The sequence below is a fragment of the Cervus elaphus genome, chromosome 12 (genome assembly GCF_910594005.1).
Source record: "Cervus elaphus chromosome 12, mCerEla1.1, whole genome shotgun sequence".
Classification (NCBI taxonomy): domain Eukaryota; kingdom Metazoa; phylum Chordata; class Mammalia; order Artiodactyla; family Cervidae; genus Cervus; species Cervus elaphus.
Genome location: NC_057826.1, coordinates 88738050 through 89026407, shown reverse-complemented (window position 1 = coordinate 89026407; position 288358 = coordinate 88738050). Strand labels below are relative to the sequence as shown.

Genomic DNA, 288358 nt, shown 5'->3' with positions numbered 1-288358 from the left:
TGTCACAGAAAGTTTCTTTTGTTTTAGAGTCTTCCTTCTACCTATTTTTAGCATTTTCTTTTTGCCCTTCACACACTTAGTGTAAGAGATTGCTGCAACAACTACATGACGTTGGACACAAAGCATGATGATGGTCAGGGTGATAGCCGTTGTAAGGAATTACTTTCTTCTTCTGCTGGAGTCAATTTAAGTGTTGGCAGTTTCCGAGGAGGAAGCTGAGGGCTTTGGCGAAGATTGTCATCCATCTGTGGAAAGTACAAAAGGTACATCTGACTAATAGCTATGGTAACACTAATATGGACTGTGGCGTCCCCATCCAAACCATAGCCTAGAAGAGTACAGAACCTTATGTTTCTAGCACTGCTAGAGAAATCTTTTTCTTGCAAATAATCTCTAAAGAATTCTAAACATCATACCTAAATACTGGCTGACTTAGTACATGTATGGGGTTTCCCTTGTGGCTCAGCTGGTAAATAATCCGCCTGCAATGTGGGAGGCCTGGGTTCGATCCCTGGGTTGGGAAGATCCCTGGAGAAGGGAAAGGCTACCACTCTGGTATTCTGGCCTGGAGAATTCCATGGACTGTATAGTCCATGGGGCTGCAAAGAGTCGGACATGACTGAGTGACTTTCACTTTCACTTAGTATATGTATAAAAGCAGTATGGCTCATCCTTGATGTCTTCACAAAATTACAGTAATGCCACAAAATGAACTGTCTACTGAAGTCAACCACAGTACAACTTGGTTTAAGAAACCTTCTAATATTAAGTGTAAAAGCAGCATTTCTGTTAGATTACTTTCCACAGGTTACAAAGTATGTTCTCATTTGAGCTTCTCAAGACAATTATAAAGAAAAAAAGACAATCATTCTCTATTTTACAGATTAGCAAAAGGAAGCTCAGAAAGGTTATCAGGTTTGCATTAGCAAAGCTAGCTTTAGAGCTGAAATGTGAACCCTGGTCTTATTCTAACACTATTGTTCTTTCAACTATACCTCAATGTCCCAATAAAAATGACCTGTACTCCACTCAAAAAGATCACCTCCTTTAGGCTCTGAGTATTTAGACCAAGGAAGGCTAGGAAAAGAGACAGAAGGATAAATACTTTAGACCTAATCCAGAGGCACTGCAAACAATGGATCAGTTCTAAGTCTGCTCTAGAGAAACAAAGTAACATGGAGCACATTTAGAAAATGTCCAAGAGCTTCAGGAGTACATTAGCATCCCTGAAAACATCAGGAGAGGGGTTATTTAGATCTGAGTCAGACCCTAGAAAACTACCTTTAACCAGGGTACCCCAAAACCAGAGTGCAAGGTCCTGGTATTAAGCTACTTCATAAAAGTCTTGAAAGCAGCTGCCATCGATGACCCAAAACCAACAGAATACAGCGTCTTATCACCTAGCTGGTAGATAGGCTTTTTTTTTTTAAGAGTCTTAACATATGTAGCGCAAAACTCTCTCCTTTCAAGATGCTTTTATAAAGCACAGAGGAAATGTTTCAGCAGAGGTACATGGGGTTTATAATCAAAGGAAAAGAATAAAAGACTAACTCAGTTTTCCAATGGACAAGAGTATTCCCAGTGAACTATTTGAATCAGTTATTTTAAGACGTCTTTTTTTTCCTTGCAAGAACTAAGCTACTCAAACATAACTCTTTCTTTTTTTTAAGCTCTAGATTTTCTGTCTAAATGGTGAACACTGGTAGTCAAGAGAATTTGTTGTTCTATTGTCTTGTAGCAAACAGTGACCTGTACTGAGGAGCAGATGGGAAGTGGGGTGGGGAGAGGCGCTAACACAGGGTCAGGAGACCCTCATGTAGTGATGATGCCAAAGTGAACCGTACAGAAGTGGTGGCAGGGCCTCTTGGTTTCACTTTCTGCAAATAAACGTCTGAAATGAATTTGCCACTGATGGAAATGAAAACTACCCTGGATAGTCTTCATCCAGCAGAAAAGTATCTACAACAGTCTGAATAATTTTTCCATTATCCACACTTAACTCTTGGTGTATTTCCTCTCATGAGATTTACCGGGTTGGGCTAAGAATCAAGACAAACTTGGCTTTCATTCAGCTTACCCAAACTTTAACAAGAGGTACATAAGTAAGAAGTTAAGTGTTAGTTGCTCAGTTGTGTCTGATTCTTTGCAACCCTGTGGACTGTAGCCCATCAGGCTCCTCTGTTCATGGGATTCTCCAGGCAAGAATACTGGAGTGGGTAGCCATTCTCTTCTCCAGGGGATCAGGAAGTAAAGCGAAGTGAAAGTCGCTCAGTCGTGTCCGACTCTTCGCGACCCCATGGACTACACAGTCCATGGAATTCTCCAGGCCAGAACAGTGGAGTGGGGAGCCTTTCCCTTCTCCAGAGGACCTTCCCAACAAAGGGATCAAATCTAGGTGTCCCACATTGCAGGCGAATTCTTTACCAGCTGAGCCACAAGGGAAGCCCAAGAATATACCATAAAAAGAAATAAAATGGTCACTCCAGAGAGTGGTAGTTGTAAACCTGGCTATTACCACCAGTAGTAATGGATAAATAATTTCACTCATGAGTTACATAGCTGACTAACTACAAAGCCCATGCTGGAATCCAATTACTAGGGTTCAGATGCTCTCTCTACTTCTTGCCAGTGGAATGACCTCGGGCAGATGATGTTATAAACTACCCTTGAAGCTTCAGTTATCTCATCTGTAAAGTGGGGATAACAGAGTACCTGCACATACAGGGTTGCTGTGAGATTAAATGAGATAACTCATAAAGTTCATATGATACAGTGCCTGTTACTCAATCCCGCAAACCTCTAGCCAGTGTTATTAGGCCATAATGACCCCTTAGCTTGTGAAAGAATGAAGCATTATCCATTTGTATAAGAAAAAAGCAAGTTTATCAAACACTTGAGGAAAAAACTGTCTAACTCTCTTTTTCCACCTAGAATCACCCTTGAAATTTCCATTGCTGGTTCCCTCCCCTGCCCAATTCCTCAATATTTCGCTCAACAAATGCATACTCCCTAAGTGGCAAATATCCACACTAGCCAAAAACTTTAAACATTTAGAACAGAGGATAGGAACATTTATGTGAAAGAAAGAAAAAGACACCATAGTGCTATCAGTAAGAAAGAATAAGCACAAGAGCTTACGATCAAGAAATATTAACACTCAGAGATGGAGAGGAGCAGACAAGCAAGCAAGAAGTGTTTTTCTGTTTCTTTCTCTCTCCCCCTCTTTTTTATTTTATTTTATTATTATTATTTTTTAAATTTATTTATTTATTTTTTCAGTGGGTTTTGTCATACATTGACATGAATCAGCACTAGATTTACACGTATTCCCCATCCCGATCCCCCCTCCCCCCTCCCTCTCCACCCGATTCCTCTGGGTCTTCCCAGTGCACCAGGTTCGAGCACTTGTCTCATGCATCCCACCTGGGCTGGTTTTTTTTTTTTTAAAAGCCAAAGTCTCCTAACTTGAAAAGTACTGCTAATTGTGTGGTAAAAGTAAACCCAATGCTATTATCTGATATTTCCCCCAAACAACCAGTCCATTACTGGCTTCAAAACACTGTATTTTGTACTGCTTTTAGTAAATGTATATTTAAACAACTTTCTGAAAAAAATAAACTTAAAAAAATAAAGAAAAGGGTAAAGGTAATGCATAACCCAAATACAATACTAACTGCAGAAAGGAAAATGCTCAACTAGTACAAAATAACGATTGAAGTAAACTTGACCTTTTCAATCAAGTTGGATTCCTTATTTACAAGTTGTGTCAGTTTCTGCAGATTTGCATCTACCGTTTCTTGTCCAGCAGGAGAGATGCCTAAGAAGCCAGGACAGAAATCAGAAAGAGGAAATTTTGAAAGCCTTACAAGCTGTTTAGAGTCAAAAGAATATTGAGTCTATCCACCCCCTAAGTGCTCCAACCCCCACCCAACTCCCCAAAAAGGCAAAGTGAAAAACCATTCTCGGTTCAAAAGGCAAACTTAAGATACGGTAATACTCCAAAAGCAAACCCTAAGCCAAAGGACTAAATGTGTCCTTCAGGAGACCCAGTTAGCCAAGTGTTAGGCAGACAGCCAAGGTCATTAATAAGAGCGCAGCAGTGCTCACTGCCTTCTCAAATCTGACTTGTACCTTTTCCCCACCCATTTCAAATAGGCCTTTAGTTACAACCACTGCATTTGAAGAGCTTTCTAAGGGCCAAACAAATATCCATGCCTCCAAAGTACTTGAACGGACTTTAAAAAATTACAGATTTCTGGGATCTATTCCAGGAATGAATCCTATTCTAATTCGGTGACTCTGGTACAGGACTTAAGATTTTGTGTTTGTTCTGTGGTCAGGTTTGCTAACCACTGCTCCCAAGTAACAAGGTTGAAAATTACTCAGTTTCATGACTTTCAAACTACTAACCCCTTCCTTGTTACGTACAAGTGTATTATATACAAAACACATAACCCACTATATAAAAAAGTAAACTGTTCCTAAACCAATGGTCCTTATGACTTCTCTTTCTTAAAAGGACGATTTCTGCCAACTCTCCCCACACAAACTGAGCGCAAGGCCCCTCACTCCCGAAGCAGCGAGCCTGAGTGGCAGGCGCCCTCTATTTACGATACCTCGTCTGGTGCAAGCAGTTTTCAAGTACTGGAATCATGGGAGTGTACCTCACCAAAATCAATCTGCTGCTCATTTCTGTTCACGCAGGAAAATGCTAGAAGCAACATTTAAAGTAACTGCCCATTTGCATTAGGATAAAGGCTATCTTTCAGCAGGGACACAATAAATACCTATGGTTAACTTTTAAAAGAAAATGACCCACTTCAAAGGGGCAATATTTAAGGAACAAGAAGCGAGAACTGTATAAAATCCAGAAGAACAGACAAAAGGCAAATAGATATTTCTCTATTGAAAGAAGAACTAACACATGGGGCGGGGGGGGGAGAGTTGGAAAAAATGCCATTTTTTTGAAGTTTTATAAACCAGGATTTCGGAGAAGGAAATGGCAACCCACTCCAGTGTTCTTGCCTGGAGAATCCCAGGGACGGGGGAGCCTGGTGGGCTGCCGTCTATGGGATCACACAGAGTCGGACCCGACTGAAGCGACTTAGTAGCAGCAGCAGCAAACCAGGATTTAAAGACAATATACACACATTTTAAATAAGTAATGGTTTGGTGTATACGTCCTTAGGAGGATATGCAAATATTCTATGCAAACAAAGATTAGCTGAAGAAGAACCACCTTACCTCCAAGACTAACCCTAAAATAACTGTTTAGGATGTCATCACAAAAGCGACAGAGGTTGGAGAGCTGCTTCAAATGTTCTTGTAACTGAACTTTAGGAAAACGTACTTTATAAAGAGGTGCGAGAAAACCAAACACATAGGCATCCAAAGTGGAAGGCCTGAAAAGAAATTAAGGATTTTTAAAAAGCACATAAGAAAATATTAATCTGGGATTATGCTAAAAACTTTTTCTCAAATACATTTATCGATTCTGCAGTATACAATATAGTCTTTTAAAAGGTTTACTACCCATTTGGGCTTATAAAAATGAAGCAACTAGGGTTTTACTCATTAGTAGTTTTTTAAAATACTCTACCCATTTTATTTAGAAGAAAATTTAAGTTGTAAATTAAAAGATTCATTTTTACTCACAGGCATCATGTAGAGACTAGAGACTGGGTGGGAACAGTCTTAAAAGTTTCAAAGTCACATATGCAACATACTAAGTCAATATCGGATTACCCCGACAGAAAGTTTCCTACAGTATAAAATCCACTAAGTATTTTTTTAAGTGGCAAACTCATTGGGGGTGGGGTAAGAGGACCAGGCAAGGGAACTTGCTTTAAGTAACTAACTGCTCAATGGATATATGCAAACAAAACATTAAAATGGTTTTATAAGGGAATGTACTCACATATCTCCAAAGAAAAACTGGGATGTTCCCAATCTGTTTGACAGAAGATTTAGGCACTCCTTCGCATCTCTGTATATCTAATAAGGATGAAATTACATCTCAAAAGTAGGAAAGATGCTCGAGAACTCCTTTTCAGGCTGGCATCGATAAGTATTGGGCAGGCCAAAAAGTTTGCTCAGGTTTTTCTGTACTATCTTATCTTACAGAAAAACCCGAATGAATTTTTTGACCAATCCAATAGTTTCACCCCTGCTCTCTCTTGTCCCTCCTCCAGAGAGCCCTTGCTCTGAAGGTAATTCCAACCATACCTGAGCTTCTACTTCTCGAAGGTGGTAGAGGGGAGGCTCTCCCCTGGTCAGGAGAATCCTATTCAGCGCTCCCTTAGACATTCTTCCAGGCAGGATCAAACTCAAGGGAAAAGGCATTCGTGAAGCAAACCATGGCTTTGTCACAGTAAAGTAATTGTCACTCTCAACCCAGAATGTGTGAAGCTGCAAAAGGAGGGGGAAAAAACACTACCAGGATATTCTTTTATTAAAAGATCATTCAATAGATGTAAAACTTTTTCATAAATGTCTCTGAGTGAAGTTAACTTCATACCCATTCTCCAGCTAGGATGATTCAAGGACATCAAGATTTTTAAACATGTGAGTTTTGTTTTGCTCTATCCCAAGCATCCAGAATAAGGCCTGGAACATAGTAGGTGCTTAATGAATATTTTCTGAATGAATTACAGTTGGCCCAAATCTATACATGGAGCAACAAACTCTGTCTTTCACAGAGAATTTTTATTTCCAAAATGACACTGTCTTTCACTTTGTTGGTTCCTATACTAGTTGAATGTCTAACAGAATCAACCCAGTTTCACAGTTATGTGAAACAATTGAAAATAATACATAAATGAAATTTCCTCTCTTAAGCCTCTTCCAATATTTTTCTTCTAAACAGACTAAGTACATTCTCAGTAAGTCACTAAAATACTGTAATATTCACCAATGCTCACCACTGCAGGAAGAAGCTTCTCTTCAAGAAGAGCAATGTAAGCTAGCGTATCTGCCCCTTGTTTTGCTGAAAGTTCATAATCAGCATTGTATTTCTGTTAAAAAATATAAAACCCAAAACCTCATAAGTCAAGAACATCCCAAAACAGTGAGGCTAAATAAACTAGGACTCCTACTATTCTTCCTCAAAAATGGCAAACATATTAAAAGGGAAAAGAGAAATAAAAATTCAGTAACAAATGCTACTTAATGCAAATAAAGTTCTGAGCATAGCGTCATGTACACAGTAAGGTCCATAAATGTTAGTTGTAGGTTTTTTTTTTATTATTAACTATTATTTCACTGATTGTTAATGACCTTACTTTTTTTTTTTTTTAATTTTTTTTTTTTCCAGTGGATTTGTCATACAATGATATGAATCAGCCATGGATTTACATGTATTCCCAATCCCGATCCCCCCTCCCACCTCCCTCTCCACCCGATTCCTCTGGGTCTTCCCAGTGCACCAGGCCGGAGCACTTGTCTCATGCATCCCACCTGGGCTGGTGGTCTGTTTCACCATAGATAGTATACATGCTGTTCTTTTGAAATATCCCACCCTCACCTTCTCCCACAGAGTTCAAAAGTCTGTTCTGTATTTCTGTGTCTCTTTTTCTGTTTTGCATATAGGGTTATCGTTATCACCTTTCTAAATTCCATATATATGTGTTAGTATGCTGTAATGTTCTTTATCTTTCTGGCTTACTTCACTCTGTATAATGGGCTCCAGCTTCATCCATCTCATTAGGACTGGTTCAAATGAATTCTTTTTAATGGCTGAGTAATATTCCATGGTGTATATGTACCACAGCTTCCTTATCCATTCGTCTGCTGATGGGCATCTAGGTTGCTTCCATGTCCTGGCTATTATAAACAGTGCTGCGATAAACATTGGGGTGCACGTGTCTCTTTCAGATCTGGTTTCCTCAGTGTGTATGCCCAGAAGTGGGATTGCTGGGTCGTATGGCAGTTCTATTTCCAGTTTTTTAAGAAATCTCCACACTGTTTTCCATAGCGGCTGTACTAGTTTGCATTCCCACCAACAGTGTAAGAGGGTTCCCTTTTCTCCACACCCTCTCCAGCATTTATTGCTTGTAGACTTTTGGATAGCAGCCATCCTGACTGGCGTGTAATGGTACCTCATTGTGGTTTTGATTTGCATTTCTCTAATAATGAGTGATGTTGAGCATCTTTTCATGTGTTTGTTAGCCATCTGTATGTCTTCTTTGGAGAAATGTCTGTTTAGTTCTTTGGCCCATTTTTTGATTGGGTAATGACCTTACTTTAGTGCATGGCATGTAGTACAAACTTAATAGAAGCTATTATTATTTTGTTAATTTATAATAAGGAAAAGTTCTAATTAGTTGTGTTCCCCATGAAAAGAAAAAACTTTCCCATTTAGAAAAGTTCTAAATTTTGTTGACATAGGACTTCCTTAACTATTGGCAAAACCAATGATAACTTTCACATTTATATAAATTGCTACATGTTTAAACATTTAAAATATATAAACCTTGGCATGTTCAGATATTTTGGATACATTATTTCATGAAACATTTAACTGCAGCTATTAATTTAAGTACTTAAAAAAAATAGTTACTAGTTGATAGGAACTCAGACCTCATACCAAGCACAAAATGTGTAGCAGTTATGAAACTAAATTTACAATCATATCAATAAGTGTAATAGTGAAGATAGCTAAACTGAATCTACTTATACCTAAACTTCAATAACAGCCAAGCAAAGTGCACGATCATATAAGTTGACTGTAACTCACTATATGGCTTTCGAATCACAGTACAACTCATAATTTAGAGCAGTGACTCTCAGATTTATTTCTTTTTAATCAAACCCTATGTATCTCCAAGGTGGTTAGATGGTAAAGAATCTGCCTGCAATGCAGGAGACCTGGGTTCGATCCCTGGGTAGGGAAGATCCTCTGGGCAAGGGAATGGCAACCCACTCTGATATTCTTGCCTGGAGAATCCCCATGGAAAGAGGAACCTGGCGGGCTATAGTCCATGGGGTCACAAAGAGTTGGACTCAGCTGAAGCGACTGGGCATGCATGCGTGCATGTATCTCCAAAAAAGAATTCTAAACAAATATTTTTAATGTTTTTCTTTTTTTAAAGTAACATGCAGGGAGGGAGAATCTACTTATTCAAAAAGGCCCACCCACCTGTTTTCTTAAAAAGTTTAGTATTTTTGCCGGCTGAGAAATAGTATTGTCTTCAGTTGTCAAAACTGGTACCTCTCCTATAATCAAAAAACATTTTACACACAAGGAAGCATTTCGATATCCTTTGAAGAGATCCCAGTACCCTTAAAACTATACCAATCACATTTGGAGGAGGAAAAAATGAGTAAGATATTTTAGGTTTTTGCAGTTTTACACACACACACACACACACACACACACATATAGTTTTGGAGAGCATTTCATTTCTCATAATCTCCACTTATTTGGCTTGTCCTTTGAAGTATTGCTCAGAATGATCAAAACATAAGCAACAGACAGTCAAGGTCATGGTGAGAACTAAAACCCCAAGGTACTCCATGGCTACATGCCTCCTACTTTAAATGAGAGGGGGAGGGGGCAGAAAGGGGGCAGAAAGGAGCGTTTAAAAGTTTACAGTGTACCTCTTGAACCTCTCCAGGTGTTATCTATGACATTGACTTTCAGGGGTGCACCAGAAAATTTGGCGTAAGCCTGAAAGAGAGTTTGGAATAAAACATTTTAGACTGAGTACTAAAGGAAGTCTGCAGAGCAGCCTGACTTCAAATCTGGGTCCCCCAAAAGGTAGACTCATCAGGCTCCGGGGCTGCATCCCTCCCCAGACTTCTAGCCGGCGTTGCGTACGCCAGCTACCAGGGCTTCAGGGGCTTATTTCACCCCCACCCCAACATTCAGGGGATACCGAGCAGGGAGCGCGCGCCCCCTGCTTTGGGCTTTCATTCCACCGCCCAGACAGCTTTGCATGATTGAAAACACTCAGAGCCAAGCGGAGAAGCCATGACTTCCCCCCCACCGTGGCTTCGGCGGGGACACAGGCTAGGCTGTAACTTCTCGGACGCGAGGGAGCCCAGATCGCTGCAGCAAGCAGCCCCCGGGCCGGAGCGCCGCGCGGGAAGCACCGTTCGCCGCCGAGACCCGGCCAGCCGGCCTGGCGCCTCTGGCCCCGCCCCTTCTTGCCCGCGCCCGCGCCAGCGAGACGGCCTCACCATCACCACCAGGGAGTCGCTGTGCACCGACGGGAGCCCCCAGCCGCCTCCCCAGCAACTGAGCTCCAAGGGGGCCGCCATCTTGCCGGGGCCGACCTTTGGTATCCCGGAAGTGCTTTTGCCACCTACTTTCCGGCAGGTGGGATCACGGGGGCGGGGCGAGAAAGAGAGAAGAGATCTCTGGGGGCCCGGAGAGAGTCGGGAAGGACCCCTGGAGGGGTTAATCGCATGCTTAGAATCAGCTTGGCCTAGGGGTTGAGAGTCCTGGGCAGTAAGTCAGATAGCCTGCCAGTAAGTCCCCAGATACTTATTGCATGCCTAATGTGTCCCATGGAGAAGGAAATGGAAACCCACTCCAGTGTTCTTGTCTGGAGAATCCCATGGTCAGAGGAGTTTGGCAGGCTCCAGTCTCTGACCTGGAGAATCCCATGGTCAGAGGAGTCCATGGGGTTCGGACACGACTTAGCGACTAAAGCAAGCAGTGTGTCCCAAGCCCTTCGACCATTGCTACCCTGGGCCTAAACGAACCCATTTGTAGAACTAGGCATAGCAGTTCAGTCACAAGATTGTTCTGTTTAAAACTATGACATGGGGGTAAAGAACTTGACATACATAGTAGGCACTCTAATTGTTTGACCCCTTTCCCCATATATTTGGCTTCTGCTTCTTGCCATTCTCGATCTCAACTAGTCACCTACTGTTTACTTGTTACACCTTTTCTAAAAGTAGCAAGTTTCCTGGAGTTCCTCAGGTTTCCTGGAGTTTGAAGAATTCTGCCCTTCTTCAGTCTGGAATGTCTTGCTTTCTTCCCTGGCTCTGCTCCCTCAAAGATGAGCTTAACTGTCACCTCCCTGGTAGAGTTTTCCAAAGTCAGGAACTTCTGGATCCCTGCAGCCTCTTGTACGTACTTGAATTGTAGCTTCTACCTGATACAAACTTTTTGCCTTTCAGTGTACTGAAAGTTCTTGGAAGACAGAACAGGGCTGGCTTCCTAGATGTGAGGTGTCTGCAATTACATAGAGATCTGTGCTTAGGAAGCTCACACTTGCCTTAATGTTCTGGTGTTATTGTTTTGAAACTCTTAATAATTTTTGAACAGAGGGCCCTGAGTTTTTTATTTCAATTGGGCCCTGCAACATGTCATCAGTCGTGTCTGTGGGCCTTGTGGGCATGAACTACATGTTTCTTAAGCATCACACTGACAATTTCTTAGAAAAACTGAGGAAAAAAAGGAAAGATGGACCTTGGAAATGCCTTGATCATAACTTGCTTTCTGGGTCTTGAAATTAGGACTGGGGTACCAGGTGTCTTTCTAGAAGGCACAGTAGACTTTCTGGGATACGCTGTCAGGCATTCCTCTGAGCTCTTTCCTTTCCCATGCCCCTATGGTTGCTGCTGCTAAGTCACGTCAGTGGTGTCCAACTTTGTGCGACCCCGTAGACGGCAGCCTACCAGGCTCCCATCCCTGGGATTCTCCAGGCCAAGAATACAGGAGTGGGTTGCCATTTCCTTCTCCAGTGCATGAAAGTGAAAAGTGAAAGTGAAGTCGCTCAGTCCTGTGTGACTCTTCCTGACCCCATGGACTGTAGCCTACCAGGCTCCTCCGTCCATGGATTTTCCAGGCAAGAGTACTGGAGTGGGTTGCCATTGCCTTCTCCGCTGAGATGGTTGGGTCCCTTTAAACAACTGAAAACTCAAAAGAAATCTCTGCAAATTTTCACAAAGTTGCAACTCAACAAGTAATTGCTAAACAGTTCCTTACTATTTACATAGCTATCTAAATTACAGTATCAATCTGCTAGAGTCCTTTTTCATGTTTCAAACGCAAGAGTTTGAAACTTCTCAGAAATGGGTAGAGAAGTTATGTCAAAGGTGAGATTCCATTAACAATACTTAAAATTGGAAAATGTGTAACATAAATATCATTAAAATTAAATGTCAAAATATTTATTGAGCAGCTGCTATGTCCAAAACCCTGTAAAATTCTGGGACGATGCAGAGATAAATAAGTTATGAATTCTGTTCTCAGGAGTTTATAGTCTACAAAGGAGACAAAGAACTAGGTGTAACAAATCAGATTATCATGAGAAAAGTTAGAGATAAAAATAAAATACTGTGGAAGCAGAGAGCAGGAATGATACATCCTCTGTGGAATCAATGGAGACTGTCTGTTTCGTCTTCAGTATAAAGAAAGTAATTCAACTTTCAGATTCAAGTAATTGGACCTCCCTGTTTAGAGGATTAAAATCCCAAGCCATAAATCTCAGAGTCCAAATACGACAATTAGGCATTTTAAATAATCGTACCCAGAGAATATGTGTTGCTTGAGTTTTGTTTATAGAAGGGAGGGGGGTTAAAGTGGATGTACATTCTTTGTGGACACACAATTATTAATTATTCAGCTTGGCCTTCTCCCTTATTGCTACTGTTACAAAAGACAGTTTCATTTGCATTAAAGGGAAATTGAATCTCTTAGCATTGCATTGAGACAGAGAATAGCACACTATTGCTTTTGATGAGAGAATCTTTACACACAGGTTTATTTGTGTCTATTTAATAGCAGGTTTTTTTTATTGCTGGAATTCCTCTGGAGTGTCTATATTTGCTAGATTGAATTTTAAAACCTTAGCACAGTTGATTGCACCACCAGGCCAAGTATCGTTCCAGAGAGGCACACAGAAAGCCTAAACCTTCAGGAATTATGCCTGGTATGGGTAGTTGGCCCCTGTGCATTCTTATGGCTGCTAAAGAATACTGTTCAAAGTTTGTCAAAATCATAATTTCAGATTCCTACCAGGAAGCATGCTATCTGCAAAACATTTATGTATCTGTGGGATGACCTGAATTACAACTTTATAATGAGTATTCCAGACAATGTTTTCCCTGAAAAAGAAATCTTATTTTTCAAAATATAGACGTTAAAAATAGTTTCATCTAGTGATGGTCATCTGGACTCCAGGGACTTGATCTTGGCGTCCATTCCTATCCCTCATATGTTCCTTAACTTAGGGGCCATGTTACAGATTCTGTTAGGATCCTTTGTCTGGGTTGTTAAGACTCTGTGAAATGGTGCTGTCAGCAAAGATGAAAGTAACAAGTGATCATGCATTATGAACTAGAAATCCTTGAATGTTGCTTTTAACTCTAAACTTCTGTAAGTCATTTCCATGTTCAGATATGGAATTCTTAGGGAGGAAAATAACAAATACTGAATGGAAATCAGGAGAACTGGTTTTCTGACTTTGTTTCTACATAGCCCAATGACCTTGAGCCAATTATTTTACCTTTATTCCTCGACTCACTCACTTATAAAGTAAGTAGTTCTGAAATACTATCATTTTGTGTCTGGTAAGCATTTAATAATAGTTGACATTCATGGAGCAATTTCTGCATGCCGGAAGTTGTTCTAAGTATCCAAAATAACACATTTGACCTTCATAATGACTCCATGAGGTAAGTACTGTAATGTTCCCCTATTTTCAGGGAGGGAAATTAAGGCCCAAAGTTGTTAATTAACCTTCCCAAGGTCACCTAGCCAACAGGTGATAGAGACAGGATTTGAGCCCAGGCATTCTAGGCTCATACTCTTAAACACTATGTCATTCTGCCTGTATCCTTCATCTTTAAAAAAATTTTTTATTGACATATCGTTGATTTACAGTGTTGTATTAGTTTCAGGTAGTACAGCAAAGTGATTCAGATGTATGTGTGTGTGAGAGAGTGTACAGCAACCAAACATATATATTTGTTCTTTTTTAACTTTCTCTTTTGTTGTGAGATATTAAGAACAGTTCTCTGTGCTGTAAGGAGGTCCTTGTTGGTTATCTGTTTTGTGTGTAGTAGTGTGTGTATTTTAATCTCAAACTCCTCATTTATTCCTTGCTCCCTTTCTTTTTCAGTAACCGTAATTTTGTTTTCTATCTCTGTGACTCTGTTTCTGTTTTGTAAAGAAGTTCATTTGTATCATTTTTTTACATTCCACACGTAAGCAGTTTCACATGATATTTGTCTTTCTCTGCCTGGCTTACTCCACTGAGTATGACTGTCTCTAGGTCCATCCATGTCGCTGCAGATGGCGTTATTTCGCTCTTTCTGAGGACTAATACCCCATTGAGTACATACGTATAACAGATCTTTATCCATTCAGCTGTTGACAGACACTTAGGTTGTTTGCATATCTTGGCTGTCTTAAATAACCTGCTGTGAACATTGGCATGCATGTATCTTTTTGAATTATGTTTTTCTCCAGATATATGCCCAGGAGTGGGGTAACAGAATCATGTGGTAACTCTGTTCTTAGTTCTTTTTAAGGAGGGTTCCTTTTTCTCCATACCCTCTCCAGCATTTATTGTTTGTAAACTTTTTCTTTTTTTACTGGGTTGGGTCTTAGCTGCACAGGACCTCCATTGCATCGTGCTGGATCTTTTCATATGGCACATGGACTCTAGTTATGGTTCGAGGGCTCAGCAGCTGTGGTGCATGGATTTTAGCTGCTCTGCATAGTGTGGGATCTTAGTTCCCTGACCAGGGATTGAACTCACGTCCCCTGTGTTGCAAAGTAGATGCTTAACCACTGGACCACCAGGAAAGCCCCTATTTGTAAACTCTTTGATGGACATTCTACCTGTAACCTTCTAAGTAATCCTATAAAAATCCTAGTTTCACTCAGAGTAGAATTATCAGTGCTGTGAAATCACTATCAATACTTATTAGTATTTGTTTAGAATTTAATTTCAAATTAAATTAAATGGTTTAATTTCAAATTAAGCCATTAAACAAGTTCATGAAGCAACTTCTATATGCCCAGCACCCTGCTGGGCAGTAAGAAAATAGAAACTTTATTTGTGCTTTCAAAGGGATAGTTGGTAAAATAAGGTCTACATATTTGGGGTAACTAGAGATGGTTAGGAGGTGCCATTTTGTCTAGCAGACCACAATTTTGTCTAAAGTCTAATGTGGCTTTGGAGAAAGTCTAATATACTGCCATGTTTGGCAAAGGCCTGAGAGAAGAAGTAGGGCCTTGGATGACCTTGGATGACCTTGAAGGATGCATACACTGGGTTTAAATTGGCACAGAGGACAGCACTACATATGGGCTATGCTGCCTGAATCAAGGCTTGGAGAAGGGAATAACAATGGCAAAGAATCTAAGATAATTAATGGATATTGGATTTGATAATAAGCTAGAGACTGATCAGGAAGAGTGTTTATTAGCTTGAGAACCAGAATTAGTGATATTGGAAGGTATGGGAATATGTAGTTTTGAGGAAGTGAAAAAGAAGAGTAAGTCTTAATACAATGTTAATGGATTCACATAGTCATGGATGGGAGGTGGAATGCTATTGTTTTATGAACATGATAGGAAAGGTTTTATGAACTAATACATTGTATTATATAAATTTAAATGGTGTGAAAAAATAAAGGGAGGAAATGCTGCAGGATATTATCAGACAAGAATCACATTGCATCCTTGCACTGAGCATTTCTCCTTGAATAGGTTGTTATAAATCAAATTGCAAGTGATTACTAAAGAAAATGGTATTAGGAATCGAAGCAGGTACAATATCACAAGGAATATATCAGATAATAGTATCTGTATATACAGTATATACTGTATATACAGTATAGTATCTGTATATAATAATCAGTATATAGAAAATATCTGAATGTACAAGATATGACCAGATAAAGGAGAAAGGAATAGGACAGGAGCGGAAGACTCAAGGTACAGTTCTTGTAGGAGATGACAGGGTGAGTCTACATACAGATGAAGACAAAATTGGCTACTGCTGAGCAAAAACCTGAAGATGGCAGAAGGAAGATGAATGGGGTCCTAGGAATTACTGTAAGTGCTGAGAAGCGGAGATCAGGAGCTTGAGCAGTGGAGCTAGCACCGAAAATGAAGAGACATGCTTGCTTTCTGACGCTGGGGGAAGTTTAGAGGAGAGCAGGAGGTGCTGAGTGAGCTCAAATCAATTACCTTCAAATTTCCCTGTTACATTAGAAAACAAGTCAAAAGAGCGTGATGAAAGGAGATTGGGGGTCTAAAGAGAGAGAGAAAGCAATTTAGACGATATACCAGGGAGTTAGCAAAAGGTGAATGGAAGCATTGCTGACAGTGGCAAAGGTCAAATTTAAATCAGTATAAAGGAGACAAATCAAGTGAAAGCCATGGGCAGGCTAATAATTAGATGCCCTTTCAAAGAGATAGTCTTTAAATATTTATTCAACTTTTTATAGAAATGAAGTTAGCTGGAGAATGTTACAGGATCAATTTACATTTTACCAATTCTATGTGTTAGAAATCCTATGTGGAGACCTAGCTATTAGTACCTTTTAAAGCTTGTCCTGAGGATAATAGAAAAAGGAAGGGATGCTAGGAATTCCCCTTGGAATTGAAAGAAAATGGAATCTAAACCTTCAGGAGTAGGGCTAAGCCATCCTGGAGCCTAGCTAAGTAAGCACAATTATGTGACTTCCTCTAATGATACTTTATTGCCTAGAAATGTAAATAGGAAGCAGGTTCATTTATTTATTTGGTATCAAGGCTATTAGAGAGTGATATATATTGAAAGAGATTCATTTTGCTCTTCCCATGTAGTGAACCTGTTGTATTTTGTACATGCATACTTTGGAGATATTGCGGGTTCATTTCCAGACCACCACAATAAAGCAAATATCACAATAAAGTGAGTCACATTTAGCTTCCCAATGAATATAAAAGTTATGTTTACACTGTGCTATAGTCTGTTTAATCTTTACAATAGCATTATGGCTTTAAAAAAAAACTTTATAGCACTTAATTAAAAATGCTTTATAGCTAAAAATGCTAACCATCCTCTGAACCTTCAGTGAGCCATAATCTTGTTATAATAGTGACAGTAAAGATCACTATTACAATCACTATAACAAATATAATAATGCAAAAGTTTGAAATATTTTGATAATTACCAAAATGTGGAACAGAGACACAAAATAAGCAAAAGCTGTTGGAAAAATAGTGCCAATTCAGGAGTGCCACAAACCTTCAGTTTTTTTTAAAGCAGTATCTGTGAAGTGCAATAAACAGATTCAGTACAGTCGCTCTGTTGTGTCCGACTCTTTGCGACCCCATGGACTGCAGCACGCCAGGCCTCCCTGTCCATCACCAACTCCCAGAGTTTACTCAAACTCATTTCCATTGAGTCGTGATGCCATCCAGCCATCTCATCCTCTGTCATCCCCTTCTCCTTTCCCAACATCAGGGTCTTTTCAAATGAGTCAGTTCTTCTCATCAGGTGGCCAAAGTATTGGAGTTTCAGCTTCAACATCAGTCCTTCCAATGAACACTCAGGACTGATCTCCTTTAGGATGGACTGGTTGGATCTCCTTGCAGTCCAAGGGACTCTCAAGAGTCTTCTCCAACACCACAGTTCAAAAGCATCAATTCTTTGGTGCTCAGCTTTCTTTATAGTCCAACTCTCACATGCATACATGACTAAGAATTAAGTGAAACAAAAATAGTGTTATGTGACATAGTGATCAATTATGTATAAACAGAGGAATCATATTTTTAAAATGAGGGTCCTAAAAGGAAATAAGGTTTCTACTCTTCACTCAAAGTGATAAAACATCATATACCAGTAGACTGTGATAAGTTATATATGTATATTGTAATACCTAGAGCAACCAATAAGAAAATAATGCAAAGTGATATACTCAAAAACATTAAATAAATCAAAATAGTATTCTAAGAAATGTTTAAGTAACCCCCTCCACCAAAAAAAAAAAAGAGCATCTGTGAGCCACTGAAGAATTATTAGCAAGGAATTAATAGAAAACATAATAAAATGACAGACTTGAATTCACAAAATTAATTATTATTCTAAATGTAAATGGTCTAGATACACCAATTAAAAGACAGAAATTGGCAGAGTGAATGAAAAAAATCACAATAAGGACCTACCATATAGCACAAGGAACTCTTCTCGATACACTGTAATGACCTATATAGGAAAAGAATCTGAAAAAGAGTGGATATGTGTATGTGTATAACTACTTCACTTTGCTGTAGAGCAGAAACTAATACAACATTATAAATCAACTATACACCAATAAAAATTAAAAAACACACACAACCCAGATAAATAATGTCTACAAAGAACTTCAAACATGATGGCATAGGTAGCTTGGACAGAAAAGGATGGAGAATGTGATACCATGCAAATATTGATCACACAGAAAAGTAAGAGTTGGCCTATTAATATCAAATAAAGTAGGCTCCAGAGCAAAGAAAACTATTAGAGACAAGACGGACATTGTATAACAACAAATGGGCCAGCCCACCAAGAAGCCATACCAGTCCTTTAAGTGTGTGTACCAAACAACAATGCTTCAAAACACATGAAGAAAAAACTGATAGGTATGAAAGAATAAATAGACAAACCCAGAATTATAGTTACCACTCCCTCCCTCAGCAATTGATAGAACTACTGGACAGAAAATAAGCAAACATCTCAATGAATTAAACACAGGATTTAATTCACATTTATAGAACACACCAATCAACAACAGAACACACATTGTTTCCAAGAGCCCATGGAACATTCAGAATATTCACCAAGGTAGACCATATCCTAAGTCATAAAGCAAACATCAACAAAAAAAAATTGATGAACTCATACAGGAAGTATTTTTTGACCATATTAGAATCAAGCCAGAAATAAGAAATAGAAGGACAACAATAAAATCTCCAAAGTCTTGGAAATTAAATAACACACTCACAGATAATCAGTGAGCCAAAGAGGAAGTCTCAAAGGAAAAAATACATAAAATTTAATAATTAAAATACAAAATATCCTGTTAGATGAATGAATAGATAAAACATTTATAAAAACCCTGTTAATGGATGTGTATGCAAAATATACAAAGAACTCTTGAAACTCAACAAGAGAACAAATAATCCTATTTAAAAATGGGGAAAAGATGTTAACAGATACCTCATCAAAGAGAATATACAGATGAAAATAAGCATATAAAAAGATGCTCAACATGATTTGTCATTAGAGATTTGCAAATTAATACAACAAGGAGATATCACTATACACCCCAAAAAGCTGACAATCCCAAATGTTTTGCAAGGCTGTGGAACAACAGAAATGCTTATTCATTGCTGGTGGGAATGTAAAACTTTGCAAGGCAGCTTCTCCCAAAACTAAAGACTCTATTACCGTATATTGTGGGTTGAATTTTTCCACTTCCCCCAAATTATGTTGAAGTCTTAACACCTAGTACCTGTGATGTGACCTTATTTGTAAATAGAGGGTTTGCAAATGTAAACAAGTTGAAACCATACAGAATTAGGGGCTTCCCAGGTGTCTCTAGTGGTAAGGAACTAGCCTGCCAACGCAGGAGATGTGAGAAACGTGGGTTCAATCCCTGAATCGGGAAGAGGAAATGGTAACACATTCCAGTATTCTTGCCTGGAGAATCCCATGGACAGAGGAGCCTGGGGGGGCTATGGTCCGTAGGGCTGCAAAGAGACACAACTAAGTGACTTAGCATGCATGCATATGAATTAGGATGGACCCCAAATCCAATACTGATGACCTTTTAAGATGGAGACTTAGAGACACAGAGACACAGACCCACGGGGAAGATGGTTGTGCAAGGACAGGCAGAGGTTGGAGTGATGTATCAACAGACTAAGGAATACCAAGGATTTCTGGCAGCCATAAGAATCTAGGAAGAAGCAGGAAAGTTTTCTTCCATAGAGTCTTCAGGGAACTTGGCCCTATTGACACTCAATTTTCACTTCATTTCTAAACTCCAAACTGTGAGAGAATAAGTTTATGTTGTCTTAAGCGACCTAATTTATGGTAATTTGTTACAGTAGACCTAGGAAACTATTATATCATACAGTCTGGCATTTGTATCCCTAAGTATTTATTCAGCTGATTTGAAAACCTGTTTCCACACAAAAATCTGCATAGGAATGTTTATAGCTGCTTTATTTATAATCACCCAAAACTGGGAGGAACCAGTGTCCTTCAATAGCTGAGTAGATAAATGAACTGTGAGATATCCATACAATGGAATATTATTCAGCTATAAAAATAAATGACCTATTAAACCCCTGAAAGACATGAATGAACTTAAAATGCATACCGCTAAATGAAAAAAGTGAATCTGAAAAATTATATGATTCCAATTACATGACATTCCGGAATAGGCAGAACTAAAGATACAGTAGAAAGATTGATGGTCACCAGGAGTTTAGATGGATGGAGAAAAGGTTGAATGGATGAAGCACTGGGGGTTATTCAGGGAGATGAAACTATTCTGTATGTACTTTAATGGTGGGTATATAACATGATCCATTAGTTTAAATCCATAGAATTTTACAGCACAAAAATTGACCCTTAATATATGAAATTTTAAAAATTATTCAGGGGGTCAGAGGATCCCACCATGGGATGTAGGCTGTGACAAAAGAATCTTTCCTACAAATGTATGAAACAGCCACACTGAAGGGGATGGAGGGTTGTCCTCATCTAAGCAGCTTTGGAAATGAGTGCAATCTGTATGACTAAAGGCAAAAAGAACCGCACATAGCACTGGACTGCAACTGATAAAGTTTAATTCCACAGAGATGCTGTGCTGCGCTCAGTCACTTCTGTCGTGGCTGACTCTTTGTGACCATATGGACTGTAGCCCAACAGGCTCCTCTGTCCTTGGGATTTTCCAGGCAAGAATGCTAGAGTGGATTGCCATGCCCTCCTCCAGGGGATCTTCCCAACCCGGAGATCAAACCTGCATCTCTTATGTCTCCTGCATTGGCAGACAGGTCCTTTACGGCTATCACCACTTGGGAAGCCCCAAGCAGAACTGACCACTTGGGCTGTGTGGGATGAGTAACTCTGCTACATCTACGTATACTATGCATGCATGCTAAGTTGCTTCAGTTGCATCCATGGGGTCACAAAGAGGCAAAACTGAGTGACTTTCACAATTTATATATGTATATAAATTCATTCATGTTTATTCCATTGTATTAGCTCAGTTTACTAGGTAAAAAGTAAATTCACATGCCTCATTTTTTAGTGGTAATAATTAGGAAGTTAAAAAGTACCATTTTATGAAATATTGAAAAATGTATTTGTAAAATAATTTTAGTTATTTCCAAAACTTAAGTCATTCCATTATATTGTTAAGTTTTAGGGAGCTGTATTAATTTTTCCAGATTAATAAGCTACCCTTCATGGTGAAGAACAACCAAGCTCTGTCTTATGAAGTCCTGCCATTTGGATCTGTAGGGATTCATTACTCAGGGGTTCTTTGCTTTATACAAAAATTGTCTTAAGCAAGCAGCATTTAAAAATATTCCATATCCTTAAATTATATCTATGTGCACAATCATATCAGTTGTGTGAATGACACATATTTTTTCTGGTCTGATACCCCACTTTATTGAAATCTCTTCTTGAAATGTCAGCCATTACTCACATCGATGTTTTAATGTTAATATATGCTTTGCAGACTAAGCATATATTTTACTTAGTGCATATTTTAAGTAATGGGTGTGAGTTAGGAAGAGTCCAATGATGACAGAGCCCAGTGAGTTTGAAATGATGTCCCAAGACAGTTTTGCACTTTGTATTTTTCACAGCTCTTGAACTTGCTTCTTATACACATCAAGGTTACTAAGGCAACATCAAGCTAGATGTTGATGTTACCTTAGTAAAATAAGACAACTAAAATCAAGCCAAAACATGAGAGAATGGAATATGTGTTGACTACTTGGCAAAATATCTTTGTATGTGAATACTTGTTCATATTATTAATTTTGTATAACAGTATCTACTCACACCATATGTTTCCCACACATAAAGTTCTGTCCTGGTTTTTCTACTTCAAATGTAAGTGTGAAAATGTTAGTGGCTCAGTCGTGTCCAACTCTTTATGACCGCATAGACTGTAGCCCACCAGGCTCCTCTGCCCATGGCATTCTCCAGGCAAGAATACTGGAGTGGGTAGCCATTTCCTTCTCCAGGGGATCCTCCCGACCCAGGAATCGAACCTGGGTCTCTGGCACCGCAGGCAGATTTTCTTACTGTCTGAGCCATCAGGGAAGCCCTCAAATGCAAAAGCTAAGTCTTATTAATATATCCCCCAGAGCATCCAGCAAGTGCCTAATAGATGCACGCGGTTGATGGGCGCCCCCTGAAAGGGGAGAGGGACGCAGAACATGTTCAGCTGTTAAAGCGGCCGAGCTTTTACTGACCCTGCGGTGTTTCCAACATCTCAGTCTTACACTTGGTTTCTCGTCACGACGTCTATCTGTCCTTATAGTGATGGCCTCTGCTTTTTGTGTTCTATCTTTTGATTGCATCTTATCCCCAGTTCTGGAAACTTCCTCCTTTTGCTGACCACTGCCTCTACAAGGCGTATCCATTCTTTGGCTTCTAAATACCTCATGTCTTCTATGACTGCCACCACAGCCTTCCACCCTGTACCTCTGATTCCCGTTATAAGGATGGGAGAAGAAGACTATTGTGTGAATAAACACAATTTCTGTGCCTTTCCCCCTCTTTGTTGGAGGAGGTAATTAAGTGACCTTGAACTCTCATCTAAGGCTAACTAAATACTGAAACCTACAGGATAGTGCGAGTGAGTAAGGCAAGTGCAGAAGGGGTTCTCCTGGGTGTGTCTTCCAGGGTGTAACAGTGGCTCGGTATCCAGGGGTGGTACACCAAGAACTTGTGTGTGTGTGTGTGTGCAATGACGGGTGAAAGAGGCATTACATGGCAGGGTTTGTTGAAGAAACCTCCTCAAGCAAGAGAAATATCCCCAGTGATCTCCATTTTAAAGAAAAATTCTCTTCTCCCTGATCTTCTTAAGTGCAAATGTGTTCACCGTGTATGTGGATCTGTTTGAAAGCCAAAGTATTTTTACATTTATTCTTCTTCAAGATAATGTCTACTTGCAGATATGGCCAACAGTTTATATGAATTAAGATAGACCAGTTGACTTTCAATTAAACTGTTCATCTGGTCCATAAGCAACTTCCTGCTGTTTGGATTTCATAAGCCAAGTGGTATCTTAAAATTAGCAAATATAGTTGTGACTCTGTTGCACATACTTTTCTATGAAAAATTTGAGTATAAAAATGACATCTAGAGGTGACTGTCAATATATATTTTATTTGCGTGTATGATATATTTGTTTCTGTGTTTTAGAAATACATTGGAAGAAGGCTGGGTAACAGAATTAGCAGCCAGCATTTTAATATTTCTCCTTACAATAATCCTAGGGTTGGTATTATACTCATTTCACAGATATATCCCTTCTAATCCAGCAAATATTTATTGAGTTTACTTAAGGCTGTTACCAATGATACCAAGATAAATAAGATTCTTGTTTCTGAATGGCTTATATTGGAGGAGATAAACATGTAACACCCATTCATGTGCTAACAGGGATAAGTTCAGGGTATTATGAAATTGCACGGGAGGGAATCATTCACCATCTGCAAAACACTTGAAGATGAAGCAGGGTCAGGCAGACACCCCTCATGGCCAGGGAGTAGTTCCTAGCAGAGATAATGACTCCAGTAAAGACAGGGAGGAAAGAAACAGTATGCTGTGATCTGAAGACGTGTAACCCAACATTTTAGGAGGATAAAGTGAGCAGTAGATGATAATGAGAATTAAGACTTGCAGGCATAGTCAGAGGTCTGTGTAGTCATGCTAAGGCATTCAGACTCGGAGGAACCAAGAGTAAATATCTTGTCCTGAAAAGTGATTACGTGAGGGTTTTTACCCAACTCTGTTTGTCTCCAAAGCCTGAGCTTTTTATACTAAGCCATATTTACTTCATAGACATTCTTGAAATTAACTGTTAGCCAAAGATGAAAATAAATCATATTGTAAGAATGAGGAAAAAAAATGGAAAACAGTTAAATAGCATTATGTGGAAAAAGCCAATGTTATACAACCCTACTTCCAATATTCTTTGTATTTTGAGTCTATTGGTTAGATATCTTTTACCCTCATATTTTATACCATACTATGCACTCTCTTTTGTCAATTGTAATCAGCATTAAAATAGCATCTAATTCTGGGCTTACCCTTGGTGGGTACCCCACAGCCATCACGCTGCTCTTTGGGCATCCAGCCACTGCCTTCAGTAGCTGCCCAACATAAGAGGTGAATCTGGATCTGAGACCGGAACTTGGCAGCAAGGGCACCTCTACCCAGGCACTCCTGCTGGGCCCGATGGGAGCAGAGGCCGCTCTGAGTGCTGGCGGCGGGGACGGACATCCCCTCGGTGGATGTCAGGAAGGCCCAGGTGCCTAGGATGACTCTGCTGCCCCTACACCATTAGCATTTTCCAGAGAGGAACAGGGGCCCAAGGTCCGTGACCTCTGCCATGTTTAATAGTCACCCCGCCTCCGGAGGGCTGGAAGCACCCCTCTCAGTGACCTCCTGCTCCACCCTAATGTGAATGGCCTTCACTCTTTTTCACCAAATGACTTAAATAGAAAGGTGCCAAGAAAGTCAAGTATATTCGTTCAGCGCAGAGCAGAGAGAAAATTTTGTATTCAAGAATAAATTGTCTAAGCAGTAAATGTCACTGGGTTGAATCCCATAACGAGACAGGAGAGAAACATTTGGACAGTTGGGGAAATTCCGAAGGAGAAAAAAAAAAAAAAAAAGGAAAGACTGAGAACTAAACAAAAGAGTATTAAAGTTACAGAGATTCAAACAAAGACTTCTGAACATGGCTGTGTTGATGGTGCTGGGAACTTTAACTAGTGCATGCCCCTGCAGCAGGAGGTAGCTGGAGGCACTGTTATTTCAATGTACATTCTCTTGAGAAACTTCATTTTTCTCTTTTAAAATTTAATTAAATGCCCTGATTCTTTTTTCAGTTTATTTTGTTGAAGTGTGTTGATTTACAATGTTGCATTGGTTTCTGCTGTACTATAAAGTGATTCAGTTATATATTGATGAATATATGTGTGGTTGTTCAGTCACTCAGTCTGTCTGACTCTTTGCAACCTCATGGACTACAGCATGCTAGGCTCTTCTGTCCTTCACTATCTCCCTAGCTCGCTGAAACTCATGTCCATTGAATCGGTGATGCCATCCAACCATCTCGTCCTCTGTCGTCCTCTTCTCCTGCCTTCAATCTTTCCAAACATCGGGGTCTTTTCCAGTGAGTTGGCTCTTTGTATCAGGTGGCCAAAGTATTGGAGTTTCAGCTTCAATATCAGTCCTTCCAATGAGTATTCAGGACTGATTTCCTTTAGGATTAACTGGTTTGATCTTGCCATCCAAGAACTCTGAAGAGTCTTCTCCAAAAACCACAGTTCAAAAGCATCAGTTCTTCAGCACTCAGCCTTCTTCTAGTCAAAGCTGTGGTTTCTCCAGTAATCATGTACCACAGCTTTGACTAGATGGACCTTTGTAGGCAAAGCGCAAAGTAATGTCTCTGCTTTCTAATACGCTGTCTAGGTGTTTTTCCAAGGAGCAAGCATCTTTTAATTTCATGGCTGCAGTCACCATCCACAATTATTTTGGAGCCCAAGAAAATAAAATCTGTCACTATTTCCATTGTTTCCCCATCTATATGCCATTGAGTGATGAGACCGGATGCCATGATCTTAGTTTTCTGGCTGTTGAGTTTTCAGTCAGCTTTTTCACTTTCCTCTTTCACTTTCATCAAAGAGGCTCTTCCGTTCCTCTTTGCTTTCAGCCATAAGGGTGGTGTCATCTGCATATCTGAGGTTATTGATATTTCTCCTGGCAGTCTTAATTCCAGCTTGTGATTCATCCAGCCTGGCATTTCACATGATGTACTCTGCATATAAGTTAAATAAACAAGATGACAATATATAGCCTTGACGCACTCCTTTCCCAATTTTGAATTAGTCTATTGTTCCATGTCCGGTTCTAATTGTTGCTTCTTGACCTGCATACAGGTTTCTCAGGAGGCAGGTGAAGTGGTCTGGTGTTCCCTTCTCTTTAAGAATTTTCCAGTTTGTTGTGATCCACACAGTCAAAGGCTTTAGTGTAGTCAGTATAGCAGAAGTAGATGTTTTTCTAGAATTCTCTTGCTTTTTCTATGATCCAACAGATGTTGGCAATTTGACCTCTGCTTCCTCTGCTTTTTCTAAATCCAGCTTGAACATCTGGAAGTTCCCAGTTCATGTACTGTTGAAGCCTAGCTTGGAGGATTTTGAGCATGACCTTGTTAGCATGTGAAATGAGTGCAATAGTGCAGTAGTTTGAACATTCTTTGCAATTGCCTTTTTCTTTAGGATTGGAATGAAAACTGACCTTTTCCAGTCCTGTGGCCACTGCTGAGTTTTCCAAATTTGCTGGCATCTTGAATGCAGCACTTTCACAGCATCATCTTTTAGGATTTGAAATAGCTCAACTGGGATTCCATCACCACCTCTACCTTTGTTTGTGTGATGCTTCCTAAGGCCCACTTGACTTCACATTCCAGGATGTCTGGCTCTAGGTGAGTGATCACACCATCGTGGTTATCTGGGTCGTGAAGATCTTTTTTGTATAGTTCTTATGTGTATTCTTGCCACTGCTTCTTAGTATCTTCTGCTTCTGTTAGGTCCATACCATTTCTGTCCTTTATTGAGCCCATCTTTAAATGAAATGTTCCCTTGGTATCTCTAATTTTCTTGACGAGGTCTCTAGTCTTTCCCATTCTATTGTTTTCCTCTATTTCTTTGCATTGATCGCTGAGGAAGACTTTTTCACCCCTAGGTATTCTTTGGAACTCTGCATTCAAATGGGTATATCTTTCCCCTTCTCCTTTGCCTTTTGCTGCTGTTCTTTTCTCAGCTATTTGTGAGGCATCCTCAGACAAGCATTTTGCCTTTTTGCACTTCTATTTCTTGGAGATGGTCTTGATCCCTGCCTCCTGTAGAGTGTCATGAACCTCTGTCTATAGTTCTTTAGGCACTCTTAGATCTTATCAGATTAGATTAGATCTTATCAGATCTAATCCCTTGAATCTGTTTCTCACTTCCACTGTACAATTGTAAGGGATTTGATTTAGGTCATACTTGAATGGCCTATTGGTTTTCCCTACTTTGTTCAGTTTAAGTCTGAATTTTGCAAAAAGAGTTCATGATCTGAGCCACAGTCCGCTCATGGTCTTTGTTTTTGCTGACTGTATAGAGCTTCTCCATCTTCAGTTGCAAAGGATATAATCAATCTGATTTTGGTATCAACCATCTGGTGATGTCCATATGGATGTATAAGAATGTACATATTTATGAATATTTATACATTCTTATATATAATGTATATGTTGTTGTTCAGTCACTCAGTTTTGTCCAACTCTTTGTGACCCCATGGACTGCAGCACGCTCGGCTTCCCTGTCTTCACCATCTCCTGGAACTTGCTCAAACTCGTGTCTGTTGAGTCGGTGATGCCATCCAACCATTTTATCCTCTTTTGTCACCTTCTCTTCCTGCCTTTAATCTTTCCGAGCATCAGAGTCTTTTCCAATGAGTTGGCTGTTTGTATCAGGTGGCCAAAGTATTGGAGCTTCAGCACCAGTCCTCCCGATGTATATTCAGGGTTGATTTCCTTCAAGATTGACTCGTTTGATGTGTGTGTGTATATATACAGACACACACTTTTTTCTATTTTTCCATTATGGTTTATCACAGGCTGTTGAATATAGTTCCCTGTGCTGTACAGTAGGATGCTGTTTATCCATTCTGTATATATGGGTTTTTAATATATTTTATTTGTCATCTTGCTGCACTGGGTCTCAGCTGTGGTGCAGGGGTTTCCACTGTGACGTGCACGCTCAGTAGTACCAGTACACGTGGGATCTCAGTTCCCAGCTCGTGGTCAAACCCATGTCCCCTGCATTGGAAGGTGGATTCTTAACCAGTGGACCACCAGAGAAGTCCCTATATATGTATTAGTTTTAAATGCCCTGATTCTTATCACAGGAGCAAAGCATGTTTCCAGTGAGAGCAAGCTTTTCTAAGTTCCATATTATAATCTGTTACAGATAAATGAGTAGCAAGTTAAGCATTGTGTTTAACTCCTGGGACAGAGAATGGAGGGTGGATATATCAGGAGAGGGATGTAGAATTGGCTTCAATAATTTGTAGTAACAAACTTAGCTGAGTAGTAGGGACAAATATTTGTTATATTATTCCTTATATTTGTTTATATGTCAAAGCATCTCATAGACTTTTAAAGAACAAATTGGAGATTCAGGAAATATTTAGGGAAGGGAGAAAGGGAGCAAGAAAGGGATCGGGGAGGAAGGGGATTAGACCAAGAAGAGGAGTAAGTAAGGGGAGCTCGAAAGAGAGGAGAGGGGTGGTTTTGAACCTAGAGAGCTTCCTGAGCTTTCAGCAGAGTCACACCCTGCTGTTTACTAGTGATTTGCCTTGACTGAGTAAGCTCTCCAACCCCTTCTCACCACACAGGAGACTCAAGCAACTGCCCGTGGCAGTTCTAATCTCTACAAACCAGATACAACAGCTAAACTTCCAAGAGGAAAAGGGAAAAAGAAAAGAACTAATGCAGTTCCCTCAAGAAGAAAAGAAAAACAATGAACACACATGTATGAATGAACCTACAGCAACTCAGAACTGCTCCCCTTTGGGGGCAGAAGCAGACGCCATGGCCAAGTTCAAAATGAAATCCCATTTCCCTTCCAGACCCTGTCTTGCCATGACTCCATAGTTTACATGCAAGTTGTCTGTATAGTTCATCTTCCTCCAAAGCATCTGGTATTTATCATCAGAAACAGATTGGTGAGAGTCTGGAGAAGCTCTTCCTATATTGTGTGTTTTAAGCATTCCTCTACATGTCTGTTTTTTTTAAAGTTAAAAGTGCAGTTGAGCCCATGGAAGTTCATGATAGGGGTTAGGGGGTGGGTCACTCATACTTGGGGCTCTCCCAGTGTGGCATAAATGAATCAGGGCCAGAGAGGTGAAGATGGAGGAAAGTAAAGCTTAGAGCTAAAAGGACTTTGAAAACCTCCCAGTTCAGTTTCCTGATATTCTCCCCATAGGTCACTTTCACAAGGAACCCTAGCTGCAATAACTGAGCTGGAACTGAAAGTGTCCTTCAGGGTTGCCTTAAATGTTTATTTTTTTCCCAAGAGGAGAAAATAGAAAAAAATTAGATTATCCATTTTAGAATGATGACTACGACGTGTGAACGACACTGTTCCTTCTGTAAGTGGGGTCAGCACTGCACTCGACTGGCCTGGGAAAGCCAGGACTCTGTGCTTCCTGGTGACCCAGCGTCTCTTGGCCTTCCTTCCTGAGACACAGTTCCAAGGCCCTGCCAGACCCGTCCTGCAAGCTGGGCCTTTGAGGACATTGAGTTGGACCCCTCTTGCTTCTCAGCTGCTAGAGTCTTCCCCTCTGTGTGGTTTGTGGATTTGATTTAGAAGTTCAGGAAAACCTGAAGATGGACAAATAGACTAAAGATGAAGGAAGTGTTTACCCCCATTGGGGCAAAGTGGCAACTTTTAGCATCCTGCAACTGTGGTAAATGAAAAAAAACAAACAAACCAATTTTAAATATTAAAATAATGAGAGCTCAGAAATGACAGTAATTAAACCAAGATCATGTGGAAAAGTTGCGTTCAAAATATACATATGGTTTTTGAATTTTTATTGGAGTATAGTTGCTTTACAGTGTTTTTCTACTTTACAATAGTTTCTACTATACCGCAAAGTGCATCAGCTATACATACGCGCATATCCCCTCTTTCTTGGATTTTCTTCCCCTTTAGGTCACTGCAGAAATTGAGTAGAGGGCTCCCTGTGCTATATGGTAGGTTCTCATGACTTACCTATTTTATACATTCAGTATATTTTGGAGCAAGATAGTTTTTGCTTGTTCTTTTTCTTAGCTCCTTTTGGGAATATTTTAGTGCTTCAGTGCTACTACACAGAAAACACTGTAAATGTCTTCATTTTTACTGTAATATTTCTCCAGCTTTCTTTCTATATTGGCAACAGGTCATAGATTATGGATTTTTTAAAGTTTAGCAGCTTGTAATTCCATGTGTAATATAAAGAAGTATAGTTAAAGGTTTATTTAATTAGTAAATTTGTGATTATCTGATCTTTTAATCATTATTAAATAATTAACTATTTTTTAACATTTCATTTAGTAGATGTGACAGTTATGTGATAAAATTAAGTCATTTCTCATAATTTTTCTATACCTAAGTCACAAAGCATCTTAAACTTTGTAGAGAGAGAGCCTGGTATAGAGGGGTGAGCACTAGATGAGTGGCCCAGAGAAGCCAGTGGCAGAATCTCAACCAGAAGGCAGGCCTTCTAACCCCAGCCCTGGGCTCATACACATATATATTTTTATGAAAGAAAGACATTAATGTTTTAGTTCTTATAGTCACTTTTCTTCTGGGTGATGTGGCTAGTGTGTTGGATTTTGTCTGAGATTATCAATATTAATTATTCATATTCTTCTCAAATTGTAACCACTTAGTTTTATTTTGAGAGTGAAGAATGTAATAGATGGTCTGGCAAGAAAAGAAAATGAAAGAGCCTGATTTGTATATTTGGGGATATATCTTGGAAGAGACTGAGCCCAGATCCAAAATCAATGTGGACCATTCCTAGCAAAGCATAAGAACATTAGAAAGTTTATTATCACATCACAGCAATTTAACAAAAATCAGATTGACACAATTTTCAGAAAAGAAACTCATGATTCTCTCAAGCTGTGTTCATCTAATGTGGTTTTTTGGAAAGATAATTAGTTTACGTACCACATTAACATAAAGACATTTTTTGAAACAGTGAGCATCTTTTAACTAAAATCAGTGGTTTCAAATATAAAAGTGAATCTACCGGTGAAAAGTAAGGCAAATATCTCTATCTAAGAAAAGGTTGCCAGGTTAAATACAAGATGCCCAGTTAAACTTAAATTTCACATGAATAATGGATATTTTTTCATATCAGTAAAGACTTCAAATTTAACTCAGCTTCCTGTATTTTTTAGACTTTTTATTTATTTATTTAGGGCTGTGATAGGTCTTCATTGCTGCCTGGGCTTTCTCTAGTTGCAGGGAGCAGGGGCCATGCGGTACACGGGCTTCTCTTTGTGTGGCTTCTCTTTGTGTGGCTTCTCTTGCTGCCGAGTATGGGCTTAGTAGTTGTTGCCTATGGGCTTAGTCGCTCTGCAGCATATGGAATGGTCCCAGACCAGAGATGGAACCCTTGGCGCCTGTATTAGCAGGTGGATTCCTAACTACTGGACCACCCAGGAGGTCCCTGGCTTCCTGTATTTTTATTTGCTAAATCCAGTAACTAATCTAAGGGGCAAGTTTTGTTTCCAAATACTGCTCCCAAATAAAATCCAAAGTATATGATATGTAGTTACTTTAGGAGGTAAATACAATTTCAAATCTTATTGAGGTAGGATTTCTCAACCCAGCCCTACTGACATTTTGAGCTGGATAATTCTTTGTCTTGGGGGCTGTCCTGGGCATTGCAGGATGTTTAGAGCACTCCCGGCCTCTGTTCACTAGATTTAAGTTGCATCCCCCAGCTGTGACAACCAATGTTCCGATACATTGCCATGTCTGCCAGGGAGTGGGGTAAGGGGACAAAATCATCCCTGGTTCAGAACCACTGTTCTGAGGAAAGACATTTATTTATAAGGAAGTATACCTTGGGAGAAAACTAGTCTGTCCTGGTCTTGAAGAAAGAAGAGGAAAGCCTTATTTTATGTAGTTTTCATTTTAAAGCATCTTGGGAGAGATACCAGTGGAAGACTGATGAGAGATGGTTGAGGAGTTGAGCAGGCAGACGTGGGATTGTTTTACAACCTGGGGCTCTGTTAGAGATGCTTCTGTTTCCTCTTTGAGGAAAAAGACAGCAGAAAGTACTCGAAAGAAGGCTCAAGTTCCCAACATAGTCTTCATCCAGGCTCTGAGAGAACAGTTAGTACAGTCCTCTGATTTCTGGAAAAGAAGTGTTTTATTTGGATAACAATAACTGAAATTCCAACCCAGACCACCTAGCTGAATAATCATGTCTGTGGGTCCAAAAACAATAAATTGCCAAAGATGTGCTGCGAACCAGATTGGGGAAGCTGTTTACTATTTGATTTTCAGAAAACAATTCAGTGGGGAATTTTGCTACAATGGTGTTGCTTCTGTTTCCCCCAAGAAAACATATGAATTTAGTTTGCTGTCTAAACCAAGAAAGTAGTGTGGTTACACATATTATAGAGAAGTTTTTAAAGACTTGACCTTTCAAGTCTTTGTGGCTCCAATTTACCATTTTTTAGTTATATAGAGCCACTAATCATTCCTTCCTGCAAGGAATTTTCAGCATAATCCTATTTTCCACTCAAGTTCTGCAGGATTGCCAGATTGGAGGGGAAAAGAAAATAAAATCTACTTCCAGTAAAGAGAAACTCAAAAGAACAGTGATTCAAACAAAATGCCAAAGAGAATACATCAACTTCTTATTCTGCCTTTATTAATTTGAAATCTACAAATTTGTATTTTGTAAGGATAATGCAAAAAATTTTCTAATTATTGATGCATTCTAACTCAATTTAGGCAAACAGTCCTGTTAATGTTACTATTTTAAAAGCATATGTCAAGGCAATTCTACTCTACGAGTGAAGCAACTCAGTTCCAGAGTTTTTTCTTAGACAAACAATATACACAATGCCTAAGGATGCAGCAAAAGCCATTGCCCCTAAGATAAATTCCTGAATTCTTACTGTGGTCTACAAGGTCTTAAATTATCTGACTAGAGTTGATCACACCTTCTTTAACTCCTAAGGTATAGACTAAACTGCTCTAACATAGAAATCCAGCAGTGTGTGTGTGTGTGTTAGTCACCCAGTCATGTCCGATTCTTTGTGACCCCATGGACTGGACTGTAGCCCGCCAGGCTCCTTTGCCCATGAAATCTTAAAGGCAAAAATACTGGAGTGGGTAGTCGTTTCCTTCATTAGGGGATCTTCCCGACCCAGGGATTGAACCCAGGTCTCCTGCATTGCAGGGAGATTCTTTACCATCTGAGCCACCAGGGAAGCCCAGAGATCCAACAATAGAATGACTCAAATAAGACCAGAAATGATTATTCTCTCACATAGCAGACTAGAAGGATGCAGATGGTCAGTGGTCCAGCGTTTGTGGGGAGCTTGACCATGACATCATCCAGGGGCCCATGTCCTTTCTATCTGGTCGCTCCGCCACCTTGTAAGGCATTTTCCTCATTTATACGGTCAAAGCTCGCTCCCCACCACCTTCTCTGTGTTCCCACCTACAGAAAAGCAGGCAGAGATAATAACTTTCTTTTAAAGAGGGTGGGTTTCCTAGGAAATCTGAGATGGGGATTAGGGCAAAGGAGTTTCCTGTTAGGGAGTTCTCTTGACATTAACCTCTGTGCGAGGAGAAACAGAAAGCAGAATTGTGCAGAGAGAAAAGTGAGACTTCAGGACAATCACAACCAGTTAGTTGCTTGACTTCAACTAACCTGATAGTTAACTGTGAGGCAGAGATGGCCCTTCAGAGTTGGGATGGAGAGTTATACCTTTATGGGGCTTCCCTGGTGGCTCAGATGGTAAAGAATCTGAAGAATCTGCCAGCAATGTGGGAGACCCTGGTTTGATCCCTGGGTCTGGAAGACACCCTGGAGAAGGGAATGGTAACCCACTCTAGCATTCTTGCCTAGAGAATTTCATGGACAGAGGAGCCTGGCAGGCTCCACGCCATGGGATCACCTTTATATCCCTTGACCAGTTATTGATGTGAGTTGCTCCATCAATAGGAAGAGGGCATGACCCTGGATGAGATGGCTCTTTTCAGTGGAGGTAATTCTTAAAGAGGGCTGTCAGCCAACAAACCCTAATGGCAGATGGCAGCATAGCCCGCATCCATGACAGGATGTGACCCAGAAGTTGTACAAAGCCCTCTACTTGCATCACTTTATCTAGAATGTCTAGAACAACCTCCCCAGCTGCAAAAGAGGCTGAGAGATACAGTCTTTAGCTGAGTCTTATGCTTGACTAAGTCTTATGCTTGACTAAAAGGAAAAAGGGGAGAATGGATATTGGGGTAACATTACAGGAGGGAAGAGGAATCATTGCCTGAGTTTGTTCAGCTTGTTAATTCTTAAAGATCAAAAACTATTACAGGGAGGAAGCTACCCACAAAGCACAGAGGCAGAAAGAGAGGTAAAAGAGGGACAAGAACAGCTGAGAGGTGAGCATATCCAGTGATGATGGTACTCAGCAGATGCGACAGTGGTTTCCAGCAGACATGACTGTGGTCCCCAGCTGATGTGACAGTAGTGTCTTGTGGACATGAATATGGCTCCCAAGAGATGTAACCGTGACCTCCAGCAGATATGACAGTGGTCCCCAGCAGATGTGAAAATAACTCCAGAGGCAGAATGGTGCTCTGTGGAGGCAGCACAGCCCTTGGAAGCCCCAGCAGTCTTAGGTTGATTGAGATCAAGAGGCTGCTGGAGCCCTAGGGTGTGATGTTGTCAAAGGTTGGGGGAAGAGGGGAAGAAAATGACTGATACCATGGCATAGTTGCTCATATTTATTTGTGAGCATGTGTGGGTTTATAGCCAAAGGTACAGAAATTTGGGGTGTGGAGGAAGTAGAGAAGAGACTCTGAGTTGAGCCAGACTGAGTCAGGGAGCTATGGAATACACCTCTATTGCTTGGCATCCCCATGAGGGTCAAACGGGGGGCCTCATTTAAAGCACTGTATTCTGATGAGACGTGGAGAGAACCCTACGCCAGGAGCCTGGAGCACTGGCTGCTCCTCCTAGTCTGCTGCTGACTCTGGAGAGATAGGTGAGCCTGCTGGAACCCCAGCCTATCCACATACAGAAAGGAGAGAAGAGGCTTGTACTTGTAACAGAGGCCCTTCCTGTGATAGAGTTATGTCTCTACCACCTACAGATAAAGCCAAGCTCTCCAGAACACTCCATCCCCATGGAAATGTGTAATGCCCAAGAACTTGGAAATGTTACCATTCCTGTAAGTAATCTTATAATGGAAAACTTACATCCTTTAAAATAATTAACATTCAGTACTCAACCTTAGAACATTATCCAAACTTAGATGAGAAAAGATGAAGCCAGGAAAAAGGTGTTACCCTATCCTACTTTTTTTGGCATTAAAGACAAGACTAAATTAGAGAATGGGGAAAGTTTTTGTTTCTTTAGTACTTAGTGCTAAGTTGGTGGCAGCAAAAGCTAAGTAGGAGTTGACGATCTCAGAAATGGACTTCTCCTAGGTGACCCAGGTATCAGGTGCATCATTCTGGGCCTTGCGTGAACTGGTCATGAGTGAGAGACATTCTGTAAAGGTCTGTAACCCCCTGGGGACATAGGAGGGTACACTCTAAAGGTCTGATGCCCACCTCCCCTCGGGTGGGTAGGTGGGAAGAGTTAGCCAGGACCTCTGTGAGCTATACCAGAAGAGGTGAACCCATGTTTCAAAGTTCATCCCTAACCCTTCTGGAACATCCCCTCTTCTGATAAGGAACCTCTAGTGATCATGTGTATGTGATGGTGAAACGATGGCTGACTGCCAACGTTCATGGAGAAGGTGCCTGGGACACCAGGTGTCACAGGGAAGCCTGGCTTCCAATGACATGTTCCTTTCCATGGTGAAAGCACCCAAGATCCAGGCTGGGGATAGTCCTAAGAGACAGAGACGTGCTTCCCTTGTCAGTGTGGGAGGGAGGCTGGAGGATAATAAGCAGACTGCCCTTGTTTTCATTAAAAGGCAAGGTGTCTTTTATGAGACATTGACAGTGGCCTCAGCCTGGCAGGCACATTCTAAGACAAACTGCAAAGAAGCCAATTTAACAGAAATTTGCTTGGCAAGCAACAAGGGTGAGGTTTAATGGGGTCAGCCTATAATTACCTGATGCGTCCATTTCCACCATGCGGCCTGCCTGCCACTTGGACCAGAGGGGTTGTGTCTGGGGCCAGGACAACTCATGTGTCCACCGCCAGCTTTTGCCTCACTGACTCTTCCCATACCACTCACTTCCAAACCTCAGTGTCTGACCAATTCCCTTTCTGACTGTCCCGGTCTTTCCTTAAATGTGTTAAAATTTTTCATGAGGACAGGTTAAAGTCAAGTCTCAGTACTCTACAAGCTGTGGCTGCATACTGGGTCTACCCATTATGTGTGCTCAGCTGGCAAAAGGCTATTTCTTTTCATAACCTAATTCCCAGGGTCACCCCATTGTTGGCCTCCTCCTATATGACACCCACACTGTAGTCTTAAAATGTCGTTTTGTTTTATTTCATTTCATTTTTATTTTCCGTGTTCTTTTGAAGGTCTCCACGGATTTTTTTTTTAGTGGGATTGTTCTGAGAAAGAAGGTTATTTTTAGCATAAAATGAATCAAGTGAGATGAACTCTTACAACAAATTCAACAGCCATAATCAGCTTCATTATATCAAAGGAGGGCAGCTTCTTCCTCCATTACGATTTCTTCTTTAGAGACAAAAAGTGTGTTCATAAATGATGAAACATATATATGTATATTTTCATATTTAAAATACTACCAGCTCTAAAAGTTCTCAGTACTAAGTTCTCTTTTCTTTTTCGCATAAATAGATTTTGCTTGTCTTGTTAGTGGTTTGCACCACTAGCAGCTATTAAAACCCCAAGCATAGACAAACTACTTGGAACTCCAACATTGGATGAATTGATTCAGACAGAGCTAGACTAATTCATACCACTCTTCTGTGTTGCCACTAACGAAGAAGACTAAAGAGCAGTTAAAACATTGGGTTAGCCAAAAAATTTCATTTGGGTTTTATGGAAACACCCAAGTGAACTTTCTGGTCCACCCAGTAGTTACCCTTTCCAGATTTCAATTTTTTATTTGTTCCAATCATTTTACTTTTACTTATGGACCCATTCAATTATATATTTATTTATCCCTACCTGATTTGTCCAGAGCATTTAAGACAAGAACACAAGATGAAAACCAGGATCAGTAAAAACAGAAATAAATGTTAGGTAATCAAAATCGGAAGGAAGAGTTAAAACATCTATAGGAGAGTGGTGGTGGTTCAGTCGCTCAGTCATGTCTGACTCTCTGCGACCCCATGGAGTGTAGCCTGCAGGCTCCTCTGTCCATGGGATTTCCCAGGCAAGAATACTAGAGTAGATTACCATTTCCTTCTCCAGGGGATTTTCCTGACCCAGGGATTGAATCCATGTCTCCTGCTTGGCAGGTGGATTCTTTACCGCTGAGCCACCAGGAAAGCCCCACAAATGCATATACACACATGTATATGTGTAGGTATAGGTATTAGCATAAGTATAGAGAAATTAGTGACTCTAGGACTGTTCATTGTACTTTTCCCTTGACTTCTCTGTAGGTTTTAAAACATTAATTTTTAAAAATCTCATGGGAAGAAGGAAAAGCAAACTAAAAAAAAACACGCGCAGGATAAGCTGTGGGTACAGGTTCTCAGGGGAGATATTTCCTCCCCAACACAAGAGCTAAGATCAAGACAGGCCAGATTCCTATTCTCTGCTTCTGAACAGAGGTTTTATTTCTAATCCATCCTTATGCTGAGGGTGTGACTCCTTCGAGTCTCAGCTTTATATGGGGAGGGTGTCCTCCTAGTAGTCTCTTTGCCCTAGGAGGGCCTTGGGCTTTTTATTTTTTTAAATCCCTTCAACCTGTGAAGTTGATAAAACAGAAGTTTAATATGCCAAAGTTTATCAGATATTCTCAGTGTAAAAGCTGTCCCCAGTGCTCATCTACCCTTCAGGGTTCAGGCTCTCAGTTTATATTTGGCCTCTAGGAATTACTTTATTACAGTGTAATAGTTTATCTAATTTTTAAAATATTTTCTAATCTGAGATGTTAATGTTTTTATTGCTACAGGGAGTGTTATTCTGGGTATCTTCTTCTATTATACTGCCAGAAACAGAAGTCTTCAAGCGAACAACATCTCTTCTTCTTTTTTTTTTTTCTTTTGGCTGCATCGAATCTTAGCTGTGGCACAGGAGGTCTTTTTGTTGTGGTGTGCAGCCTTCTCTCTAGTTGTGACACGTGGGCTCAACAGTTGCAGCATGCAGGACAACAACCTTTTAGACAAAAGTTCAATCACAGCTATTTTTCTTCCAATTCTTGTAGCGATTTAAAGAGCAGTTATAACCACAAGCAAGTTTCAAAAAATATGTCATGTCATATCATTATTAAAAAGCCCTTGGCCTTAATACATAAATCCAGCATATTTACCTTTCAGCTACCCAGGTGAAAATATAGTTGTCTCAAAAAGCACCCTATCGAGCCAGTCCTTTCTCCTGATTTATGAAGGTCATTTACTCAAGTCGTTGTTAAATCATAATCAACCTTATGTACCATAAATGTACATAGGGACTTCCCTAGCGGTCCAGTGGTTAAGACTTCACCTTCCAGTGTAGGGGGTGTGGGTTTGATCCCTGGTTGGGGAGCTAAGTAAGATGCCACATGCCTTGTGGCCAAAAAACAAAAACGTAATACAGAAGCAACACTGTAACAAATTCAACAAAGACTTTTAAAAATATATAGACATAAAGAGAGGCTAGGTCATGAAAGAACACCTTCTCAGTGTCATAAATTCTGTTCGTAACAACAGTGGAAATAGCCCTGTTGACACGTGTGATCCATCCCTGTTTTCATGCTTCATTTATTTGCCTGTAGGATCAGACTACAAAGTCCATCTCTCTCCCATTTTCTTTTTTACTGTAGTGGACTTGGGCTGCTCTGGACCAAGCCACTAGATAAGGATGTCATGCTTCTCTCAACACAAGGCTCCATTTAAGAACAGGCAAACCTTTCCCCTAGATAGCTGAGTAGGTTAGCATCAACTTCCTCAGTTAGATGAACACCAGCCTCAACTGAATGGAACATTTATTAAAGAAAAATAAAGACATGAAGGAAAAGTAAACAAACATCTATTCAGCAATGAGCAAATCTCAGAATCCTAACATTCCACAATGTCCCACAGCCCCTGATTAAGACAGAACACTAATTCCCCGGTGTCAGTTACAAGTGTTGACGGGGGATATTTTTATCCAGGGCTTTCCTTAGACTTTACAGCGCCCCAAACCCTCTGGTTTTCTGATCTCTATGTTGGCCAGCGTATCTAGTGTGCATACCTGCACACACACACAGTTCCCCAGGAAACAGAAGTTAGATTACAATGTTTCCTATGTAACAAGAGCAGAGCCTCTCCCCTTGATTTTGATTTCAGTTTTTGCCCAAGGTAAGAAAGGCAGCGAAAGCATTACTTCTGCTTGAAGTCAGAGTAATAAAATTTCCTCTCAGTCCTACTGTCCTTCCCTCCTTTTTACAAGAGGGTTGGGCACTGTCTCTAAGAGAGTATGCTCCACTTGTTTAAAGATTGTCAAGGCAGCCTGCTGCTTTCCCATTTCCTCCCATTTAGGCTCTTGTTAATAATAGATTAACAAACTCAATTCGAAATGGAAATACCTGAACCGCATCCCCACAAAAATGAAAGTAATAATGAAACAACTTTGTGCCAGGAACCAGGTTACATGTGTTTATTTATTCTCTCACCTAAAAGTGCTATCGGCATCTACGCTCACGGTACAACGGGTGTCATTAACACCTGCATCTTATGAATGAGACTTCCGCCTAAGGAACAGGGCCATTAGATGCCTTCCTGAGGGCATGCAGTATGGAGTCAGGATCAAGCCAGTATGGCCACTCAATTACAAGTGTTGATGGGGGATATTTTTATCCAGGGCTTTCCTTAGACTTTACAGCAACTTGTACCCTGGTACATTCCCAACCAGGACACTACCCCCTAATTTTCACCAGCCCTTCTCAGAAATGTTTCCAATTCACACATCCTGGGAGTCGGCTTCAGATCCCTGAAGTCAGAGCCTCAACCTCGGAATAAACCACCACTGCTTTTTTAAAGTCACAACATGTTGGACACCTTCCTTGGAGCTGGTTCTCATACAACTCCCAAGGTAGGTGTCATGCCCACTTCCCAGCAAGGAAACAGAGAGACTACCCTCACCCAGAGCAAAAGCTTAAAGAACATCCCCAGGGCCACACCTAGGAAGTGATGAGCGGGGCTTCAAACTCAGACATGGCTGCATGTGCCACCGCCCCGGATCAGACATGGCTATCCTTCACAGCCAGCACGGTCTTAAAAAACGGTAGAGAAAGAAAAAGCAAATACTGGGAAACTGAGGTTTGGGTTTTACATAGTATATTAGAAGGAAATAAATTAACAAGAAGAAATTCATTAGCCTATCCAGGAAGCAGGGGTTTCTGCATGGATTCTCCCATCCAAGTACTAACCAGGCCCGACCCTGCTTAGCTTCCGAGATCAGACGAGATCGGGCGCGTTCAGGGTGGTATGGCCGTAGACTCTGCATGGATTCTCGGAGTAAGTGTGGCAGAGCAGAAGGGCGCTGGGCCCGAGTCAGAGACCTGAGTTTGAGTCCAAGCCCCGTCATTCCCTTGGGTAGGTTGTTCAACCTCCCTGACCTTAGGTCTAGTCTGTATAGTGGGAATTATAACCATCTTATCTATTTCACTTCAGTATCATGAAGATTGAAAGTTGCTCAGTCGCGTCTGACTCTTTGCAGCCCCACGGACTGTAACCTGCCAGGCTCCTCTTTCCATAGGATTTCCCAGGCAAAAATACTGGAGTGGGTGGCCATTCCCTTTTCTAGGGAATCTTCCTATCCTAGGGATCGAACCTGGGTTTCCTGTCTTGAAGGCAGATTCTTCCCTGCCTGAGCCACCAGTTGTGAGGATTAAATGAGATTAAATATAAGACAGAGCTCTGTATCCAAATGAGATCAAGTTGATTACTATTATTATTATGTGGATTAGTAAGACTCTTCCACAGAAAAGAGAAAAAGATGGTGTGTGTGTGTGTGTGTACTTATGCATATATAAGAATACATATGCATGCATGAATATGCATATAAGTACATATGTACAAGTAAGTTGTGTTGTGTAAGTGCAGATGGGAAAATCAGTCGTAATGTCACAGAAAAAGCCCTGTCCCAGTGTGCTGGGGAAACCTGCAGGCCTTGACTTTAGTTGCTTGTGCTGCGCTGTGCTCATTCGCTCATTCAATGTCTGACTCTTTGTGACCCCATGGACTGTAGCCCGCCAGGCTCCTCTGTCCATGGGATTTTCCAGGCAAGAACACTGGAGTGGGTTGCCATTTCCTCCTTCAGGGGACCTTCCCCACCCAGGAATTGAACCTGTGTCTCCTACACTGGCAGGCATATTCTTTACCACTGAGCCACCAGGGAAGCCCCTATCAAGTCTGCAGATAGTGCTGAAAGATTGCTGCTGTGGTCAGGATAAGAGGGGCAGTGGTCCTCAAAGGACTCACACCGAGGTCCTTGCTCCTCCAGGCGACTTCAGGGAGCTGCACTGTAGCAGCAAGTCCCACCCAGAGGGCACTGGGAAAGGAGCGCTTCCGTTCTCGGGAGAAAGAGAGTGTGTTGTTCCCGAGAGACCCCAGGCTGCCCCCTCACCTGCCCCCTTCACTCCCCTTCTTCCCCCATGTCCTCAGCTACCTTTGTTCACTTCTGGTTTTTCTGCTGAAGCTTGTCCTTTATTGGATTTATCGTGTCTACTTTCCTTCCCCACTGGTCAGCTTTTAAACACAGCAGCCAAAATCATCAACATCAGTAGCAATTACATCCGTACTCAAGATTACTTTTGTGAAGGGACTTGCCAGAACCCCAGAAGGCAATCTCTTTCTGAGGATTATGCAAGGCAGAATCTCATTTTTAACTGACATGTATGATGAAATACATACTATCTACAAATGAGATTTAATGCTCAAGTGGCATAATAAAATGTGTTTGCAGTGCGGACTTCCCTGGATCCATAAAAGGAAGCAAATTTTCATTAGATTTTTAAGTCAGTGACCAAGTCCCTTAGAAAATGTCAAAACTCCCCTTAGCTTGTCAACCCTACAGAAACAGGTGGTAAGCCAGATTTGGCCTGTGGGTCACAGTTTGCCAATCCCTGGTCTAGAACTTTTTGTATATTGAGTCTACTTCACATAAAGCCATTGAGACTGAAGTCCTTTGCTTCTTTTTGCCCATCCTCTTTTCCCTAAGCTCATTATTCTCCCCACCCCCGCCCTCCTGTTCTGATCTACCAGTTTATCATTTCTCTTCTAGCTTCACCAGTGTGAACTATGACCCTGAGAAGAGAATAAGGATATTTGCCACTTGCAGGTGTAGCCAGCCTTGCAGGGGCACTAATAGAGTGGGAGACACAGAGCCTGTGGTGACCGTGTCGGCCTGATCAGTAACCCACCACCCCTCCCTCTTCCTTCCTGGTCGAGCCCATGCCCACAACGGAGGCTGAAAATACCAGTTGTCCCTTTCCCATCCTTCTTGTGGCCCACTCCTGAACAATAAGACTTGAGGACAAAGAGGCCTGTGTGGGTGCTTCGGGGAAGGGCTTTCCTCACTGGAAAGAGCAAGGGTGGAGACGGAGAGAGATACAAGAACAGAAGCCTCACTCTCCCCTTGCTTCTGGCTTTTGGATGATGCCACATAAAGACATGACATTTGGAGCTGCAGTAACCAGGATGGACGTTCAAGAGCTGATGCAGAGGCATAACAGTGTTAATTCACTGAACCAGCCCTGCAGGTCCCCCCCTCTGGACTTCACGGTATAGGAGGTTATGAACCCCTGTGTTAACACAGACAGCCTTCATTCTTGTGAAGCTTCTGTTGTGACACAGAAAATGAAAAACTTATAAAAAAACAGGAAATGCCAAATTTAATAGACCACCACATGATACTAGTTATACTCTTAATGCCTCCTGATTAAGAAAAACCACATAACAAGCCCCTCCCTGGCAGCTCTGTCCCATCTACGTCAAAACATGTTCCCATTTCTCCTAATAATTACTGCTCTATCTCCACCTTCCGTGTCACAGGCAGGCTTCTTGGAAGTTATCTTACTTTTATCGTTACCCTTTTTCTCCACTTCCTATTCAGTCATCCTCACTCCTCAAATGGCAGAACACTGCTTTTCCTCCACCCACACTATTTCATCAAATGCTTTCAACAAGAGTTGTCAATGACTTCCATGTTGATAAGCCCAAGCGCAGTTTTCAGTTCTTATCTTGCTTGACCTCTCCAAGGTATTTATACTATTCACCATTCCTCCCTGACACCACGTTTCCCCAATTTCCTTCTACATCTTTCTGTCTTTTTCACCGCCTTCTCCTTCTGTACTGGTTCTAAATGTTATTGTTCCTCAGTGTTCTTTCCTCATCTTACACATACTTCTTAGGTAATCTCATCTATACTTACAGCTTTAATTGCTGCCTAAAGATTGATGCCCATACCTGTCAACCTTTCCCCTAAGTTCCAGACCCATGAAACGAAGTGTCTGATGGACACTGAATGTCTTCGAAAGAAGGGAAGTCACTCAGTCGTGTCTGACTCTTTGCGACCCCATGGGCTTTAGCCTACCAGGCTCCTCCGTCCATGGAATTTTCCAGGCAAGAGTACTACTGGACTGGCTTGCCATTTCCTTCTCCAGGGGATCGAACCTAGGTCTCCCGCATTGCAGGCAGATGCTTTTACCATCTGAGCCGCCAGGGAAGCCCACTGAATGTCTTAAAGGTGCCTTAACCTCAACATAGCCAAGCCAAACCATCATCTACCCATCCTGTCCCAGTGAATGGCACTACAGTCTGCCAAGTAGCCCAGGTCAGAGCCTCAGACATCATTTTGACATCTCTCTGTGGTCTTGCACATAACATGCACTCCCTCTGCTTGCAATATTCTTCCCTTATTTTGTGACACGTGAATGCCTCTTCATCCTTCAAAATACCAATGAAAAGTCAGCCCTTCTAGGAAATCTTTTCTAGTTCTAACCGTAAGTTGCTTTCTGCTCAGCATTTCCTTATTTCTTAGGTTTCATGTCTGTTATAGCCTTCATTATATTATTTATATCATCTGTATATCTGGGCAGACTATGAGCTGGAAAACAAAAACTGTATTTCATTTATCTTTGTATGGCCGTTGTCTAACACAGTGTTGGGTGCATTCAAGAAGACTATCAAGAAATAGTTGTTGAGTGAAATAATGAATAGGCATGTATAATTATTTCTTGGGTAACTATATTAATGAGAAAAAACTCTAAGATTTCATGATTGATAGGCAAATATCCTTTCTAACTTAACACTTGTCAATGATTGGATAGCAACACCCACATAATTTTAGAATTTAGAGTTGGGGAAAAAAAAAAATATATATATATATGGTCCAGCTCCTTTATGAAACTGTTAGGGTGCATGTGTAACTAGCAGTGCCAATCTTCCTGTTGACAGTTGATCACTAAAATCCTTCAGGTGTTAGCTCCTTTACTAAGGTTGAACACGCCCCCAGGAATCCAAGGAATACTATTCACTTGCTTACAAACCTTTTTGCCCACATGGATGAATTTCAATCCAAATCAAATCCTCCCTAATTCCAAACTCACACTCAAATGGACAGAACTCTAGCATATTTTGCGAGGTTGCTTTAGTCCTATTGTTTCATCGCATTTCGTGTCTTATTTTCTTAGCAAATACATTTAGACTTCCGGCACTAAGCTGGGACTTCCCTGGCACAATAATCATTTTTATCACTAGATTTGGCAGGAACCACCATTTTGACGGATTAACGTATTGTTTAATGAAGCAGAGCAATTACTTTAACAAATGCTAATTGTCAAAACTCTGGACTTCAAGTTGGGTAGACATAGTTAGTAATAAATGTCCTCAGAGTTGCACTTCTGGCTATTTTTCTAAGGAAAATTTCCACAGTGTTTAGTAAAGTATATTAAAGAAGCTTAATGATAATTTTAATAGTCTACTTAGACCTTTATAGAGATTGAAAATAAAGTGTTTTCTTGCTTCACTAATCTTCAGACCCTAATTGCTAAGACAACATATCTTTTTTGAGTTCTACAAAGTTTTTTACTTCAAATTGAACACCAACCAAAAGCCCCCTGCTTCATTTACTGGGCCCTTACTCATGTTAACTAGTTTCTAGAGAAGCTATTTTCCTGTTACTTAATCAAGAACCTTCCTTTGTTACTAATATTAAACTAAACAAGAGCCCAAAGTCTACAATTTCCAGAACTGCAGCATAAATGTCATCACTCGTTAGAGTATAAACCATACTCCCTTGAGACTATCTTTTTTTTAAGATTTACTTATTTATTTTTGGCTGTGCTGGGTCTTCGTTGCTGTGTGCAGGCTTCTCATTGTGGTGGCTTCTCTTGCGGAGCATGGGCTCTAGAGCACTGGCTAATTAGTTGTGGCAGAAGGATTTAGTTGCTCTGCAGCCTGTTGAATCTTCCTGGACCAGGGACTGAACTCCTATCCTCTGCATCAGCAGGCAGATTCTTAACCACTGGACCACCAGTGAAGACCCTCAAACCATCTTTAAAGGTTAACAATTATCTTCCATTTCTATTCCCTTCAAGAATTCAAGTGGAAAACTTGACATTAGTAGTCATAACTTTATTCAAATATCAATGAATACATGTTATAAAGCTTCCATTTAACTGTGTCAAATAACAATGTGTAATATGAGTAACTTCTCCCCCTTCTGAAGAACAGGAGCAGAAGCAAGATGGGTATCTCCATGCCCATCTGTGAGAGGCTTTGAAAAGGTTCATGACTCATGCAGGGACGCTTTCTGGGGAGAGCAGGGTGGCCCCCCCAAGCTGTCTACAGTTGGCTTGTGAAAGCAGGGAAAGGAGGCTGGCTCTGGGGTTGCATTATGGTTAAGGGGTGGGCCAGGAGGGGTTTCCCATGCATGATCTAGGGCTTGCCCAGCACCCAAGGAAGGAGCACCCAGGCTTTCTCATCAGCTTGCTCAGAGATGGAACCAAAAGGAAGGGGAGCACTGAAGTTTGAAATCTGTCAGCAAACATCAAAAATGGAGCAATAGCTCTATGTTATTAGAGTCATAATATGTCATAGAGTTATTTCTAACTCTATGATACAATAGTTGGAAATGGAAGGGAGCCTAGTGTATCAGTTGCTACAATAAGATTGTGATGTTATAATAATGTTACATAATAAACAACCCCCAAATCTTATTAGCTGTTCTGTTTGAAACCCTAAAAGATGAGGCTGTTAAAGTGCTGCACTTGGTATGTCAGCAAATTTGGAAAACTCAGGAGTGGCCACAGGACTGGAAAATGTCAGTTTTTATTCTAATCCCAAAGAAGGGCAATGCCAAAGAATGTTCAAACTACTGTATAATTGCGCTCATTTCACATGCTAGCAAGGTTATACTCAAAATCCTTCAGACTAGGCTCCAGCAGTATGTGAACTGAACACTTCCAGATGTACAAGCTAGGTTTAGAAAAGGCAGAGGAACCAGCGATCAAACTGCCAACATTCGTTGGGTCATAGAAAAAGCAAGGAAATTGCAGAAAAACATTACTTCTGCTTCATTGACTATTCTAAAGCCTTGACTGTGTGGATCACAGCAAACTGCGGAAAATTCTGAAAGAGATGAGAATATCAGAACATCTTACCTGTCTCATGAGAAACTTGTATGCAGGTCAACAAGCAACAGTTAGAATTGGACATGGAACAACATGTTCAAAACTGGGAAAGGAGTAAGACAAGGCTATAATTGTCACTCTGTTTATTTTATGAATAAGTAGAGTACATCATGTGAAATGCCAGGCTGGATGAATTACAAGCTGGAATCAAGACTGCCCCGAGAAATATCAACAACTTCAGATATGCAGGGGAAAAGGCAATGGAACCCCACTCCAGTCCTCTTGCCTGGAAAATCCCATGGACGGAGAAGCCTGGTAGGCTGCAGTCCATGGGGTCGCTAAAGAGTCGGACAGGACTGAGCGACTTCACTTTCACTTTTCACTTTCATGCATTGGAGAAGGAAATGGCAACCCACTCCAGTGTTCTTGCCTGGAGAATCCCAGGGACGGGGGAGCCTGGTGCCCTCTATGGGGTCACACAGAGTTGGACATGACTGAAGCGACTTAGCAGCAGCAGCAGCAGATATGCAGATGACCCCACTGTAATGACAGAAAGTGAAGAGGAACTGAAGAGCCTCTTGATGAGGGTTAACAAGGAGAGTGAAAAAGCTGGCCTAAAACTCAGCATTCAAAAAAGTAAGATCATGGCATCCTGTCCCATCACTTAATGGCAAATAGAAGGGGGAAAAAATTAAAACAGTGACAGATTTTATTTTCTTGCGCTCCAAAATCATTGCAGATGATGACTGTGGTCTTGAAATTAAAAGACGCTTGCTCCTTGGAAGGAAAGTTATGACAAACCTAGATGGCATATTAAGAAGCAGAGACATCACTCTGCTGACAAAGGTCTTTATAGTCAAAGCTATGGTTTTTCCAGTAGTCATGTATGGATGTGAGAGTTGGACTATAAAGAAAACTGAGCACTGAAGAATTGATGTTTTTGAACTGTGGTGCTGGAGAAGACTCTTGAGAGTCCCTTGGACAGCAAGGAGATCAAACCAGTCAGTCCTACTATGAATATTCATTAGAAGGACTACTGCTGAAGTTCCAATACTTTGGCCACCTGATTTGAAGAGCTGACTTATTGCAAAAGACCCTAATTCTGGGAAAGATTGAAAGCAAAAGGAGAAGGGGGCGACAGAGGATGAGATGGTTGGATAGCATTACCACTCAATGAACATGAGTTTGAGCAAACTCTGGGAGATACTGAAGGACAGGGAAGCTTAGCATGCTACAGTCCAAGAGATTGCAGAGAGTCAGACACAACTGAGCAACTGAACAACAAAATCTTAAAGGCATGCAAAAAAAAAAAAAAGTTGTTGTTCTCATGGCTGGAATCAACAAGACAGCTCTGCTGATCTTGCCAGAACATATTCACCTGGGTAAGTCAGCTGTAAGTGGATCTCAGCTGGCTTTGCCTAGGATGACTTGTAACTCTGCTCCATGTCTCAACCTCCAAGAAGCTAGTGCAGCCACACTATCAAGGCAAAGGCAAAAGTGGAATAGTAAGCCAGTCCAGTTATGTTTTAAACTTCTGTTTGTAGGAGTTTTGCTACATTTGTATTGACCAAAAAAGCTACATATCTAAGCCGAGAGCTACAGCAGGAAAACAAAAGCTGCATGGAGAGAAAGAGTGAAGCACTGGGGCCATTTCTGCAATCTATAGTACAAATAGATTACTAACGTATCATAACCTCCTACCCTACTTTACTAAGAGAAAGTCAGTTCAATGAGCTACTCACTATCAAGTGCCAGAACTGTCCTTGAAATTGGGACTATAAAAAATAAATGAGATACTACTAAAGAGTTTGCAGTTTGTTACTTGGAGGAAATTAAATAAATTAGCACAGTATTAAGATAAATTAAAATTCAGTGTGGTAAGTATAACACCAGATAGTTTAATGAAGTGGCACAGAAAAGACACCAATTAACTCTTTTGCCTCCTTTACCATATATTTCACAGCCAATTTAATAGATTTTTATGGAAATTAAATTTCCTCCTGATTCTGACGACATGAAGAAAAAGCTGACTGTGATTCCCCAAAGAATAGCCTCATAAAATTACATAAAAATCCTCTTTAAAAACAAAACTAAATTGTAAGTTCTATCAGGCTAGCAGAAAGGCATTTGATTCTTTTGTTGCTCAATTACACTTAGTACTCATTCAGTTTCAACCAAAATTTATTGTGTGCCTACCTGTGCAAGCTATTTTTCTGGGAATCTGCTGGGATTTGGGGAGGCCTAGGAAAGAGGACTAAACAAAGATGATTTAAAAATATGGTATCTGCCTTCAAATAACTTCCAGCTTAGTCCCACTTACTCTGAAGTCCATTGTATAAAACATATACAAGCAAAGCTGTTGGGCTTAAAGTAGAAGTTGGGAGTCTGGAGCCCCGTGTATCCCAGGCCACTCCTGAGGACACTGTCTGGAGGCTTGAAGACTCTGCATGCATGCTCAGTCGTGTCTGATTCTTTGTGGCCCTATGGACTGTAGCCCTCCAGGCTCCTCTGTCCATGAGATTTCCCAGGCAAGAATACTGGAGTGGGTTGCCATTTCCTTCTCCAGGGCATCTTCCCAACCCAAGGATCGAACTTGCACCTCCTGCATTGGCAGATGGATTCTTTACCACTGGGGCCACCTGGGAAGCCCAAGTCTAAGCCATCTCACTGCGGTCACACTGCGGAAACATGTGCCCTTGTCTCTTCAGTGCTCCCCCATATGTAGACATACGGTGACCCACTCCATACAGAAACTTCAGTGTAACATGGCATTAAATGAAGCCCGAACTAGAGTATGGTAGACCTCGAATACATATAATAGAAAGGAACTCTGACTATAGCTCAGAAATTTCCAGGTCATTAGCTCTAAATGGAATCACAACTGGAGTTCCTCTAGTACAGTTTGGGAATAAGATGATGAGTTAATCTTCCAGCTTGTGGCAGTGTGTGGCTTATTCTTAAACTTTGAAATGGAATTCTTTGAGACTTAAAGAAAGGGATATAAATACATTGCTGGATTTTCTCCATTAGTCAAGATTGTTTATGAGGGGAAAGTTACCATTGTTCTGAAATATTTTTTCCTCTAGTTAATCCACATTATTTTTAGGGGGCTTTGCCTAGAAGGAAGGCTAATTCCTTATGTTCCTTCCCCCTCTTTTAGGTCCTACTTCCATAGCTTTAAACTGTCACTTGGAATCTTTTGGGAGGGTGAAACAGAAGTGGGCAGACAAGTATTTGGAAAAAAATACTCCATAAAACTCTACCATCCTATAAATGGTTCTGTCTGGATAGATTCCTTGAGATGTGTTTTATTTCCATTAAAAACTCAAAAACTTTGAAACATTCACTGTTCACATCCCAAAGCCTGATGGGGAAAATATTCATCATCTGAAGTATTCAAGACAAGCTTGAAGAAAGAAAAGAGACGAATTGTTCACTGGACCACCTTGGGAGGCAGAAGTTCGCGCAGAGCCCAAGACGGGTGTTAAAAGCTTGTCCAAACAATGTTCCGGTCAGAAAAGAAGAGGTGGGGGAGGGACGGTGCCCAAAGCTAGCGGGTCAGTGTCATTTTCTGCTTCCTTTGCCCTCCTCTTCTCCTTCTTCGCTGTCCTGCGTGTCCTCACTTTCTTGCCAGCTCCATCCTCGCTCTTCCCACCCTCCTAACTTCCTCGTCCGTCCGGGACCGGCGACCACGCCCACCTCCCCAGAACCGAGTCGGGCGGAGGGGGGGCCCCTTCTCGTCCCCGGTCCCCACGCTCACGCCTTTCTCTCCGCCGCTCCGGCCACCCCCACACTTCCCGGCCAAAGGGGATCCTGGCCAAAGGGGCCGCCCCGGCCTCGGCCCTTCCCCGCCCCGGCCGGCCGGACCATAAAGCGCGCAGCCCTGCCGCCAGCGCACCCAGCTCCGCGGCGCCAGGACGCGAGCGCGGCCCCCGACGGCTGCCTGGACCCGCCGCGCTCGTCTCACCTGCGCCGCCCGCGGGAAGCCCGACCCGGGGCCGCGCGCCGCCCGCACGCCCAGGCGGGGGCCCAGCTGCCGAGACTCCCGCGCGCCCGCGGGGAGCGCGGAGAGCCAACATGCTGGCCCCGCGCGGAGCCACCGTCCTCCTGCTGCACCTGGCCCTGCAGCCCTGGCTGGGGGCCGGCGCCCAGGCCACCCCGCAGGGTAAGTGGGTGCGGGCCGGGCTCCGGGCCACCGAGCCCGCCGTCCCGCAGCTCCGCTGGGGCGAACGGAGGGACCAGCCCCGCGCGCTGCTCCGCCCTTGGCTCCTGGGTCCCTCCGGGCACCTCTCTGTGCCTCTCGGGCCCGAGGCAAAGCGTATTGTGCTTGGAATAGGTCATTAGAGATTAGAATTTTCGGAGGTTCGATTAACTGGCGGTGAGATCAACTCCCTATACAATAATTTGGAGGGGAGGGGGGTGTAAAATTTATTTTCAATCTAGGCAAAGAGGTGGGGTTCACTTCCAAGCTTGTAGCGCGGCCCTAGACCTCGAACACGTCCCGCCTGGAGTACGGTGAAATCTGGGTTCCCTGCCCTGCGGCACTGTGGTCCGCCCTCCCCTCAGCGGTGACATCCTAAATCCTTCGACGTTACCCTCCTCTGAGGTCACATACCTAAGAAAGGTGCAGTATTACTCTGTTGCCCTGCCACTAACCTTTTCCTGCTCCAGCTCTGCTGGGGCTTTGGGAGTTGGCTTGATCTCTTGATTCTGGAGGTAAATTGAACAGGAAGGCTAAGAAATGGGTCTTTCTCTACAGAGGTTAAAAAGTCGATAAATAACTTGAAAAGCACTTGGAAAATCAATCTTCAAACCCCTTTGTGAAAAGAACCGTTGTGCAGAAAGCACTTAAGCTTAAATAGAATTTTGGGAAGACCGAAAGGAAGAAGTTATTTAACCAAGAAAAGATCTTAGGGCTCTAATTGGCTAGCCAGTGATAGCCTTCATCTGTTTGAAATTGATGCCTGGGGTTAATTTCTTTCCGGCTAAGGAAATAAAACTTGAAGTAAAAATTGCTATTTCTAGGAAGCCAGAATCGAGATTGCTTGTCCTGGCCCCTTCCCCTCCCACTGCAGTAATTACCCGTTTAAACTTTGCATTTCACCAAGTAACTCATTCTGATTCCAGACGGGGAGACCAGAATTGTATTGTCAGGGGGTACTGAACTGCTTTTAGTTTTGAGTTGAAATGTTTAAAACACTGTAGTTTATTCATTGTAACCTTCTGGGAAGATAAGAAAGGAAACCTTTTTTTTAAAAAAATTAATGTATAGTTGGCATATAATGTCATGTTAAAGTGTACAACATAATGATTTGATAATTGTATACATTGCAAAACATTCACCACAAGTCTAGTTAATATCTGTGGCCAGACATGGCTGCAGTTTTTTTCCTTATGATGAGGACTTTAAGATCTACTCTCTTAGCAACTCTCAAATATGCAATACAGTACTATTAACTGTAGTCACCAGGCTGTACGTTATATCCTCACGGCTTATTTTATAACTAGAAGTTTGTCCCTTTTGGCCTTCTCCGTCTGTTTCACCCCCACAACCACCACTCCCACTTCTGGCAACCATTAGTCTGTTCTCTGCATTCTATGAGATTCTTCTTGTTTGTTTGTTTTTAAGATTCCACATGTGAGATCATACGTAATTTGTTTTTCCCCCACCTGACTTAATTGCACTTAGCATAATACCCATGAAGTCCATCCATGTTGTTATAAATGGCAAGATTTCATTCCTTTTTTATGATTGGATAATACTCTCATATATGTGTCTATACACATATATATGTCATTTTCTTTATCCATTCATCCATTGATAGACACAGGTTGTTTTCATATCTTGGCTATTATAAATAGTGCTGTGATGAATAACTCCATGTATCTTTTGGAGTTAATGGTTTCATTTTCTTTGGATAAATACCCAGGGGTAGAATTGCTGGATCATTGATGCTTTTGAACTGTGGTGTTGGAGAAGACTCTTGAGAGTCCCTTGGACTGCAAGGAGATCCAACCAGTCCATCCTAAAGGAGATAAGTCCTGGGTGTTCATTGGAAGGACTGATGCTGAAGCTGAAACTCCAATACTTTGGCCACCTCATGCGAAGAGTTGACTCATTGGAAAAGACCCTGATGCTGGGAGGGATTGGGGGCAGGAGGAGAAGGGGACGACAGAGGATGAGATGGCTGGATGGCATCACCGACTCGATGGGCATGAGTTTGAGTAAACTCCGGGAGTTGGTGATGGACAGGGAGGCCTGGTGTGCTGCGGTTCATGGGGTCGCAAAGAGTCGGACACGACTGAGCGACTGAACTGAACTGAACTGATGGTAGTTCTATTTTTAATTTTTTGAGAAACCTTCATACTGTTTTCCATAGTGACTGCACCAACTTGCATTCCCACCAGTGGTGTACAAGTGTTCCCTTTTACCCACATTCTCACCAACACTTGCTGTTTCTTGTCTTTTTAATAATAGCCATTCTAACAGGTGTAAGGTAACATGTCACTATGGTTTTGATTTGCATTTCTCTGGTTATTAGTGATGTTGGGCATCTGCTCATATATACGCTGGCTGGCTGTCTTCTTTGGGGAAAAGTTTGTTTGGATTTTCTGCCCAATTTTAAATATATTTGGTTGTAGTTCTTTGTTGTTTTGCTTGTCTTTTCTGTTGAGTTGTATGAATTCATTATGTGTTTTGGATATTAACTACAGCAGAGATGTGATGTGCAGATGTTTTCTCCCACTCCATAGGTTGCGTTTTCATTTCACTGGTTTCCCTTGCTGTATAGATGCCTTTTAGTTTCATGTAGTCTCACTTGTTTACTTTTCTTTGTTGCCTTTGCTTTTGGTGTCAGAAGGAAGCTTTTTAACACAATTCAAAAACTTTCTTATTGCAGACATTATTTAACATGTTTGAATTCATGGGTCTAATATTTTGTGTTACTCGATTTCTTGACATTTGAACACGCAACTTCATGGTGTGCAGGTATGGATTTTGCTTCTCCTGAGACAGAGCTGCCTGTTTTGTGGAGACTTGAAATCAGGCTTTACCTACATTATCTGGTTAATTTAATTGCTGTAGATGATCTGATTAAGTCAAATTTCTGATAGATTCCTTTATTGAATTGATTAGTCTTGCAGCTATCAGCTCAGCTGAAAAATTTTCTTGTTTCCTTTTTCCTCTGAGCTGCTTTACTAGTCTTATTAGTAAGTATTTGATTTTCATGACATGGTGGTTGGGCTTATTGGTAGCAGTAATTTCACCTGTAACACTAGAAGATTGTGCTTGGATCTTGGCACTATTACTGAAGTGTAATAACATTAATAGAAACTTGTAGTGCCTCATTTCCTTTTCAGAATGCTCTCCAAACTCATTACTAACTAATCCCAACTCTGCCTCTTGAGAGCGAAGACAGTGGATTAGAAGAACCATACAGATTGAAATGTGGTTGATTTACTTGGAGGTGAATTATGAAGTAATCATGGTCAAAGCAACAATCAGGAATACCAAGAGTTTAGTTCTGCATGCAGTTCCCATCCTTGAAACACACATCTCTTTCCTGAAGATGTCTTGTCCTAGAGGGAACTTTTAAATATGTTATCTTATTTCCCTTCTCTTTCACTGGTGAAAATATAAAGTTTCCAGTTCTCTGTAAGTGTAAAAATTCTCCACCCCCTCTTGAAGTATACTGGGCAGCAATCCTCACGTTTGGGGAATGTGGGACACAAGAAAGAACATAATAGATAATCTGCTTTCCAACACTGCTAGAGTTAATTTCACTAATTGTGAAAGTTTCTCAGTATACATGAAAGCATACAGATCCAACCTGAAGACAGATCATCTTATAAAAAGAGTAGACATTCCTAAGTAACTAGGCTTTTACCTATTTCTTTTGTAACTATTTTTTCTTAGAAAAGTAATACATCTTAATTGTAAAAAAAAAAAACAACAACAGAAAATTGGATAAACAAAAGGAAGTTTAAAATGTAAATATAATCATACAGCCCAGAGATAGGTACTATTCATGTTAGCATTTTGTCATATTGCTTTTCAGTTCTTTTTGTAGTGTAGATCAGTCGCTCAGTCATGTCCGACTCTTTGCGACCCCATGGACTGCAGCACGCCAGGCTTCCCTGTCCATCACCAAATCCCAGAGTTTACTCAAACTCATGTCCATTGATTCGGTGATGCCATCAAACCATCTCATCCTCTATCGTCCCCTTCTCCTCCCGCTTTCAATCTTTCCCAGGATCAGGGTCTTTTCAATGAATCAGTGGCCAAAGTATTGGAGTTTCAGCTTCAGCATCAGTCCTTCCAGTGAATATTCAGGACTGATTTCCTTTAGGATGGACTGGTTGGATCTCCTTGTAGTTCAAGGGACTCTCAAGAGTCTCCTCCAATGCCACAGTTCAAAAGCATCAATTTTTCAGTGCTCAGCTTTCTTTATAGTCCAACTCTCACATCCATACATGACTACTGGAAAACCATAGCTTTGACTATGGTTTGACTGGACCTTTGTTGGCAGAGTAATGTCTCTGCTTTTTAATATGCTGTCTAGGTTGGTCATAGCTTTTCTTCCAAGGAGCAAGCATCTTTTAATTTAATGACTGCAGTCACCATCTGCAGTGATTTTGGAGCCCAAGAAAATAAAGTCTGTCACTGTTCCCATTGTTTCCCCACCTATTTGCCATGAAGTGATGGGACCAGATGCCAAGATCTTAGTTTTTGAATGTTGAGCTTTAAGCCAGCTTTTTCACTCTCTTCTTTCACTTTCATCAAGAGGCTTTTTAGTTCTTTGCTTTCTGCCATAAGGGTGGTATCATCTGTATATCTGAGGTTATTGACATTTCTCCTGGCAATCTTGATCCCAGCTTGTGCTTCATCCAGCCCAGCGTTTCTCATGATGTACTCTGCATTAAAGTTAAATAAGCAGGGTGACAATATACAGCCTTGATGTACTACTTTCCCAATTTCAAACCAGTCTGTTCCATGTCCAGTTCTAACTGTTGCTTCCTGACCTGCATATAGATTTCTCAAGAGGCAGGTAAGGTGGTCTGGTATTCCCATCTCTTTAAGAATTTTCCACAGTTTGTTGTGATCCACACAGTCAAAGGCTTTGGCACAGCCAATAAAGCAGAAGTAGATGTTTTTCTGGAACTCTCCTGCTTTTTCAATGATCCAACGGATGTTGGCAATTTGATCTCTGGTTCCTCTGCCTTTTCTAAATCCAGCTTGAACATCTGGAAGGTCATGGTTCATGTACTGTGGAAGCCTTGCTTGGAGAATTTTGAGTGTTACTTTGCTAGCGTGTGAGATGAGTACAATTGTGTGGTAGTTTGAGCATTCTTTGGCACTGCCTTTCTTTGGGATTGGAATGAAAACTGACCTTTTCCACTCCTGTGGCCACTGCTGAGTTTTCCAAATTTGCTATCATCTTGAGTGTAGCACTTTCACAGCATCATCTTTTAGAATTTGAAATAGCTCAACTGGAATTCTATCACCTCCACTAGCTTTGTTCGTAGTGATGCTTTGTAAGGCCCACTTGACTTCACATTCCAGGATGTCTGGCTCTAGGTGAGTGATCACACCATCGTGATTATCTGGGTCGTGAAGATCTATTTTGTATAGTTCTTCTGTGTATTCTTGCCACCTCTTCTTAACATTTTCTGCTTCTGTTAGGTCCATACCATTTCTGTCCTTTATTGTGCCCATCTTTGCATGAAATGTTCCCTTGGTATCTCTAATTTTCTTGAAGAGATCTCTCGTTTTTCCCATTCTATTGATTTCCTCTATTTATTTGCATTGATCTCTGAGGAAGGCTTTCTTATCTCTCCTTGCTATTCTTTGGAACCCTGCATTCAAATGGGTATATCTTTCCTTTTCTCTTTTGCCTTTAGCTTCTCTTCTTTTCTCAGCTATTTGTAAGTCCTCCTCAGACAACCATTTTGCCTTTTTGCACTTCTTTTTCTTGGGGATGGTCTTGATCTCTGCCTCCTGTACAATGTCACAAACATCCATCCATAGTTCTTCAGGCACTCTGTCTATCAGATCTAATCCCATGAATCTATTTCTCACTTCCACTGTATAATTGTAAGGGATTTGATTTAGGTCTTACTTGAATGGTCTAGTGGTTTTCCCTACTTTCTTCAATTTAAGTCTGAATTTGGCAGTAAGGAGTTCATGATCTGAGCCACAGTCAGCTCCCGGTCTTATTTTTGCTGACTGTATAGAGCCTCTCCATCTTTGGCTGCAAAGAATATAATCATTCTGATTTCAGTGTTGACCAATTGGTGATGTCCATGTGCAGAGTCTTGTCTTGTGTTATTGGAAGAGGGTGTTTGCTATGACCAGTGTGTTCTCTTGGCAAAACTCTGTTAGCCTTTGCCCTACTTCATTCTGTACTCCAGGGTCAAGTTTGCCTATTACTCCACGTATCTCTTGACTTCCTACTTTTGCATTCCAGTCCCCTATAAAGAAAAGGACTTCTTTTTTGGGTGTTAGTTCTAGAAGGTCTTGTAGGTCTTCATAGAACCATTCAACTTCAGCTTCTTTAGCATTACTAGTTGGGACATAGACTTGGATTACTGTGATAATCTTTCTCCCCTTAATATGTCATGAGCATCTTTCCCTTGTAAGTATTCAGCTGTGTTACCCTTTTCAATAGGTAGTATTCCTCTTTTGGGGTGGACCAGAATTTCCTGGGTAGCTCAGCTGGTAAAGAATCCGCCTGCAGTGCAGGAGACCCTGGTTCGATTCCTGGTTGGGAAGATCCCCTGGAGAAGTGATAGGCTCCCCACCCCAGTATTCTTGGGCTTCCCTGGTGGCTCAGACAGTGGAGAATCTGCCTGCAATTTGAGAGACCTGGGTTCTATCCCTGGGTTGGGAAGATCCCCTGGAGGAGGGCATGGCAACCCACTCCAGTATGTTAGCCTGGAGAATTGTCATGGACAGGGAAGCCTGTCTGGCTACAGTCCATGGGGTCGCAAAGAGTTGGATGAGACTAAGTGCAGCATAAAATATATTTAGCCAGGGCTCTAGCTTAGGACACTTGATTGTTTCCAGTGTTTTGAAATTGTAGATTATTTATTGAACATTTGCAGTGCCACAGGATGACTTAGGATGGCTGAACCCTTGTAATCTCTGTCAAACCCTACTATCTCTGGTAAAGAGAGGTGAAATGCTATGCCAGCAAAGATCCAAGGTTCCCACCTCTTCCAATTAGATTTTCACGTAACTCCTTCCTATGTAGAAGCTTTAGACCTAATACTGGTGGTGAATCTCCTTGGACCTAAATACATTACTGTGTTATCCATTATTGTCTTAAGATAAATTCCTTTAGTAGAGTCACTAAGTCAAAGAGCATGTGTGTCTTAGGATCTTTGATACTGTTTTTTAAACTGGCTTCAAAGTGTTTATTCTAGTGTAAATTTTTACCCACTGGTTTGTGAGTACCCAGTTCCCCGAATTCTCACCGACAGTTGGCTATTGTTGTATTTATTGTTTTTTCAGAGGAAGCAGAGACCAAGTCAATCACTGGAGTATTCTTTGTCTAGAGGATTTCAGCTTCTGTGGTTTAGGTAATAGAGTTGGTTTCCTCTATCTAGGCCTGGGGCCCAGAGAACTGAGCCCAAATGAAGTAAATCTGCATCTTTATTTTCTATTTGAGCTACTTAATGACCGTGCATCCATCAGGGGACAGGATGAGAAAACATTTGAAAATTAAAGGGTTATTGCTATAGAAAGCATTGAGAATGCTCTGTGAAGCCTCAGTATGTTTCAGGAAAAGTATTAAAGGCACAGACTAGTCTGCAAACAAACCAGAAACCCTGGTGTTACCGCTTCCCCTGTCTAGTCACTATGTTTTTTCAGTTTGATGAGGGAAACAATACCTTAATGTGTTTTTTGACGTTTGTTTATTTATGTATGGCTGTGCTCTGTGTTTTTTGCTGGGCTAGGGCTGTCTCTGGTTGCGGGGAGCAGGGCTCCCCTCCCTTGCCCTGTGCAGGCTTCTCATTGTGGAGGCTTCTCTTGTTGAGCACAAGCTCTTGGCACACAGGCTTCAGTAGTTGCGGTGTGTGGGCTCCTTGGTTGTGCCTTGCGAGCTCTAGGGCACTGGCTCAGCAGTTGTGGCACACGCATTTAGTTGCCCTGCAGCATGTGGGATCTTCTCAGAGCAGGGATCGAACCAGGGTCCCCTGCGTTGGCAGGTATATTCTTAACTGGATCACCAGGGGGAAGCCCTACCTTCAGGTTTAAGTTAGCAATTCCTTCATCGTTAGTTAAGCATGGGAACACATTATTTATGTACTCATTCGCCCATGTAATACCTTTTCTGTAAATTGTTTTTGCATGTTATATGCCCATTTTTTTTCTGTTAGGGTGCTTATTTCATTGATTTGTAAGAACTCTTTATAAACTACGAATACTATGACCGTCTTTAGTAACCAGATTATTATATCCAGAAAACAGCTCTGGAGCCTGAAGTTCTTGCAGGCTGTGGAATTGTTCAAACAATTTTGCATAAACCAAAAGAAATACTAGGTAACAGTCTAGCGAGAGTTACCAAAATTTGGCCTTTGCCTTTGAAATTAACTGGGCACACTTTTTTTTTATACCTTTCATAAAGTTTAAAAGAGCAGCTGGCTTGTATCAAAGGCAACTTGTACAATATAAATTTAGATTCTAGATTTTGTAGACCAACTCTGTTGGGTTACAGTCAAGAGATAGAAAGCACGTTGTACTCTTTTGTTTCTATTTTGTTTCCACATTGTCAGAGTCAGGATTTCTTAGCAGAGAAATATTGGAGAACTGTAAATGCACAAAGGCACACTTAGGTCCTACAAAGGTAGCAAATTGTTTTGTTGACACTGTATCTCCCACCACACCCATGCTTTATGTGGCATTCCCCTGTTGTCATTTATTACTGACCAGGAATCGACAGTTGGATTTGGTCCAGGAGGCACCTGAGGGATCCCAAGGCAGAAATTCACTACTAGGGGACATAAGAAAAACAGCGACTTGGATACTCTTACCTGTACGCATACGTGCATGCTGAGGTTGCTTCAGTCATGTCCAGCTCTCTGCGATCCCGTGGACTATAGCCCGCCAGGCTCCTCTGTCCATGGGATTCTCCAGGCAGGAGTACTGGAGTGGGTTGTCATGCCCTCCTCCAGGGGATCATCCAGACCCAAGGATCAAACCTGCTTTGTCTCTTCTGTCTCCTATGTTGGCAGGTGGGTTCTTTACCACTAGCCCCAGCTGGGAAGCCCATGTTCTCTCCTGATCCCCCACATACTAAACATTTAGTGTTTTTCCTGATGGGCATTTTCAGAGTCACTTCTTCAGGCAAAATGGGTTTGCAAATTTTGTCTTCTCTTGGGGTCTATAACTTGGTGATGAATATTGTGCTATATTTCTTCTGGCTCAAATATCCAGTCACTGTAGAGTGATAAGAGAGAGCTGGTGAGTTTGACAATGTGGAAAAATGATTGTAATATCAGTTTAATTTATTGCTTACTGTGAAAATTATTCCCCCTCAAAAAAAAAAAAAACAACAACAAAACATGTTTGTCCCTAAGTTAAACCTTTCACTGATTGTCCTTGTCTTCCCATTCTCCCCAGTCTTTGACCTTCTCCCATCTGCCAGCCAGAGGCTGAATCCAAGTGTTCTGCAGCCAATCCTGACAGACCCCACTCTGAACGAGCTCTATGTGATCTCCACCTTCAAGCTACAGTCGAAAAGCTCAGCCACCATCTTCGGCCTTTACTCTTCAGCTGACCACAGCAAATATTTTGAATTTACTGTCATGGGACGCTTAAACAAAGGTAAGCAAGTTTGTAGAAATAATTTTCTTAAAAATCCTCTCTGCCTCTTCCAGGATTTGGGGGGGGTCTTCTTTCCTTTAGGTGGTTCCATCCACCATTCATTTCAACTTTCAATACCAAATTCTTCTAATTGTATATTTATCTGTACAGGGAGGGTGGGTTGATATCTGGAGAAAGAAGGAAGACTGCTTATGGCCAAAATGCGCTTTGGGATTGCCCCATTATTCTGGATCCAGTTCCTGAAGGGACAGGACCCAGGGCAATTAAGCCACTATATTAGTTCGATCTGCTGTAACACATACCATAAACTCCATAAAGTCTGTGGCTTAAGCAATAGACTTTAATTTCCCATAGTACCGGAGACTGGTAAGTCCAGGGTCAAGCTGCCAGCAGATTGGGTGCCTGGTCAGAGCCTGTGTGCTGGCTTGTAAATGGCCACCTTCTCACTGTGTCCTCACATGGCCTTCCCTCGGTGTGTACTGGTGGAGAGAGAGAAAGAGAAAACTCTGTCTTCCTTTTCTTATACGGACACTGATGCCATCAGGAGGGCCCTACCCTCATGACCTCATCTAAACCGAATTACCTCCCAGAGGTCCACTTCCTAATACCGTCACGCTGAGGACCAGGGCTTCAACATATGAATTTGAGGGGAACACAAGCACTCAGCCTGTAATAGCCACTCACCCCATTCTTCGTGCTCCGGTAGAGGCATGTGGCCAGGACTTGATGGAGACAATACATCTCACAGGTGGAACTAAATGAACGGCTCTCTTTTCTACCTGTTTTGGGCCAATTTACACAGATCTGTCACTTGGTTGTTCCCCCTGCTGTCAAATGTTTCTCTGTCAAAGTGAGTTACTACGGTATACTAAGAATGACTCCCAGAGAAGAAGGTCACTGTTTTTCCATCTCCTCCTCTTCTGCCCGTGCCCTGGGGACAGCACCTGTTCCTGCTTATTGAGGAATGTGACAGATACGTGTCTGTGCTGCCTGATGTTTTTAATAAAAAAAAAAGAGGAGGATTGGTCCTTCCTGCAGAGATTTTTTATTTATTTCAATTTGCTTTACAAAGGAGATCCTTCGAGCACTTCAGACTCTCTCAGACTCTAATTGTGATTGAACACTTAAAGCTGCAGGTGTTAGGAACTGAAAGAAACTCCTAATTCTTAGCGTTCATGGGACAATAGAGTTAAAAGCCAAAAGGAACGGGCTTTTAGTGCCTTCTTTTATGTCAGTTTCCAGTATCCTCCTTCCCTCCTCCCACTCCCACCCAACACTCAAGTCTGCTTTCTCGGTTCCTCTTGGCCTCTCAGGGGCTGGGGTGCGGTTTCAGATCATGGAAGGAGTTGGGGACCTGGTTTGTGATTTAGCTGATGGTTCAACCATTCCTGCTCCCTTTGCCCCACCTGAAGCTGTGTTGGGAGGTCAATTCCCCCATCTCTCTACCTTGGTTCTGATAACCCCATTTTGCCTCAGATCTACCGAAGGAACAGCTCGTCTTCTGAGAACCCAAGCTATTCAGTTTATATAAAAACCACCCTGCTCTTTAGAGGAGGAGCTTCCCTTTTGGGAAGCTATCTAAACTATTTTAAATGCTCTGGAAGGTTTCTCTTTTAGCTCACTCAGCTTAGCGGCTAAAAGGCCCTCGGTAGAGTGAAAAACTCTGCCTCTAGGTTTTCACTCTCACTGAATCTCACTCTACTTCTAAATCTGCCATAGTGGAAAAACAGGAAGAAACTCCCCCTCCGCCTGAACTGATTTCTTTCTATTTGCTCCGTGGAGGCTGGGGGAATGCTAGATGCTTGGGCAGGTAGATGCTTTTCCTTTGAAGAGTCATCAGTGAGTCAGCTGTTAATACCAGCTGATTTCCATGTTACAGGAGAAAAAAGAGGAAATGATTGTGCATACCTCTCCACCTGCCAGCCTACTAGAAAAGATAAATAGCTCTTAGAAAAAAATATTTTTTTAAAAGGAGTCCTATGACAATTCTCAGAAAACGAAGAGGAATTTATACCGAAATTAGAGTTGGGAGAGTTGAAGAATTTGACATACAAGTTTCCCTGGAGCAGTGGGAAAAAATGCCAAGATTTGCCATCACTGAAAGGTCTCGGAAGGAGCAACAGCACATTCTGACTGGAACAAGAAAGGGAAGTCAGTGGGTCCATCAGGTCCAAGAAAAAGATGTGGTGTGTGGTTGCAACTCCCTGTGGAGGTGTTCAGAGGCGGTGTTGGGTTGCATCCTGGACACCTGTACGTCTTGTTGCCCAACCTCAAGACTGAACAAAGAGCCCAGAAATGGCAACAGACATCACTGGTTTACGGGAAAGGGGCTCTTACAAGTCTGCAGCAAAAGGTCCTGGAGAGACATCCCACTGTATCTGGCAGACAGCAGGCAGGACATGGCAGCAATCTTGGCTGTTCAGGGGATACGGAGGCTACCATTTGTAGGGGGAGCTGACAACTGGTTGACTGTCAGTTACCAGGGAAACCCGCAGCTGGGACACATCTCTCACAGCCCCCCTGAGATTAATGACCTCAGATTAACTAAAGGCAGATGTAATGTTACTGAGTCCAAGTTCACTCTGCTTGCCACATGACAGGCCAGTGAATCGTGAGACAGGTGTCCAGGCAAGGAATATGGCTTTTTTCAGAAAGCTGGCAGACCGAGAGAATGGCAGGGTAGTGTCTCCAAAAAATCGTCTTTTCAGGGACTGGATGCCAGTTCGTTTTATGGAACAGAGTGGGAAAGGCGGTGAGGAAGTAACGTAAAAAGGCCACTTGTTTTGCAGAACAGGAGAGGATGTGTTAACTTCTTCTTTTCTGCAGCCAGGCACAGGTGAGCGGAGTCAGATTGTCGCCCTGTGAGCTGAACACAGCCACTTTAACATTCAGGCGGAGGGACAGTGTTCCCTGAGGCAGGCCGTCATCTATGGTTATATTAACAACAGCAACAGAAAGCAAAGGTTATGGTGAAACAGATCACCAGCCCAGGTGGGATGCACGAGACAAGTGCTTGGGCCTGGTGCACTGGGAAGACCCAGAGGAATCGGGTGGAGAGGGAGATGGGAGGGGGGATCGGGATGGGAAAAAAAAAAAGGAAGAAAAAAAAAAATAAAATAATTTAAAAAAAAAAGAAAGCAAAGGTTAAAGTCAAAGAAACCAATCCAACATGAGTCGGAATCGACTCTTCCCTGTTACAGTAATACATTTAGTAAACCAGCTGGTGGAGTTGCCCAAGGATTAGAACAGTCACTAGTTGGGGCAAGGGGTGAGCACAGTCATCTGAGTAGGGAGTGGGGGAAGCAGGCACCAGGCGAGCAAGGGATCACAGGACGTCTTCGGTGGCCTGACCCTTCGGGGACCCATGCACCCCCTGCTGTGATTTGTGGAGGGTGGGGAAGAATCACCTTCCTGAAAGGTGAACCCCAGTCATCATTCAGCTGACTCGGCTCAGCTAATCTTCATGGAGAATAGTGAAACAGAAGTCAAGATATATCTCTTGTGACTAGAAGCACTGGAGTAGGAAATAGGACACATCTTTCCCCCTATGGTTTGGGAGAGGGCGACTGCACAGATGGTATCCAAGAGCAAGGTTTGGTCATCTGGGCCCTAGATGAGCTCCTATGAGAAACTCAAGCGTTTCCCGTGAGAGCTGCAAAGAAGGGAGTTTGCCCCTGGGCTCTCTGTTTCTCTCTGACTCTGTTTTTTGGGCTCCAAAATCACTGCAGATGGTGACTGCAGCCATGAAATTAAAAGACGCTTGCTGCTTGGAAGAAAAACTATGACAAACCTAGACAGCATATTAAGTAGCAGAGACATCACATTGCTGACAAAGGTCCATCTAGTCAAAGCTATGGTTTTTTTCAGTAGTCACATATGGATGTGAGAGTTGGACCATAAAGAAAGCTGAGCACTGATGCTTTTGAACTGTGGTGTTGGAGAAGCCTCTTGAGAGTCCCTTGGACTGCAAGGAGATCCAACCAGTCTGATTTCTAAAGGAAATGTCATTGGAAGGACTGATGCTGAAGCTGAAACACCAATACGTTGACCAACTGATGCAAAGAACTGACTCATTGGAAAAGACCCCAATGCTGGGAAAGATTGAGGGCAGGAGGAGAAGGGGATGACAGAGGATGAGATGGTTGGATGGCATCACCGACTCAGTGGACACGAGTTTGAGCAAGCTCCAGGAGTTGGTGATAGGGAAGCCTGGTGTGCTGCAGTCCATGGGGTCGCAGAGAGTTGGACCCAACTGAGCGACTGAACTGAACTCTCTGTTTCTCATTCTCCAAGTCATCTTCTCACGGCTGCCTCATTACTGTCCACAAGGCGTAACTTGGATCTAGTTATATCTGACCCCGGAGACCTAGGGTGACTTCCCATCCCAAACTGAGTAAGACAGACACATCCCTGCTGGGCATTCAGAGCTTTCCGCTGCCTGATTCCCAAGCAGCCTTTCCAGTTTATCCGTCCTTCCAGCCGTCCATGCAGCCCATGTTTCCATGGGATGGATTTAACTACGGTTCCCTGGACTCAGGCGCGCTGTCTCTCCTTTTCTGTCCTTTTGCTCTTGCCCTCTGCTGCCCACGTTGCGTGCCCTGCCCCGTCTCCAGATACTGAAATCTTCCGCATGCAAGGCACATCTCACACTCCTCCTGACACCTTTCCTTATAACTTTGCACCTCCACAGAAGGCACCACTCTTAATCTGCCTTGGATTTGAATGACTTATATGCCTTTTCTCCAGTAGGTTATAAGCCCCCTTAAGGTGGGGACTGAACATCCCTTAACCCCCTTTGTGTCTGCTGCAGCACAAAGCGCAGTGCCCTGTACATGGAGCGTCTCATGAAGAGCCTGCGTAGAACAAATGGAGGCTGAGAATCAGAGCAGCTCTGCTAGGAAAACACTTGTGGGAATTCTAGATGCACACAAGGTCTGTCACTTAGCAGGTCTGGCTCAGAATCACCTTTGAGTGAATGAGTGTTGAAGACCATTTGGATGCAGATGTAAAAGAAATGCAGGTAGTGTCTCTGATAGAAATGATCTATCAGATTATTAGTAACACAGGTGATATAATCTTGATAGAAATGAGCATTCTGTAGAAACCACCTGGGCTGGGTAGAAGATATGATTGATTTTCTTGAATCTGGCATACAGACAACTTTGCAGGTAGTATCCTGAGTCTGAGTCACAGTTAAAAGTCTTAACAACTGTGTCACCATGAAAACATCTTTGAATCGCTCTTAACCTCAATTTACTATCTCTAAAGCGAGGGTGATAATAGCTACCTTTCAGGGTGATTGCAGAAACTGACTTATATAAAGTATAATAACTTTTTTAGGCTGTGAAGCTCAATAAAAATTTCAGATTCCTATATTTGATAGATAGACAGACAGAGACATCTCTCTACTATTTAAGAAACTGTCTTCCAAAACTGATGAGATGGTGAACTCTTGGCTTGCCTTAGCAAAAACCTCACCTCTCAGAAAAAGCATGAGGACTTCTTCTTTAGCTTAAGTTTGACAGCCACAGAAAAACCACTTGGTGCTGTGGAAATGAAGGGAACTCCAAGAACTGGTGGTAATGACTGGACAGAGTCAGCCCAGCTCCTCAGCCTGTGATAGGAGAAGTCAAATAGTTCAGAGTGGTTGTTCTGAAGCCTGCAGGCTGATGAGAGATACAACTTGAAAGAGATGAAAGAGTTTAAAAGTTAGAATTCTGGAATTCCTTGTCAGTCCAGTGGTTAGGATTCTGAGCATTCACTACCAAGGGCCCAGGTTTAGTCCCTGGCCAGGGAACTAAGATCTTGCAAACCACGTTGTGCAGCCAAAAAAATAGTTAGAATTCCGAACCAAATACTGAAGCGGAAAAATGAGACACTTTATAATAATATTTATTTATGGAGCCATTCCAGTGAAGCAAGACTGTACTGAAGACTGTGCTCATTTTCCCTTTTAACTTTCACCACATTCATACTAGGTACCATTGAATGAGCTAAAGTGGCCATATGCAGAAAGCGCAAAGAATTTTCGTGAACTTTCAGACAAACTCCCAGAGGGTTGTATTATTATTCATACATTTGGGGACTTCCTGGAAAAGAAAGCTAGGGTTATTTGAAGGCAGACAGATTTACTAAAAATAAGTCCTAAACTTTTAAATCAATTTTATGAAGTCACTTAATATACCTTTCTGAATCATGTAAAAAAGGAATGAGCTACATAAATAGTACTATTGGGGATTGGTAAGTTGCCTTGTAGCAAAGTATGTAGTGTTTTCAGGCAAGGCTTTGTCTCCGGCATTGAACTTCTCAATGAATCGGTGACTTGGGTGAAAACATAGACAGTATTTTATCATGTTTGCAACTGGCACAAAGCTGGAAAAGACAGTTGAACATATAGGATGCCATCATCAAGATTTCCAAGGTCTTACCAAGCTGACACAACAAGCCACAATCAGATGAAATTTAACAATAATTGTAAATGCTGTCTCTAGCAGTGAAAAGTAAATTGCAGATATACAGGTTGTGGGAGATCCAAAAACTAAGATCGTGGTATCTAGTACCATACTTCATGGCAAATAGATGGGGAAACAATGGAAACAGTGACTTATTTTCTTGGGCTCCAGAGTCACTGCAGATGGTGACTGCAGCCATGAAATTAAAAAATGCTTGCTCCTTGGAAGAAAAACTATGACAAACCTAGACAGTGTATTAAGAAGCAGAGACATCACATTGCTGACAAAGGTCCATCTAGTCAAAGCTATGATTTTTTCCAGTAGTCAGTATGGATATGAGAGTTGGACAGGAAATCAGTCCTGAATAGTCTTTGGAAGGACTGGTGCTGAAGCTGAAACCCTAATACTTTGGCCACCTGCTGCGAAGAGCCAAGTCATTGGAAAAAACCCTGATGCTAGGAAAGATTGAAGGCAGGAGGAGAGACAGAGGATGAGATGGTTGGATGGCATCACCGATGGCACACGAGTTTGAACAAACTCTGGGAGATAGTGAAGGACACAGAAGCCTGCCATGCTGCAGTCCATGGGGTCGCAGAGAGTCGGACACGACTGAGCGACTAAACGACAACACCAGCAACAACACCCTAAGCACTCTAATCAACAGTGTGAAGAACCACCCAGTGTTGAGCTCAGTGCCTGGCACTTACTAGTTGCTCAAAAATGTTTGCTGAATGAAAGAACAGATAGGGTGATGCAAATTTTTTAAAAGGTTCTTAAATTTTCAGTTCAGTCAGTTCAGTTCAGTTGCTCAGTCATGTCTGACTCTTTGCAACCCCGTGGACTACAGCACACCAGGCTTCCCTGTCCATCACCAGCTTCTGCAGCTTGCTCAAACTCATGTCCATCACGTCGGTGATGCCTTCCAACCATCTCATCCTCTGTCATCCCCTTCTACTCCTGCCTTCAATCTTTCCCAGCATCAGGGTCTTTTCCAGTGAGTCAGTTCTTTGCATCAGGTGGCCAAAGTATTGGCGTTTCAACTTCAGCATCAAGTCCTTCCAATGAATATTCAGGACTGGTCTCCTTTAGGATGAACTGGTTTGATCTTGCCATCCAAGGGACTCTCAAGAGCCTTCTCCAACACCACATTTCAAAAGTATCAATTCTTCAGCAGTCAGCTTTCTTTATACTCCAACTCTCACATCCATACATTATTACTGGAAAAACCATAGCTTTGACTAGACAGACCTTTGTTGGCAAAGTAATGTCTCTCCTTTTTAATATGCTGTCTAGGTTTGTCATAGTTTTTCTTCCGAGGAGCAGGCGTCTTTTAATTTCATGGCTGTAGTCACCATCTGCAGTGATTTTGGAGCCTAAGAAAACAAAGTCTCTCACTGTTTCCATCGCTTCCCCATCCATTTGCCATGAAGTGATAGGACCAGATGCCATGATCTTAATTTTCTGAATGTTGAGCTTTAAGCCAACTTTTTCACTCTCCTCTTTCACTTTCATCAAGAGGCTCTTTAGTTCTTCTTTACTTTCTGCCATAAGGGTGGTGTCATCTGCATGTCTGAGGTTATTGATATTTCTCCCGGCAATCTTGATTCTAGCTTGTGCTTCATCCAGCCTGGCATTTTGCATGATGTACTCTGCATATAAGTTAAATAAGCGGGGTGACAATATACAACCTTGACATACTCCTGTCCCGATTTGGAATAGGTCTGTTGTTCCATGTCCAGTTCTAACTGTTGCCTCTTGACCAGCATACAGATTTCTCAGGAGGCAGTTAAGGTGGTCTGGTATTCCTATCTCTTGAAGAATTTTCCACAGTTTGTTGTGATCCACACAGTCAAAGTCTTTGGCATAGTCAATAAAGCAGAAATTGATGTTTTTCTGGAACTCTCTTACTTTTTCGATGATCTAACGGGTGTTGGCAATTTGATCTCTGGTTCCTCTGCCTTTTCTAAATCCAGCTTGAACATCTGAAAGGTCACAGTTCACGTACTATTGAAGACTGACTTGGAGAATTTTGAGCATTACTTTGCTAGTGTGTGAGATGAGTGAAATTGCGCGGTAGTTTTAACTTTCTTTGGCATTGCCTTTCTTTGGAATTGGAATGAAAATTGACCTTTTCCAGTCCTGTGGCCACTGCTGAGTTTTCCAAATTTGCTGGCATCTTGAGTGTAGCACTTTCATAGCATCATCTTTTAGAATTTGAAATAGCTCAACTGGAATTCCGTCACCTCCACTAGCTTTGTTCATAGTGATACTTCCTCAGGCCCACTTGACTTCACATTCCAGGATGTCTAGCTCTAGGTGAGTGATCACACCATCGTGGTTATCTGGGTCATGAAGATCTTTTTTGTATAGTTCTTCTGTGTATTCTTGCCACCTCTTCTTAACATGTTCTGCTTCTGTTTGGTCCATACAATTTCTGTCCTTTATTGTGCCCATCTTTGCATGAAATGTTGTCTTGGTAAAACTAATTTTCTTGAAGAGATCTCTGGTCTTTCCCACTCTATTGTTTTCTTCTATTAATTGTACATTAATATGTACATGTAACCAGATTTGTGGAAGCTAGTAGTCCCCCTGGATTCTTAATTATCCAGCCACATCTAGTATACTGTGTCTGGTTGTGAGCACATTTCATAGGCACATTGTCAAGTCAGAGATTACTTTGAAGAGAGTCACTAAACTGGCACCTTTCTGAGTCCTAGTTTTTTTTTTTTTAATACCACAAGTCAAAAAGTTAAAGGAACTGGAGAAATCAAGGAGTCAAACAGAAGACATGAGAGAGATGAAAGTTGCCTTAAAAATATTTGAAGAATATCACTTTGATTGAGGATAAGATTAAATCTGTCTATAGTTGTGAAGAGTAAAATTAGGACACACTGGTGTAAGGCAGAGGAAACAGATACTGGCTCTGAATTAGGAAAATCTTGGGGAGCAATCCAAAAGTGAAATGGGTTTTTCTGCAAAGTAATGAGTTCTTTGTTACTGGAAATGTGCTGGTAGAGGCTACATTTTTATTGAAGGGATTTGTGGAGTGAGATATTAAGCTGGATGACTTATAATGCTAATATTCTGTGGCTCTGCTAAGGCTAGAGAGAGTTCCATGGGCATCAAAGTTGCTTTGTAATTTTCTCCTGTAAGGTGACCTTGAGATTCTGTGCACACTTACTACTGTCTCCCCACCAGGTAGTTGTGTAGTGATGCCTCGTAACTTATCCAAGCATAGAGCCCTCTAGTTCATTATACTTGCTGTGCTTCCTTTCACTGGATGGTTTCTTTGCTCCGTGTGTATTCTGTAAACTTTACATTGGTTGAAACTGCTATGAAAAGCATTTCCAAACACACATACTGCATTTATCACACCTGGGAGTCACCCACAGTACTTTCAGGAAAAGCAATTTGATCGTTTCCCTTTTATATGTATTTCCAAAGCACTAAAGTTACAAAGATCCAGTGTATAGGGCATAAAGACAAATGAGTCAAGGCAAACAAGAACATCCATCACAAGAGACATTAATGGCAAGAAGGCTCTTTTAATATACAATTATTTAAGAAGAAGAGGAAAGGTTGACAGCAGCAGCTTTCATCATATCTTTAAAAGTGCCAAAGAGCAAAGCCATTTGCCAAGCAAAGCAGAAAGCCCCGGACTACCTTGCCGAGTTCGCTGCCCCAGCAGGCCACGTCACTCTGAACTCCTTAGCCCAAGCAGGCAAAATATTATCATTTCCAGTTCTTTAAACCTGGCAGCCTACTTCATAGCTTTGACATTCAACACATCATAATATTTTTGACTACCATGTCCATCCAGTTTTCAAAAAGCACCTTTTGAAAATTCTTTCTCAAGATGATAGCAATATTTCAAATCTTCATTGCTTGGGTTTGCTGCTTCATCTCCTTCCAGTCACTGGGATGGCATTTAATCAGGCTAGGTTATGTGGTTCCTCTGTCAGGTTATTACCTGGACATGGAAATGTAGTCATAAAATCAGGCTCCAGATTCTCAAGTACACAAAGATGCTAAGTTTAGAAGGGAAGGATTTATATAAGTAAACCAATAGAAACTGCTCTTTTTTTTTTTTTTTTTTTAAGACTGTGGGTTTTAAAAAGTCAGAGTAAACACAAGAATATTATATTTTATCAATTTTTCATTCAACAAACAGTTGTATTTGGTGTTCTCAGATGCTGTGGTGTATGGGAAAATTAGTAAGAAATAGACTCCTTGTCCCAAGAGTTTATGCTCTAGTAGAGAAGATAAGAAATAAGCAAATATAATTGTACCTACATGTGTGTAGCAGCTTATAGTTTTGCATTTTCTTATTTAATCACCACTGAACAGAAAATGAAGTAGGAAGGACAGGTCTTATTAAATCCTTTTAATAGTTTAAAAACTGGACTCAGGGTGACACAGGGATTGAAGTCTCTGAGTTTTGGCTGGAAAAGTCCAGCTATCAAAGCACCGAGAAAGTGCTAAGGGAACATGATGAGGCAGATAACTTCCAGTCATGAGGAAGATGGAAGACTAGAGGGAGTCAGGTGCATCTGAGCTGGATCCTGGCTTTCGATTTGTAGCAGTGATGGAGCAGGAAGGAGAGGGAGGGAGAAGAGAATATTCTGCACAGAAAGAAAAGGATGAGAGAGGCTGGGGAAAGCTAGAGAGGCGTGAAAACGGGTTGTTAAAACAGGTTGTTCAGCTTGGCAGTCATCAGCAGAATGGAAGGTGGCTAGAAGGTTAGGCCAGTCCTGGGATAAGTTACACGTTAATTGGGAACCACTAGGGAGCTGGTGAAGGATTCCATTGGCTCGCTTGTGTGTTGCACTGAGAAGGTAGTTGTTTGATCAGAACAGTCATGTAGGCATGTCAAGCTGTCCGTCCAGAAAAACTGCACAGGAAAAGACCCTGAGCAGGAAGATGAGTCAGGAATCTGGCAGAGAAACCCAGAGATGGAACAGCGTAGAGACAGAAACGTGTTTGAAGACCCGCAGCCTTTGGTTCTAATCAGACGGGTTCTTGGTGCTCACCCTGAGAGAGAAGCAGGTTGGAATCACCAGGCTAACTTGTTTCCGTGAGAAACAAGCAGAGCGGAATGTGCCTCAGCTGAAGAAGCAGAGCTGTCCCCAGTGACGGCTGCTTCCTGAGTGCAATGCTCCCTGGGGTGCCGAGGGGCAGGGGTGGGATGCAGCGAAGGAAGACTGCTCCTCCCAGCTCCCGGGCCTGACTGCATTCCTTCCGGAGGCGCAGTGATGTCCTGCTGGCCGACTGGTGTTCTGCCCTCTGCGATGCTCCCTGTGTGTGTATGTGTGAAGGGGAGGGGGCTAAGACGGGGTGAGGTGAGCACTGGTGAGGGGATGGGAGCTGGGTCTGCGCTCTCCCTCTTGCCGGGGCTGCTGCTGAAGCTGCTCGGGGAGGGTCCCAGGCTGCGGCCTCCTGGCTTGCTGAGTCTGTCTCTAGTCTCGGTATGACTGGGGGGGATACGTGTTTTTTGAGCAGGTGCCTGTCGACCCTCTGGGAAATGTTACTGCTCTGAAGCTAAAATAAGTACAGAAGCACTGAAGTAAGGAACTTGCAATAAAAAAGAAAAATGAAAGCCATAAGCAAAATGAGAATTATTGGATCAAGTGTGAAGAATAGTAAATGTTGAAGCACTTGATAATTTTTCTGCTAACAGACCTTGCGAAGAGGGTAGTTTCCATAATTCTTTTCCTTTTTTTTCTCCCCCTCTTGCTCTTGTTGCAAGATCTGGGAGCGGGAGGAACCTAATTCAGCGTTGCACTGCAACGCCAAGCAAGGCAGAAGTGTGGAATGCCCTTAAAAGACAGCGTGGACACAATAGCAGGTTTGGCTGTCTGCAGTAGATGTTAAATTGCCACTCTAAACTTTTCGATTTATATGTGAAAAGCTTTCAATGCAGTCATCTCATTGAAAGTTCATATTCACAACATTTAATGTGCACCTGTTAGGTGGAAATTACTCCACTAGGTAGTATTTGTAAAATTAAACTTAGCAATTCAGTTATGAAAATAAATCATGACCCACATGGCCTGGAAGGCCTGCTAAAAACAGGCAAGAGGTCCGCTAAAATATGTCTCCTTTGAATTCCACCAGAAATCTCAGTTGGGGGAGAAAAACCACGAGTATTTGTTTTAAGCTACTCTACGTATCCTCTTAAACCATTAATATGAGGAACAGAGGTTGTGGCCGAAAGGAAAATAAGGAGATCCTGAGTATGTATGTGTCTGTGACCGGGTTGAGGTTTGGTGGTCTGAGTAGTGTTTTCATTGGCCCGTAAAAATGCTGGGGATTTACAAAACTATTTCAAAAGTAAAGGAGTGGAGGTTTTAAAATATTGAATTAGTGCATATGTTTGGGCTCAATTTACCCCCTCTTTTGTGTACTTTATGCCTCAAATTTCAAGCCATGCTGTTACTATTATAAATTCTCAACAATATTAAAAAAGGGGCAAAAATACTGTTGTATCCCATATTTAAAATACCTCAAGAATGTCTACCCACGTCTATTTTCTTTCTCCTCATTCCACATTTCAGTCTTACCAATACTTTGCTTCAGAAGCATAGTGTTGTCCTATAGTCATAGAAAGGCCTTCTAGGCAGTCTGTCCTGCCGGGTCTCACCAGTTCTTCTCTCTCAGTAAGCAAGTGGTAGTGGTCCCATGGGCATGAGGGAAGATCTCCTGGCGCCTCCTGGCTTCTCTCTATACCACGGACTCAGATGCCAACTGGCCCCCCTCTAGCCATGGTCAAATGGAAAAGAAAATCTAGGCAGATTGTAGAAGGGTGGGGAAATCAACCTAGAAAGTCGAGTGTATTTGGAGGAAGTCTTCAAAAACACCCTTAAATTTCAAAGTGGTGATTGTTTTCTCTGGCAATTCCACAGCGTAAACAGGTATTCCTGCCTGGGCAGCACCAAGTTGGCATTTACACCTCACAGAAGAGGCGCCCGAAGAGAGATGGTCCCAGTTGCTTGCTGTGAATCATACAGATTGATTGTAGCACACTCTGGGTTTACATGTGGAATTCTTTTTTTTAAACTTTTTTTGTATTATATAAGTGATGCATACGTTTCTTTTTTTTTTTTTTTGTAGTTAAGCTTTTTATTAATGTTTTTCTTTACAGGAGAGGAATAACCTGAGGATATCATCAACAAAACTACCTAAAAACAAAAAACCTGTTATATAAATTATGCTCTATTTTTGTAGTAGATCAAAATACTGTATTGGTGAAAATAAATAGATAACAAAAACAACATACTTTATTTCTGTTTGCTATCAGACCCCACAAATATGCTTGACTTTATAATTCAGTATATTTGAAAAACAAAGTAAAACACAATGGGCATGCACAATTATGCCAATGTTAAGGATTTCAGATTATACTTGTTAATAGTTTTTCTTAATAAAAATAGGAACATCACACATTGCTAGGTACACAGAAACATGATTTTGCTCTAAAGAATAGTTAAATTGTTGCAAGAGGTAAGTGCTTCCTAATAGGCCTCCAGTGGAATAGAACAGAGTGCTGTAAGTGTAGTGTGTTATTGTACATAATGGAGAATTATGGTATTTTGCATTTTCCTTGAAACCATAAATTCTGTTAAATTGAAAAAAGAAAACAACAAACTCCCCAAAACATCAGATGTACTGACAGTTATATTCCCTTGTACGACAGAAGAGTACTAATACATTTTTTTATTTTACTTTTTTTTTAAATTAAGAACACTTCTTAGGTTTTTTTTGGCATTTTACATTCAGTGTCCATTGGCTCCTTCTGAGAGTATCCGTGAAGGCTCGGTAAATTTTGCAGTGAACAAGTAAAAAAGGGCTGGTGTGGGTACCAATGCCAAAAGGGGTAAATCTTGCTCAAGTTTATCCACTCTGGAAATGGAGATGATCCCATAGGCATGGAGTAGCCAGTGGCTGAAGAGAACAATGAGTCTTTTCTTTCTGACCAGAAGATCATAGCAGTTCTCTATTTCAGAAGCCGACATGTACACAGCCAGAGTAACCAAAGATAATACTAATATAATGTATGGGAAGGCATAGTATAAAAGGCCTCCACCAACTGCCTGAAGCACGGTTAAAATTGGGAAGAAGTAAAGTGCAGCATAAATACTTTTAAATCGATCAGACTTCCCTAACCCACAGGCAATCTTTTTAACCAGAAGAGGTCGGAGTAGCATCATTAATACCAAGCAGAATGCATAATAGATAAATACAATGGTGTATAATGGGTAGACAGCTTCATGAGTACAGTGCACTGTGGTAACGTAATCCGGACTTGGGTTGTAAAGCATGGTGTACCAATCAGAAAGCATCAATACTCGACATGAACGGATATAAAGCACACCAACTGGCTCGCTCACAAGTAAGGTGATGATAGCTGCCATGGTGCATTCAAACAGTGCAGTAATGTGCTGGAAGAGGGCGCTGGAACTCTTTTTCCCTGAGTACCATTCAATGAAGAACCAATGTAAAACAAGAGGAAGCATAGCCATAAAGCCAAGATAGAGCCAGTCATAAAGTTCTGGAGACTCTGTGCAAGGCTGACAGTATTTCTGTGCATTTGTTCTCTGTCCTCTTGGACACACCCCACATTCTCCATATATTTCAGTTGAGCCATTTTTAAATAACAGGGTCTTCCCACAATAAAGTCCAAGGCATGCCATCAGCAGCTCGTAGGTTTACTTGCATACGTTTCTTGTATAGAAAAATCAGACAATGAAAATGAAGAAAAAAGAAACACATATCACCAGACACCCAGAAATGACCGTACAAATATTTTCTTCTAACTTTCTGTATTTGTGTGTATACTGTATGTACATGCATACATAGTTTTTTTTGGAGCGAACCTATACTGACCTGTAGCTTTTTTTCACTCAACATGATACTGAGAATGTCTTTTTATGTAAGGCAGTGGATCTCCCATGGAGTCTTTCTTTTGCATCCATGGATACCTTTGGTTTTCTGAGCATTGTTAAAATTTGAAAATAGGTTTTACTGAGGGATAATACAACGGATTACACCTGATTCAACATATGCTTACAAAACCCCATCCAGGCCTAGCATTCTTTAGCCATGGAATAAACCACACTCGGCTTTAAATTCTAGTCCTGTCACTTACTATATCCTTGAGCAAGTTACTTCACTTATCTGAGCTTCACTTTCCTCACCTGTAGTTAATTCCAGTTTCATAGGGTTGCAATGAATAGAATATAAATGTTTAAGACAATGAAGGGCAGCACCCATCCCCATAGTAGTGCTCAGGAAGTGTTGGAGAATTAATGAATTCATGCCCTCAGGAGCTTACTTGGATGTTAATTGACTTTCAGTGTGTTCTGCTTATTTAGTGTATTCATCATTATCTGAAATTATCTTGTTTGTTTTCAAATTTACTACTTATCATCTCTTTTCATGAGCACAAAACATCCCCAGCAACAGTGGGTGGCCAGTGCACACAAAACGTTGAACATTTATGGTTCTGACTTGCGTGCATCTTTCCGATGACCTGGCCTTGTCATTGTCACCTGGAGGCTGTTCGGCACAGGGCCACCCCCTCTTCCCTTCTCTCATCATTCACTGGTCGGTGCTTGCTTCCAGCCGTCCTCCGTTACCTGAAGAACGATGGGAGGATTCACTTGGTGGTTTTCAACAACCTGCAGCTGGCTGACGGCAGGAGGCACAGGCTGCTGCTGAGACTGACCAACCTGCACCGGGGTGCCGGCTCCGTGGAGCTGTTCCTGGACTGCACCCGAGTGGACTCCATCCACAACCTCCCCAGAGCCTTCTCCGGCCTCGCCCAGAGTCCCGAGGCTGTGGAACTGAGGACTTTCCAGAGGAAGGCACACGTAAGAACCCACAGACCATTCTCCAAAGTGGAAAGATGGTTTCTGAGAATGCAGAAGAGTGGGTTGAGGTCAAGAATGGGTCTAATTCTGATTGCATATTAGAACCACTTACTGCACTTAAAAACCAACTGCTAGATGGCTCACCCTCCAGACAAATCAGTCTATGGAGGTGGTGCCTCGGCATCAGTCCTTTTAAAAATACTGATTCTAATGTGAAGTCAAAATTAAGAGCTACTACTCCTTTAGATAAGTGGAGACTTTGGGCATATAATTATAAAGTAGAAAAGGAATAGCAAAAACTTTTAAACTATCTTATTGCTGTAAGATGATCTATTTTTAATCTTTCATAAAAGTATAGTTTTTTAATAGAAGTAAAAAAGAATGATTGGAACTTGCCAAACACCAGGAACAACATTTTCCATAGGTCTTACTAGAGCATCTCTAACAAAAAGAACCTTATTGCCAACTTACTTCCACGAGGCCTTACATATCACATCACTTCTGTCTTCTGTTTTAGTTGGTGGTATTTTTTCCATTATGTCCTTGCACCTACTGTAGAAATTGCCACATGTATTCCTTTATACTTTTGTTAAAAAACAAAATATAATTTTATTATTTATAGGAAATGGAGGAAATACTCCATTTCCTATAAATAATTAGTATTCTTTGTCTTTTCCAATAATTACTATAATTGGTCATAGTTCCTGAATTTCATCTGATATGGAAGTCAGTGCCAAAATCAATAACCATGTTCATCCACTGTGGCCCATATTGTTGTTGTCTTATTTATCACAATCACAATTTTCCATTTCTGTTTCATTATTATATGTGCTTTAACTTATTTATATATGCTTGTATAGTGTTGACCAGAAAGTTGATTTGGGTTTTCCTGCACAATGTTATGGGAAAAATCTGAACAAGCTTTTTGGCCAACCCAGTACCAAGGTGTTCTGAGCCCTTTGTACAAAGAAGCAGGTTATAAACAGCAATTTCGGTTATAACTAGGAATGCTGAGAAACTTTAGATAATAATATAAAAACTATGAATCAGATACTAGAATTTGTGCTTAAAATATAGAGAGCATTTTCAAGCAGAAATTTCAAGACTGAAATCTACATTTGGAGAGTGAGAGAAAGATATATATATATACACATACATATATATATATACATATATTTAGTGTAGATTTATGGAAAGAGAAAAAAAAAATGAGGAGATACGCTGAATTTTATTTCTGAATCCCCAAAGTATCCCAGATAGTCAGAATGACAGTAAGAAATTATGTCAGTATTTTAGAAATTAGTATCCACCACCAAATAAGTCAATTTCTAAAAGCCAAGGTCATCAGAAATAGATGAAATTTTTTGGGTTTTTTCCCCCCAGATTCTACTTCCTTTGATTGTCAGCAAGGACCACAATGCTCTATCTTCATATTCATCTTCTCATTTAATCAATCAATCAGTCAATATGCACATTCTAGGCATTAGGTATCCCATAGTTGGCAAAATAGTCATGGCCTCCATAGAATTTATGGTCTGGTTCCAACACAATATCTGTTACATAAACCGTGTTGCATACATCTTAACTAAATTGAAAAGCAGAGTCCCTCTGAAAATCGTCAGCGTGCTCATTTCTAAAATAAGGATGAAGACCTCACATCAGCAGCTAACATAAACGTTTCTATCATCTGTGTATAAAATAATGGGTACAGGTAAAAGCTACAAAATTAAGGGGTGAGAAAATTAACTTGACTAACAATGAATGATTGCTATCATCCAGTAATGTGAAAATATATGAAAACGTACAAAAATGTACATCATAGAATATACTATGTATTCTTTCTCATAATCCAAGGAAACCGGAGACTTTGCTAAAACCTGGAGCCAAGACATCCTAAAAATAATAGTGTTTAAAATTGGGATCAATGTCTTACTCATTCCAATCTAAACTCCATAAACACACAATTCTTAAGAGGCTCCTACCACAAAAGAACTTGTTTACCATGAAGGAAAAGGGCCTTTTCTTTTCTCCAAGTCACCTTGATGAACTCTCAGACCACACTGGAGGCCAGCACTCTCCTAAGCTGCTGGCTGCTTCCATATTTGCTTCAGTCAGAAGGGCAGGGCTCGCGGGCTTCAGGAAAAAATGCAAACCCACAAAATTATGTAAGATGTCAGAGTCCAAGTATTCAGGCCTACTGTGTTATGAAAATTGTGAGTCTGCATGCCCACTGGCTTTTGAATGGCATCAGCAATGTGTGGTATGAATCCAATTTCTTCCAGGACTCTTTGGAAGAGCTGAAGCTGGTGGTGAGAGGCTCGCTGATCCAGGTGGCCAGCCTGCAAGACTGCTTCCTGCAGCAGAGCGAGCCACTGGCCACCACAAACACAGGTGTGTGTGCTCGGGCCGTTTGCTCACCTCCATCAATAAACCCCCAGGCCCGTCATGGGCTGGGTCCTGTCCCCGAAGGGTGGGCTGTCAGCAGGGCAGTCCTATAGGGTGTGTCTACAGAAATCAGGCTTTTGTGCCAAAGTCCAGGGCAAGAGGTATCTTCATCACTCTTGTATTTGTATAACTCATAGGAATTTGGACTAGAGCAGCAGCATCATTATCACTATTTTTTAGGCGAATTAGATGAATGTTACCCCATGTTAAAATCTCATACCCTGAGTTTTTCATCATGATAATTCTCTGGGAAATAATTTGTTTTTGAGTCCCTATAGAAATAGCTGTCACCTTCTGATGCTCCTTTCCTTCTGCTGTTCCTATAGGAGACTTTAATCGGCAGTTCTTGGGGCAGATGTCACAGCTAAACCAGCTACTGGGAGAGGTGAAGGATCTTCTGAGACAGCAGGTAACAAGCTGGATGGACCAACAGAAAAGCCCTGTAACAGAGACGCTCTCTGTTGGAGCTGATAAGGCAGGGAAGGGCCTGGAACCAGACCTCAGGTGGCCCCATGCAGCCTCCTGCCCTGGGGCTCTGCTGAAAGGGCTCTGAGAATGGGGGGCCACAGGGTGATAAACACACCAGGGCTCCAGGCAGAATGGGGCTCCAGGCAGAATGGGAGCCACCCAGGGCTGTGTTAACATTCCTTTAGGTTCTGTTTAATAGTTTGCCACTCATGGATTCTTTCATTCCTGGATTATACATCAGGTACTCCTTTTCCATCTTTTTTTTTTTCCCCTTCCCACTTCTAAAGGTCAAGGAAACATCATTTTTGCGAAACACCATAGCCGAATGCCAGGCTTGCGGTAAGTGCTTTTCTAGTAACTGGCATGCTTCTGAGTTGGACAAGCCCGTGCGGACTGCTGAAGGGCCTGGGTGGGTGAGGCTCCGCCGGCTGCGGTTTGTGGAGGTTTGGCACCGAGGTGGAGGCAAGGGAAAAGAAAGCCACCGGGAAGCTGAGCCACATCCTGTATCAGCTCTGTTTTCCCGGTGGTTTAGAAACCTGTGGATGATGGTTTTTGTCTAGGCCCGCTCAGCTTTCAGTCTCCAACCCCCAACACCCTGGTGCCCGTGGTACCCGCGGCATCCCCGACACCCCCAGTGCGCCGCTGTGATTCCAACCCGTGTTTCCGCGGCGTGCGGTGCACCGACACCAGGGACGGCTTTCAGTGCGGACCCTGCCCCGAGGGCTACACCGGAAACGGGATCGCCTGTTCCGACGTGGATGAGGTAAACACTCAGCTCGACAGCCTCCGTATCGCATCCATCCTACGGCTTACGGGAAGGGAAGCCGGCTCCATGATTGAGGGCTGACTTGGGTTGTCCTCCAGGCCACATAAAAACGACTCCCTCGGGAATCTAAAGAGACCCGTGGGTGGTGGGGAGGCGGAAACGCGACCTGCAGTTGTGGCCGCCATCACTGTACCTCCTGTCTGGGCTTCCCACCGCGGTGGTGCGTGTCGCTGCAGTGCTGAGATTTCAGCCTTCGACTCTACCGCTGATTCTTATAAGCAGTCTCTGGGACTACTGTGATGTTTATTGTACGCTTGTGAATGTGGAAAGGGAACCATCTGGGTAAGGGTATATACTTTAGGGGTTGCAACTGATTTCTTCAGGCTTCCTCAATGGAGGAGTGAGAGGAATCTCAAACCAACAAGACCTTTTGAGGAGGTCCCATAATCTGTGAGTAACCAAATGTGCCCAGAGACAGAGCCAGAAAGACACATACGGCAAATACAGGCTGTTTTGGCCAAATGGCAAAGCCTCTGACAGAGATTGTTTCAGGACTATAGTTATCCAGTCACTGGTCCAGTCTCAACGCAGTGTTCGTAACCCGTGGCAAGGCTGACCCAGCGTGTGCCTTTGTCCTTTCATCAGGGCAGAGGAGGGCTTCCCTGGTGGCTCAGATGGTAAAGAATCTACCAGCAGTGCAGGGGAGTCAATGCACAGGATTCAAGCACTGGGTCAGGAAGATCCCCTGGGCAAGGGAATGGCCACCCACTCCAGTATTCTTGCCTGGAGAATCCCATGGACGGAGGAGCCTGGCAGATTATAGTCCACGGGGTCACAAAGAGTCGGTCACAACTGAGCAACTAACTCTTTCACACTTTCGGGCCAGAGGAAGGCTGGAAGGAGCTTAGCTTATGTACAGGCATCCTACAGACTTGTGGTAGCCGATTACCTCCCCAGGTAGTAAGCAATTAAAATGATTTCTAGTTATCCCTCCTTTGGAAGAGCATCTGCACATGTTTCACAGAACTGCATGTGGATCTTATCTGTGAACTGGAATTTTCCTTCTTTTGAAAGGGCAGGAAGTGGTCATGTTTTTTACATTAGTCGAAGTGGTTTAAAAAAAAAAAAAGTCAGAATGAATCTCCTAGACTGTGAGAGCCTTGAAATAGCCATGGGCTTCATAGGGTACAAAGTCAGGAACAGCCCCTGATGAATCACATCTTACTGAAGAAATGACAACTGCCCTGGCTTGATCTTCTCAAGGTCTTTTTCTTTGAGTAGTTGCTTTAATAATGCCTTTGGACTCAATGTCCACCTGACAAGTGGTCCAGGAGCATTTTTCTCTCCCAGACATTTTTAAATTCCAAGTTAGAATATCAGGGAGTTTGCCCTGGGAGGTAGACTGGTTAACATTAGGACCCTTTCCACTCAGCTGTGCTTCATTCTATACTATAGTGAAGCTCACAACAAGGCAACCTCCAGGCCATGTGGGTCAGGGATTCTGTGAGTCACTATGAAATTGGAAGCCTTTATTGCCTTTGATCATTTCAGCCACCAAAAAATGGATAGTTAAGTGATTCCACAAGTTTGTGCAAAGAGACGAATGGACATTTGAGCGTGTGTTCTCTGTGTGGCTACAGGCTGAATTTTTGTTTCTCTCTAGTGCAAATACCACCCCTGCTACCCTGGCGTGCGCTGTGTAAACCTGGCTCCTGGCTTCAGATGTGATGCCTGCCCGGTGGGCTTCACGGGGCCCATGATGCAGGGCGTTGGGATCAATTTCGCCAAGACAAATAAGCAGGTGGGCTGAAGTGGTGGTCTTTTGATCTTTAATCGCCAACAGGAAACCTTTGGTTCGTTCCCATCTCTTTTCCATTCCACAAGGGCGTGTGGAATGTCCTCAGGCGCTATGGGTACATTAGCAGGCTTTTCCAACTCATTTCTGGATATACATGTCCATAAAGGCTGGTGAGGGGCCAGCTAGTCAACTGGGATCATCGAGTATCTTTAGAAAAGCAGTGAAGGCAGTAAAACTGGATATGTGCCTGGATCCGGGCTTATTTTGTCGGTAGCCGTTTGAACGATTAGTGACACAATAACTTAAGAACTGGGGAGACAAATAAAAGCTTTGAAAAATTAGGTCACTTCTATAGAGTCATTGTTGCTGATCAGAAGCTGTTTTAGAGATGAGAGGATTTCAAGAGTAGAAATAATCCCTCGGGGAAACCCCCCTTCCTTCTTATACCAGCCATAAATTGCCAAAAATCTCTTGAGCAGTTTGTGACAGTCTCCATTTATTTCCCGATGTTCTACTATATCCTGGTCATTATTTAACTAACTGACTATGAAATTCTTTCTGATGTATTCAGCACTTAAAAATGGTTGGTCTATAAATATATTTTACTACCTTAGGGAAATTATTAGCTTTGAAGAGGACAGAGGTTCATTATTTCCTAGCTGCCTATCAAAGAATTCTAGAGGGCATCATTTTTTAGGCTGGAAAAAGGAACCAAGCTAGACACACAGGGATGGCAAGAAGTCATTAGAGTAATGACCTAAAGCTTTATTTCCTCTTCTGTAAAGACAGAATTGTCAAGACTAAGCCAAGGGAAACAGACGAAAAGAAATAGAAGGTGCCTTATGTCAGCTAGGAAGGAGCCCTTCCAGTGGATTTCCAGTATGGCAGAAGGAACTCTAGTCGAAGGGAGCCAACTTGCTAACATTTAACAATAAATTTTAATGCATGACCAATATCAAAAGAAATACAAGGAAATGTGCAGGTTCTAGAAGCAAAGTGGGAACTCAGACTCAGAGCTGTGGATGGAAGCTGATGCCACAGCAGCTCATGGGGGATGGGAGATGGGTATAGGCCCCCCAAATGGGACACTGGGGTTCATGCACTATGTGGGTATAGCAGATACTTTTGGAAAGACCTGGTACCCCTGAAGAAAGCCAGAAGCCTCAGAAAGCTACCCTCCTCCTTACAAGGAGATGAAAAAACTTCCCTAGCCACCCCCCTGCAAAGCAATAGGAAGCTTGATGTCAGTTTTGGGAAATGGTTGACAGCAAATCATGGTTCCCGACAGCAAATCAAAGCTCCGAGGTTGCACAACATAAAGTCGTGAGCTCTGAATCTGTGTTACAGATTGAATGCAGAAACAAGCCCCAAAATTGACATAAAAATTAGCCTTAGAGCAGTAAAATCCCCAGGGCCCTGGCTGATACCACTTTGTGAAGAGACTCCAAAACTTAGGGCCCATGGGACACTCTCAAGCAAAAGCAAGGCCACTAAGAATACACTTATAAACAAAAATGTAATTTATATAAAGAAGCTACCCTAAGGAGATATGACAAATATAAAATGAGTTCAGAAGGAGAAAAAGGAAAAAATAAGATACCATAGTTAAGGGATAGGGCAATGCGGAAAAAATACATGTAGTCAGGTTTGAAAAAATAACCAAGTAAAATTTATTCAGTGAAAAATATAATAACTGACATAAAAAATAAAATAGATGAGCGAAACAGCTAGCAGGGAATTTATTGTCTACAAGGTATATCTAAGGAAATCGTCTGGAATATAGCACAGAGAAAGAAAAATATGGAAAACAGGGATGAGAAGTTAAGAGTCAAAAGAGATTAAGAAAGTCTAATATTTGTTTAAGTGTAGTTACAAAGAAGGAACAGAAGGAACAGGAGCAGAGGGGAACTAGGGGTTTTTCAGAACTGAGTAAAGATAGAAATCCTTGGGTAGAAGAAGTGCATGAGCCCCAGGCAGGGTAAAGTGGAACCTTCCTGAGGTTGTGGAGCAGATTAATCATGTTAAGTTTCTGAACAACTTTAAATACCAGGGAGTCAACTATCACTTGGCATTAGGTTGAGCCCAGACCAATGCAAACACAGGGAGATGGCTAAAACAGTGCTCTGATGACCAGCCACTCTGAAAGTCCATGTTGTCGCTTCAACCAAAGATGTCAGAACAAAGCAAAATGTATTTGCCTGTCTACTTAAACAGTGTGCCTCTTTCAACTCTTCCACACTAGGTTTGCACTGATATTGATGAGTGTCGAAACGGAGCATGTGTTCTCAATTCTATCTGTATTAACACTTTGGTAAGTATGTTTCATGGCTCTTGTTATTGATGACCAGTGATTAAAACAAGTGTGTATCTATAAATCATAACCCCAGGGCAGTAGAGAACATATGGGCGTAATATATTTGATTTGCAAATGAGGATAAAAGTTTGTGCTGAGGGGCTTCTCTGGTGGTCCAGTGGTTAAAGCTCGACACTTTCATTGCAGGGGATGCAGGTTCAATCCTTGGTTGAGGAACTAAGATCCCACATGCTATGCAGCATGGCCAAAAAATAAAAAGTTTTGTACTGAAAAAGGTTTTACTGTAAGAGTAATTGATAAGTAATTCTTTATATAAGAATAACTTTATAATGGAATTCCCTGACAGTCCAGTGGTTAGGACTGTGTGTTTTCAATGCTGAGGGCACAGGTTCAGTCTGTGGTCTGGTAACTAAGATCTCACAAGCAAGAGTAGCATGTCCAAAATATTAATTTTCAAAATGCCAAACTTGTTCTTTATCATCTCTCAAAGTTGCAGTGTTGGGCTTCTTCTGGATGAGTGTTTATTTAATAAAATATTATCATTCTTATATTTTTTTAAATAGGAAGAGGTTCTTAGTTTGTATTTATAGTTCAGTATTCCAGAATAGGCATTTTACTGGTGACAATTCCCAAATGGTATTCATTGTTTTTACAGAACTTCTCAAAAGTCATTTGTATTAAATTAAACTGCTTAACACTTAGGGGTCTAAATTTTAACTCTTTGGAAAAGGGTTTTATTTCTGGAAGTACCTGTTGACTCTTTCCAAGGTGATAGATGTAGCCGAGTAGACTGTAAGGAAAGAACTAGTGGCTTCAGCTACTGCTGCTTCTCGCTTCCCTGGTGGTTCGGCGGTTAAAAAAAAATCCACCTGCCAGTGAAGGAGATGTGGGTTCAATCCCTGGGTCAGAAGATCCCCCTGGAGGAGGAAATAGCAACCCACTCCACATACTCTTGCCTCAGAAATCCCATGGACCGAGGAGCCTGGTGGGCTACAGTCCATGGGGTCGGAAAGAGTCAGACATGACTGAGCAACCAAACAACAATATCACTGCTTCTCACTTAGAGTATGTTCCTGGGAAAGGTTTGTAATCTCTAGGTTCCTAGTTTCCTTATATGTCAAAGCATTTTATAAATATTGCCATTTATTTTAATCCTTACAACAATCTGTCGGTAGGCACTATCATTATTCCCATTTTACAGCTGAAGGAACTGAGGCACAGTAAAGTGAAATAATTAGGCGAAGACCACACATGTCCAGTTCACCTGCAGAACCGTTTTTATTCACGACTCTGCCTGCTAATATACTGGGACTTACTGCTTCTTAGCTTTTTACCAGGAGAAAGCTAGTCTGCAGAAATAGATCTGGGAGACACTGACATGAAGGTAATAACTAAAGCCACCCCAGGAGAAGAAAAGTAGGCAATGGAATTGTCTAGAAAGTAGAACTCTAGAGAACCTCAAAAATGAACAAGTAGGCGAAGGAAGATGAGCAGAGGAGCAAAGAAGAGGGGAGAAGTGACCAAAGGCCATGGTCCAGGGAGGCTAACAGGCCAAGAAATATCACTGGAGGGAATTTCCTGGCAGTCCAATGGTTAGGTCTCTTCCAGGGCCTGGGTTCAATCCCTGGTTAAGGAACTAAGATCCCACAAGCCCTGTGGTGCAGCAAAAAAAAAAAAAAGGAACTTCCTTGGTGGTCCAGTGGCTAAGACTCCATGTTCCCAATGCAGAGGGCCTGGGTTCTATATCTGGTCAGAGAACTGGATCCCACATGCCACAACTGAAGATCGTGTATGCCACAGCTAAGTCCCTGCACAGCCAAATAAATATTTTAAAAAAATCACTGGAGAGCATCTTCTGCACTTAGTGATTAAGGAGTTGTGAGTGACTAAAATCACTGAATTGTATACTTTACATGGGTGTCTTTCACGGTATGTAAATTCTATCTTAGTAAAGCTGTCTTAAGAAAAAAGTCAGGCTTGCCTTGGAAGTGCTGTCCCAATGGACCTGACAGCTCATTTGCCAGGTTTCTTCCACACCAGCCCACCTCATCAAAAATCCTCAGTGCTAGGCCACCGACATTTCTCTGTTCATCACTTGAGTTTTTTTTTTAAATGAACATTAAAAATTTTTTTCTAACTTGCCTTTTAACCAAGCCATATCCTTTGTCCCCAAAGTAAATTCTCTCTGTCCACCTCCCAGGACTTCATTAAGGTTTTCACCCCTTTCCTCCTGGCCCTCCACAGTGGAGCTGGCAAGACCAAGTGGCTCGCCGGCCAGCCTTCTTCTGCCTTTGGTTCTATCCTGTCATGTCTCTGTGGCTGGCTGTGGCTTCCAGTCTGCTAGTGTCCCCCTCAACATTCACACGATGTTATAAGACACACACAACAGAGGCCGGGATGGGGCTCACTTGGTCCTGGCATCATCAAGTCCACATACAAATAGACTCCATCATAGGCCCTTTGCTCCCAGGGCCGAGCCCCCAGCTCATCATCTCGCTCTGCTCCTTGCAGGGATCTTATCGCTGTGGGCCTTGCAAACCAGGGTACATCGGTGATCAGATGAGGGGATGCAAAATGGAGAGAAACTGCAGAGATCCAGAACTGAACCCTTGCAGTGTGAACGCCCAGTGCATCGAAGAGAGGCAGGGGGATGTGACGTGCGTGGTAAGTCATCTGCTACTTGCTTTGTTGTTTTCCATCTTCCCTTTGAACCACCACCCATCTCTGGTTTCTGCTTGCTTCAGAGTAAAAGCACTCAAAAACGAAAGCAATTCCATCAAAATAAACGAAGGATGTGGTCATAACAGAGTCAGCTGAAGTTTTGGGGGAGCAATCTGAAGTCACCTAACCATCAGCCACCTTTGCTCTCTTGGCCGTGGGTCAATACCGTCTTCTTGGGCATGTTGGTGGTGGAGCCCCAGCTCCCATACACCCTTTGTGGGAGGCCCAGGAGGTGAGCCCCAGGATCGGGGGAGACGCCTTCCCTCGACTAGTCCCTCAATAAGCTGCTGGTTTTCATGAGCACACTGCCCTTCCTCGTTGTCCTCGCCCCGAGGACGTCCAGTTTCCAAGTCTGGCCTAACACTCCAGGAGATGAACTGCCCTGGGAGTGAAGCCTCCATCTTCCCCAGCACCCGCTGTTCTCTGCCCGTCTCTGCCAGGCTCAGGAGGAGCTGCTCCTCCTTCCGTGCATCTCCTGGCCCAGAACCGCCTGGGGAGGGGAGGCCGGGGAAGAGGGCAGAGCACTTCAGCCTCACGAGGGTCTCCCACCACTCAGGTGTAGGGCGGGCCCTTGGTGAGGAATGGAGCTTGTTACTGCCATCTGTCCCCAAACCCCCAGCCCCAGAGTCCTGGGACGGGAGTGGGGGGCTTCTCAGTTCAGTTCAGTTCAGTTCTAGACATGGCTAAATAATCCATCTTCAGCTGTTCACTTCCTCCTTCCTCCCCGGGGATCAGGCCCCTTAGAGACTGGTGTAGCAGTCAGCCTGAACAGCAGGATGGATTCTGGGAGACTTCTCCCTTCTTCTTCATACCTCGGACTTCTTTACTTTTTGTTCTCAAAGTTTTCTACTGTGAGCACATGGCTTTCAAATAGGACGAATGAGGAGAAGCAAAACCAAGTTAAAGAAATAACTGTAATGCCATGCCCTCTCTCCAGTGGTATAAGTAATTTGTACAAGGTACTGACGAGGGAACAAGCTGGGTTGAAGGGGGAGAAAAAAACCAACGATTTCTTTAATTCCTATCAGTGGGGCATGTTTATTCCCATTGAGAGGCAAGCATATATCTATGTTTAAGTCCTCATCTTTTGTGAACAAATTAACGATTCCCCTGGGATGGTGGGTGATGGGGCTCTTAATGTGTTTTTGAATTTGTAATAAGGCACAGCGACAGATGGTGAAGGATTAATACACTTGGAGTGACTACTAAAATAATTTAATCTGTCAGAAACTGGCTCATTAAAAACGTATTTGTTCCTAGAGGAAATTTTTTCTTCATTAAAATGAGTCAAGGACGATACCCCCATGGCTGTACTTTCCAGGCCTTCTAAAGGCCCTGCTGAAACAACTGAACGGAAATAGGGGTAGTTACGGGAGGGGTGTCTTTGGAACCCTGCCTTCCATGCTTCTGGTTGCAGAAGAGGGGTGCACGTGATTGAGAAGAGACAGGCTGCAGCCTAGGAAGTCACTGGTCTTAAATCACCTTATTTTGATTAATGAGGGCAGGAAATTTAACATTAACTCATGTCAAGTTTCTTTTCCCTTGGCCCTGACTCTGCTCTCCAGACTCTCACCCCACCTCTGTCCCCCCACCTCACTGGTTCCTTGTCACTTGCCAGGCCCCCTTGTCCCTTGTTCCTTCTTCTGTTCTGCCTGTCCCTTCTGGTCCCTATCCTGCCCCTGGGCTGAGCTCCCAGCTACCACCTCACACCCCGGACACCCTTCTGGAATGATTGCCTTTCTCTTAGGTTTATCATTCATCTTTTAAGCAGGCCCACTAGGATATGGATATGAGGGGGATAACTCATGTTAACCAAATACATATGGCAGAAGACATTGAACTGGGACAGTCTTGAGTTCAAGTCCCAGCCCTGAGACCTTGGGCAAGGGACTTCGCTGCTCTAAGTTGACTCTTTTGTAAAATTGGGTAATGATGACCTTGCACCATCACTGTAAGGACTGGAGAAAATGCCTATAGAGTCTGGTCTGGAATAGCTATTAACTTTAATGCCTATTCTACTAGCAATGAAGGCTTTCTCTCATCAGCTGGTGGTGGCAGAGAACTTGGGTAGACTTTTTCAGAAAAATAGAGAATGCACAGACCCAGCAATACACCTGTGGGAACCTTCTCCTGTATGAATATGAATGATATGAATAGAGGTTAAGCACCTTGAAAGGTTCCCCGCATGGTGGAAGATGATCTAGAAGACCATTAGATACAGAGATACGGTGCCAGGATGATAAGCAAAGTGCCTCAACAGCCTCTCTCCCCATGTGTGCATTTATTTCCCCTGGAGAATGTTTTGACAATAATCCCAAATTACAAATATTAATACAAATAAATACCCTTTGAACCAGGAATTTCACACTAAGAAACCAGAAGGTCAAATATACTGGAATTTGTCAAATGTGCAGAAGGACAAATTTACTAGAATTCTTTGTGGCAGCATTGTATGCAATAGAAAAAGTTTTTAACGACTTGACACCCACCAGTAGGGGACTGGTTGAATTAAGGTGCATGCATTCCAATTTATGTATAATACATCTGCATGCAGTGATATGGACAGAGTCCCAAGATGTAATGTTAATTTTTAAAAATCAAGGTGCAGAGTAGTATATGTGTGTGCTACCAGTTGTGCTAAAGGACAAAAAAAAGGAAAAGAATATATGTTTGCTGGTCTCTGCCCAGCGTGTCTCTGAAAGGATTCATAGGAGTGAATTGCCTGGATTCCTGAGCCCAGGAGCAGGAAGGAACTTTCACTCTGCCTTTGTATCTTTTGAATTTTGAACCATTAGACTACAATATTCAAAACACAGCTTAATAGTTTTAAAATCCTACCAACAAAGCCTCCTGGCTCTGGGCCCTCCCTCTGGGCCTGTGCACAGGAGCAGAGGCCCTTGTAAACCCCAGCCTCCCACCAGGCTCAACGCCTGGGCTCTTGACAGGCTTTTGTCTTCACAGTGTGGGGTCGGCTGGGCTGGGGACGGCTACATCTGTGGAAAGGATGTGGACATTGACAGTTACCCTGATGAAGAACTGCCATGCTCTGCCAGAAACTGCAAAAAGGTGAGGGGGACGAGCAGGAGAAACACGTTCACACACATGCAAGCACATATACAGACTCGCTCTGTGACTTTCCAAAGCCTCATCTTATATGGGGGAGAGGTTCTGTGGGTTCCATTCAGAATTGTATTTTTAAAGTAGCTGCATCTCAATGTAGCAAAACGGCCATTGACAGTAAAGTCAGATAGGTATAGAGTGTGTTGAGGTCAGAAAGTTTTTGACTTAGATGGAGATGGGGTGGGGAAATGGGGAGAAGTTGGTAAACGGGTACAAATTGTCCATTATGAGGTGAATAAGATCTGTGGATCTAATGTAGTTAACACTGTATTGTATGCTTGAAATTTGCTAAGGGTAGAACTTACATGTTCTCAGCAAAATAAAGATGGGGATAAATATGTGAGGTGACAGATACGTTAATGAACTCAGTGGAGGAATCACTTCACAATAGACACATGTATCAAATCATCACATTATACATTTTAAATGTCTTGCAATTTTGTCAGTTAAAATACCTCAATAAAGCTGAAAAAAAGACAAACGTAGATGTCCCCCTGAGCTGTGTTTCTCCAACTTAGGACAACTGCAAGTATGTGCCAAATTCTGGCCAAGAGGATGCAGACAGGGATGGCATTGGAGACGCCTGCGATGAGGACGCTGATGGGGACGGGATCCTGAATGAGCAGGTAGGCACCTGCTTTGCTGGGAGGGCCTGGGAATGGCCAGAGGTGGTAGAGGAAAGTCCGTGAAGTTCACTGTTTATATGAATCATCCCAAATGTCCGTTTCCACGCCTGTGTTTCCACGGCACTGTAACTTTTTATTCTGAGATTCCGAAATGTTTAAAATACAAAACTGAGGAGCTTTGCCCACCTGAGGTCTGACATCTCATGCCCGTGGCAGGGGGGTGGGGTGGGAGGAGGTTGACTGGCATCCACCACAGGACCAGGCACACGGGGGTCTCAGTCAGTGTCGGTCTCGGGATCCTCTAGGATAACTGTGTCCTGACCCACAACGTGGACCAGAGGAACAGTGACAAAGACATCTTTGGGGATGCCTGTGATAACTGCCGGAACGTGCTGAATAACGATCAGAAAGACACCGACGGGGATGGGAAAGGCGATGCCTGTGATGACGACATGGATGGGGACGGTGGGTTTGCCTCGCTCAGTCTTTCCCTCAGGACCTATCTGTGCTTTTCTCCTTGTTCTCTCTTAGGAGCAGGAATAGAATGACTGACTCTGAAGGCCTTCCTGCTCTGGGTGGTTTTACACAGCCTGAGCCTGGGGGACCCCAGGTCCACTTATTTTTGTCTACTTATTTCTCCCATGTTTAATAATCTTGATGCTCCAGGAACGCGACGTCATTGCCAGAAGCTGTAGGAATCCCTTCAAGCAATGTCTTGTCAAGGCTGTGTCTTTGGAGGACATCTGTCTTCTCAGACTACAGCTTCCTCCCTCCCACCATCCTTCTCAAGTGTAAGAGCCTGAGAAGTAGAAGATTGAGGGAGAGGGGCGGAGCAGGGTCAAGTGCTGCAGCCGCAGGTCAGGCTCCTCACGCAGAGAATCAGGTCTTTTCCCAGAGAGTGGAAGGGGAGGTGGCTGCCATCAGCCAGCTCCAGGGTCCACTGAAGGGCCTCATACTTTGGTCTGTGTGAGTAGCATCCCTGGAGGACAGTTCTAGAGCTCCACAGGCCAGGGGGAAGGACATTTGTTTCTGTATAGCTCCCATAAAACATAGATGACTGTCATCAAAGTATAGGCTGGATCCGATCATTTCTGAAAAACATATCACATCACAGGACCTTGAAGGAATATCCTTTTAGAAATACACTATACCCACCAACACCCTACTCCAGAAAATCCACACCTCTCTAAAATGCAACCTTACCTTCTATAAGCCTTATAGCTGGTAAGCCAGCTCAGCAAAATGAACAGAAAAGGCCCTGAGTTGTAGCATTTGCATTTCCATGATGTAAATACCACTCCCACCATCCCTGGTTCCAAGGTACCAAGAGGAGATGACACAATTGAACAGGAAGCTGGGGAGAAATGATATGAGGGGCCTGGCTCCAGCCCATCACTGCCCAAGCCCTGGGTCCCTGGTAGTAACAGACCCACAAGCTCCTCCCTCCCCAGGGTTGGCCCTCTTGATGCCTCATTTGGTCACAGTGATAGCCCTCGACACCTTGGACAGATTCTAACTCACTGGATAAATGCCTCAAGTCACTGTTCGTTTTTGAGCCTGCCAGAATCCATCCTTTGATGTTACTTCAAGATAACTGCACCCCTGGAGAAGGGAATGGCTACCCACTCCAGTATTCTTGCCTGGAACATCCCACGGACAGAGGAGCCTGGGGGGCTACAGTCCATGGGGGTCACAGAGAATTAGACATGACTGAGCATGCACACACAGCAGATAACTGCTGGAAGAGGTGGTGCTCCCCGGGGATGGCCTGGGCGGATGCCACTCCCCGCGTGCTGGCCTGATGGTGACAGCCCCTGAGAGTCTGTGCTCCAGACCTTTCTGTGACGTTCACCTGACTCAGGGAAGCATTACTCTCTTGCAGGAATAAAAAACATCCTGGACAACTGCCAGAAAGTTCCCAATCGTGACCAAGAAGACAGAGACGGTGATGGGGTGGGGGACGCCTGTGACAGCTGTCCTGAGGTCAGCAACCCGAACCAGGTTAGTAGGACCCAGGGGAAGCTGAACCCCAGGCTGAGCGCCCCGTACAAAGATGCACATTAAGACCAGCGTCTGGAAGAACCCTGCAGAGCCCACCAGCCCCTTTTGCTGCTGCTGCCTTCCTCCTAACAGCAGAGGTGATACTGTTGGATACGTAGGCCTGGAGGTGATGGGAAGGAAACTGCAGGACATCTGGGGCCCTCTGACTCACCTCACAGGCTGTAGAGTCCCTCTGAGGTCAGTCATAGGAGTCTAAGGATGCCCAGAACAAGTTTTTTTTCCTGCTGAAAGGAAAATGTAATGGAAATTAACCATGGGGAGCCTCATGTCCGTTTTTCATCCCCAAACCCCTGTGTATGAACCTTTCAGATTAGGTTCAATCAGCGATGTGTAGTTTCTCTTCTCTCTTCCTCTTTCCTGTCTGGATCCTTGGGTCTGATGTATCACGTATTTTGAAAGTCCTGGGAAAGGGTCGTCATTGTTGCTCTCTGACTCACTCCCATTCTGGCTCCACTCCAAAATGCAGACGCAAAGCAAAACCTGCTTGCCTCATCCTCATGTCCGTGGTTGGCTCCCTTCCGACCCGTGCCAGAGGGCCGCGCCTGCACCTGCCACCACACTGCCCCGGCGCCCTTTTCCAGTCAGCTCATCTGGTGTGTAGGCAGCTCATCCTTGGAGCTTGATATTTTGGAAGACTTTTTTGAAAATTCAGCATTGTGCCTACACCAATATGGTGTTGTCCTTTTGCAGTTTGCACCACCTCAGTTTCAAAGAAATAATTCCTGAGATCCAGTGATGATGGGCCAGGTCTGCCTTCTCCGGAACATTCTGTGCAGGCCTAGGGATAAATAACACATTCTGTTCCCTTTGCAGTCTGACGTGGATAACGATCTGGTTGGGGACTCCTGTGACACCAATCAGGACAGGTATGGCACGTCTCCCAACTGCATAGGACCAGATGAAAAATTCAGAGAGAGTTTCTCTCTCAGAGCTTTCTGCTGCTGCCATGCTTTGGGGGCTCTCTGGGTAGATTGAGTTGCCAGAGGAGCAATAGCTCTGTCTTTGATCAGGGTCACTGCACCTCTGTGGATGGGGGAGGTGACTGTATCAGGAGGGGCCACGAGGCACTCAAGCAACTGAGACTGTATCACAGGAGAGGCAGTGTGGCATCCCTCGTTAGAGATGGACTCTGGAGCAACACACCTGGATGGAAATCCCAGTTCTCCACTTACACATCAGCTAGCCTTACACAGCAGCTGCCCATCTCTCTGTGCCTCCATTTCCTCATCTGTAAAATGGGGCTGAAAGTGGAATGTAGCTCTTAGGACTATTGTGAAGGTTGAGTTAATTTTATGGAAAGTACATATCACAGTTTCTGTTGCATGGATATTAGCTCTTTTGCTATTACATATTCTTTCAGCTCAGGGAAGCGTCACCATCATCCCCAAATAGAGAGCTGCCAGTCTGCTGAGAGATCTTTGTGATTTCATTGTCTCTGGAATTTTTTCATTCAGTTTTCTTTTCTTGGGTGGAATTGTTCTATGCAAATGAATGTTGTCAGCCCTTTTAGTCCCACATAGATGGAGGCCTATATTAGGACAGAGAGCTGGATCAGATGCTATAAGAACATCAAAAACATAGACATGGGCAGCTCTGCTAGAGGCACCTGCAGTCTGAGACTCTGGACCCTGTCATCTCCGTAGGGAATCACAGGGGCAGCAGGACAGGGATGAGGGAGGGAAAAGGGTCTGAAAGGCAAAGGGAACAAGGTAGCTTCCCTCCTCAGCCTCTCCTAAGAGGCTGCCCTACAGCCAGCAGCGCTGAAGCCCAGCGTTGCTCACGGATTGACCCTGTCAAGCCCCATCTCCATCCACTGCAGAGTACATGCTGGCTCAGTGAACGTCAGCTTACTTCTCAGTCTGAGTCTCAGCTTCTTCATCTGCAAAGTAGAGATAATTGCATGCATCTTAAAAGTGATGGTGCAAATGAAAGATAATGTAGCTAAAGCTCCCAGCGCAGTACCGGCCCCTGGGTGACCTGCAGAAAATGGTAAGTGAGGTATTATTGTTCCCACAGCGTGAGGAGAGGCAAGTCCCTGACAGGCTGACACAGGACATCTCCGTTGTTGAGTGGAGGGTGGGACTGGTACCCTGACAACTTCCCTCGGTGATGAACATCACGAATGTTCCCTGTTGCAGGTCATCCTGCACTCTGATTGCCATCTGAGTGCTTTCTAAAATATCCTGTCCCACCACCCTCTAGAATTTGCCTAAAATAAATGACTCATTTGCTACATTTTAATTCCCACAGACTTGAGGACAGAAACTGCTTGGTTTTGCATAAAAACATTCAGGGCTATATGGCATGGCTGCTGACGGCAATAGCTCAGGCTTATGTTTTAGAAAACAGTCCTGCCACAGGCCCAGGAATCCCGCTGTTGGAGCCAACCTCACTTTCCCTGGGTCCCATCTGGGAAACTTGGCCTGAAGGGCATGCACTGGTCCCCGGCCTCCTTTTCCCACCCCATCGTGGGGGTAGTTGCTAGCCCAGGATGGGCCATGGATAGAACTGGTGAAAGGAATATCTGCTGTAATCCCGAGTAGCCATAGGAGGCCACTATCCACTCAGGGAAGCCTGGGGACAGGGCACACTCTTCCCCTGGTGGCCAGCAGGCCTGGGAAAAAATCGAGACTCAGAGACTGAAACGTATGTTGACGTCCACTTCTCCTTGTGCATTCACAGCTGAAGCTTCTCGGGTCTACTGGCCAGGCATGGTGAAGAGTATTAGAAAAGGAGACACCCCAGGGCCTCCCAAGGGCCAGGCCCCTGGAAGTGGTTTTTCATGTATAAATATGTAATATGCACTGTCCTAATCAGTGCGAGGCAGGCTGTTACTATCCGCGTGGTACAGAGGGGGATGCCGAGCCACGGGGCGCCACGTGTCGTGCTGGGGCCACGGGCAGGCGCATGGCTGAGCCAGGGCTCTCAGCCAGCACTTTGGCGCCCCCGCCCCTCCCTCGCTGCCCCTCCCTCGCTGCCCCTCCCAGAGTCTCTGCCAGGAATCGTAGTTGTGCCAGGGACTGAAAGGAGCATCTGGTCACAGAATCACAGAAATTGACCCTTATTTTGAATAGAAAAGATCTTGTTTTCAACAGGTCACGGAAGTAGGAAACGGTCTCTGAGGCCCATAAGGCAGCCTTATCTAAGGACCTGTGAAAGTCGCTCAGTTGTGTCTGACTCTGTGACCCCAAGGACTGCAGCCTGCCAGGCTCCTCTGTCCACGGGATCCTCCGGGCAAGAGTACTGGAGTGGGTTACCATGCCCTCCAGGGGATCTTCCCGACCCAGGGATCGAACCTGGGTTTCTTGCACTGCAGGCAGATTCTTTACCATCTGAGCCACCAGGGAAGTTTGATAAAAGACCAAACCCAAACTCCCCCTCCTAAAAACTGGCCTCCTCTTGTCCCCTGCTGAGCCGTGACATAGACCCTCCCTCCTTTCTCCCGCAGCGACGGAGATGGGCACCAGGACAGCACAGACAACTGTCCCACTGTCATCAACAGCGCCCAGCTGGACACTGACAAGGATGGGATAGGAGACGAGTGTGACGATGACGACGACAACGATGGCATCCCAGACCTGGTCCCCCCCGGACCCGACAACTGCCGGCTGGTCCCCAACCCTGCCCAGGAGGACAGGAACAGTGAGCGGGCTCAGTCTGGGGCTCCCTTCAGCCAGGCTCGTGGTGGCCCACCTCGGTCCGGGCCCTGCGTCTCTGGGCAGCCACCGCTCGTGTGGCCAGGAGAGCCCTGGGAGTCACCCGCCTCCAGCTGTCAGAGAAGGGCACAGCCCTGGGCTGAGACCACACGGGGCCGGGAAGCAACCAGGCGCTCCCCCTTGGGGCTTGTCCATACCTTTCACCAGGGTCCCAGCGGGAGCAGGAGGGAGAGGAGGCCAGAGCAGCACAGTCCGGGGTGGGGTTCACAGGCTCTGATGCCCTCAGGGGAGAGGTGTGCACAGAGCCGGAAGGGAGATGGCAGAGTTGTGAGCACGGTGGTAAGCGTGGTGGTGAGCTGGCAAGGGCATGCCCGTGCCAAGTATTCAAATTCAAGTTTTAATACTAATACCATCCTGTTAGCTGGACAAAAGACACTCTGAGCTAGATTCAGCCTAAGGGTCACTGTAAATTATTCTGAGAGAGTGTCTGGTGGCCATAATTTCCCTGCTTTTTCTGTGTCATAGTCCAGACAGTACTGCAGACATTTGCTTACGTAAGGTCAGACTTAAGACCCACCTGTCAGTGAGATGCCTGTCCTAGAGGCCACCCAGGGTTTCTTGTCAGGTCAGCTTTGAACAGATACCCGCACGCTGCCGCTGGGACGTCCTTCTGACCACCTGCGGCGGGGTTCACCCACCCACCACGAGGACCCTGGGGCCGGCTCAGCCACAGCTGACTGCAGGGCTTCTCTCTCCACGCAGGCTGAGGACCTAGCCCTAGCTCTGGGCTCTCTTTGGCTCCTGCCACAGAGGGGGTGGCTTGGGGATGGTGGGCATTACCCAGCTCCCCTCCTCCATTCCCTCAGGTGACGGAGTGGGAGACATCTGTGAGGCCGACTTTGACCAGGACCAGGTCATTGATCGGATAGACGTGTGCCCAGAGAATGCAGAGGTCACCCTGACCGACTTCAGGGCCTATCAGACCGTGGTCCTGGACCCTGAAGGGGATGCCCAGATCGACCCCAACTGGGTGGTCCTCAACCAGGTGAGTGCCACGGGGCTGGCGATGGCTCCGCTTTGCCTCTCAACACAGGCTTTTTAAAACTGGTTTTTATTGGAGAGTGGTTGCTTTATAACGTCATTTTAGCTGCTGCTGTAGAGCGAAGCGGGTCACCCAGGCACACACACCCCCGGCCTCTGGCCCTCCTTCCCAGGCGGGTGTGAGTAGCGTTCCCTGAGCGGGCACACACACCCCCTGCCTCTGGCCCTCCTTCCCAGGCGGTGTGAGGAGCGTTCCCTGAGCGGGCACACACACCCCCTGCCTCTGGCCCTCCTTCCCAGGCGGTGTGAGGAGCGTTCCCTGAGGGGGCACACACACGCCTGCCTCTGGCCCTCCTTCCCAGGCGGTGTGAGGAGCGTTCCCTGAGGGGGCACACACACGCCTGCCTCTGGCCCTCCTTCCCAGGCGGTGTGAGGAGCGTTCCCTGAGCGGGCACACACACACCCCTGCCTCTGGCCCTCCTTCCCAGGCGGTGTGAGGAGCGTTCCCTGAGCGGGCACACACACCCCCGGCCTGAGCGGGCACACACACGCCTGCCTCTGGCCCTCCTTCCCAGGCGGTGTGAGGAGCGTTCCCTGAGCGGGCACACACACGCCTGCCTCTGGCCCTCCTTCCCAGGCGGTGTGAGGAGCGTTCCCTGAGCGGGCACACACACGCCTGCCTCTGGCCCTCCTTCCCAGGAGGTGTGAGTAGCGTTCCCTGAGCGGGCACACACACGCCTGCCTCTGGCCCTCCTTCCCAGGAGGTGTGAGTAGCGTTCCCTGAGCGGGCACACACACCCCTGCCTCTGGCCCTCCTTCCCAGGCGGTGTGAGGAGCGTTCCCTGAGCGGGCACACACACGCCTGCCTCTGGCCCTCCTTCCCAGGCGGTGTGAGGAGCGTTCCCTGAGCGGGCACACACACGCCTGCCTCTGGCCCTCCTTCCCAGGAGGTGTGAGTAGCGTTCCCTGAGCGGGCACACACACGCCTGCCTCTGGCCCTCCTTCCCAGGAGGTGTGAGGAGCGTTCCCTGAGCGGGCACACACACCCCTGCCTCTGGCCCTCCTTCCCAGGCGGTGTGAGGAGCGTTCCCTGAGCGGGCACACACACCCCCTGCCTCTGGCCCTCCTTCCCAGGAGGTGTGAGGAGCGTTCCCTGAGCGGGCACACACACGCCTGCCTCTGGCCCTCCTTCCCAGGCGGTGTGAGGAGCGTTCCCTGAGCGGGCACACACACCCCCGGCCTGAGCGGGCACACACACGCCTGCCTCTGGCCCTCCTTCCCAGGCGGTGTGAGGAGCGTTCCCTGAGCGGGCACACACACGCCTGCCTCTGGCCCTCCTTCCCAGGCGGTGTGAGGAGCGTTCCCTGAGCGGGCACACACACGCCTGCCTCTGGCCCTCCTTCCCAGGCGGTGTGAGGAGCGTTCCCTGAGCGGGCACACACACCCCTGCCTCTGGCCCTCCTTCCCAGGCGGTGTGAGGAGCGTTCCCTGAGCGGGCACACACACCCCCGGCCTGAGCGGGCACACACACGCCTGCCTCTGGCCCTCCTTCCCAGGCGGTGTGAGGAGCGTTCCCTGAGCGGGCACACACACGCCTGCCTCTGGCCCTCCTTCCCAGGCGGTGTGAGGAGCGTTCCCTGAGCGGGCACACACACGCCTGCCTCTGGCCCTCCTTCCCAGGCGGTGTGAGGAGCGTTCCCTGAGCGGGTTCTCCCCAGTTCTCCGGTTCACACGCAGCACCACTGCTGTGTGGGTGTCAAACCCAGTCTCCCAGTTCCTCCCGCAGCACAGGCCCTCCTGAGAGAAGTGGGTTATTCAGAGGGTGCCGACCGTGAGCCAGGCGCTCTCCCACGTCGCATTTATTCCCCACAACAGTCCTGTTGACGGAGCACTTTAATCAGACTTATTTTACAGATGTTGAGCTCAAGTCTTACAAAGCTGGACTGATTGCTCACGGTAGCACGGCAGGTCAGCAGCTGAGATTGCTGGATTTGGGACCTAGGCAGTCTGACCCTAGACCCATGCCCCCAGTCTCTGCAGCAGGGGCTCCTGTGTGTTCGCCTCCTTGTGAAACTAAAGAAGGCAGGCACAGAGAGGCTTAGTAGATTTTCCAGTGTTACCCAGTGGGTCACTTTCATTAAAAAGCATGTGTATGTATTAATATACGACATTGGTTTTTCTCTTTCTGACTTCACTCTGTATAACGGGCTCTAGGTTCATTTACCTCAGTTCAACTGACTCAAATTTGTCCCTTTTTGTGGCTAGAAAAATGGTTACTGCTGAACCTATTTGCAGGGCGGGAGTAGAGACACAGACACAGAGAATAGACTTGTGGACACAGTGAGGGAAGAAGGTGGGACAAACAGAATAGCCCTGAAACATATATTGCCATGTGTAAGGTAGATAGCTAGGGGAAGGTGCTGTATGACACAGCTCGACCCCATGTTCTGGCAGCCGAGGGGTGGGAGGAGGGCTCTGGGGTGGGAGGCTCAAGAGGGAGGGGACATATGTATACTTACAGCTGATTCATGTTGTTGTATGGCAGAAACCTGGAGAAGGAAGTGGCAACCCACTCCAGTATTCTCGCCTGGAAGATCTCATGGACAGAGGAGGGTGGCGGGCTACAGTCCACGGGGTCGCAAAGAGTCAGACACGACTTAGCGACTGAACAGCAACAACATGGCAGAAACCAGCAGTGTTGTAAAGCAATTATTCTCCAATTAAAACTTAAAAAAAAATTTAAAGTGTATGTTCTCTAATTAAGAGTCTATTGAGTCAACTCAAGTGACAGTTTTAGCAAAACTGTTTCTAGTCAGCATTGAAATTTTGTTTTGTTGAAAAGTATATGCTTTCTTTGAGCACATAACAAGATAGGGCAGTTCTTCAGATAGTGAAATCTTTACATGGAGCTCAGACATCACTGACTGCTCACCGGTGATGCCCGAGAATCTGAGCTTCCTGGAGCTTATTCCATCCCCTCTGAGGTTAATCTTAACTCCTGCATTTCTCTCTGCAGGGCATGGAGATCGTGCAGACCATGAACAGTGATCCCGGCCTGGCAGTGGGTATGTCCAGGGCCTCTGTCACTGCTTGTGTGGAATTCACTCTTTCCAGCTACCCGTGTGGTTTGTCTGTTTTTCTCATCTGTTTTGATCTTTACAGGGTACACGGCTTTTAACGGAGTTGACTTCGAAGGGACCTTCCACGTCAACACCCAGACGGACGATGACTATGCTGGCTTCATCTTTGGTTACCAGGACAGCTCCAGCTTCTACGTGGTCATGTGGAAGCAGACAGAGCAGACATACTGGCAGGCCACCCCGTTCCGAGCTGTCGCGGAACCTGGCATTCAGCTCAAGGTACTCATCTCCCTTTCTTCTAGGCCCTTCACCCTCCTTTTAAATTCTGTGTTCTCCCATATGGCATTTATTCATTAAGAAATGGATGCATTTGTGCTCAAATCTGGGAACTCTGGAGCCCATCCAGGGGGCCATGCCTTCACTTCTCCATAGGAGCTGCATGCTCCCCTCTGGGTGAGAATGTCCAACCCCAGAGGTAGGGAAGATTTAGGGGTACATCTTCGGGCACACTTCCCTTGGAAACTGACTAATGTGTTTCCTCGTTGTGGCCAGCCTTGTACAGGAGGGCTGGGAAGCTACGTCCGTCACTCCTGCTGGGAGGAAAGGCAGAGCTCAGAGCCCTCCTTGGCCAAATGTGGGGAGCGATGGGGCTTACAGCAGGGAAAGCAGGGACCAAGTTAGTGGAATACCAGCCAGTGCTGATTACTGAAGGTTGGGGATGACCACAGTAGAAATGGCATTTAAGTGTTTATGCCTTGTGTCCATATTCAAGGCTGCCAGGTTGCACCCATGAATCCCGACCCCATCACCACCCCAGGGATGTGGGATGCAGGTGTGGTCTGTGCATCTAAGACCTTGCTTGTGTCATTGTCCAGGCCGTGAAGTCCAAGACGGGTCCGGGGGAGCATCTCCGCAACTCGCTGTGGCACACGGGGGACACCAGTGACCAGGTCCGGCTGCTGTGGAAGGACTCCAGGAACGTGGGCTGGAAGGACAAGGTGTCCTACCGCTGGTTCCTGCAGCACCGGCCCCAGGTGGGCTACATCAGGTAGGCGCTGCACCCCCTCCTCCCACATCTCAGAGCCTTTGCTCCCCTGAGCAGACAGCTCCCGAGGGCGAGCCAGGACCTCAGGCTCCCAGAAAAGAGGTAGGAGGAGGACACCCCACTCAGACTGACCACCGGATGGTAAGGCCACACTGGGGGGTGGAAGGACCTTCTGTGGGGGAGGCCTGGGCACCAGAACAGTCTGCCCCCTGACCCGTGTGAGGCGAGACTGACTCTCTCATCCGCCCTCCTGTGTGGTCCCTCTGGACCCTGTATCACCACTTACCTCAACGTTTCATGCTGCAGTGAGTCCCTCATGGTCTGATAAACTCCAGGAGAGCAGCACCCGTGTCTCATTTTATCTTGGTCTCCCCTGCGCCTGACATGGCAACGACACATACTACCCTGAGCACGAACTGACCCTCTTGTGAGCCCATGTTCTGCCTTATTTCCCTGTGAACAAGTGTTAGTTGCTCAGTCAAGTCCGACTCTTTGCAACCCCATGGACTGTAGCCCACTGGACCCCTCTGTTCATGGGATTCTCCAGGCAAGAATACTGGAGTGGGTTGCCATGCCCTCCCCCAGTGAATCTTCCCCACCCAGGGATCGAACGTGGGTCTCCCACATTGCAGGTAGATTCTTTACCATCTGAATCACAAGGGAAGCCCTTGAAACTTCCCTGTAGGACTGTTTAAAAAAACAAACACCTATTCTCAGAAGCTAGGATGTCTTAGAACCACATCTTTGACATGTAGTCAGTGTACTTTGGAGAAGAAAATGGCAACCCACTCCAGTATTCTTGCCTGGAGAATCCCAGGGACAGAGGAGCCTAGTGGGCTTCTGTCTATGGGGTCACACAGAGTTGGACACGACTGAAGTGACTTAGCAGCAGCAATGTACTTACTTTCTCATTCCTTAGACTTACAGATCCACACCAGCTTATGTAGCACTTCTGTAGGAAGGGGTGCTGATTGCATTTTCCTGACCGGGGCAGGAAAGCTGCCCAGTGGAAAAAAGGAAATCATGAAAGCTAATTCATACTTTGTCTTTCTTTGAGACTTTACACCAAATGTGATGTCTGTCTAGAGGGAAGTTGTCATATGCTCAGCCCTATTAAGCCGCATGCCCCTTTTTTTATAACAAATATTTTGAAATGCCGCCTCTTCCATCCCAAATGAAGTCATAGAAAATATTACCTATCTGCATGATTTTAAGGATCAATATGATCCCTAATGGAGAAATAAGGTTTGTAACAAAATCATGTAAGTGCTTGGACACAACCATAGCAGAACACACAGTGAGGTTGCCGCTGGCCCGTGTACCTAGAATCACTGCAGAGGTGATGTCCTGCTACAGATGGTGTGTCGTGGACACAACGTGGTATTGCCAGCAGTGTTGTGAATTTCTAAAATAACGGACAGCTACAGAGAAGGACAAATATCGTATGATACCTCTTATGTGTGGAATCTAATGAAAGGGTACAAATGAACTTCTTTACAAAACAGAAGCAGTAGATGTAGAAAACAACCTTACGGTTACCCGGGGGGACAAGGATAGATTGGGAGGTCAGAGCTGACATGTGCACATCGTTGTTTATAAAATAGATGATAAGGACCTAGTGTACAGCACAGCGGACTCTACTCCGTACTCTGTCATGTCCTTTGTGGAAAGAGCATCTAGAAAGGGTGGATATATGTATAACTGATCTACTTTTCTGCGCAGCGGAAAGTAAGACATTGTAAATCAACCATACTCCAATAAGATAAATAGTGAACCGCTTAATTTTTAAACAAGACAGTGAAGTACAGTTGACTTGAACAATTCGGGGGGTGGTTCCCAGACCTGCAATGGACAAAAATCCACAGATGCTCAAGTCCCATGGTCAGCCTTCTGTATCTGTGGTTCATATCTGCAGATTCAACTACCCGCAGATCATGTAGTGAAGTAGTATTTATGGGGAAAAAAAATCCACATATTAGTAGGCCCATGCAAACCTACATTGTTTAAGAGTCAAGTGTACTCAACAGTTTATCAGTTTACCTTGGAAAAAATCAGTTGATATTAGTGCAAAAATACTTGATATTCACAACTGAGTTGGGTTTTAAGCCCAGATAACTAGAAACAGGCCAAGGGTCTGTTCCTACCCACGGGTCTGGAGGAGCACCCCAAAGGTGTCTGGACGCAGGACAGGTTTTCATTGTTCTCTCCGGGGTCTTGTAAGCCACCCAGCATCCCTGCCTCCTGCCACTGAATGCCATGGTGACAGCCCAAAATGCCCCCACACATTTCTAAAATCCTGCTTAGGGAATGCTGTCCCTCCCAAGGAAAGTCATTGCTCCTGGATCCCACCAGTTGAGCGATATCATTCAGACCTAGGGAAGAGCAGTGGTTTTTAAGCATGATGTCTGGACAAGGCAACTTACTGCACAGGGAAGTCACAAAGCCTCTTGGTCCTGGGTCATATTGTGCTCTCTGACTCATGGGCGAGGACCCAGTGAGTTGGACTCAGTGCCCAGCCTCATTAGGCCTTTCAAGAGACAGAAGAAGGGCAGATGTGGACAGGTGGTCCTTGACCTCACGGATCTCCCAGTCTAGCAGGGAAAGAGGAAAAGAGCAAGGGAAGCACGGTCCAGGTCCGAGAAAAGTGGAAGATGAAACGGAGCAAGGACGTCGGTGGCCAGGAAGTGGGACCCCCTAAGTCTTATGATGGGTGGTTCCCCCGACCTTGGTTTGAAACCCACTCCATCCGTGTTGTCCACAGGGTGAGATTTTATGAAGGCTCTGAGTTGGTGGCTGATTCTGGGGTCACCATAGACACCACCATGCGTGGAGGCCGGCTCGGCGTGTTCTGCTTCTCCCAGGAAAACATCATTTGGTCCAATCTCAAATATCGCTGCAATGGTAATGTACATACTTGTTACTGAATATTATTACTACTAGAAAAAAAAAATCAAACAATGCCAGCTTATTGTATAGCACACATCTCTCTCAGAAGCTGAAGGTCATGACACATATATTCCTGAAATCTGAGGGTCCCTTTGTGATCCAAGCAAAAGACAGAGCTCACGTTTCCTATTTGATAGATGAGATGGAACCCCAGAGAATTAAACTGTTAAACTGCTTGGCTTTAGACATAGGGTTCTGTGAAAGATGGAGGCAGATTTAATTGAGAGGCAGCCTTCATTTTTATATAGCTCAAACATAATCATAAACTCAAAACCCATTCTGCCTGCTCATTTTCTTTTGGCCTGTGAATGACGCTTCTGGGCTTTAAGCCAACAGTTCACAAAGCAGCCTGAGGTAGAAAATGGCTGCGGGGTTGGGGGGGTTGGGGGTGGTTCTTTGGGGGCTTGTTGGGCGGGCTGACAGCGACCCCTGCAGGCTGCCTCCCAGCTCGAGGTGCGCTAGGGCTAGAGGGAGCCTTCCTAATGCCCCTGTACCTGTCCTCCTTTGCAGACACCATCCCAGAGGACTTCCAAGAATTTCAGACCCAGAATTTTGATCGCCTGGATAAATAAACGGAAGACGCAATCCGTAACTGCTTTTCCAAACACTAAAGTCATATATTTTTTAACTTCCTACAACTTTCTTTGTATACAGTGTGGCTTTCTTTTTGCCCACGCAGATATACCAAACTTCTTATATGAATGTGGCAATAAAGAAGAGATAATTTCTAAAAACCATGTTACCCAGACATCACTTCCACGTGACTCAGGCTTTGACGGGGACTCTGCTGTTCTCTGCGGAGTCCACAGACAATTGCCAGGGGATCTTTTTTCTTCAGTCATGAGGTTGACCATGTACATCAGTCAGAAGGCTCAGGCCAGAGGTCTCACCTTCTGTTTCTTTCACAGAGAAGCCCGACAGTTCCATGCTCACCTCAGCAGCCTCCTTATTTGGGGTAGGGAACCTCAGAAACACTGCTCAGGGACACTTTCCTATGAAGACTTTTCCTGACCGATCCTGAGGCAAGTTTGTCCAATTCTTTCTGATACCCTCTCCACCCCACACGCCTTCCACCCGGACCTCTACCAGCACGTTCAATTGTGCTTTTTTATATATTTGGCTCCCCCTAGTGGAATGTCAGCTAATTGAGAATTAAAGGACCATGTCTTCCTATAATCTATATAATCTGAATACCTGGTATGGAGATTTCCAGTCCATTTTTTGCTAGATGGTTGATTCTTAAGTAATAAGGACAATAATATACATGGACATGAGCCCTCCTTCAACTCAGAAAGCTGCTGACAACATACACTATCAGCAGCCTCACTGTATGTTCAGGACAGAAACTTGCCTGATTTTTGCACTAGTTTTTCTCCTGTTGCATTTGTAAGGCAAATGATCCAGGCCAATTTTTAAAATAAATTCCCTTAGATTTCTGTTTCAAGGAATACTGCTGGGCAGCAATATATTCTCCTATTCCAGAATTCCTGGAAATATCTTAAATCATAAATAAAGGATAAACACTGGCACAATCATTTTAGTATGATTTCAGTAGAAACTACAGTGGTATATGCATGACCGATACAAGATGTGGAGGATTTGGGGCCGCCTCACATGTAAAGCCTACAGGCATAGGTTGCTTCAAGTCAGGACTAGGATCTTCAATCAGGGTCTTCAGTGAGGGGACAGAGCTTAGGCCTGTCCACCAATCACCTGCTTGTTGACACTGTCTAATCTTGCAGGCGGATCCTGCTACAGGAGCCGCCTCCCAGGGTCTCAGGGCCACACTGCTATCGTGACACATCTACAGATCCAGCCCACTTCAAAAGAGCCCAGGAAGGAGAAGTAAATTAATATGGTTGGAGAATGTCATCTCTCAATCCTTCCCCCTTTTCCTTGCTTTTTGTATCTTAGCGAAAGGTTATTTCCTGAGCCCTTAAGACCTTCAGGAGCCCTCTGGCCCTCCTGGCTCTCCACCCAGTCTTTGGTATAGAGTATACCTTTGTAGGTATAAAAGCTATTTTATATTATAACATTTTAGTGCCCTTTCTCTGGAGGCCTTGGCACTTTACCAGGTGATATGTGATGAAGGCCACAGACTCTCAGGGGATTTCATTCTAATCACTGAATTGCATGCCAAACCCTCTACCTGAAATATTAGTATACTCATTTATAAGAGGAAAATGTGTTAGTTGATCAGATATCGATGTTAATGTGAGCTGAAGTCTTATGGTATCTTGATCTGACTTTCAGTGACACTGGTATACTTAGATCTGTCCTATGCTCCTGTATTTCCCCTACACCGCCTCCCTGAGGCTGGCAGAAAGAGGAGGCAGCCTCCCTGCTATTAGCTGGGCATTCCTCTCTAAAAGCAGTAGTCCGCAGGAAAATCTCTAGCTAATCAACACTTCTGTGTCTATGAACATGACAGTGCCATGGGCTCATAGGACATTTAGGACATAATTCCATACCTCAGAAGCCTGTTACACTGTATATGTAACTTTTGTCTTCTTCCCACCAATTAGAGGGCAAAATAGAACAGGTAGCCACAGTGGTGGACTTAAACCAGAGCATGCCAGTTCTTGAGAGCTGGTCTTGGGAATTTTGTGAGCCAGCTGTTAAATCTGTTGAAAATTTGAAATCAGCCATCATAGTATTTACACCACAGAAATTGGCAAACACTACAAATTAGATCTCCAGATTGCTGACTGCCAAGCATTCACGAACACACGACTGGGTACTCTTACCTTATTCCTAGTCATTCTTCATCATTGGAAGCTGGTGTAGAAAGCTTGAAATGTTCAGAAAACTTGTTTAAGAAGTAGAGAAGTACTCCTAAAAGAAAACTTAGGGAAGAAGCTCTTTGACATTGATCTTGGCAATGATTTTTTTTGGGTATGATACCAAAAGCACAAACAGCAAAAGCAAAAACCAACACATGGGACTATATCAAATTCAAAAGTTCTGCACCAGAAAAGAAACAATGAACAAAATGAAAAAGACAACCTTTGGGAGAATGGGAGAAAAATTTTGTAAACTGTATATTGGGTAAGGGATTAATATCCAAAAATATATATATTGAAAAACCATACAACTCAACAACAATGAAAACAATCCAGTTTTTAAATGAGCAGAGAACTAAATAGACAGTTTTCCAAAAAGACATCAAGATGGCCAACAGACACATGAAAAGATGCTCAACATCAGCAAGCATGAGAGAAATGCAAATCAAAACCACAGTGAGATTCATCCCATCTATTAGAATGGCTGTCATCAAAAGGACAAGAGATGCTGGCAAGGATGTGGTGAAAAGAGAACCCTTATACACTGTTTGAATGTAAATTGGTCCAGCCACTGTGGAAAACAGTATGGAATTGCCTCAAAAAAATTAAAATAGATCTACCATAAGATTCACCAATTCCAGCTCTCAGTATATATATATCAAGAAGAATGAAAATAGTATATCAAAGCAATATATGCACTCCCATGTTTATTACAGCATTATTCACAATAGCCAAGGTATGGAAAGAAATGTCCAGTGGATGAATGGATAAAAACAGATGTGGTATATAGACAATGGACTATTATTCAGGCACAAGAAAGGATCTCCTGCCATTTGTAACAACATGGATGGACTTTGAGCATTATGCAAAGTCAGACACAGAAAGACAAATACTGTGATATCACTTATATGTCAATCTAAAAAAACTAAACTTTTGAAAAACAGAATAAAATGGTAGTTACCAGTGGATGGGGAGTGAGGGGATAAGACTGCTGTTGTTTAAGGATACAAATTTGCAGTGAGAAGTAAATAAGTCATAGAGATCGAATGCATGGTACAGTAAATATACACAAAAATATTGTACTCCAATCATCAAACCGAGACTAAAACTTAATTATCCCAACTGCTAAAGAGAAATGATAATTACATAATATGATAGAGGTGCCAAATACCACTGTAACAGCAATTACAACATACAAATGTGTCAAATTAACACATTGTACACCTTAAATTCACACGTTACATGTCAAATAGATTCAATTTAAAACAGCAAAGAAGTGCAAAAGTTGTGAAAATCAGGCCCTTGAGAGGCTAGTCAAATGCCAGGTACAAACCATAGGAACAGACTAGCAGGTGCCTCTTCCACAAGTCGCAACCTGGGACTTTTAAATGTTTATACTCAACTTTAGGCTTCCCTGACAGTTCAGTTGGTAGTACAGTGCCTCAAATTCCTATTAGAGTTCCATTTAGTAAGGTCCTCTGAATTTCATTAACAACCCTAGGAGTCTGAGAAGCTATCACTCACTCACCAGTGAGGATAAATTCGTTCCACCGCTTGTCCACCTGACTTCTGAGATCAAAGGTCCTGCGCCATGGGAGGTATGGCTGGGAGAGAGAAAAGGTGAGTCACTGTGGGAAAAAGACCGTGCCGAGGCAGACTCCCACCGGAGTGGGGAGACTTCCTGGGGCAGAGGAAGGGCACGAAGAGCCGGGAGGCAGCCCCAGGTTTGGGGGCAGGGGCAGAGAGGGAGGGGAGCACATTCGATCTCCACCCAAGAAAGAACGGAAGCTCCTCCCTCTTCCCCCCGAGTTATTATTCCTGTATCTTAGAATAAATTAAAGATGCAAATTGCAAAATCTTAAACTTCTAAGTTCAATTTAAAAATCTTACTACTCGGGAAAAGAGAGAAGAGAGATAAGTTAGGAGATTGAATTAACATACACTGCTATGTATAAAATAGATGACCAACAAGGACCTACTGTATAGCACAGTAGGTCCTATTCTGTAATAACCTACGAGAGAAAAGAATCTGGAAAAGAATACACGTGTAACTGAGTCGCTGTGTTGTACACCTGAAACTAACACCACATCGTAAATCAGCTACACTTCAGTTTTTAAAAAAAATCTACTATGCTTCTATACTCTATAAATATGCAAATCTGCTTAGTCCTCTATAGCAAAATTCATAGTCACCTTTAAGCTTGATTGTTTAGTCCCATTGGCAAACTTAATTAAATTTCCTTGAGCATTTAAAATTGCATTTATAAATTTTATATTATACATTAATCTATAATACTACATTTTTAATATACTATAAATCTACAGTGTTTACAATTTTAATTATAAATTTTTCTGTCATTTGACAAAACCTATCTAATTAACTCATAAATATTACATGAATATTGTGTACCATAAGTCATCTTATCACCTATTATTTATATATTTTTTATATATTCAACCAAATTCTTCTATACCTTTTGGCTTAAAATTACAAGGCTAAAATCAAATACTCAATTATACATTTTTCATTGGAATCATAAGTTCAATTTGTTAGATTTTCTAATATACCAAATTTTCTTAAATATTTCAAGTACTTTAAATACCACATAGTCAAAGATAATTCCCAAACACCACACAAAAATATTAAGACAATGGGTTCAGCATCTCTGTATTTAATTTTGAGATTTCTCAGGAATAAAAGACCCTTACACACTAATGAAACTATACTGTTTCAAGAACTTTGGGGTGATCTCAGTGGACTGAGGTTGTTTATAAGCTGAAGATTTGGAGCTCTGGACACCAAAGTGGATTTTTCTTTTTCATTTTTTGGGGGGTGGGGGTTGTATTTTGGGGGAGGGCTGTGTGGGTTTTTTTGGGGTGTGGGGCGTGACCACACCACAAGGCTTGCAGGATCTTAGTTCCCTGACCAGGGATTGAACCCAGGCCCTCAGCAGTGAAAGCCAGGGAATTCTCCAAAGGAGATGTTTTTCATGACCCTGCAGGGGAAACTGAGCCCTCCTATAGTCCCAGTGTTATTAGAGACCCCAAGTGTATGCTCTCCAGACAGGGGTGTGTCATATCCCACTCCCCTAGATTCATATATAAATGACCTAGTTCTTAAGTCTCCTCACCGCTAGACCAGATTCTTTTTTGTTAATGCAAGAACCTAAAGAAGCCATAAATTGTGTTTTCTGTGTACAAAGGCTTCCCTTATAAGGAAAAAACAAGACCAACAAAAACAGGCCAATGACAACACTTAGATTTTTTCTTTAATTTTGGAGGAGTCTGGGAAATGCACCCTCAGTGCCAGTAATCAGCTGACAAGTGTTCTAGAGCACAGCCCATTTCTACAGAGGGGACTGTCGATACCTTGGTGCAGCTCTCCCTGGCTCCGGCGCCATCACCACGCAGAAGGGGCATCACCAGCCCCAGCGACCCTCCACAGCCCTTCTGAGATAATAAGCTTAGGGTCCACCCTCTTCCTGAACAAAAGGACTGAGGGAAAGAGAAATATGAGCAGGAGGTAGATCAGATGCTACCCCACCACATTCTGAATGACCTCAAATGTTGGTGATCTAAAGGGTACGATCACCTTTGGATGTCTGGGGCACACCTGAAAAACCAAAACAGCCTCCAGCGATACTGTTTGGAAAAGGAATGAAACAAGTTGCTCTAGGGACAGAGCAGGGTGGCCAGGAAAAGAGAAAGGGATTCCCCAAGTTTGGTCAAGCAGAGGCATAGTGGGGTATGGGGAGGTGGTCTCTGGGGTGGTGGGTCTGCCCACTCCCATGAGGAGGTGGAGGAGCCTCTGATGGGGCACTTGTTGTGACGAGGACTGGACACTTAGCCCACACCCTGAGATCAGAGGTGAGGCCTCTGTGTAGCCAAGCCAGGGGCAGTGAAGGTATGTAAAGGTGTTAGTCTCTCAGTTGTATCCAACTCCTTGCAACCCCATGGCCTGTAGCCCGCCAGATTCCTCTGTTCATGGAATTCTCCTGGCAAGAATACTGGAGTGGGTAGCCATTCCCTTCTGCAAGGGATCTTCCCAATCCAGAGATTGAACCCAGGTCTCCTGCATTGCAGGCAGATTCTTAACCAACTGAATCACCAGGGAAGCCCAGGGAGGAGCATGACTGCGGCCACCAAGAAATAGCGCCCCCATGCGGTGGAGGACCAGATCCCCACAGGCACATCCAGCGGCTAAAGGGCAATGGTGGAGCGGGTGATCACCAAAGATAAAGCCCCAAGTCTCACATCCTGGAGCCATGTGAGCCCAAGGATGCTGTGTAGGGGGCAGGGGTGAGGAAGGAGCCCCAGGAAGAATTGATATTGGAGGTCAGCTGGGTGAGAGGGCAGAGGGATAGAGTGAGACCAGGGGCATCTGCTCAGTCCCAACAGAGGCGAGCAGACAGAAGCGTCAAAAAAGGAAGGACATGAAGGACAGGGCCAAAGCCATCTACCCTCAGAGGAGAGAAGTGGGCCACAGGGCGAGGAGGACCACCTCGACGACCCCTACTCCCAACTGCAGAAGGTGCTTCTGGTGACCCTGTCCGTTCAGCTCCACTCACCAGAGGCAGAAGCAGGCAACCCCAGAGCCACATGCAGAAATGGGGAACCTGCAAAGCATATGTACTAATCTAAAATAACACTGCTGCATATGCATTATTTCTATAAGAAGGAATAGAATACAAATTTTAAGTGTCAGACAAACCAATGAGCAGTTTAAATGGGTTCAGCAGAATATTATCTAAGAGAAGTATAGATGATTAAAGGATATAAATGAGAGCAATTAAAATAGAAACAAAACAAACAGCCTTGATTTTAACTCCTAATTCATACCTCCAAGGCTGGACCCCAACTTAGTTTCTTTTTTTTTTTTCCAACTTAGTTTCTTAAGCCACTACAAATCAGTCTTGAATTATTCAGCTCCTACTGATTAAATTTTTTCTTGAAATTATAAGATGCCTGGGTTTAGACCAGGCTACATCCTTCACCTTAGAAATTTCACAAAATAGCTCCTGAGCCGAATGCTCCAGGTGGGTGGCTGTGTGTGACAGGAGTCACAGCTTCACCTCAAGATACTCTGAAAAAAGGATTCATTTCAGTGCTTGATCCAAGCTGTGAACTGGCACACAAGTTCTTCCCCATGAAGTTTAACTTGTTAAGTACTATCAAACTGATAAACAATAAAATACAACAGGAATCACTGTTGTGAGCGTATGTGTCCACCAAAAAAGACTTGTCCAACTATGTGTGAACCACTGTTGCCATGTTTTGGGTTTTTATCTAAATATTTGTTCATTAATGCTTATTTTTTAAAATTTTATTTTATTTTTGGCCTTATCTCATGGCATGTGGGATCTTAGTTCCCCAACCAGGGATGGAACCTGCAACCCCTGCATTGGAAGCACAGTGTCTTAACCACTGGACCAGAGGGAAATCTCCATTAATGCTTATTTTATAGCATTGACTAGAGTAAACAGTAGCAGATACCTAAAATCTAAGAAAAATTTATAGAACAAAAATTCTCATTGAAAATGTCTCCATTAATGTATGGTGGCACTAGTGGTAAAGAACCCACCTGTCAATGAAGGAGATGTGAGAGATGGGGGTTCGATACCTGGGTCAGGAAGATCCTCTGGAGGAGGGCATGGGAACCCACTCCAGTATTCTTGCCTGGAGAATCCCATGGACAGAGGAGCCTGACGGGCTTCAGTCCATAAGGCCACAAAGAGTCAGACACAACTGAGCAACTTAGCACACCAATGAGTTATCTTCACAGGCCATACCATTCCCACCCCTCTCCTACCACAATTCTGAGGATCAGGGTTTGAGAACATCTCGAAAGTCCCGTCTCACCCCGTGGCTACTGAGAGCTCCTGGGAGAATGAGGACTGTGTAATGTTCCTCTCCACACTCTCCCTAGCACTTCCTAAAGTGTTTGCTGAATTGGAAAAGCCTGCGACATCAAATCCAATAGCTATCTGCTTCAAATTCCTGTCTTTCTCCAAAGAATCCACGAGGTGGCAGAAATCCTCTAAAAATTCAGAAAAAAACTGCTTTTTTATTTAACCTATTAATAAGAGACATCTCCTAAAGTTCGTTAAAAGTAAAATAACAACAGCAACAACTAAAAAGTAAAATAACAACCACTGCAATGTATTGAAAACTTATAAATAGTGCTCTACCCATAGCACTATGTTATCTGAGAATAGCTCAGTGCCTAAGAACGCTCATTTACCAAAACATGCAACTCAGCAAAAAACAAACACCAGACATAAAACAACCTAAATTTGAATTTTTGCAATTAGGCTCTGAATGAACACTGAAGCCTCATTATCTTTGGTTTCTTTCAGGAATTGCCTGAAGAAGCCTTTTTCCATGTCCCTCAACCTAAGTTCACAGGATAGCTTTCTGTGAGTCAGGCAAAGAGCCATTCTCCATCTGTTCATTATACATTCATTCACTTACTCATCCATTCACCAAACACCCAGTGAGCAATTACCAAGTGTCAGGCACTTTGAGGGCTGCAAAAAAAGTACACAAACCCAGTTGGCTTCAGTCCAGGCCTCTGTATGAGTGAAAGCCATTTTCATTCTAGTACTGATCGTGATTGCAAAAACAATTTCTTTTAAGATTAGATAAACTTTAAAGCCAATCTCCAGATTCCCTTCCTCTTAGACGATCTATAACATTATTTGGCTATTGGAAGAAACCGTATTTACTCAACCCTGAGAGTTCTTAGCTGGGTCAAAAGAGCCTTGTCCTAAATGACCTAAATTGTTCCAGGAAGAATTTTCCAGGGAGCAGAAGGCAATATCCCAAGCCAGGACAGGTGGCTTGACAGAAAGGGAGTAAATAACTATTCAGCCTGCAGTGTTTACACTGTTGTTTGGTTGGTTGTTGGTTTTGTTAACCTGAGCAAACATTTAAAACATGGAAGAGTTCACAGTAAAATTCATATTTCCAGCTTCCCTCAAAAAATTCAAAAGCTCTGGCCGCACCATCTACATCCCTGCCCAGGAACCTCAGCAAGGGCCATGTCCTCCAGGCACCCCTGGACCCCATTCAACCCTCTTCACTCATTAGGCTCCTGCCTGGCCCCTAAAGGTGACCCAGTCTGAGACCCTCGACTTGCGATGTCCAAGGCAGTCTGCAAGGCTGGCTGGGATTACAGAGGGTTAGACTCCAGCCCTCTGACTGACGCGTTCCCAGTCCCATAGCTACTGAATGGCTCAGCCTGGACTCTCATCCAGGGGTCCTAACTCCTTGTCCCAGCACTGCTCCTCAAGACACAAAAGGTGCTCAAATTCATAATTGAGAAGAAATTAATAAAAGAGCTCTTTCAAAGAAGATAGCGGCCAGGAGACCAAAAGAGGGTATCCCATCCCTTCCTCTGCTCCCTGCCCCCCACCCACCCACCAAGCAAGAGAGGGGTGCTGTTCCCACGACCCTTGACAGAGCAAGTGGGAAGAGCGGTCACCACTTCCGGAGAGGGTAGGGCACAGTGAGTGCCAGCCAACAGGACCTGGGGTAGAAGGGCACGGCCATCCTGCAAAACCCCACACGGGAGCCAAAGAAATAAGCAGCCCACCCTCCATCTCCCCTACCGCCCCAACTACTCTGATTTGACCAGAGCCGAAGTGCCAGGGGGTCCACGGATGCAGAGTGCTCATGCCAGCCCCTCCAGACAGAAAGCAGAGAAAGAGCAGCTGGGGAATGGGCCCCGCTTTGTCCCAGGACAAAGTGAAGGCCCCCTACTCTTACCTCACCTTCATTCAGCTCCCCACCACACTGCTGTCCGCCCCAGGCATCAGAGCAAAATATCACAACCCAGCAAAGACAGGGAGGAAAGAGACGAAGGATAACAGTAGTAGCTCGACTTAGCATTCCAGACACCTTGTACATATGATCTCTAATCCCGACAACAGCCTGCAAGGGAGGAGGAGGGGGAGCGAAAGTTTGGGGCGGGGAAAGGGTTAGGGTTAGGGGTTACCCCTCACCAGCAGCTGAGGGAGGCCGTGGGGCTTTGTAAAGTGCACAGGTTGAAGGAAGTGCTAGATCTGCCTCATTTGTGAGGAAATAACAAGAAAGAGAGACCCAAAGGTAAAAACTGGGGACTTCCCAGGTGGTTAAGATTCCATGCGCCCAATGCAGGTGTCCAAGCTCAAACCCTGATGGGGGAACTAGATCCCACATGCCACAACTAAAGATCCTGCGTGCTGCAGCTAAGACTGGGCACAAACAAATAAATAAATATTAAAATAATTAATAACCACAAATTGCCTGTAGACCTGGAGCTGACTCAAATGCAGACCACTAAGATTAAGCACACATGGAAGGGGCAGAGACTAAATGGTGTGGCTTATCTGACTAGTTCTGCATCCAGAGAACTTTAAGGTTTAGGCTACAAGTCCCAATATCTGCTCTATCTTTCTTTCCTAGGCACAGAGCCCACGATTTTACCCCCAACAGTGATGCCCAGAATAAGACTACATCTCCCAGATTTCCTTACAGTTGGGTGTGGTCATATGACTAAGTTCTGGCTAATGGCATGTAAGCAAAGAATTATGGTAGCCCTGGGAATCTTCTTTTAAAGACAACTGATGTTCCCTCTTTATCCTTTGCTCCCTCCTCCTCTGGAATGTGGATGTAACAGCCAGAGCTCCAGAAGCCCTCTTCAACTGAGGAGAAAACTTTGGGAATGAAAGTGTCATAGCAGAGAACAAGATGGGATTGACACTGTGAAGTCAAACACTTGCCCTAAAATTTCTACATCTGGGCTTTTTGAAAATGAGAATTTTTTAATCTGCTTGAGGCTTTTCTGTTACTCTCATTGAATTTAATTCTCCTTAATTCAGAAGAAATTCAGGATAGGCAAGTGTTTATAAAGTTATATATCCAAAACTATAAAATCACCAGATTTTATATCTGAATGGTCATTGGGGACCATCTTTTTCAACCTCCTCATTTTACAGTTGGAGAAACTGAGGCCCAGTCACCGCTGATTTGGGTCCTATGGCTAATTAGGACCAGAGCCGGAACTAGTTCCTACGTGTGAATACCCACAGGCTCAGACTTCTCCTGCTGTGAGAACCACCTCAGCTACACCAGATCTCAAGTCTGAACAGTTGGTCTCTTCTAGAGCACTCCAACAGAAAGTATGAATAGGATTTACATCACAAAATTCCAGGGAGGTCTCCTGGGAGGCCTCCCCACCTCCTGTTTTGATGGCAAAGACCCAGCAGTGGAAGGCGGGCATGTCCTGGGACTTTGAAGGCTCCAGCTTTTCTTCTCCACCCTCAGCAGGCTCCATGCCTTCATCTGTCCTTGGAGTTTGAACCCGAGGCACTGGGAGGGCCTCTGACCCATATGGTGCATGTTGAGGAAGACCCAAACTGGACTTGAGCTCCCTCTGTGCCACCTTAGCCAGCTGCCTTTATGAAGCTGACAAAATCAGCACTTCTATACAGCTGACCCTTGAAAAACACGTTTAAACTGTGCACGTCCACTTACACATGTATTATTTTTTTTAATCAACATGTACTACAGTACTATACAATTTGTGGTTGGTTGGATCCACAGATAAGAACCACACAACACGTAAGGTCGACTGTAAAGTAATACTGGATTTCCCACCGTGCAAGAGGGTCCACATTCCCAACCCCCATGTTGTTCCAAGTCAACTGTACAGAAGTCCTGGTCAACCTCAGGCTTCAGAAGGAGCTCCCTGGGATCCATCTTGCTTCCCAAAGCACTCTTGGCTTTGCTGACATCAGGGGAACTTATATTCTGACTGAAACACACTGAGGCAGGTACGTTTAGCATCCACTTCTCTTAGGATCCCTCACTCAACCATGTCAAACTGCCAGCACATGCAGCTTGTTGTTTCAGAGCGTTCTTGGGTGTTAAGACCACTTTTTCTACCCATGTGGTAGCCTGGGAGTGCAGGGGAATTAAGAGCCCCAGGAACAAGCTCCAACCAGTCCCCTACCTTGGGGGGATGCCCATGAGGTGTGGATTCTCTGCCAACCCCACACGATGAAGCCATAGTTGCCTCAACAGTAGTCACCTTCCCACCCCTGACTCACTCTCCATTCCCCTACCTGGGGTTCCTTCACCTCCAAATAAAGAATGGTACTCAAATCCTTAATTCAGCGTCTGCTTCTGGATAAACCAACCAGAAGTAAAAGTAAACCTCCTTCCACACTAGCCCATTCAGATTTTATTTGATCCAGAGTTAGTGAATCTGAGGCTTGAATGAATCCCCAGTGCTCATGAGCATGCACACACATTCATATGTAGAAACGCCCAACTTCCCCCTGGATCAGTCCGACCAAAGACATCCATGCACCTCAGCCACTTAGCTGGGCTCTACTGTCCTCCATGAATAGCCCAGAGATCAGTAAATAAAAGGAAACTAGAACAATGAGGGTATGGTGGTACTGGATCTCATTCATCTGTTTAACCCCACCCTTCAGCCATCATCATATCCAGCGCACAGACCTCGGAGAATGCTCATTAAATATCTGTCAATCAGAGAAGCATCTGGAAGTGGGCAGGCTCTGCTACACAAGACCGCGCCTCCAAACCCCCCACTGTATCATCTCTCACCCCTCCTCTCTCCACACACGAAGGGGCAGAAACGGCACTTGGGTTTTCCAAACTGTTCTTCTGCATCTTCAAAAGCATGTGCCAGGGACATGCTCTTGAAAACAGCCGGCGTGTTCATAAGTGCATTTCCATTTTAGCAAGCCCAGCTGTCACTCTTGCTGGGGGCCTGCTGGCCTCGCCCTGCCACCTGCCCAGAGGGGAATTTTAATTCCCAGAAACTTAGAGCGTCTCTCAATTCAGGGGTCCTCCCAAGAGCCTCCCTGACCATTGTCTTCTAGCTATTTCATGAGTACCTCAAGTGACCACGGGAACTCACTACCTACAAGCTTTCGACCTGATAGGGCTACGTGAGGTAGACTATCCTTTTGTTGGAAGTCTAATAGTTTTGAATAACAGACACTTATCATATATTTACTATATACCAGGCACTACTAAAAGTGCTTTACTGGGACTTTCCTGATGGCCCAGTGTTAAGAATCCAGCTGCCAATGCAGGTGACACAGATTTGATCCCTGCTCTAGGAAGATCCCACGTGCCACAAGGCAACCTAAGCCCATGCACCTTAGGGCCTGTGCTCCCTAACAAGAGAAGCAATCCCAACAAGAGAAGCTACTGCAATGAAGAGTAGCTCCCACTCACTGCAACTAGAGAAAGTCCATGCCCAGCAACGAAGACCCAGTACAGCCATAATGAATCTTTATATATATATAAAAGTGCTTTACCTGTATGGACTCATTTACTCACCAGAGCAACCCTATAAAATAGCTGCTATTGTTATCATTTCCACTTCACAGCACAGAGAAGTTAATAGCTTGCCCACAATCACAGAGCTAGCAGTTGGCAGAACAAGATTTCAGACCAAGGAAGTCTCACCATAGAGTCTTCCTGTATGTATTGCCTTTTGTTCACTCAGGGTAGAAATCTCCCACCATACAACTAAGCCTTTTTAGGGCCTTGTGATGAAAGCCAAGGGCCCTCCCCACTCCCTTTGCTAACATGCATATAGACACAACACTTTGCATATAACGTCAGGGAGTCAACCCACCCCAGCCCATGGCACTTGGGTTAAGAACCACTGCCAACACACCAACACTGAATATTTTGGATTTGCATCTATTTGAAAGTCATCTGAGGAGCTTTTCTGTATCCAATGGGCTTCCTCATGTTTCTCCAGGTTAAATTTGTCCAATTCCATATGAAAGAATCTTCAACCCCCACCCCCTGCCTCCCAGTAACCAAAGAAAGGCAAACTTAAACAATAATGAGTGCTATTATGTACTTTGAAAACAAGGTACAATAAAGACAGACTTGAAAATCATGTGCTTGAGGGTTGTACTTATTTGTTGCTGCTGACGTTAGACCTGTGTTCACTACCTCCAGAAAGAAATTTGGCAACACACAGAAAGGAGAGATGAAAGTGCCCACAAACTTACGACCTGACAATTCAACTCCCAGAACCTATTTCAAGACAATGCTTCATGTGAAAATAAAAGCCGTATGTAGTCAGTTAAGTCACTTGGTCATGTCCGACTCTTTGCGACCCCATGGACTGCAGCACACCAGGCTTCCCTGTCCATCACCAACTCCCAGAGACTACTCAAACTCATGCCCATTGAGTCAATGATGCCATCCAACCATCTCATCCTTTGTCGTCTCCTTCTCCTCCTGCCTTCAATCTTTCCCAGCATCGGGGTCTTTTCCAATGAGTCAGTACTTTGTATTAGATGGCTGAAGTATTGGAGTTTCAGCTTCAGCATCAGTCCTTCCAATGAATATTCAGGACTGATTTTATTTAGGATTGACTGGTTCAATCTCCTTGCTGTCCAAGGGACTCTCAAGAGTCTTCTCCAACACCACATTTCAAAAGCATCAATGCTTTGGCACTCAGCTTTCTTTATAGTCCACCTCTCACATCCATACATGACTACTGGAAAAACCATAGCTTTGACTAGACGGAGCTTTGTTGGCAAAGTAATGTCTCTGCTTTTCAATATGCTGTCTAGGGCTGGTCATAACTTTTCTTCCAAGGAGCAAGCGTCTTTTAATTTCATGACTGCAGTCACCATCTGCAGTGATTTTGGAGCCCTCCCAAAATATAGCAAACTTATCTCTAAAAGCAAAAAGAGAAAAAAGGAAAAACTTAATGCCCAGTAAAACAATGGGATAATTATAAGTATAGTCATTACAAAATGGAACATATCAAACAACAGAAAGCATTATAATAAAATGCAGAGAAAAAACATGCAATAGAGAAGAATATTAGGATTATTGTTAATTATGGGGTGACAGGGCTGGAATGCCCAGGGAGATTTTAATTGACTTTATAGTGTCTTACTCTAAAAGGTGAAAGACCAAACAATGAGAATAAAATCAGCTCAAGCAGGGTGAGAAAGAGGCCATAAAGGAATCAGAGGAACACTTTGGAAAAAACAAAACTATAAATAATACCATCCTTGAAATATGAGAAGATATGTACTATGGTCCAAATATTTGTATTTATGTCCTCTCTAAATTCGTACGTTGAAATCTTAACCTCCAAAGATGATAGTATTGGGGACTGGGCCTTTGGAAGATGTTTATGAGAGTGGAGGCTTCATCAACAAGATCAGTGCCTCCTTTAAAAAACAGCTCAAGAGAGCAGAGGCTCTTCTACCATGTGAGGAGACAGCAGAAAGGTGCTGGTATGAACCAGGAAGAGGGCCGTCAACAGAAGGCAACCAGGCTGATCTTGGGCTTTCCAGCCTTCAGAAGTGTGGGCAGCAAATTTCTATGTGCTATAAGCCATCCAGTCATTGGTTTTTTGTTGGAGCTGCCTGAACAGACTAAGACAATATACATCCATGAAACAAGGACAGACTGCTATCTTTAGGGAGGGAAAGGGATAATCAGAAAACAGAAAAGAACTCTTGGGAGTTAGAATTATAATAGCTAAAGCAATAAATTCAACAGAAACTCTGGAAGATAAAATAGAAGAACTAGCCACTAAAGGGAATGGGATAGAAAATGGGAGAGAAAAGCTGATTAATCTGGAAGGCTCTGTATCTACTTAATAGGAGTCCAGAGAGAGAGACAGAGACAGTTTCCAGGACAGGGGGTTTAACTGGCCAAATCAAAGGCAAGGTCCCTACCCACAGCTGGGCAGGGAGTGGAGGATCTGGCCCCTTTGGGTTCTTTAGCAAAAGCACACTGCCTCCACCACAACTATATCCAGGAGTATGGTCTCCAAGAGAGAAAGTAATAGGTGCTATCAGGAAGTGAGGTTTAGATAATGGACAGCCAAAAATTACAAATGTCACTACACAGGAACACACACTGACTCCTAGGAAACAAACATTCTTCCCTAACTCCTGATAGAACACTTCTGAGTCCTAGCAGATGTACAATCTCCCAGTCTAGACATTTCATGTATCACCACAGGCAGATTTCTTGCGTGTGTCTTACTTAACAGTCACTTCATATAGGTTATCTCATTAGAGACTTACAACAAAGCAAAAAAGAAAAAAAGAAAAAATACTCTTAATATCCCTATTTTAGAAATGAGGAAAGAACTACCCAGAGAGGTTAAGAAGCAAGTTTACCCATCTGATAAGAAGGAAAGTTAGGATTTGGACCGAATTCATCTGATTGTGGAGTTTATCCCCTTACCCATATACCATAGGACTTGATAAGCTTCTCTTGAAAGCCTTCCCAGGGCTCCCAAAGAAGCAGAAACCCTGCCTTACTCAGGACTCCAAAAAGAATGTAAGGTGGCTCATTACATAGCCCAGAGCCTCAGCAGAGCCGTGTACCAGGAGCATATTTCTCAGCAAGCCCTTGGCATCCCTGGTCACCCACAGGAGTGCCATGAGCTTTTTCCAGACACTTTTTTTTTCTAACTGACATATAACATTATGTCAGTTCCAGCTATACAGAATAGTGATTCCATTGATATTGGTTCACATTGAAAAATGATCACCATACAAAGCCTAATTACCTCCATCACCACACACAGAGACAAACATTTTCTTCATGTGATGAGAAACTTTAAGATTTACTCTCTAAGTAACTGTCAATATGCAATACACTATTACTAACTATAGTCAGGAAACACTTTCTAGGATATTTCACACACTAGGCTACAAAACAAGTCTCAGTAAATTTAAGAAAATAGAAATCATATCAAGCTTCTTACAAGCACAATGCTATGAGACTAGAAATAAACATAAGAAAAAAATTGTGCAAAGCAAAACATAAACACATGGAAGCTAACCAATATACTGCTAAACATTTAACAGGTTACTGAAGAAATCAAAAATGAAATAAATATCTGGGGACAAATGGAAATACAGCAATCCAAAACCTATGGAATGTAGCAAGACAGTTCTAAGAGGGAAGTTTATAGCAAAACAAGCCTATCTCACAAAGCGAGAAAAATCTCAAATGAACAATCTAACCTTACACCTAAAGGAACTAGAAAAAGAAGAGCAAAAAACCCCCAAAGTTAGTAAAAGAAAATAAATCATAAAGATCAGAGCAGAAACAGATAAAACACATGAAACTAAGAGCTATTTCTTTAAAAGATTAAAAAAAAAAAAAAGAAAAGATAATCCAGCTAGACTCATCAAGGAAAAAAGAGAGCTCAAATCAATAACATCAGATAAAAAAAGAAGTTACAACAAATACCATAGACATATAGAGGACCATAAGAGATTACCATGAACAATTAATTACACGCCAGTAAAATGGACAACTTAGAATAAATGCCTAGAAATGTATAATGTTCTAAGACTGAACCAGGAAGAAATAGAAAACACAAACAAACAAATTATTGGTAATGAAACTGAATCTGTAAAAGAAAGGAAAAAAAAAATTCCCAGAAAGCAAAAGTCCAGGATTGTTGGGGTCCTTTAATGGACTGGGACCTGGTGGTCCGGAGTCAACGATGAGAAAGTGAAAGAAGGAAAGAGCCTAATATTCCCTGGGTTATGTAGCTGGCTTTCGCGTTCCAGGGAATCAATATATATATATATATATACATATATACATATATATATATATATAGAGAGAGAGAGAGAGAGAGACACACACACACAGGGACCCAAGCTCAGACGGAATAAGGGTGCTTTATTGAATTCAGGACTTCCCTGGTGGCTCAGACGGTAAAGCGTCTGCCTACAATGAGGGAGACCCGGGTTCAGTCCTTGGGTTGGGAAGATCTCCTGGAGAAGGAAATGGCAACCCACTCCAGTATTCTTGCCTGGAAAATCCCATGGATGGAGAAGCCTGGTAGGCTACAGTCCATGGGGTCGCAAAGAGTCAGACACGACTGAGCGAGTTCACTATTGAATTCGTTAAGAGTATATATACCGGTAGCTTCTTCAGATAAAGATCAAGAGACCAGACTTTACAAGTTACCAAGGAAGCAAGGAGCAATGAAGACCATAAGGCCAAAAGGTGATCCATATCAAAAGAGGGTCGTAAATAACCCCTTTCACCAAATGGAAAAGCTAATGAAGGAAAGCCTATGCAAGCATCCCATCTCTCTGATCTCTGTCCTGGGAGAGGCTTGCCTGCTCCTCTCGCCCCTGACAGGGACTGATAAGGAGCAGAGGGCTCAAGAGAGATAGGAAGCAGCACACAGGAATCTTACTGTTAAACAATCCCTGACACAGGATCAGATGGCTTCATAGGTTCTAAATGTTCACCAAACATTTAGAAAAGAGTCAACACCTATACTTCTCAAACTATTCCAAACAATTACAGAGGAAGGACTGCTCCCCAGTTCATTCTACAAGGCCAGCATCACCCTGATATCAAAACCAAACAAATATATCACAAATAAAGGAAATTACATGACAACATTACTGAAAAACATAGATGCAAAAATCCTCAAGAAAATCCAACCATACATTAAAAGGATCAAACACCATGATCAAGTGAGATTTATCCCAGGGATACAAGAGTGGTTCAAAATCTACAAATCAGTCAATGCAACATACTGCATTAACAAATTGAAGAAAAAAAAATCATATAATCATATGACAGGTGCAAAAAAATATTTTGACAAGATTCAACATCCATTTATGATTAAAACTTTCAATGAAGTAGGCACAAAAGGAACATACTTCAACATAACAAAGGCCAAATATGATAAGCCCACAGCTAATGTCATACTCAACAGTGAAAATCTGAAATTATTTCTTGTGAGATCAGGAACAAGACAAGAATGCCTAATCTCACCACTTTTATTCAACATTCCAATACCATTCCTAGTATTCAAAGTCCTAGCCATGGCAATCAGATAAGAATTAAAGGCATCCAAATTGGAAAGGAAGAAGTAAAACCATCAGTGTTTACAGATGACATGATACTATATGTAGGAAATGCTGAAAATATCAGCAAGAAACTACTAGAACTGATCAATGAAGTCAGTAAGCTCACAGGATACAAAATTAATGCACAGAAATCTGTTTCATTGCTATACACTAACATCTGTTGGGGTCCTTTAATGGACCGGAACCTGGTGGTCCAGAGTCAATGATAAGAAAGTGAAAGAGAGAAAGAGGCTGATATGCCCTGGTTTACGCAGAAAACCAATAAAGCTCTTGACACAGAGCTTGCATCACTCATGAAGGCACTAGGTGCCCTCTCGATGGGGTATAGGCACAAAGCGTCTTCTCGAGAGGGTCTTAGAAGCCCAGGCAGGAGAGTGAGTATGACGGGTCTCCACGCTCCAGAGAATCAGTGGGGCGGGGGAGAGAGAAACAAAAACGACACAGGGACCTAAGCTCTGATGGAGCAAAGGTGCTTTAATGATTTTTCTGTGAGTATATTAAGGCTGTGGTACAAGAAGTTTCTTATGACAATGATAAAGATCAGAAAACCAAACGTACAGCAACTGTTACCAAGGGAACAAGGAATTAATAATGGTCACAAGGTCAGGAGACAATCCATATCTCTAGAAAAGGGGGCGAGACTAAGCAGTTTTGTCATAAAGAGAATGTTTACTAAAGGAGACCCAAGCCTGTCTCACACAATGACCTCAGTTCCTGGGAGTAGCATGCTGCTCTGCTTGAAAAGAAACAAAGGACTTGTGAGAAACAGCAGGTAGGAATCCTCCTGTTAAACACTCCCCGACAAACATCTAACTATCAGAAAGAAGAACTGAGAAAACAATCCCATTTACAATTGCATCAAAAAGAACAGGGACTTCCCTGGAGGTCCAATAGTTAAGAATCCACCTTGCAATGCAAGGGACTTGGATTTGAGCCCTGCTTGGGGAACTAAGATCCCACAAGCCTTGGAGCAACTAAGTCTGTACACTGCAACTACTGAGGCCTTGCACCACAGCTAAAGAGTCTGTGCGCTGTAACAAAAGACTCCATGTGATGCAACAAAGGTCCCTCATGCCACAGCTAAGACATGAGGCAGTCAAATAAATAGACGATAAAACGTAAATAATTCTAACTAAGGAGGTAAAAGACGCATACTCAGAAAACTCTAAGATACTGACAGAAGGAACTGAAGGCCATACAAACCGATGAAAAGATACACCATGCTCATGGTTTGCAACAACTAATATTGTTAAAATGCTACTCAAGGCAATCTACAGATTCAGTACAATCCCTATCAAAATATCAATGGCATTTTTCATGAAACTAGAGCAAATAATTCTAAAATTTGTATGGAACCACAAAAGACCCCCCAAATAGCCAAAATAATCTTGAGAAAGAAGAACAGAGCTGAAGTTACCACACTCCCTGATTTCAAGCTACACTACAAAGCTTAAGTCATCCAAACAGTTGTTTAGTTGCAAAGTCGGGTCTGACTCTTGCAACCCCATGGACTGTAGCCTGCCAGGCTCCTCTGTCCATCAGATTTCCCAGGCAAGAATACTACAGTGGGTTGCCATTTCCTTCTCCAGGGGATCTGCTCGACCCAAGGATTAAAACCATGTCTCCTGCATTTGCAGGATTGTTTATCACTGAGCCACCAGAGAAGCCCAAAGTCATCCAAACAGTAAGTACTGGCAAAAACATATAGATCAATGAATCAACAGAATGTAGAGTTCAGATATGAGCCAAATTAATTGACAATAAAGGAGATAAGAACATAAAATGGGGAGGGGACAGCTCTTCAGTAAATGATGTTGGGAAAATTGGACAGCTACATGCAAAAGAATCACACTGGACTACTCTCTCATATTATGCACAAAAATTAATTCAGAATGGGCTAAAGGACTTGAACATAAGATGTGAAGCAATAAAACTTCTAGAAGAAAACATAGGCAGTATGTTTTTTTGACAGCAGTCTTAGTGGTTTTTGGATGTCTTTTGGATGTCTCTCTTCAAGAAAGGGAAACAAAAACAAAAATAAGCAAATGAGACTACATCAAACAAACAAACTTTTGCACAGTGAACAAAACTATTAACAAAATGAAAAACCACCTACTGAATGGGAGAAGAAATTTTCAAGTAATAAATACAACAACTGGTTAATATCCAAAATATAAAAAGCACTCATACAACTCAATACAAAAAATAAATCCAATTTAAAAAATGGGCATGCAATCTAAGCAGACGTTTTCCGAGACATACAGACGGCCAACAGGCACATGAAAAGATGCTCATCATCACTAATCATCAGGGAAATGCAAATCAAAACCACAATGTGATATCACCTCACATCTGTCAAAATGGCTATTATTAAAAAAGACAACAAATAACAAGTGTTGGCAAAAAAAAGTGGAGAAAAAGGAACCTGATACACTGTTGGTGAAAATGTAAATTGGTGCAGCCACTAGGGAAAACAGTATGGAGATTGCTCAGAAAGTTAAAAATAGGACTACCACATGATCCAGCAAGTCCACTCCTGAGTATTTATCCAAAGAAAACAAAAACACTAATTAGAAAAAAATACATGCACCCATATGTTCAATGCAGCCTTATTTATAATAACCAAGTATGCAAGCAACATAAGTGCCTAATGGTAAGTGAATGAATAAAGAAGATGTGGTGTGTGTGTATATATACATATATATAGGAATATTACTCAGCCATTAAAAATTAAATCTTGCCATTTGTGACAACATGGCTGGATCTAGAAGATATTATGCTAAGTGAAATAAGTCAAACAGAGAAAGACAAATATTGTATGACTTCACTTATATAAGGAATCTAAAAACAAATGTAACAAAACAGAAACAGAGTCAAAGATACAGAGCCCACACAGGAGGTTGCTGGGGTGAGAGGGAGGAAGGAAATAGGTAAAGAAGTGAACAGGAATGAACTTCCGGTTTCAGAGCGGATGAGACACAGGAAGGGAATGTATAGTGTGGGTAATACAGTCAATAATTATGTACTATCTTTGCATGATAACATAGAGTACTTAGACTTAAGGCGATCGGTTTGAAACATAGAGAAATATCAAATCACTACGTTGTATAACAGGAACCAACATAGTATTGTAGGTCAATTATACTTCAGATACACACAGATGAACAAATAGGAAAAAGAGATGGGATTTGTGGTTAGAGGTGGGCTTGGAGAGGTGGAGAACGGAGGGGAGAATTGGATGAAGGTGGTCAAAAGGTACAAACTTCTAGTTATAAAGTAAGTAAGTACTAGGGATAAAATGTACTACATGATAAAATATAATTGACACTGCTGTATGTTACATAGGAGGGCTTCCAGGTGGCTCCCTGATAAAGAATCTGCCTGCCAATGCAGGAGATGCAGGTTCAATCCCTGGGTCAGGAAGATCCCCTGGAGAAGGAAATGGCAACTCACTCCACTATTCTTACCTGAGAAATCCTATGGACAGATCAGCCTGGCGGGCTATAGTCCATGGGATCACAAAATAGTCAGACACAACTTGGCGACTGAACAACATGTTACATATGAAGGTTGTTAAGAGAGTAAATCTTAAGTTGTCGAGCACAAGAAAAAATTTTTTCTAGATCTTTAATTCTGCATCTATATAAGATGATGGATGTTCCACTAAACATACTGTGATAATCATTTCCTGATGTATGCAGGTCCAATCATGCTGTACATCTTAAATTTATATAGTGTGTGTGTGCTAAGTCGCTTCAGTTATGTCTGACTCTTTGTGACCCTATGGATTGTAGCCTGTCACGCTCTTCTGTTCAAGGAATTCTCCAGGCAAGAATACTGGAGTGGGTTGCCATGCCCTCCTCCAGGGGATCTTCCCGACCCAGGGATTGAGCCCACATCTCTTAAGTCTCCTGTATTGGCAGGCAAGTTCTTTACCATTAGGACCTGGGAGGCCCAAACTTATATAGTGCTGTATGTCAATTATATCTCAATAAAACTAGAAGAAAAAAAGAAAACATTATAGTTAATATGCTGTACTTACACCCCTGTGACTTATTTAACTGGAAGTTGGCTCAGTGGTAGAGAATCCACCTGCCAATGCAGGAGATGCAGGTTCAATCTCTGGGTTGGAAAGATGCATTGGAAAAGGAAATGGCAACCCACTGCAGTATTCTTGCTTGAAGGGCTGCCTGCCAGGTTTGCTCAGACAGGGGACCAGGAACACCCGCTGTTTCCCAGCTGAGAAGCCAGACAAGGCGGAAACTTGGGCAGTTTTGAGAACCCCCAGACAGCTGGCACTTCCTCCCACGCAGCGACAAGGCCCCAGTGCTTCACCAGCACAAGCCCAGCCGTTCAAAGAGCCCACTGACGTTCTTGTCTGGCCCCTGGAAGGTTCCGTGGGCACAGGCTGTGGGTGGGTTGCAGACCTGCCTCGGAGTGGCCGCCTCTTTCTGCCTCTCTCTTCCTGGCTCCTTTCCTTGAAGATGCTGACCCGGACAGATAAGCTCTGCCACTCAGGAAACATGTATTCTAACTCCATCAAACTCATCAGGCCACGGGTGTGCGGACCACACACATTTTTCCTATCACTGAATTTAACTTGTTTTCACCCCCATCCCACCAATGTGGCAGAAATATAATCTCCACTCGGAATTTACCCACCTCTTGAACCTGGGATTTCATCAAAGTTCCCCTGAGCTTTGAGGGCTGGGGTCCTCCGCGAGTCTGGTTGCCTGTGTGTGTGGACGTGGTCGCATGGTGTCACTTACTCTGCGCCCTGCTCAAATACCGGCTCAACATCCAAACATTTCCTATTGCTCTTAGAACAAACTGCCACTAACTTTGTGCCTTAAAACAACACAAATACATTAACTCACGGTTTGGGTGGGTCAGAAGTCCAACACGGGTTTCCTGGGCCTAAAATCAGGTGTTGGCCAAGCAGCACTATTATCAGAGATCTTAGGGAAGAATTGTCTTCCTAGTGCATCAAGTTTTTGGCCCAATTCAGTCAAGGGACTGAGTTCCCCACTGCCTTGCTGGCTGTCCACCAGGGTCACCTCCAGCTCCTAAAGGTCTCTCTGAGCCTGCGACTCAGAGGTCCCTTCTCTACACTGCCTCTGCTTCCCTTCAGGTCAGCGTGATCGCTCCCCACCCTGGATCCCCAGAACACTTTGACTGGTCACCAGCCAGGGGGCCGGGCCTGGGTTAAGTCAAATCCAACCAGGATCCTCAGAGCAGACTCCCTCCACTGGGATCACAACTCTCAGCCTCTCCCTGCCTCAGCCACTCCTACCCTTGCTCCTCTTGCTCTCTTGGGGCCCCTGAGTGTCTTCCTCCCAGGGTCCTCGCTTCTCAGCTCCCTCCAACACAGCGCACAGCTGTGAGGGCTGCCCCTCAGGACAGCTGGTACTGCAGACTTTGAGGGTGTCATTGTCAAAGTTCAAACCAGATACACTCCTAGAAGGGCCTGCAGGGAGGAGCACCCTGGAGGAGAGCTGGGTTTCTGTGACAGCTTACGGTCCGGGACCTAGATGAGGCTTCCAGGAGGGGGCAGCAAAGGCTCGGGAACCCAACGAGGCCTCCCCTTTCCCCAGCTCCACTTCACAACCACAGAGGCCTTCTCCAGAGACCAGGGCTTCCTGGATGTTCTTTCAAGCTCACAGGGACACACTCCACTCCCAAGAGGGCTTGTTCTCAGAATCAGACTGGAAGGGCAGAGAGACCAGGTCACAAGAACCCTCGGCCTGAACGGACGCAGTGCTGTGCCCAAGCCCACTCAGAAGGACCACACTGTTGTTCAGTCGCTCAGTTGTGTCCGACTCTGCGACCCCATGGACTACAGCACGCCAGGCTTCCCTGTCCATCACCAACTCCTGGAGCTTGCTCAAACTCACGTCCATTGAGTCAGTGATGCCATCCAACCATCTCATCCTCTGTCATCCCCTTCTCCTCCCGCCTTCAGTCTTTCCCAGCATCAGGGTCTTTTCCAATCAGTCAGTTCTATGCATCAGGTGGCCGAAGTATTGGAGCTTCAGCATCACTCTTTCAATGGATATTCAGGACTGATTTCCTTTAGGATGGACTGGTTGTAGTACTGATCTTCTTGCAGTCCAGGGGACTCTCAAGAGTCTCCAACACCACAGTTCAAAAGCATCAATTCTTCAGTGATAGGCTTTCTTTATGGTCTAACTCTCACATCCATACATGACTACTGGAAAAACCATAGCTTTGACTAGATGGACCTTTGTTGGCAAAGTAATGTCTCTGCTTTTTAATATGCTGTCTAGGCTGGTCATGGCTTTTCTTCCAAGGAGCAAGTGTCTTTTAATTTCATCATCTGCAGTGATTTTGAAGCCCCAGAAAATAAAGCCTGTCACTGTTTCCATTGTTTCCCCATCTATTTGCCATGAAGTGATGGGACTGGATGCCATAATCTTAGTTTTTTGAATGTTGAGTTTTAAGCCAACTTTTTCACTCTCTTCGAGAGGCTCTTTAGTGCCTCTTCACTTTCTGCCATAAGCTTGATGTCATCTGCATATCTGAGGTAATTGATATTTCTCCCAGAAATCTTGATTCCAGCTTGTGCTTCATCCAGCCCAGCGTTTCTCATGATGTACTCTAAGTTAAATAAGCAGGGTGACAATATACAGACTTGACGTACTCCTTTTCCTATTTGGAACTAGTCTGTTGTTCCATGTCTGGTTCTAACTGTTGCTTCTTGACCTGTATACAGATTTCTCAGGAGGCAGGTACTGGTATTGTTGTATGTGGTCTGGTATTCCCATCTCTTGAAGAATTTTCCAGTTTGTTGTGATCCACATAGTCAAAGGCTTTAGTGTAGTCAATAAAGCAGAAATAGATGTTTTTCTGAAACTCTCTTGTTTTTTCAATGATCCAACGGATGTTGACAATTTGATCTCTGGTTCCTCTGCCTTTTCTAAATCCAGTTTGAATATCTGAAAGTTCTCGGTTCCCGTACTGCTGAAGCCTTGCTTGGAGATTTTTGACCATTACTTTACTAGCACATGAGATGAGTGCAGTTGTGCGGTAGTTTGAGCATTCTTTGGCATTGCCTTTCTTTGGGATTGAAATGAAAATTGACCTTTTCCAGTCCTGTGGCCACTGCTGAGTTTTCCAAATTTTCTGGCATATTGAGTGCAGCACTTTCACAGCATCATCTTTTAGGATTTGAAATACCCCAACTGGAATTCTATCATTCACCATCATTAGGCTCAGCCTCTCAGTCTAACCATGCCAGAAAGTCTACGGCAGTAGTAAACAGGGAGAAAGGTGCTTCAGATCGACGTGGCTTTATTGGTGTTCTGGCCAGCACTGGGCAAGGGTCGGTGGAATTTTTTAAAGGAACATAAGCTTGGTCTTTGCCCTCAGGAGGCTCAGGGCCATTGAAGAGATCCAAGAGTGTCACCTAGTTCAGCAGGGCACCACCGCCAGGGATGGAACAAGGCAAGTCTGTATGGGAAAGAGCGCTGAGCGAAGGAGAGAAGAGGTGGAGGGCAGGAGTTATCAGGGAGCAAATCAGTTTGCCAGGACCCCTGTAACAAAGAACTGTCAACTGGCCGCTTACACAACAGACCCCTGTAACAAAGAACTGTCAACTGGCCGCTTACACAACAGACAACCGATGTCTCCCAGTTCTGGGAAATCCATCTTGGAAATCAAGAATCCTTCTGAGCGCCAAGAAGGAAGGATCTGTCCCAGGCCTCTCTCCTCAGCCCGTTGATGGCCAGCTTCCCTCTCTGCATACCTGTACCTAAATTTCCCCTTTGTATAAGGACACCAGTCACTTCATTTTAACTTGATTACCTTTGTAAAGAGTCTTATCTCTAATAGGATCAACGTTGGATGTACTTGAGGTTAGGACTCCAATGTGTCTTTAGGGGACACAGTTCAACCTATAATAGGTGGCTTCAGACAGGACTTAAAGCACTTGGAACCTGTGCCTGTCTGGAGATGAGGTCTCCCGGCACAGATGGGCATTTTGTGATTACTGAATAATGCCCCAGGAGACCACTTTCAGTATGTGGAACATTTCAGGGCCAGAAGATAGTGTGTTGGGCGGGCTCTCGTTATGCATGTCCTGACCATGGGGGCAACAGAATCCTGGCCACAGTCACGGGCACTGGCTGAAGCCAAGCCCTCAGATTTTCCCACCAAAAGGGGAAAACTTCTGGGATCCACATGAGGACAACAGTCGAGACTGGTTTAGAGGGCAGAAAGCAGCCAGAGTAGGCTAAAGGTGTGTGTGGGGTAGGGGGGCGCAGAGTAGGGGAGGGAACTTTTCTCCGTTTCCACCCCCACATACAACACACACAGGAAATATCAGATCCCTTAGGCTGCCTACTTGGTTGGCTTATGGGTAGAGTACAAGACAGGGTGGGGGAAGGAGGGCCATGGGGCCTGGGTCTTACATTCACGAAAGGCCTTTATTTTAGCCTTTTGATGTTATTTCCAAACGTTTGTTACAAGCTGACTTGTATTCTCCAAAAATTCCGAACCCCCAGGGCTTTGGGATATAAAGTATTTTGAAAGAGTTTTTAAAGAAGTAAAGTTAAAATGAGGCCACTAGGGTGGGCCCTAATCCAATATGACGGGTGTCCTTATAAGAAAAGAACAGCTGGGGACTTCCTTGGTGGTCCAGTGGCCAAGACTAGGCATTCTCACTGCAGGGGGCCTGCATTCAAACCCTGGCCAGGGAACTAGATCCCGCATGCTGCAACTAAGAGTTCACATGCTGAACTAAAGATCCTGCACACAACCAAGATCAAAGATCCCTGTGCCGCAACTAAGACCTGGTGCATTCAGGTAAAGAAATGGTTTAAAAAGAAAAGAACAAATGGACACAAACACAGAGGATCATGTGACAATAACACAGGGAGCAGATGGCCATCTACAAACCGAACAGAGAGGCCTCAAAGAAGGCAGCCCTTTAGACACCTTGATCCTAAACTTCCCGCTTCCAAACGGTGAGACAATTTCTGCTGTTTAAGCCACCAACTTTGTAGTACTTTGCTATGGCAGCGCTTGCAAACTAATACAGTGTTAAATCCATATTCACATTGTCTGTGTTTTTAAATATTAAGTTTTAAAATGTAAATACTTCTTAAAATACTATAGTATTTAAGCTTTTTTCCCCAGTACTTTTAAAGTATTGGAAACTACCACCACCACCCCTTAAAAAAATGAAAGTGGCCCAGGAGTCTGTAACTCTCAGCAACCCCTGAGAGATTCTAGCAGCCCAGTGGCAAGTGTCTGGAGATCTGGAAGGATGGTGTGTCTGGACACAGCCTTCCTATCTGGCCCAAGAGCCAACTGGCCCCTTTACGCCAAGAGCTCTAGCTTTCTCAGTAGCTGGCAGCATCCCAGCTTGCCTCCTCCCCATCCCCCCAAAACCATCTGGAAAATGAAGATAATGCCTCTGCTTCCTACCAGGCTCCAGAGACCCCGCGAGAGACAGGGAGAGATTATCCAGTAAGCCCCGCACATTCCTAGAGAAGGTTGCCCTGGAACGGGCTCTTGCCCGGCCTCCTTTGCCCTAAATCACAGAAGCAGACACTTATCAGGGATCTCTCCAGTAGTCTGGGCCTGGCCTCCAAAGCTGCTTCTGCTTTCAGCCCACCTGATGGAAGGCGAGGCTTCCCATGGGCTCCTCAGGACCCTCAGGACATCCTCTTCCTGCCCCGATCCCCTCGCCCTGCAGGCCAGCTGAGGCTTACCCACCTGAGAGGTAACTCTGGCAGAGCTATGCAAAGGCAGCTGTGTTCGGTAGGCACCTGGGGACTTCTTAGAATGCGGAGTCTGATTTAACAAATCCGCTCAAGACCCCGAGCTCCTGCCTTTCCCCTTGGTCTTGCAGATGTCACAGGTCGGAGTGGAACAGCACTGGGCTACACAGCAGGAGGGAATCCTAGTCTCCAACATGTTCTGTCGGAAGCCTGAACTTCCAATCAGGCAGCTTGATCCTTGTTAGGAGGGAAGCGTGAGGCTCTCTGGCAGCCCTGGGGCAGGTGCAGACCCAGCTGAGCTTCCGCCCAGCCACGTTTCCTTGCATTTCAAGGCGGGCACACAGGCCCCCCAGTCAAGGCAGCGTTCAACCGACTGGCAGTCCAGCGCCAGCAATTCATCTTTAAGTTAGGATGCCATCTAGGAATCTATAGGTGGGCACAGCTCAGTTTTGGGGTGTCCTTGAGATAAAATGCAGCCCCTCTCCAGATGGGCTTCTCTGCATCGTCCCTCCCTCCAGCGGGTGCTGGCCAGGCCCCAGGGTGGCTTTGTTCTGGGTAATTGCACTTTTTCTGGCAGGGCTTGCAGGCCTGTGAAATTCATCTCTTGCCAAAGGCAGAGGATCAGCTGGCAACAGAGAGCATGGGCTGCAGCTAATCAGCTGCAATCATTTTTTTAATGACATTTCTCTCTAATTATCAAAATCATGCAACTTGCTTTAGAAAATCTAAAAAACGTTGGAAAAAAGGTGGAATAATCCTGCAATTCCATAATTCAAAAACAACCCATTTTAACATTTTGAAAAATGTCCTTCTAATTTTTTATGTGCTTAAGTGTCATCAGTATAGAGTTACAGATTAGGCTCCCCAAATTCTTTGAAAGTATGATTCTTTTTTCAAAAGAGAACGTTTTATTATAGAAAAAGTATCCCAAATATCTGATTTCATAATACTGATGGGTGAACAAGTGCAACTTTAAAAGTAAATACAAAGTTAAGAGGTAAAACCTACAAACATTTTGCCTTTAAGAAAAAAATGTAACATTCTCCCGCAGAGGTGATCCTATCCAGAGCACGAAAGTGGCCCCATCTCCCATAAAAGCATCAGGTTTATTTTCTGAACTAAGATCATGGCATCTGGTCCCATCACTTCAGGGCAAATAGATGGGGAAACAGTGGAAACAGTGATAGGCTTTATTTTCTTGGGCTCCAAAATCACCGCAGATGGTGACTGCAGCCATGAAATTAAAAGGCACTTACTCCTTGGAAGAAATGTTATGACCAATCTAGACAGCATATTAAAAAGCAGAGACATTAGTTTGTCAACAAAGGTCCATCTAATCAAAGCTGTGGTTTTCCAGTTGTCATGTATGGATGTGAGAGTTGGACCATAAAGAAAGCTGAGCGCTGAAGAATTGATGCTTTTGAACTGTGGTGTTGGAGAAGACTCTTGAGAGTCCCTAGGACAGCAAGGAGATTGAACCAGTCCATCCTAAAGGAAATCAGTCCTGAATAGTCTTTGGAAGGACTGATGCTGAAGCCGAAACTCCAATCTTTTGGCCACCTGATGCGAAGAACTGACTCATTTGAAAAGATCCTGATGCTGGGAAAGATTGAAGGCAAGAGTAGAAGGGGACGACAGAGGATGAGATGGTTGGAGGCATCCCCGACTCGATGGACATGAGTCTGAGCAAGCTCCAGGAGTTGGTGTTGGACAGGGAAGCCTGGCCTGCTGCAGTCCATTAGGTTGCAAAGAGTTGGACATGACTGAGTGACTGAACTGATGCCCAATTTATCAATTTCAAAATGATGGCAACCCCCAAGCATCTGGTTCATGGAGCAGCGCCTGCTTTCTCCTAGCCAGATGGGCTCCATGGCTTACTCCCCCTCTACCCCACCCACACCCATCTCCACTGCCATCCACGATCACACCCCAAGGCCAGCGAAGTGTTGCGGCTGATGTTTCCACCAATCCGCAGGCAAGAGCATGCCAACCATCCCCTCCAGCAGCTTGCTTGCCACTTATGACTCCTAGCAGCGCTTCCTGGGCTCCACTTCCCTAACAGCTCCTGCGGAAGTACAGAGCAACCTGGGGAAACCATCTCCCAAGACCCAGGTCTCGCCACAGCAGACCTAGAACACAGGTGAACTAGCTTCTTTTCCTAAAAGGCTGCTCTCCTACTCACGACCACAGTGTTGGAGTCGCCTGAGCACTCGGAGATTTCCCAGGCCCCAACTGACATGATCACCTGTGACCTGGCTCGGGAGCTGTGGGAAAGTGCAGCCCGGTGGCCAGCCTGGAAAACCAACGGCAGGCCCCCATCCTGAGTGCCTACCACCAGCGGCTAGGCTTCCTTCCAAGGTGCCTTCCAAGGGCTCATCAGAGCCCCCCTCCCCACCACAAGGCTAAGCAGGCTGCTGCCAACAGAAACAGTTTGGTTTTTAATATCGAAACAGCTTCCCAGGTGACTCTAGGGGTGAAGAACCCGCTTGCCATTCGAGACTCAGGTTCAATTCCTGGGTTGGGAAGATTTCCTGGAGAAGGGTGTGGCAACCCACTCCAGTATTCTTGCCTGGAGCATCCCCATAGACAGAGGAGGTTGGCATGCTACAAGCCATGGGGTCACAAAGAGCTGAACACAACGGAGTCAACTAACACATCACAATAGCCGAACACCAGTAAGGAAGTTGAGAGAATTCCACTCTTTAATATCCAAGCCGTATTGAAAGCCTTCCTCACACCCCATAACCCTGTGCCGTGTACCAAGTGGACAATAAACTCCAAGCAGCCAAAAGATGGCAAGAGGTGGCACTGAATAAATCACTAAGACTGATTTTTAACTTTCTATTGACTATGACTTGATGAAGGCTGCCCATCCCACTTTGACAATTTTATGTTTGTGCTCTGTTTTTACTTAGAGAAGGACCCCCTGGAACACTGTCCATCCTTCCTGGGCTTATTCCACAGTAGTTTCATAGACATTTCGTATCACTTTTGTTATTGCACTGTTCTCTTGGAATTTAGTTCAAAATAATATTGGCTATAGCATATCATGTAGTAAATGCAGCTACTTTCTAGCTTCCTCACTTTTATTACTGTCATTCTTTTATTAACTTTTCTCCACTTTGGAGAAACCATTAAGAAATCTCACCAGAAAGTATGATTTTCAACAGCTGCACAATGGTTTCCCCAAACAGATGGAGCAAGTTGAAGTCAAACTCATTCTTTTCCATATTCCTAGAATTTGATAAACAGTAGGGGTGTGACAAAATTTTGTTGGAAAAAAAATTTTGTTGAATAAATGCAACTTTCCTGAGTCTAAGTTTACTGTATAAAAGTCTATATATTTTTGTTGTCTTACATTTACTTCTTTCAAGGTATCAGTATGCTTAAACTTGGTAAATATAATTTCAATCCCACTTGAATCTCTGAAGACTAGGAAAGAGTATTACAAAAAAAAATATAGAAGTCAAGTGCACTTAGCCTCTGCAAGTAGGGCCATCTAGAACTCGTCTATGGCTCTTTAACAAACCTTCAGTGGGGTTCCTACCTCTGCTGACAAATAAAGAAAACCCTATAAATGAAGGAAATCTTTTTGATTGGGCTGCTTCACAGATTATTCACAAAGTTAATTCCACACTGGAAGGGATCAGTTCAGTTCAGTTCAGTCGCTCAGTCACGTCCGACTCTTTGCAACCCCATGAACCACAGCACCCCAGGCCTCCCTGTCCATCACCAACTCCCAGAGTTTACTCAAACTCATGTCCATCAAGTTGGTGATGCCATCCAGCTATCTCATCCTCTGTCGTCCCCTTCTCCTCCTGCCCCCAATCCCTCCCAGCATCAGGGTCTTTTCCAGTGATGTCAACTCTTCGCATGAGGTGGCCAAAGTACTGGAGTTTCAGCTTCAGCATCAGTCCTTCCAATGAACACCCAGGACTGATCTCCTTTAGGATGGACTGGTTGGATCTCCTTGCAGTCCAAGGGACTCTCAAGAGTCTTCTCCAACACCACAGTTCAAAAGCATCAATTTTTTGGCGCTCAGCTATCTTCACAGTCCAACTCTCACATCCATACATGACCACTGGAAGAACCATAGCCTTGACCAGGCGGACCTTTGTTGGCAAAGTAATGTCTCTGCTTTTTAATGTGCTGTCTAGTTTGGTCATAACTTTCCTTCCAAGGAGTAAGCGTCTTTTAATTTCATGGCTGCAATCACCATCTGCAGTGATTTTGGAGCCCAAAAAAATAAAGTCTGACACTGCTTCCACTGTTTTCCTATCTATTTGCCATGAAGTGATGGGACCAGATGCCATGATCTTAGTTTTCTGAATGTTGAGCTTTAAGTCAACTTTTTCACTCTCCTCTTTTACTTTCATCAAGAGGGTTTTTAGTGCTTCTTCACCTTCTGCCATAAGGGTGGTGTCATCTGTATATCTGAGGTACTGGAAGGGATAGAAGATGTCAATGCCATACACATGTAAAAGAAATCAACAGGCCAGCCTCATGGAAGCCCATCCTGCCGAAGGAGATGGGGAGTGGGGGCAGAGTGAAAACCACACCTCTTGGCTGCAACAAAATGCAAAACCAGCTGTCTTACCTTTAGCGCCTCAGCTTGGCACTCTGTCTTGTCTCTCCCCTACTTGGAGAAAAGCAAACGAGGTCCAATCACCTTCTCAAATTCTAAAACCAGGCTTTCTGTCAGAATCAGGGCCAAGGATTTTCCATTCTCTCTTGCACTGTGGATAGTTTACCTGGGTCTTAATCCATAACATTGACAGCTTCTAAAAAAGGAACAGAAATGAAAATCTAGACTGGTGTCCCCTTCCTCTAGCTGAACAGAGAGTGGGACAGGGTCAGTCAGTCCAGATCATCACCAACCCAGAGGGAACTTCAGTCCAGATTCCCCATTCCCTTCACGGGGATCTGCATGCCATACCTCCATGCCCTGGGGGTGAGGCAAGGGTGAGAGGCAGTGCTCACCTGCTTTCTCTCACACCCTGAGTAGCAGCCCAATATCACAATGCAGAAACCAGTGACTTATCTCCGAGAGGATGTCATATGCTTCTCCAGCAGCTGTGATGCAGCCCGAGCTCAGCTGTCATCCTCTCCCATCATTAACAAACATCTGCGGAGTCACGCCTGCCGTGGCCTGGAGAGGCACGCCATAGCCTAGAGGACTCGGGCTCACAGAGACCACGGTCAGCCCACCCTTCTGGCCCCGGCCTCCCAAAATGATGGAGCCCGTAATCACAATGACTAAGCACGTTTAAGAATTTACTAAAAGGGAAGATGGTGCAGGAAACTGCTTAAGCCGAGACTCAGGAGCAAGACAGACCTGAGTTCCCGCCTCCCACGGGCACTTGTTCCGTGTACAACCACAGGTGGGAAATTACCTTTCCGAGCCTCAGGCTTCTCATCTGAAAAACAGGCTAACACTAGTACCTACCTCATAGAACTGACAGGCGTTTTAATGGAGGTGATGTGGGAAAAGCACTTAGTCTGGTGCCCGGCACATATTAGGCAGTCAGCAGTACAGAAATGATGAAGGTGACGACGACGGAAGCCTGACAGAGGGAGAGGTACTAACAGATAGTTACATAGGGCCAACTGACCCCCAATTTCAGGGATCTCTTGCTCTGATTTTCAAACATTTTAAAATCTTTCAGCACACAACATAATTCATCCTTGAATTATATGTTCCCTGAGGATTTTGATGAAATTAAACAGAGTGTATTAGTTTCCTGTGACTGCTGTTAGAAACAAAAGCCAGCCACAAACCAGTGGCTTAGAACACAGAAATTTGTTTTCTGGCAGTTTTGGAGTACAGAAACCTGAAATCAAGGTGTTGTAGGGCCCTCCACACCCTACGGGACAAAACATTCCTTACGTCTTCCAGCTTCTGGTGACTGTTAGCATTCCTTTGCTTATAGCTGTATCACCCTTCGATCTCTGCCTAGTTGTCACATCTCTTCTGTATGTGTTTCTCCTCTGTGTATCCCTCATAAGGACACATGTTACCCATCTGGATGGTCCAGGATGATCTCGTCATCTCAAGATCTGTACCTTCATTACTTCAGAGGTCACATTCACGGGTTCTGGGGGATTAGGGTATGGACCTATTCCTTCAATCAAAGTAACTAAGTACATGAGCTGTAGAATCAAACTGACCTGGATTCAAATACTAGCTTCACCACCACTAGTTAGTTGAGTCATCGTCACTAATTTACTTAACATCTTTGAGCCTCGGTTTTTGCCCATTCCTCAGGGTTGTTTGTGAGAAGTAAATAAGCTAATATGTAAACTCCTTCTGTAAATAGTACTCCTCTCATTAATGGTAGGTTTACCCTACCATTACTAGACTGCAAGCTCCCAACAGTAGGCAGCATCTTGCTTTTCTTCCTTCTCAGGTCCTTCTAACACAAGCCTACAAGCATTTCATCCTCAGCGAAGACAGGGTGAGAAATCAGCTCAACAAGCTACGCAGGCAAGAAACACCACCAATGACACGAGATTTCACAGATGATAGGAAGTTGGGTTCAAGTTCTACACATCTGAAGGCGGCTGTTAGAGGAATCCAACAGTGACCCTAACTTGAGCATTGCAGGGCTCAGATGGGTGGGCTTTGGGCAGAGAATAGGATAATGAGACAGGCATGCAATTGGCCTCACTCAGTCATGTTGTCACCATTAAAAAAAAATCCCTCCCAGTGACCTCATTCTTTGGAGTGGGGCAGGGAAAGCTACTCTGGAGAAGCCCCAGAATTTCATAAACAGATCAGAACCCCAAACCCCAGCAAGGGGCACTTTACCAGACCACAAGCGGGAATTCACCTCCTCATGTTCCCTATCCCAGAAGGGCTGGCTGCACTGGCATATTACAAACATTTCAACGCATCTGAATAACCCAAGAAGCTCACTTTATGCAGATTCGTGCTTCCCCTCCCACTCCCAGACTGGCTGAATGAAACTTTAGTGGGTGGGATTAGAAACTAATGATTTCAAACAACCCACTTAGGTAACTCTGATTCACTTGGAGAAAACCAGTCATGATAATCAAATTATAATTCAACCAACCCATCCCTAAACAAGAGCTTAATCTCCAAACACTCTATAGAAGAATGAATATGTCAACTGGAAACAGAGCTTGGGAGTCAAAGAGGATACAGATCCTAGCTTAGGTCCTTCACACAACAGCTGTGGAACTGTGGGGCAATTCTATTTCTGGCTCTCAGTTACCAGTTCTGTTGAGCAGACCAATATACCTCTCAGAGCTGTGGTGTTAATTAAATGAGAATTATGTAAGGCGCCAGCACACAGTAGGTTGAAGCAGAGAGTACTACTATTCACCAATCCATTTCTTCTTCTTCATTAATACACAGCTAGACTATATTTCAAGCATCCTGACAGTTTGGCACAGTCATGTGACTAGTTGACACCAAGCGAATGATTGTAAGTAATGTGTGATTCCGCTAGACAGAGGCTTGAAGAGGAGATGCATGTCCTTCCTGTTCTTTCATTTTGCACCAATTGGATGCAGGCAATGGCCCTAGGGAAGTGGGGAGCTACAACACGGATGCAACCTGGGGGTCTCTGAATCACTGGGGAGAGGAAGGCCACCCACCAATCAGAATATCTGCCTTGGTTTTTTTTTTTTTTTTTTGCAAATGAGAACAAAGTCCCTATACCTTCACGAATTTTTTTTTTTTTAAAACAATGAATATATAGATGGTCAGAAAAATGTTCATCTTTTTTCTCCACCTTCACATAATAATTACACATTACCTAGACCTGGTTTAAGAGTCTATCTCTGCTCAGAATTTCTTTGTAATATAAAACATGTAAGCAAATCTTAAATGGCCTCTTCGAGATTCCTGTCCCCTGGTTATTCATTCAATTAAACACTAATCTTCAGATTTCTGTGAAGGAATTCTTCAAATATAACTAAAGCTCCAAGCCAATTGGCCTTAACATAAGGAGATTATCTGGGTGGACCTGATCCAGTCACATGGGTCCTTTAGAGCTCAGAAGGGGAAGTCGAAGAGACTGGAGTGTGAGAAGGCTCCACATGCTCTTGCTGCGCTGGAGATAGAGGGCCATTTGAGAAGGAACCCAGGGTGGCCCCTGGCTAGCAGCCAGGAAGGAAAACGGAACCTCAGACCTACAGCTGCGAAGAACTGAATTCTGCCAATAACTTGAAAGACTTTGGAAGCAGATTCTTCCTGAGGTTGCAGAGACGAGCTCCAGCTAGCCAATGCTTGCTTTCTGGCCCTGTGATACCCTGAGAAAAAAACCTCACCAAGCCCACCCAGACTTCTGACTTCCAGAGCTGTGAACAAATTCAATTGTGTTGCTTAAACCACTAAGTTTGTGATAATTTGTTACAGCTGCCACAGAAAACCAATACATTTTCTAAACCTTTTTTTTTTTTCTTTTTTTTTTAAAGAATTCTACGAGGAGGTGGTAGAAAGCAGGTTAGGTGATACCCAAGCATTCTTTTAGTGGAGATATCCGTTCTGTGTCTCCACTGTATATTAGCGAGCCCTGTGGCACTTGAATCTGATGGGAACATGGAACAGTCTGGGTATTAGTTGCAGCTATATGAGCAGACGACCCACTTCCCGTTTCACCAGCCCTCAAATCCAAGCCTTAGAAGTGGCCCTGCTGTCAAAGAAAACAACGTTTGGCAAAGTGATTCCAAAGACGCTGTGCTGACTTTAATCTCCCAGCAGATTTCCAAGCCTGATGAACGTGGAGGATCTGGCATTTCCCACTATTTCTCCAGGAAGATGGCTTCTTCTGATCACATCTCCTGGAACCCCCAGCCTGACGCATATACTTATTTCTGTGTCTCTTATGCTAAAACACCTTCCAAAAGCAGAACATGTTTCTGCGCACATTATGCCCTTAACTAAGATGAATTCAAGAAGTTTCTATTTTTTTTAAAGTAAAGGAGGTAGATACATACAAGTATCATCATGAGATACTGAAATAAATGGACAGTGGCCAGATTATATATATGAAAAGAGAATGCTGGGGAATTTCCTGGCAGTCCAGTTAGGACTTGGCACTCTCACTGTCGGGGTCCTGAATTCAATCCCTCCAGGGTCAGGCAACTAAAATCCTACAAGCCGCGCAGTACAGTTTTAAAAAAAAACAAACCACCAACCAGAAACACACAAAATAGAAGAACTCTGACCCACAACATGAAGCAACCAGCCCAGGAATCCAAACAACAACCTTTGTAGTGATTGACTCAAAATGGCCAGAATTTGATTAATAGCTGATAACTTCCCTAATTTTTGCCCCCACTTCCAATTTAGGACTAAGCAGAGAAAGCTAAATCTCTACCTATACCAACCACAAGGGATGCCTGCATCTAGCTAGCCTGTTAGCCTGCAAATGGGTTTCTTCATGGCAGCAGCTTCCAATCAGAACATAAGCCCCCACTATCAAGCTCTTCTACTCCTTTGCCTGCCTTTGAGTCTGCCAAGCACCTGTGACGGTGGCTGACGCCCCTGCAAGATCTGGAGAGCTTTTGCTTGCTCTCCTTTAGCTGGTCTTCATTTCTGTACTTATTTTTCAAGCAGATTTGGGGCTCTAAGACATAAAGTGACATCCTGTTTTTAGTAATGTTAAGTTATCCACACTAATTACAATAATAAAAGAAAAATTTCTTATTAGGCTACAGGAGTGCTTCATGGAAACTCAGAGTCAAGACAGCATCTGGGCCACATGAAGTTCCTAAAACCAGAGTCTGGAACACTTACCAGAGCTCTCTCACAATCTTACCTCTTATCTCAGAGAGTTTTCTCTACCTTATCTTGTTCCCAACAGAAATGTCTAGTTTTCTGGTCCACAGGGCAGAAAATACGACCATGAACAGGGCCTATGTCAAATGGTGCTTGTCTAGACAAGGGGGAGTTATTTTCAGAGATAATTCCCCTTTCTCCTTCTTTTTTCTTCTCTTGATCTCTGTCTAGTCTCCAGGGGAAGGGACACAGGGTCTATCTTAAAATAATTCACCAACTATTACAATCCTATATTCTAGGACAAAATAATTCATCCTAGAATAGTCCCCAACCCCGAACCCAGTTGGTGACGGCTGTGGGCAGCCTTGGTTATGACCACAGCAACCAGGAGTCCCTCCCTGTAACCCTTTGTGGGGGAGGGAGGGCTGGGGCAGTTTGCAAAAGAAGTGGACAGAGGCAGACAACCTGATGGGGTTCCCTCCATTCCTGATGGCACAGGGAGATGGTAGTTGTGTGATGCTAGATTCTGTGCCTCCCAGTATCACTAACCAACATGGTCTAGTTACTGATTTTCCTTGGGAAGACATCCATCCATCCATCCATCCATTTAACAAACAGCAATTGCACATCCTAGCATTATCCTCGGTGCTAGGTATACTGTGGTGAAAAAACCCATCATCTCTGCCCTCATGGAGAAGATGATGCCACCACAAAACTGGAAAATTACAATACCGTGAAAAGTATTATGCTCATTCTATAACCCAAATCTGATCAGGGGTGGGGCTGAGGAGGAGCTGTTTTAAGAAGTGTGTCCTTAAAGAACAGGATCTGAAAGGAAGCTTGAAATTTAGGGAGGTTGGTAGAAATGAAGGACAGAGGAATGCTCCAGGCAGAATCAAATTCATGATCCAGAAAGGACATTTAGGGATACCAAAGGATTGAATAGTATTGTAAAGTTGACACAAGAAGTGTTAGGGTGAGAGCACTGGGAGGTAGACTAGAGAGGGGGCAGAGGCCAGGTCTCTGGGACTTGAAAGCCATAAATATATGATGAAGGCTAGGACTCCTTACACAGGAGTGATCCAGATTACTAGATTTACATTCTTGAAAGGTCACTGACGCTAGTAAAGAATTGGGCATAATTGAAAATCAAGAGAGCCAGTTGGGCAAGTTCTTTTTACTCATCTTGGGGTTCTAAGGTGAACTAAAAAGACCTGGAGATAGAGAAGAGCAAATTGATTCAAGAGATGTTATCACATGGATCAAAACAAAGGTCATGCCCGTGGGGGGAGTGGTGGGAGGAAGATATATAGATACAAAGTTATTACTTGAAATAATGGAAGAAAGACTGAAAGAGATTGATTCTATCACCATTTATTGGCAGGATCACAGGCTGAATCATGAGCCTTCTTGCAAGCCTCATCTAAAGCTTGCTCAGTTCAGAGATTATACCTGAGCAAGGAGGAGCTTATTAGTCAGTCACCTATCAATGTGATCTTGTGAGCTTTCTTGTCTCGAGAGACAAAGAAGAAGAGAAGAACATTTTAGGATTATCATTCTGAAAATTCATTCAAATATACTGAAAAACCAAAGTGGTGGGGTAGGGGGGAGAACTGAAAATCTGATTTTGTATCAACCACCATGTAGAATTGGGACAGAAACAACCAATTAGGCAGAAATCCAACTTGGATTACAAAAAGCTAGTTCATCAGTAACACCAGTACTGACTGTAAAATCAGATGCAAAGGAGAGCCAATTAAGCACGAAAGTTTCACTGTGATAACATGCAATGAGATCCAAACTGTACTAAGTATTTAAGTTTCCTGCCAAGGAGAAATATCATCTTCCCTGGTGGCAAAAGTCAGAATTTCATGACATCAGCCAGATAACCACAAAAGAATGTATCTTGTAATACAAAATGCCTCTAAGTCATCATGAGACTATGCTTTCCCCAGCCAACTAACCAACATTCATCATGTATTGAGGTATTTGTTTAACAAACACATTCCATTTCATAACCACACTCTAAGCTGACAGGTTGGATAGAGAGATACCTAAAACACAAGCTATACAACTTATTTTTTCCTTCTATGTTGTGAGATATTAAAAATTTTGGACCTATCACCCTTCCTATATTAAAAATAACATTAGTTATGTGGATAACTGCTTTTGTTCAAATAAAATTTATAAATTTTAATCTGGTTATGAAAGAAATTTTTATCTTAAGTTTTTCTTTTTTTGTTTACATTCAAAAGTAATTTTTAATAAAAACTTTTAAATTGAAATTTTAATCTCAAAGGAAACATATATTCACTATAGAAGTTTTCAAAGGAGAAAATTAAAAATCACCCTAATTCCAATACCCAGGAACGATCACGTCTGTAAGTTAAGACACACTGACCTCATGTATAACAGGGGGAAAAAAGTAAATTGTAAGAATTTTTAAAAATTTTATTCCCCATTATAGTAGCTTGTATTATTGTTCAAAATATCAGCTTCCCCACTCTGGAGGAGGGTAACACTTGCCTGCCTCATTGCACCAGCTTTGATTATGTGACTTGAGACACCTCTCCTTGTGGGAAGATTATATCTCCCCACCCTGTTGACCTCAAGAGTGGCCATAGGATGTGCTCTGATCAATGAAGTGATAACAGAAGTGATGTATACCACCTTGAGGAAGAAGCTTTGGGAGTCACTTTGTGATTGTGCCAGTGTTCTTTCTTGAGCCCAATGTATATAAGAAAAAAAATTCTCCCTCCATTCTTCTGAGACCTCTGTAATATAACAGATTAATGAAAGAAAAACAGACACATTTATTAACATGCATACCTCATATATACATGAAAGATACTCAAGGGATAAATGGCTCCCCAAAGTGGCTTACAATTCACGTACATACCATCTTAATAGGGAAAGGAGAAAGGGAATATAGGCATCTTGCTGCTGCTGCTGCTAAGTCGCTTCAGTCGTGTCCGACTCTGTGCGACCCCATCCCTGGGATTCTCCAGGCGAGAACACTGGAGTGGGTTACCATTTCCTTCTCCAATGCATGAAAGTGAAAAGTGAAAGGGAAGTCGCTCAGTCGAATCCGACTCTCAGCGAGCCCATGGACTGCAGCCTACCAGGCTCCTCCATCCATGGGATTTTCCAGGCAAGAGTACTGGAGGGGGGTGCCATTGCCTTCTCCAATAGGCATCTTAGGGAAGAGTAAATGATTTTTAAGAAAGATAAGTAAATGGATCCTTAGAAGAACAGATGGGGGTTTATGCTGAAATCTGGGTGTGGGGGCAACTTCTAGTCCCCTCTGGCTGATGACATTCCCCGGGGAAGGGATTGTCAACTACATACGGGCACTTGCCAAGGGCCTTTGCCATCTGCCTCTTTGGAGATGGAACCCTGTGCTGCCGCAGCTGCTGACCTTCAACACCCCCTGAGGGAGTTCACGGTGAAGAGTGAGGCACTTTGTGGTCCAGGAAAACTGGTGGAAGAGGACCTTAGATAGTTAGATATTTTCAGGAACTGATTTTAAGATCCCAATCCTCAAATCTAGAAAAGCACTAAATCCCTTCATAGTGACATCAGCTCCTTGTGACTAGCAGAAAATCTTCTGTAAGATAGGTTCATGACTGTGTGAATTCCCCATTCACCAAAATCACACATATTGACCTTGAACGTTTTTCACAGATATGCTTCTTAACTACATAGGGGCTGGGCTTCCCTTGTGGCTCTCAGCTAGTAATGCAGGAGACCTGAGTTCAATCCCTGCACTGGGAAGATCCCCTGGAGAAGGGAAAGGCTACCCACTCCAGTATTCTGGCCTGGAGAATCCCATGGACTACCCATGGGGTCGCAAAGAGTTGGACACAACTGAGCGACTTTGACTTCACTTCACTTGCCCCACTACTTCTCTGGAGCAGTTTCTCAGAGCCATCTGAGGTATTGTTTCCTGGGCGGAAATCCTCATTTTGCCCCAGATAACACTTAACTCAAAACTCTCACACTGTGTATCTTTTTGGTCAACAAGGTCTATGACTATTGAGTCCCTTTGGGAGATCTGTCTATAAGCAGGCAAGGGGCATTCAGAGAAAGCCTCTCCCTTCATTGCCCCTTACTTGCTATAGCTCAAAATAATCGATACACACAAGTGGCATATTTTGGGGTGGGATGTTTTGCTACCCTTTATTTTATACATCATGTATACATGGGAAATATATAGGAAAAATTAGTAACTCTCAAAAGTAGTTTAGAACTCAGATTTAAATACCATCTTTAGCTAAAGGCAAAGAAAAGGTATGGGGCAAGCCAAGGATGAAGAGGTGACCAGGAAAAGCATGGCAAATTAGAGGAAGGTTTATCATGCAGATTTAAGTCAATGTCTTCTCCATGGATAAAGGTCTGAAGTCCTTTCCAGGGATTAATGCTTGTCCTTCCTGATAGAGGGGGGAGGAGGGACGCTTTTCTAAATTTATGTTCTGCTTTCACAAATAGGGGAGGGCAAAGAACTTTTCTTATATATTCTCAATTGCCTTTTTCCAAAGTAGCATATTTTGGAGCTGCGAATTCAGCCACCTTCATCAGCAATGTCCCAAATAGGGGCTACTGTATCAGTCAGTCTGGCTCTCAGAATGAAGAAAACTTGGAGCACAGCTGCAGACAGCCCATAATTGAAATGCACTGTGAGTGAGAACTGAAGTTTAGTCATTGTAAACACTGAGATTTTCAGACTTGCTAGTTACCACAGCATATCTTAGCCTATACTGACTGACACACCCAAATAATCTAAATTTTTCTTATGTTTGAAAAATTTTTCTTATGTTTGAAGACAGCTTTAATGTACTGAAATGTTTCAACTTCCATTTCATATATTAATTTTTATGTATATATATATTTTAAAATAATTTAAAGCCTTTTAAAGTCATGTCATTTTATTTGCAAATTGATTAATTTTATGTTTGTTTTTGATTAACATCTCTTTGGCCTATCAATGTGATAAATACATTTGGTTTATAAATGTGATAAATACTTCAGCTTAAAAATGTGATGTGATAAAATGTTCATATTTTTTTTAAAAGTCTTAGAAATTTCAAAGTACAATTTAATTTTAATACATTTGATTTTCTCAAACCTTTCAAAAACCCAATGACTCACATTAGCATAAACAAAACTTGCTAAAACATTTAAAACACATGAAACCTAAAACGTTTAACCTTATAAACTTAGTAACTTAAACATTGACTTTCAACTTAATTACCTGTATCTTCTTTTGAATTTTTATTAATATTGTAATTCTAACTCAAGTCTTTTCACTCACTTTCTCCCCTTAAAAGGCAGAAAAACACACATAAACATACAATAATGATTACAAGACTTATTTATAGGTAATAGTTATTACTGGACATAATCTAGGTTGTCATCAGAGGGTCTTTAAAATTCTTCCTGTTTTCTGGCAATAACAAGATATTTCAGACCTTTATGCTTCCTGTGCTGAAATGTGCAATGTGCTTTTCTCTTCAGGGAGCCCTGAGCTCTTCCTTGGTCTTCTGCTTGAGTGTAAATAAGATAAATCTGCAAAGTAGCCCCTGGAGTTCACAAAAGAAGAGCCAGAAATTCACAGTAACCTTTGGCCTGACATCCTTGGGATGTTGAACCAAAATCCCACGCGTTTAAGACACTGAGGTTCACTCTGTTATAACTCAGAGGCAATTCCTTACTGATATAATACCTATGTAAACACAGAAACCAAGAGGAAGTTCTGTGTATTAAAAGCAAAAACTCACCTAAAAGGGAAAACCTTGAGGGATGGAAAATGGTAAAGAGAAGGAGATGGTGGAAGATGGGTGGGAAGAGGTAAGATTTGGCCACCTCTGTTTAAAAAAATAACTGTAGGGAGGATTTTAAGAAAAGTTTGCCTTTCCCCCCCAAATTTAAAATGAAAATTAGAACAGTAATTTCCACAGGGTCATTATGAGAATTTTACAAAGGATACATCAAGTGCTCAATGAACAATTGCTATCATTGCTATTTCAAACAGAGGCTCCAGAATGGGATTCGAGTGGGGAACATTAAGAATACCCTGAAAACCTGGAAGCCCATTTTCTCTGCCCCACCCCTTCCCTCTTTCATACCTGCCCCTCATACATCCATTTTAATCCCAGATCTTCACAAATTGGCTTTCTCCCTGTGTCTTTAATACCTAAACCAGACACTAACAACATCTTTTAAGCTTCCCAATGCCTCACTTCAAGTCCAATTTCCAGAGAGGCTGGTCATCCAACTTAAATGAAAAGTCCAAGCCTGAATCAACTAACTGTAGCCATGACAATTATACAGAAAGAAAATAACTGTTCCTGCTACAACCATGAGAACAATTCCCAAAATATGAAGGAAATGGAGGGTGGGGACAAAACAGCACGTGTACACTTGGGGTGCGTTTTCTCCGAGCGTGCAAGCACAACATGTGTGTTCTGACCAAGTCCGTCTCCTTGACCAAACCAGGCTCCTCTGAGCTCTCTTCCTGACCAGACCTCAACCTTAGCCTTCCACATCCATTCTGCCCTTGCGAGGGCAGCACAACTTTGGCTTAGCAAGACTCACCACCCTTGATATCTGAGGTTCTTCATTCCCCCCACCTTTGGTGTAAAGTCCTTTTGTTACCCAGGAACTGGGTTTGCGTCTTGCTGGGTTTCACAGCCAAAAGATACAAACAAGCCAAAGATTGAGAGAAGGAATGATTTATTATTATTTGCAGCAAGTAAGGAAAACACCGGGGATCTTTCCCAAAGCAGTGTCTCCCTGAACAACAAAACTTGGTAAGTTTTAAGCTAAGGGGACATGCGTATTCACAAAGGTGTGTAAGCAAAGAATGCAGCACAGAATCGGGGCAACAATTGACAGAGTCCAGGCTGTAGTTGGTAGGAGTCATGAGGATCAGAAAAAATCATCATCATCCCTTGTGTGTATCCTGTTTTCAGTCGTATCCAACTCTTTGAGACCCCATGGACTGCAGCCCACCAGGCTCCTCTGTCCACGGACTTTTCCAGGCAAAGAATATTGGAGTGGGTGGCCATTTCCTACTCCAGGGGATCTTCTCATCCCAGGGAGCAAATGTGCTTCTTCTGCGTCTCCTGCATTGGCAGGCAGATTCTTTACCACTGCGCCACCTGGGAAGCCCATCATCTCTTAGGTTAATCTGATGGTTGAGGACTCCTGTGGAGTTGAATTCTGCAAAACAACTCAAGAATGTGCTTTGGATTAATCTTGACTTTTGAACCAGAACTGGGAGTCTTTACAACTGACATGTTGTCTTTGATAAAGTTAGGTTATCTCCTTGTCCTGGCAGTTACTAGTTCTTACCTTCTTCTGTTCCTTTAATATCATTAGCTACTGAGACCTATGCCTCTGCAAGGGCACGCACTGTGGCCAGGCTTAGACCACAAAATAGCTCAGACCTAAAACAGCTTCTGTTACTAAAGTTATGCCTGGTTCTTTCTCTGGGGGCCGCTACCCTGTCTGCCTACACTTGGCCTGTCCACCTTGAGAGAGAATCTCTCTACCCAAGGTTTCCTCTTTTAATTTTCCATCTACTGGATCCCCCTCCCTCTGCTTTCTTGTTGTTCAGTCGCTCAGTCATGTCCAACTCTTTGAAACCTCATGGATCGCAGCATGCCAGGATTCCCTGTCCTTCACCGTCTCCCAGAGCTTGCTCAAACTCATGTCCAATGAGTCAGTCATACCATCCAACCATCTCACCCCTCTGCTTGTTGGCTGTCAATCCCCACTTATCCTTGTATTGAGTTGATTTCTCCGCCCTCACTGCCCCAAGTCCCCCCACCTCCCCACCCCGTCCCGCATAGTGAACATGCTGAGTCCTAACCACTAGACCACCAAGAAATTCCTAAGTCTTACTGTTTTAACAAGCACCAGAATTATTATTTTTTTTTAAAGAGTTCATACATGCAGGATTTGGATCACACTGAACAATTTTTTTCACTTAACAACACACTGAAACACACTCAATGAAATATCCTTCCAACCACAGTGTTTTATTAACTACTTATCATTTCTAAGATGCCACAAGTAAAAATGTAGCCTCAAGGTCAAGATAAAGCCTCTTACTAAGAGCTCAAAGATTTAAGGAAGTGCCAAATCCTCTGGCTAAACAGATTTCTAAGACTCTTAAGTGTCTCCTAATCTCAGTTAGTTAGATAAGAGGGCTTCTGCCAAAATATGAGTACTGTCACATAGCATGCTCCAACGCAGGAAGCCCAGCTTTGATCCTTGGTCCAGCAACTAGGAGTTGCATGCCATGACTGAAGATTCTGAGCGCCGCAGTGAAGACCCTTCACAGCAAAGTAAGTTGAAGAAGGCAAAAAACTTGGGTTTTCCTGTTTGTATCTTCTAGAAGCAGAACAGACTCTATGAAACTTGAGAGAGGTTGAATTAACATTTGAAGACATCTTTGGAAGATGGTACATGGCAGACTTTATGTATAAATATATTCAACAGAAAGAAGAAGGAAAAAAACCCCATAGTTTTCAATTTTTAATTTTATTAAAGTAGAGAGTTAACAAGTTTTGAGTTTTCTACCTAGGAAAAGACTGCTCAACTTCGGCTGTTTCATAGAAAAATTAGCACTCAAAAACACCCCAATTATAAATCCATAGGTGCCTTTGAGACTTAAAACAAAAAAATAACTAGTTTTAAAAGTTACCAAAACTCAAACATATCTGAGACCATTATAAATTTCAAACAGTAGATTACCACACATACTACATTTTAAAATTCTAACAGCAAAACATAACCACATAATTTGGCTATATCTAATTATTTCAGACAAGTTTTGTTTTAAAAAGTAACAAAGTTATGACTATAAAACTTCTGTAGTTTTTTTTTCAAAGTAAAATAACCTTAAATCTTTACTAAAGGAAAAAAAAACAATCCTTAAATTTCTTATAAATAGCTCTCAAGACATATATTACCCATCTGCTGCAAGCTTTCTTTACCTGAGAGAATTTCCCAGGATCCTTCACCACAAAGGATTACCTTAAAGAGTTCTTTCCAACATTTTACTCACATAAACATGATTAACACCTATGGAAGTGGATGTGGACAAATGCATTCTTAATCCACCATTCCCCAAGTTAAGTTTTTGCTGAAAGGATTTTGCTTTTAAAAAAAGAAAACCTCTTTGGTAAAAGCCAAATACTTCATCCTCTCAAAATGAACACTTCTGTAAATGATTTACTGAGGAAGGGAAAAAAGAGAGAGAGAGAGAAATCTTTAGAATGGTTAGCATTAATTCAAAAGACCTGTATCCTGCTAAGCGAGTATATTAGAGAGCACATCTCTGCCTAAAATACAAAACTGGATTAAAATGTCTGAGGCTTTACAAATATATTAAGGATGGCAGGAAACACAGTTAAGAACGAAGCCAGAGGGATTTAGTAAATCAAGGAGAATACCCTACAGAGAACGTCATGAACCCAGGGGTATTGGCACCGTCCTCAATGAAGGAGAGCCCAGGGTGCTCTCTGGACAAGTGGATCTTGGCCCAAGATCACATCCTTCTTAGTTATATCTAAAACCCCCTTTCATTTTCAAGAGGGGTAGGACATGAATGTACGCTGAAATGAGATGCTCTTTAGAAAGGCAATCAAAGGAGAAAAAGACCGAGGCAGCTTAAATGCATGCAGGCTCTGGAATTCCCACTGCAGGGTAACAGGAAGCACCAATGGTAGTAAACTTCTGGCCAAAATTATTATAAATAAGCAAATAATCTTAAAAAGGCAGAAGGAGACAATGTGGGGGGAATTAGCACTGCACAGAGGTCAACCATAGTGAAGGCATCTCTGAGCAACTGGAAATAAACAAAGGGGTGTGGGAGCACCCTTGCTGGCCACCAGAATCCCAAAGCCCCAGTAACCCCAACCTCCATCAGCCCGCATGCACACAGCCCATCTACTCTACAAAGGAGCTCCAAAGACTTCTGGCAAACAATTCTTTCAAGCCATTTCCCAAGAAATTGTGAGGACAAAAACAAAACTAACTAACCAGTATTAAAACAAAACAAAACAAAACAAAAATCAACCCAGGAAGGACCAAGTAGGGTTTCCGAAAGCCTTTGGTGAGAGAGTCTCTGGTCTTCAGTCAGGTGACACATCTAGACATAAACAGCAACATTCCCAGAAGAATCCCTTCCTCTATTTATGTGTATTTACTCGTGAAAATGAGAAGTGAAAAAATTTCCACATCGGATGAACAGCACTGAGGAAGCTTACACATAGTTTTAAAAAATCTTCAGCTCTCATTGCTAAAGGAATCTGACCAGCAGCTTCTGAGAATGCACTTTTAAAATCATGTATAAAAAGTTGTAGGAAGCAAAGTCTATTGTTCTGAAAACATTACCAGTCAATTTATCAAATGAACATCATCCTTAACAGCAACGCAAGGCAATTGGCACTGTGTTTCCAGTTTCTTAAAACATAATAGCACAGAAACGTAGACTCTTTAAACCCATGGATGTTGACTTACCACCTGAGTATTGTTTTCTACAATTATAATCATTAAAGTCAACATCTTATTTATACACCCTTAGTCCTCAGAGAACGTCCACATCGCTCTTGATCATTCGGATAAAACTGCTTAAATGTTCAGTTGAGAATAAAAGAGTGACTGTAACTCTTCTTGTGTCAGACTGACCTTCAGAAAGGAACATTATCAGGGACCCACCAAGTCTGAAGCAGCTGGAAAGTGTGGGTTGGCTGCGGGGGAGGGGGGCTAAGGAAGGAAGCCTGGCCACTGGCGATGTCCTTTCCTCTGTGTCTCCCCAAGCTTTTTTCTGCACAGGAAGGGCCAGCTCAAAGCCACAGAGTTGGATGCTAGACCCTAGCAGCAAGAAAATCCAACAAAACCAGCCACTGACAGCACGCCAGCTCTTGACCTGCCTGTCCTCCTGATCTCTGTAAAGCCACCTCGCTTACCTGAGCCTGTCACTGCGCCAGCCACCGCAGTGGCCCCTGCCAGGGTGCTGAGCCACACACCCCACTGCCGCACCTGTCTGACCACAGAGCTCCCACCCCACGGGCATCACTGTGGGCCACGCGCGGCAACCACGCCTTTTGTGCCTACGGAAGATCTCTGGACCAAGTATGAAGAGTTCCTGATCTGGGGGGGAGAAAAAAAGAACTTGATCGAGTGTACAAAACAAGGCTCTCTCACATACACACGAGTGCCTTTAAAAAGTGAATCTCCAACACTGTAACTAAGGCAAGTTTCTGGAGGAATTCATCCACTGGATGCCCCTTGCCTCCACCCAACTCCTCCATTTTCTTGAGAGGAGGGAGAAGGAGTGAGTGGAAATGAAGAGGTGGGACTAAGTTCCCAGGTCAGCATTTGGCACCCTGGAGCCCAGCTTATGGGGGACCCAACACACACAGCAGGGCACGGAAAGTAAAGGCCGAATCTTTTCATTCTGACTCTCTGCCCAGGTGCCGAGAGGATTCTTTCCATCCTGCATGAAATACTAAGAGGCGGGCCCCACTGTGTCTCCACCGGGGTCTCCGGTGGACTTTCCACTGTGTAAACTCCTCCCTGGACGAGAGCATCAACACTGAAAATGGAGATCTTCTTACACAGCTGCCTAGAGTCAATCTCTCTTAAGGGTCACCTTAGGAGTATGAACTTTGGAAATTTCTGTGGCTTTTGCTCATGGCTTAATTAAAGAACTCCCCACCCCACCCACCGTTTCTTCTAAGTATATCTGGTCACTTCTACAACTTGTATAATTGGAGGCCTTACCTGCTCAGCCCTGTTTGAGGTGCTGCCTATGATTCTCACCTCAGCAAATCTACCCCCAAAATCATAAGGGACATTAATGGTGTGGTCACATTACAGATCCGGAAAACAAAAGCCCTTTTGCTTTCACAATTTCAAAGGCCTCGAGTGGAAGAGAAACTGGTTGACCTCAGTAATGAAAAGAGGGGTGCAGCAGGCTTCAGTCAAGAAGCAACTTCCCAGGTTAGGTCCTAAAGTGTTATGACTATCAATCCACAAACAAGAACTACAGCAAAGAAAACAACACGAACATTGTTCTATCATCATGTGAACAACACCATGAGTAAGGGTCAAATTACTCCATCACCGCCTGACCTGAGTTACAAAACAAGTTACTAAGGCCGTAACTCAGATCAGGCGGTGACAATCTGGTGGGGGAATCACATGGGCGGTGATGGCAAATTGTGCTTTTTCACATTATAAGGAAGATGCTGAAACCGAAGGGATGAGGGCACCTCTGGGAAGGGCAAGGGCAGAGTGAAGCCTGTGATTCCCAGCATCACAACTTCAAAGGGAAACGTGTCGGGGCTGGGAGGAGACAACACAGGGGTGGAGTGAAAAGCTGATGCTTCCTCTTGGAGCCAATAAATATCCGGGGACCGTGAGCAGGAGTTCTGCAGGCTGAGGTGTGGAGCCTTCTGAGGGGTCTGCCTTCTGTTGGAGGCGAAGGGCTCCAGATTTTGTCATGTCTATTTCAGGGATAGGTAATAGGCCACACAAAGTAAGCTTTTATCCCTGTGATAAGACGTCATTCCCCAAACTCTGTTTTGGTAAGAAACACGCAGAAGGAAAATACTAGCCTGACCACTGTCCCAATATTTAGGGGTAAAACACATAGAAAATCTATAAACACTCAGCATCAATTTAGGTGAAATTTTCAATTCTTTGGGGGCAAACTGGTAGCTTCTTTTTGAATTTCAGAATTAAAAAAAGCAAATCAAGTGATTTTTTTTCTTCCCCCCTGCAGGGTTTTCAGACCCACTGAAGCCAGCCAGGGGAATGCCAGCTTGTCACAAAGTACCAGTCACTGCCTGACTCCTGGGATATTTGTTCAAGGGCATCACTTCCCGCTGCAGAACCAAGGAGATTGCTCAGATCCTCACACGGAGTACTGTGGAGAGGGTCGACAGAGTGGGGCGACCAGCGTACCCAGGTACAGGAGAACACATATCCAGCAGGAAGCCATCTTAACCCAAAAGATGGACCAGCTCCCGCTGAAGAAGGTCTCGATGTTGGCACTTTCGTAGCTGTAGAAACAAGAGACCCAGCTGTGGTCAGAGCAGGAAGAGGACAGGAGGTGAAAAGGTCTCTTCCCACCAAGTGTGTCCCTCCCTGCTCCCACTCCCCAGCCCCCACCAGCCTTTCTTTTTTCCCTAGCAACTCAATTCAGATATTAATATAATTCACACCCACTTAAAGTACACGATTTTTATTATATTCATAGATGTGTGTGACCACCACCACAGTCAATTCTAGAACATTCTCATCACCCCAGAAAGAAACCTGCACCCTTTAGCTGCCCTCCCATTTCCTCCTCCACATGGCCCCTGATGACTTAACTACTTTCTATCTGTATGGCTTTGCCCATTCTGGACATGTCACCAGGCATGGAATCCAGTGGCCTCCTGTGACTGGCTTTTCTCAGCATATTTCTTTTGGGGTGTGTCCATGCTATAGTATGTAACAGTACTTTATTCCTTTCTGTCGTGGAGGAATATTCCATTGTGTGGATATGGCACCTTTTGTTTACCCATTTGTCAGCTGATGGGCATTTGGTTGCTTCCACTTAGCTATTATGAACGATGCTGCCATGAACATTTGTGTATAAGCTTTTGCGCGGACGTGTTTTTTCCTCCTCTTGACTATATAATTAGGAGTACAATTGCAGGATCATATAACAACTATGTGTTCAACACTTTGAGGAACTATTTTCCAAAGTGCCTGCACCATTTTTACCTACCAGGAGTGAGAGAGGGCTCCAGTTTTAACACATTCTTGATATATTATTTTCTGCCTCCAACCTTTCTTAAGCTTCCCAAGCCAAAATGTTCCAGGAATTCCCAAGTATCTCTGGGAAGCACGAGAGGCTCTAGTGCCCTCTTCTCCCTCAGGATGTCTGGGAAGATCTCAGGGAAGCCTTCCCTGTCCCTCTGTTCGCAACCTCTGCCCCCACCATCCCCGCCCCACTCCTTGTTCTTCGTCCTCATTTTTCTCTCCAGTAGTCATCAATGTCTGACGTACTATGTGGACCACTCTCCTCCTCCCCATTAGAATACAGGTCCGCCACTCACAGCAGTGGAGCCCGGAGAAGCCACTCATATGCTTGTTGCACAATGAGTCTAAATAAATTCTCCAGGCCAGAATACTGGAGCGGGTAGCCTTTCCCTTCTTCAGGGGATCTTTCCAAGCCAGGGATCAAACCCAGGTCTCCCATATTGCAGGCGGATTCTTTACCAGCTGAGCCACAAGGGAAGCCCAATAATACTGGAGTGGGTAGCCTATCCCTTCTCCAGCGGATCTTCCCAACCCAGGAATCGAACTGGGGCCTCCTGCATTGCAGGCAGATTCTTTACCAACTGAGCTATCAGGGAAGCCTAAATACCCATCCTAAGTTATTCTAATGTCTACCTTAGGTATATCCTAATGTACACCAAATTATGATCCAACAGAAACTCTGGATCAAAGAAAGATACAAAAGGAATCGGAAAGAATCTTCACGTAGTAACAGGTAAGTCAGACACATTATGTTAGTTAAAAAAAAAAAACAAAAACCCTACCCTCAAAGGAGAAAATACGTGTAATCACATTTATGTTTTAAACAATTATATAGGCTTATAAATGCACAGGAAAGAAATAAAAGGAAATACATCATATGATTAGCAGTGGTTATGGAGTTGGGGTGGAGGGCCCATGCTACTTTTCATACTTACATATTAGTTGTTTTTTGTGTTTTTTTTTTGAGATGTTTCAAACTTTTGTAATGAAAGTAAAAAAAAAAAAGACAAAGTAGAAAAAAAGAGTAATTCTAAGTTCTTCCCCATTACTGTTACTATGTTCTATAGACTGCCCATATGCTATTAACCTCCTATTTTCTTAAGGCTGCAGTAAGCATCACCAAATTCCAGGGTTAAAAGTATGCCAAAAGACTGTCAGGAACTCGGACTGTTTCTGGGAAGACGAGTGCAGCAGGTCTTGGAGAAGAGGTTAACTGACTTCGACAGATCTGATTTCCAGGCTGTCAAGAAGAGGATGTTTTTAAAAAACAACTTCTGAAACGTCTAAGTCGAGGGGCCACTCACTTGAACCAGTTGGTGACGGTCATCATCACATAGAGGGAAGCCAAGAAGAACATGAAGTGGAAATAGGCATAGCTGTAGACGGTGCCTTTCTTCTCATCATAAATGACCCGTGGGCCCTCTTTCATATTCCGCTTCTCTTCAGCGTCTGTGAACCACAAAGTGAGCACAAGCTCCATGAGTGGACACAAGGATGCTTACCACTTTCGCAAAGCCAAACTTGCTAATTTCCAACCCAGAGGCTGTTGAGAAGGAAAGCTGTCAAACACCACTTGTACCCTCAGGCAATCTCATCTATGCCATAAGCCCCAAGCTGCCACCTCACCCCAGAACCTTCTGTAATAGTAAGAGTTACCTACTGGCACATTTATTTTAACTGAAGAGAGCTCTTAAACACAGAAGACTTATTATAAACTCAGAAGAAAGTGACAGCAGAGCAAGAGTTCTCAAGCCCGTGGAATGCTCCAATTCAAGAAGAGTAAGCTGAATGAAAGAAATTTTCCAAATTTGCATTCCTTTAAAAAAATATAACTTCTTGCTCCTCAAAAATGTACTGTGTAATTTAACTTATAAATATGAGCCAAAAATATCAACTTTTCCTCATCTGCCAGAATATCAACACAAATCCCAAAGGCCCTTTGGGAAGAACGTGTAAACTATATAAACAATAAACCAGCTCTGGATTAAAGGAATTCCTCTTACCACTCAAGTTATTTGTGCCTAAATCCCAAACGCCTACAGATGAATGGTACAGGTCTGCAGGGCATCACGGAGGCCCAGATGGAATGTTGTCCACTTACCCTCTCCCCCAGAGCCGAAGCAAAAGCAACACCGGGCTACCTGTGAGGGCAAAACCAACCAAGTCAGGAGGCTTGCTTTCTGCTTTTCCATCTCCACATCGGTTAGGAACTAAAGGCCACCTATGTGCCAAATTTTCCCCATCTGAACTACACCCCAAATCCAGAACTGCACACTTCATCCCTTCAAAAGGTTCTACTAAGTGTCTGTTCTTCCCTGATGGTCTAGGGGCTGGTGAGATGGGAAACATGAGGACATGGAGGTGAGCCACCCCGAGCCCCTTCCAGGGGGCCCCCCTAGTGCCTGCTCAACCCCTGGGAGCCTCTGGCCGGCAGCTCCAGGTTCTGCCCTAGCTGGGAGTCACCCCACGCTCAAGCAAGCCCTTCCTGGGCAACCCACGCAGGATAAGAGCTCCTAGCAGGGGTGTCAAGGTGTGGCCACAACCCCTGGGGGACAGTTCTGATGGGTCATATCTGCTCCTAGCCCCTGTGGGATGAGCGGAGGCTCTGCCCAGACTGCAGTGCCCTTCAACTCCCCTTCCCTCCTCCGCATGTGCTGAAAAGTCAAGGTGTTAGTTGCTCTGTCATGTCTGACACCCCATGGACTGTAGCCTGCCAGGCTCCTCTGTCCAGGGGATTCTCCAGGCAAGAACACTAGAGTGGGTTGCCATTCCCTTCTCCAGAGGATCTTCCTGACCCATGGATTGAACCCAGGTCTCCTGCATTGTAGGCAGATTCTTTCCAGTCTTCTGAGCCACCCGGGGAAGCCTCCCTAATAAATATCCTGCACATCAGGCTCTACCCTGGCGGCCACTTCTGGAAAACTCAGCCTGGAACATGAAGTGAATGAGATAAGGTCCCCTCCGTCTGGGAGCTCCCGCCTGGCGCTCTGCTCTACTTGCTGCTCCATGCAATCCTCTGGCACCAGGGAGTGAGGTCATTATCCTGCTTTCAGGTGAGGGAAACTGGGGTCAGCCAGGTTGAAGACCTGGCCTTAAGTCACTAAACAAGCTTAGTGACAGAGCTGGGCCAGCAACTTGGGCGGGTGGGAACTCCCAGGTCTGTGCTTCACAAGGGGAAACAGGCAGCATGTGATATCTCGACGGTGGAGCCGACAGACTCAGAAAGGGGAAAACTAAGGGATCTGGAACCAGGAGGTCCACCTACATTCCTACTAGAATCAGGCTCTGAGCTGGCCGCCTGAGGGGAGCAGGGGTACCAGGGACGGCAACACATGGGGTGACTCCTTCCAAACGTCGTACCAGGTTTCTGACCTACTCAAAACAAAAAACTTAATTTTTTTTACATTGGGTTTACGAAAAATTACTACACTGATTCCAGAAAGACTCTGGTAAACAGAATAAGAAACACAACACATACCAGGACAGTCTAGGAAGTGCTGGGTCCTCAACGCCTCTTGGCTGGTAATAGTTTTATGATAAAGAACAGAGAGCTGGGGGCAAGGACGTGGGAATCCAAGCCCTTGTCCCATTTATACCCCTCAAAGCCAAGCCCTTTTTCTTTCCTGTGTCAAGGAAACTTGTCATAGAGGCACTGGTCTTGACAGAATCTTGGATCAAGGGATACAGTCTAAGATTCATTAATTCATTCAGTGGGCCCAAGACAAGTTATGCTGGGGTCCCAGTTCTTTTGAAGCTTAAGTTACCACAAGAAATGACTGACTCTCTCTTTCAAAGGTCTATCCTGTGAAACGTGATGCAAGGGTTGGTGAACCAACGTCCATCCTGTGTGCGCTCCAGTTCAGAGGGAAACACGAGGGCTCTTTCCTCGGAATGAGAAGAAAAACATTCTCTTAAATCTAATGCGGAGACTTGCTGTTCTTTGCACTTTAACTCCGTACACAATAGGGATATTGAAGCCAGAGCGGCCGAGCCTCAGCAGGGGGTCACCCAGTCAGTGGTGAGCATGACCGCCTGCCTTCTAGTGCCATTCTCTTTGGAAGAATAGGCAGCAACCCATTCAGACTCAGTACAGTCTGCTCCTTCTTCCAAGTGACAGAGAGAGCCGGGGAACGCTGCTGGCAGACTGACAACCCCTCATAACGGTCCACTATCTCCAGGTCAGGTGGAGGGAGGCCCATCCCCAGAGCAAAGCGCCCGATCTGGACAGACCCCAGGGCCCTTCCTCCAGGCAGGGAAAGGCAGCCGGGGGTCAGACGCCAGGCAGGGTCAGCAGCAGAGCCAGCAGACAGCAGCCGGATCTTGGGCAATGGTGGTTGGGAACACAGCACCGACTCGAGCCAGAGTACATGGTTTACATGCTGGCGAATCCCAAGTTTAACGGACTTAACTTTTCTGTTTGTCCCCCACCCTGCTGGAAAATGGAGATAAAAGCCTCCTTGGGTTTCTTTGAAGATGAAATCACAGATGCAGTGGTTAGAACACAGCAAGTCCTAGCCGACCCTGGAAACGCCTCTTCTTTCCATTCTTGGAGTCAGGGCGGAGTCTCTTTCTGGCTGCTTCCATCTGATTAGACCTTTTGTGACCTCAGTGGATGTTCCACCAAGGGCCTCAGGAGAGGACTTTTGCATCAGAAAGAAAAAGATATTCTGCTGACCGGCAGGCCTCTGTTCACTGTTTGCTATTCTTCGCCCCATGAATTGCCCACCTGCTGGAGCTGCTGCAGGGAATAAGCTCACATATAGACAGCGCCCAGCAGGGCAAGGACAGGGTGTCCCTCCCCTTCTCCTTCCAACAGCCGCAGTCTGACCTCACAGTTGTGCCATGTATGGAGAACACAGACAGGTACACACTAGGGGAAGGGACCAGAAGTTAAAACAACCCACATGCATTCTGTTACGACAGAGGAGAAAAGCAGAGAGCAGACTGACAAGCTACCCAGGGCTTTGGTGGGAGCGAGGTGGCTGGATGCCACACCAGAGGCTGAATTTGTTGGAGAAAAATCAACAAATTTTATTTTAATCCTATAGTATATTGAGGACATTTTTTTTTCCGTACAGGAATCATGTTCCTTCCTGAGTAAAAAAAATGGGATCATGGGATGCAGACCACTAAAGATGCAAGTAAACACATAAAAAGCCTTCCTGGGAAATGGGTCTTCCGGGATGAAGCAGGGCCAAGAAAAGGAAATGAACTTACTTCCAGCTCGGGAGCTGTGTACCGGCCCTGCAGAGCATCGGAACTTGATCTTGTCGTCGATGTCAAACTAAGACAAACAGAAAGGTCAGCTGAGTTAACGTGTTACATGTTAACATGTCATATAACAAGTCAAAGGAGGGCAGAGCTGCCTGGCCAGGACTCTAAGGAGGCTCACTCTAACCTACAGTTCTGCTTAAATAAAAGTTGTCTATTTTAATATCCCACTTTATTCCAAAACTGGCTGACCAACTCAACAGCCAATGTCTTCTTCCATGGATGGCATTAGATCATTTTATGCAAGCAGAAGCTTAAAAAAAAAAAATTTGTCTTTTGGTCCTGTTACTTTGGTTTTCACTTTGGTTTTTTGCCTCTCCTCCTTCAAATGCCAACATACTTTTCAGATTTCACTGTTATCTTTCCCCTCCTTTTGACTAGTCTCACTTAGAAGAGAACTCAAAGGCATGAAAAGCGAAGGTCGTCACAATTTTCTGTGATAATCAGCCTTGGACAGACAAGTTTTTCTATTTAGAAATTCAGTATATTGCAGCTATCAACGTCATTTAAAAAACTTCTTCCTGCCACTTTCCTCCTGCCTAGAGAGGTAAAACGTTGTAAAATCTGGCTTACAGAGGTACAAAAAGGCATTTATTTTTTCCTGGGGTGGGGATCATTTTAAACACATTTCTATGTGTAAATATACAGTGTACATGAATAACCTATACAGATTCATTTAGCAAATGTTTGCTGAAGGTGGGCCCTGTTCTAAGCACTGGGAACTCAGTGAGACATACAACAATCCCTTTCCTCCTGCCACTCCAGGGATAGGGGAGAGGGTGGGACCGTGGGAGCTGTTAGTGGAGAGGCAAGAATTCCAGACTCACTTCAACCAAATAAACCACAAAGGGAACACTGTCTTCTCGACTCATTCTCATCCTCTTCCCCAAGGAGAGAAGAGATCAATGAGACGCAAACAAACAATAAAAAGCTTCCCTCATAAAAAGGTCCTCTGGGATCCAAGATCATTGTTTCTTTTGTGGTCCACTCAGCCCAACAGCATCACTTTCAATTCTGCTTTGAGCAGATGGATGTTAATACAGGCCCACTCCACTACCACGTCCTGGCTTGAGCCTGGTCTGAGGAGTGACAGAAACAATTCCATGGCTATGCGTCCAAGAAACACACACGCCTGGCTCCTGCACGCAAGGTGCTATATTTTGCGCATATGAATTATGAGTTAATACAGTCTGTCGTTTCCATGGGGGCACATGTGACTTAACTTCAGGAAGAGATCGATATCTGGAATTTTCATCTGAAAGATGACGTTTATTCTTTACAAGAGTTTGACTAAATATTCCATTTCCTAACTTCTTGGGAATAAGATGGTTTTAGAAAAGCCAACTTTTGGTCCTGGCACCTCTGTCCCTTCACTTTCATCATCAGAGGACACTAAGAGGGGGAGCTTTCGTTCTTACCTCTAAAAATACCTATAATCTGGTCATCATATATATGGCTTCTATAAGTAAATGTAACTACAAAATAAGGTCTTTATTCAGTCATTGCCTTTATCCACAAAATGTTCTTCTTAGAATTACTGAGAAAATACTGTTGTTTTTGTTTTTTTACAAACTCTTTAAAAGCCTGAGAAATTCTTACTGTCTGCACTCTGGCTATTACTAGAACCATCTGGTCTGCACAAGACAATTCCCGGATTATCCATAACCTCTTCCCTTCCAGGGCTCAGGGCTGAGTGACTTTAACCCTGTGCTTCCTGTGGGGGTGGAGGAGCCTGGCAGGATTTGGTTGGGGCAGAGCTTCACTGGACACAGAATGTCTAGTAACCTTATCTGATTAATACCCTGAGCCCTCACTCACTCACAGCCAGTAGCGTCTTCCCGTTGCTGTGACAATGAAAAAAATAAACCTCCCGCTACCCCCAAGCCCTCCCAACCTCTGTTGAGCCCTGAAGCTCTTGCACACTGGAAGAAAGATTTGTAATGCAGATGCCCCTCCACATCTGCTTCAGTTGCTTTTGGAACTGGCCAAACTCCACTAGGTCACAGAAAATCTCCAGCCAACACGTCCAGACTTTCCTGCTGGAGACCACAGATTCTGCCCCTGACCAACTTACAGGGCCCTTGAGAGATCACGTGACTGTTCTCAGCCTTGGTGTAAGTAATCAAATTCAACTACCTTCCCAGTGTAACACAGAGCTGGAGACTCAGCTCCCAAGAGAAACCAGAGTTTGTAGGAAGGGGGCCTCAACACACCCCTGATGCAGAGACATGAAGATTTCTAGCTGGCAGGTTCCGGAGTAACTGGATTCCCAAAAATACACCCCCCCGATTCTTTAAAAAAAAAAAAAAAAAAGAAAGAAAGCAGCAGGTCCATCCCACACCAACAGTGTAGGTAACTCTCCTTGATGTGCCAACTCTTCTCAGTTTAAACTAGTCCCTCCAATGCCATCTTACTAATCTCGCAATTATTTCCAAATTATTTCCAAGTTATTTCCAAATAATCTTCCAATTATTTCCATGTTGCTGTGAATGTCCCATTTGAACTAGCAAGTTGTTTGACCCTTAGTAAAAATTCTGAGTTTTTCCAATTTTGTACTCAAATTCCTAGACAGCTGAAAAAATACTTATTTTCTTTTCTCTTAAGTATAGCTAAAACTAAAATAACCAGAAACATTTTATCGCACAAATGCCTCCTAATAATGCAACTATGTAAGTCGCCCAGCTGATTGGTCCACCTAAGTAAAACGACCTGATTCCAAGTCATCCCAGGGGAAAGAAAAATGACTATGAACATGTCTCTCCCAATACTTCAGCAAAGGAGGTGGAAGGAAAGGTTTCCATAACTGGGTGAGACATATGGGAGCAGGCTCCACATCTCAGTTTCCTTGTAAGTACATGGAGGGAACTGAATTTTGTGGGGTGGGGGGCGGTGCACAGCTTGTGAGATCTTAGTTCCCCAACAAGGAATCGAACCCAGGCCCTTGGCAGTGAGAGCACAGAGTCCTAACCACTGGACCTCCAGGAAATTCTACTCCATGAGGGAACTCAACTTGATGGACTCCATAATCCTCTCTCATTTGACAGTTCGTGAATTTAAAGCCAACAGACTAACAATTTCAGTCAAAACCTAGAGACCAAGGAGGGACTTGAGGAGCAGCTAGGGGAGGACAGGGCAGGTGCCAGCCTACGAGGGCACAGGGGCACGGCCATACAGAGAGAGCACCAGGGAACTCCTGACGCGGTCCAGGCTGTGACATTTCTTTACAGCATGATGCCTGGGTACCGGGGAAGGGGCGGCCTCAGCTGGAAAGCCAGGGTGTGGGTTTTGGCTGAGCCCTCCTTCCAAGCTAAGACAGCCAAGAGTAAAACATGCTCATAGTGAGTGCCACAGAAGCAGGACTTGGGGCAGAAAGCCAAAAAGCAAAACTGGAGTTCATTGTGAGAGCCTCCTAAAGAAGCATTAGAGAGAGAGGCAGAGTGTCTGTGTGTCTGTGGTGGGGGTTGCGGGGTGGGGGATTCTCCAGCTAGGAGAGAACATAGCACAGTGAGCCTCTAAGATCTTACCGAAGTCCCAAGCAGTCTTGGACTTCTGTTGAAACGGGCGATTTCAGACTTCCCAGGTCCAGGGTTGGGAATCTGCCTGCCAATGCAGGAGGCACAGATTCAATCCCTGGTCGGGGAAGATTCCACATGTGCTGGGGCAGTTAAGCCCGTGAGCCACAACTACTGAAGCCTGTGCACCCTAGCGCCTGTGCACCCTAGCGCCTGTGCTCTGAACAAGAGAAGTCACTGCAATGAGAAGTCCCAGCTCCACAGCAAAGAGTAGCTCCCGCTCGCCACAGCTAGAGAAAGCACACTCATAGCAACAGGACCAAAAATAAATAAGAATAACATTTTTTTTTAAAAAGAAAGAAAACGGTGAATTCTTTTCTCTGCAATGCACTAGTCTTCCTACAGATTCTATCGAGAAATCTAGACATTCTTGCAATCTTCAGATGACAGTTTTCGCCCAGGCAATGCAGCCTCCTGTTGTAACATCTTCCAACTTCTCAATCCTTTTTGAGTCGAGGAAGTCAAGCTTTGAAACCCTCCAAATTGTACCACCTCCCATACTTCCCCTTTTCAAGGCCCTCCTAGGGCTGCACTCAAATTCCCCTTGAACTCCAGTCTGCTTGGTATAAAGTTCTCAAAGCCCACTCCTCCTGGAGCTGCAATGGGTAATTAGAGCAAACACCAGTCACCCAGGGCCCCCTCGCTGTGCAGACTGCACTGAGCCCCCAGCAATCAATAGCCATCACCAGGTGGGACATTCATGCCATGTGCTACATGCTACATGTGCTACATGCTACATGTGCTACATGCTACTGCGCTGCATCAGCGCAACGGAGCTGCCTGGTTACTCCTCAGTTCCACTTGGTGTGGCTGCTGTTTTCTGACTCCCCATCCTTAGAGCACTATGGTTTTGCAGATTGATTACCAGCATTCAATAATGTTTGCTATTGGCATTTAGACAGATTTTACATAGCAGCTGTCAGCTTTGAAAGTTCTTTTGGGAATCTCAGACTAGACCTTGCCAACCTCTGCTAAGGTGCTGCTCAATTTCAAAAGCGACATAGAGGGTGGAAATTACACACCACAAACCAAAACCACTGGTGGCAGTCCTATCACCATATTAAATAGCGTTTTTGCATCTTTTCCACTGATAGCAAACCTAAGCCCTATTTTATCTAAGGGAGCAAACATTTCTAATCATGTGGGATTAGGCATTCAGCAACTCACAAAAACACCTGATTTTAGTCTATCAAATATCTTTACAGCTTTTTTTTCCCTGATAATACAAACAAAAGAAGCAATAGCTCATGTTAAAAGAAAACTTTTTTTTTTAAAGAAAAAAACAAAAAAATTATATACATAATACTAGCACCATTACAAGCTTGGTTTATCTCCTTCCAGGACTTTTTCTTCATATGTAAATACAACTACATTTTATTCTAAAACTGAAATATTCTACATTTATAGTTTAGTAACCTCTCTCCTTGCTGGACTCACCAATATTTTTTACCTGCCAATACAGAAAAAAAGTGAGTGACAGATCATAAAATTAACCATGTTGCTGACATTTCTCCCCCAAAGCCCAAAAACAATAGACTCAGGAAGGAAACACTTAAGGAAGGAAGGACTGAGAATCAGGATTAAAATGTGGGTGCCTTAATGGTTTTCCTGAAAACATGCATTGAGGTGGGCCCAAATCAGTGAACACGCATGGAATTAATAATAATGGAAGGCCAGAAAGTGTTCGCCACACAGTCGCGTCGTGTGGCGAGGCTGCCGCTGCGTCACAGACAGGCTGAGAGTCGACACTGCATGCCTTTGCACGCTTGATGCACGACTGTGAACACATGCTTCATAACACTCAGTTCTCCTGCCTATGTCTGCCGTCCAGGTCCATGTCTGTTGGTCCCTCTCTACAGCATGAAGGGGTGTGAGAAGCTGTGAGAGAAAATGCCAGCGTGCACAGAGACACATTCTACTTATACAAGCCACCAAGGGTAGTCCAGTTTTGGCCAAAGGATCACTATAACGTGCCTGTGACGGGTTGAAATTTTTAGATACTGAAATATACTGAAATGTAAAACACAGGAGTAAAACCTAAACATGAAAGCGTGACTGTCAAGGGGAAGCGTGATCATCAGTGAAACATGTAAATGGAATAAGAAACTTATGATTCCTATCCTTTACTCTTCTCCCTCTGATTTTTTTTTATACAGATTTTAAAATAACAAACCCCACCCCAAGCACCTAAAACACTGCTTATGTATCACACCTACTTTTGGAGGAATGACTTTGCTCCTTAAAAGCAATGTGAGTTTTAGCATAAAAGAAATGTTTCCTGTCTTTCCTGGACCAAGCACAAAATGTCTGTGTATGGAGTACTTTGTACTCTTTCCATCAACAAGAGAACAAACGTTTTTTCTGTTGGAGTAGAATGTTGCCAAAACATTCTGGCACATACCGTCTCTTCCTCACTTTGTGCTCCCTTACTCTCCAAAAGGGCTTTAGCAAGTAATACTCAGCCATCTTTTAAAGGATCGCAACATACCATATATATTTATTTTATTTACCCCAAAGAAGTACAAGCTATGTAAAATGAAGTCCAGCTAAATTTCATGCTGTAATACCACCTTCTTACTTCAGGCTTCATTTCCCCTCTTCCTCAGATGGTGTTTGTTTGACTGCCTCATACTGCTAAAACGTACGTAAATTCTCCTCTTGTACTTTTAAAGCCCGCAAAGACGGCCCCAGGTAACTTCTAAAACTTACCATGAATACAATATGCACACACACAAGATGGCAGTGCCCAGACCAGCAACCAAGGTCTTGTCCCTGTATAGGTCCTGGCCAAAGTTAGGCACACAGATGGTGACGTTCTTCCCGTGTTCGTCTAGGACTTGTGAACAAAAGAAGAAAGGAATCATTGCCATATTAGAAAAGCCCTCTGTAACTCAGGGATGCATTCACTCTGGGAAAACTCATGCAGTATAGGACAGTGAACTCTCAGTGCTGGAAAGGTTTCCTCTACCATCCAACTCAACTCAGACTAGATCGCTGCTCTGTAAAGCACCCTCTTCCACCTAGGCAGCCTCTCTGAATAAGACCCTTGGGTGTCAGCTTAGTGCTAAAGGGGTCTTCATACTAGGGATTTCTAAGAGTCATGTTCTTTTTCAGTACTTCTGGAGCAAGAGTCAAAAGTATTGGCTCATGGGTCTTCCCTCATGGCTCAATGGTAAAGAATCTGCCTGCCAATGCAGGAGACACAGGTTCGATCCCTGGGTTGGGAAGATCCCCTGGAGAAGGAAATGGCTACCCACTCCAGTATTCTTGCCTGGAGAATTCCATGGGCAGAGGAGCCTGGTGGGCTATAGTCCATGGGGTCACAAAAGGGTCAGATACAACTTAGGGACCAAATGATAACAATAAATTGGCTGACTGGGCAGCAGGTAGCATACAGGTAACTGAGAGCATCCTCCATGTCTAGCCTCCTTGGACAGACATGGAGGCATGTTGAGACTAACCAACAACCAAACAGGAACTCGCAGGAACTGCTGTCTGGCCAACAGCCTCCACCCAGATAAGAGGTCATTCTATTGTCAGTAATAGGACGGTCATGACATCTTTTAGGCTGTTACCTGGGAAACTTCTCAAGTGGCTAGAATCTTATAAAATTGTAGAGGCTATATAACAAAGATTCCTATCATATTACCATTGTTAGTTGTTTACTTTTTATCTAACAGAGTCTTCAATTCTGAACACCCAAGCTGGCTCTATTTGCTCTGCCCAAAAATGAGGAACATAAATATAAAATAACAGACTACAAACCATTTTACAAACATGCACATTCTAAGGGCTTGAAGTTGCACTAAAATTATTACTTGTACTCCCACTTGAAACTGTAAACTTAACTGTGTGCTGTGGCTTAAGGAATCTTTATTCTTAGGCCAATGAAAATTTTCTTTACAAACCTGACCAAAATATGAACTTTGCTATTTAAATACTACCACCCAAAATTAAAAATAAAGTTTTATTCTGTATTTAAGTGACACCGGCCATTGAGAAGAAAAACACTGTAACCAAAAAACCCCATTATGTTAAAGCCAGAGATTAATATGTAAATAGTCAAAATACTCATAAAAGTTTTAAATAGGCTAGATTTAAATAAACTTGAAGTCAAATTTATAGAGCTTTTTTTCTAAAAAAACTACACCCAGGATAGACTATACTTAACAAAAACCTACAGTTATATTCACACTGTACTATAAATAGCTATAAAGGCAAGATCCTACATACTACACGTATATGCTAAAACTTTCAAAAACATCTTTGCATTTACTTTCTAAATTTAAAAAAGGAAAACATCAATTTTCTACTCTAGAAAAAAGAGTATATGTATTTAACTTGATTTATATAAAATATGCCCAAACATACACACACATATATATATTATGTATATATGAGTATACATGTATATATACATCTATATATCACAAAAGTGAAAAAAATGATGAAATATAAGGAGTTTGGAGATCAAAATAAGAAAATATGGCCCTTTACTGGGAAAGTTCAAGGGCTCATCCAGTAACAACCTATAATGGTGTTTGATAGTTCTCAAATGTCCACTGCAATTACTCTACAAAAATAATAGGTAACCTTTACATAGCACCTCTGACATGCCAGAAACTACGTATACATATACACACGTACTCAACTGAAGTCTTTAAAAACCACCCTGTAAAAGAGGAATCTTAATTATGTTCTTAAAATAATAATTAAAATTCTTATTTTAAAGGTGAGATGTCTAGGAAGAGAAAAGTAAGTCACTTTATATAAGTTACTGAAGTGGCAGAACCACTGCCCCACATTCTTTCTCTGTCAGAGTCAGAGAAATGATCACTGAAGTAAATTAATAACCATCTAAAAAACAATAACAATAATAAAAAGAGCAAAAAGAAATATCATGAATATTTCTGACAATTTCTTGATTATTTGACTATTTCTGAGCAGGAAAATGCAGATTAGGCTTACAAGCAAACTCATTAGCCCCTCTGAGTTCATGTCTTTCCTGCAGAGCAGGGAGACTCAGGAGAAGGAAGGTCCAGGTTCATGTCCCATGCTGAGGACACTATTTAGTGAAGAAGTCTAGATCACCTCTCTACTTTTTTTTTTTTTTAAAATATGGAACGCTTCACGAATTTGCGTGTCATCCTTGCGCAGGGGCCATGCTAATCTTCTCTGTATCGTTCCAATTTTAGTATATGTGCTGCCGAAGCGAGCACACCTCTCTACTTTGATGTATTGAATCTCTGACACTTAAACGATAGTTCGAGGAGACACAGTCCTCACCCCACAAATGACAATATTCACCCTGCAAGCTCAGTCTCCCTACAAGGCCAGCTTACCTACTTCTGCAGGTTTGCTGGAGAGGGCTGAGAACGTGAGGTATGTGACATAGCAGCTGATGAGACCCGACTGCAATATCCCAGAGTGCGGCTGTCCTGGAGAACGACAAGGGACCGTGTTATAAATCAGTGGTGAGAAAGCATATGCACCCCCACCAAAAAAAGGTCTGCCCCAAACAATATCCCTCAAACTTGGAGCCCCACACTTGAAGGTAAGAAGAGGTACGTAACGTACTTCTCATATAACACTAAAATATTTGGGGGGTAGGGGGTCACACACTGAACCTAAATGCTGTTTCAGAGATGCCAAGTTCTGCCGAGTTCTCGCCCAGCACCTTATTTTGATAATAACTACAGCTGTACTGAAACATACTGCCTGGTTTCCCTGAGGTTCATAACATCAGTTCTTAAATCACAAGGTCTCCAGAAAAAATTTACCACTGTTAATTTGTGACATCACATAGCTTAGGGGGGTAAATGATGGATTTTATAGGGAGGACTTGGATTCCAGACTCACAAAGTCATCAGATACTCAGAATCCATGCCCGTAGGGAAGAGTTCTTATTTGTCAATGGACAGAAAACCTTTGGGAATACTAGAATTGGTCCAAGCCAAAGAATGAGGCTATGGGACTCAGCATTTATTGGGAAAAGGCCTTTTATGTTACAATATTTAAATTAAACTGTTCAGATGGCTAAGAGTAACCAAGATGCGATAAAAGGGATTCATCGTTTTTTTTGGTGAAATTTTCAACCATCCACAGACATAAAAAGATTTAGTTTTACCCAGTCTTCCCTCTGATTAAATTTATGTCCAGAATTTTACTTATCAAATTATAAGGACCAATAAAGGTAAAAAATAGGCCCTTTTCAATGGTGCTCTTTGGCATGGGGATGAGACTTACCTTTAACAATTAATGGCACTAAACCAAATTATAACTATTTCAAAGGGTATAATTTAACCCAAAGAATATTTTTATCTGAATACTAATAATGTTTTAGGAAATTCTTAACTGATAAAGGAACTGGGTGAGTAATAATAACAATCTCAATTTCAATAATGAACTTCAGTCATTTCTTTCTTTTGGCTTCGAAACAACCATGAGCAAGATCAGGCTCACAGGTTTCTATCGGCTTTGCTGAGGAAGGACTTGGATCTGAGAAAGGCCAGCTCCTGGGGCCAGCGGATGGCTGAGCCAGGATTGGATTTCCTGTTTCCTGATTCTGGGACCATGCTGTACTTGATTTGTGGTCCACAGGGGTCTTAAGTCAAAGATAAGCCCCAAAACAGCTCCTTCGGGAGCCTTCTCATTCATTCAAATTTTACAAAAAGATTATAGGGAAGAGTTAAATATCCACTAAAGGCATTTTCCATTGAAACGCTCCTTGTAGTACATTATTTAACAATAGTAACATCTATCTTCTTATTTATTGACTTCATTATACTCAAATCTTTGACAGAGGCATGATTGACTATCACCTTCAGCCCAGTGCAGGGAACGAAGAGGACACTGGAATCCCACCTTTCCTATGCTGACCCACCTGTGGTAAAATAAGAACTGACCATAATTTCCAAAATTAGGGTCAAAGACATTTATAATATGAACAAGGAAGTATGGAAGGAAAAAAAACTGCTTACGATCTCGGACAGAAGGTGAGATGGATACCACTGACATAAGTAGACACAGGCCTCCATTTACTCCCAGGAGAATTTTATTTTCCAAGCAGCCATCTTTCTGGGTATAAAACACTGCCATCCAAATCAAACCTCCCGTGGTGATGGAGTACGCGACGAGTGTCACCAGGGACAGAGAGGCGTACCACAGCTTGTTGGTAGCTGTGCCTGCAGTCCTGTTTCTCCAGAAGTAGAGAAGAGGAAGGGGTGGGGGGAAGACAGGTCAGTCGATTCTCCAACAATATCTACCACCCTTCAAGCATTATTAGCTAATGCTGTCAGGTCCCAGACCATCGTAAGGAGATATTCAGAAGACCTATTACTTTATTAGTTTTTGTGGATCACAACAAACTGTGGTAAATTCTTAAGAGATGGGAATACCAGACCACCTGACCTGCCTCCTGAGAAACCTGTATGCAGGTCAAGAAGCAACAGTCAGATTGGACATGGAACAACAGACTGGTTCCAAATTGGGAAAGGAGTATGAGAAGGCTGTATATTGTTACCCTGCTTGTTTAACTTCTATGTAGGGTACATCATGAGAAAGGCCAGGCTGGATGAATCACAAGCTGGAATCAAGACTGCCAGGAGAATTATCAACAACCTCAAATACACAGATGATACCACTCTAATGGCAGAAAACAAAGAGGAACTAAATAGGCTCTTCATCAGGAGAGAGTGGAAAAGCTGGCCTGAAACTCAACATTCAAGAAACTAAGACCATGGTATCCTGTGCCATCATTTCACGGCAAATGGAAGGGGAAAAAGTGGAAGCAGTGAGAGATTTTATCTTCTTGGGCTCCAAAATCACTGTGGATGGCGACTGCAGCCATGAAGTTAAAAGATGCTTGCTCCTTGGAAGGAAAGCAATGACAAACCTAGACAGCATATGCAAAAGCAGAGGCATTTATGTGCCAACAAAGGTGCATCTAGTCAAAGCTATGGTTTTTCCAGTAGTCATGTATGGATGTGAGAGTTAGACCATAAAGAAGGCTGAGTGCTGAAGAATTGATGCTTGTAAATTATGGTGCTAGGGAAGACTCTTGAGAGTCCTTTGGACCACAAGGAAATCAAACCAGTGAATTCTGAAGGCAATCAACCCTGAATAGTCATTGGAAGGACTGAAGCTGAAACTCCAACACCTTGGCCATGTGATTCAAAGGGCCTACTCATTGGAAAAGACCGTGATGCTGGGAAAGACTGAGGGCAGGAGAAAGGGGCAGCAGAGGATGAGATGGTTAGACAGAATCATCAGCTCAATGCACATGAATGTGAGCAAACTTCAGGAGATAGTGAAGGACACAGGAGCCTAGGGTGCTGCAGTCTACGGGGTCGCAAAGAGTCGGACATGACTTAGTGTATGAACAACAGCAAACAATCGTTTTACCAACTAAAAACTAGAAGGTACAGCTGAACATGCAAAAAATTCTTGGCTCAAGCATAGAATTTTTTTCTTAACCCTGAAAAACTCCAGTCTTTGACTCAAGTGTATTCAGTAACTAAAATGAATATTCACCGACTTTAGCTTCCCCATTCTGGATGTCAACTATCCCAGGACAAGTTCTGGCAGTATTATAAAGTGGGCTGTGTGCTGGAGTTCTCTCCGAGTTTTCCCAGAAATACAGAGTCCGGAGGTGCCAGTCTCTTTCTCCAAGTGCTGCCAGCAGCTCCTGCTGATGCCCATCTTCTCTTTAGGGAGAGAGAAGTAATTGAACTCCACCCAGAGAAAGACTGGATGACCTCATCTCTTTTGTCCTTGCACTGAAAAGAAGACTCTGTACCAGTACTGCTTCTCCCAAACAATGCCAGATATGATTAAGGAAGAGCTTGACATTAAAGAAAAGTGAAGGCAGGAATTCCCTGGTGGTATAATGGTTAGGTCTCAGCACTCTCACTGCCAGGGTCCTCGGTTTGATTCCTGGTTGAGGAACTAAGATCCCATTGCCTTGGAGCACAGCCACCTCCTCTAAAAAAAAAGTGAAGAATAAAATTAGCAGAAAAAAAAGGAAAAATTTTAATGGGATTTATAATAAAGAATCTAGAAGAGGAGACTAGTGTAAAGATTATATTATTTTATATAAACATTATAAAGGAATAGGAGAAGTATGTGGTGGCTTAACAACCTAGAGAGATTGTTCAGAACAAAGAAGAGTGCTTAGTGATGCTAAAAGGAGAGGGCAGAACTACAGCACGGGGTGGTCCGAATCACCTCATCTGCCTTAGGGGTCAACTGCCCTTTGTAACCACATCTCACAAAACTTCGAGAGCAGGCAACTTGCTTCATGTCTTCACAGAGTTGGGAAGTGTTCAAGAAGCCCAGCTGAAATGCTTGAATGATGGAGAAGTTACTGTGCCCAGAGACAAAGGAAACAAAGAGGAAAGGCCAAAATGATAATGACCATCAAACTCCTGAAACCAAGCCAGGCAGTCTGATGACTGTGGAGTTATTGTAATAGAGAAGGCACACAAATCACATGAAGATACAGTGAGACTTAGAGAAAGGAAAGAGTCAAATGCTACCTGTTGACAGGGAGAGAAAATGGATTATGAAGAAAAAGGTGAACATTGCTGACCAGTGTGTAAGTGGGGGTATCCAACTGTGTCCTCACCAGTCTTTTGGGCTATTTTATTAGTGTAAGAAGGACTTTCTTAACAGTTAATTTTGCTTGGATCCCCAAGGTTAAATCTTCAACCCTAACCTCTCCCCTCTACTCCAGGCTCTTATTATCCCTGTTAATGTCTCCACTTGGAGGTCTAACTGGCTTGTGGATCTTAGGAGGTCCAGGTTAACTTTCCAGTATTCAAACCTCCATCCCCAAACCTGCTCTCGTATGATCTTCCCAGCCTCAGAATATGGCAATTCCATTGGGGGTGGAGGTAGATAAAGAACTGCAGTTGCTCTTGACCACTGTCTTTCACTCCCTGCTCCTCCCCTCTCCCCAACATCATGCCAACTCCAGCAGCAAACTCCCTTGGTTCCCACTTCAGACTCTATCAGCATCTGACTGCTGCTACCATCTAGCACCAAGCTATGTCATCCCTCCCCTGGATCACCTCCCACTAGTCTCCTTACTTCCACCTATGACCTCCTCTCATCTTTTCTTAACTTACAATGTGCATTAGATTCTGTCCCTCTAGTGCCCGGCCATCTGCCATGATGACCCCAGAAACCTTTCATGATCTGGTACAGGGCCATCTCTGATGAATGACTTTATCTCTTGCACCTTCCCCTCACGCCACTGGGGTCCAGCCACAGTGGATGTCTCCTCGCTCCTTAGACAAGCCAGCGCAGCCCTGCCTCAGGCTCTTCCCAACTTCCTTCGTCTCCCTCATACCTTACAATGAAACCCTTTCCCGGCCCTGCTCGCCCCAACTCTCACACCCACAGCACGCTCTCCACCATTGAACCTATTACTTATTTGCTTGATTAGACTTATTAGCTACCCCGTCTCCTCTCCAGGAGAATATACACTCCACAGAGCAGGGCATTGTTGCATTCACTGCCTACTGTCAAGTGCCTGGCAAGCAATAGGTGCTTAAAGAATATCGATGCCAGGACTGCCAACTGTCAGAGGACAACTTGATGCAGCAATGATGACTGAGTGGTTGCTACCTGTTGCTCCAGCCTCTGCTGGTGCTCCCGAGACAACTTCTGTAGACACACCAAATAATGCCATGACTATACTCTTGGTGCCTGGCACAGAGTTAGCACTCCAAAAATTTTGAATCAATGGTCAATGCAAGCACTTAGATGAAGATTAGAAAAGGACCAAGTGGTAGGATGAAGTGCATCGATACAGAAGCAAGAAGGTTATCAGGTTAGAAGAGGTGGCTGGGCTCAGACGTGGGATGAGCGCTAGGGGAAAACAAAAGCCAACAGCAACGTGAATTTTTAAATCTAGAAAGTCTAGAAAATGGGTCTTCATTAGAAACACCTGACTGTACCATCTGTTTTTTGTGATTTCAGTTTTGATATAGAACTGACACTTCAAACCACAAAAATTGGCCTAGAAAGTGTTAAAAACAAGATGAAAGACTTAAAATGAAGTCACTAATGCTAAGCCCCATGTCGCCAAACCAACGCCACAGAGTATCAGCTCTCCCAGAAACAGAATCTTAAACCAGCCAATCAGAAATCTCCTATTCAGCACTAATTAGACAGTCTAGTTAACTAGTTAGGTAGTCTGACTGGTAGGACCTGCCATCCCCTATAGGAAAGTTACCTCATAATAACTAAACTGCTTTTCTGCTTAATGTAACTTCCTTGTCTCTGCTCCCTTTTGCCTATAAAAGTCCTTTTATTTTGTATAGCTCCTCAGAGCTCCTTTCTACTTGCTAGATTGGAGAGTGCTAAATTTGAATCAATTTTCACACAAACATTTTTAAATGCCCTAGCTTATCTTTTAACAAAAGAACAAAACATATCACTTTACAGGTATAAAAACTGACGTCAGACTAGTCAAGTCATATGCCTTAAGATTCAAAGATGGTAAAGAATCCGCCTGCAATGCAGGAGACCCAGGTTCAATCCCTGGGTCAGGAAGCTCCCCTGGAAAAGGGAATGGCAACCCACTCCAGTATTCTTGCCTGGAGAATCCCATGGACAGAGGAGCCTGGTGGGCTACAGTCCACGTGATCACAAACAGTCAGCCACAACTGAGCAACTGAGCACGCACACGTGCCTCAAGTAAAACAGCCAGATAGTCAGGGACATTAAAATCTGCTGCCTGGCATCCAGGCCCATGGCCTTTTCTCTTCTACCGCCTTTGAGATTATCCCTTTCCCAAGATCTTTACAAAAGGAGAAAAAAGAAAAGGGAAGAAAAACTTTGGTTGTTCCATCCATGAAGAGAGATACAAGTATTATATTTTCTAGACTAACCTTGAAAGCAAGAATCTCCATTAAAAAAAAACAACCCTAAATTAAATGAATTTACATAAAAATAACAATATTTGTACATTTCCTAGCTTAATCTTAATTTTAGGCAGATCAAGAAACCACGAGCATGTGGACAAAAGGGATTTTGTTGGGATACTGGCCCCACAGACAGTACAACAGCAACATCAGTTGCTGCAAAGCTCTTAAGCCATTCCTATTAGGTGGCTTCTGGAAAGTTTTTAAAGTGATCAAACTCTTCCAAAATGCCTGTTAAAACTTGGCATCGATAATCAGTCCTAGAAAATGGCTTCAGAATCAATCAAAACATTAAAAGTCTGAATAAAGCAGCACAAGCATTCTTAAGAGAAGATACTATTTAATGGGCAAATCTGGCCCTCAGAATCAAAGATATTAATATTTTACTACCAAGTTCCTAACTTGAAATTTGTGAAAATCTTAGAAAAAATTGGGGGTGACATATTACATTTTGTCTTATAAAAAATTCAGAGTGAAAGTACATTAAGAATCAATGGAAAGTGTGTGATATTTCATCAATTAAAATGCATTTCTAACTTACTGTGCACATTTCTTCTGTACAGCTGAGAAAACAGGGTCACATGAAACTATAGTCACCCGTTAGACTTACCTTCAGGAAAACTTTGCAGCCTCAAAACAAGATCTAGTAGAAACCACAAACATACTAGGTTTCCGGGATGACTCAAAATGTAGGACAGCATGCAATAATAAACTTGTATTTTGGACTTCCCTGGTGGTACAGTGGATAAGAATCTGCCAGAGCAGGGGACACGGGTTCAATCCCTGGTCTGGGAAGATGCCACCTGCCGCAGAACAGCTAAAGCCCATGCACCACACTGCTGAGCCCGTGCTCCCTAGAGCCTGAGCTCCACAACAAGAGAAGCCCGGGCACCACAATGAAGAGCAGCCCCTGCTCACCGCAACCAGAGAAAAGCCTGAGCAGCAGGGAAGACCCAGCACAACCAAAAATGAATACACTGAAAAAAAAATTCATATATGAGCACAATTCAGACCTAGAAATCTGCATTTTCATAGTGATTAAGACTTGGAAAATACCAAAATACGACCGTAGTGCTACTTGGAAGATGATCTGATGTGCTGTAAACATTTTTAACATTGGCATTTGGGTGCATACTCTAGTATTTACCAAATAATAAAATGACTAACAGTATCTTTTCATTCATGCATCTCATGATTTGATCTTCAGAAAACAAAACAAAACCCAAACAGAACAACTACCAAGCTGCAGAATATAATCAGAATGAAAAGTGTTTTGAGACAATGTGGACAGTATATTTTATGTTATCCAAAATTTAAAAAATAAATTCACATGCATATAGAACTTTCAGATTTCCCCTACCCCAAAACAGTATAAAATAACATGATGCCTACAAAATCTACAAAATAACAAGAGCCTTACTAGATACAGCAGGCAGTTATTTTCACTCATACTTTATAAAGTCAGACAGAACAGTTAAATCAGACAGAACTCTGCCCTGAGTAACAAAGTCGACTTGGCCTTAGCACTGAAGAAGCCGGACCCTTGTCTAGTCATTTCCTCAATGTAGCTCAGCAAGGATTAAAACGAGCCGCTAATAGTTTGGCATTTGCCACACATCTTGGGACGTGAATCCTATTTTTAAGGCACTTAGAGTCTAATTTTTAAAAGTCAGGATGGCTTTCTAAGTGAGCACAACAAAAAATCCTATGAAGGGGCCCTTCCTCTCTTAGGCAGTTGAGAAGCAACAAAATTATTTTTAAAGAGGAAAGAACTAGTCCATCAAATAGTCTCTGCTGAAAGTGAACTTTCCACTCCAAACTACTTTTTTCTTTTTAATCTGCCAAGGATGGGGACCTAAGATAAAGCTCGCTCAACGTTTTTAGCCAGTGACACAGCGCAGAGCTGGGCTGTGAGGCGTCAGCAGGGGGGTTGCCCGTGGCTAAGTCTCAGAGTCCAAACGAGAGGGTGTGGGGGAAAAGGGAGAAAAAAGTAAAAAGAACTGACGTGGGAAAAAGAAAGGTAGGAATGAGAGAAAATCAGTATGGGAGAGGAGTAAAGCAAGAGGCTCAAAAAGCAGAGGGAAGGGAGAGAACCTGCAAAAATCAGTTTTGGTGTAAGCAGGCTGCTAAGCCCTGGCAATCCCACTCAGGGGAGGGCCTCTGTCGACACTGGGCACTTTCTCCGAGCCAGAGAGTGAGTTCCCGTGGAAGCTTTCCGCAAAGGCACATACCAGTTCTTGTTCCATTTATGTGCAAACTCCACAAGCAAGAGGAGCTGGATGACTATGAAGAGGAAGCCTCCAACAGCTCCCACATAGCGCCAGGCTGCAAAAGAAGACCATTTTGAAAGCAGATGAGATGACGGTCCCAAGTGTCTAACTCAAAAAAGTAATAACTATGGTTAATTCTTACCTCAGACTCCCTGTACTGCTAACACACTGAATTCCCATACAATTGTACAAGATGGGTACTACTATTATACCCACTTTACAGATGAGAAAAACAGAGTCTACATAAGCTGACCAGGCCCTGCAGCCCGTAAAGGATGTGGCTGGGATGTGAGCACAGGCAGCCTGGCACCACAGCATCCTAGCTTCACCTCCATGCTATAAATAAATGCCAGATACCCTAACAGGTGCAGTTAATTCATAAAAGCAACAACAACACCCCCCCCCCCCATTTAAAAGTAAAATCACATATTGCCAGAAAAAGCAAGGATTTGAATTTTACTGGGGAGAGACCCATCAAGGTTCAGTGAAGAAATGAGGTTCAAACTAGGGTTCTACTTCCAGCTCAGCCACAAAGCAGCTCGAACCTTGTATGAGCACCTCACATCTCTGGTTATCTATAAAACAACTGAGCTGAGCTAGTGGACTAACTGCTAGGTCCCATCCATTCTAAGTATATTATTCTAATATATACAAGGACCTCTGTGGGGACTAGAAAACTAGTTACCAGTATTTTAGGTAAAAAGACAACTTGGATACAACTTCCTTAAGGAATGCATAAAAGCGGTGTGACTCTAAGAAACTCGCTGGACCTGGCATGTGGCTATTTGAGGACCTATGGCTATTCCTCATTCACAATGTGAATACTTTCACTATCTTAATTAGGAAAGTGAATCCACTGGGTTTGAACAGTTCTTTGAACCTCTGAAATGCAGGCTTTATTTTTCCCCTCCCTAGCTCAAATAAAGAAGGACCCCCTTGTTTCACTTATGATTGAATGCTTCATATTAAGTATTTCTGGTAGATTCCGTCAGTAAGGACATACAACTGAATTGAATATAATTGACTGAATAGCGGTCAGTGTTACACAGTTTCACACCAGTCAGGTTTAGACATAGCCTAGAGGACCCCACTGTCTTAGACGCAGCTATATCTTAGACACAGCCTTTCTTAGCCCACTATCGCTACAGCAGATTTAAAACTGCTAACAAACCCTGGGTTTGCGGGCAGGGCAGAAAGAACAGGGTCTCCCTGGTCACGCTGCTGACTTGCTAAACTAGTTTTCAAACAAGTTTTCCAAGTGCCTCATTTTCCCTTCAGGCCAATAACCTTAACTTCAATTCTTCAGCCAGCAGAGTAACTATAGGTTCAGTCACCCATCCGGGGAGGTGGGGGTTGGGTGGGGGGTTGTTGAGGGGGAGACAGGAAGTAGAGAGGATGAATGAGGTGTGGGCAGGTGAGGCAGGGTTTTTTATTAAAGCTACAAGAAAGTTAGTAACCTACAATATCAAAGGCACCCTGGACTATGCTTTGGAACAATTTTACAAAGTGGGTAAAAACACAATAAGTAGATACCCCCAACCCTCCATTCCTACCATTCAGAAAGGTCTCCTGATCTGGAATGAAGAAGGCTCCTGAGCACATGGCCCCCAACAGCAGGAGTTTAAAGAGCCAAAAGCTGGAGGGAAAAAAAAACAAAACCAGAGGAAATGTATTCAAATGATATTCAAGGAAGGACAAAAGCCCTCTTAGAAGGTACGTGTGTCGATCCGTGATTCTGTTCACTTCAAATGGAGGGGAAGAAATTAAGTGACTGGGGACTGCCTCCTCCCATAATTAGACAGACTCAATGTTTGGCCTCTGATTGTGCAAAACCATTTTGTTGCAGGGTGGAAATGACCTGGGGGAAGGTCTTGGTACAGAAAATAAGCTCTTATCTCCACTGCGTTTCTCATTATGGCATCAGGTGTTACAAACAGGAATTCAGTTCTTAGTCTACTGTGTGGGGAAAAGTGTAATTTTCTCAAATCACTGTCAACAATTTCAACTAGAGGAAAGCTGTCAGAGGGTGTGACGAGTAGATGCCCTGGAATGCTGCTCTGAGTCCAGGGAAAGGAGAAATGATCCCCACGAAGACTCACCCATTGTGAATGTAGGCTCTACAGCTTTTACTGTTGTTGACGTTCAAGGTCAGGAGGCAGAAGAGGAAGAAGAAACAGGCCATTCCAAAACAGACTCTGTATACTGCAGAATACCCCACCAGCTTCTCACAGGTGTCACCAGCTTTAATGCCTTTACAGATATCTTCAAAATAAGGGATCTGAAGAAAAAGAGAAAAAGTCTCTGTTAAAACTACGTAAAGAGTTGGTGCGGTTCTTTCAGCCTGCAAGTCAAAATTCAATGTGAAATTAATTACCGAGAGAAATTAAGACTGAGAAGAATGTCTCTCTTCCAAAGACCTTTTCCTTAATTTTCTCTGAATCCTTTTTAGAGATATAGCGCTCATAATGTACCACTCAGCCTTCACTTACCCCTAATGAATTCTGAAATCCAGCATCAGAATTTTTAAAAATTATACTTATAATACACGGGTATTTTTTCTTAAAATGTGTAAATATAGAGATTAAGTGCACATATGACATTATTTACATAGGATAAGCTCCTAACCTAGAAATGAAATCAATGGGTCAGGTAGTAGCTATATTTTAAAATTTCAAGCAATAAAGTCAAATCACTCTTTCAAAGGCTGCGTTTATATCCCAGTAGCAATACTTGAGACTGCTCACATTCCCAGCCTGAGCACCACATTTAAGGGCTAAAAACCACTATCTTGTTTCAATGTCCATAGACCTCATTACTAGTAAGGTTCACGTCTTTCTTTAAATTTAATATATTGTTCTATGAATTGGTGGTTAATAGGATTTTTACTTGATCCACTGGAGTTCTTTATTTATGGGCCCTAATCTGATAAATGTCAACAATCGTTTAGTCCAGTATAATTAGAAGGTTTTATATAAAACCCACTGACATTATCAGAATAATTAAAAACTTACATTATGAGAACAAGCAGCATATTTCTATTAATGTCAGAAAAAAAAGATTTAATGTTAAAAAAAAAGAGAAACTTGCTTCTTACCAGCATCAAAGCTGAACACTCTTCAGAACAGAAAATAATTTGAAAAATCACATTATAGCCTTTACTCACAAAACAAAAACTAAAACCAGGGGAAAATAGGACAAAACACTACAGGTAAAACTGAAGCATGATAATTTCATTTCTTCTACAGAAAAGATCCTAAAGAAACAGTAACAATGAGGTTATTAAAATATCTATCTGAGACCTAAGATCCCAAAAGTCACCTGGTGCAGCCAAAAAAATAAAAATTCAATAAGTTTAAAATAAAAGATTTCCATAAATGGAAGGAAGACTAAATGTAATTGAAGTTCATCTTCCTTCCTGAGGATTCTCTCCCTCAGAAAAGATCTGCAATCATTACTATTAAATATGATTTTTTTAAAAAAAATTAATGTCTTAGGCAAAAATGCATTGCTACTGAGATCCTGTTATAATAGTTTCACTTTCATGCATAGCTATAAAAGATTTCATAAAGAAATACCAAACATTTTGTGGTCTGCAAGTTCCTATAACTCCAATGTTTTTAGATCACAGCAAGATATAAATCCACAAAGAGAGACATTACTATTATTTTTGACTAAGCCAGGTAAAATATTAAGCCAGATAAAACACAGATTGTCTAGTTAAATTTAAATGTTGTATAAATAACAACTAGTTTTTAATATAACAATACTTGGGGATATACTTATACTAAATATTGCATGGGGGGCATACTTATACCAAAAAAAGTATTCCTTGGCAAGAGATAAAGCTCAAAAAAAGGCATGATCTTGGTGGGAAGGGCCAGGTATATGCCATGCCAAGAAGACTGGCTCCCATACTGTAAGGAAGGGGAAACAGCTATTTAAGCTGGAATGACTTTGGCTGCAAAGTGAAGAACATGTGACAAAAGGGACAAGTTTGAGGCAGAAGGATTAGAAGGCCACTGAATTAACAGTCCAGATAACAGTTGAAGAAGGTAAACTAGTAGCAGAAAAAATACAAAGTCTATGGGTAGAAGTCATAGTTGGCAGGACTGAAAGATGGGGGAGGGTTCTCTTCTGCCTTTTTAAAGTATTTAGGGTAGAGAGGGAATAGGGTTAAAGGAAAAAAGGAAAGTGAAGTCGCTCAGTCGTGTCTGACTGTTTGTGACCCCATGGACTGCAGCCTCCCAGGCTCCTCTGTCCATGGAATTTTCCAGGCAAGAGTCCTGGAGTGGGTTGCCATTTCCTTCTCCAGGGGATCTTCCCGACTCAGGGATTGAATCCGGGTCTCCCACATTGCAGGCGGACGCTTTACCCTCTAAGCCATTAGGGAAGCCCTAGGAACTGAAAAGAGCTCTGGGAGTTTGTTTTTAACATACAGGGTTGGAAGCACCCTGGAGCATTCCAGTGAGAAGGGGGGGTATGTAAAGGGCTTGAAAACAGTGATTAAGATACAGGATGCGCCCCCACCAGGTCATGAGAGACCTCAGCAAGGGCTTTCTGAAGGAGTCTGAATTTTTAGCTATTTCACAGTGAGTGAGCAAATTCACATGGTTAAAATCTTCATCTATTGAAGTCATGGGGGACCCCATACAAGTGAATGTTTCAGAGCCTGTAGCAGGAAACAAAAGCTGCACCCTATGAGTGGTACTGGGAATAAGGAGGTAATGTTGCTTTAAATCTGTATAAGGAGGCACCATGCCTCCACCTTATTTGTTTTATTCATGTGGGATTTACTGCTCTATAATATCCATTCCACTCTTCCCCCACCTTCTCTGTTTCCTCTGTCAGCAAAGCTAATCCCTTTTGCACAGCGCCTCCACACTCCTGCCATAACACATGCATGTCAGCGTTCCTTTAATCTGCCCAGTCCATCTTTCCCAGGCAGGCTCTTCTCCACCTCCCTACCCACACCCAATTCTCTCTTCTCCTCAGATCAGTTCAAGAATGCTCCTGCCAGCAGACTTGAGCACCTACCCTGTCATCCCCCGCAAACTCCCCTCCCCCAAACCCTTACTTACCGCCAGAGGCCCTTAGGCTCATCAAAGGGTGAGTATGCGGCATTGCATATCTCATCCACAACAAAAGTAGGCAAACAACCCCCTGCTCTAAACACTAAGACCTGCCTTATGCTCTGTGGGTGACTCAAGTCGTCTAGCCTTCAGCATGTGGTGAATATTTTTAGGTAAAGAACCTCCGAGTAGAACAGGCTGGCGGGATTTAGTAACGGGAATTTGCTCTGATTAAATATTTGCTGTTCTGAGCTCCATCCCAGTTTTAGAAAAAGAAAACATAGATCACACACAGATTCCACACTGTGGGATGGGGGGGGCGGGCCTGCGAAGGATGTTGCCTCTTATGTCTGACTCTGGGCATCCAGGGACACTGCACCTGTAGTTGGTTCTGTACAGACCCGAGGGCAAGGAGTATCCTCCCAACCACTGAGCAACCAAGCTCAAAGTCACAAGTATCAGTGAGAATGAAGAGCTCATGTGGACTTCCAGCCCTAACTCCACTAATAACCTGGGAAAATTACACACCCTAGCTGAGCCTCAGTTTCCCTATCTGTACAATGAAATAATACTGCCTTCCACCTCATGAAGCTGCTCTGAGAATGAAATCAGTGAATCCTTGTAAAAAGGGCTCATCACAGTTCTTGATCCATGGTAGCCATTAAGCAAACATACTTAATTCTAAGTTATTATCTATTTTACAATAATGGGGAGGGAGTCAGGCACATTACCTGAACCCCTGATTGGCTGATGCATTCTGACTTAAACAAGAGGGGAGATAAACATCTTAGAACTCAGTAGACACGCTATTCACTTTACCAAAGGATTCACAGTGAAAGATACAGTTGAACTTCCGTGTAACTGCCAGTTCTCCACCTATGGATTTAACTAACCACACAAAGAAATAAAAAAAAAAATTTTTTTTTTCCCCAGAAAGTTTCAAAACACAAAAGTTGAATTTGCCATGTATCTGGAACTGTTTACATAGTATTAGACATTTTAAGTAATCTAGCAATGATTTAAAGTATTTAAGAGGATGTGCCTAAGTTATATGCAAGTCCATTTTATATAAGGGACTTGAGCTCATCGGTGGATTTTGATATCCAAGAGGGTCCTGGGACCAACCCCCAGAGGATACCAAGGAACAACCGTACTGGCAACTTTCAATAAGGTGAACCTTTCCCTGGCACATCTATATAGGCATACCTCAGAGATACTGCGGGTTCGGTTCCAGACCACTGCAACAAAGAAAACAGCACAGTAAAGCAAGCCACATGAAGTTTTTGGTTTCCCAGGGCACATAAAAGTTAAGTTTACACTATACTGCAGTCTATCAAGTGCGCAATAGCATTATGTGTTTTGTTTTTTAAAAGCAGTGTTTAAAAATTTAATAATATAAGATTTAAAAATATTCTATTGCTAAAGAATACCAATCATCTAAGCCTTTGGTGAGTCATGGCAATAACATCAAAGATCACTGAACATGTAACAACAGTAATGAAAAAGTTTGAAATATCGCGAGAATTACCCAAGTGTGACCCAGAGCGAGCAAATGCCGTTCAGCAAGTGGCACGCTGATTCACCTGCTCGAGGCAGGGTTCCCGCAAACCCTCAGCTTGTAAATAACGCAGCGTCCGTGAAACGCAATAAGGTAAAGCGCAACCAAACAAGGTATGCCTGTCCAAGAACTGAGCTCTAAAAAACAGGACTCACTACGTGCCTTTCAGAGACCTAGTCACCACTCAAAAAATACACATATCTGAACTTCCACATCAGGGAAGACATTTCAAAACATCAATACAAGTATTAAGGCTACAGATGTTAGCTAGAAAATCCCCATGGCTTGTCTACTGAGGGGAGATGCTGGCTATGCCCTTAAAACAATTTCAGTCTCAGGCAAATAAATGTGAAGAAATAATGGCAGGGTTAGAAAGGCCTATAGGGCTAGTTGGCCAGGGACCCACATGATGCAAACTTAGAAATAAAGAATAGAATTTGGGAGTGGTTCTTACAGAAATGAAGAGGAAAAGGAGCATCATGTCCCCATAACATTATTTTAGAGAGATGAGTAAACGGCACATTAGCAAAGCTAATGAGTCTTACCTTCCATTATATCAAATTTTTAGGACATTGAATGAAACCAAGCTGCAAGGAAAGCTTTGGGAGAGCTGAGCAGGAGTGATATCACAAAACCTAGAAGAACTAGATCTACAGGTTCTGTTTAGTATCTTACTTGAAATAAACTTCAGAACCAAGACTCTCTCCCCTTTCTGACATTCCAATTATTTGTAAACTTTTTAAGACAGTTTAGTTTTCTCTGTGGAAAAATTCCAGTGTCCATGACAGTGGACCCACCCATGTATGTTACCCACCCATGGACAGCAGTTGCAAAACAGGGAAGGCTAAAATCAGCTTCCATCCTCCCTTCGACAGCTTCTAGCAATCAAGGGTCATTTCTCTGTAAATTATTACCTTTGAGGCCCTTTCTGGATTGTGGGGGCTATTTTAAAAACAGTAACCACCAGGGACTTCCCTGGTGGTCCAGTGGTTAAGACTCTGCATTTCTAAGGCAGGAGGCGTAGGTTCCATCCCTGGTCAGGGAACCAAGATCGCACATGCAATGCAGCGCAGCCAAACAAAAAACAAGTACCATCAGGACTCACCTCTCTTTTGTTCAGATTTCTAAATATTTTTAAGAGAAAAGTTTGCAATGTGTCATTATTAAAAGTCATATGTGGGTGCTCAGTTGCTCAGTCGTGTCTGACTCTTTGTACCTTCATGGACTGTAGCCCGCCAGGCTCCTCTGACCATGGATTTCCCAGGCAAGAATACCGGAGTGGGTTGCTATTTCCTACTCAAGGGGATCTTCTTGACCCAGGGATCAAACCTGTGTCTCTTGCATCTCTTGCATTGGCGGGCAGATTGTTTACCACTGAGCCACATGGGAAGTCCATTAAAAGGGGAACTAAAATTCCACTGAGCCTGGTTTTGTTTGACCCAGTCACCTCTATAGTCAGGAACTTAATGTCCCTAATAGTAACTCCCCAGAATCTCAGAAGCATGCAAGACAGAGACGATGTTAGAGTTCACAGCTCCCCCTCTGCCATAAGCCTTTCAGGATCAGTTCAGTTCAGTTCAATTCAGTCGCTCAGTCGTGTCCGACTCTTTGAGACCCCATGAATCACAGAATGCCAGGCCTCCCTGTCCATCATCAACTCCCAGAGTCTACCCAAACCCATGTCCATCGAGTCGGTGACGCCATCCAACCATTTCATCCTCTGTCGTCCCCTTCTCCTCCTGCCCCCAATCCTTCCCAGCATTAGGGTCTTTTCCAATGAGTCAACTCTTCGCATGAGGTGGCCAAAGAATTGGAGTTTCAGGATCAAACTGCCACAAATATGATTAAATAGTTAGAAAACAACTCCAATCACAAACTTTAAATAATAAGCTTTCAATTGAAACAAGACAGCTTGCAGAGAACTGACTAATAATGATGACACGAGGGGCTCTTCCTCAGAAGGGAAACAGGGAGCCGCTAACGTCAGTCTGCTCAGGGAATCAGGGTTTATGAAGGCAGAATGTACAAAGACCGCTTGCTAATCTTGGAGGAGGGATAAGAGTTAATCCCAGCGAAAACTCACATAAGTCTTCAATGAGGCAACAGCAGTGGGGCTCGGGGCCATGGAATAGACAGGTCCTACGTGCTGACTGGTGCGGCCTATGAGGGAAGGCTGAGGGACCAAGGACCAGGATTCCCCATTTCTAGTTTGGCAGCGGTTTGGATGGTGGGCCAGCAGTGGATAGGACGCACAGGAGAGGGGCGGTTTCAGGGTGCAGGGGCAGTAATTCACTTAAGCACAGGCTGCCAGAATCAAGGGGAAATGTGGGCAGATGGCGAGACAGCAGGACTAGAGAGAAGGACTGGTAGGGACCAGCAGAGATGGCAAGGATTACAAGGAATCAATGGAATACATAAATTTACCAGGAGAGGAACCCAGGTGGAGGAGCAGGGGATGAAGGAGACAGAGCTGGGAACAGCCCAGAGAGCTGAGGAATGCAAACATTCAGGGACTGGGAAGAAGGGGGAAAAAAAAAACAAGAAAGGAACTGAAAAGATACAGAGCCAGAGAGAAGCTGAGCAGCTCTCAGGAAGTGGAGTGTGTCAAATACCACCAACTGATGAGATGCCAGAAGTAACATTGGATTTGGCAACAAAGAGTCATTCCGAGCAGTAATCGGAATATTCCCCAGAGCAGAGACTGAAGGCTGAGGAGAGGAGACAGTCCAGCAGGCTGGACACTGGGCAGGAAGTGACCCCAACAGGCCTTTCACCCCTGCTTTCAAGAAATCTAACTGCAAACCTAAAAGTGCATCATTCTAAGATATATTTATTTATCATTATAGAAGCAATCTGGAGAAGAGAATGCCAAACCACTCCAGTATTCCTGCCTGGAGAATCCCCTCGACAGAGGAGCTTGGCGGGTCCATGGGGTCGCAAAGAGTCGGATATGACTGAGCAAGTGAGCATACATACGAGCAACACATATTTACATTATTGTTGTCAAAGAAAATGTAAATTACAACAGATACAGGTAACTGAATCCCCCTAACCATCACGGCTCCAACCCTAACCTGACTGCTTCCAGAGGGAACGCCTGTTGCACTTCCTTGTAGGCCCTTTGCTCTGTTACTCCCCACTCATGTCCCACAGATTGCTGCATGTTCAACACATAAATCTATGTGCAACCTTTCAAACTGCTCTATAAAGAAAGCTGAGCACCGAAGAATTGATGCTTTTGAACTGTGGTATTGGAGAAGACTCTTGAGAGTCCCTTGGACTGCAAGGAGATCCAACCAGTCCATCCTAAAGGAGATCAGTCCTGGGTGTTCATTGGAAGGACTGATGTTGAAGCTGAAACTCCAATACTTTGGCCACCTGATGCGAAGAGCTGACTCATTTGAAAAGACCCCGATGCTGGGAAAGATTGAAGGCAGGAGGAGAAGGGGACGACAGAGGATGAAATGGTTGGATGGCATCACTGACTCAATGGACATGGGTTTGGGTGGATTCCGGGAGTTGGTGATGGACAGGGAGGCCTGGTGTGCTGTGGTTCATGGGGTCGCAAAGAGTCAGACACGACTGAGTGACTGAACTGACTGAAACTGCTATACAGAAGTCCACAGCCCAGACCCATCATAATTTGGTCTCTGTGAGCCTAGTGGCAGACACTCACATTGTTTCTGAGTTTTCACCCTTAGGAACAAGGTAAAACCGACAGTGCCCGTATCGTGGGTATCGCATGCCTCTCTCTCTGCACAGGTGAGGCATTAAGGAAGACTGACATCCAGAAGGCGAATGCTGGATCATGACGGTGGTTAAGTTTTAACAGACACTGACAAACTCTCCCCAGGGAGGGCTGGAAACTCTAGGGTGATGGGTGACAGGGAGAGCAGGCCAGACGAAGAGAGGAGCCGGCAGAGCCGCCCACCCCGTCTCAGAGCCAGGAGAGTCTCTGCGCTCCCACAGGGTCAGCTTCTCAGCAAGCACTGTCCCCATAATCAAGGGGAAGAGGCTGGGCCAGGGCCAAGTCCAGAAAACAAGTCCATAGCTAAACCCAGAGATCAGACCGCAGCTGCGGAGGCCTGGACTTTGTTTTAGGTGGAAGACACAGTTACGACCCACACTCTGCCCCACAGGATGCAGGGTCTGATAGAGGAGTCTGTGCCCCCTGAGACGAACCAGGCCCACTGACAGCTCTCTCTTGAACACTCAGATGCTGGGGTTTCTTTGAAAAGGACCAAGTGTCTAAACAGGCAGGGCTTTCTAGTCAGACAGCTTCTCAGTGGGAAGATGTGCTTATGGCCTACGTGAGCAGCACCAAATCAGCTAACTTCCCATTGAATGTGAAAACAGGAATATCGTGATTTGAATGTGCAAATCCAACCACGCTCACGGCTGTTTTCTGTAAACAGCTACTGAAAGTCCAATGAAATGGGAGTTTACAGGTGTACTCTCCATCCCACACTATATGTTATGTAAATATACCTAGATATCACAGCACAGGGCTTGATCCTTCCCTGACTCATTCATATCTACTATGTACAGGTACTCTTCTAGGTTATGGAGATTCAAGCAGCAAATAAAACGGGTTAAAAATCCAAGCTAGGGCTTCCCTGGTGGTCTAGGGGTTAAGAATTCGCTGCCAGTGCAGGGTACACAGGTTTGGTCGGGAGTACCCCACATGCCACACAGCAACACGCACCACAACTACTGGGCCAGCACTCTAGAGCCCATGCTCTGCAGGAGAAGCCACTGCAATGAGAACCCCCGCATTGTAACTAGAGAGTAGCCCTTGCTCTCCGCAACTGGAGGAAGACCAAGCACAGCAATGAAGACCCAGCACAGCCAAAAATGAATGAATGAATAAAGAAATATTTTTTTAAAAAAAATCCAAGCTAACAAGGAGCTAACTTTCTAGAGAAATGCTAGCCACGTGTGCTCTACTTTACGGATATTTCAAGCATTTTCATGTTTTAATTTTGACTATCCATGTTAGTTAGTCAATCCTAAAGGAAATCGACCCTGAATTTTCACTGGAAGGACTGAGGCTGAAGCTGAAGCTCCAATCCTTTGGCCACCTGATGTGAAGAGCCTACTCCCTGGAGAAGACTCTGATGCTGGGAAAGATTGGAGGCAGGAGGAGAAGGGGGCGACAGAGGATGAGATGGTTGGATGGTATCCCTGACTCAATGGACATGAGCTTGAGCAAACTCTGGGAGGTAGTGAAGGACAGGGAAGCCTGGAGTGCTGCAGTTCATGGGGTCACAAAGAATCAGACACGACTTAGCAACTGAACAACAACAATCCATGATTTTGCCTTAGGTAGGACACAGAAACACAGAGTTCCAAAAGATGGAACTCTACTGTGAAATGAAATATTTCCTGCTCTACACTCAAGTCTCTTTCAAATGCAAATATCTGAGCCTGAAACAGAGCCAGCTATTTGGAAGACATCACCTACTTCCTCCCCATTAAGCTGAGGAGCTGGTGGACTGGGAGAGGTGGCCTCATCGGACACCCCTTACAGAAAACAGGAATTAGGAAGTGAACCATAAAGAAAGCAGGACTGGCCCCAGATAGTTAGATGCATATGAAAGAAATGATTTCAGCAAACCCGGAGACTTGCATCTTCCTATATGTAAAAGATGGCTAAATCTCTTCATGTGACAGATTTGGCTTTTCTTAAGTGTGTGGTTACTCCGTTCCTTCAGTCCTCTTTGCGACTGAAGACTCCTCTTCAGTCCTCTACCATGGACTGTAGCCCCCAGGCTCCTCCGTCCATGGGATTCTCCAGGCAAGAATACTGGAGTGGGTTGTCATTTCCTTCTCCAGGGAATCTTCCTGACCCAGGAATTGAACCCTCATCTCCCAAGTCTATGTACTGCAGGTGGATTATTTACCCACTGAGCCACCTGGAAGTGTGAAAGTCGCTCAGTTGTGTCTGACTCTTTGCGACCCCATGGACTATACAGTCCATGGAATTCTCCAGGCCAGAATTCTGGAGTGGGTAGCATTTCCCTTCTCCAGGGAGTCTTCCCAGCTCAGGGCTCGAACCCAGGTGTCCCACATTGCAGGCAGATTCTTTACCAGCTGAGCCACAGAGTAATCTTTCAATATTCAGATTAACTGCCTCCTTGCTGCAAACTTGTACAAAGCCTGGCTCCTCCCCTGCCTCTTCAGAGTCAGCTCTTTCAGGATTGCCCTGAGATGCTATCTCCTGGGCTTGAGTCCTAACATTCCCACTGAATAAAACCTAACATTCAACTTAAAGGTTGTGCATGTTTTTTCAGTTAACACTACCAAACCTACACCCTCCAGATTCTGAGAGCCCCTGGTCACTTGGTCCCCATTGTTAGGGCTAAGAACCCAGTCACACACACAGTTCGATGTCTGGCCCAGCATCCTTCTCATTTTACACTGGACCAGGAACCGGAGGCCCCCAGGAGAACTGGGGTACCCACATTCTCACTTTCTCCCTCCCTACTTCTTCCCAATCACCAAAATGCTTGGTTTGGCTATACAGAAAGAAGGGCTGATGATTTTTTTTTTTTAACCTGTGAATGATTTACTGTGTATCTCAAAAGGCCGGGATGAGTAAATTCATCACAAGTAAAAACATCATGCTGTTAAATGTGTCTCACTAAATTTACTGCCGTGCTGTTCTTGCCTAGTCAACCCAGAACGTGGCTCATACAACCTGGTATCTGCAACTTAATCAGGAGCTCCAGGAGCCTCAGCACAAAGTTCAGCCCATTCAGGTCTCCCCTCTAGGGAAAGGGGAGAACAACTGCGTCTGACACAAACCGAGCCACTGAGGTCAACCATGGGCCAGCAAAGCAAAGTCTGTGGGTCAGAACCGGCCGGCTCCTGTTCATGTAAATAAAGTTTTATTGGAACACAGCCACGCTTATTTGTTGGCATTTTGTTTTGGCTGTAGAGTTGAGTAGTTGCTAAGGACCACAGGGCCTTCATAACTGAAATGTTTACTAGCTGGCTCTTTACAGGAAAGGTTTGCCCAGCCCAGGACCAGGAAGTAGAGCTGAGGAGCAGTGCTAACTGCTGAAGTGTAAATTAGCATCTCAAAGGCAAACGACAACTGGTGATGACTTACTCTACAGATCAACAGTCAAAGGAAGAGCAGACAGGCAACCAGCTCAGCTGGTTGTGATCAATGGGCTGTGGTCGTCCCCTGAGTGTCCTGCCTTCTCCAGAGCATGCCCTGCTGCCCCCAAAATGGAACTTGGTGCTTTAAGTGAATTAAATTGTTCATCTGCCATATGTTATTTTCAGGGCTACAGCTTAAGGGTTTAATTTGTCTGTCTACAAAAAAAAAAAAAAAGCTTTGTGGAGGGGGTGGTGGAGGACATGTCTTTGAGTTCAGCGCTTTTTTTTTTTGGGTCAGAAGCCCACATAGTAAGAAAAAAAGAACCCTCACATCTGTTATACAAACACGACTTGTGGAACTAAAAATAAAACCCACACTGATGAAAGCCGGCGTGTTGCGAGATATAATTTTAGACTTAATTTTAAGACTGTAGAAACAGCCTCACTGAAATTTAAAAACCACAACCTTGCCTTCCGCCCCCCCACCCCTGCAAATACCCAACCCCTCTTTGCGATTAAGCTCAACCCTGCTTTAGAGGGCAACAACCCTTTTACAAACCTCCCACCTCACCTGGACTCCTAGTTCCCCCACATAAGGATGGGGAGAAAGCACTCCTGAGTTCTGACGTGACCCCAGAGGTCACAAGAAGGGGCCGCTAAGCTGACACCACCATCTCCAATAATCACTAGTGGAATTCAGATACTTTTAACTTTCAAAAACAACCACGTGCACATGTGGCCTGATGCTAGGGGCGCCTGCCTTACACACAGAAAGTGTGTAAGGAGGCCCAGTTCTCACGCCCGCATCCCATGCACCTGGCACAGTGCTTGACACTCACATAGGCAGTAAAGAAGGGAGGGAGGAAGGGAAAGAGGAAGGAATGGAGGGAGGGAGGAATCAGTTACGTGACTTAAAAGATTTTTTTTTAAAACAAGAACTCAGATTACAGTTTAACCAAGTAACACAATCAGTCTTCTAAACCCTGTTATTAAGACTCAAGTATCCACAGTACTTCTGTTGCTGCTCGCGGCAATCTGAGGCCACTGTTGTGTGCTGCACCGTTTGTCTGTGCCTCTGGCCCGGTCACAACAGAGCTGCTCCCAGCCGTAGGCCTGTGTCTGTCCCGTTTATCTGTAGAGAGCGTCAAGGCCTCTACAGATTGTTGCTTAACGGACGCTTTTGATGATGACAGAAAAAGGGGTTAGCAAAACTTCAGTTCTCACATCTTATCATCCCTTGTCCACAGTGAGATGCCTGCTGAAACGGAGATCCTACTAACTTCCGATGCTCCCCAAAAGCTTCTGGATAATGGATCCTCCAGACAAAGGACAATAACTATTGTTTCTTGTTTTCTGGCTCCTGGGAAGCTCATTATTACTGGACAAGGGTCAAACCTCTTTGTCTTTGGTTCAGACTCAAAAAGGCTCTCAGCAGGGTTTCACATTAGTTCAGATCACTGCCTACAGAATCAACCTGCTTCCCACCATCACTTCCCTACATTCACTGAGTACGGAAAGCTGGGGCCTGAGCCATGAAAGAAGCGACGGACGGTGGGGCGGGCACAGGGATGGTTGTCTCCAGGTGGTGTTACGTCTAGATGCAATGTGGACCTAAGATAAAACTGTTTGGAAACATGTGTCCCCAGAGTCACCCAACTGAGAGCGGAGGGGACCCAGGAGATTTAAGAGATGGAATCTCACTGCCGGCACAGCCCTGGCTAACTCTGATCAGGCCACAGTGAGAATTCCCCCTCTGTATTCTACACAGAACTTGAAGTTCAATGGCCCAGACCAACCTTTAACCTCAGAAACACGCTCACTGATCCGCTGGACACATATAAGGAACAAGAGCAGTACAACGAACTCAGCAGCTGTTTAGAAGGAGGACTTTTGAAAAGCATTCTATCTCAGCTGAATTTTAAAAAATAAAAAAACTCCAGAGTCAGATAACTGGGTCAGCAATTCATTTTTTTGGGGGGGTGGTGGGCCAGGGGGCACTAATTCAACACTTGTTCTAACACAAGACAGAAAATACCAGCTGAGACTATAGAGTTCTGCTCCCTATAACTTGAATACGCTACATCAACACCTGTTGCAAGGTCTCAGGTACAAGGTTCTCTTAACATTCAACCAGTAAAGACCAAAATCAAAAGAAGAGCCAGACTTTCCAGTCTGAGCATGAATACCTGTCATCCTGTGCTGTGACAAATTACATGGTGTTTGTGACCAAAGCGGAGGATTTTTCATTGCTGCTGTTTACCTTGAAAAGGTCGTCACACCAAACACAACTTGAAGGCAGGTTCTATTTCACACGCAAACCACCGCATAACTAGACACTAGATTTGTGGTTGCCCCTATTTTCTACTTCAGACTAGCTGTCATCCCTGGAGCCCAGCTTCTGGCTCTCACGAGGGAAGGAGGCTGCTGGGGAAGCTGCTGAGGCCCAGGTTTTCCAGAGGAAATGCTTCTCCCTCGCTGTAAGTCCAGAAGGAAAGGTCAGGAATCGTGAGGAAGGGTGTTTGCTAAGGCTTCTCCTGCTGCTTCTGTGAACGTCTCAGCAACAGCCGGACCCAGCTGAACAGGCCAGAGAGGTGCCCCTGGCGGGGGTCCAGCGGTCCTGGGTCCTCATCCTGCGCTACCTGGCGTCACGCCTTGGACAAGCCCCCTCACTGCCCTGGGCCACCCCTCTCATCTGTCAACAGAGGAGACTGGTTAGGATTATAACGGAAGATTCTGCCACTGTGAAACAATGTTTTACTCAAATTATACTGTAAAAAGAGGGCAATATTTTCTCTGCATAACATGTAATACCACATAGTATCTGCTGTCTCTTCACTGGGGAGAAGACATAAATAGAAGCCGCATCCTTTTTTTTCTCTCCCTATTTATTATCTTTTTAACTAGACTCTTTAACTAGTAACTGTGTTTCATGTATTTTTTTTTTTTAATCCCCTGTGACTAGCAAGGGACTGGGAACAGGAGGGTTTTCCCCAAAACAATACTGTCCCTAATGCTTTCATATTCCTAATATTGCAGGTTAAACATAAAAAGTAGAACAGCTCATAACTGAATTTCAGCATCTCTAACATAGAGGATCAAAGCTCTGTCAACTCTAGGAACCACCAAAGCTGGCTAAACGTCACTGAACTGACCACAGGTGTACTTGGGAGAGCATTCTGAAATCTAAGTTCTTCTCTGAGGCAAGTAGCTCCTGAGTTCCTCTACAGTCTGTGGGGACTCCGGAATTTGAAAATGGGGTACCATCTGGGAGAAGTACAAGTTCCAACAACATCCTCAGGTCACCCATGGGGATAGTTATCTAGAGAAAGAAGTCTGAGGGAAGTGAACGTGTGAAGCTGGGGACAGAACAATCCAAGTCTACATAAGAGAACCGGAAAGTGACATCAGGAAGGCTGGGGGCGCTGAAGCAGGGCTGCCTGACAGCTAAGTGGAAACCCGGCACTTTACGACTTTGTGGGGAAGTGTGTGGTCAGCACCGGACCTGGAAAACGTGGGGAGGATCACCTGTCAGGATCCCGGGCCTGTCCTGAGAAAGGCATGCCTCAACTAGCAGACACATTAGGATGTGAATAACCAAGGCCAGAAATGAAAGCGCCGCCTCAGGGAAAGGATCAGGCCAGGACATGACCTCTTCACTGCCGGGGGTGGGGGGAATCACCAGATACAGATGTGGCTTGGAACAAGCCTGGCTATAAATAGTACTTCTTTATTTCATTTTCATCCATCTACTTCCAAATAATCTTATGCTAATACAGCTAATATACAAGAATTTCCCATTAACACATCTTCTTCTCCTTCTAATGAACAGTGAAAATGACTGGGAGATACAGGCCAAAGATAATTTATACATCAGCTCTAGGGGATGTGTTGAGAGAGACTGGATTTTCTGAATAAATAGAGAAAAATCCTTTAAGCCCATCCTGCTACCTCCATTCCAAGGGCCTAAATCCATACCTGGCAGCCTCAACATCCATCCCTGTCCCCCTTCCCTAGCAAATTTGGACTTCATAATAACTGTAGAAATCGTGATTAGAACATATACTTAAAAATTTTTTTAAGGTGGGGGAGGTGATGACTGTAACCTGGGAGTGTAACTGCAAAGGGGGCCAGACTCAGATCCCATCAGTGTCCCACTTCCACCCCACATTGGTCCTGAGACTGAGCAGTCCACTGGGTCCATTGGACCAAAATGACCAGGACGATTTCTAAACGGCTGCTTGGATAAAAACACCCGGTTCCAGCAAGCCAAGGGCAGACCAGCCATGGCAGGAAGGGGCTTCTTGGGTCCAGCCTGGGCCTGTGCGCACAGAACCACACAGACCACTGAGCACACTCAGCAACCTCCCTCCTCATCAGGCTGGGCAACGAGCCTGGGGTCCATTCTGATACATACAAGCCTTTTCAGAAACTTGTACATGCGGAGTTTAAGCTGTTTCAGGAGATCCACATCCAAATGCCTTTCTTGGGAAGCAAGAAGTAAGGATAGAGGTAAGCATCCAGGGACGGGGCCTACGGTGAACTAGCACGCTTGGCCCTCTAAAGGCAGCCAACTGCACATTACAAAAAAAATCTGCGGGCCAAACAAGAAGAGCTTATAAACCAACAAATAATTCCTGGGCTAGGAGGTTTCCAGGGGCACCTGAAATCTCTGGGTGTGGTCCTGGCTAATGGGTGGGGCTGGGGCTGGCTTTTATCAAGTCCAGGGAAAGAATGGAATTCAGAAGCTGCTTTTAAGACACTGAGGAACTGCAGCCCGAGGCAGCCCCTCACCTCTGGGATCTCATCCAGCCTTCCTTTTCTGCCTACATTATCATCCTGTGCTGAAAAGAACCAAAATGCTCTTTTCATCCAATCATAGGAAGGATGCAATTTCACATTCCTACTCACTCAGAAGAAAATGACCTAAACTCACCAGCAGCAAGTCATGTATATAAAGCAAAACATGTCTCCAAAAGAGATCAAGTAAGACTATAAAATGTAACACTTTTTACAACAAATGAAGGAACCAAAAAAATGACTGCTATCAAAACCAAAGATCATAGTAGCTTCTCCTTTCAATACAAGGAATGATCCTTCAAATTTTAAATTTCAAGCGAACCCACACACACTATACCACCACCACAAACACCAGTCTTCCACAATGTGGAAGTTGTGTTTTGGTTCTGAAAAAAAGTAAGACATAAAGATTCAGCCATCTCAGGCACCACCTACCACCCCATCAGTGAGTCAGCCTGGGGACCAGGTGAACGCAGGATGGAGGAGATGGATCTGAGATGCTCCAGTGCAGCGGCCTGCGGGCTCTTCCTACCTGGACCTGGCATATAGCTCACAGGGAGGCAGCCCCAAGGGCCACACATGCCCTGTCCTCCCTTTTCCAGCACTGGCTTAGACTTCAGAGCTCCTATCCCACAGGAAACAAGAGGAACCTTCCTTCGCGCACCCAGGATGCCCAAACCTCAGGGTTAGCATCCCTCCACCCAGAAGTTACATCTTGATTCGCTGGTGCCAGGCAGAAGGCTTACATCTCTCACCCATTTTGTAGTTGTTCTCCTACGTTCTATAGTGGATTTTTAATCCCCACAGGCATCAAATATCTCAAGACTATTTCTGAGTGAATTTACACAGTTACTGACGACAATAACTTGCAATAAAATGGATGGTATGTTTTGAGATGGGAAAAATGCTTGCAGGAGAAGACAGAAATCACGGCCAGGTCAACCAGCGCGGCAGAATCAGAGTGCTCATGAGAAAGAGGATGTTCCTGAGGGGGAGAAGGGAGGACGTGCGCTCATCTTCTCCTGGGAGAACACCGAGATCGCAACTCGCTGCTGAATGACCATTGCCAGGAGAATGTGGCAACCCACCAAAAAGACACCGCACGACCAAGGACAAAGGAGAAGCCCCAACAAGATGGTAGGAGGGGCACAATCACGTTCAAAATCAACTTCAGATCCACCAGAGACTCTAGGAGGGCACACACCAAACCTGTGCGCACAGAACCCAGGGAAAGGAGCAATGACCCCCACAAGAGCTGCGCCAGCCCTGCCTGGGTCTCAGGGCCTTTTGCAGAGGCTCGGGTCAGCAGTGGCCTGCCGCAGGGATGGGCCACGGGCAGCAGCGCTCCTGGGAGGCACGGCGTGTGGCATGCGTCCTCGTGGAGGAGGTCGCCATCAGCCCCATCCCCTTGGGTGGGTCCTCCACAAACTGGAGAACAATTATACCCGAGAAGTTCTCGCAATGTTGTAAAAGTTCTAGACCCCACAGCAGACTTCCCAACCTGGGGATCCAGCAAAGCGCCTGAGGACCCCCCCGGGGATCTGACTTTGAGGGTCAGCGGGATTCGATTACAAAACTTCCACAGGTCTGCAGAAACAGTGAGAAGAGGCAGGATGAAGTCTGGCCCAGCAGCTCCTGGCAGCTCCCTCTTGCTCAGACTTCAACACCCGCCATGTTCTGCAGCCAAGGCGCAAACTGAAAACCACTGACAAGGCGCTGCCTCTTGCCCTTCACCCTCACACCAGAGGCCTGCGAGGCTCTGCACGGAGCCCTGGCCGCCGCGCACGAAGGCAAGGCTGCTGGGGTGCAATTACACACTCCCACCCAGACTGGGGAAAGGATACGTGCTTTCCCCTCCTTCTCTCACATCCTCTGACATCTCCACGGGCCAGCAAAGAGCAGGCAAGGACTGCAGCGAAGCCCAGTGTGCGTCCCCACAAGGGGACCTTTCAGCGCCGGCCCTCCAGCAAGGCCTGAGGATGAAGTCAGCCTCTATTCCATAGGCCAAGAAACAAACTGACTTTGTGACCAGCTGGCCGGCCAACGCTGTAAGACCTCAGAGATGGAAAAAGGTTGGTTTCACCCACAGGAGCCTCATTCCCTATGCAGAAAGCCCAGCCAAACCATTTTCAAATAAGTACATTCAGGGGGCAGGCACAGAAACATTTTCAAGAGCCTCTGTGAGGGTTGCCCCTTCCCTCCCTCCGCCCTCTGCTCTGCACACACATCACTGCTGCCCTCCCCTCCCTAAGTATCCCAGCCTGTTTCTATGACAACAGCCTCCTACTCAAGAATCTATAATGGCTTCCCATTTGCCATGAGACCATAGCCAAATGCCTCACCTGAGCCCCGAAATTCCTGCAAGTCACTGTACCTGCCCACGTCTCCTCCCTGTCCTTCTACACATGCCTGTCCTTGTTCTCCCCACAGAGCCGAGTCACTAAGAACTCAGTCAGCCTAGGTTCAAATCTCAACTCCCCCACCTGCAGCTAGAGACCTTGGGCAAGGTACATAAATGACTCCGAGCCTCGGTTTCTTCATCTGTAGAGCAGGGACAGCGGCAGGACCTATTGCTCAGGTTGAGTACAGTAGTGATGAACTGAAATGATTCAGGTAAAATGCTTAAAATAAAACCTGGCACATGGTATCACCCAGCAGATATTAGCAGCTGAAATACTCATTATTATCACATGAGTCACTCTTTCATGAAGCCTTCTCTAGCAACATTGGTCAGCACCTTCTGTTTCTCCCCGCCCCCCCCATTTTTTTTTTCTTAAAAACAAACAAACAAACAAATCTTCTGTTACCTAAATGCTCTGCAAACATCCAGAAACCATAAATACTGGCTGGAGTTGTTGGGGACTGTTCCATGAGGTAGGTTACTTGAATGACAATCAAATGTTACAAATTATTATTAAACTCACATCCTAAAATATGTCCTGTTGTTCCCAAATTAGCTTTACCTCCAGTAACATTTCTGATGGGTTTATCTCTAAAGAGACTGTGTATCTGAGATCCAAAGCCTAATCTCCAGAAACTAAAAGTTTCTTAAGAGTCCCATGGACACATTGGGTCCCTAAGCCAATGTTGGTTCATTTAAAAAGAGAACATTAAGTTACCTGAAAAGCTGAAGTAATCAAAGTAGGAGTTAAATCTACTCTTTCAAATATTCCTCCTCTCAAACTTCTTGTCACAAACATTCAAGATTAAACCATGGTAAGAGGAAGACAGGAGCGGCAAACACAACAGATACAGTAGGACCTGGTGTAGTCGAACAAAGCAGCTTTGGCCCTTGCTCTCCCTGCCGCCAAACTTCACAGCGCTTCATGCATCCTCTCATAAGGCACGATTTCTACCTGGTTTTAAGCATCAGGAGACTTTATACCAGTCTTCTGAGTTACAAGCTCTTTTTCTCTCAACTTTGAAGGCCCCACAGCTCCCAACGCAGGGCCTTATTGAGCAGAGATCCGTTGTTTAAAGCAATCAGAGGAGAATCTAAATTTCACAAATTTTGACATTAGTTCCAATATATTCCAGACCATACAACCCCAGTGATAAAAGCCTTACCCTACAGAAAACTTCCAAGGGCCTACCTTAACTAATGGGTAAGACTGTAACAAGTACTTCTAAGAAAATAGTTTTTCTGAAGCCCTTGAGTACATTTAAAATAGTCTGCACTTGCAGCCTAAAGTTGGGGGGAGCAAACACTTCCTTGGGAGCTGCTCCTGATGGCGCCATCTCCGTGGTTCCAGCAGGGCACTGTCTGACCTTGCCCCTCTGGGCAAGGGAAGATGGGTCTGGGCCCCTGGAAGATGCAGCGCTAAGTGCTAAGTCTGTGGGGCAAATGGGGTCTGGCTGGTCAGCCTTCTTCTCCCCCGCCCCCTCTGAGGAAAGCTGCCCCCAGAGAACACGCCTGCAGTAAACGTGCCCCTGCAAAGGAAGAGTTCCCTGGTTCAGGTGGAGTCCCCAGGTGGGTCAAGTCTGACTCATTTTTGGGATCAGTAGTAGGAAGCGCAGTTCCTTGCAAATATGAGTCACGCTACCTTATACCAGCTTTTGGAGGGATAAAAGTGATGTTTGTATCTACATGCTGACATTGTAGTATCTTTTTGTCAATTTATTCAGAACCTGAGAAGGGAAGGATGGCGTTATTTAATTTGGGCTCCCTCAGAATCCCCAGTCCATCCCCCCATCATCAGACCCATTATGAGGAAATTCCAGAAAAAGGTCCTATACGTGTCCCTCTCAGCATCATGTACTTGGGATGCCTTGCTGACACTGCCCAGGCAATGACTGGAAGAAAATCCATCCTTCACCCCCTGGAAACACCCACCCTACACGTGACATGTCCAGAAAAGTAAAACCCACCCTTTAACCCACTCCTCATTTTCTGTGGGATGGTCTAGGCTTTACCACACTGGCCACGTTAAGTGTTTGTATAATAGCTGTGACTGGAGACACCGGCCATCATCCTTAGGACCAGGGAAAAGTACAAAAGTCTACAAGGAAAGACTACACATCTAATCAGGAACAGCCATCAACAAAGCTAAGACATCGGAAGGCATCTGACCTACCACTAAAGATCAAGATGGTGAAGGGTTTGCCCGCTTAGAAAGAAAGCATTGAAAAGGCATCAGCAAGGTTCAGGAAGAGCAGGTATAACCCCAAATCACCCTGGGTGGCTGCGCCCCTTGCTCTACACTGAATACTTCCCACACCCCCTCATCAACCATCGCCGGTGATGGGCCGAGCGGAAGGGGCTGACTTACGTGCTCCCTCATCTCGTTGGCCACGGTGTTGGACATCATGATGCAGCAGATGATGACGACCAGGATGAAGTAGAGTGCGTACATGAAGCGGGTACTCCGGGACTGACGGACCTTGGGGCCACAGCAGTAGGAGCAGCCAGCGTTTCCACAGCAGCAGGCCAACTAGGAAAGTAACACAGCGTCTTCTTAGAGCCTCTCCTTTACAGACCTGCTGAGCCCAGGCCTCCGCAGGTGAGCTACCACCCTTCCGAAGTGTCCTACCCATAGAGCACGTGTGAACAGCTGAGTGTGTGAACAAAGCTGTCACCAGGATTGGTCTGACGTTGTCTTTAATAAACATGGTGAGGCTTGGGAGATGTCCAATAGCTAAACAGAAAAGGCATCCTTCACCCGAAGCACTGTGATCACTCAGACAAAAACAACCAGGGAAGAAGAGCACAAGGAGCCAAGAACTAGAAGAACTAAGTGAAGTGGGAACGACGGGAAAACCAAGAAGCTGAGCCCAAGAAAGACCCTGTCAAAATCCACAGCCAAAGAACGAATTGCATGGCATGGTGGGGATTGGGGCGGGGGCCGGAGCGGGCGGATTACCACAAATAGGAAGCACAGAAGACAGAGGCACCTATCAGAGATTCGGCTCATGAGCGCGGCTGGACAGGGCTTTACTGGTCAATGCAACTGGACATGATTTGACTTGAGAATATTAAATAAAACAGGGACTAAGTTTTCAGTTTTGGGTCTGGTGTTAATTTTTTTTTTTCTTGAAGAGTTTTTTTGTTTGTTTTTTTTTAAGAGTAGTTTTAGGTTTTACAACAAAATTAAGGGGAAGGTATAGAGATGTACCATATGCTCCCTATTCCTCCCACACATGTATAGTCTCTCCCACTATCAATATCATTGACCAGAATGGTACATTTTTAAAAAAATTTTACCAAGGACGAACTTGCACTGGCACCTCATAATCACATCAAGTCCATGGTTTACGTAAGGGTCCATTCTCAGTGTCCTGAATGTAACGGGTTTAGATAAATGTCCAATGATATCTATCCATCATTATAGTATTAGAGTATTTTCACTGCCCTAAAAGGAAACTATTCTTTAGTAAGCACCAGGCAAGAAAACAGTGTTGTTAGAAGATCAAAGTATTCAGCCAGCCTGGATTTGGGACCTGGCTCTGTAACCTATTAGCTGTGAGCCCCGAGCAAGTTTCCTTACTTTTCAAGACTCAGACTCCTCATGTATTAGAGTAAGTGTGAACAGTACTTAACGTACTGGTGGTCTCTTGGATAACCTAATCAGACATACCTGGTTTTAGGGAGGAATTGCTATTTAGTAGATAGGGAGAAATACAAAAGAGATTACCATAAACAAATAACCACCAAACCTATGTGTTTTAACACTATATATAAAAACCTAACAATGCAATCTTTTGATCATGATTTAGCAGGAAGTTCAGAGTTTTGCTTGGCTTCAAAACAAGCATCAATTAGAAGGCTATACTATAAACATCACTTACAGTAAGGAGAGATCATAGGTGTAATATGACAACAGGCTGTAATCATTAGGACAGATCTTGGAAACATACACATTTCCCAAATTATTTAATCTGCTTAAGGAAATCGTTGTTGTTTAAGCCCTTTGTCATTCTGCACTATTTCATTACTTAAAATTTCTTAATGCACTCTTTCCATCTTACATGCAGTTTTCTAAGCCACTTTCCTCAAGACTCTCTGGCCTCATAAGGCCGGGCCACTGCTTTGCAAGATCAGCTACTCCATCGGGCTGAGCTAACAGATCGCACAGTGGAGCCCTAACACCGCGGCCTTTGTGGTGTTCTTACAGGCCACCCTCCTTCACAACTCACTCAGCCACAGTCTCGGTCTTTGATTTCCGGATCCCTTTCCACTCATATGCCCCAGTTTTTCTTTTCTCTCCCTTGCAGCTCCCTCTTTGCTCCTCCCACTGGCTTAGCTGCCTCCTCTCCCAGCCCTGCCTCCCTCCTCCTCTGCCTTCCAAATTCCTTCCCAACTGCCACATTCACTGGTTGCTAACTCTTTAAGCTCCATGGTCTTAGATAACCAGTTTTACTGTATTTCAAATTCAAATGTGATCAAATATTTATCCTACATGGAAAAAGAAATATTTAGAAGCAGGTGACACATACCATGATAAAACTTATCCACAGCAGAATCAACCTTTAGACTTACTATCTCCACAGAGGGAAAAATGAACAGATGCAGATATACTGTGAGCCTAATTAATCATTTAAAGACAAACAGTAACAGAGGAATATGATTATGAAAAATGAAGAGAAAATCATATTGATTTAACCCTATCATTTTTAAAGTCATGTATCATTGTATAGACCTAATTTTTTAGTTGGAAAATGGAACTATTTCCTGCCATATCAGTAAACAAATATGTGACAGTCATCAGCAATTGCAGTCTCCAATGTCAGCCAGGAGCTCTATGGAAACTCAGGATGTGAAAACACAAGATACATGCCACAAATAGCTGAGATATATATCAAAGAGTAATTTCAACAAGACCCAACTCTTGCATCTCCCCATACATAGCAAAGTGCCAAACTTCTTGGGATAGTAATCTTCTGATATTCAGACTGCCTGCCCTTTGTTGCAAAGCTCCTGTATATCCGAGCTTCCCCTCACCTCCTCAGAGCAGATTCTCAGAGCTATCTGAAATGCTGTCTCCCAGGCTACAGTCCTCATTTTGCCCCCAAAGAAAACTTAACTTGCAACTCTCACTTTGTGCATTTTTTTTAAAAGTCAACAAAATTCTCATTTTTCACTTTCACTCTATATATGGTATTTATGTGTATATACATATGAGTTTCCCTGGTGGCTCAGTGATAAAGAATCCACCTGCAATGCGGGAGATGCGGGTTTGATCCCTGGGTCCCCTAGAGGAGGAAATGGCAACCCACTCCAGTATTCTTGCCTGGGAAATCCTATGGACAGAGCAGCCAACGGGCTATAGTCCATCAGGTCACAAAAGAGTCAGATATGACTTAGCAACTAAACCACCACCACATACACATACACATATAGATAGACAGATATAGATGTGTGCTCATATATACATACACATGCCTAATATTAGAATCAAATAGCAGAGCTCTACTAGCCTAAAAGTTATTTATCAAAGAAAACTAGGCCAATCACAAACAGTAGAAGTGTACTATGTGTGTGCTAAGTCACTTCAGTCATGTCCGACTGACTCTTCGCGGCCCCACGGATTGTGGTCTGCCGGGCTCCTCTGTCCATGGGATTCTCCAGGCAAGAACACTGGAGTGTAGTGTCATGCCTTCCTCCAGGAGATCTTCTTGACCCAGAGAACAAAACCACGTCTCTTACGTCTCATTATCTTAAGCTATCATTGATATGGAAGTGGAAATTCAAAACAGCATCCATAAAAGTAACGTTATGTTAGCATCAAGGAAAATCTCACAGCCCTGCTGACTTACCCCTTCTTTCTGGAAGAGTATAATTTATAAAATGGGTTTCTTTTATTCCCTGACATTTATAGCTTTATTACTCTGGGCATTTGTTGTTCACTTGCTCAGTCGTGTCTGACTCTTGGTGACCCCATGGACTTCAGCATGCCAGGCTTCCTTGTCTTTCACCTTCTTCCAGAGCTTGCTCAAACTCATGTCTGTTGAGTCGGTGATGCCGTCCAACCATCTTGTCCTCTGTTGTCCCCTTCTCCTCCCGCCTTCAATCTTTCCCAGCATCAGGGTCTTTTCCAACCCAAGAAAATAAAGCCTGTCACTGTTTCCATTGTTTCCCCATCATATTGCCATGAAGTGATGGGACCAGATGCCATGATCTTCATTTTTTGAATGTTGAGTTTTAAGCCAGCTTTTTCACTCTCTTTTTTCAGCTTCAAGAGGCTCTTTAGTTCCTCTTCACTTTTTGCCTAAGGGTGGTGTCACCTGCAAACCTGTGGTTATAGATATTTCTCCCAGCATTCTTGATTCCAGCTTGTGCTTCACCCAGCCTGGCATTTCGCATGATGTACTCTGCATATAAGTTAAATAAGCAGGGTGACAATATACAGCCTTGACGTATACTCCTTTCCCAATTGGAACCAGTCCGTTGTTCCATGTGCAGTTCTGTTACTTCTTGACCTGCATACATGGCACTCCCCAAACCTACAACTTCAAAACTGGAGAAACCAACTCCTAGACAGTCTAACCTCTGGGGCTGTCACAAGTTTGGAGACGAACGTCTGTGTCTTGTTACTCCTGATTCCCAAGGACCTGAACTTTCTACTGAAAAGGTAGGATGAACAAAGGTAGGATGTGCAACACCCAGAGTGAGACCTAACGTAAACGGTGGGCTTCAGATGATAGATCACTGGTTGTAATGAACATACCACCATGGTCGGGGTGTGAATAATGGGAGAGCTGTGTGTGTAATGAATGTACCACTCTGGCGGGGGGAGTGAATAATGGGAGAGCTGTGTCTGTAATGAGTGTACCACCCCAGTGGGGGGTGTGAATAGTGGGAGAGTGGTGTGTGTAATGAATGTACCACTCTAGCAGGAGGTGTGAATAGTGGGAGAGCTGTGTGTGTAATGAATGCACCACTCTGGCAGGGGGAGTGAATAATGGGAGACCTGTGTGTGTAATGAATATACCACTCTAGCAGGAGGTGTGAATAGTGGGAGAGCTCTGTCTGTAATGAATGTACCACTCTAGTGAGGGGTGTGAACAGTGGGAGAGCTGTGTGATGAATGTACCACTCTGGCAGGGGTGTGAACAGTGGGAGAGCTGTGTGTGTGTAATGAATGTAGCATTCTGGCCGGGGGTGGGAATAGTGGGAGAGGTGTGTGTAATGAAGGTACCACTCCGGTGGGGGGTGTGAATAATGGGAGAGCTGTGTGTATAATGAATGCACCACTCTAGCAGGGGGTGTGAATAGTGGGAGAGCTGTGTGCATAATGAATGCACCACTCTGGTGGGGGGTGTGAATAGTGGGAGAGCTGTGTGTGTAATGAATGCACCACTCTGGTGCAGGGAGTGAATAATGGGAGAGCAGTGTGTGTAATGAATGCACCACTCTGGCGGGGGGTGTGAATAGTGGGAGAGCTGTGTGTGTAATGAATGCACCACTCTGGCGGGGGGTGTGAATAGTGGGAGAGCTGTGTGTGTAATGAATGCACCACTCTGGTGGGGGGTGTGAATAGTGGGAGAGCTGTGTGTGTAATGAATGCACCACTCTGGTGGGGGGAGTGAATAATGGGAGAGCAGTGTGTGTAATGAATGCACCACTCTGGTGGGGGGTGTGAATAGTGGGAGAGCAGTGTGTGTAATGAATGCACCACTCTGGTGGGGGGAGTGAATAATGGGAGAGCAGTGTGTGTAATGAATGCACCACTCTGGCAGGGGGTGTGAATAGTGGGAGAGCTGTGTGTGTAATGAATGCACCACTCTGGTGGGGGGAGTGAATAATGGGAGAGCAGTGTGTGTAATGAATGCACCACTCTGGCGGGGGGTGTGAATAGTGGGAGAGCTGTGTGTGTAAGAATGCACCACTCTGGCAGGGGGAGTGAATAATGGGAGAGCTGTGTGTGTAATGAATGCACCACTCTAGCAGGGGGTGTGAATAGTGGGAGAGCTGTGTGCATAATGAATGCACCACTCTGGTGGGGGGAGTGAATAATGGGAGAGCAGTGTGTGTAATGAATGCACCACTCTGGCGGGGGGTGTGAATAGTGGGAGAGCTGTGTGTGTAATGAATGTACAACTCTGGTGGGGGGTGTGAATAATGGGAGAGCTGTGTGTGTAAGAATGCACCCCTCCAGCAGGGGGTGTGAATAGTGGGAGAGCTGTGTGTATAAGAATGCACCACTCTGGCAGGTGGTGTGAATAGTGGGAGAGCTGTGTGTGTAAGAATGCACCACTCTGGCGGGTGGTGTGAATAGTGGGAGAGCTGTGTGTGTAATGAATGTACCACTCTGGTGGGGGGTGTGAATAGTGGGAGAGCTGTGTGTGCAATGAAGGTACCACTCTGGCAGGGGGATGGAATAATGGGAGAGATGTGTGTATAATGAATGTACCACTCTAGTGGGGGGTGTGAATAATGGGAGAGCTGTGGTGGGGTGAATGTACCACTGTAGTGAGGGGTGTGAATAATGAGAGAGCTGTGGTGGGGTGAAGAAGAATGGATTATGTTTGAAGTCTCTGTCTCTGCCTTTCCATTTTGCTGGAACCCCAAACATCTTAAAAATAAAATGTATCGAAAAACAAAACAACATATGAACAAAATAGTGCCCATCAATGGCTCAATAAACGGATGCTAAATGAATAACATATGATAAATTCCTAACAGCAACACTCCTCAAACGAAATGGCTCACAGCCCCACTCCACAGGGCCACGGGCACATGTCACATGCCGAACTCTGAATCTCTCACGCCCACACTGTATCACAGGGAGCTCATTATTAAGGCCTTGAGTTTGTAGATACTGCACACAGTCTTTCTCCTCAAGAAATCAGTATACATTCAAGAGTGACCCAAGACAACCCTTTGGGAGGACCATGTTTACAATTCTCCTAGAAGTTCATCCTGCAGGTATGATTACACAAGTGCAGAGAGATTTAAGTATAAGTTTGCTCATTAAAAGCATAGAAACAATCTTATTCTCCAGCTGCACAGGGACTGAATAAATTAATTATGGACTCTCCACACAACAGGACACAGTTTAAAAGAAGAAGGCAGCGTTACGGGCAGAATTGTGTCCTTACCCTCATTCCTCTCGTCACACGCTGAAGTCCTAATGCCCTGCATCTCTGCACGTGACTATCTGGACAGAGGGCCCTGAGAGAGGTAGTTAAGATGAAACAAGGTCATTGGGTGGGCCCAAATCCAGTACGACTGGGGTCCTTATAAGAAGAAGAGATTAGGACATGGACACACTCAGAAGGAAGACCATGTGAGGCCACAGGGGGCAGTCCGCCATCTACGAGCCAAGGAGAGAAGCCTCTCGTGATCTTGGACTTCTAGCCCCAGATCTGTGAACAATTAAATGTCGGTTGTTTGTTTACACCACCCGGTCTGTGGTACTTGGTTATGACAGTAAGCTAACACAGTCAGCAGAGCCGGATACTTTATGGTTATGCATGTCTATAAGTGGGGTGTGTGGCTACAAAGGCCACTAACATCAGTCAGCTGGAGGGTGGGCCTAGGAGGCTGGGCCTCGATGTGGAGAGGAAGGTAAGACAGCTATGTCTCACAGTTCTGCTCTCCTGTTTGGGTTTTTAACCATGTGCGTGTATCACCCTTGTGATTAAAAAGAGAAAATACACTATTTAAGAAAAGTAACTATGTTTTGAGATATTGATATAGAAGTATTTGCAATGTGGCATTGACTTGTGTGATTTCTTTCTTTCTGAAGAACTCCCCCTCCCTCAAACATACTGAAAAAGAAAAAATTTCAAAGAGCTGTTCACACCCTATATCTAACTTCCTTTGAAATAACCACAGCATTAAGAGTAAAGGCTTTTCTAAATAGAAGGTGCTTTGTCCAAAGGGGAGGGTGAGCAGAGTGCACATGAAAGGATAAGCCAGCCTCTTGCTGCTTCCTGGAGCCAGGCCTTCCCCTTAGTGTGAGTTTTCCTCTCTTATCTAAGGAGAACACACACACACACACACACACACACACACACACACACACACACACACACACACACTCCCCACAGTAATAAATACCAGTCTCCCTCCCTGTCCTCCCCACTGGCCTCGGGCCTTCCCTTAGTGTGAGTTTTCCTCTCTTATCTAAGGAGAACACACACACACACACACACACACACACACACACACACACACACACACACACACACACACACTCCCCACAGTAATAAATACCAGTCTCCCTCCCTGTCCTCCCCACTGGCCTCGGGCCTTCCCTTAGTGTGAGTTTTCCTCTCTTATCTAAGGAGAACACACACACACACACACACACACACACACACACACACACACACACACACACACACACACACACACACACACACACACTCCCCACAGTAATAAATACCAGTCTCCCTCCCTGTCCTCCCCACTGGCCTCGGGCCTTCCCTTAGTGTGAGTTTTCCTCTCTTATCTAAGGAGAACACACACACACACACACACACACACACACACACACACACTCCCCACAGTAATAAATACCAGTCTCCCTCCCTGTCCTCCCCACTGGCCTCGGGCTTGTCAACCACAAATTGGCACTTGCCGTGGATGCTTGCTTGCCATCCACCTCTGCAAGGATTAAATCATGTGCTGCTGTAGCAGCTGACCTCAACACCCCTTGAAGGAGTTCAGGGTGGAGAGCAGAAGCGAGGCATCTTTGAGCCGGGAAAACTGGCAGGACAGGTCTTCAGATAGTTACATATTCTCAGGAGCTGATTTTATGAGCCCAATTCTTAAATGTCCTCATGTCTAGAGAAGCACTAAAATCCTTCATGGTGATGACTGTTTCTTGTGACTGACAGAAGCTTCACAAGACTAGTAGAAACCTCCTAAAAATAAACGTGCTTGATTGTACGTACTCCCCCTTTCCAAAATCACATATATACTGTCCTTCTCCCCTACCTCTTTCAAGCAGTTTCTCAGAGCCATCTGAGGTGCTCTCTCCCGGGCTGCAGTCCTCATTCTGCCCTAACTAGTACTTGACTCACAACTCTCACATTGTGCTTTTTTTTTTTTTTTTTTAAGTCAAGAGGTTGAGAGTTCCTCTAAGGACTGATGCCAGGCACATGAGGAAATGATCACAGAAGTGAAACGTGAGTTAGGACTGGTAGTAACTTCCAGGCTCTTCTTTTGTTAAATTAAAAAGCACAATTCCTATATTTCCTAGAATTCCCTGCTGACACCACCACCAATTGGAAATAGCAAGAAATCAGGAAGAAAGTCAAAGAGATGTCACAGAATCATAAAATCCATGTAAATAAACACACATGTTATCTTGTAAGAGTTGCCCTCTCCCTCCCTCAGGTCTGGTCTGCACAATTCCAACAGGCTTGCGTAAGCCCACTGGTGGAAGAGGACAGGCCTGAGAACCTGAGGGCCTGGACTCTAACTCTGTGCAGCTCTGGGACTTGGCTTTCCTCATCTGCACATTGAAGGAGCCTAGCAGAGGACAGGTAAAGAGGTTTCATCTCGTGCTCAGCTCACTGGCAATGGCAGTCCTGAGGTGGGTTCTAAGCTGAATGTCTCACTCCACAGGGGAAATGCAAGCACCAATGAGCACCAGGTACCAGAGGCATGGAGGCACCCCTGCCAGAATCTGGTCATCCCTGCAAGAGGTGACCTGACCTCTCCCATCCATAAACTCGGGACACTGAAATGAACTGCAAGAGGCAAGCACCCTGGGTTAATGAGCCCAAGGCATGAAGGCAGAAAGAACAATCAGAAAGAGAAAAATTAAAAAGTGGAGCCGTCAAAGGCTCTTCCTGTAGCTGTGGGTTCTATAAGCATCCCTGCAGCACTGCTTTCTACACTACGTCCGCAATGTTCAGCTCCCGAGGCAGTGCCAAAACTCACGTTCATTATCATGGCTCAGGCATTCCATTATCTCGGGTTCCCTTCCTTCCTCTTAGGAAGGCAAACAAGCTGCGTAGGATGCTTCTGTTACAAGAACCACCCCAAACTCAGGACACATTTTTAGTTCCAGTGCTTTAGTATGGGGGAGTTGTAAGCCCCTCAGCAACATAGGAAACATTCACTTTTCTCTTTTGGCATTTCTCACAGCTTGCCAGATATCTTAGTTCTCCAATCAGGGATCAAACCCATGCCCCCTGCAGTGGAAGCCCAGAGCCCTAACCACTGGACCACCAGGGATTCCCAGCATTTATTCAGACTTATCCCATGAGAGCTCTGGACAGCCTGGTTGGCTTTAGTGCATCTAAACCAAGTTCAAACTTCAAAAGGAAAGAACGCTTCAAATCTGACATGGACCTTCAATCAGTCCTTTTCCTGACTTGGAAATGCAGGAGTGCAGCAGAACTGAGGAAAGACTTCACAGAGATTTTTGTTAACTACAATAATATAATATTGTCCCTTAATAAATAGTGAGGGGATGGAGCAGCAGTAGAAGTTCCTAAAAAACTGAAGATGTTGAAGCTGCTGGAAGCAGAACCCAGGTGTTCCTATGCAAGCTGGGGGCACGGAACACCAAAAAATAGAAGAAAAATACCTGAGACATAAAGGTAGGTTCAGAATATTTTATAAAAGTAAATTGTGCTCTCTTTTAATTTTGATTTCCACATCTTTTGGCGACACACAATATATTACTCACGCCATGTCACAGCCCACTTGCCTTCCTTCTCCTTTGAGGTTTCAGGACTTTCTGTGAATCACCAGCGGTCAGCACAGGTAAGGAAGAACTGATTCTACTTTGACAGCAGTGTTTGTTTAAATCTGGGTCTCCACAACCAACCTCCTGCAGCTCATTCTCCTCACTCTATGCTCAGAAACACCTTCCCATTGAGCTTACACAGACCTTTTCCTTCACTACAGCCAGGAGGCAGACGGAGTGGTAAATGGCAACTCTTGCCGACGTGGTGCCATGTGCCACCTGTTCCCGGCAGCTCTGCGTGGCAATGATGTGCCTTGAAAGCTAGAGTAAGAACATTCAACTACTCAGCTCAATAAAGAAGCACCTTACTGCATAAGAAATACAGGTGGCAGGTAGTCACTAATTCACAAAATGACTGTGTTTTGGAAAACTCAACACATCCTATGTATATGTTAAAAAGTTATTTTTTTTTCGGGCTTATTGGATTTCTCCCACTCAGAAGAATATAGGGCAGGGACTTGCCTGGAGGAACAGTGGTGAAGAATCCACCTGTCAATGCAGGGGACACAGGTTCAACCCCTGGTCTGGGAAGTTCCCACCTGCTTCTGGGAAACTAAGCCCAGGCATCACAACCACTGAGCCCTTGTGCTGTAACTACTGAAGCCTGTGCGCCCAGAGCCAGGAGAAGCCACCACAATGAGAAGCTTGTGCACCACCACCAGAAAGCAGCCGCCACTTGCTGCAACTCAAGATAGCGGCAGCACAGCAATAAAAAGGAATCGGTGCAGCCACAAATAAATAAATAAATAGGGGCAACCTAGTAAAGCTTATCTAATCCATAATAACTTTAGCTAACCAGAGCTAACACTGTGCCCCTTGTAACGTACAACAGCTTTTATCACTAGCCGTTATATCGCCCCCACTTACGCAACTAGCAAATGGCAGAGTCAGGATTTGAATCTGTAGGCTCTTTGCAAACCTGCTCCCCTCACTGCTGGTATATAAAGAGGAAGCACAACAGACAACACTGGCCTGAAACCTTGGTTTCCTACAGAAGGGAAACTGGCTGTGTGGGGACGAAGTGGCAAGTGAGGAAGCTGTTCCACTCTCCTGTCCTCAGGGGTACAGAAAGTGTTCAACAAGTATCTGAAGAAGCCGTCTTCCTTTGTGTGCCCCTCCTCTCTCCAGGTAACCTCTGGCTTCAGTGGACTTGGAGGACCTCTATCAGAGACCTGCCCAAGCAGCTCAGCCCCTCCCATCACCAAGCTCCCCACCTCACCACCAAGTCCCACCCCATTTTTAAAGCCCTACCCTTAATCCTGTGGAAATAACCAAGGGATTCATTCACTTAACTAATGGTCACTATATCAATACCACACACCTCCTGTGCAATGTTAATTCCTGGAAATGCAGCAATAGGCCCCATGGGACCTTCCTCTAATCCTCTGCTTTAGCTCCTCTCTGAAGCACTTAGATAACACTATCTAATGGACATTCCTGAGTTGTCTTACAGATGTGAAAACCCCCACCAAGTGGAAGACACTAACTACTTGATGACCATGAGCACCTGGCCCCTAGACCTACTCCTGCCTAAGGCTTGATAATGTTAACCCCTATGACATCACCCTGTCACCGCACCATCGGCCATTCAGAGATCTGTGCACAAGCTGATCACCTTAAAAACGCTTTGCTGGAACCCTTCAGGGAGTTTGGCCACAAACCACCCGTCTCCTTGAATGGCTCTGCAATAAACCTTTCTCTGCTCCAAACTCTGATGCTTTGGTTTGTCTGGCCTCACTATGAGTTTGGCACATGAACTTACACTAACACAACATTTTGTTTAAAAGAAAGGAAACCTGGATGTCCCTTTCTGTACTGGAAGGAGTACTGATCACTGAAATTATGGTGCATTCACATTATTGAATCCAACATACCCACTGATTATACAGAAAAAATTGCCATCATGGAAAGGTGTGTGTGTGTGCGTGCACGCGCGCGCACTAGCCTAGTCATGTCCAACTTTTTGTGACCCTGTGGACTGCAGCCCGCCAAGTTCTTTCCATCCCAGGCAAGAATACTGGAGTTGGTTGACATTTCCTACACCTGGAGATCTTCCCAACCCAGGAATCGAACCCATGTCTCTTGCATCTTCTGCACTGGCAGGCGGATTCTTTGTCACTGAGCCACCTGGGAAGCCCATGGAAAGATATCCACACTGCATTAACTGAAAATAGTTCATAACACAAAAACACAGAGTATGATAGCATTTGGAGTAAAATGATAACAAGACATAGATCCGCCATAACAACAACAAAAAGCGATCTAGAAGGGCACATGAGGGCATCAACAGTAGTTAACAGTTGCAGGATGATGAGTGACTATGCTTTTCCGTATTTTCTGAACTCTTTGCAACAAGCACATATCTTTTCTTAAAAAATACATTTTAAAGGCACATATCTTATAATTAGAAAAACACTTCAAGTTTCTATTTTGGAAGAAAACAAAATGACATTCCTGTTCTACCTTACAGGTGGTAAACACTCAAATATTTGCTAAATGAATCAGCCAGTGAGTAAATGAGATCTACTTCAGCTATGTAATTGGTAGAAAACAGAGTTAACTATCACTGTAACTGAGTCATAAAAGTAGAAAATTCCTACTGTGCTGTATCTTTAAATATGGTTAAGATGGTAAATTTTTTTACCTCAACTTAAAATTTCTTTAACCCTTGTAACATTTTTTAGTTCAATTGCTATAAATAAACCTCTGCTTGGTAGACTATGAAGCAAATAAAAATGAAATGGGAAAAATTAATGGCTACTAAGGATTCAGAGAATTGAATTAGAAGATGTATGTTTGCCTGAACCCAAAATTGGCTCTTGTGCTTGCCTTCCATTTCAGATTCTTAAGTTTTTCTCTTTTGAGTTCAGAGAATTCCTTAAAGCTCCGAGGGTTTTACAATCTCTTCCATAACTGTAGGGACAGGACTCTGTAGGCTTGTCAGAAAGGAATTTGGGACAAGGGTTTCTGACACAGGTTTCAACATTCTAGAATTTGCTGGTTTTAACAGCATCCCATGAAAACTGTCAAGGGTCAGTGTCCTTCCTTCAAGAGCACTGAGTCCCCACAGCCACTGGGACCCAATCGGAGACAGCCAGAAACAGGCCATCAACACCTGCCAAGCCAGCACTGGCTTTTGGGTTACAGCAAATCTGCACAAAACCGTTCCCCTTGTTGGGAGTCTCCTTCTCACAAGGTTAGTGTTATTTTCAGCACCAAAAGCATGCCGATCAAGTTCTCTGCTCTCAGACAGCAGCCGGATTCTTTGAATCATTCCCTGACACCACTCTCCGCTTACGTATCTTCTAAAAAAAACACCACAATTGATAAATTTTAGTAGGTTGGTGGAGAGAATCTATAAAGTTTAAGTTAAAAGGTCAACTCTGCTTTGTGGCAGTTTAATAAAAAACAAACTCTCCTGGGAGACAGATCATCTAGAGAAGAGTTTATCAAACTCAGCACCATTGGGGGCCACATAATTCTTCGTGGTGGTGGGGGGTGGCATCCTGTGAGCTATGGGATGTTTAGCAGCAGCATCCTTGGCCTTTATGTACTACATGCCAGGGGCAACCACTCCACCCCACAACACACACAAGTGGAGATAATCAGAAATGCCTCAGACAACTGCCCTCCCCCTTCTCAATGGAGCCAGACTGTCTGGGTTCACACCCAAGCTCCACTGCAGCCTGGTTATGGGCTCTTGAGCCAATTCTTTACCTCTCCACGTTTCAATGACCTCATTGTTCAATGGGTATAAAAGTACCTCCTTCACAGGGCTATTTTGAGGATTAAATGAATCAGTTCAGAGAAAGTTCTTAGCACAGACCCTGGCACAGGATGCCACCCCCTTCCCAAGAAAGCCACCTAAACGTATCATCTGTGTCATCATAGTCACGTCCTTCCTCCTCAGGGACACCCCTTCTCTTAGTCCATCAGGGAGATATGGAGAAAGGTAAAGATGGGAGGGGGATGCGAGCAAATCATGAGGCCTCGTTTATAATATTTTCATTTTCTGCTCTAATGTGGATGGTAACTGCACCTGTTGAAGGTAAATACTCTTATAAATAAAAATTCCTGAGATGTGACCCCAGGAAAGCATCCCACCGACTTGGGAAAAAGTGGTCTCATGTGCGTGGAGGCACTTCCCTCAAGCCTTCTCTATTGCCACTAAGGAACAAAGGAGGCGATCAGAACATTCATCTGCACCCACTGAAGCCAAAAATACCCGCAGCAGAACAGGGCTGTGAAAGACTAGTTAAACAAGTTCTAGGGGGATAAACTGGAGAAGGCAATGGCACCCCACTCCAGTACTCTTGCCTGGAAAATCCTATGGATGGAAGAGCCTGGTAGGCTGCAGTCCATGGGGTCGCTAAGAGTCGGACACGACTCAGCGACTTCACTTTCACTTTTCACTTTCATGCATTGGAGAAGGAAATGGCAACCCACTCCAGTGTTCTTGCCTGGAGAATCCCAGGGATGGGGGAGGTTTGGTGGGCTGCCGTCTGTGGGGTCGCACAGAGTCGGACACGACTGAAGTGACTTAGCAGCAGCAGCAGGGGGATAAATGTTATAAGAAAACAAAACCTTGAAATTCAAAATGAAAATGTGTAGGATGATGGGAAGGAAAGTGCTCATTAGGTTTAAACCATTTTTAAAAGTTAGTTTTAAATCTTCTCATCAAAAGGAGAGGTCGGGGGGGGGGGGCGGAAATCCTGCTTGTTCTACTTCATAATAGCTTATCAACAAGCAGTTAATGAACCACAAAACCCAAAATTTGCCTGATTGTGTTATGGAGATTATGCTGCAGTGAAGAATCTGTCAATCCTTTCTAAGAAGCACTTTTCTCCAGCCCAACCCCAGACCCTGCCAAGCGCAATGATGGAAGCCACAGAGCCAAATATGCTCTGGGAAGGAGAACAGAAATGACCTCATTTCAACAATTCCAGTGGCCATGACCTCAGAGCTGAGGTGGGCCAGCAGTTTCAAGGGCTTAACAATGCGCTCCTTTCTCACCAAATGAAATCCCATCCGCAGCTCCAATGCACAAAACATGTATGCACAACACTACAAATGTTCTTACAGATTCATACAACACATACTTACCAAGTGCTTCTTAGTGACCGGGCACCATTCTAGGAGCTAGTAGTACAGTCACTGCCCTGGTGAAGCTCTAGGGGATTTATATCAAACTTAGCAACCCCAAAATTCTACTCAAACTGGGACATGTCACAGCAGCTAGGTTGAAAGCCTCTGATCCAGTCCAGTCCCCTTATTTTCCTGATAGGAAATCTGAGGACAAATCTAATGAAGGGCATCAGTGGACCAGCAAAAAACCCATCAGTTGAGACAACTCAGCAGTCTGGAAGCAGGATGAGCTAATAACTCAGGCATGGGTCCCACAATTCTGAATCCATAGTATAAGCAATTCACAGACATGCAAAACATGGCACCTTGAGTGAACGACGGTCTGTTGACTCTTAATAGGAAGGCAGTAAATGTCTAAGTGTCTAATACAATGTGAAAGGTTTCCATCACAACATAGTTCAAGTGATGGCATTTTATGGCTTACGGTGAGTCAAACCCTGGGGTGGCCACAAAGCTGAAGCTCTTGAATTTGCAGGCTACGGCTGCCAAGTGCCCAGGCCCCCTGATGTGCCCACTCCCCACTTCTGAAATGCAAGTAAGTCCCTCCCTGCATCCCCCACACAACCCACATGCCTAGTCAACTGCTGGCCACTCTCCCTCCCCATCGAAGGAAGAGGCCACTTACTCAAGACACCTCCAAGCCATGGCCGTGCCAAGCTGGCTCTCTGAAGATGAGACTAGCTGCAATGACTCTGTGCAAGGACAAACTCGCGCACACCTCCTGTCCTAGATTTTCCAGCAGGATTTCATACAATTCTGTTCTTCAGGATTCCCAAATGCCTGATAAAAGGTGACATTTCAAACCTGTTTTCACATAACTGAATAAAAAAACTGAAAACAGAAATGTCAGAAAATGGCCTCTGGTTTGGAAAACCCAGAGCTGCAACCAGACGGCCCTCAGAGGCAGGGAGGGAAGAGACAAAGGCCCGTGGCAGCTCCTGGTTCTCACAGGGACCCTCCTACAGCGTCACCCTTAGTCATCACTCTGTGGGAAATCCTGGGGCCACATGAAAGGGCCTGGTGGCACAGCCTTTCTCAGAGCTGAAGTAACAGCTTCACTGTTTTCCTACAGCTGAGAAAACACTTTCTCACAGTTAATTTCTCCATTCCTCAGTCCCTCAAAGCTTCAGAAAGCCTTCTTTTCAGCTCTCCTTGAAGTTTCTCTCTCCCTCCCAATTCTAGCTTGAAGGGGAAGGAATGCATATGTGTGTGCCTGTCCCCCAGGCAAATGTCCACTGTCTGCTTCATCTGAAGAGCTGCCCAGACCCCCATTGCGCTTTATCAGCAGCCCGCCTACCCTCTTCTGAACCAGGGCCTCAGGGCAGGGTTTGTCAGGACGCTTTGGTTCGGGGACAGGACGTCTGGACAGCATTGGACTGCACAGAACTCTCTGACATGTGCAACCCCCCCCGCCTCCCCCCACTGGCCTCAACCTGAGAAACTTCTTGTTACTGTTCTTAAAACACATCTGCAAAAGGAACCACGGCCACACACGAGGGAGCTCATGAATCATGTTTTCCTATCAAAATATCACAGAAATGAAAGTGTTCTCATACAAGGCCCTCCTCCCCCACCCCAACCTTCACCTTCATATTTTTCATCCATCAGAGCACGGACTGTGCCAGCAAGTAGGGCAGAGGGGAATCTGAGGGTGGTTCTCCCGGGGGCATTCTTTTTAATGAAAGAAGTCACTCATGTTGGGGGTGGTATTCCCTCTGCTGCTTAAAACCACAAAGATAGAGCCCTTCTATCAGGCCTAGACTGTGAACAACAGTACTTCAGCATTAATCAAACAGAGGGAAGACAGAGCTAGGCAGACGCACACACTCAATGAACTATTATTGGGCTGCAAGGTAAACAGGCCCAAGGGGTGGGCAGTTCAGGAAATGGGCCATAATTACTGTTATTTGTTCAGTCAAACCTAGCATTTCTCAAGCCAACTGGGTGGAGTGGACAGAGGGTGGATGGAGTAGAGGGCTCCAGGGGAGAGTCTGGATCTGTCTGGCCCCTCCTTCCCCCGCCCCCGACCAGGGAAATCCAAGGCCTGGTTCAAAGAGCCCAAGCTTGGGAGTTGGCAGGATGGGGTCATGGTAGGGCTGAGGGATGGAGTCTCTGAAGCGGGGAGCCCCCACCCTCTATGGAGAGGGAGGAATCAGCCAGCAGGAGGCCTGAGCACCCACGCAAGAAGCGGGGAGGATGGGCGCGGCAATGAAGTCAAAGCGCTTAGCGTACCTCCCTGGACCTTGACTTGGTGGTGGAGGCGGGAGGGGGAGGCCTGGGAAGCTATGAGCTGCTGGAGTGAAGAGAAAGCAGGTCTGGTGGGGGTGTGGCGTGAGCACAGGACCACGGACAAGAGCCTGGACCAGGGGATAGTCAGAGGAAGTGCAGGAAGGCCCCCAAACAGATTGGCCCAGGGCAGAACACGACTGGCAAATTCCTAAGTACCCGAGCTCCATGGTGCCTAGTGAGGGCCGCAGCGTGGGCATCACTGGGCGCCCGTCAGGTCTCAGAATTAGAACCTGCATTTAATAAGCTCCCCAGGTGATTTGTGGCTCCTTCAAAGTTGTGCCCAAGCTCAGGGAACCCGGGGAGGGCTTCTCTTCTGCAGTGGCATGGCCTCCTGTTCCGTGGATACGGAACAAGCCAAAGGCAGGCGCGGCCGTGTGTTTAAGGAAGACATTCCATTCCCCTCACAGCAAGTTCCTCAGTCTCCACTCAGGAGGACTCCTCAGGAATGGCAGATGGGGAACACACATCTCCAGGGGGATCGAGCACTGTTTCAGTATGCCAAGGGGATTGCAACAGACAAGTGAACAGTCCCTGAAAAAGATGTCATTAAATAATTTAATACAAAAATGCTCATGGACACATCTCTAGGAAAAGACAGAGAAAACAGACTAAAGTATTAACCGGAGCTGTGATTTTAAATCATGTTTGTCTTCTTTACCTTGTCCCTGTTTTTCCAGATTTTCAACATTAGGAAGGATTTAAAAAAGAAAAGTATGCAAAATCTTAATAGGTGAAGAATAAAAGAATAGAAATCTTCTGACCCAGGAAAAAAGTACAAAGCCCACTTAATTTGCTACCTTCCACATAGGCTATGCCTTGCTATTTTATTTCTAAAATTCATTCCCTTGGGGTATGTTATAGAACAAGAAAACCTTGGCAAAATCAAAAATATCAGAAGGGAAGAAATACCATACAATGAGTTTCAAGGATCATTTTATTTACAACGGCCCAACCTCACCCTCTGGAGTGAGCCCCCTAAGACGCTGCTTTGACGTGGGGAGCATCCTGCTGTACCATCCTCCCTGCGGAAGAGTCACCCCACCCCACAACCAGGGAGGGACCACTGTTCTGAGGTCGTTTCTCATGGCACGGCAAAGCTCTGCTGGCCCACTGTCTGCAGCCATTATTTCTCACCATCACAGGCAAGTTCAGTGTCTACAACTTGAGAATTCGTGATACGGTGGTCCGTGAACATACATTTACTCTATAAGAACAAAACTGGGCCACATGGAGCTAGACCTGAAACTGTGGCCTCATCTACTCCATCCCCAGAGTCTTACGCTGTGTTCCTTCTCCCACTCCTGGGTCACACTCTGGGCCAAAGGGTCTGTTACTGAAATTAAATCACTGTAGTTTTCTCCTTAACTTGCAGGAACAAAATATAATACAGTTTTGGTTTTTTTTTTTAATTTCTATATTCTTGCTGCTCTGGTATCTGGGGCCTAACTGACCTAAAAGGGACTGCTCCTTTCAGGGCTAGCTAATTCCTGAACGAAACTGCAAGTTGCTCAGTTGTGTCCACCTTTTGCGACTCCGTGGAATACAGTCCATGGAATTCTCCAGGCCAGAATACTGGAGTGGGTAGCCTTTCCCTCCTCCAGGGGATCTTCCCAACCCAGGGATCGAACTCAGGTCTCCTGCATTGCAGGCGGATTCTTTACCAACGGAGCTATCAGGGAAGCCCGCTAGCTAATCCCTAGATGTAGCAAATAAATCCTCTACAAGTAAACCTTTCACATGTAAACTAGTCAGCCCAGGGTCATACTCTGAATCACCCCAACTATCTGGCTCTTAGACTCCAGGAAGTAATATTTCTCTGCCCTGACCATCCCAGCATCACATACCAGACGTAGACACCACCTCCTCTATGCCCCACAGCCCACTGACATTACCCAAACCAGCCAACCCTAAACGTGCTCACCCTGCCCTGCCTTCCCAAGGAAGCCACAATAAAGACTCCTGCCCATGACCTTCCCTCACTCCTCCTGACCCTGCTGCTTCCCCATGAGGCCCTGTATGGCATGGGGACCCCTGACAAACTATCTTTTCAATAGCAGTCATCTCTTGATCTGTTGGCTTCACCACACTCAAAAGATAATTAAACCTACATTTTAAAACATACCCCCCAAATGGCCTCATTTTCTCAATTCCATATATTTTTCCTTAAGCCTTCACCACATGCTCTCAATTATATATGGACAGATGGCAAACAGAAAGAACACATCATAAATATTAATAAAAAGCTAGGAATTAGAAGATGACATTTAGCTTGCTTTTTCAAGAATAAATGCTTGGGATTTTATAGGACATATATATAATAATTACATTCTGCTATATAATCATATCTAGTTCATATCACTAACTTTCTCATAGAGCTCAGTAAGGAACTCCACGCTTTACAGAGAGTATCTCACCCCAAGGACAAGTTTGAGATTCAGTGTTCTAATCAAATTAAAACTCATCTCACAGAGTAACTTGAAGCATTCCAAAGCAAGAAAAACAAAACAAAAAGAAGGAGCTACCAGGAACAAACAGAAATCCATTTAACCTTTGATGATAAAATGTGTCCCACTCACCAGCTAGACAGCAAGAAGGGCCTGACTGCCAGGCATTTTAGCCAACATCTAGTTTTCCCAAAGAAGGCAAGGGAGAAACTGGGGAAAACTAGAAAAAACAGGGTAAGATAAGCAGCAAAAATAAAATTAACATAAGCAACAGCTACTGACAAGTGTGTACAAAAACAACTCATTGAGCACCTATTAAGTAAAACATAGACCTAAGCCTGGTGTGCTGCAGTCCATGGGATCGCAGAGTCGGATGTGACTTAGTGACTAACAACAATACCTCACTAGATTCTTCATTTACACTACAGAATTTAATGTTCACCATAACCCTGTTGTTATCATCAACCTCTACTACAGATGGAAAAGTTGATCAAATAATAGAGGTATGCCTAGCAGGTGGAAGAACTGGGATTTCTGCCTCAGTTGGGCGTCACCCATCTCCATCTCTATTTAAGGTACCAAGGTTTAATTATCAGCATAACATTTTAATCATACCTTCAGAAACTTCCTCCCATTCTATCCTGATAACCATCCTCTGCAGCAAACATGGAGTGTAACTTTATTCCCACTACAGAGATGAACGTAAAGCCTTGAACTCATCCTTGTTCTTTCGAATACAGCATCCTCAAGGACGAGAGCAGTGAGCAGCAAAACCCTGAAGGCGCAAGGACGGGAGACTTGTAACAGAGGAAAGATAAAGACAGCAGCTCTGCCACCTCAACAGTGCCCTGGAAGCACAGGGTGGGTTTGTGTGCATGTGTGACAAGCACCTACACATACACGTGTGTGTCTGCACATATGCAGGTGCACCTAAGAAGAGCAAATTAAACTCTAGGGACAGAACAAAGCCCCAGCCCTACTTCAAAGCATCAAACTTTGCAGCAAGTTCTACAAGTTAAGAATGCAAAGAATTATATGCTGTTCTGCCATTAAAACACTGGAAATTAAAGCTATGAGTGTCTTCAAAAAAAAGAAAGAAAGAAACCTGGGAGTGTCTTAAACACAACCAGGGAGATCGTTCTACCCAGTTCAGTCTAGTCACTCACTCGTGTTCAATTCCGCGACCCCATGGACTGCAGCACGCCGGGCTTCCCTGTCCATCACCAACTCCCAGAGCTTGCTCAAACTCATGTCCATTGAGTCGGTGATGCCATCCAGCCATCTCGTCCTCTGTCGTCCCCTTCTCCTTCTGCCTTCAATCTTTCCCAGCATCAGGGTCTTTTCTAAGGAGTCAGTTCTTCGCATCAGGTACTCATTATAAATAATAGCTACAAACAATTTCTTAAACATTTCCTCTGTATCAGGGCACTATACTAAGGTGTTTCAAGACATTTTTTGATTTAACCTTTTGTGGGGAGGGGGTACCAAAGCCTGTGGGATCTTAGTTCCCCAACCAGGAACTGAACCCACGCTCCCTGCAGTAGCAGTGCAGGGTCCTAACCACAGAACCACCAGGAATCCCCTGATTCAACCTTCAAGAGCACTATGATACATCACGACCCCCATTTTATAGAGGAGGAAACCTCAGCCTCTGACTGCAAAGCCCATCAGAATTCCAAAAACTGTTTTCGCATCACCTCATCCCCAGGAGACTTGGAGTACACTGTTTTGAAGCCTCTTCCACATGCCTCCATACAGAGACATAAAATCAAGAGAGCCTCTAAAGCACCGTCATGCACACGAGATCTGAGGCCCATCAGATCTGCATCTTCCTCACCGGCCCTCACTTGGCACCGTACCAGAGGCCTGTTACATGAAAGCACAGCCACGGTCTCCAGCATCAAAGTATCATTCTGTGGCAGAGGGCACATCACCCCCAACATGAGTGACTTCTTTCATTAAAAAGAATGCCCCCGGGAGAACCACCCTCAGATTCCCCTCTGCCCTGCTTGCTGGCACAGTCCGTGCTCTGATGGATGAAAAATATGAAGGTGAAGGTTGGGGTGGGGGAGGAGGGCCTTGTATGAGAACATTTTCATTTCTGTGATATTTTGATAGGAAAACATGATTCATGAGCTCCCTCATGTGTGGCTGTGGTTCCTTTTGCAGATGTATTTTAAGAACAGTAACAGGAAGTTCAGGTTGGGGCCGGGGGGGTTGCACGTGTCTGAGAGTTCTGTGCGGTCCGATGCCATCGAGATGTCCTTTCCCTGAATGAAAGCATCCTGACAAACCCTGCCACGCTGTCCTGAGGCCCTGGCTCAGAAGAGGGTAGGCGGGCTGCTGATAAAGCGCACTGGGGGTCTGGGCAGCTCTTCAGATGAAGCAGACAGTGGACATTTGCCTGGGGGACGGGCACACACCTCTTCATTCTAAAAAGCATTTGGCATTGTTTACTTTTCTTGTAAGTTGTGGCAGCAGTAGTAATAATTTTTTTTTTATAGTAGAAAATTATATTGTGTATTGTAGGTGCCAGGTGAGGTCCTAAATTCCTAACATAGATTCATTTCATCCTCAAATCCTCTGATGCCGATACAATTTACCAGTTTTTCAATGGTATTTTTGCCATCTTTTCACAAATGAGAAAGTGCTACTGAACCTTTTGGCGTGAAAATGTACTACATTAAGAATCAGAAAAAAATTTAGAAACTATCCTGACTTTGAATGAGTGACGGAAAGAGAAAAAGTTAAAAAAAAATGTTGATTCCAGTTTTTCTCTTTTTCACAAATGAAAAAACTGAGGTCAGCAGAAGTGAAGCAACTTTCCAAAGGTCCTGAGAACTGAACTCAACCAGCCAGGTCCTAACAGTGAAACCCAAACCTTTATGGTACCACCTGTAAGACGGAGTGGGTATCAAGAGGTCCTGAGATGTGAACTCAACCAGCCAGGTCCTAACACTCAAACCCAAACTTTATGGAGCACACATCAGGAGGTGCTGAGTTAGTTAGTTCAATTGCTCAGTCAAGTTCGACTCTTTGGACCTCATGGATGCCAGGCCTCCCTGTCCATCACCAATTCCCGGAGTCCACTCAAACCCATGTCCATTGAGTCGGTGATGCCATCTAACCATCTCCTCCTCTGTCACCCCCTTCTCCCACCTTCAACCTTTACTGGTATCAGGGTCTTTTCCAATGAGTCAGCCCTTTGCATCAGGTGGCCAAAGTATTGGAATTTCAGCTTCAGCATCAGTCCTTCCAATGAATATTCAGGACTTAATTCCTTTAGGGTGGATTGGTTGGATCTCCTTGCAGTCCATGGGACTCTCAAGAGTCTCCTCCAGCACCACAAGTCAAAAAAATCAATTCTTCGGCACTCAACTTTCTTTATATTCCAACTCTCACATCCATACATGACTACTGAAAAAACCATATCCTTGACTAGACGGACCTTTGTTGGCAAAGTAATGTCTCTGTTTTTAATATGCTGTCTAGGTTGGTCATAACTTTTCTTCCAAGGAGCAAGCGTCTTTTAATTTCATGGCTGCAGTTACCATCTGCAGTGATTTTGGAGCCCAAGAAAATAAAGTCTGTCACTGTTTCCATTGCTTCCCCATCTATTTGCCATGAAGTGATGGGACCAGATGCTATGATCTTAGTTTTCTGAACGCTGAGTTTTAAGCCAACTTTTTCACTCTCATCTTTCACTTTCATCAAGAGGCTCTTTAATTCTTCTTCACTTTCTGCCATAAGGGTGGTGTCATCTGCATATCTGAGGTTACTACTGATATTTCTCCCGGCAATCTTGATTCCAGCTTGTGCTTCATCCAGCTCAGCATTTCTCATGATGTACTCTGCATGTAAGTTAGAAAAGCAGGGTGACAATACACAGTCTTGACAAACTGTTGTTCCATGTCCAGTTCTATTTGTTGCTTCCTGACCTGCATACAGGTTTCTCAGGAGGCAGGTAAGGTGGTCTGGTATTCCGATCTCTTGAAGAATTTTCCACAGTGTGTTGTGATACACATAGTCAAAGGCTATGGCATAGTCAATAAAGCAGAAATAGATGTTTTTCTGGAACTCTCCTGCTTTTTTGATGATCCAACGGATGTTGGCAATTTGATCTCTGGTTCCTCTGCCTTTTCTAAATCCAGCTTGGACATCTGGAAGTTCATGGTTCACGTACTGTTGAAGCCTGGCTTGGAGAATTTTGAGCATTATTTACTAGCGTGTGAGATGAGTGCAATTGTGCGGTAGTTTGAGCATTCTTTGGCATTGCCTTTCTTTGGAATTAGAGTGAAAAGTGGCCTTTTCCAGTCCCATGGCCACTGCTGAGTTTTCCAAATTTGCTGGCATATTGAGTGTAGCACTTTCACAGCATCATCTTTTAGGATTTGAAATAGCTCAACTGGAATTCCATCATCTCCTCTAGCTTTGTTCACAGTGATGCTTCCTAAGGCCCACTTGACATCACATTCCAGGATGTCTGGCTCTAGCTAAGTGATCACACCATGATGATTATCTGGGTCGTGAAGATCTTTTTTGTATAGTTCTTCTGTGTATTCTTGCCACCTCTTCTTAATATCTTCTGCTTCTGTTAGGTCCATACCATTTCTGTCCTTTATTGTGCCCATCTTTGCATGAAATGTTCCCTTGGTATCTCTAATTTTCTTGAAGAGACCTCTAGTCTTTCCCATTCTATTGTTTTCCTCTATTTCTTTGCACTGATCACTAAGAAAGGCTTTCTTATCTCTCCTAGGTATTCTTTGGAACTCTGCATTCAAATGGGTATATCTTTCCTTTTCTCCTTTGCCTTTTGCTTCTCTTCTTTTCACAGCTATTTGTAAGGCCTCCTCAGACAACCATTTTGCCTTCTTTTTCTTGGGCATGGTCTTGATCACTGCCTCCTGTATCATGTCACAAACCTCCGTCCATAGTTCTTCAGGCACTCTGTCAGATCTAATTCCTTGAGTCTATTTGTCACTTCCACTGTATAATCATAAGGGATTTGATTTAAGTCATACCTGAATGGTCTAGTGGTTTTCCCTACTTTCTTCAATTTAAGTCAGAATTTGGCAATAAGGAGTTCCTGATCTGAGCCACAGTCAGCTCCTGGTCTTGTTTTTGCCAACTGTATAGAGCTTCTCCATCTTTGGCTGCAAAGAATATAGTCAATCTGATTTCAGAACTGACTATCTGGTGGTGTCCATGTGTAGTGTCTTCTCTTGTGTTGTTGGAAGAGGGTGTTTGCTATGACCAGTGTGTTCTCTTGACAAAACTCTATTAGCCTTTGCCCTGCTTCATTCTGTACTTCAAGCCAAATTAGCCTGTTATTCCATGTATTTCTTGACTTCCTACTTTTGCATTCCAGTCCCCTATAATGAAAAGGACATCTTTTTGGGGTGTTAGTTCTAGAAGGTCTTGTAGGTCTTCATAAAACCATTCAACTTCAGCTTCTTCAGCATTACTGTTTGAGGCATAGACTTGGATTACTGTGATATTGAATGGTTTGCCTTGGAAACGAATAGAGATCATTCTGTCATTTTTGAGATTGCATCCGAGTACTGCATTTCAGACTCTCTTGTTGACTATGATGGCTACTCCATTTCTTCTAAGGGATTCTTGCCCACAGTAGGAGATATAAAAGTCATCTGAATTAAATTCAATCATTCCAGTCCATTTTAGTTCGCTGAGTCCTAAAATGTTGATGTTCACTCTTGCCATCTCCTGTTTGACCACTTTCAATTTGCCCTGATTCATGGAGCTAACATTCCAGGTTCCTATGCAATATTGCTCTTTACAGCATCGGATCTTGCTTCTATCACCAGTCACATCCACAACTGGGTGTTGTTTTTGCTTTGGCTCCATCTCTTCATTCTTTCTGGAGTTATTTCTCCACTGATCTCCAGTATCATGTTGGGCACCTGCCAACCTGGGAGTTCATCTTTCAGTGTCCTATCTTTTTGCCTTTTCATACTGTTCATGGGGTTCTCAAGGCAAGAATACTGAAGTGGTTTGCCATTCCCTTCTCCAGTGGACAAGGTTTTGTCAGAACTCTCCACCATGACCTGTCCATCTTGGGTGGCCCTACATGGCACTGCTCATAGTTTCATTGAGTTAGACAAGGTTTGTGGTCCATGTCCTCAAACTCTAACCATCCTTTATCAGTAATCTTTGCTCCTCTTTTCTCATATCTTTCTAATTCTTTCTCAGTATATTGTGGTTTTTCCTGTTTCATAGGACCTGTCAAGATCAAAGGCGTCTGTAGTGAAAGGGTTTCATAAAGCACCGCCTTTCTGGTTGACAGTCAGCCCACTGATTACCCTCGGCTACCTTACTCCAGTCCCTGCTGTGCCCTTTGCAATGCGTGACAGCTACTTCTTTAGGACAATATATAGCAGTTAAAAGTCTCTCAGTCTCTATGAAATGCTTACTAGATTCTCCTGTTGCCGTTTTAAACTGTCATGGCCATGCAGTATCCCTAGGAAGATCAGGTGTCTTCTTTAAGCTCTGGGGATCAAATCTATCCCAGTTTTTCAGGATACAGTTCAAAGGAGTGAGGCTGGAATTGTTAGTTCCCATCTTGTCTGCTTTAAATCCACCAAGGTTGTCCAAATGACTGGAAAATCTCAGTAACATTCCAAACAAAAACCAGATCAAGTTCAAGGGAAGTTGTGATGCTCATTGTCCTTGCAGGAGTCCACATGGTATGAAGCAGCACTGTGGGAAGAGTCCATTAGTAGCCACCATGTCTTGGGTCCTCTCGATGGCTTCCTGGCTGCAACAAGAGGTGCTGAGATGTGAACTCAACCAGCCAGGTCCTAACACTCAAACCCAAACCTTTGTGTGCCATCTGTAAGACAGAGTGGCCATCAAGAGTGCTGAGACACAGTCACGATACGATGATATTCTACAGAGAGGGATGATGTTTAAAAGTTTCTACCAATTATTTTGGACTCTAGTTTTAAAAACAGACACTAAGCATAAAATAGAATGAAACTGAATTTGGCACTTGCAGCAAGCCTAAAATCTGAACTACAATCCAAACCTTTTATTATTAGCCATCTTCTTTCAACAATTACATTAAGTAAAAAAAAAATTAAGTTGCCTGCATACTCAATCAATGATTCTGCACAAAATGTCCATTTCTAAACTGTTCCATGATTCACATTTTTCCTGCTGCTGACATTAGAATACCTCCCACGCTTTCTAATAAAAAAAAACAAAACTCTTCCAAATGAATTACACAACAAGATACAAAAGCAAAAGATAGAAAACAAAAATTATATTTAGATTTAAAGCAAATTTCATAAGTTCAGAAGACCCTCTCTCCCTCAAAATACAACCTCAATACTTCACATACATAGAAGAAAAAATTTGCTTCTAATTTAATTACTAGGGGTTATCTCTTCAGAGACTGCATAAAACAAAATAGTTTTCTGACTAACCTTTGAAGTTATCAAATAACTGAAAAGTGATCAATATAAACAAACAAGAATTTGAACTCACTACATTAAACATTCACAGCTTAAGTCAACACTAGGCAAGGGTAGAAGTAAACAAAGTTCAGAAACTTGCTCCCTAATGTAGGTAGGAATCTCTTGGCTGGTGGAATAATGCAAACAGACTTATTACTCCATATCAAAGCGATAACGATGACATCTGGAAGAAACACATGAGACCCAAGTCCTCAGCCCACATTCCTGGCATATAAAAGTGTTCAACATTAGCTTGTACTAAATGCTCATTCCATCTAATACAAGGTCACTTAACATCTCTGCACCTCCATCACTTCATCTACAAAATAGAAATAACAGTAGTTCCAACACCATAGGACAGAAAATGTAGTAAAACACTTAGAACAACATTATTGTAGGTACCAACATTATTCTTCTCGCCCTCAAAAAGGAAGCTCGGAGGCTTATAGGACTGGGATCTGAACCTAGTTGTTGCAAAGTAGCTGGCATCTTATATCCTCCAACTCAAACCTGGAGCTGATGCTTAGGGAGATTTTCCTGGCTGCCAGCTCTCTTCCCACTGCACAAGGGACAAGAGGACAGGGAACGTAAGGGTTCTCTTCTTCTTGGCAACTCAACCTGCTCCAGTAACTCGCAACTTCAGCATCCTCAGTCCCATCACCCAAACCTCACATCTAACCAAAAAGTTATTCCCCCTTGCATTTCAGTTTCTCTCAAGGTGTTTGGTGACGGGTGGGAGGGCATGTTTCATAACTACCTAAACAACAAACAATAACAAAGGGAACTGTTCCCACTTCAGCAGCATTCACGTTCCAATGCTAGGATGGACTCTCTCACACGTGGACTTCTCCCAGCCTGTGAGACACTTACTTTTGTTACTACCCCGACCATAGCAATGAGAAGCTTAGCTCATGGAAATGAGCTGCCCATGTTCATAGCCTATTAAGGGTGAGGACAGGCCCTAAAAGCAAATGTGATTTAAAGTCAGCACTCTTAACTGCCTCACCACACTAAACGGGGAAAAGAAAAAAAGAGGAATTGGCACTTTTAAAAACAATAATTGTTTTGGAAAAACCAATCAAAATTTATTTTCCAATTAAGCTATTGCTTAATAAATGACAATATTACATGAAGAACTGGCTAGTGCTTCATACAGCAAGGAAGGGTACTTCAGTCAGTCCAGACAACTCCATGACTCAGGAGCACAGTTTAACTGTGATATAGGGATGACTCCAGTTTCTACTGCCACAGTATTTATACTTTGTGATTTGTACAAACAAAACCATCTCTCATGCCTCCAACAACATCTACTACAACTCTGTGTAACTTATAATTAGACCTCTCTAAATACTTAATTTCATGATCACATGAAGAAATGAGTCAACTCTCTAAGAATGACTGGTCATCAGTCCCCAAACTGCAACCTCCAGCCCACTGATCAACAGTCCCACTGTGTCCAAACCCCAGATGAGTAATTGCTCCAACATAGGGTCAATTTCAAAAACAGAATTGAGAGCCTAAAAATAAACCAAATTTATGGTTAATTAATTTCTGCCAAGTGGGCTGAGTTAATTCACGAAGGAAAATGACACTCTTTTCTTTCTTTCAGCTTTATTGTGATAAAATTGACAAAACTGTAAAGATACTTAAAATGCACATTATGATATACATTGAAAGGATTCTGCCCATCTAGTTAATTACCACATCCATTGCCTCACATATTTATCTTTTTGTGTGTGAGAATGTTTCAGTTCTCTCTTAGCAAATTTCAATTATATAATAGTGTTGTATAAGAGTGTTATCAACTATAGTCACCATGTTATATATTAATATTAGATCCTCAGGTCTTATTCATCTTGTAGCTGAAAGTCTGTACCCTATAACCAACATTTGCTTATTTCCCCCAACCCCTAGCAACTACTTTTCTATTGTTTTTGTGAGTTTGACATTTTATTTAGATTCCAAGTATAAGTGATACCAAGCAATATTTGCCTTTGTGCTTCTGACTTACTTAACATAATGCCTCAAGGTCTATTTGTGTTGTTGTACATCTTATCTCTTTATCTGTTGATGGACACTTAGGTTGGAAAAAAACAATATTTTCAATAAATGGTGCTATAACTGGATATCCAAATGCAAAAGAATAAAGTTGGACCTCTTCATTATACCATACACAAAAAAATGAACTCGAAAAGTGGACCAAAGACCTAAACCTGTGATCTAAAACTATGAAACTCTTAGAAGAAAACACAGGACTAGATCTTCATAACCTTGGGTTGGGCAAAGCTTTTTTAGAGGAAAGACGAGAGGATAAGCAAGAAAAGAAAAAAAGATACATTAGACTACATCAAAATCAAAAACTTTTTTAAGCTGCAAGTGATACCATCAAGAAAGTGAAAAGATAACTCACAGAATGAGAGGGAACACATGCAAATCACACGTCTTATAGAGCTAGTATCTAGAATATAAAAAGAACTCTTAAATTTAAAAAAACCAATTTAGCAATGAGCAAAGAACCCAGTTCAATCACTGGGTTGGGAAGACCCCCTGGAAAGTGAATGGCATCCCACTGCACTAATCTTGTCTGGAAAATTCCATGGACAGAGGAGCCTGGCAGGCTACAGTTCGTGGGGCTACAAAGAGTCAGACATGACTGAGCAACTGAGCATCATAAAGGATTTGAATTGACATTTCTCCAAAGAATAATATGAATGGACAATAAGCACCTGAAAAGATGCTCAACATCATCAGTTATTAGGGAAATCAAAACCAAATAAGATAACACGTCACACACTAGAATGGATAGAATCCAAATTTTTTAAAAAAGAGGAAAAAGTGTTGGTGAGGATATGGATAAATTAGAACCTACATACACTGCTGGTGGGAATATAAGATATAGCAGCCTCTTTGGAAAACTACTTATTTGAAACAGCCATAAAGTGGAAATAATCTAAACAGCTACCAACTGGAAAAATAGGTGAGTAAAATGTGGTATACTGCATAGAAAGGAATGAAGCATTGACACATACTACTGCTCAGATGAATCTGGAAAACAAGTTAAGTGAAAGAAGCCTGTCATAAAAGTCACGTAAAAGTTTACAGTTCCATTCACATACAATATCCAGGAGAGGTAAATCGTTCAAGTCAGCAAGTGAATTAGTGGTTGTCAGGGCTCTGAAGAGGTCGGAGCAGAAACTGGAAACAACTGCTAATGATCACAGAGGTGATGAAAATGTCCTAATATTAGACTGTAGTGATGGCTATAAAACTGTGAATATACTAAAAAACACTGAATTTTAACATTTTAAATGGATGAGCTATGTATGTGAACTACATCTCAAAATTATTTTTTAAAATTTTTATAAGGAATTTCTTTAAATAAAAAATAATCTAGTATAGTCATATCTAGACAAATAAGAAAGTATTTGAGCTTCCCTGGTGGCTTAGTGGTAAAGAATCCACCTGTCAGTGCAGGAGATGTGGGTTCAGTTGCTGGGTTGGGGAGATCTCCTGGAGGAAGAAATAGCAACCCACTCCAGTATTCTTGCCTGTGAAATCCCATGGACAGAGGAACTCTGGTGGGCTATAGTCCATGGGGTTGCAAAGATTCGGACATGACTGAGAGACTAAAAAACAACAATAAAGGAAGTATCCCCCCCCAAAAAAAAGAAAGAAAAGAAACCTCAAATAATTTTTAAAGGTTGGATATTTCTGTTCACCAGAGAAGTAAACGCTTGGGCACTGCTCCAATTCCACTTTAAGAATAAAAATAAAACCATGAGGCTTTTTGAACACCTGTTAATTTAAACAGGAATAAAGCATCCCCAAGGGCAAATTCCCAGCACTTTGGAGCTGAAATTGTTCCCTGTGATTCTTAAAATATTGGTCAGCTGTCAAATGCTTTGTAAAGTTTACATTAAGTGTTTCATGGATCTTTCCACACTGAGTTTTCTTGAGACTGCACAGTTTGGAAATGGCTGATTCTTAGTTCTGGAGCTCCCCTTCCTCTAACAATTTTCTTCTACCAAAAAGAGCCCTTTCAATACTTCCTAGTGACCCACAGCCCGCTGCAGCACTCTGACAAAGACTGATTTGACAGCTTAACTATAATCTTGGCACCCACTTTTAGGAGTGGCACACTTTTTTTTTTCTAGTTCTATTCACCTCAGTACATTTTAGTCAAGAAAAGCCTCATTTACATATGTAAACTGTGGGTGGGGGCAGATAAAAATAAATTACATCCTTTACCAACTGTTATGGAACCAAACTGATAATCTCAGTTTCCTGTTTCCTTGGACTCAGGCTGCCAATCACCAGAACTGGCTCTTAACTACTCAACTGTACGGCCTCCGGACTATGCACACAAAAAAGCAACTAAATGCACACTGGAAAAATTTCTAAATGAACTCTCTCACCGTAAAGCATGCTTTTCCTTCTCCTATCAAACACACTTTATCTAACTAGCTTAAACACTCAACCTTCATACGATACTTCCAAGCAACATTTAAAGTAAACTATGCTCAAAATACAACCTACCATCTGTATGTCAAGTTTTGAACACATATTATGGGAGTCAAGGTGGTGTGATGGTCGAATTATCTACATTGCTGTGCCCTTCTTCCATCTGTATATGCACTACAGGAAGGAGGAGCCAGTCCACGCTGCAGTTTTAAACTATACGAAAAAATGATCAAGGCCAAAGCCCTGAATGGTTCTTATCTGGGCAGCACCATCCCACCCTTCTGTGGCTTTGTGGGTTGTTGTTAATAAAGGTGGCGGCAGTGTTTTTACAAAGACTGTTGAGTGTTATTGACATCTGACTGGCTCAGCTTAGACACTGCATGTTACCAGGCATACTATTAATAAATACCAGCTCAGGACTCCCTCAAGAGAAAGAACTGCTTCACCCAAAATACAAACAGCACTGCCCCTAGGACCCACTAGTTAAGATCATTCCTCCCAAATGCCGCAACTCAATTATTTACAGCTTTTTCTTCAACTCTTCCAATAATAGCCTTATAGAATTGATAACTGTTTTTGATGAGGAGCTCCTGATTTTGCTTATAGTAACTCAAGCATTTATACTAATCTCAGTCTTAGAAAGACTGGGAAGGGGGAATGGCAGGACAGTGCTGGGAGGAGGAGAAGCGGGGCATCTAAAACCTGGGAATATGGCTGGTCTCACAATGAAGGGCAGATGGGAGAAACAGCCCCTTCCAGCACTCTGCACCCTGCTTCCTTTCTGCCACGCCACAGCAGGAAAGTGAAGTCAGAGCCTTAGCTCTGCTGGACCTCTGGCTTCCAAGAAAATACAATCCCATGACAACCCACGTCCCTCTCCTCCCCTCCCCATCCCACCCCATCATAAGGAAATAATTTACTGCTTCACGCTTTTCAAAGCCTGCAGCCAGAAGCCACTGCTGGGTATAACAATTTGCATAGAGGGCCTTGTTGGTTAACCAGCTCAATCTAAATAGCCTAATACCCCTTACTCAGCAACCTGCAACTTTCACAAACTATATGGCTCAGTAAGAAATAAGAAAGTACATTCTTAAAACCGCTTTCTGTTAAAGCACATGATCCACAGAGCAGAACTTCATGGAAAAATAATTCAAACGACTGCTTGGGAGTTTAAGAGAAGAGAGGGGACAAAAGGTTTAAACTGATTTTACTGCAGCAAAATACAGTGGGAAAAAAAAGTGCAATGTCAGCTATAAGATTATATTTAAAATCTGTATCCATGGGCTTCCCTGGTGGCTCAGTGGTAAAGAATCCACCTGTCAATGCAGAGGCCATGGGTTCAATCCCTGGTCCAGGGAGATCCCACATGCCACAGAGCAACTAAGCCTGTGTGCCACGACTACTGAGCCCATCTGCTGCAACTACTGCCGTCTGTCCACCCTAGAGACTGTGCTCCACGACGGAGAAGCCGCCACGCTGAGAAGTCCGGTGCACCACAGCTTGAGAGCAGCCCCCGCCTGCCCCAGCTAGAGAAAAGCCAAAGCACCAAAGACCCAGCACAGCCAAAAATAAATAATAAAATAAATTAATAAATTAAAAACAATCTATATCCAGGAACTCTTCATTGAAAAGTGAAAGTCGCTCGGTTGTGTTTGACTCTTTGTGACCCCATGGACCACACAGTCTATGGAATTCCCCAGGTCAGAATACGAGAGTGGGTAGCCTTTCCCTTCTCCAGAGGATCTTCCCAACCAAGAGGTCAAACCCAGGTCTCCCGCATTGCAGATGGATTCTTTACCAGTTGAGCCACAAGGGAAGCGCTCTTCATTGAACTGCTCTGCAAAGACAGCAAAAAAGCCCAATACCCACCCATTCTCTCTCTCATCACTTACCCAGTGTACAAGGCACTGGGGCTGAGCAAAGGCCATGGTGGCAGCCCCTGCTGTGTGCTGAATAGCTGTGTGCAGTTGGAAGAGGATCTGAGCCCTGGGGCCTGTCTCTCCTTTGATCCCTAAGGATCATCTAACTCCAGAAGGTGACTGCATAGTGACCAGATACTCATAGTCTGAAAGGTGTCTGAGAATGGTGACCCCCCAAAGGAGGGATGGGCATTACTCCAATCAGAATCTCACAGTCAGCAGTGAGACTTCCTCTGGCTTGCTGGCAACCAAAAACTCCCCAGGATGGTTCTAATCTCAAATTGCCTGCCCATTACCCTTAAAAATGATTTGGTTATGCCAGAAGTTCCAATAATTTGGCTTCTGACTGAAACTTCTCATACCCAGAGGTACCATTCCCCTTTGTCAGCATGTCCCAATTTTCAGTTTAACGTTTGGGTGGACAGTGAGGATTTTCATAATCAGGAGCAGCTGCATATACCCAACTGTGGTCCTCCACACCCAGGAGCCAGAGCCCATCGCCACCTTCAGTGCTGACTCTTCTGTTCTACAAAACCACGGCAACTCTCTCCATGATCTGGGCCAGCAGGTCATTTCAGCCTGGGGAGGCTGGCAGGAAGAGGAATTTGACCAGAGCTCCCTAAAATGAAGCAGAGCTGTTTCCGAAGAGAGGAAGTTCCCGTCTCTAGAGTTGTCCACTTATGATAGCACAAGAAATCTGAGCACAATTGGGTAGGAGGAGCAGCAGACCCTTCCAGCACCAGCTTTCTGGGAGTTGGTCCAAAGAGAGACAGGGGGGCCAGCTCCTCCCTCAGGCTGCTAACAGGCATGTGAATTGGTCGGCCTTCCTGAAGGAGGTCTGCCACATCCAGGGCTTCTGAGCTATGCATTTTATACTTGGTTCTGCTATACTTGCCCTGAAAATATAGATATGTTCTACCAGGATTAATATGGAAGGAGTTCAGAGCATCTCCCCCCAGAAAGTAGTTTGGCATACTGATTATTCTGAGTTAAGATTCACGAGAGACAGCAGGTGCAAGGAGGGCACTCTGACCTTCGTGTTTCTTCCTGAAAGGAGGAGATGTACTTCCCACATGAGAAGCACCCTCCCTGTACCAGGAGGAAGACATTCTCATCAAGAACAAGAAGCTGAGACAGACAGAATTCTCTACAAAGAGATCTTGTTAAAATAATTTTTATCTTCCTTTTACCTCCCCACACAGCTGAGTCATTTTTCCACAACTGCCTCTCCTGGTTCAATCTAATATAAAAGTAGGTCTCACTATTTCTGAGATCTTCATTTCCTTATGAGGGCTCCCAAGTGAAAGTTGCTCAGTCATGAGCGACTCTTTGTGACCCCATGGACTGTATAGAATTCTCTAGGCCAGAATACTGGAGTGGGTAGCCTTTCCCTGCTCCAGGGGATCTTTCCAAGCCAGGGATCAAACCCAGGTCTCCCATATTGCAGGCGGATTCTTTACCAGCTGAGCCACAAGGGAAGCCCAAGAATACCGGAGTGGGTAGCCTATCCCTTCTCTAGCGGACCTTCCCAAACCAGGAATTGAACTGGGGTCTCCGGCATTGCAGGCGGATTCTTTACCAACTGAGCTATCAGGGAAGCCCTATAAGGGCTTCCAAGTCACATAAAATTTGTATATAAAATAAATATGTACGCCTTTCACCTGATAATCTGTCCTTGTTAATTTAATTTTCAGATCCAGCCAAGAGACCCCAAGAGGGTCAAGGAAAACTTTTTCTTTTCCTGCCTTGTTAAGGAACAACGTGAGCATAACAGGATGTACAGTTTTGTTTGTGAGAAACATACACTAACCCAGAACACCATGCCCAGCTGAGCTGAGCTGCACAGAAACCATGAGATGCACACTCCTCCGCTCCGCGTGTGTGATGAGTCACTCTGAAGCACATCTGGTGTTACAACTTCCTATCCAACTTCAGATAACCCTCCAGCCACCACTTCACAACAACTCACAAGCTGCAACTTTTCCAACACCTGCTTCCACAAGCAAATTTCAGGTCCTTTTCAAGATCAGGTGCCAAATTTTCATAGTATTTATGTATCTCTTAAACATTTAACATTTGTAAAACTGTAATATCATTCTTAATGTGTCACTGACAAAACATTCGCTGCTGTGCCCCAACCCCAGCTTCCCCACAAGACCTGTGGTTTTTACTGTTCCATTTTGCAGAGTGTGGTTTTTAGGAATGCATATTCATGTTGTACTATGGAAGGACTATTTCCAGGGCTCTATGCTAAAGTAAGAGGTATGGGGCTAAAACAAAAAAGATTTTTTTAATATACTGAACATTTACTAAAGGATAATTAGTGAAATAAATGTCAACATAATCAATTAAATGTGATGTAAAATGTTCTCATTATTACCATATGTGGAAATGTCCATAATGTTTGAAAATAGGATATAAAACAGTACACAAAGCATAGTCTAGTCTAATTTATCTTGTCTACTTTTTTTATTTAGTTAGCTTTTAGCCATGCAGTTTGTGGTATCTTTAGTTCCCCAACCAGGGGTGGAACCCAGACCCTCAACAGTGAGAGTGCAGAGCCCTAACCACTGGACAGCCAGGGAACTCCCAGTCTAATTTACTTTTTTTTTTTTTTAATACTAGAATGAAATAAAACAAAAAACTATCAGGGTTTGTTCTCTGTGGGAATATAAATGATACTTATTTTCCTCTTTGTACTCTTCTGTATTTCCCAAATTTTCTATGATAACTATATATTATTTTTACAAAGCAGAAAACAGTTAATTCATCATTTGCTAAAAAAATTGAATTAGAGACTAGCAAATTGACCCACTCTCATCCTTTAAAATATTACATATTATAATCTTTGCAGAATTTTAAGAACAAGGCAATAAAAGGGAATTCTCTGGTGGCCCAGTGGGTAGGACTCCACACTTTCACCACAGTGGGGCACGGGTTTGATTTCATGGCTAGGGATCTCACATGCCTGTAAGGTACAGCCTAAAAAACTTAAAAAAATAATAAAATAACATAAGGCCATAAAGAAAATAGAATACTGAGAAAAATTTAATGTCCACCCTGAAGTGAAGTGAAGTTGCTCAGTCGTGTCTGACTCTTTGCGACCCCATGGACCGTAGCCTACCAGGCTTCTCCATCCATAGGATTTTCCAGGCAAGAGTACTGGAGTGGGTTGCCATTTCCTTCTTCAGGGATCTTCCCAACCCAGGGATTGAACCCAGGTCTCCTGCATTGCGGGCAGGCGCTTTAACCTCTGAGCCACCAGGGAAGCCCTAATGTCCACCCTACCTCCCCCTAAAAAGGTAACGAAGAACAAAGAAGCAGAAATGGAAATGACCACCAATATATAGCCTGAAGTTCAAGCACGAATAATTACATAAATGTAAATGATCAAAACACCCAATTAAATAGTACAGACTGTCAGAATGGATCAAAAAACAAGTCCCAACTACATTTGTTTATAAGAGACACATTTTAAAATATAGAACACAAATGAGTTAAAAGGGTAGCTTGGGGCTTCCCTAGAGGCTCAGTGGCAAAGAATCTACCTGCCAATGCAGGAGACATAGGTTCCATCCCTGGTCTGGGATGATCCCACATGCTGTGGAAGCAACTAAGCACATGAGCCGCAACTACTGAGCCTGTGCTCTAGAGCCCAGGAGCTGCAACTACTGAGGTCCGCGTGCCTAGAGTCCATGCTCCGCAACAAGAGAAGCGTGCAACTAGAGAGAAGCCCCTGCTCGGCACAACTACAGAAAAGCCCACGCAGCAGCAAAGATCCAGCATGACCAAAAAAAAAATAAATTAATTAAAAAAAAATGTGATTTAAAAAGGGAGTGGGGGTAGTATGGTCATCAAGGACGAAGATAAAGAGCATTACCAGAGATAAAAAGGATCATTTTACAAAAGGATCAATTCCTTAAGGAGACATATCAATCCCAAATGTGTACATATACCTCAAAGAGTTTCAAAATACATTAAACAAAAACTGACATAACTAATGGGAGAAAGAGACAAAAATACAATCATGTTTGAAAAATGTAACACCCTTCTCCCAGTAATTGACAGAATTAGCCCCTCTCTCAGTAAGATAAGATGATGAACACAGCACTATACCAACCAACCTGAACACTATATCCAATAACTGTAGAAAATAAGTTCTTTTCAAAAGCACATAGAACATTCACCAAGATGTATCACACTCTGTGATATTAAAAAGAAAAATACATACAGAGTATGTTCACTGATCACAAGAGTAAGAAAGTGAAAGTCGCTCAGGTCTGACTCTTTGCGACCCCATGGACTATACAGTCCATGGAATTCTCCAGGCCAGAAATACTGGAGTGGGTAGCCTTTCCCTTCACCAGGGGATCTTCCTAACCCAGGGATCAAACCCAGGTCTCCCACAATGCAGGTGGATTCTTTACCAGCTGAGCCACAAGAGAAGCCCAAGAATATGTGAGTGGGTAGCCTATCCCTTCTCCAGGGCATCTTCCCAACCCAGGGATCGAACCGGGGTCTCCTACATTGCAGGTAGATTCTTTAGCAACTGAGCTATCAGGGAAGCCCGCCACAGGAGTAAACTAGAAATCAACAGCAAAAATACTTCTGGAAAATTCTCAAATATTTGTAAAATAACAACACACTTCCAAATAACTCAGAGATCAAAGTAGAAATCACAGGGGAAATTAGAAAATATTTTGAATTGAATGATAATGAAAATACAGCATATCCAAATGTGTGGGACATAAAATAACTTTAAATACTCATTTTAGAGGGAAAAAAAGATTCAAAATAAGGATCTAATTACCTTAAAAGTCAATAAAATAACCTAAAATAAATAATAACAGATTAAGCTCAAAGTAAGTAAAAAGAAGGAAATAAAGAGCAGAAATCAATGAAACAGAAAACAAACAACAATTTTAAAAGTTTCTTTTACAACATTGATCAAATTGATAAACTCTTGGAGGCATTAAAAGAAAAAAGAACACAAATTACTAATATCAGGAATGTTATTTGGAATATGATACAAACCACTGACAGAGTCCTACCAAAGACTTGCATTTAGAAAATCCATTACATTAACCCCAATGGGGTTGAAAAATCAGCAAGGGATGGCATGATTGGGACTATACCTTGGTAGAAGGATCAACAAGCTGACTCCATGGGAAAATTAGCAGGCAAAAAAGAGACTAGGGGAGGAAAACCAGTTTACATGACACATGTTTCACCTTCCTGCCTCTAAATCAACGCCCTCAACCCTCTGGCCCTACTTGAGCGGCTGTCATTTGGTCAAGCCATGATGCGGTTAGTGCAGCACACACTGGGGTAGAGTTATTACACTAGTTCTTCCGAGCTTATGCTCCACATGGATAGTTATCTCATTCCGTCTCCATTCCCACCTTCTCCTATGGGTCTTCCGATATTGAAGAATCCGGACTATGAAACATTTCGCAGACTCCTTTGCTGCTCAGGACCTGACAATTAGCAACACTCACAATATTCGGAAGATGAAAATATGGTGGGGGCCACCCCCTATTGCAAGGCCTGCCGCCAGGCAAGATTCTAAGACAGGACAGGCAGTTGCAATAGACAGACATGGGGCTCCGCTGTTAAGCCACCCTCTGTGCGGGTGTCGAGAGGCAGTCGTGGTGATGGCAGCAGCCTGGGCTTCCAGGCTTTTGGATTACTGCTGCAGCTGTGTGCTCTTAAAGCCAAGAGTTCAAAGGGTGGCCCCCTGACTCTTGCTCCTCTAGTTCTTTTTTTTTTTTTTTTTCTTCTTTTTTTTTTTTTCTTTTTTTTTCTTTTCTTTTATTTCTTAAACAGCTAATTACCTACATTAAATCCTCTTCTGCTTAAATTACTCAGAGTGGTCTCAGTTTTCTGCACTGAACCCTCACACACCTGCATCACCAGTTTACAGATGACAGAGTTTAATATTGACTTGTTTTCATCCCTTTTACAATCATATAAGGGATACAGAACACACAAATTTCCCCCATTTGATGAACAAAGAAACCAAGGCTCAGAAAACTTAAAAACTGGGAACAGTAGTGAGCCCCCCAACACTGGAGAGGTTCAAACACCCCAGATGTAACTTGGCAGAGGCATTTTTAAAAGATCTCTAAGCTTCAGATGGGGAATTAAAAGGGATGCCTTTCAAAGTCTCTTCCAAAAATTTCCAATTTCACAGTCTACCTCATCAATCATCATACAAACAGCCCAACCTGGATCTCTCCAGAACTAGACATGCCTCCCCAGAATTTTCCAAAGAAGAATAAAATCCCTGTAGATTAGATTCAATACACAAACAAGAAAAAAAAAAACAACAAAAAAACAGAGGGGCCAGGGGAAAAGAGTAGAGGGAGAAGGAAGCAGAGAAAAATCAAAGGGATGGGAGTCACCTCTACATTAAATTTTGGCAGCTTACTGGAAAACGTACAGTAAATAAGCTTCAGCATTCTGCAATTTGGAAAGAGGAAGTACCCAAGCCTCTTCAGGGCTGGTCTTTCCAATCTCAGGCTATATTTGGGTTTTCCCAGGTCAGAAGATGATTTTGAGAAGCTGAGAAATGCTAAGGATTCTCTTCTAGGAAAAGTGTTTAGAACACACACAGACATATGTGTGTGACCACAGGGCTACATGGAACCCCCAGAGCCCATTCTCAGGGACCCAACTCTCCACGTGCTCCCCTGGGTAGGCTCATCTCCCGCATCCCCCTGCTTGCTGCCTTCCCTTTCGCAAGCATAAAAGAAAAGAGGTGAGGTACACAAACCTCTATCAGATGTGCAGAAGGAATCTTATACTCAAGTTCATCCAGCATCAATTCACCAGTTGCTCCTAAGCATGAATGGCAGTCCGCTGATTTACATTATGCTAGGTACCCAATGAACATTTATCAATTGACATATAGCTTTAGGGGTTGTTAGCCTTTATTTAAAAGGGAAAAATAGCAAATGGAATAAGTCAACAATGTCCTAGGATTTGTAGGAATAACGCTATGAAAGCTGAAGAAAATTCATAACAACAGACTATCTTATTATAGAGAACAGTTTCATTACTATGGTTACAAAATACTGCCATTATTTCTGAGAACGCCACCGGAGGAGTTCAATGAGCAGGGAGACAGGAACAAAAGAATGAACTCTTCCCCAGTTTTGGTGAGCCACACACACTAAGGATCAGAACATTAGGCAACTCAGCCCTCGGGTAAATTACTGATATACAAAGCACTGGAAAATAAATCTCATAAAGACCTCACGGGCTTTGTTTCAAAGAGCAGTTGGCCAGTTTATAAAAAAATGATACTTAAACAAACATTAGCCTGATTTTCCATCTTTTCTAGTTATCTTTGCAAAAAGAAGATTTAAGGGGTTGTGTGTATGCGTTTTTCCTACTTTTGTTTTGACTAGACAGTTTTCATGAGGGGGAACATGCTGTCTAATCACTATATACTGTAACCTTACTTCAAACCCACAAATTGTTTCAAAGTTTATTCTGTGATAAAAACCTACCCTAAGTTTTTCCATAACAGCTGCTTTCTTTAAATATCAGCTCAACTTTAACCTCACAAGGCAAACTACACAAGAAAAGCCAAAAGTAAAGTCTTGTTTCCTTCAAAATTCAAACAGATGTTTTGTGTAATCAAAACAATCCACTGTTTGAATCTCCTGTACACACATTACACTGACTTCCAGGTTATGTTCTAAAATCTTTAAAACACTAACTAGAAAATAAGAGGATGTCCCCACTGGAAGTGTTTTAACATTCATTTTAATGAGGGTTGCAAAGGTTCACTTTGGACTACCTGAAAAACCTGATTGTTAAGGACAATCAAAGTGTTTTAGATGAGTACTTGATTCACATTGCTCTCAGCGCCCAATCTCAGCCATAAATCCAACTAACAGCAGCAATATGTAATGACAATTCACTTACAATGCTGCTTGACTTAGGACAAGGAAAGAAAACAAGATCTTTATCTATAATTACCATTATAATTAAAGACACAGAAAGCAGCTTAGTCAAAGGATAAAATGGAATTGTGTCCAATGGCTAGCTCTGCAGACATACCACATTATACAAGGACTTCCTTTTTAATGTCAAATTATCATAGATGAACAGGCCACATATCACTTGTCCTGCTCTCAAATACAAGTAGACGATGCCTTCCTTATTGCTCTGTCCTTTCTAAGGTTTCTACTTGGTGATTTACATGAAAACACCTGGGAAATTGAAAAGCTTCTGAGTCTCACATTTAACACACTTGCAGATACTATATATCTTTGGGAAATCTACAGGTGATATTGACAGAGAAAACAGAGGTGGGAAGCAAGCACTGGGCAAGATGTTTTTCCCTTTTACCTCATTAGCAGAGAGATGATTCGGAGGCTGCCTTCTACTCCCAACAGATCGGCCCAATCCCAGCAAAGTAAGCCCACTCAGACTTGCCTCAGCCCCTAAGCCATTTGTCAGCTCGCCAGGTCAGCTCTAAAGCTGCCCAAGAAAACAAATCTGAATGAGCAACTTTCACGTTGACTTTCCACCTACAACAGTGATCTTCTCTCTCTTTACTGTTTAAGGTCAGTGACAGACTTCTTTCCAACAACTTGAACTTGGCTAACTACACAGAGACATCTCCAAACCACTCTTTCTGTATTAGCAACAGTTTAACTTCAGTCAAATCACCACCTTTCTCAGTAAGGTAGAGCAACTATATAGCCTTTTTACTGCATCTGGACTGCATTTTATGAAATGAATAGAAAAAAACTGCCAACACTAGTGATAAGCACAGGACTCAAACTTAATGCAACTAAAACAGAGTCCTTCACACAGCAAGAAAACAGGGATCCAAACAAGAAAAAGACCAAAGTTAAAGATGATGTTAAAAACAGCTGAACCAGGGGGCCTTCCTGGTGGTCCAGTGGTTAAGACTTCACCTTCCAATGCAGGGGGTGCAGGTTCGATCCCTAGTCAGGGAGCTAACATCCCACATGCCTCGCTGTGGCCAAAAAAACCAAAACATACACAACAGAAGCAATATGACAACAAATTCAACAAAGACTATTTAAAAAAAAAAAAAAGAGGAAGAAAATGGTTGCACCATATTGTCAATGGTATCTAAAAAGGGCAAAATTGGGATTTTCTTCATTATTTTTAGTCTTTTGGGAATTGAAACACCCATACATACACACTCCTATTAATACATAAGCCTATTGGCTGATTTTCACATATTTACATTTACTTAATACCTCTGGAAAATTTTCCATAGTTGAAGGTAGAGGACTACTACACTATTTTCTGGGTACAAGCATAAAAAGCGTGGCTGCAAATGAGTGGCTGGTGCATTTAAAAAACTGCCTTGGTCACCCCGTAATTCAGCAAAGAGTTGAATCAAACATAGTACCTACAATATAATCCCAACTCTGCAAAGTAAAATTATATGTTAAATCTGAGTCAAAATATCAAATACAGTTCTGTGTGAGGATATGTATTTCATAAATACCCCTCACTGTTCAAAAGAGCATCAGTTGTGAAAAGCATGAACTTTTGCACTTGGATCCCTTCCAAGTGTGGAAGCAACACATGATATAATGTGGACCTAACATTTCCAATCACTGTAAACAAACAGCTGTAGAGAAAGAGAGTTGTGTGACCAAAAACACACAACAGGGGGTTCAGCTAGTCTACAGTACACGCTCGGTCTAGGAGGGGAGAGGAAGTGTACCCACGCAGTAACCAGGGAACAACTCCAGTGTATCAGACGACCATGTTCTAGGTGGTATGGACAGGTTTTGGGTGCAAGTTCTGAGGGAACTCGAAAAGTAAGGGAAAGGTCGTTTCTGAGGAAAAGGTTTTTTGAGCTTGGCCTTAAATGCAGAGATTTGGGTTTTACAGAGAAAAAGCAGAGACACCTCAGGGAAATCAGTACCTTTATCTGGTAGGTAATTTACTCTTCAAAGAAGTCTTCTTGGATTGATTGTGTGTGTGCTCATCTGTTTTAAGCTACAATCTAGAGACGAAAAGATGCCCTGATAAGGAAGATCAACCAATTCCAGTTAACACTTATCAGAGGCCACCCTCTAAAACCTCCTGCGGGGACTTCATTACCTCTAACTCCCATGACCCCAGGTTTTGTTAACCAGCGGAATGATGAGAAGCGGTGAAAACTTTAAGAACTTTCAACACACAGCAACTCTGCCCAAACCCCTGCATGAAGACCTTGAGCAAACTTTAACAGGGCTTCTAGCCGCCTAAGGCTGCACTGCCTGGGATGACCCAGCTGCCTTCTGGGTCCTTGTGCAGAAAGGTTCAGGGCTGAGAAAAGAAATTTATACAGTTAAGATAAGCCCTGACTTCCCTTTCTTAAGAGCGTTATACAATTCTGAGTCCTTCCTCTGCTCCTGCGGACAGGAAGAGGCAGACACATTTCCTAACAAATGTGGAATGTCTTTCTCAAGGACTCAAACTCCTTTCCTTTAAAATGTAGTCCTCTGGAAAGATAGGGCCTAATCTCCCAGTCTCGGTGCAAGAACAGAATCTAACTTGCTAGCTAGGAGACCCTGCTGGCCTCATCCCCCCACCCATATGAACAAATATGTCTCACTTCCCTAACTCTGCTTGGGCCCCCACTCACTCCTCCCTTTAAAACTCCCAGGCACCTGTAAATCAGAATGCAGCTCAGCTCTCTGCATCAATGAGTGATTGCCAAATAAAATCTGTTGTCATTGCTTTAACTAATGTCCAACTTTATTTATCTTTGACAATGGGGAGTCCCTGCTTGACTTTTGACAATTAACATAACAGACGTTAGAAACAGACTTTGTTGGGGAAAATCTCAGGAATCAAGTAATATCTGGCTGGAAATACTTTGGCATTCCTGCCCTTACATGAACTGGTTACAAGGACAAAGTGAGTCTTCTGCCTGAGAGGGGCACCATGGGTTTGATCTATCCAAGAGGTCCTAGTCCTGGGCAAGTTCTTCTTTCTAAAAGGTTATCACATCTGCCACAGGTGAACAGGCAAGCTGCATGTTGGTTCACCAAGAAGGACAAAGAGCTGCAACTTCGAGAAGCCACAGGTCAGGCTGTGTACTTGTTCTGTGCCTGCCTGCCGATAACTATCTGCACCAGTGGCAGAATGTGGTCTGAGACTTACTGTCTTTATAACCTGGACCACTGTGAGGAAGAAGCTAAACCTCGCCAAACTCCTGACAACTGCCAATAGCTACCAAGATAGCCACATAACAATGTATTTAACACTGCCTTAGGGTCACTATGAAAGTGAAAGTCACTCAGTCGTGTCCGACTCTTTGAGACCCCATGGACCATACAATCCATAGAATTCTCCAGGCCAGAATACTGGAGTGGGTAGCCTTTCCCTTCTCCAGGGCATCTTCCCAACCCAGGGATCGAACCCAGGTCTCCCACACTGCAGGCAGATTAAAGAAACCAGCTAAACCACAACGGAAGCCCAAGAATACTGGAGTGGGTAGCCTATCCCTTCTCCAGCAGATCTTCCTGACCCAGGAATCGAACTGGGCTCTCTCACATTGCAGGTGGATTTTTTATCAACTGAGCTATCAGGGAAGCATGATAGCTCTTTATCAACTGAGCTATTAGGGCCATTATGAGCAACAACAATCTGCAGCAGTTCCTCATGATTTATTCATATTGTATTTAGAATAATAAAGAATAGCAATCTCCCAGTTAAAAGGTCCGACTCGAGTCAGGTGGAGCAGTGTTGAAGGCCTGGCTCCAACACCACATAAACATCAGTCAAGCTAATCCATGTCTTGCACTTCAGTTGCCTCACCTGCAAAAGGACGTGCCTCGACCCCACAGGGTTCCTGTGAAGTGTGAGTGATATAATGTAAGTAAAAACAGCACACTTGTGGACAGGAAATAAGCTTCCGCTATTGTTACTATTATCATTAATGCTTATACTAGCCTGGAGTAAAACCTGCCAAGCCTTACTCTCAAATTGCCCTGATAGCGGTTATCTAGATTTTCCAACTACATATTTCATCTCTGAAAGGGCGTCCTGTCATTTTTCAGTAGTGAGCCTACCTCACACTTCCAGCCCCAAGTACCCCTTAAGTTCCAAGACAGCAAGGATGCACTTTGTTCACTGACCAGAGGCCTTAGCACAGGACTGGGTACCCAGAAAAAAGGTGTAGAGTGACCACCCTCCTGTGATTTCTGCTTCCATTAGCATCCACTGGGGTTTCCCTGGTGGCTCAGATGGTAAAGAATCCGCCTACAATGCAGGAGACATGGGTTTGATCCCTGGGTCAAGATGGTCCCCTGGAAAAGAGAATGGCTACCCACTCCAGTATTCTTGCCTGGAGAATTCCATGGAAGAGGAGCCTGGCGGGCTACCACCCATGGAGTCACAGAGTCAGACACGACGGAGCAACTAACACACTAGAAGCCAACAGCCCAAGCAAAACCTAAGTGTATCAGAGTCAAAGCAAAACTAAAATGACCTGGAAACAGTCCAGGTGCAACTGGGTAGTGGCCACCAAGATCTGTGGGATCCCTTACTCTGTACCAAATCCTGTACTAGAGACATTATTGCATGTAATCCTCCCAATAATCCTGGGAGATATTATCATACCCATTCAACAGCTGAGGTAAACTGAGGGTAAATAATACACACAGTTACATCAGCCCTCAGTGTCCAAATTTCCCAATTCAAACCCAGACCTGAGTCAAAGGCTATTTTCTGGGTTACACACTGTTTCAGTTAAGGTCCCCTGAATTTCCATCTCCAACCTCAAACTTCTCCCAACTTAAAAATCCAACTGATGACTGGCCATCTCTATTTAACTTCTAATAGGCATTTCAAATGTAGCAAAGACAGAAGAAAACAATGGGTTTTCCTTGCCAAATATCCTTCTTCCTCAATTCAGTGAGGCACTATCATCTATTCAGTTGCCCGGGTCACAAACAGAATCTCTTATTTCCACATCCCACTTCTAACCCATGCAAAAGTCCAGCTCTACCTCTGAAATATGCCCAGAAGCCAACACCATCCCACGGTCAGCACTACTACGCCCTAAATTAAGGGAGTGCACTCTCTCCTTGGCCTACAGTAACAGCAGACTGCCAGGATTCAAGTTCCACCAGGAAGGATTCTGGCTCACTGCAGAAGCCTAGAACACTGCTCACAGCCAGGAGGAGGAGGTTTAAAAGCATCACTGAATGAACGGTCCTGACTACTCTCACCTCCACACTAGTCCCTGACACACTCAACTCTTCATGGTGCCCAAAATCATCTTTTAAGTGTAAATCAAGCTCCAGTTCTCACCTGCTCAAAATCCCCCAACAACCTTTCCCTGTAAGAGAAATAAAACCCAAACTCCATCGGTGACCGACCCCACCTGGCCCTACCTGCCTCTTTACCTCATCTACGACACTCCAGCCTCCTGGACTCTTTCAACACCTCACTGTTCCTCGAACACCCTGGAAGGCTCGCTACCCAGACCCTCACATGGGTGCCTCTCCATCAGTCTCAATTCCAAGGGCATCGTCTCAGCAGACTTCCCCAAGAACCCTACAGAAGCTGCTTTGCCCACCAGGACCTGTTACAGTATCACTATTGTTTACTGATTACAGTATATTATTGTTTCATTGCTCCAACGTTTATATAACGCCACCCTGTCCCTGCCCCAGCAGGACCAGTCACTGAGGGCAGAGATGATGTCTGTCTGGCTCACTGACTTATCTCCAGCTCTTAACACATAGTAGGTGCTGTGATATTGTGATATAATCAGGAATATTTATTTGGTCTTCTACTTGGGGATGGGAGGCCCAGAAGATTTGATATTGGCAGCTGAAGTGTGTGAGGAGCCAGACAGGGAGGAGGGTGGTGTTGTGGGATTAGGCCCCTAGCCTGGGGGGTATCTGACATTCAGGTAATGTCAGAATTAAACTGTATTGTTGTACATCCAGTTAATATCCGGGGAGTTGGGGAACTGATTGGTATGGAGTGGGGGGGAGGGGAGTCTGTACATTGATGTCAGAAGTGATGTAAGTAAAAATAATGCACATGTGCTCAAAACAGTTTAAGGATTTCTAGACTTAGATACTTTCTGACAGTGCTGTGTGTGTTTTTTTTTAAATGTGAACTTCACAGTTTCATTCATATGAAATAATATCCTCATCACCCGCCTCCCAGCATTGAGACCCACCACAGTGAAGCCTCAAGTAGTCCCAAGAAAGCAGAAGTTAACTACCCTGTGATGAACAGCCAGGATTTGGTTCTTTCCAAAGTCCTGAGAGGGGGATTTTAGAAACAAGTCATAAAACCCTGCCAAAATATCAACCATACCAATAATTCTTTTACAAGACCCACTTGAGTACTGGCAATAATTTACCGAGCTCTAAATTACCCACTGGGAGCCACAGAAAGCCTCAAGGGGCTTTCAAGCGACTGGAGGACAGGTGCCTCGATACCGGTAACCTAATCACTATATAATGAGGGGTCACGTCAAAATGGAACTCCCTCAAAACAACCACAATGAACGATTTGCAAAGCCTTCTCGAGATCTGGAATATTCTGAACGCCGCCTTCTGAGGTCCACTTTGGTTTGCAGAGCCCTGAGAGGCGTTAAGTACCCTCTCTTGTCTCTGTGCCTGACTGAGGGCAAGTCATTCCACCTCAAGTTAAAAACCTCAATTTCCTCATCTCTGAAAAGACCAGCTTGAATGCGTGCCAAGGACAGTATTAGACCTCAAAAACCAAGCGATAACTTCACAGGGCCATGGAAAGAGGTCGGATTATCTACCAGTATACAGAAACCCACAGCTTAACCCCTGCATCGCTTACGGGCTGGCCTGATTGTACCAGCAAGCAGCGACAGCCGGGCTAGACTCACCGGAAAAAACGAACCATTAAAACTCTGTAAAAAAAAAAAAAAAAAAAAAAAACTCTGTAAAGAAATGCTGATAATCAACAAGCCTGGGAAGGTGGGAGCGCAACGTCTGGCAGACTTTACCTACTTCTTCCTAACTCTGCAAGAAGGAATGAAAGCAGCGTTAAAGGTTGAAACCTACTACCAATTCTGCCCTGACGCACTGCCAACCGGTAGAAGAAGCCGATCCCAAGGGAGCACAGGTGTTTTAAGATCTCGGGAGTTTAATAGGCGAGAGTTACAAACAGGCTCGGGCAAGTTCATAGCTGAAAGGGGGATGAGAAGGCTCAAGGTTCCTACCCTGGCGGCGCGTTCGTGTCCAGCCAGGGTTGGTCGGGAAATTCAACAAGCAGGGCTGACTCTTCCCTGCGCCCAGACCTGAGCCCTGCGGTTTGGAAAGCAGGCTTCTCTGTTCTCGAATGAACAGAGCCAGAACTCTGGAGCCTTGGGAGATGTCAAGCGCAATCCGCCTGGGCCAAACGAGCCGAGTTTCGTTCAGGGCATGGGAGAGGAGTGGTTGCCCAAACCCACGTCTTCTCCTGGGTTCACGGGGCTGGCAGAGCCCGGTGGCCTACGGAGCTCGGCCCCACACACTCGTACCCTAGGGAGTAGGCGACACGCTCCAGAAACAGTTGGCACCTTCCGCCCGAACCCTGCCTGCCCCGCCCTAAGCCAAGTTCCTACCTAACGCCCAACGAGAAGACCTCGGGGTCGCCTCTCGAGCTGCCCCCCCGTGTGCCTCTGGTCCGCCCGCCGAGGCAAAGGGTTTCCCCGACAGCTGAGCGCCGCGCTCCGGCCCGGGGCACTCACCCAGGCGGCGCGGGGTCAGCCGCCCCACTTTCGGCGGCGGAGCCGGGGCGCACACCCGGGGAAGCCCGCGGTGCCTCGGGCTCCTGGCCAGGTCTCCACCGATCCGTCTCCCTCTGCTCACCTGGCCCGCACAGCACCGTGCTGACATAGCGGCGGCCGACCACCACCACCCGCGCGCTCGCCCGCTCGCAGCTTTCCTCCGGCACTCCTGGCTAGCTCCGGCCTCAAGCGTCCGTCCGCGGACCTCTCACGCCTCCACGCCGCGCAGCCCCAGCTGAGCTTGGGGGACCTAGGCCTGGGTGAAAACAGCCGCCGCGAAGCCCCGCCCCTCCGCTGCAGGCCCCGCCCAGCAGCCCCAGGCCCCGCCCCATCAGGCCGCCACCGCCCTCAGCCCCTCCCTGTTCCCGCCCCTTCCCGGGGCACCGCTTCCGAACCGGCTCTGCCCGCGCTCGCACTTCCGCTGGCGTCAGGCAGCAGGCCGTGGTCATCACTTCCCGGTGCGGCGCTGGACTGTGAAGTCCGACCGCCGACGGGCTGGCCCGGCACTAGCGCGCTCCTGCGCCGGCCTGGCCACTCTCGGTCTCCGGCCCTGAAGGGAGCAGCGCCCCCAGTCCGCGGCTCCGGTGGAAGAGCTGGTTGCTGACTCCAATAAAGCTCGGAGCCTTTAGTGAGCGATTCCGAGTGCCCTGCACTGAACCGGCGCGGTAGGGATGGCCGGGTGCTAGTCTGTGCTCGGCCTCGCGCCGAACTGGTGTATGCCCGGGATCCCTGTTGCAGAAGTCCCTTTATCTTCTTCATCTCCCAAGAAAATTTCTCAAACTTTGGTAAGATTCCCTCTGCCCAAGCTACGAATCCCTGGTCACTTAGCTGTCTTGGCACGTTACCATGGCACCTTAAGGAATCCAGGGAGAACCCTTTGTGTGCTTCCGTGTTTTCCAGTCTCTCCACCACCCACAGGAGAGCGCACCCTCGCCCAGGGACTTAGTTTGCATCCCTCCTTCCTCTCTGGCTTCCCAGGTGGCTCAGAGGTGATGAATCCACCTGCCAATGTAGGAGACACAGGGGGCACCGGTTCAGTCCCTGGGTGAAGGAAGACCCCCTGGAGGAGGAAATGGCAACCCACTCCAGTATTCTTGCCTGGAAAAATCCCATGAATAAAGCAGCCTGGCGGGCTGCAGTCCATGGGGTCACAAAGAGTCGGATGCCAATGAGCACGGATATTTGTTACATGCAGAAAGAGTTCTCTGTACCTAAATCTGCTCTCCTCATGGCCACTTCCCCAAGAAGAGGAATTTCTGTTAGTGCAAACTTTTTGCGCCAGATTCCTTTTATTCCTTAAAATAAGGATTATTCTCTATATTTTAAAAATGGGGCGACTGAAGCTCAGACAGTTTAAATAACTTGCCCAAAGTTTAACAGTAAAGCTGAAAAAGCAATACAGGGACTGGAATGCACGTGTCTGATCCCCTGGGGCATGACACGAATTCGTCCTTCGCCTTTGGCAAAGTAGTGTCTGTCTGCACTTGAGAAGATGGAAACTAAGAGAAAAGTCCATGGGAACCAATGCTTGGATTATGAGCAGCACAGACTCTTCTAGAATTGAGAGAGGCTTCCAGAGTGCCTTCACCTGTACAACCTTCTTGAGCAGTAGGAGACAAAGAAATTAGAAGTGACTAAAACTAACATGCACAGTTGAGATAACCTTGAGCAAGAGGATACAAAAAAGCCACAGACTACAAGTTTTTGAGGTGCTAGGAGCTAAAGCAGGATACTATGCATGATCCCTGTACACAGCCCACCAAAGGGGTGGACAGACATAGTAAGGTACCTGTGTGCGTGCTCAGTCGCTTCAGGCCCGTCCAACCCTGTGCACCCCTATGGACTGTAGCCCACGAAACTCCTCTGTCCATGGGATTCTCCAGGCGAGAACACTGGAGTGGGTCTCCATGCCCTTTGCCAGAGGATCTTCCCAATCCAGGGATTGAACCCACATCTCTTACATCCCCTGCATTGGCAGGCGGGTTCTTTACCACTAGTGCCACCTGGGAAGCCCGTAATAAGGTACCCCTTTTGCCAAACCCACTCCTCCATCCCTACTGTTACCCCAGTCAGGGACCCATGCAGCTTCCCTCCAAGAGCTCGCAAGGGTACCCGTTTCTTGCTTTTATTCCCTGCTGACGCAACTGTTGTTGTTCAGTCACCCAGCCGCGTCTGATTCTTTGCGACCCCATGGACTGCAGCACGCCAGGACCCCTGTCCCTCACTATCTCCCAAAGTTTGCCCAAGTTCATGTCCATTGGATTGGTGATGCCATCCAGCTGTCTCATCCTCTCACGCCATTTTCTCCTTCTACCCTTAAACTTTCCCAGCATTGGGGACTTTTCCAGTGAGTCAGCTGTTCGCATCAGATGACCAAAATACTGGAGCTTCAGCTTCAGCATCAGTCCTTTCAATTAGTATTCAGGGTTGATTTCCCTTAAGATTAACTGGTTTGATCTCCAAGGGACTTTCAGGAGTCTTCTCCAGCACCACAGTTCAAAGGCATCAATTCTTTGGTGCTCTGCCTTCTTTATGGTCCAGCTCTCCCAACCATACATGGCCACTGGGAAGACCATAGCCTAGATTATACGGACCTTGGTGGCCAGAGTAATGTCTCTGCTTTTCAACACACTATCTAGGTTTGTCTTAGCTTTTCTTCTAAGAAGCAAGCATCTTCTGATTCCATGGCTGCAGTCACCATCCACAGTGATTTTAGAGCCCAAGAAGAGGAAATATGTCACTACTTCCACCTTTTCCCCCGTTATTTGCCATGAAGTAATGGAGCCAGAAGCCATGTACTTAGTGTTTTTTTTAATATTTAGTTTTAAGCCAGCTCTTTCACTCTTCTCCTTCACCCTCATCAAGAGGCTCTTTATTCCTCTTTGCTTTCTGCCATTAGAGCAGTATCATCTGCATATCTGAGGTTCTTGATGTTTCTCAACCTTTATTGGGGCTGAAGCGGATTGGGGCTGGAGTTTCTTGCCTGAAATTCTCCTCTGGCTCCTTATCAATTTCTGTTGATTAAAAGGGGCCAAGGGTGGTGGTCAGTAACAGAATCTCCTAGAATCTCAGGTGCCAGCATTTAGAGGAAGAGAAATAATGGAGCAGGCCCTACTCAGAGCCATGGAAAGTAATGAGAAATGACTCCACCTAAATTTTTTTAAATAATATTTTAAACCAACAACAACAAAAAACAGCCTCAACAGTATCAGACTGGTGCAGCCACCTGCTTGGTGGCTGTCTATGATTCATCAGAAGCCAAGGATCTCACTGAGACTGTCTAGTTAGGTTCACTGTTGTTTGGGATGGTCATTCTGGCCCCACTTCTCACCCTGGAAGACTACTTGGGTACCAGGAGTTTCTGTTCCCCTGGGAAGAGCCAGGCAGCTTCTGGGGAGGGGAAGGTGTGAAATCTACTTCAGTTTGAACCTGCTGGGGCTATGAAGTCTCACCTTTTAGGGAAACGAGCATACCACTGGGTTACAGGCAGAGCTGGTAGTAGGATCCAGGCCTCTTGAATCCTGAGCTTTTTTTTTTTTTTCAAATCTGTGTCAACTTGGAAGGATTCTATGATGATATTAACATCAGCTGGCAAAGAGACAACACAACTTAATGACCAGAGAATTTGTAGACTGTGCCCAAGGTACCTGAAAAACATACTGGAAGTCTGAGCTTCTGGAGTTATAAAGTTGTAAATTTCAGCTTCACCAAAAACTGGCTGGATGACCTCAGAGCCTCAGTTTTATCATCTGCAAAATGGGGACTAACCATGCATTAAATTAAATTAAATTGATAAAGAATCCACCTGCCAATGCAGGAGACGCAAGAGACGAGGGTACAATCCCTGGGTGGGGAAGATCCCCTGGAGTAGGAAACGGCAATCAACTCCAATAGTCTTCCTTGGGAAATCCCATAAACAGAGGAGCCTGTCCAGCTACAGTCCATGAGGTTGCAAATAGTTGGACATGACTGGTATTAATAAACCAGTTTAAAAATGTTAAATAATCTATGCAGGCTGATTCTTCCTCTCTGCTGGAAGATCTCAAAGGAATAATGGCTACTGTCAACTGAAAGAAAAATACACAATGTAAAGTGAATTCAGTTGTATTCAGGGAGCTTACCATGAATCATAGCCCAGGAGATGCCCTGTCAGATAACACCAAATTGAGAAATTGGCTTCAGAGAGATAAGGGGAAAGCCAGGATAAATGTAAATAATAAATAAATAATAAATTTTTAGCTGGGGGAAAAACATGTGATCAAACATAAAAAGATAACTACTAATCTCAAGGTAATTATTTTAATACTTTTCTATGAATGGGAAGATGTAAGAAGCTGGGATTCTTGGAATTTTTTCGTAGATATGCTTCTTAATTATATAGGGGCCAGGATGTTTTACCTTAGAGATGCATCTTAACTATCTTTGGGGTAAGATGCAGAATGCTTCTTGGCTTTCTCCATCCTGAAGTCCCTTCTGGGTGCACTGTTGGTGGGGGACAGTGGCTAATGGCTTGATCTCTGTAGAAATGGACTGGCTGGCAACTCTTTATTTCTTCATGCCAAGTCTGACCTCCTTTCCTGGTTCTGAGGGTTTTGCAGTTACTATTTATGGTCTGGCTGGTAACATCCTTTGCATCTGTTGTCAGTCAAAAAGAATAGAGGTAATGTCAGCAGACATGACAGAAAACAGTGGCACCTTTATTTTATTTTAAGTACTCTGCAGGCCTTTTCAAGAGAGTTGTACAGTGTTCCTAACATGTAGGTAATTTTACAGTCTGTCCCGTTTGATGTGGATTTTCTCAGGAATAAGCAATAAAAGGCTTGTTTTAATAAGACTAGCTCTTGGCAGACCATGTGAAATATTCCCCCCATAAAAATGTTCCTAAATTAACTAAATTAGCTCCTTTTATACAGTTTAATTATACACGCATATATATATGACATACTATAAATAACAAGCTTATAATTTGCTTTTTTCTCCTTGGGAATTTGAAGGCTTTTTTTTTTTCCCCTTTTAGGAAGGAGAAGGCAATGTTGAGTGTAAAAACACTCACTGAACTGAGAACAATATTGATATACATGTTATTAAAGAAAAAAATAGTCATGCACTTGCTGTTTTTTAACTTTTGACTTTAGAAAACTTCATTACAAATTTTAATTTCCAGTTCAAGAATGGCTTAAAAGCCAACAAAATTAATTATTCTAATTCCCTAAAATTTTCTCAACTTTGTAAAGAAAACCTAGTAATGCATTCTATTGGTATTTAAATATAAAAGAAGAAATGTCTCCAATCTTCACTTATAAAGCTCTAAGGACCTCAATCTGATAGTGAAAGTTTAATTAATTTCAGTTACAGGTAAACAAGGAAGTATTCATTTAGACAAAACTATAAATTTTGCGACTCAGGCAAAAAACAATCCCAAGTGCTGTAGTGTCCCCACCTCAGTCCTTATGGTGATTGCATTCTCCTTCATTTCTATTAAATTAAAATATGTACAATGGTTTTTGTTTGTTTGTGTTTTTTGCCACACCTCTTGGCTTGTGGGGTTTTAGTTCCCCATAAGGGGTCAAACCCAGGCCCTCAGCAGTGAGACTGCGAAGCACTAACCACTGAACTGCCAGGGGATGTCTATACAATGTTTTTTAAATGTTGAATATATTATAAAACATAAAATAAAAAGAAGTAGCATCTCTGTCACATCCTTCCTTTCAGTCCCCTCCCCAGAGGCAATCACTTTCAATTATTCAAGCGATTTTTCCTTATTACCTCCATATTTTTTAAACATTTATTTTATTTTTTTTTCCACACTGCACAGCATGTGGAATCTCAGTTTCCCCACCAGGATTGAACCCATGCCCTTTGCAGCGGAAGCAGAGTCTTACTTAACCATTGTGCTGCCAGAGAAGTCCTAACTCCATATTTTTAAATAATATTTTATGCTTTTATTTCCTGACCTGTTGACTATATTTGTTGTGTATTATCTTTTATGTTGCATGTGGGCTGAAAGCTTAGCCCATTGAGCACTTCTATCTGCTATCTTGTCAATATAATCACATCACATTTTTCATAAAATAATTAATGAAGTTAATTTCACATAATTTTATAAATTAATAGGAAATTAATATGTAGTTATGGGTAGTAAAAATTACTCATTGCATAGCCACAGAGTGTATAATAATAGCATTTCTTTCTTGTCTCTTTCTGTTTTTCATTCTCATTCCCCTTCCCTGGAGAGGCAGTATATTCTAGTGGTTACAGTTAGAGACTCTGGAGCCAGACCTTGGGATTAGACCTTTGCTTTTGTCACTTATTAGATCTGTGGTTTTAAGCAACTGATTTCATCTCCCTGTCCTTCAGTTTCTTCCTCTTTAAATGAGGAGGATTAATAAAAGTATACATATTAAAGTACTTAAATAGCATCCAGCATGTATTAGGTGTCTGAAGGTATGTTTGACTTGCATGCTTTTCTTGGTACCCAATCTTGACTTTTTTCCATTTGCCCATCTGATCTGTCATAATTCTTTTCTCCCAGATAATCAACAATATCAGGTAATCTATCAATTCCATTTTCCCCAAGAGCCCTTTCTTTCCCTAAGAGCTCTCCAAACTATTGCAACCTGGATCCCTCCAGGCTGCTACTGACGGTTGCCCTCCTGGCATTACCCTTGAGATGTGAAAACCAAGTTCTATTCATGGAGCCAAAGAATGAATTCTTCAAACTCGCAAACACACAGGCAAAGTTTATTTTAAAGGATAGAGATACAAACTTCTCAGCATAGACCCTGAGAGGGGTGAAGAGGCCCAAAAAGGAGGAGATAACAGCAGTTCTTATATCTTTACTAGTATTGATCTGTATATTTTTGGTTGGCTTGTGACTTTAATATATGTCATTTTTGACCAGTTTGAATGTTTCAATTGAATGTTGTCATGTTTATGGCTTTCTTTTGGTTCGCGGTTTCTCAGTTTCCGAGACATTGAGACGCCATCCCTCAACCCTGTCTCAAGACCCCAGACCATTATTTGGGAACCAGATGCATGTTCAAAAGGTAATGATTCATCTGCAGTTCTTCTCCTTGATATACTAGACAGCAGTTAAAGATTGTCTTGTCCTGGGTCTGAAAGTTTTATGACCCTCCAGACCTGCGAGGCATTCCTCTGAATGCCTAGAAACTGGAGCTTTGGGCTAACGGAGCGAAACATCTATATGAGGGAGTAAGTTGAAGTTAGAAAAAGACCGAGGCTCTCAACCCTACACTGACTACCTAACAATTTAATCACTTTACCTTGCCACTCTCTTCTTGGACATCTGGCCTTCTGGAGTCCTCTTTCTTGATTTATTCCCTTGCTTTGGTGAGCACATTAGCAGCCTTAGGACTCCAACCTCCCCACCCACCAACTTTCCTTAACCCTGTATTGACCTTCCTTGCCCTGCCCAACTTAAAATAAAAATTATTCAGCTTCTTTTTCAACTCTAATCACTCTGTTGTACCCTCATCCTACCTTTAGTTCTGTTACTTCCTGTCTCCTCAGTTTTCTCTCTTTCAAGCATTTTAAGTCTTTCCTTTCTATTGAATCATTCTCAAGCTACAAACATAGTCAGATTTTTCTTAAACAACAAGCAACCTCATTTTAACCCAGTACCACCCATTCCTCTTTTTTTTGTCAAAAACTTCTAGAAAACAAAGTTTGGTGCTTCACTCTCCTGAACCCTCTGGTGGGGCTTCTGTCCTTCCAGGCCACTGAAGCTGCAGCTTCTGAGGTCACTGGAGCCCCCAGTTTCTCCTCCTGTGTGCCTTAACATCTTAAAATCATTGTCTTTTTTTTATCTCTCCACTAATTCCCATTTAGAGGAGTTTTTAAAGAAAAGTGCTTTTATTTTTCCAAATTCAGGTAATGACAACAAATAAGCTAACCATATGTTACCTGGTCAAGATTTTTAGGGTAGATGCTTTGGGAAACGGAGGAAATCTTTTGTAATCATCCTGTTATTTTGTGCCTAGAGAAAACTAATGATTATTTTCAAGCCTCAAGTGGGTGCTTTAAAAGTTTTGCCTCAGTATTTTAAAGATTTTTACCTTTAATCCATGTCACATTATTAATTTGCTTGATAAGCCCTTTGAGTATAAATAATACAAAGGAAAATACCCCTGTGTAACACCCCAGGGAAAACAAATTCCAAGTTAATGAAGAGGGTAGAGCATTTTTCAACAGATTTCTCAGCGTTGCTCAACCCTTCTGGGAACAAATAAATATTTTTAAAGTTCTCTTGGACTAAGGGCCTAGTCTTCATATCAGTGGAAAAACTCTGAGAAACGGAGTATTCCTGCCTTTTCAGTAACTAAGGATATCATAGTCATTAGCGATGAGTCCCTGAGCCCTATGGGCACTCTGGGAGGAGAAACATACATGGTAACTAGCAGCCAATAGGACTCCCTAAGGGGAGCTCTGGATGTGAAAAAACACAAGACACTGGCCCCAGGTAGGTGAGATGCGTATGAAAGGGAAGGTTTCATTGTGCCCAGACTCTCGGCATCGTCCAGTATACAGAAAAGCACTAAATGCCTTAACTTGAGATGTCTGGTTTCCTTTAATTAACAACAGTATTTTGATGTTCAGGCTACCGGCCCTTTGTTTCAAAACTTGTGTATAAGCTGGCCCCTCCCCTCACCTCCTCAGAACAGTTCTCTCAGGATTCCTTGAGATGCTGGTGTTCCGGGCTTGAAGTCCTAAAAATGCCCACCTAGTAAAACATAACTCTGAACTTTTAGGTTGTGATGATTTTTTAATTTGACAAATATGTATGTATATTCTTCACATATAAAATGTATATGTTCCCCACCCTACCCCACCATCACCGAGATGTGTAATATATACTCAGATTTGAGTTACATTAAGAAAATTCGGTGGAAGAGTATAGAGAGGCTTTGCCTTTCTAATTAAAATATGTAGCAGGGTTTGAGTAGATTTTTGAAAGTTTCCAGTTTCTTCTCTGAGAAATAAATATTCGGGTAAATCAGGCAAATAATCATTATAAAATCACTATTCAATCTTATTATTGTTGTGGAATCCGGAGCCGCAAAACACACCTCGGAGGACACTCAAGACAGTGGAGTACAGTTTATTACGCCAGCAGGTCCAAGGGGAATCCGTTCCCAAGAAGGACCCTGATGTTTCTGAGAGGCCCAGTTTTATACTCCCCACCACATGACTGGTTACAGGTTAGCAACCTCTTTGTTGTGTATGACTGAGTTTTACAAGTAGGTGCTAGGAGAACAAGCAGTTAAGGTTAAAGGGGGAGAACAATGATTATACATCAAGGGGGGATATTTCACGGTTAATCTAACAGGGGCAGCCTGACAACTACAATCTCCATTTGCCATCTGTAGGGAGGGAAGTCTCCAGGAGACCTGGTTTTCACTAGCAATGGTTTCCTCACTCTTGGGTGGGGTTCAGGCCCAGTTTACATCCTGCCTTTAAGACGGATGACAGGCTTCAAGATGGAGTCTCTCCTGCTTGCCTCACACTGGTCCCAACGTTGCGCCCTCTTGATGCCCATCTTATCTTTAACGATGGGCACCAGTCATGGGTCGGCATTGTACACGGGGACTGTGTAACTGCGGCTGGGCTGTCAGTCTGGAGGCTACACATCAAGGTATACACTGGAGAATGCAAGGCCCCCAAATTAGAAATACAATGATTAACAAAATAATTACAAAAAGATTTTTCCACCAATCACCTTTGATCCAAGAAAATACCAGTGTCCAAAAAGGAGGATTATCGTTTGACATAGCTTTTACCTGGTTTTTCATCTTGTCTAGAGCAGCTGATACATTGCCAGATAAATCAGAGATATATACACAACATTTAACTTTAGTTATTGCAGAGGTCCCTCCTTGGGCCGGCTATGTCAAAGAAAGTGAAAGTTAGAAAGTTAAGTCGCTCAGTCGTGTCCTACTCTTTGCAACCCCATGGACTGTAGCCCACCAGGCTCCTCCGTCCATGGAATTCTCCAGGCAGGAATACTGGAGTGGGTTGCCATTTCCTTCTCCAGGGGATCTTCCCAACCCAGGGATTGAAGCGAGGTCTCCCACATTGCAGGCAGACACTTTAACCTCTGAGCCACCAGTGAAGCCCAAGTATGTCAAAAGTCATCAAATTTTGAATCACTGTCTTTCTCATTCTCATTTGTGTTTGTTCTTCATTTAAAACTTGGATTGCCTTTGTGTTGTCCAGGAGGGCCTGCTTCATGAAGTTAGAGCTTCTACTTTAATCATAATATCTGTTGTTTCTATAGACAGTACAAACAAGGCAGCTATGTAATCATACCATTGAAATACAGACCTTGCCCACTGCATGTAAATAAGGCAAATTTACTGGGGCTTGTTGTAAGGATGGCTTAATACTTCCACGAGCAAAGGCAAGTCCTAAAGTGTAGCGGCCAACACAACCGACTGGAAGCCAAGGCCCTAAGTTCTATCCATACAGTCATTGGGTGCCATTCGGGGCCACCCACCAGATCCCAGGGTTGCACTTCCAGTCTGAACCAGGCCAGCAAACTGGTAAATCTGGGCGATAAGTGACCTGTTATGTTTGTTCACATTGCTCAGAGGACAAGTATCCCACATATTTTAATTCTTTTGGATCCATGGGACAGTCACCAAATCCAATCTTTTGTTCCCTTTGCTCCCAACAGATAGAGGCAGGGACAATAGGCTGGCCTTTTCTGGAGTCGTTCAAATATATTTATCTATATCTGGTAAAATTGTTCAAAGTATCTGATGGATTGGCCCTTTTTACTGGCCATAGAGTTTTTATCTTTTTTAATTTTTTAAGTAAAAAGTGTAGGCTTTTGCTACTTCTGGAAAGCTTGCATTTACTTTAAATGTCACCCATGGCCTTGATCAATCTGATTAGAGTCCAGCTTATACCAAGAAAGAAGTGACAGGTTGTGAGTTACCAAAGAAAGAAATGTTTCCCGTTATTGTCTCAAAAGAGGAACAGAGGGGGCTGAAGTCCCCTCTGTGAAGGGGAGACACCCACCAAGGAAGTCCATCAATCACTGACAAAGGCATGGCCCCACAAACACATCAGTTAGAGGTGTTATGGAAGTTTGCATACAAGTGGGCCCAGGACAGGAACACTGTATCCTGAGTTTGCAGTCCCAGTAGGGTTGTCATGCCGATTAGGAATAGCAGAGTCATCTGTAGCAGCTCCATCCTGGGTCTGTGGTCGTCGATGGAAGATGAGTCGGGTCTTCAGGGGCTCTCCTGGATTAGTGTGGGCGGTCCAGTGTCCCTTTCCCTCCGCTGCTGTCTTGAGCCGAGTGTGGTGAGTCCAGGGAGTGATGCCTGCAACTTTAACTGCAGTGGGAGTGGTTAGTACAATAGTGTATGGCCCTCTCCAGGTGGGGGTTACCGTCTGCTGTTTCCAATCCTTTGCTAAATCTCCTGGTGAGTATGGGTGTATAGTAGTACCTAAGGAAAATGGAATCCTTTCTTGAACATAAGGGATGATATCATGGATTACCTCCCCCAACTGTTCCAGTTGCAGTGACACCTCATCCCTCCTCTTGGTAATAAATTTCCCTTTACTTCCCGAATAAGTGGAGAAGGCCTCCCGAACATTATCTCATAGGGGGAATACCCGTGGGACCAGGGGGTCATCCTGATCCTCATTAACGCTAATGGCAGCCCGTCCATCCAGGGGGCACCAGTTTCTTGCAGCCATTTTGCCAAAGTCACCCTGATGGTCCGGTTCATTCTCTCAACTGTTCCTGACCTTTGTGGCCTATGCGCTGCATGTAGTCTGCGTTTAATATTTACTGCTTTGCAGACCAGTTGGAGTAATTCAGCCACAAACGCAGGCCCATTATCTGACTCTACATTCAGAGGGAACCCAAACCTAGGAATAATGTGTCTCAGCAAGAATCGGGCCACTTCTTTGCTTTTTCAGTCTTGGTGGGGTAAGCTTCTACCCATCCCGTAAAAGTACATACCATCACCAGCAGATATTTGTGTCCTCGGCATGGCTTTACCTCAGTGAAGTCCGCTTCTAGATGTTTAAATGGAGCGTTCCCTTATTCTTGGCACAGGTTACACATGCGCGGCTTGCATCTGCACAAACGGCTGTCAGACATGGTATGACAAAATACCAAGCTGAAATCTTGCTCAGTTCATGCCCAGGTGGTTTTATCCTCGTCATAGACTGGGGCCACCTGGGCGGTTAGTAGGCTAGACACCACAGGCATCACCAGAAGTTTGGTTGCTACATTGTCCTGGGCGGCTGCTTTTTGCTGCTTGGTCGGCCAGACAGTTCCTTTTCGCCTGAGGTGTGTCCGCCCTCTGGCGGCCTCTACGGTGCATTACTGCCACTGCAGCGGGTTCCCACAGTGCTTCCAACAGCAGCAAAATTTCCTCTTTGTTTTTTATCTCTTTGTCAGTTGCAGTTAATAGTCCCCTTTCCTTATATACGGAGAATGGCTGGTAGTAAAGAGCAGTGGGGCCAGGATGAATGTGCCCATCTGACCCCACCTTAAAACTCAACATTCGGAAAACTATGATCATGGTATCTGGTTCCATCACTTCATGGCAAATAGATGGGGAAACAGTGGCAGACTTTATTTTGGGGGGGCTCCAAAGTCACTGCAGATGATGACTGCAGCTGTGAAATTAAAAGATGCTTGCTCCTTGGAAGAAAAGTTATGACCAACCTAGACAGCATATTAAAAAGCAGAGACATTACTTTGCCAACAAAGGTCTGTCTAGTCAAGGCTATGGTTTTTCCAGTGGTCATGTATGGATGTGAGAGTTGGACTATAGAGAAAACTGAGTGCTGAAGAGTTGATGCTTTTGAACTGTGGTGTTGGAGGAGACTCTTGAGAGTCCCTTGGACTGCAAGGAGATCCAACCAGTCCATCCTAGAGGAAATCAGTCCTGAATATTCACTGAAAGGACTGATGCTGAAGCTGAAACTCCAATACTTTAGCCACCTTATGTGAAGAACTGACTGATTTGAAAAGACCCTGATGCTGGGAAAGATAGAAGACGGGAGGAAAAGGGGACAACAGAGGATGAGATGGTTTGCTGGCATCACCGACTCCACGGACATGAATTTGAGTAAACTCTGGGAGTTGGTGATGGACAGGGAGGCCTGGCATGCTGCAGTCCGTGGGGTTGCAAAGAGTCAGACACGACTGAGTGGCTGAACTGAACTGAACTGACCCCACCTGCGGTGCTGCCTGGACTTCCCTAAGAGGCGTCTGCAAAACCTCTCTCTCTTGCGACTTCTTTGTAGACCTCATCCGCCTCTGAACACTCGCTCTCCCTTTTCCCTTCCTCTGAACCGGGAGGGGAGGGGGTGGGGTGTAATGCTGGCACAGTTTCTCCCATCGTAACGGTGGTGCAGCAGGAGGGGAAGGAGCTACCTGCACCGGGGAGGTGGGGAGGAAAATCTCTCTTTTCCCACTTCCTCCTCCTGCTCTGGGAGTCCGCATGTGTTCCCAGTGTGGGGGAGGAAGTGGAAGCCCCTCTTCCTCTGGATCTTGATATATTCTTTTTTTCGGCTTTTCTTACCTGGGTTCTGCCTGCGCCAGCAAAATCTTGCTTTCTCCTTTGCCAAGGTAACGTACCCGGGCCCGAGGGGGTGGGTTTTGTGCAATTAGTAGCCATGAGTCAATGTACGGAAGCTGATGTGGGTGGCCTGGCTACCCGGTTACCACAGAGTACACAGCCCAAACTTCGTCCAATTTTAGGGTTCCCTCTGAGGGCCGTCCTACCCCAAAGGATGGCCAGTCTATCTCACAAAAGCTTCTAAGCTTATTCTGGGTTAGCTTTCCACCATAGTCTCCTCCAAAGCCCTTTCTGAAGTTTTTAATCATGCATCCAAGAACGACCGGCTTGGATTCTCCACTACCCATCCTGCTCTTACTTTCCTTCTGTATTACCTCTCGTGCTCCTGTCTCGGTAGCCAGCCAGATCCAATCAATTAAGGCTTCCACATACTCTTCTCTGCACAAGTCTGATCCTTACTAAATCCAAGACCGTCTTATCACTGGTTGGTGCAGGCAAATGTGCGTCCAAAGGCACAGTTCCCAATCCGACCCCAAACAATGCTTTGGGAGACCCCAGAGTCCCTAAGGAGAATGGGAGGTGTCTCGGGAAAGGGGACAGTCCCTTGGAAACCAAAAGATTTGTTGCCAAACAACCAGTACAGGCCTAGTTAACAGAGTACCACTTATTTCAGTAAACAATTCCCTACCAAGCCTACGAGGACACAGCCGCCAAACACTCATCCAGCCCCAAGGGGTTGCTCAGGCCCCTTCTTCCACTGTTACGGTGGGACCTATCTGCACGCTTCCCTTCTGTCGACAACAGTTGTGAAGTCCACCTGGAAGGACAAATCGCTAAAACAAGAGCTGATCCAGAGAGGGAGGTGCCTTCCCCTCCCAGAGGCTCTCATCCCCGCGAGCTGCAGGCGGAGGCTCAACGGGCCTGTATCTCCAGGGGCTTCCCAGTCAACATACCAGAAATGTTATGGAATCCGGAGTCGCAAAACACACCTCGGAGGACACTCAAGACAGTGGAGTACAGTTGTTTACGCCAGCAGGTCCAAGGGGAATCAGTTCCCAACAAGGACCCTGATGTTTCTGAGAGGCCCAGTTTTTCACCCACCCCCCACCCCGGCTAGGTGACTGGTTGCATGATAGCAATCTCTTTGTTGTATGTGATTGAGTTTTACAATAAGTAGGTGATAGGAGGACAAGCAATTAAGGTTGAAGGGGGAGAACAATGATCATACATCAAGGGGGGAATGTCTCCATGGTTAATCTAACAGGAGCAACCTGGCCTCAGCTACAGTCTCCATTTGCCATGGTAGGGAGGGAAGTCTCCAGGAGACCTGGTTTTCATTAGCAATGGTTTCCTCACTCTTGGGCAGGGTTCAGGCCCAGTTTACATCCTGCCTTAAAGACGGATGACAGGCTTCAAGATGGAGTCTCTCCTGCTTGCCTCACACTGGCCCCAATAATGAAAGTTAATAACTCTGAAACCCAAATAAAAAGTTAAAAAACAAAACAAACAAACAAACAAAACACACAGCTGCTTTAAGGGGGAAAGAAAGGATGCATTTATTGAACTGACATCATGAATCAACAATTTTTGATATTTTTCTGTGTTGTTTTTTTTTTTCCTATGCTGATTCCAGCACTGAAGGCAAGACTAAACACTCCTGTTCCTTCACTTTATTTAAAAGCAGGGGGCTCCCGGTCCATAATTGGACTACATCATTTGAAGAAATCAATGGAACCTTAGGCACAGTCGTTTCTGACCCACCCCTCAAAGTATAAAATCCAAAATGGGGCACATGGCTTGAGTCACAGTAACTGAGGAAGGGAACAAGCACCAGTGTTTTGTTGTGTTTAGTTTCTCTGCTGGAATGTAAGGGCAATTAGTGAAAAATGCAGAGTTAAGGCCACGCTGTAGACTTAAAGGTGTGGAGGTAGAGACAAGAGGAGGAGGAAAGCAGAGGACTGCCCAAGTAGCAGAGAAACGTCTCGACTGAAATTGCCCCCAAGGGGACTTCCTGGTGGTCTGATGGTTAAGAATGCGCCTTGCAATGCAGGCGACCCCGATTCTTTCCCTGGGCTGGGACGATCCCATATGCCTCTGAGCACACCTCTGTCCCACAACTGCTGAGCCCAAGAGCTGAAACTACTGAAGCTCACGTACCTAGAGCCTGTGCTCTGCAACAGAAGAAGCCACTGCAATGAGAAGTCTGCGCACCTCCATCAACGGTAGCCCCCGGTTCTAGTTGCGGTAGTCCCACAACTAGAGAACGCCCGCATACGGTAACGAAGACCCACCACAGCCAAAAAATGATAAATAAGTTAATTTAAAAAGAAATCTTCCCCAAGGAAACCCTTAGATAGCAATTTCTGAAGTGCCTGTAGTGTACATAGTCAGTCTCCAGATTCACCTTCCAGCCCCTGACAAGTTAACAGTAATGACTTCATACTTTCATCCTGAGATAACTTGGGGAGATTTCCCTTTTAGAAGTACTAGATTTCCTGCTGCTATTTCTTTTAAATTCCTCTGGAACACAGACTTTTGGAAAAGGAGTAGACAGAGTAGAATGTTTTAGCTTCTACCCTAAGAGTAGGTGTGACGTTCAGGGCTTAGGAGAAAGAAATACCGGTAAATGTAAAGTCTTTTGGCTTTTATGTCTCTAAGAATGCCAAATTTATGCTGACCCCACCTGTATGTCCACTGCAACCAGATGCAGGGGGCGATCAGCCTGGACCCTGGTCAATAGGTAATGCCTGTTAGCATCTTTCCTCAAGCCCTGCTCCATGGAAATCTCCAAGAGGACACAATATCTTACCTTGCTGGCTGAAAAAAAAAAAAATGCACAGCTTGAAAGTTGAAAATTATGTTTTACTTGGCAGACAAAGTGGAGGACTTAAGCCTGGGACACAGCCTCTCTGATAGCTCTAAGGGACTACTCTGAAAAGGCAAGGGAGGAGCTAGGATATGTAGATATTTTTGCAACAAAGACCAGGAAGTCAGAATAGCAAAAGATTACACTTAATTATAGAAAACCAGGTATCTCAAATTAAGACATTTAGTACTTCTCTATGTATGGGAAGATGCAAGAGTCAGGGCTCACTGAAATCACTCCTCAGCTGTCTGGGGCCAGTATCCCGTACTTTCTCATCCTGAGTCTCCGCAAGGCGCACCATCAGGGTGACTGCAGCTGACTGCTAGATGGCAGGCATTCTCTTTCTATCCTGAGTTCCCTCGGGGCTCACTTTGGGGGCCCTATAATGTGATGTCTTGATGGCTGCAACATCATGTATTTACTGATATGGCAAGGAACGCTTTCTCATTGACAACCTAATCAGAGTTATCTATGAGTCAGTTATACAAGGAATTGTACAGGGTTACTATACAGGAGACACACAGGAGTTTTACAGGGAGTTATACAGAGGGCAAACAGGCCTTTGAGTAGCTGTTAGTTCAGATTAATAGAATCAATTGTTAAGATATGAACTCTTGGGCTTCAGTTTTACCATAGTTAACGCTGGAGTCCCTGGGTTTCAGGGAAACGAGTGAGCCAAGAACTGCAAGCTCTTAGGTGATGGGAGGCAGGGGCAAGGGAACCCCATCATGTCCCATTTTGAGCTCTTATGCCCAAATCAGGACAAGGGGTTACCAGGGCACCTCAGGATGAGGATAGCTCATATGATGAGGCTTGTCTTATATTTCCATTCTGGTGAAAGAATTTTAAAACACAAGGGAAGAGGTTTGGGGTTCAAAATGGCAGATTTAATGATAGCATTTATCATCCATCTTTCTCAATATCTACATTTATTTTTTCTGTAAATTCACTTTTATTGGATTCCACTTATAAGTGAGATCATGCATAATTTGTCTTCTTCTGTCAGATTATTTCACATAGTATAACACTCTCAAGTTCCATCCATGTTGTCAGAAATGGCAGGATTTCTCTTTTTATGCCTGAATAATATTCTATTATATATCTCACAGCTCTGTTATCCATTCATTCATTGATACGCACTCAGATTTTTTCCATGTCTTGACTATTATAAATAATGCTGCAATGAATATGAAGGTGCACTGGTGTCTCTTCCAGATAGTGATTTCACTTCCTTCAGATATATACTGAGAAGTAGAATTGCTGAATCATACGGTAGATCTATTTTTAATTTTTTGAGGAACCTCCATAATGTTTTCCACAGTGACTGTACAATTTACATTCTCACTAACAGTGTTCTAGGGTTCTCTTTTCTCCACATCCTTGCAAGCATTTGTCTTGTTTGTCTTATCTATTGTCGCTTTCATAACAAGTATGGTGAGATATCTCACAGTAGCTTCAACAGTTGTTTTCAACTGTAGTTCTTGCAGTTCCCTGATAATCAGCACTATTGAGTTTTCTTGTACCTGTACCTATTCCAGTCTATTGCCCAATTTTTAATCAGATTGATTTTTTTACTATTGAGTTTGAGTTGCTTGCATATTTCGATACTAACCCCTTATTAGATGTGTGCTTTGCAAATATTTTCTTCCTGTCCATAGGTTGTGTTGACTTAAAATTATGCAGAGCTTTTTAGTTTAATATAGCCCCACTTTTTTTTGTTTGTTCATTTGTTTGCCTTTGTTGTTTATGCTTTAAGTGTCATATCCAAGAAATCATTGTCAAGACCAAAGTCAAGGAGCTTTTTCCCTATGTTTTCTTATAGGAGTTTTATGATTTCAGATCTTATATTTATGTCTTTAATTTTGAGTTATTTTAGTGGTATAAGATAGGGATCTTAAATTCATTCATTTAAAATGATAGTTCCCTGGTGGCTCAGATCTTAAAGAGTCTGTCTGCAATACAGGAGACCCAGGTTTGATCCCTGGGTCAGGAAGATCCTCTGGAGAAGGGAATGGCTACCCACTCCAATATTCTTGCCTGGAGAATTCCATGGACAAAGGGGCCTGGCTGGCTACAGCCCATGGGATCACAAAGAGTCGGACACAACTGAACTACTAACACTTTGACTTTCAAAGGGATAACAGGAACAAGTTCCTTACATTAAAGCAGATGAGGGTGGATGACAGATACAGACAGTTTCTGAAAAATAGAAAACTGGAAGAGGAAAATGGTGGTGCATGAGGCTGGGTGGGGAAGCTGCTACTTAAAATAGAAGCCACAAGTCAGGGAAACGCTCCCAGGGAGGGCACTAGTCCAACAAAAGAACCATGGAAAGGCCCCCTAGAGGCGAGAGAGGGCCAGGGTGAAACGCAGCAAAAAAGCAAGAGTGTTAACAGAGATTCTTAAGTAGTGAATTATACCCATCATCACCCCCACCCAACCTCCTGTGGATAGAATACTTGGGAACAGAGTTCCTCCTACCTCTACTCCCCCAGATAAAATCAGATTAGCATCAGACATCTAGACATCTCATTTGAAACACTGGATGTTAGTAACACAATGGAGCAACACCTTCAAAATTCTGAGGGGAAAATTACTTTGAGCCTAGAATTATATAGTAAAATTAAAAGTTACTGATTTTTTCAGATTTTAGAATAAATCCATGAATGTAGTACAAATGGTTTAATTATGGGTACAAAACAGTATATAAATGACGGGGAGCTTGGGGATGTCAAAGTGTAGATGAGAGAAATTAGAAGATGGGAGTTTTGAGGGAGTTAAAGGGAAGGTAGGGCCCTTAATCCTACTGAGTCGGGAGTTACTGTCAGCAGAGTAATGGCCCTTCAGAGATGTCTACGGCCAAATCCCAGGATCCTGAGAATATATGAGGTTAAATAGCAAAGGTGAATTAAGTTTGCAGATAGTGTTAAAGCTGCTAATCAGCTGACTTGGAGATGGGAGATTATCCTGGATTATTTAGGCAGGCCCAATGTAATCATTTATTTACTCAGCAGCCAGTCAGCTTCAAGCCTGACTGGGTCAATGTAAACAAGCAGTGTATAGGCAGTCCTCGAATTCATATAATTCCCAGGCCCATCAATTTCACTGACATTGACTTAGTTAAATAAACCAGTTCCCTAACAGCACAGTTCAAATTTCAGTTACTATGGTATATTAGTTGTCAGTAGTTAGGTCCACAAATCCGTCCCTATGTAACACGTGCTGCAAGATCAGGGACCAGTATTCACCTTACTTCTCTCAAATCCTGCTAGGGATTGGTCACCGCCCATCTGTTAGTCAGTTCCCTCGGATGGCAGAGCACATTGTTATGCTGTCTCCTTGTTAACCATGTGATGCTTTACAAAGTGGATAACCAGATTTGGCCAGTAGAGACAAAAGTGCACAGGAGAAATGAAAACGATAAAGCTAGAAGTGAGACGAACACAGATGGAGTTGTAGAAGAAATCACTGGTTGTGGGAATGTTGGCCCTGCTGCTGTTCTAGGGCCTCTAGATATGCAGCTAGAGGAACTCAGTGCAGGCAAGCTTATCATCTTAAAGGAGGAAGGTTGTAATGAGAACGATGAGAATGTCCCAGAGGAAGTGATGGTAAGAGGTTAGTTGACATTCTAATGGAAATAATCCTGCCTCAAGGAGTTGCAAGCTGCCTGCTTGCTTCAGAAGTCCCAAAGGTTTGACCAAACCTATTGATGTCATAAGTAGGAAAACATCAACTGGATGGATTATTAGGCAGCTGCTAGCCCACAACCTTTTAGGGCCAGCAGAGAGAAAATGCTAATTTGCCAACAAGGTCCATTATCCAGGTTCACACTCAGTATGTGTCCAAGCACTATCCAGGAATTTTCCAGACAGACTTAGGATGACTGGATCCCTCCTACAGAGAAAAATTGATGAAACATGGGTGTTTTTCTTTGTTTGTTTCTACTTGTAGTTATGGGATCCTTCCCTACTGTGACACCCATGAGGGGAAATTGTTACTTAAAAATGAGCTCCAAGCAAGGATTTACAAGTAGTGTTACTCTCAGCAAACAGAATGCTGGGAAACGTACATTCCTTCAAAGAATAAAAGGCAAGAAAATAGCGCTTTTCAGGCATCTATCAGCAACTGTCTAGATTCTAAGATGTGAGAACTCCAGGTTTGCCCAGAGGCCCTAATTTCCAGGGTCAAGGCGGTATGTTTCCCTGCACTTTCCGATCCTTGTAAACGCATTCCTTGGTCATACTGGGACTGGCCATGAGGAAACAGGCTGCGGGAGTGTGTCTGAGAGTGCGGGTGCCGTACTGTTGTTACCTAGATTAGTTGACATTCCACTGGAAATGGGCCAGCGGCTAGGAGTCGCAAGCCGCCTTCTGCTTCACAAATCTCAAAAGGTTGACCAAAGATATTGTTGTCACAAGTAAGAAAACAGCAATTGGATGGATTTTTAGGTAACCGCTAGGCGGCACCTTTTTAGGGCCAACAGAAAGAAAATGCTAATTTTGCCAAGAAGGTCCAGTATCCAGGTTCACACTCAGTATGTGTCCCTGCAGTATCCAAGAATTTTCCAGACAGACCTAGGATCACTGGATCCTTCCTACAGAGAAAACTTGATGGAACAGACATTTGATGTTTGTTTGCTTTTCCCTGTGAGTGAGGGGGTTTTGCCTACTGTAACACAGGTGAGGGGAAATTTTTACTTAAAAATGACCTCCAAGCAAGGATTTCTGAGCAGTCTGTTGCTCTCAGCAAACAGAATGCTGTGAAATCTATGTTCCTTTGATGAATGAAAGGGGAAAAAGAGAGTGATTTTCAGGAATCTGTCAATCAGCAACAGTCTAGATTTTAAGATGTGAGAACTCCAGGTTTGCACAGAGCCCCTCATTTCCAAAGTCACAACCAGTATGTTTCCTCGCATTTCCAAGCCTTGTGAACCCAAACCTAGGTCATACTGGGACTGCCCATGAGGAAACAGGCTGTGTGTCTGAGAGTGCTGAGTGCCGTCTAGTTTTGTTACCAAAGGAGTTTACATTCCACTGGAAATGATCCAGCGGCAAGGAATTGCAGCCGCACTAAGAAATGCTGCTTCTACCATTAGGCTCCAAATCCCGTGTTAAGAAAAGCAGATGTCCCTGTAGTTAGAGAGCTGTGTAAGGGAGCCCAAGGACAGATTGCACCATTTGCTAATTAAAGAGTTCAGTGGGGAGTGTTCTGTGGGTGCTGACTTGCACACCTGTTCTCAGCTGAATTTGGTGAAAGTGCCCTGGGTGATGACTTCCCACTAAGAAGTGGCAAGCAGCGCTGCAACAATCCTGCTTTCACAGGAAGAATATAGTGATTTTCCTTACTGCCTGGATTTCCAGCTTGAAGATAACACTTTTCCCTCCTCATTGAGAGCTGTGTAAAGACACTCGTAGCATACACACAGTGCACCGATTCTGAACAAAAATATCGGTGGAGAGTGTTCTGGGAATGTGGATGGCCATGCCTGTGTTTACCCTGATCAGGCGAAACATACTGTCAGATGACGTCCTAGCAAGAAGGGGCAAGCAGTCTGATTCTTGAGAAGTGAAGTTACTTGGCCGTGAGTGACTCCTTGAGATCCCATGACCTGTAGCCTGCCACGCTGCTCTGTTCATGGAATTTTCCAGGCAAGAGTATTGGAGTGGGTTGCCATTCCCTTCTCCAGGGGATCTTCCTGACCCATTGATCAAACCTGGGTCTCTTTCTCTGCAGGCAGCTTCTTTGCAGTCTGAGCCACCAAGGAAGCCTATATGTGTGTGTGTGTGTGTGTGTGTGTGTGTGTGTGTGTGTGTATGCAATGAATATTACTGGCCATCAAAATGAATGAAATAATGCCACTGGCAGCGGCATGGATGGACCTATTTTCATGCTAAGTGAAGTAAGCCAGACAGAAAAAGATAAATATCATATGACAGCACTTATGTGTGGAATCTAATAAAATTATACAAATTAACATATACAAAACAGATATGGCTCCACAGACATGGAAAACAAACATTTTTACCAAAGGGGAAGGAGGGGGAAGAAGTTAGGAGTTTGGGATTAACATATATATATACTGCCATATATAAAATAGATAATCAACAAAGACCTATTATGTAGTATGGGGACCTATACTCAATATTTTGTAATAACCTCTAAGGGAAAAATCTGAAAAAAGATACAGATATACATGTATGCAAAACTGAATCACTTTGCTATACACCTGAAAACTAACACAGCTTTAAAAATCAACTATGCTTCAATTTTAAAGTAAGCTTAGAAACAAGTGTGCTCAGTATGAAAGTCTGAAGAAAGGAGAAAGGAGGGAAGGAGAGGAGAAAGGGAGAAAGAAGAAATAAAAAAGCAAGATGGCGTTCAGCAAAGCCAATTAAATTTGTTTGGTCCTTGTAAGAGTTCCTGAATAGCTTCCACTCTGTTACATATTCTAACAGAAGTAAGACATCTGATCTGTTGATAATTATATTTTCTTGATTATAATCTTTTGTTGAGAGCAAAAGCGATGGTTTGGGGGGATTACCTATGCCCACTTATCCTCAGAAATCAGAATAGTTATGCTAGGGCATAAGATCGTTCCACCTGGTTCAGAATCAGTCAGAATGGCTGATGATTCAAATTTTTTTGGTGCATTTTAAAGGGACTAGTGAATATTGGTCAACATTTGTTTCTTCACTATTCCTGAAACAATTCTTAAGTATTTTATTGAAACAACTGCTAAATCATAGAAAAAAATTCATTCTCACCCTTGCACATTGAGAATAGCCTCTCATGCTTTGTTGTTGCTGTTCAGTAGCTCAGTCACGTCCGACACTTTGTGATCCCATGGGGCTCACCAGGATTCCCTGTCCTTCACCATCTCCCAGAGCTGGCTCAAACTCATGTCCATCGAGTTGGGGATGCCATCCATCCATGTCATCCTCTGTCGTCCCCTTCTCCTCCCACCTCCTGGATTTTGTGTCCTAGCTCCTGCCACTGATTTGACCTTCTTCTTGGTACCCAACCCCAACAAAGCTTGTCTGATCCTGTGCCCCTTTACAGAGCTTATTCCCGCAGTAGATTTCAACATTAACTCATTATTGGCTGTTGAGTTTTATTTTCTCTTCTTCAATAAATATGCATGGTTCATATAGGAGTTCATGATCTGAGCCACAGTCATCTTCCAGTACTGTTTTTGCTGACTGTATAGAGCTTCTCATTCTTTGCCTGCAAAGAATATAATCAATTTTATTTCAATATTGACCATCTGATGATGTCCATGTGTGGATTCATCTCTTGTATTGATGGAAGAGGGTGTTTGTTATGCGGGCTTTCTCTTGGCAAAAGTTTGTTAGCCTTTTCCCTGATTCATTTTGTTCTCCAAAGCCAAACTTGCCTGTTACTCCAGGTATTTCTTGACTTCCTACTTTTGCATTCAAGTCCCATATGATGAAAAGGACATCTTTCTTGGGTGTTAGTTCTAGAAGTTCTTGTAGGTCTTCATAGAACCATTCAACTTCAGCTTCTGATTACTGTGATATTGAATGGTTTGCCTTGGAAATGAACAGAGATCATTCTGTTGTTTTGGAGATTGCACCCAAGCACTGCACTTTGGACTCTTTTGTTGACTATGGGGGCTACTCCATTTCTTCTAAGGGATTCTTGCCCAATAGTAGATATAGTGGTCATCTGAATTAAATTTAACCGTTCCAGTCCATTTTAGTTCACTGATTCCCAAAATGTTGATGTTCACTCTTGCCATCTCCTGTTTGACCACTTTAAATTTGCCTTGATTCGTAGACCTAACATTCTAGGTTCCTATGCAGTATTATTCTTTACAGCATCAGACTTTACTACCATCACCAGTCACATACACAACTGGGTGTTGTTTTCACTTGGGCTCCATCTTTTCATTCTTTCTGGAGTTATTACTCCATGCCTCTCCAGTAGCATATTGGGCAAGTACCGACCTGGGGAGTTCATCTTTCAGTGTCATATCTTTTTGCCTTTTCATACTGTTCAAAATAGATTCAAAGGTTGATAGAGTTCCTGAAGAACTGTGGACAGAGGTTCATGACATTGTACCGGAGGCAGTGATCAAGACTATCCCTAAGAAAAAGAAATGCAAAAAGGCAAAATGGTTGTCTGAGGAAGCCTTACAAATAACTGAGAAAAGAAGAGAAGCTAAAGGCAAAGGAGAAAAGGCAAGATATACCCATTTGAATGCAGAGTTTCAAAGAATACTAGGAGAGGTAAGAAAGCCTTCATCAGTGATTAATGCAAAGAAATAGAGGAAAACAATAGAATGGGAAAGACTAGAGATCTCTTCAAGAAAATTAGAGACACCAAGGGAACATTTCATGCAAAGATGGGTTCGATAAAGGACAGAAATGGTATGGACCTAAACAGAAGCAGAAGATATTAAGAAGAGGTGGCAAGAATACCCAGAAGAACTATACAAAAAAGATTTTCATGACCCAGATAACCACGATGGTGTGATCACTCTCCTAGAGCCAGACATCCTGGAATGCAAAGTCAAGTGGGCCTTAGAAAGCATCACTATGAGTAAAGCTAGTGGAGGTGATGGAATTCCAGTTGGGCTATTTCAAATCCTAAAAGATGATGATGTTAAAGTGCTGCACTCAATATGCCAGCAAATTTGGAAAACTCAGCCATGGCCACAGGACTGGAAAAGGTCAGTTTTTGTTCCAATCTCAAAGAAAGGCATTGTTAAAGAATGTTCAAACTACCACACAATTGCACTCATCTCACATGCTAGTAAAGTAATACTCAAAATTCTCCAAGCCAGGCTTCAATAGTACATGAACCATGAACTTCCAGATGTTCAAGCTGGATTAAGAAAAGACAGAGGAACCAGAGATCAAATTTGCTGGGGTCCAGCCTCGGCAGGATCCAGGGGGTACCCTCAGGATGAACGGTGTCGGTGAGAGATAGAAGACACGTGAGACCAGTCTTGATAAGGCCAAGTCTGTCTTTTATTTTTTGACAACAGTTTATATACCCTCACTCAGAATGTATCCAAGATACAAGATGCTTACTCATGTTTATACAGGGTTAGTTTATATTACATCAGTTTGTCCTTAAGGAAGAACAAGATGCTTTCTGCATTTTGTTTCTATAATAAATCTTTACACATTATATTTTGGCCTTGGGGCTTATTAACATTTTATGTAAGTCAGGTGAATGTAAACCTATTTTCTGTTTCTGTGGTGATCTTAACAGAAGAGTTACAGTCTCACAGGGCAACAGTACAGCATGTCACAACATAGTAAAAATATGACCCTGTTAATACCAACATCAATTCTTCTGCAAAAGTTGTCAGTTAAATTTATCTAAAAGTTTTACCCCATACAGACTCTGCGGCTTTAATGAGGCAGCCTCTGCCTAGCACTCCTGGCTAATAATTAACAACTATTTCATTGTTACAACACTAGGGCTAAGCTCTTGTTTTTCTAGATCTACAACTATATTAACAATGGTTTCCATACCACAGCCTTAGCACACTAAAAGCAAAAACACAGCAAGCAAACGTTAAGCCGATAACCACTTTTATAATAATTTTTTCTTATATTTTCTAATAGGGCTCCTTCACCCCCCCAAAGGGCTCTGTATCTATTAGGGCCTTTATATGATCAGGTTCTTTATGCTAATTAAAATAATATAAGCAATCATGCATATTAGCACCAAGGGCATAAACGCATTTGCCAAACAAACTAAAATACCAGCAAAGGAGTTTAAATTAAAACACTCCTTTCACCCTGGATAATCTCATAAAATACCACCACCCAAAAAACTTATTGATTAAAGTCCTAAATTGATTCTTATTTGAAAAGAGATCAGGGAAGGCCTTCTGCCTGCATCACAAAAATTAGGGAGTAGTCTATTGAAGCAAGCATCAGAAAAACAGATACCATCTTTAAGGTGAGCACTGGGGGCAGCTTTGGGGCAGCTTTTTGGAATCCCTGAAAACCTGATCCGCCTTGCCCACCAGGTTTTCTCCCCATGACCTTGTCATGGGTGGGATCTCGTGAGCTAGCCTGTTCGAAATCCTTGAAAACCTGATCTGCCTTGCCCATCAGGTTTTCTCCCTCATGACCTTGTCATGGGTAGGATCTCGTCTGTTGGCTCCCGGCACAAATTGCCAATATCCTTTGGGTCATTGAAAAGCAAGAGAGTTCCAGAAAAACATGTACTTCTACTTTACTGACTACGCCAAAGCCTTTGACTGTGTGGATCACAACAAACTGTGGAAAATTCTGAAAGAGATGGGAAAACCAGACCACCTGACCTGCCTCTTGAGAAATCTGTATGCAGGTCAGGAAGCAACAGTTAGAACTGGATATGGAACAACCGACTGGTTCCAAATAGGAAAAGGAGTACGTCAAGGCTGTATATTGTCAACCTGTTTATTTAACTTATATGCAGAGTACGTCATGAGAAATGCTGGGCTGGATGAAGCACAAGCTGGAATCAAGATTGCCGGGAGAAATATCAGTAACCTCAGATATTCAAATGACACCACCCTTATGGCAGAAAGTGAAGAAAAACTAAAGAGCCTCTTGATGAAGGTGAAAGAGGAGAGTGGAAAAAGTTGGCTTAAAGCTCAACATTCAGAAAACTAAGATCATGGTCTCCGGTCCCATCAGCTCAGTTCAGTTCAGTTCAGTCACTCAGTCATGTCTGACTCTTTGCGACCCCATGAAACGCAGCACGCCGGGCTTCCCTGTCCATCACCAACTCCCGGAGCCTACCCAAAGTCATGTCCATTGAGTCAGTGATGCCATCCAACCATCTTATCCTCTGTTGTCCCCTTCTCCTCCTGCCCTCAATCTTTCCCAGCATCAGGGTCTTTTCCAATGAGTCAGCTCTTCACATCAGGTGGCCAAAGTATTGGAGTTTCAGCTTCAACATCAGTCCTTCCAGTGAACACCGAGGACTGATCTCCTTTAGGATGGACTGGTTGGATCTCCTTAGGGGGACAACAGAGGATGAGATGGTTGAATGGCATCACCAACTCAATGGACATGAGTTTGGGTAGGCTCCGGGAGTTGTTGATGGACAGGGAGGCTTGGCGTGCTGTGGCTCATGGGGTCGCAAAGAGTTGGACATGACTGAGCGACTGAACTGAACTGAACACAGTCAAAGGCTTTAGTGTAATCAGTGAAGCAGAAGTAGATGTTTTTCTGAAATTCCGTTTCTTTTTCTATGATCCAGTGGATGTTGGCAATTTGATCTCTGGTTCCTCTGCCTTTTCTAAATCCAGCTTGAACATCTGGCATTTCACAGTTCACATCCTGTTGAAGGATAACTTGAAGGATTTTGAGCATTACCTGGCAAAAATTTGAAATGAGTGCAATTGTATGGTAGTTTGAGCATTCTTTTGTATTGACTTTCTTTTTTTTTTTTTTTACTTTCTTTATTATATATTGGAATAGTGCAGATTTCCACTATGCTGTTTTAGGTGTCCAGGAACTTGATTTGAATGTATCTAGATATATATCTATTCTTGCTCTGAACAGTGTGTTCAGTAGGGTTTTCTGTGCAGCTCACTATTTTTCTTTATGATTATCTATTGGATATGTATTCGTGTGTATGTGATAATGCAAAAGTCTTACTTTACCCCTCTCCCTAATTTTTTTTTTTTTTTTTTTTTTTTTGGTAATTGTAAGTTGGTTTTCAAAGTTTGTAAGTCTTTTTCTGTTTTGTACAGTAGTTCATTGGTATAAATTGATAGATTCCTCCTGTAGGTGATATCTGATGATATTTCTCTCTCTCTGATTTACTTCACTGCACATGGTAATGTCTTGGTCCATCTTTGCTGCTGCCAATGGCATTATTTAATTCTGTTTTATGACTGAGGAGTATTCTAGTGTCTAGCTGTCTCAATCAGTCTTCCATTTTTGGTCTCTGGCTGTGTTTGTTGATTCTCCATCTCGGCTCTAATAAATAGTGCTTCTCTGAATATAGGGGTGCACGAGTCATTTCAAATTATGATTTTCTCTGTATCTCAACCCAGGAGTGGGATCATATGGTTCCTGTGTGTTGAGTTTTTTAAGGAACCTCCGTGCTGTTTTCCACAGTGGCTGCACCCATTTACACCCCCACCAAGAAAGAAGGAAGATTCTCTTTTGTCTCTGACCCCTGCAGCATTTATTCTTTGCGGGTCTTTCTGACGATGGCCATTCTGACCATGGTGAGGTGATTCCTCAGTGTTGCTTTGATTTGCATTGACTTGATAATTAGTCATGTGAACTTTGTTTCCATGTACTTTTTGATCCTATACAGTGTGAGTACAGTTTGCCTGTTGAAATTGGCTTCTTGAACGTTGACCCTGTTTTAAATTCATTGTTTTGTGATTTACCCCCAAGGACTTCACTTGAGGGCAGGTGTCCTTTCCAGCCCTGCCTGCCTTGTGAATATTCAGAGCTGATTCAGTTCAGTTCAGTTCAGTCACTCAGTCACGTCTGACTCACTGCGACCCCATAGACTGCAGCACACCAGGCTTCCCTGTCCATCACCATCTCCCAGAGCTTGCTCAAACACATGTCCATCGAGTCAGTGATGCCATCCAACCATCTCATCCTCTGTCATCCCCTTCTCCTCCTGTCCTCAATCTTTCCCAGCATCATGGTCTTTTCCAGTGAGTCAGCCCTTCGCATCAGGTAGCCAAAGTATTGGAGTTTCAGCTTCAACATCAGTCCTTCCAATGAACACCCAGGACTGATCTCCTTTAGGATGGACTGGTTGGATCTCCTGCAGTCCAAGTGACTCTCAAGAGTCTTCTCCAACACCACAGTTCAAAAGTATCAATTCTTCTGCACTCAGCTTTCTTTATAGTCCAACTCTCACATCCATACATGACCACTGGAAAAACCATAGTCTTGACCAGACAGACCTTTCTTGACAAAGCAATGTCTCTGCTTTTTAATATGCTGTCTAGGTTGGTCATAACTTTCCTTCCAAGGAGTAAGAATTTTAATTTCATGGCTGCAATCACCACCTGCAGTGATTTTGGAGCCCCCAAAAATAAAGTCAGCCATTGTTTCCACTGTTTCCCCATCTATTTCCCATGAAGTGATGGGACCAGATGCTATGATCTTAGTTTTCTGAATGTTGAGCTTTAAGCCAACTTTTTCACTCTCCTCTTTCACTTTGATCAAGAGGTTCTTTAGTTCTTCACTTTCTGCCATAAGGGTGGTATCAGCTGCATATCTGAGGTTACTGATATTTCTCCCAGCAATCTTGATTCCAGCTTGTGCTTCATCCAGCCCAGCATTTCTCATGATGTCCTCTGCATATAAGTTAAATAAGCAGGGTGACAATATACAGCAGCAATTGCAACTCTCCGGTATGAGCCGGTGAGACCTCAGGAACTCAGGAAGGAGAAGAATATCAGCTCTCTAGCAGGCATCAGACTGCAGACACTCCCTAAGGTGAGCCCTGAGGAAAGGAAGCTCAGGATGTGAAAACAGGATGCTGGCCCAGATAGGTGAGGTGCATGTGAAAGGAATGATTTCCGTGAGCCCTGACTCTTGCATCTTCCCATACACAGAAAAGCACTAAATTCCTTGACTCAGGATGTCTGGTTTTCTTTAACAGTAATCTTTTGATATTCAGACTACCTGCCCTTTGTTACAAAGCTCTGTATAAGCTGGCTCCTCCCCTCCCCTCCCAGGAGCAGTTCTCTCAGGGTTGCTTGAGATGGTGTCTCCTGAGCTTGAAGTCCTAAAAATTCCCACTGAATAAAACATAACTCTTAACTTTTAGGTTGTGAATATTTTTTAAGTCAACAGGAATATTGTAATTTCATTCCCATTTTCATTGTTTAAGGAAGCTCCACGCTGTTTCTATGGGCTTCCCAGGTGATGCTAGTGGTAAAGAACCCACCTGCCAACACAGTAAACAGACGTGGGTTCGATCCCTGTGTGGAGAAGATCCCCTGGAGGAAACCCACTCCGGTATTTCTTGCCTGGAGAATCCCATGGACAGAGGAGCCTGGTGGGTTACAGTCCATAGGGTCAAAAAGAGTCAGACAGGACTGGAATGCCTTAGCATGCATGCACACTGTCTGCATCGTGGCTGTTCCCAGTTGGCATTCTAGCGTCGATGGAGGAGGGTTCTCGTTTCTCCACACCCTCTGCAGCCTTGGTTCTTTGTAGAGTGTTTGACATTGGCTGTTCTGACCAGCGTGAGGTGATACCTCATTGTAGTTTTGATTTGGATTTCTCTAATATTTAGCAAGGTTAACATCATTTTCTGTGATTTTTTTTTAAAGGGTATGAGTGAAACATCTAGCAATTGGCTTTTGAACGTCTGCCCTGTGTTTTGACGAACACTCCTAGAACAGTCCTTGAAGGCAGGTGTTGTTTACTCACAACCCCATGGGCCTTCTGAATATTAAGTACCCATCAGCACAGCTTTACATGTTGTTGTCATAAACAGTGCCAGCAGCATTTTTTTCATGCCCCTTTCTTCCTTTTTTCTGTGCAATTTCATTTTGATCTTACATTGGAAGAAAAAAGTTGATTTCCAATGTTGTGTTGAAGAAGGAATTCGTAGGGCCAGGACTCCATCTCAGGCCTATCTGTGCTAATCATGCTCGGCTGCCTCTCCAGTGGACTCTGAACTCTCTGCTTAGTGCCTGTGGGAATGACAATGGAAGGATAAGACCCCCTCCGGACAGGGGAATCTTGAAGATCACATCCAGGTTACTCATTGCCTAAGAGGAAACATACCGTAATCACCCCTGTCTCCGGACAGGTCATAAATTTTTTCCATATCTATCGGGATGTAATCACAGGCTTATCGATTATTAACTGGTTAGAACGTGACCACAAGCTTATTGATTATTAACTGTTTGGAATGTAACTGCGGGCTTATTGATTATTGATTGTTTGAACACATAACACGTGAATGATGGGGTTATTGTAGTTGTATTTACCCTACCTTTGTTTATCTAAGTCTCAAGGGAATTGGGGTGGTGGGTTTGGACATGTACACATGGGGTATAAAAGATTTTCACAAATGCTGGTCGGGGTCCTTGGCTAAGAGGAGACTCTGCCTTGGGCCCGCTGGTGTACTAAACTGCACTCCACTATCTGCATTGTCCTTCTGAGTGAGTCTGTTTCCCGGAGAGCGTGGCTATAACAGTGTTTGTGTAAGGTGTACAGGAACTTATTCAGTCATGCATAAACGCGTATCTATTCTTTTTCAGGTTCTTTTTCCCATATACAGAAGATCCTAAAAAGTACTGAGAAGTAAGAGTCAGAGAAGAGAAAAAAAATGCAGCAAGAGGTGGTGGAGGTGTTGGAAATAAATGCAAAATCTAAGGAATGTAATCCTGTAGAAGCAGGGCTCTACATATTTAAAGCACGGAAACTGGATTCTGGAATTCTTTACAGTGGGGGCATTCTCCCTAAGAAACTGCCAGAGAAGCCAGCCACCCACCGTGCCTACTGGCTTTGATTTTGAAACGGAGAAAAGAATCAAACAGCGAGAAGCAGAGTGTATTGGAGGATAAACACTTTAAATTTATGTGAAGCCTTGCCCTTTTCGCATCTTGTTAGGTGTTGTGGGTGTTCCTGAGAAGAAAGAAATTCCACTCACTGTCCCCAGGACTCCTGCCTTTGCTTGGAAGAAGAGAACCCCAAAACCCACTCAAGAAGATGAGGATGAGGAGCAGTCAGTAGTGATAAGAGCTCAATAACTGTCCCTTGATGGAATACCTCTGAAGCCCAAAATCCCGGTGAGGAGAACTATGGAAATGCACCCTTTCTCTTTTGATTCAAAAAAGTCACTTACAGAAAGAGAAGAAAATAAAACAGCTGCAGAAAGGGGAGGTGCCCAAGTTCTAGGTGCTTCCTTTGCCTCATTTTACCCCCATTAACCTGCAGGAAAAGATGAAGCACACAAATCAAGTGGAGCCTTCTGCTTGGAGCCTGGCAGAAGAGGTGCCTGAAGGCACAGACTTGGGTTCTCTCCGTGCCCCGGTGACAAAGAAGTCTCCTCCTGGTGTGATGGAAAGAGCAGCCCTGGTTCCCAGACGGTGTGTGCAGCCGAGTCTAGCGGTGGAGTCGACTAGAACTTGAGTGGTACCCACTTAGTCACTTATAGTAATTTGTGTTGCTTCCATCCTCCTCCTCTTTTTTAATATGTCAGAATAGATAGTTGATTTAGTTTGTAATTTATTCACTTAAAGTATGATTTTTACTGCTTTTATCCTTCACTTTTTATATTTTATATTTAAAAATAAAGATACTTGATTTAGTTTATAGCTTATGTCTGATTCTTTCCTCTTCTCTGTGCAAAATGAATTTGGAGTTAAGGAGCCCTTTGCTATGAGGAGGGAGCCTCGTTAACCACCTGACGAGGAAGAGACGTGACTGATTTTGTGTCCCTCACCGAGGTCGTCTGCTGGCTTCAGGCAGGGCCGCTGTTCAGGCACCTTCTGCCCTTGTTGGTGCTGACAATGGGGGAATGCTGAGCAGGACATGTTTTAAGTCCTCCTGTGACCTGGGCTGGAATCAGTCTTTGTCTTGGTGAAAGTGAAAGTCGCTTACTTGTGTCTGACTCTGCGACCCCATGGACTATACAGTCCATGGAATTCTCCAGGCCAGAATACTGGAATGGGTAATCTTTCCCTTCTCCAAGGGATCTTCCCAACCCAGGGATTGAACCCAGGTCTCCCGCATTGCAGGTGGCTTCTTTACCAGCTGAGCCACAAGGGAAGCCCAAGAATACTGGTGTGCGTAGCCTATCCCTTCTCCAGGGGATCTTCCTGACCCAGGAATTGAACCAAGGTCTCCTGCACGTGGGTTCTTTACCAACTGAGCTATCAGGGAAGCTCAGCTTGACTGAAAATTAAAAGCAGTTCCATACTCCTCTCAACAGTGATTCTTAGCATTTATACCTCATCAACACCATACGTGTTCTCTTTCCTCCATGTCTTCTCCACCGTTTGCCTTTGTAGACCGAGGATGGCCTTCCAAACAGGTGCAGTGTTCCCTCGCTGTGGTTTTGATTTGCGTGTCTCTAACAATTCCTGATGTGCAGCACATTTTCATGGGCTTTGATTGTGACTAATATTGTCTGTGGAATTGACTGTGGAAATTTTCTTCTTCACAGTCTGCCCAGTTTTTATTTATTTTCAGTTAGTTACCCATGGAAGTTTTTAAAGTGCCAGCAGCATTTTTTAAGGCGCCCATTTAGAGCCCAGCAGTCTTTGTGAATATGAAGTGTTTATAAGTGTTGCAGTGAAATAAAAAATAGTTTTCTTTTTCTCTTTTGCCTTTTGAGTCCTTGTCTCCTTTAACTGTTCCTGATCTAGTCTGCATTGATAATTAAGTTTCCTTCTTTTCAGAAGACCAACCTGTTAAGTAAGCTATATCCTACACGTGTGTGTGTGTGTGTGTGTGTTAGTCACTCAGTTGTGTCTGACTCTTTGTGATCCCATGAACTGTAGCTCACCTGGCTCCTCTGTCCATAAAATTTTCCTGGCAAGAACACTGGAGTGGGTAGCCATTCCCTTCTCCAGGGATATCCCACACATATCGCCCTCTAACTCTGCATGAGCCATACTTTGCTTCTATTATCTTTTAATTTTAGGCTAGTACACATATGAGTACTTTATGGTACTCTCTCTGCAAAACTCCCCTTATAGTTTGTTTTCCCCT

At 43.8% G+C, this 288358-nt stretch overlaps 4 protein-coding genes, 1 long non-coding RNA gene, 1 other non-coding gene and 1 pseudogene across 11 annotated transcripts in view; 2 read left to right on the top strand and 5 right to left on the bottom strand.

The window, feature by feature from the left end:
- The window catches only part of MTX3 (metaxin 3), a 16495-nt gene extending 6219 nt beyond the window's left edge, over positions 1-10276 (bottom strand). The window contains exons 1-10 of one of the 5 annotated variants that reach the window (XR_006344067.1): positions 10180-10276; positions 9598-9667; positions 9137-9213; positions 6921-7013; positions 6226-6432; positions 5918-5994; positions 5245-5402; positions 4617-4711; positions 3729-3817; positions 193-245 (exon numbers count right to left, since the gene is read on the bottom strand). Coding sequence is in view for 4 of the 5 variants with exons in the window: in XM_043920514.1 (XP_043776449.1) it covers positions 135-245; positions 3729-3817; positions 5245-5402; positions 5918-5994; positions 6226-6432; positions 6921-7013; positions 9137-9213; positions 9598-9667; positions 10180-10260 (963 nt within the window). In the remaining variant the exon portion in view is untranslated. Of the gene's footprint in view, positions 246-3728; positions 3818-4616; positions 4712-5244; positions 5403-5917; positions 5995-6225; positions 6433-6920; positions 7014-9136; positions 9214-9597; positions 9668-10179 lie in introns of all 5 variants that reach the window. The other 4 variants (XM_043920514.1, XM_043920515.1, XM_043920517.1 and 1 more) reach the window with 4 other exon arrangements.
- Positions 10277-40493: 30217 nt separating this feature from the next.
- On the bottom strand, positions 40494-40613 carry LOC122706030 (annotated as a pseudogene).
- Positions 40614-50376: 9763 nt separating this feature from the next.
- THBS4 (thrombospondin 4) lies at positions 50377-105720 on the top strand. Its single transcript, XM_043920322.1, has 22 exons — positions 50377-50915; positions 60375-60578; positions 76652-76899; positions 79182-79290; positions 79671-79753; positions 80100-80151; positions 80373-80575; positions 82242-82379; positions 84619-84687; positions 87202-87354; positions 90373-90477; positions 91050-91157; positions 91463-91622; positions 93040-93158; positions 94032-94084; positions 96667-96860; positions 97741-97919; positions 100932-100980; positions 101078-101274; positions 101871-102043; positions 104802-104941; positions 105497-105720. The coding sequence occupies exons 1-22, from the start codon at positions 50828-50830 to the stop codon at positions 105556-105558; spliced, it is 2886 nt and encodes a 961-aa protein (XP_043776257.1). The 5' UTR covers positions 50377-50827; the 3' UTR covers positions 105559-105720.
- Positions 74122-75736, bottom strand: LOC122705117 (JNK1/MAPK8-associated membrane protein-like). Its single transcript, XM_043920323.1, has one exon. The coding sequence runs from the start codon at positions 75718-75720 to the stop codon at positions 74803-74805; it is 918 nt and encodes a 305-aa protein (XP_043776258.1). The 5' UTR covers positions 75721-75736; the 3' UTR covers positions 74122-74802.
- A 46996-nt stretch (positions 105721-152716) lies between the features above and the next one.
- Positions 152717-254499, bottom strand: SERINC5 (serine incorporator 5). 2 transcript variants are annotated; one of them, XM_043919936.1, is made up of 12 exons: positions 254317-254499; positions 204359-204520; positions 183158-183336; positions 182612-182694; positions 181020-181113; positions 173839-174050; positions 172201-172296; positions 169568-169694; positions 163233-163299; positions 160117-160156; positions 159320-159464; positions 152717-157267 (listed from the first exon to the last, which is right to left on the bottom strand). In XM_043919936.1, the coding sequence occupies exons 1-12, from the start codon at positions 254341-254343 to the stop codon at positions 157120-157122; spliced, it is 1380 nt and encodes a 459-aa protein (XP_043775871.1). In that variant the 5' UTR covers positions 254344-254499; the 3' UTR covers positions 152717-157119. The 2 variants fall into 2 exon arrangements, with proteins under 2 accessions (XP_043775871.1, XP_043775872.1); XM_043919937.1 differs by lacking the exon at positions 254317-254499 and adding an exon at positions 220509-220791.
- LOC122705927 lies at positions 171971-172077 on the bottom strand. The gene has a single exon (XR_006344198.1). It is a non-coding gene; the product is annotated as a U6 spliceosomal RNA (small nuclear RNA).
- A 159-nt stretch (positions 254500-254658) lies between the features above and the next one.
- LOC122705545 lies at positions 254659-286896 on the top strand. The gene is made up of 3 exons (XR_006344130.1): positions 254659-255019; positions 261198-261280; positions 285901-286896. It is a non-coding gene; the product is annotated as an uncharacterized LOC122705545 (long non-coding RNA).
- Positions 286897-288358: the final 1462 nt, after the last annotated feature.

Excerpts from the sequence above, each read along its gene's own strand:
- THBS4 (XM_043920322.1), top strand. The coding sequence starts at position 50,828 with ATGCTGGCCCCGCGCGGAGCCACCGTCCTCCTGCTGCACCTGGCCCTG. Across the intron at positions 82,380-84,618 it reads TCGCCAAGACAAATAAGCAG|GTTTGCACTGATATTGATGA; the intron begins GTGGGCTGAAGT and ends CTTCCACACTAG. Across the intron at positions 101,275-101,870 it reads AACCTGGCATTCAGCTCAAG|GCCGTGAAGTCCAAGACGGG; the intron begins GTACTCATCTCC and ends GTCATTGTCCAG.
- LOC122705117 (XM_043920323.1), bottom strand. The coding sequence starts at position 75,720 with ATGGCATGCCTTGGACTTTATTGTGGGAAGACCCTGTTATTTAAAAAT.
- SERINC5 (XM_043919936.1), bottom strand. The coding sequence starts at position 254,343 with ATGTCAGCACGGTGCTGTGCGGGCCAG. Across the intron at positions 183,337-204,358 it reads CCAACGAGATGAGGGAGCAC|ATCCCTTATTTTGAAGATAT; the intron begins GTAAGTCAGCCC and ends CTTTTTCTTCAG. Across the intron at positions 182,695-183,157 it reads AGAGCCTACATTCACAATGG|CTTTTGGCTCTTTAAACTCC; the intron begins GTGAGTCTTCGT and ends TTTTCCCTCCAG.